At 41.9% G+C, this 288,358-nt stretch overlaps 3 protein-coding genes across 19 annotated transcripts in view; all 3 read left to right on the plus strand.

The window, feature by feature from the left end:
- Positions 1 to 442: 442 nt before the first annotated feature.
- On the plus strand, positions 443 to 184,162 carry tns1b (tensin 1b; the record flags this gene model as incomplete). 16 transcript variants are annotated; one of them, XM_080498037.1, is made up of 35 exons in its annotated part: positions 443 to 541; positions 54,415 to 54,529; positions 69,242 to 69,279; positions 102,708 to 102,746; positions 120,130 to 120,171; positions 128,389 to 128,438; positions 132,578 to 132,749; positions 134,045 to 134,095; positions 134,189 to 134,311; positions 135,859 to 135,923; positions 136,623 to 136,706; positions 138,344 to 138,456; positions 138,548 to 138,608; positions 140,279 to 140,354; positions 143,500 to 143,629; positions 144,053 to 144,118; positions 144,462 to 144,587; positions 161,098 to 162,567; positions 164,281 to 164,361; positions 168,754 to 168,947; positions 169,037 to 169,175; positions 172,038 to 172,088; positions 172,493 to 172,588; positions 174,190 to 174,364; positions 174,495 to 175,537; positions 176,033 to 176,119; positions 177,805 to 177,933; positions 178,145 to 178,237; positions 179,199 to 179,276; positions 179,821 to 179,889; positions 180,021 to 180,047; positions 180,363 to 180,531; positions 180,834 to 180,902; positions 181,384 to 181,413; positions 181,674 to 184,162. In XM_080498037.1, the coding sequence occupies 35 exons, from the start codon at positions 443 to 445 to the stop codon at positions 181,810 to 181,812; spliced, it is 5,589 nt and encodes a 1,862-aa protein (XP_080354163.1). In that variant the 3' UTR covers positions 181,813 to 184,162. The 16 variants fall into 16 exon arrangements, with proteins under 16 accessions (XP_080354163.1, XP_080354154.1, XP_080354162.1 ...); XM_080498028.1 differs by having other exon boundaries at positions 144,053 to 144,116; positions 144,454 to 144,587; XM_080498036.1 differs by having other exon boundaries at positions 144,053 to 144,116; positions 144,454 to 144,587; positions 161,101 to 162,567.
- A 20,661-nt stretch (positions 184,163 to 204,823) lies between these two features.
- On the plus strand, positions 204,824 to 245,431 carry LOC308131185 (uncharacterized protein). The gene is made up of 54 exons (XM_080497812.1): positions 204,824 to 205,104; positions 225,796 to 226,017; positions 226,354 to 226,373; positions 226,454 to 226,486; positions 226,583 to 226,615; positions 226,761 to 226,814; positions 228,213 to 228,305; positions 228,429 to 228,500; positions 231,200 to 231,244; positions 231,335 to 231,388; positions 231,479 to 231,532; positions 232,181 to 232,234; positions 232,330 to 232,383; positions 233,017 to 233,070; positions 233,166 to 233,210; positions 233,396 to 233,449; positions 233,535 to 233,579; positions 233,662 to 233,715; positions 233,911 to 234,009; positions 234,128 to 234,172; positions 234,258 to 234,356; positions 234,441 to 234,494; positions 234,577 to 234,684; positions 234,799 to 234,852; positions 234,932 to 235,030; positions 235,127 to 235,180; positions 235,268 to 235,366; positions 235,454 to 235,507; positions 235,676 to 235,729; positions 235,827 to 235,880; positions 236,008 to 236,061; positions 236,154 to 236,198; positions 236,285 to 236,383; positions 236,478 to 236,585; positions 236,728 to 236,781; positions 237,008 to 237,061; positions 237,179 to 237,232; positions 237,331 to 237,384; positions 237,471 to 237,578; positions 237,919 to 237,972; positions 238,050 to 238,103; positions 239,698 to 239,859; positions 239,987 to 240,094; positions 240,176 to 240,283; positions 240,480 to 240,533; positions 240,620 to 240,727; positions 240,889 to 240,942; positions 241,061 to 241,168; positions 241,636 to 241,689; positions 241,784 to 241,891; positions 242,071 to 242,380; positions 242,463 to 242,644; positions 242,769 to 243,011; positions 244,188 to 245,431. The coding sequence occupies exons 1-54, from the start codon at positions 205,014 to 205,016 to the stop codon at positions 244,332 to 244,334; spliced, it is 4,488 nt and encodes a 1,495-aa protein (XP_080353938.1). The 5' UTR covers positions 204,824 to 205,013; the 3' UTR covers positions 244,335 to 245,431.
- Positions 245,432 to 258,392: 12,961 nt separating this feature from the next.
- slc4a3 (solute carrier family 4 member 3) overlaps positions 258,393 to 288,358 on the plus strand; it is a 60,301-nt gene continuing 30,335 nt past the window's right edge. The window contains exons 1-6 of one of the 2 annotated variants that reach the window (XM_080498270.1): positions 258,393 to 258,426; positions 260,956 to 261,322; positions 276,947 to 277,124; positions 278,255 to 278,505; positions 279,186 to 279,370; positions 280,772 to 280,998. In XM_080498270.1, the coding sequence (XP_080354396.1) occupies positions 261,269 to 261,322; positions 276,947 to 277,124; positions 278,255 to 278,505; positions 279,186 to 279,370; positions 280,772 to 280,998 (895 nt within the window). In that variant the 5' untranslated portion in view covers positions 258,393 to 258,426; positions 260,956 to 261,268. Of the gene's footprint in view, positions 258,427 to 260,955; positions 261,323 to 276,946; positions 277,125 to 278,254; positions 278,506 to 279,185; positions 279,371 to 280,771; positions 280,999 to 288,358 lie in introns of those variants that run through there. The other variant, XM_080498271.1, reaches the window with a different exon arrangement.

Consider the following 288,358-nt stretch of genomic DNA (forward strand, 5'->3'; position numbering starts at 1 on the left):
AGAGAGAGAGAGAGAGAGAGAGAGAGAGAGAGAGAGAGAGAGAGAGAGAGAGAGAGAGAGAGAGAGAGAGAGAGAGAGAGAGAGAGAGAGAGAGAGAGAGAGAGAGAGAGAGAGAGAGAGAGAGAGAGAGAGAGAGAGAGAGAGAGAGAGAGAGAGCTCCACAGAGTCTGGGTTCAAGCTTGCAGACTACCTGTTTGCGCTCCACACTCCTCCTCGTGTTCGATCAAAACAATCCCAAGGAACTCCCCATTCATGTTTTGAAAAAAACAAAAACAACACGCACAAAAAAAACAAACTGTTTTGAGGTGATGCCAGACAGATCGAGTCCATCCCCGCTGAGTGGTGCCGGGATGGAGCCTCAGTGAGCAGCAGAAGTGACCGGGAGCTGGGGGTCGGTGAATGGGTCTGGACGCGCGCGCCGCCGCGCTCTGCCTCCGCTCGGATGGGATGCACGGTGAGCTTCATCTGCTGTGAAGAGGACTTTCTGCAAATGCCAGTATACCGACATGACGAGGAGAAGAAGAAAGGCAACTCGATTAAGGTAAAGGAAACAACGAGAAACAGTGGAGATGCGCTTAAATGATGTTTTACGCACAGATTGGACACGTGCGTTTGCGTATATAGACTGTGGATGATTTACCGCTCATCTGATCGTCCCTGTGCCAGGCAATAGATAACGATTTCCGACCTTTGACTTCAAGAGAATCTCCTCATATAGAGAGTACCACCAGCATGATTGGTTTGAGGTTGCCCCCCCCCAGCAGAATTAAGGAAGTTATTTGGGGGTGGAGGTGCAAACATCCTGGTCAGGACCATCATTCCATGCGCACAGGGTCGGGTTTGGTCATTCAAACTGTGCCTCTCTGTAAGGGAACGAGGTAAACCATTCACCCAAATGAAATGCCAGGGGCAACTCCAAAAAGTCCCAAGTTCAGTCATGCTTGCAGTCCACGACAAAAACATGCATCAAAAGATCCACCTGAGGTGATGTCATGGAAATAATCCACTGTTTCCTCCTCTTACCCCCTGCTGCTCTGTCAAAACACTAAACTGTGTCTCCTTTGTTGTTGTTTATACAAACTTGAAGCTCAAGTGAGTCTGGTCAAACTCATTTGACCTTGAATGTGCTGGAACAGTTCAAGGTCAGGGCATAATAGTATATATTTAATACAAATTCAATGTGTTTTCATTAGTTTTAGAGCACGGAGGTATGGATGTATTTATGAACAGGTTTGTGCTTAATGCAACATTGAAAAAAAAATGAAAACCTGCACAAGTTCAGTTTACAGGGAAATGTAATAAATTTACACATTTTACATAAACTTCTTGTGCAAAAATGGTCAAAATCCAAGCCGTGGTGGGCTGTTTTCATCTTTGTTTGACACAGATTTTTCATGTGGTTAAATTTCAGTTGTCGACTTCGCTGGTATCATCGTTCGACTTTTGCGTCTTTGTGGACAAATCTTTCAATCTATCAAATAATCAGCACTTTTACTTGGTGCTGACATTTTTCTGTTATGATCCTAAAGATCACTCAGGAATGGTTCCCCCCAAAAATCACATTTTTAAAAGTGTGTTAATTTCTGCCACAGAGTGATTTGCCTCTATTGGTGTAACTGGACCCGTCGTTTACAATGAAGATGTGCCTTCCTCACTTCAAAGATGAAGGACCTTTTTAAAAGCGGCTCACTCCGAACCGCAGCCCTGTGTCGTCCTATTTCTACATGCTTTTTATGTGCATTTCCAGGCCTCTTTGCTGTGGCCTGGGCTTCCCAACCTTTTGTGTTGCATACAAGTGCAGCCCACATCAACATCACCAGCCGGTTTCCCGTCTGCTGTCGACATTAGAGCAGAAGTTATCCAACAAGATGTAAACACTGGATTTGATGATGGTCAGGTTTGGGGGAAATTCTGTGCAATTAGCCTATTTTGCAGGTTTTATTTTATTTTGCTTGTTTTGGAATGATAAATGTAAATAGCATCACCTACATATCCAACCACCAGACTGTTTTTGGAATGAATGCCAGTCAACTGGATCTGGATTTCTAAAAGACGCTTAGTGAGCATTACGCCTCCAGGAACACCTCCACTTCGACTTGAGATGAGAGCAACATAGGACCATTCATTAGATCCTACACTGCAGTTCATTATAACAGACCACAGAGCTGAAAGCATCCAACATAAGGCAGAACTTCACCAACTCCAGAAAAAGGCTCGATTTCACACCAAACGCTCTTGATATTCTGACTTTTAAAGAAGTTGTAGCATATCTGAACAGTTAAGTCCTGCGAGACATGAATGAGTTTTTTTGGAAAAAGTTGTAAAGCCTTTTTCTGGAGTGCATGAAGATTTTTTTTTTTTTAATCTCCATAAAAAAAAAATCTCAACTTTGATTTTCTGAAGTTTGTTAAGTTTTTTTTTAGCCTCCGAATTCTTTTTTTCTTCAATGGCCCTAATACTCTTCTGTATGGTGCACTATCATCAAAGGTAAAAAAAACAACAACAATCTACCATATTGAATGAGCTCTTAAAACCATAAGAATCAAACCATTTTGTTTTGATTCATACTTAATTTTTCAAGTATTTAATAGCAACTGTGCACCTGATGCAAAGTTACCAAATGGCCTACTTTTACACGCAGACCTACTTTTAGATGGAAACTCGTTCTTACACAAACATCCTTGCCCACCACAGCTCAGACACCATAAATTAGCCGCTGTGGTTCCCGCACTGCCGGGAAGCACTTTAAGCGGATCTCGGGTGATTTTTTTCCTGCCCATGCTGAGTTGTCTGGTGGCACGGACAAGCAGCTGGCACTCAGGCGTGTAGGACTGTGGGCGCAGCGAGAGCTGTGGGAAATGAATGCCCCTACTCGGCCAGGAGAGCTGTGGTCGGAGTAATGAAGTGGTGCGAAAGTGTTGAAAATAGTCTCCCAAGTGAGGTTGCCAAGTGTCAGTCAAAGCCCGGGATGAACAGTCGGTATTCGCTTCGGGTTTAAATGGAACAGCGGAGAGGAAGAATGAATTAAAATAGGTCACGGAGGAGCGAGAAATTGATTATATTTCAGTGTTGGGGCTGCTCTGCCAGGGTTTTCTAAACCCTACCAAACAGTGTGTGTACCTTGATTTTTATGTGGTACTTGTTTTTGCTTCACGCCTGCGTTGTTGTCAGAAGCGTCCTCAGGTGTATGGGGATTGCTTTCGCGTGTGATGCTTTGTGGTTTGAGATCCCGAGCGATGCTCTGCCCCCATCAGCGGCGCTCAGGGAGGCCCGCTTTCGCAGAGCCTGGAAGGGCGATAATGATCGGACAGAAAGTAAAACCCTCATGTACCTGCACTTTTGAACTAGATGAAGGGGTCTCGACGAGGATTCGGGAAGAATGCGTGCTGGATTGTTGTTTCTCTCATCTCGGGCCGGTGGGACAGTAGGAAAACATGATGGCAGACAAGATGAAGCGATTGAAAGGATGTGACCTGGTGGGAGGAACAGTTTTGTAACAGTGGCATTAAATGACAAGATGCTTCTGAAACACAGGGGGCTGTTAGGCTTTACAAACCAAATGCATGAATCTCACAGTGGAATCGCACTGAGACTAAACCTTTAGTGGTGTTCTAAACAGACCAGACCGGGGTAGCATTATTGAGGTTGACGAAAAGTATCACAGGTATCAGTGAAAACAATCCAAAAAAAAGATACAAGAACTTGACCAATGCAGAGCAAATTGGTGTAGAACACCATTTAACATATTGCTTTTTAATAAGAATAAGAATTGAGTGAAACTTGGGTTCCTATATACTATAGGTGTAGCCTGTTGGGTCACTAGTTGACGCTGTTGGTTGTTTCTTTTTATTGAAGCCACACACACACACACACACACACACACACACACACACACACACACACACACACACACACACACACACACACACACACACACACACACACACACACACACACACACACACACACACACACACCGTTCCTCCGGTCTGTATCAGATACTATCTCACCAAGGCCTCGAGGAAATGTCTTGCAATTGGGCACAATTGTTCCATTTGACTGGAAAAGGAACCAAACACATCCTGAAGGCTGAAGGCCCAAAATCAAATGTTAATGTACAACCGACCTTACAAAATGTCATGTGACCTTCGATCACCTGTCTCAAAATACTCATCAATTCATTCATTAAGTAGTTTAATATGATCTATTACAACAGCTTAGTTTATAATTTAAAAGGAAAAAATGGTTGATTTAAGATTTAAGAGTTTGGTCAAAAAGCCTGTAGGAGGTTTGGTATGATTGGTTTATGTTGGCTTTTATAAAGCAGTGATGTTCTTTGGCTTGAGATCAAAAATGTTTTTGATATACCTATTTCTTAAGGATGTGGTTTTACCTCGACTGCGTCACATTGCAGGACTTTTACTGGGTAAAGTGTCAGATTGTTAAAAATCTCCCTCAATATAATGTGATTAAACCAATTGGTTTGGAGTTTTAATGGTGTTATTGTTATTGTTATTGTTCTGCTTCTTGGATCCCTGTTATTGGATTGACAAAATTAATTTAGAGACCTGTTTATGATGTTTAAAGAACACTACGGCGGAGTACTACCTCTGCTATCTGAAGAGAAAGCGACCTTTGTAAAGCACACTTTATGGCAGAGGTGTTGGCTTGGATTCCACTGCACCGTTCACGTGTACATAATAAAGCAATCTGTACGTATATAGCTTAATTGTGACCCAATTCCAGGAAAGGTTATGTGTTTTCAGTTAGTGGTGTTATCGAGCCATGTGGTGATAATTCCAGTCTGGTTTTTTTCGAAGCTTCACTCATTTGCGGGTCAGTCGTACCGTAAACAAGCCGGTCTAGTGTTAATCTGACCCGTGCCTTAAGAAACACGGGACTCGCCCTGCCCAGAATAACTGATCGAGCTCCTGGCGTCAAGTGATGAGCAGCTGATGAGTTTAAAACAGATTTTGAAATTATCACCTCGTTTCATTGATTTTTCTCAAATTTGAACATTGTTAGTAAAAATAAACAAAACATGTTTGCAAACCCAACAGGTGTTGGCCGGGAGTCCCTTTGGGTGAGGAACGAAGAGCAGTTGTGATGTGAACGTGAATTTAAAAGCAGCTAATGCAGTCAGAACACACCCTGAGGGTTATTTTACAGAGTGTATTAAAAGTATATTGGAACTTTAGTCATCATATGGAGGGAAATATGACTCCAATGTCTAGTCTATTGATATTTGTGCTGTGTGGGGAAATAGTCTGCTAGCATGCTTGCCCGCTCGTCGCTATCTTGAGTCTGTGCTGCAGTGACGATAACAAATAAGCGTTTTTAAGAACTTATTGCCACTGTGAAGGCCACATTGCTTTGAGTGAAAGTTTTGTGCATCGCCATGTGTGCGTGTTTGTACACGAAGCACGCTGTTGACCACCGCGGCACAAAGAGAGAGTAAATATCGGTTTGACATGACTCATGTAGCTAAAGGGGACATCTAAAGTTCACTTTATGATTATCTCTTCTCATTCAAATGGATTCTATTCACTCATGTGAAGCCTTTATTCAGGAGACCCAACATCCTGGAAAAAAATAAATGGCTATTTCCTGTGTTTGCTAATTGCTGACGAACTTCCTTTGTTGGTGCTTGTGTGTTTTGGATGCTTGCTGTGCTACACCGGGGCAGGTACTCAACCTTTGGCGTGTGCCGGCTACCGTGCTGGAAGCGAATCCTTTTTGACAGGTCTATACAAAGCGGCACCGGTTTAGTGGCTGGATATACACGTTCAATCTTCTGCCGTGTCCTACTGCTTTCAATTACTTAACCAGGAATGGTGTCCATAGTCAGACCATGCAACTGAGAGAATGAAATTCCTTCTACTACAATTATCAATTGTAACATTTAAGTTTCTATTTGATTGAGTTCAGCTTTCAGCTTGAAGATGCTCTGAGACACAGAAAGCACAACTTTTTGATAACGGCTCCCAAGGTGGAACTTTCTGAAGTATTCAGACTCTGTAGAAATGGAGGAACATGTAACTCGATGAACCGCTGTGCAGTAAATAGTTGCTACTGCTCATGCCCAAGTTAAGTAGATTAACAATAACAACGTTTGCCTCCAGAGTGTCATGACTCCCAGTCCATTTTCTCCTGGACTTGGTAGTTTTACAGTTGACAGTCACTGTAATAACAATCCAACTCATATACATGAATCATTTTCAGCATTTCTGCTGTTTCTGTGTAAAAGGACATCATTTTCAAAAAGTTGCTGTGTAAACGCAAAACCTTCCTTTTTCTTGTTTCAAGTGAGAACGCATCGTTTTTGCGTTCTCATTTGAAACGTCGTATAAATGGGACCTCAAGAGCTCTCGTCTCGCTAAACCAGCGACGTTTGAGTTCCCACCGGCAGCCTTTCAGAAGAACAAGAGTTACATGTTGGTTTTTTTGGTCAGTTTTCTTTGATTTTAGTGCTTCTGACTTCAGCGCTGTGGCCACTGGCTCTGGAACAAATAGGTCTCTTAAGCAATTCAAATTGAATCAGTGTAACAGTACAATATTTGTTCATCTAAAATTTGGATGGACTCTGCATGGAAATGTAATTTATCGTAATCCAATTTGTTTTGCTCTTACTTATGTTAAAATTGCTTTAGTGACAACTTTGCAGTATATTGTGCAACCCTGCTCCAGAGTACAGTGCACACTGCCTTGTTTTTCAGCTTCATTTTAAGCCTGATATAGTTGTAAAATATTTTGATTGAAGGCTTTAAATTGCCCTTAAAAGACACAATATATAGGACAATGCTCAACATATTTGACGATGAATTATTCTGAATTTCGACTGTTTTCTCATCATTTTCACTTTTTGTCTTCAGGCTTGTTTAGTAGTCTTTCTTTAAATACTCCCCAGCAACACCTGGAATAACAGTCTAAATGGGAAAAAAATAAAGGTTTTGTTTATGTAAAACACATAAAAGGAGGTAACTGTGTAATACCATGCATTGGAAACCAATATAAGCACTGATTTTGAGCAGGTGGGAGTTTATCATTCCTCAGTATATTTGATCTGATGCCTCTTAACATGGAGCTGATGAGTCTTCCCCACAAAATTAATCCTCATTTCACATTTCATTCTCATGCCTTGCCAAGCCCACCGCTCCATCCCTCCTCCCCGTCTCTGAATTCCCACCGAAGTGTCAGACGGCGGGCGGGGGCTTTCCTGCGGACTTGGAAGATTTTGGATAAAGGTATGCGGTGAACTGAGAGTTACCTGCCGCCCCATATTGCATTCCAGTGGATGCTTTAGAAACAGTGCGTTCTCTGTGCCGCGTCTCTGGGGAGGCCTATCATTTCACTCCTACCTGACCTGCGCATGGGCCGCAGAACAAGCCGCTCTCTGTGTGTTCCCGGGCGGAGGGCTGCCCGGTGTGTGCTTGACCCGGGAGGAGGGCCCTGATGGCTCAGCAAAGTTAACCCCGTCATTTTACCTCTTAATGCCCCCACACTCAGGAATTTAGCCTGTTGTGGATGTTTCTGCACCAAACAGCCTGGACAGAATCATTTATTGTGTTTGTGGCGGATTCGGGCTTTAAGACACACACACACACACAAACTAAAATTCAACTTTAATGTAGAATTAAAAGCATTGTTCCTTTATTTAGTGTTGTTCCATTAGACTCTGTGTTTTTTTTGTGTAGAAATCAGGAATTTGGGGAAAAGAATGGATGAACAGGATTGTTGTGACGGGACCTTTGTCATAACTCGAAGGATTTTCGTTATCGAGAGCTGGATTTATCGACAACATCGCATCTTAAAAAATGCTGATGTCAGTGTCTGGAGGCCGGCTGGCTTGATTCTCATTTACCCCACAGCGTTTCAAGTGAAAACGCAGTGTTTTTCTGTTTTCGTTTCAGATTTGTTAACACTATGAGAAAATGTCTGTTTACATGGAAACGGCACAACTGCTGAAGCGATCAAGTTGACATTCAGTCCAGGTCGGAAAACTGTATTCATCCCACAAGGAGCAATTCATTGTTTTGTAGCTTGTTTTTGTAGCTTCCCAGTGTACATTCATGCATACGGTCCGTCAACATAAATAATCCATCTGTCAAGGGAAATGTGACAGAAGGACATGTCACAACCTTGTCAGTAGCCTGCCGCCGTAAAGCAAAAGATAAAACAAGATAAGATCACAGATAAAAACAAATTAGGTAAAAACAAGACAATATAAACTCAGTAAAAACAGTAATAAAGAAATAAGACAAGAATAGATAATGTCTTCTGGATAAAATCATTGAGTTGGGAGTGTTTTCAAAAAGTTCTACCTTGGGAGCTGTTTTCAGAAAGTTGTGCCCAAAACTCAATGAAAGTTTCCATTTTCACTTAGAAATAGTTCAGCTATTTTGACTGTTCATTTCAGGCTTTAGAAAATACAAACATTGACCCTTTTTTTGCGTGCATCATCTCCACATGTACTTCACTGTTCATTTAATTGTCCAGCTGCACTCTGGCTTGACCTTCTTATTCCAAACTTAACTTTTTGTCTCTTTAGTCTTTGAGGTATTTAGGTGCAGTTGTTAAAACTGTAAATCTGTTTCTTATAAAAAACGAATTAAAATCTCCTCAGAGTGTACACAGAAATGCTGTAACCCAGGCTACTTACTAACCATTTTCAGACTAATTTGCCTCGGCACTGCTGTAAAAATTAAAACACCACAGAGCACATTAACGGACTTGTTTTCTGCATTGAGCCTGCATCCTTGAGATTCTAAAAGTATACTAAGCATACATGCTGTGAAAGATAATTACAGTTTGAAGTGGTAGCTCTCACTTTGAAAACGTTGCCCTGGGCCACCATTAGTGACTGTTCAGATCTGAGTGTTTGAGTGCAGACTAATCTCACTTAAATGAGTCTTTATTGATGTCTTAACCTTTTATTTGGAAAGTAATTCCAACACCAGCTGTTGCTCTTGAAAGCACAAAGTACCGAATATGCCTATAAATAGTTCTTTGAGATTTCTTAATGTAAAGTGTTTCCAATTTCAGATTGTTTTACTTACTTTTAATTTCACTTTACCTGCATGCGGATGATACGTTTCCCACAAATACATCAAGTTGACCTTGTTATTTTTTCCAAAACAAAGTTATTTTAAAAAGGATTTTTAACTCCTGGATAAAAAAAGGTGCGAAAAGTTCCATATTCATAATGATATCAGTGTACATGGGGTACATGGGGTTGTAATATATACAATATGTACATATTTTGATCACACCCCGATATGTGAAAAGTGTTTTTTTCTTTGTCGCCTGCCTCAATGTTCTGTTTTGTTTTACACAAAAAGTCATTTAAAAATTTTTTATTTAAATTGAAAAATGGCTAGAAAAAGGTAAAATTGCTCAAATCGAGTCTATGATTCCGTTTACACAACAATGCTTTCAAGTGAAAACGCAAAACCTTTGTGATGTTTTGGATGTCTGTTTACTCGACAATAGTGGTCGGAGCCACTGAAAAATAAACTTTTTGAAAACACTCCATCTCTGGCGAAAAGATGAAAATGCAAAAACGATGTGTTTTCACTTGTTACGTTGTGGTGTAAATGGGGCCTAAAACACCTGGAATTGCTCAGGCTACAAACATTTTTCAAACTGTGAAATTAATTGGCTGAAATATCTAAAACCACGAGAACAAATGACCTAAAAAAATAAAACTGCCGTAATTGGCTAAAGGGGAAAACATCAGCTAAAATGGCTAAAACAAATATAATGCTTAAAAAGGCTAGAATGACAACAGAGTGAGCTGAATACAATCTTAAAATGGCCCAAACAGCTTAAGGTGCTATAAAAGGTGAAGCAGAAAAATTTTTCCAAAATTTTCCAAAATGGCTAAACGAGCAAAAATGTCAAAAATAATATTAAAATGGCTAAAATGGGTTAATCTAAAGACAATAATGGTTAAAAAAAAAAGTGAAATTGTTAAAATGTGTGAAAATATTCTGGCTTATAAATCTCTTACATTTTGAGGTTTTGCTTGTTAACTTCTTTTTGAAAGTTTTCGAAAATGGCAAAAAACAAACCCTTGTGGTCCTAAAGGTAGAAGATCAGTCGTCTGAAATAACATCGATCCGATTTTATGGGTGTTCTATGTTTCAGATGCCCCCCCCCCCCCCCCCATCTTTTTTGAATGTGTCTCTGTCGGGGGGGGGATGCAAATCCGATGAGCGGATATTTCTTTTCCAAACTGCCTTTCAGAACGTTACGGATGCAGCGATGCGTAACGTCGCTCACAAAGCCTCTGGAACAAGAAGATAAACGGACACAAAAGGCGTCCGCTGAGCTTCTTAGCGTGTCTTTAATGCACTTGGCAATGCACAGTGGATAGAATGACAGTCGGCGATAGATTAACGCGCGGGGGGGCAACTGTATTTTCTCTCGGAGTCAAAGTGGCGGACTCGCCTTTCTTCCTTGGAGCTCGGGGGCGGCCGAGCGCTGCCGTCCACCTTGGACCTCGCGCTACACAACGCTCCGTTTAGTCCCGATACTCTCCAAACCTCTGTGGCTTTGTGCAGCTGTGAATGTGGCCTTTTGTGCCGGAGTCCTTGTTGATATTTCTGTACGTGTTGGGTGTGGGGGGGGCTCCTTGTCTTCTGCCCTAATACTTGGCAAGCCGAGGTGGCATTCGCTCTTGGCAACGTCCAAACCCCACAAAGTCTCACCCTGGGGGCTTTTGTCACCATTCAAACAAACTTCCGAGTGATGGACAGGGCCGCTCGGCTCTCCCAGGTCGCATCCAAAACTGCCTCTTTTGTTGACTTTTGCGGTTCCTCGCTTTTTCCCGGGGTCTTTCGCGGCGAGGTCGGAAGCCACGGGGCTCCGAGGGTAATTACTGTGACAGTAGGGCAGAAGTTAGGCCGGGCTACCCAGGTCGACCAATCATGTTTTCATCATCGGGGGAGTGTTTTTCTTTGGGGGATGTAATAAATCCCCCCCCCTTTGACATGCTGCATTTGCTCTGAATACACACAGGAAGAAAGACCCCAGATCCCCCCCCCCCCTCTCTATTTTGCACCAGTACTTGTAACAAGCTGAGGCAGATCATTGTTGCCGGTTCACCCTCACTGCTTTTTGAAAGGGTCGGTTTGCACATTGAGACATTCCTCTGTGGCGGAATTTCGGAGGTATTTTCACTGGAATGCGGTTTCTCTGTGGACAGTGAGGGAGACGTAACGAGCCGTGTGACATCTTGCCATTAAACCAACCTTTTGATGCACTAAATAATACTCCGCGCACCAGTTTGTACGCCCCACTTCTGGAGTTACCGATGCAATAAAACTGTCCTCCCAATCACGTGCGGATGACTTCTTTATCCATTTGTTCTCTATATATAGACCGACGGTGTCTGCAGGTCCCTGAACGCAACACGGGGGCACAACAGTTGATTGTCCTGCAGCCAAAGCGTGTCATGCCGTTATTATTAGCGGAGTAAGGGTAGAAACTCAATAGCCGGCACATGTTCGACGTTCCCGTCCTGATCCCTGTTAATGAGAGCGGGTGTGTCCTGCCCTGTCTACCGGGCAAAGGAATCTTTAATTAAATCACACTCTCCCATCCAGTGCTGCACATTTGTTGCGCTCCACCTGAAATCCTACACATTATATGTGCACAGGCCCGGGGGGCGGGTGGGTGGGGGGGGGGGGGGGGGGGGGGGTGTCCACAAATTTGAGATATTTCTCTGGAGGATTCCTGTCCTGTGCAAACATTGTAAACTTACAGGAAGTATGTCTGCTGCTGCTTTATTAATGTTCAATGAACCGATACCACTTTTTTTAAAGAATGAGTACAAGTATGAGTACTAACCTTTAGCCAGTGTGTTGGGGTGAGTGTTATTTGTATTGATTTATTCATCCATAAACATGTTTTTTTTTTTTTTGAATGAACAGGCCCTAAACTGGCTCCAGTCCATTTTTTTAAATTATTTATTTTTTTCAGATTTTTCAAAGTTAAAAGGAAATAAATTAAGGCTGCAAGTCTATATTTTATCAGGGAGGTGTTCCGGGTATGTCCCTCCGCCTTGGCGTCCCACCAGGCAATTTCATTATTTTTCAGTATTTCAGAAGTGGAACAATTGTTCTTTTTTGACTTCTCTTGATGTGAAACAATCGGACCTATTAATTGAAATGTCTTAATTAATCGATTGCTCAGTTTTTGCGAATGAATCACACTTTCTTTTGTAATTCAAAATCCTGTCATTTGGAATTTGCAGAGCATGAAAACACAGCACATGCACACATCATTCAGTTATTTGGGATGTGTGTATGTCGCCCATGTTCTTGCAATAATCTGAGTTTCTTTTTCCCCGAGCCATATCTGTGATGTGGAATAAAGACACGCGGGATTGCTCCCGCCAGGCAGGCTGAATATAATGTGCAGCTTCTGTAATCTCTGCAAGAAAACTGCTACATTTTCCTATAAGAGCTTTGCTGAAGCCCCTTTTCTGCACAGGATAAACTGTGGAATGCACTTTTAAACAGAAAGACGTCTGTAGATTTTATCCACTTCAGGCTGGGATCTCCTGTGAGCCTGGTAATGGGAGGAATCATCATAACTTCTCCCTGAAACAATGCGGACATTCCTTCCATAAATGCATGAGCATAGAAATTCGCTTCTTAAACATTTGATAAACATCTTTTTATATGCATCCATTTCAGTCCAATAGAAATAAACTGATATTGGCTGACTCATCCTGTCTTTGAAGTTGACCTTTTTTTTTTTATTATTTGTATGAGACAAAGACAAATATGTGTTTCATCCCTGTCAAAGGTAAGACGCAACCGAATACCGCACGGCCGCTATTCGGTGTAAAAGCCTGAAAGCATTCGGTGTTAATACAGACCCAGATTCTTTGGTTGTGCCTGGACTTTCCCAGACTGCAAGAATAACATATTGGATTACCTAAATTGAGGGGTTTTACCCTTTAATCCCACTTCATTTTACACGACGGGAGTCGGCGGAGTTGTGAGAACACAACGCATGCGGATTCTCTCTTTGCCTCCTGCATGCCGATCTGGACCCGGCAGCTCCGTGGCATGACTCTGGGAATAGCCTGAATACCTCCACATCATTGTCCCCGGGCTGCTACGCTTCCAACTGGAGGCTAGTGTTTCTCCGGGTATGCAAGTAATAGAGTCCTCGTTGACATGGGATAATTAGATTCACTGGTAGTTGTAGAACAAGGTACAATGAAAGTTTTTACAGAAACCAAACCAAAGAAAGCTGCAGGTGTGAAACCAGCTTCACTTGTAGTGCTGCGGGAGGAAGATCATCTCGCCACACATCCCAGCTGTTATTAAAAGTTCTTGTGCACATGCTCAGTAGATGGACAGTAACAACAATGTTTACTCCATTTATCCAATTATCATGACTGCCAGTCTATATTCTCCTGGGACTTAGTGGTTTTATAGTTGACAGTCACCGTAATAAGCGTCTTGTTCTCTGCATGCATGTGTTAGGTTTCATTACAAAAACAAACAAACAAACAAATATCAAACAGAAACTAGCAGAATTCAGAATTTGTTAGATCGCTCAGGACATTTGACCACAAGTCGGATACGGATTGGAGTGTTGAGATCCGATCAATGGATAAACAGTCAATAATACCGCTGGGCATGACGACTTCCTGTGTCACTGACTTCTTCTTGCCATGAAATGGCTTAAGACAGATTACAACACTGACGCCTAGTGGCCAAAGGAAACAATTCTTTGTCCTGTTCGTGTTGAGACGTGCAGCTGATTTCCTTTTTATATGTAAATTAACGGAAGTATTTGGCTGTTTCATTGTGGACATTTTCAACACTTGAAGCACAAGATGACTTTACGTCACTACTGTCTTTACATTTCAGTGCTCAGAAAGGATTCTTTACGCTTCACTAATTGTGGAAACAGTTGAACCAATAAATGTCTGACAATTGATCACAGCACTGCCACCTAGTGGTCAACGGGCACAGTTATTTTTGTTTGAATGAGGAAGCTGGTTGCGTTTGAGTTGAGCTAAACCTTACTGTTGGATGTCTGATGTTGGATGTAATGTTTCGTGTTAGTCTTGTTAAGGCACAGTTCTCTTTGTAAATGATATTTGATAGCGGAGGAAACATCACATCAGAGTTAATGGCTTCGAAGAACTTGCTCCAAAAAGTTTCACTGCCGCACTTTATCTGTGCTGAAAGCTCGGCCTCCCCCCTCTCCGAGATAACAATAATGGCTTTAACAGTCAATAGTGAGATAAAGAACCTTCAGACAGTATTAGATGGAGCTGAACATGTTGCTTTAATGGCTGTGTTATCAGCTCTTTCCACTGCAACACTGTTACAGGACAACGCTCTCTGCTCTGCTCTTTCACTTTTGTGGCACATTCCTGGGATCTCTGTCATTTCGAGCCATTGTCTTATATTACTGTTGAGCTCCGCCGTGGACAGGCCTTCAAACACATGTGCATTCTCACATGTGTAGGGAGATTAGAGGCTGGCATGTCCACGTCTTTCACGGGATTAGAAGGGTGAGAAGGCAAACGGAGGGGGAAAAAAATGCAGCAACATTTTTTTTCATTGTTACGTTGAAATGTTCTTGTGGCACAGTTTTCCTTTGGAACAATGATATATTTTCAATGACATTCTGTGCACAAGATGTTATAATGTATATTTTTTATGTCACAATGCAAGTTCTTTCAGGACAGATAGCCTCGTCTCTCCTACGAAGTGTATTGCTTCATTCGTTGCACGCCCAAACCTAAAAAAGCTGCCTTTCCGCTGAGAAAACTACATTATCTCAGAGGCCAAACATTTGAATTTTCACGACTCTTTTATGTGCTTGAGGAAGAAGCACGTGACTGTGTTTGCTCTGTGTCTGGGTGGGTCTCTGCAGTCAGAATGAAAGGGGGGGGGGGGGGAAGACGAGTGATAAACAGGGAAAAATAACATTCCCAGCGGGTCAAAACACCAACCACCACATTATCCAGAAAGTTTAAATCTCTTCAATGACTTTGTTATTGGTGGAGGGCTTGTTAGCCAGCAGATGGGGACATTGGCTCTGACTTTTCCATTGTAACATAAACTGTGATTTACTTGTTTATACAAGCTTACTTGTTTGTAATCTGCTTCTTGAGGGCTGTTGTGTTTTGTTTTAAATTGTGATGCTTTGCAGGAAAAACATGACATCAGTTTTGTTAAGATGAACCCCACCCTGCAAAATTATCTTTTTTTTTTTCTCACAGTATTCACCCAGCAACCCAACTGTCAGACCAAGTAGTAATCTGTCGTTCATTGCTGTTATATCACACTATTCAATTTCGTGTTTAGTGCTTCACAAGGAAATATAAGAAATACAAAGCCATTAGGATGTTAAATGATTACGAAAAACATTAAAGCGATTATGAAAGGCAGAAAAAGGAGGATTAAATAAAGAGCTTTATTAAGATAAAGATAACTCATCAGGTTTTCCTCTTAAAGGGCTGTACAATATTAGTTAAACATGTGATATGTGGCATTGGTGTCCAGTATTGTGATTGTGATTCGTCCTGCAATAAATAATCGCTGTTGCACACGTTGTCCTTAAGATGTGTACGGTTTCTCAAAAAGCTCACGTCAAGTGTGTGAGTGATGCTCTGAAACGTAAATGTGCTATTGTCTGACCCCAAAAAATAAGATTACAAACAAATGAACTTAAGATGTTTTTGTGCTAGTTTAGATGCTTTTAATGAGAATTATCTTGATGATTTTCATACACTCTTATGCGTTAAAGCGTGTTCTACAATGTCCGCCCCCTCTCCCCGAGTCCCGCCCTGCATGTTGCACACCACCGCATTAGACTAATCGACAATAGAAGCAGTGCAGGCAGCATTAAGATGTGAGTGAGCTGAGGTGAAAGGAAAAGGCCGTGCTCTTCTCCCTCGACATGCGCCCGTCCATTATTCCACAGTGAAATGTGTCGTGCACCTCCCATAAAGCAAGGAAATGCGACAAAGTTATAAAAAATCATCAAAAGAGGATCCCCCTGTCTGCTGAAGCGTCGAGTGATTCCAGTGTAAACACAGTAAAAAGCCTCCATGCCGAGGCGGCTCATCGCTCTGCCGCAACAAGGTCCGTTTCTGAGAAGTTAATTCAATTAAAGCGCACAAAGGGCCACTGGCACCAATAAAGTTTGGGTGAAATGTGAAGCTGTGCGATGGACACACACACACACACACACAGTCTTGTGGCCAATCGAGCGTGATTCCCATTTACATAATGCCCCGGCTGCGGGGCAGGATGGTCATCGCCCTGGGTTACAGTGGGTGCTTGGAAGAAATGCAGCTCTGTGTATTTTGTGTGAAGGCGACAGGAGGGGTGTCCTCACCAACCACCACACACAGATACTTTTCTGTATTGCTACACTTATTTACGAGCTTCCTAACCCCCTGTAACTTTTTTAGCTTCATGCAAACATTTTATTACCAAATGCATGAACTTTAAGGAAACTTTCTGTGGTGAACTACACTGAAAAAAACTGCGTGATCCTTAAGTATAAAGCAGCTTAACTTTGTATGTATGCACTATGAGTATTTTTCTAGTTTAAAGGGGTGGATTTTGAAGTAGCTTTCACAAAAAGTTGCACTGAGGATGTTTCAAAAAGTGTAATGCATCAACGATGGAAAAAATGGCATTGAATAAGACTAATCATGGATTCAATGAGGATCAGCCTATTACAGGGGTGTGAAACATTAAGGCCCGTAGGCCAAAACAACAGGAAAATTGTAAAAAAAAACAGATTTCTTCAGAATAGCATACACAACACAACACTGTGACCTGACCTAAGATATCGGTAATATTGACATGAAAGCTCTGGATGTTGTTGGTATCAAACTAGTTACAAAGCCAGGGGGAGTTGGTAAAAACATCCATAATGCAACAGCTACAGGAGAGGGTTTTTTTTGGTGACATTTCACTGTATTTTGAACGAATGTTCAGAATGAGAGAGAGCTCAATGGGGGGCGAAGGGGATGCCCTTTCCCTGCTTTAAATGAAGTAGGGTTGAACTATTAATTTGGATTTGTTGTGATTTCAGTGGCGCTAAAAGTCTTCCAGACCGGATTGAAACCTTTCCTGGGCCTTTTTTTTGTTGCAGGGCTCATGTTTGAACCCCACCTGGCTTAGATGAAGCTTCCTCTTGATTTATTGAATAGCCTTGGGTGATTTAGAAGCTGAAGTGGCTAATTGAGAGAGATGTTGAACTGAGGGTCCGCATTAAGGATTTAGCAACCTTTTCCAATCTCTGGATGATTTCAGCATCATCCCAAGATTAGATCCAACTAAGCTAATAATCTTTAGAAGAGACAGCAAAAATTGCAGGCACAGATTCACATCAATTTCATGTACTCCCAAAGAGCAGTCTGCCAAACCACAAGTGAAGCTTCTGTATATGTGAGCGCACTAGTTCCTCAGTCACTCGGGGCTCATTGGTGTGTTTACAAACTGCCTGGTGGCTTTAACCCCGAACCGATCGTCCCGCCAACGACACGCACGGCAACCAAAACGTTGGACGTCCGCCGCACTGTGGTGAAAGGAAGCCGGCATGTAGTGAAAAAAAAAATGACAAGTGTGAGGTCATGCAACATGCGCTTCCAATTCCAGCTCATGCCTCGGCCTTAACCCACATGGTGGGGAGGACCGCGCGCATTTCAGACACTCCTCTTGGCAGAGGCTTCGCTCAGAGCTTAGCACTTAGAGAGAGCGATAACAATCGACCAGAAAGTAAAGCTCCCGACCCCCCCACACACTCACACACCCTTCTCTTCATGTTAAAACCTAAGCATACAGCGCACGCTTTGATCTCGCGCTGGGTGGGGGTTAGAAACGACTTTGGGAAGAATGAGTACTATAAGGTTTTGGTGCAGAGCTTCGCCGTGTTTACAACACAGACACAGTTTGGATCTCTCCCTGCTTACACATGCACGGACAGAAACACATTCTTCTGTTGCTTTGAGTGGCAACAATGACTTTTTTTGTGTGTGTTTGTAGTGGTGTTTCATTGTTACACTACTACAGGCTGCAGCAGTTTTTCGGCAAGTGTGGAGAGGCAGCAGCTTAAAAAAAAACAAACAGTTAAGTTAAATTACAAACATTTAAAGGTGCCTGTTGTTAGGTTGAACACAATCACTTTATGGTATTAGATAAACGGACGATATGTTTATATTTTTGACGATTGTGATATTATGTGTGTATTTGTAACACTTTGGCTCCATTCACAAATAAAAAAATGTTGTTGTGTTTTGGCTGCAAAATATGTATTGAAAACACATCGGCCTCATTCTAAATTTCCCCATGTGGGATGAGTAAAGTATTATCTTATTGTCATTTTGAATTTGCAAAGCAATGAATGCACATTGCATGGAAGCCTAATATATTTCACTTCAGTCAGACTTTTTCCCATGTTGACATTACAATAAGCACACATTTGTGATATATTGTGTAGCCCTACTCAACACCAGTTTTTTGGAAGCTGGTTAACGTAACTTGTTTGAAACAGAGGGTAAAGTAATGGTCGGTTTAAAGGGCCGCCGTTGGCTAAAGGATTCTTTTGAACTGCGGTTAATGAAAAGCTAGTGGCTGTAGGTTCGGTGGCTTTGAGCAGGAAACGGTGGCCATTCGTGTCTCTGCTGTTATTAGACATTCCCACAATTCTAGGCTCGTGTGAAAAAAAACTGCAATGAATGTTTAGTTGTCTCAATGAACACACTGATTGTCATGAACTCATAGGTTGTCTAACATGATGCAATGTGGGTATTTTTAACATCGTACACTCTGAAATTGGCCTCATGCAGGCCGCCGCTGTGTTTCACTCTGAGCAAAGTGAGCACGCCGTCGATCTTCAGAACCTTGTAAAAGTCATGCCGAGCGGAGCAAAGCAAACCTGGGGGGGGACGTTAATGTTCCGAGCCCCCTCGCCGCCTGCACGCCCCGCTTCCTCAGAGCCTCTTCCTCGCTCACGGCCAAGTGGCAATGAATCCGTCAGGTCTGCGGTGGTCTCCATTAAGGGTCTGTTAAAAAAAAAAACAATGGGGCACCCGGTGTAGTCTGGAGTTACTTGGTTGAGAGAAGACTCGGGGTGACCTCTTCACCTCGGTTATCGGCACGTTAGAAGCTTGATTTATTCCAGTGGAGCATTTCTTTATCTTTTCCTTTTTATTGTGACGATAAATCGAAGCGAAGGTGATTCTTGATTTCTAAATATTTAAATAACTGAAAAATTGTCTGGTTTCACTTGAAAATGTTGACATAAACGGGGTCTCAGTCTTTTCAAGTTGTCTTTAGTTGAATTTATCCAGAGAGGAGTGACTGAAATCACAACATATATCGCCTGCAGTTGAAAGCAGCATGTAGGTGATGTATAATCTATTTTCAATTCCAATTCAATTTGTGTCACATTTGTCTTTTCATGAGGCGACACGGGACTCTCCAGTAAAGGTTGACTATCTCCCCCTGAAATTACACTTTTGTTTTTTACGAGCTGCAGTGAGCGCCCCCTCATGACCTCTGCTGTACACGACGCCCTTAAAACTCTGACCTTTGCCTAAAGTACAACAACCACGAAAAAGAGCTTTCTGAGAACAAACAGCAGCTTGTGGTTTTCTCACTTTCCATGGTATGATCTCCTGACACCGGCTTTCCACAGTGTGTGTGTTTCCTCTCCCGTCCCTACCAATGAATCTCAGGAAGTGTGTCAGGATGAGGGCCAGACTGCTGGGCTCTCTTTAGTGGGCGCATCCAACTCCGAGGGACGAAAAAACACAAGTCCCGCTGATCCCAGAGAAACCGACTCCATGTTTGAGAGAGCCGCGGATCTGTGAAAAGGGGAATTACTGCTGCAGGTGTCTTCAAACAAAACTCCTGCCATGTCTGCGTCCCTCTGGCTGGTGAGTGCTGCTCAGACTTGTCATGTTAATCTGTGGGTGGTCAGAGGTTCACTGCTGTGTGCAGGTCAGGTCCAGCTGCAACACGCACAGGAGGGGGGTGGGGGTGTTTCTTTAAACCGACTTTAACATAGATAAAGGACTGTTTCCCAGTGACTTCCAAACTTTTTCATCTCCCTCCCCGGCTTGTTTTCTGGAGATGTAAGGCAGCTATGAGCTAAATCTACGATCCACGTCGGTGTTTGTTGGTTGAGAAGACAGAATGAACAACGAGACGAGCCACCTAACGTGTACCGAGAAGCACCAGGAGATAAACATGACTATTAGCCGCAAATCTATGAGAGAGTGGATGAGTATAAATAAGATGAATACATGAATTTAGAACAGGATGGAAATCAGTACAAAGAACACATTAGTCGTGTTACTTCTGAAGTAAATGTTGTCATCGTCAGCTTGTAGTGATTTGTACACAGATGAGAGGAGGAGTGCAGATTCACTAATCTCGATTTTCCCTCTTTCAGAAGTTGTGGAATGTGTTAACACGGTCGATGCTTGTCAGGTTAGTCTTGGCAATGCATGCATTTACAAGAGTTATCAGCATGGAACGCGTTCATGAGCTTCCTTGGCCAAAACATTTTGCCGTGTCGGAAATCTGATTTCCCATAAGAGATGATTCCAGAAAAGTATATTTCCGCCGTCGTTAAAACTGCATGTATATACACCCAGACTCCGTTTAGACATTTTTTGCATTTTCCTTTCAGAAAGGTTTTGCGTAAACGTGGCAATATTTTGAAAATGTGAAACTTTTCTGAAAGGAAAATGCAGAGATGATGGGTCAGCAGGCTCTCTTTTGCTTTGACTCCTCAACGGAAATGAGTTTGACACCCCTGTTTCGGACACGCCCACATCTTCCTCGTACACAAGAAATAATAATCCTGTAAATAGTTAAACTGCAACACAGATTATGATCTTTTGACAAGCCAGTGGCTTCGTCCCATTTGTAGCTTTATGATCTCTGATTTGGTGAATGATTATTTCTGTGAAGCCAAACACGGGTGGACACGCCAACTCTTATAAAAAACATTGCCTATTCTAAAAAGTCCGTTATGTGTCAGTTTGGTGATCTTTGGAACCCGAAAAATGCACAATTTCTTAATATAAGACATGTAATCTGTTAACAATGTTTAATTGGCTTCACTTTTAAACAGAGATAATGATGTGATTCCAAAACAAGCATTCAGGTTTAACTTATTTTTAACTGTGTGGTGTGAAATTCAGATTTTTTTTTGTTTGTGTGTGTGTTTTTGTCCATCCTGATTTCACATTTCTTGAAGATCTTTTGTAAAAACCAACTTGCTGGTGATGGTTGAATCACCCTTAATGAAGTGCTAAGCAGCTTGATTCTACCTTTTTAAAAAAAAGAAAAAATGTGTTCTTTTACGATGAACACTCAGTTTGACCTCACTCAAAGATGCCTTTCTTTTGTCCTGCGCTCTCGTGGGGAAGTGACGCTCGTGGAGGTGACCGCTGATTAATTACTTTACGGCGGAGCGCTGTAACTTTCTCACTCAGGACTGGTTTACAATTGTCTTCGCTGGAGGGGGAACCACATCTGTCATCGGCTCTTCTACTCAGCTGGTTGTCGACGTGGCCAGAGAACAGCAGGCGTCTACAATTAACCTTCAGTTAACCTTTAGTTCGCCCACTATGACTTGGGGAAAGAAGACGGTTGCATCACGTTACATTATTGAGCATACAGTCTTTATACAGTATGTACTTCATTTGATCCCCCCCCCCCCGAGTGAAGAAAGATGGAATCTCTGGACTCTGAGCTTGTCATCACCTGGGCCGGCGTCTCGTCCAGTTTTGCCCCGTTGCAGCCTTTATGAGGCAGCTGGTGACGGCTCAGAGGCCGGAGTTGTTCCAGCCTGATTTATAAAGGTGAAGTGGTCACAGTGGATACTTCGTGTGTGGCGCAGAGGATAATTAAAGGTTAAATAGTTCACCCTTGCCCTTTGGAATTTTGCAATTTAGTCCTTAACAAAGAATGAAGCTGTCAGAGACTTTGTTTTTTTTCATTTTCCCACTTTTGCATCATCTCATTTCTTATATTTGTAGCTGGAATGTAGGACTTTAATACATTTTATGCAGCAACAAACTGCTGTTTGAATCGTTTCTGGTTCTCACACTGATAAACTTACAATCCAGAGTACTACTATAAGCAAACCAACTTTTTTTTTTTTAAAAGATACCAAATGTACTTGTATTTTTGTCATTAGCATCAAAGCAGCCATTTTACCTAAAACAGTGTGGCTCACACAAAAGAGACCAGCTGCTTTGCTTGGTAAAAAAAAAAAAGAAAAGAAAAATTAATACAAATTAATGCATTTTCTCAGCATTTATCATTCAGTTCTTGTAAAGTAAAAAAAAATGTATTTGAGTTCATGCTTATTTTAATAAAACACAATTTTTTAACAGTAAATGTAAAAGTAATAAAGTTCAATTTCTATTTAAATAGAGTGTGATGGAAACAAATAAGGTACAACATTTGCAGGCAATGATTCCTGAAAACTCCCGCCACATTGGAGATCTGGAAAAACTGTGTCTCTGTCTCTTGCATCTAATAGGTGGATATTTACGTCACAGTTAGTGACGTGGTGTTTTCTTTCAAGGATTCTGATTGGCTCTTATGGCTTCAAGCTTCTCGTTACACTGCCCCCTACAAACCTGGGTAGGTGTAAATGTGGCCAAAGCTTTTTCTATAATATCCAGAATAGCAAAGTCTTTCATTGTGAAATTCAACAGGAAATTACTCATTAACCCAATTCACTTCTTGTTTTGAGAAAGTTTTTATATTTAAACAGCAGACTTAACAGTTATTCTCCTTGTTTGGCGTAGTTGTTGCGGTATGATAAAACTGCCTCTTTGTTCTCAAGTCTGAGGCTTGAGAAGCGTGACAACTCTCTTATAATATTATCTCTACGTCAGATTTTCTCCATTGTTTTAATTTTTCAGAAAACATTTCAATGTATTTATAAGGTTGCAATATCATTTGCATAAATTGAAAGAAATCCAGTCCTGTGCCTGTGGGCTTTGTTCCTCATTTTGTCTCAAGAGGCTTTGGATGAACATACGGGATTTTAGCTTCCCCCCCCAAAAAAAAACATTATTGTGCTCTCCTTTTTGTCCTTAATTCTCATTTAAATATTTCATGATCACTAATTTGCCAAAGCTGCTTCCATCTGCTGATATAAGATAGACTGGTGTCTCTTTGCTTTGTGAAAAGATGAAATGAGCTTTCACTCAATTCACCGTGGCTTCCTGCCAACCTCTCAAAAAAAACAACAATCCAGCCTGGGATCAATAGAGGGAGGGCCGGGTTGTAATTGCTGCATTAATCACAGGCTCTTTGGTCGGGCAAAAAAAAAACAAACATGAAATGTCATATTTACCAAATAGCTTTTCACTGCGAAGTTAGTTAATAGTTGATATGTCAACTAATAAGTTGGACTTTGAAAATGCTCTCTGATATATGTGGCTTCATGTTGCGTGAATGATGGCCTGTCGTGTGCGTGGCGGGCGGCATGAAGCAGTCCAACGCCGCCTCTCAGCTGCTGACAGGCGCGTGTAAAATATGGAACGAGGTGAAAGCTCTGCGTGCATTTTCATCAGTGCGCAGTGATCTCAGCATCTGCAGCGACTGCTCACTCCGTGCTACATTTAAAATTTCTGCAACTGTTTCTTGCTTTGCGGACCCAATACCCCGATGGTCTAATTCAGGTGGGTCAAACATGAGGCCCGCAGGCTAAAACCGGCCCACAAGAGGCTCCAATCCGGCCCGTTAATCCAAGAAATCATCAAAATTTCAAATAAAACGTCCATTTAAAAAAAAACAACAAATTTCATAAGAGTAGCAACACAACACAACACTGAGACCTGAGCTGAGAAATCAGTGATGCTGCAATGAAGTATGGCTTCCTCGACACTGTCAAACTCGCCACAAGCATACTGTAAAGGTGAGTTTGGAAGAAAACATGCATAATGCATCAGCTATAAGAGAAGTTTGTTTTTGGACATTTCACTGTCTATTGCTCCTGAAAGTTTCATTAAAATAGGGTTCATGTTGAGATTGTTGTCATTTTCGGTAGTAATTGTTTTGTCTAGTAAAAATATTCCATGACGTGTACTCTGCGCTGCAACAAAGAAAAACGATCAAGTTTTTAATTTCAAGGTTTATTAGATTACCGGTCTGTTCCACTCTCGGTTAAAGTTTCTTTATGAGGTCCCTGAACTGAATTTGCGGTTTTACCTCTGATGTAAATCCGAGATGGAGATACAAGTATGTACTTATTTGCTGTTTTTGATTTTCTTGGAAAAAAAAAAAAAAAGAGGCAACATTTAACTAATAGAAAATATTAAATTACCCTGATGAGAAGAAAACCACCATCTGTGGCCTCCAACCCCCCCCCCCCCCCCCCCCGTTAAACACCATGACCGTTCACTTCCCCTCTTATTCTCCCAGGAACAATGACCCTTCACTCTCTAACCTCTTGTCAAGTTTCCTCGAGTGGACAACAGACCTGCCGCTGCCAGAACGAGACCTGAAACCGGCCCATTGTTTGGACTGCAGAGGGGACAGGAAGTGTGCATAATATTGTCCCCGCGCCTCTTCTGGGATCTCACTGTCCCTTTGTCCAGAGCCGTGTAATCTCCAGCGATACACAGAGCTTTTCGTCACAGTCGAACCAGACCTTCACCCGAAGAGCGGCGGCGCGAACTCACTTAGCGAGATAGCCTATAAATATTTCCTCTTCTATTATGTTATGCAGTGCGACTGATTATGTTTGTTTACGAACAACTCTGGTATCATTTGCACTCACATAATGTGTCAATTATTTATGTTTTAAGTTTATTTCTGTGAAAGTCATTAATTTGGCAGCACAGCTGCTGTTTGTCCTCCACTGCTGCTTTGTGCTGTGGGATAAAAACCAACAGGGTTTGATGTGTTGATGCAGATTTAGCTGGTAAAAATTCACTGAAGCGCAACCGGTCCAACACCTTGCTGGGACTTTTGTGGAAAAAGGCTGACCGCAACAAAACAGAGGAAGCGCCAAAAAAGAATCCACCCAAGCAGGGCAATGGGCCGCTCTTCCAGCGTTCACACACTTCCTTTTCTCATTTCTCTGATGGGAAACAAAGCGGCGAGTGGGAGCAAACTACTCTTTATTGTTCCCCGAATGTTTACAGCTGATGTGACATGAGAGCAAAGTGTTCTCCAGCAGCCCTCCGAATCAAAATCCCTCACGGCGACGGCACAATAAAATCACAGACGCCATTATCAGAATTCGCGTAACTCCACAAAGCCTCGTTTGCTTTTCCTTGGTTGTGACACCAAAGGAGCCATTTATTTCATCTGGCTTCCACTTTCGCTAATAAGCTAAGCTAAACACTCAGTTTAATTTGTGTCACCGACGCAACCCTCGGTGTCGGTGCTCACCAATTACTCCGAATGGGCTCAGGGGCTCCGTGGGCCATTTGTGATTGGTTTGAGACCGCCAATCTTTATTAGAAACCCCCTGACGGCTGCAAACGCACAACCTGAGTACATTTATCATGCATGAACATGTTAATTTACTTTTTTCTGCTTTATTCATGGCATTCATTCAACTCTATAATCTGTCTTTTGCACATTTTCATGCCAATCCTTTAACTAAAAATCTAAATAATCAGCTTTAAAGTCTCTATACTAGCATATCTACGTCCTTAAAATGCAAAAAAAATATACTATTAGCTTGCTATATTCGATATTATATTTCCTCTGTGACTTGTTTTAAAGCCATCCCCTATTTTTTACATTAAATTGCAGATATGTTCGCCCCCGCCTGCTACCGCCTGCTACCGCCTCCTCCTTTTCCCATCACTATAAGTGGCTTTCCTTACCAGACGGCTCTGCACGACCCATCCCGCCACCGCCCATTTCTGTCTCCCCCTCTCCTAATCTTTTTCCTCCTCAGGCTTTAACTGGAGGATGCTGCAGCATCCAGTTAGAGAGAGAGAGAGAGAGAGAGAGAGAGAGAGAGAGAGTGAGGGGGGTCCGTGTGGAGGACAGAGGGATGCTGGTGGGATGCTAGAAGAGACAGCGGAGGATGTCGTGACATCAGCTGCCCCCAGCCTCTGTAACCCCTGGAAAATGTACTTTTCCCCCCTAAATTGGATAAAAAGCAGTCACAGGGTGGGTTTGTGAAGGACAGAGGAGGAGACGCGGAGCAGACTCCGGCGATACCCGAGAGAACGTGAGCTGGTTTTCATGAGAGAATGGGCGGACTCGGCTGGTGTCTCGCCACCGTGTTCAGTTGGGCAAAATTTTTCTTCCACTGCATATTTCCTTTTTGGAAGCCGGGGAAAAGCAAAACCAAGGTACAGTTTGCATTTTGTAAAAATTAGATTTGATGGGAAATCGGCATTCGAGAAGTTTCTCTTTTGCCATTTTCACAGATTATGGTTTTGAAAATGTACTTGGAGAGCACAACTGTGCAAAACATGCAACAAATCCAAATATTATTTTAATCACCTCAATGCTGAACATGTAGTCGTGTGTATCGACGCTCCAGCTAACCTTTAGGTTATTCTTGCTGTATTTAAGAAATGCACAATTAGTGCACACATATTTAAGGCCCCGTTTACTCTACACATCAAAAACGCAGAATTTTTGTGTTTTTTTTTTTTGTTTGTTTCAGAAATTAAGTTTTCATGTAGAGCCACACTTCTGGTGTGCTGTTGGCTGTGTTTGTAATGTAATCACACGCACATGTGCACAGAGAGCAATGCACAATGTACAATAACGATGGGAGTACACAGACATTCGCAGCGTTTCAGAAAAGTTGCGTTTGCCCCTGTTTTCACAGAGATGGAGTTGGTGAATTTTCAGCAAGTTGCGTTTTTCCTCGTTTCCATGGCAACGCAGTCAGAACATTTTAAAAACTTTTGATCTCCTTTCTTTCCACAGGCAAAGTCAGTGTTTCCCAAAAGTTGCATTTGCTCCCGTTTCCACGGAGTCTTGAGTGTTTTCGAAAATTTCCACGTTGCAAGTTTTCACTTGAACCGGACCCAAGTCTGCTTATTGATTTACCAATTCTCGTGTCAATGAGATGCAATTAAAATGTGAATAATTGTGCTAAATTAATAACAAGTACCTAAAAAAATACTTTTCTTAGACATCGAATGGCCCCAGCAGTTAAATTACTTTCAACTTTAAAATATTGTTTTTCCATTCCACCTCGACTCGATACCTGAGAAGACCTCATGGCGCACGATTCAACATAATACTCAAACGAAAGCCTCTTGAAGTTGGCAGACACTTCAGTAAGCTCAGCGGCTTCTGTCCATCCTTTCTTGATGAGACTGATGAAAACCAAAAGCAGACATCTAATTTTCCTGACCACATCTTTAACATCTGGCTAATACATTTCTTCATTCTTTAGTTATTTCGCACTGTTACTAGAAGCATCTCAGCTCTGTTTAAGATAAATAGCAACTGACCTGCAACATGAGATATTGTGATTTTTGCACATCCCATCATTTCCTCCTGCAGCTTGTCATTGACAATAGAGATGTAATAATTTGTGTCACACTCAGACAGTGACCAGCCTGACATAAAGACTGCAGAGATAAGAAAACACAGACATCAGGATATTGCTATTTTGACTTTTCTTGGCACACTTCCTGATTGAGGCTTTGTCCTAATGACCAGAGCCATTAATCCTATGAATACGGCTTCTGCAGCATATTGGATGTACCCACTGCAGACGCATGTGGCGTGTACAGAGCAGTGCCACACAGCGATCCTGCCAGCGATTAAACCGGGACGTGTTCAAAGCTCGGCCACAAATTCAGGAGCTGTTCAGTGCCATCGGCATCACCTGTTTGCATGTTGTACTGCATTATTCTAGTTTTTCATCATCGTAAGGAAAGTCTCATGTTAATGCTGAAATGAAAGGTTGTGCCACATATCAGTGACTGTTTTGCCCAGTTAACATGAAAAAGAAAACGAGCTTGATGATAATTTGATACATATATTCCTTGTTTTTATGCAACTTGCACAATGTTCTTTGGGCCTGCAGGAAAATGACTAAACAGGTAAAGATTTCAGCTTATTTTACATGATGTCCTTCGGCTTTCTGTTGCATCCACATGGCAAGAGGTCAGTGACTGTGTTGGAACGAGTGTCCTAGTAAAGGTCACCTAACCTGATACCGAGTCATGACTAGGATTAGAGCATCCCATGACCAAGGCGAGACCATGACCAGAGCATCCCATGACTCAAGACTTTAAGGGGCCAAGACCAAGTAAAGACCAAGAGCAGAGCAGTGCAAGACTAAGACAAGACTAAGTCCTTAATGGGCTGACATGGTGCCAAGACCAAGATCTTGAAATTGTTGTAGTACTACACTAGTTGGATCAGTATGATTGGAAGTGAAGAAATACAGGAGTTCTCTCCTCGAAAGAGCACTAAGGTCTTCTGCATGCCATTGAAGCAAACACAAAAACCTGCTGGCATTATTCTCTGATATACAACTTAAGTAATGTACTGTTTTTATGTCCTTTCTTTCTCTGTGGGTCACAAACGGATGTGTACAGTCTTGAAATAGAGCACGTTGGGGGATGCTCGACAGCTAAAAACATCTGTATTTATAACTAACAGGCTGTGTACTAATTCAAACTGACTTTTCAACCATCAATTACACGAGCTCAGTTGGAGGGTCTAAATCCTGTGTTATATTCTTGACCCCAAAATAAGATGGTTTGACTGTGGAGATGGATCTTTCCTGTTGTTTCTCTGGGTAACTTGTCCATTTACACAAAAGCAGCAGAAACACTGAAAACAATGCAGTTTTCATGCAGTTTTCACACACACATGCGTGCAGAGAACAATACGCCATAAACATTAACAATGGGAGTACACGGACATTCATATGGACAGACGACCAAGTTGGGTTGTTATTATGGTGACTCTCAACTACAAAACTACCAAGTAGCAGTATTAGTTCTTCAGAAAGGTTTTGTTTCCCCCCTCTCCACAGAGATGGAGTCGAAGCATTTTCAAAAAAAATGTGTTTTCAGTGGTTCTGTGCACTGTTGCGTTGCTTTGGGGCTTGTGCACCACGAATGAAAGGCTGCTTTTTTATTTTTTGCTGCTCGATGTGACCATGATTCACCATGAAATCATAAAATAAATCCTGAAAAATTATCCAATCGTCCAAAACAAAGCTGTTTAAGTTACCTGGGGACAAGTCCTGCACTTTTTTTTATTGTGATTGCAAGTATATTTTTAGAATTGAAAAAAAAAAAAAAAAAATGCCAGTGACGCAGTTGAAAGAGCAGGCAGACTATAATGCTTCCCAGCATGTGTTATTGTTGCTTCCACGGGTCAGCTGGTGTTGGGCGGACGGCCCTTCCTCTCAGCGTTCGACGGCAGAGAGTACACAGGGAAAAACGTGTGCACACATGTGAGAGCCCTGTAAAAAGGGAGGGCGCCGGGTCTGCATTGTTTTCAACAGATGCGAGTCGCAGGGGTTGGAAAGGGTGTGTGTGCGTGCCTGTGTGTGTGTGTGTCTGTGCACTGGGGGGCTGCTGGAGTGTGTTGTTCCCCTGTCTGTCAACAAGTAAACTCCCCCTTCATCTAGCAGGTTCCAGGACGGGAGCCAAGAGGACGGGAGCACGCCCCTCTGCTGTTTCCACGCTCACTCTCTCCTTATCCGTCGTCTTATCTCCACGTCGCGATCGATCGTCTGACAAATTTATTTTGATCCGCTCCCTTTTTTTTTGCTTGTCACATGCAGCACAGCTGGGATCCCTCTCTGGCTTTGTACTCATCTTTACTTGGTTCAAGGATAGTGACCTGACACCAGTTAATCTTCCTAATTGTGTGAGTGTCTCGAGGTCCGCGCTCCGCTTGGGTTTACAAAAGAAGGCAAGAATGGTCAAGGTTAAAGAGGCACTAAAACAGACCCTTCCACTGATCTGATTAGCCTTGGAAATATGCCTGTGCATAGACACGCACACACACACACACACACACACACACACACACACACACACACACACACACACACACACACACACACACACACACACACACACACACACACACTCCAGTTCCCATCTATATTAAATGACAAGGCCATAAACAAGTGGTTCTGATTATGAACATGCAGTTCTGTGTGTGGCCATTAGCAGGTGCTGCAGTTACATTTGGTGACTTTCCAGTTGTTTGTACCTACTAAAAATGACTTTATCCTTTATTCATCATATTTGATTGCCACAAATCGACAAAATCTATCATGTTTTCTTACTTCTACCTGTTTTCAAGAGTGTATCTGCTATTAATATACCACATTTACAGGCGCTTTATTCTCTCTGTTAGCTAAAAGTTATTTATAGAAGATATTTTATCGAAAACATGTATCACATCATTCACAGTTACAGGAGCAGGGTGGTGACAGAGGATTGGAAGAACGAAGTGTCCACTACTGGCTATTCTTTCTGGTACATGTAAGCTCTGCTGGACAACACCTCCATGCACAGTCATGTAGTGACACAGTGTTTTCTTTTAGAAGTAGCCTCCAGATGCCATTTTCTTCTCCTTCATGCATGGAGTAAAATATAAATCAGACCTTCCAACATCTAGTAGCCTTTTACTGGGCATTTTAATAAAACAAGTACTATTTAAAGTAACTTTCTTATTCGCAGTGTTTTATTTTTATAAAAATTTTAGCTCAATAATGAAAGTTGCAGGTCTAGGGGAGATGGTATTTTAACTGAACAAAGTCATGCAGTCACTCACTTTGATAATTTGATATTTGTACAAAAACAACTTCTAATGTAAGGTTTTATTACATTTTTTTTAGTTTGGTTTAGTTTATATCACCTGAACACATGTTTTGAGTAGAAGACAATGTTTTTAAGTGAAAATGTAAAACTTTACAGGACAACGTTGCTCGGGCCTCTGAAAACTAGGGTTTGGATGACTAATGAAAATCATTAGTCGTCTCGTCGGGTACCATCAGTCTTGAGCTAATTCTGATAGTGAATGACAAAGTTCAAATCAAGCAGTGAAGCTCAAAAATTGACTTTATTTAAGGAACAAATCTGCAAACTTGCATAGGTAATAAGAGAACATGGTGTTAACACAGTGAAATACTGAATGTTAGTGACATTACTAAACTTCCTGCAAGATATTTATTCAAAGCCATTAAGTGAAGACGATGCTGTGGATAGTGTTCCTTCCTGCTTCATCGTTCTCTACCCCGGGTGCAACAATCTGTGTGGCGTCGACGCTGGTTCATGGCCTCACATAGCCTTTATGCATGGTTTGCGTAAGGAGTGCATATTAGGCTTTATGTCATTTAATATGTATTTGCAATGGTACTCAGTATCGGCACATGGCTAAAGGTTAGAATTCATACTTGTACTCGTCTATTAAAACAGTTGTATCGGTGCAATATAACATTAACAGTTTCTACATCCTTTTCTTCTGTATTTGTATGTTCTTTTTGTTTTTTTATATATGGACCTGTGTCTGCAATAATAAAGATCGAATATTGTATTGTGCATATTACTAATGCTAATCTAAATAAAATAAGATGTCGGGAGCCTCGATACGTGAAACGAAATTGAATACATGTGAGAATGCAGTAGCGCTGAAACATTGTGGTTCCTCCTGATGATGAAAAGATGAGAGCTGCTACTGTTGGCAGGTAAACTGATATGGCAGGATCAATGTTTCAGAGCATATAAACAACAATATTTTGACTGCTGGTTGAAATCTTACTTTTGCAATCTGATTTGATCTGAGTTTTTTTTGTTGTTATTTTAACAAGGAAAAGAAATGTTAACAATGGCCAGTTAAAGCTTTTAAAATGACATGGACATGCAGTAATACAGAAAAATATACAGTCAAATATCAGGCTGGATGTGAGTTTGTGTGTGTTTGTGTACAATGGTTGGAGAGGGATTAGGTTTAAATGTTGTCTTTCTAACATTGTCTTCTTTAGTGAAAATGTCAGTGTTAGGGGTGGCCTTCAGGAAATACCGGGGGATTAATCCTCTGTGCCACTGGGTGAGTGTGTTTGTGTGAGTCTGTGCCTGGGTGGGTTTGTGTATTTACACTAAGTGTGAGAATAGTGTGCGTGAGAGAGCGGTGAGAAAAAATAGGTGGTTGTCGGTGGATGTTTGTGTGTGTGTGCATGCTGTGAATTTGATAGTTTGAATTATGGGTGTTTATGTTTGCAGGAAGAAGTGGGTCTGGATTTTCGGAGGATTTTTCGGTGTAACTTTGAAAATTATGGGTCTGCGATCGTTTACGGGCGCATGCAGCCCACAGAGTGATAGGCTGAAGTGAAGAGGCTTGAAGTAAATGTGTGTGTTTGCTCTCGTTTTGCCATCCTTGTGGGGTCCATAAGCTGTGTGTGTGTGTGAGAGAGAAAACCTTCACATGGGGATAAAGAGTCACGCATGGGGCTAACATGCTCATTGATGAGCAGTGAGAACCTAATGAAGCAGCTTTTACTTCCTGCACGACCCCTCTCTGTTCTTTTACTCTTTGGTGAAGGAGGTCGGAGGGTCGGGGGGGGGGGGGGGGTTCATTTGAGGCCACTATTGATTTGAGAACTCCCGTATTGATTTAAATTGTTTTACTTGAGCAGACATGAAATACGTGTCTGTATTCAGTTCGAAAACAGTTAACTGCAGGGGTGTCAAACACATTTTAGTTCAGGAGCCGCGTTCATCCCAACTTCATCTTGAGTGAACCAGACCGGTAAAATAGCGACATAACGACCTTTAAATGGAAAAATGTAAACTTTTCTTTGTTGTGGTGCAGAGTATATGTGATGAAAATGTTGATATTTTCACAAACTCAAACAATTGATATTGAAAATCACTATAATCTCAACTTAAAGCCAATTTTTATGAAACCTTCTGGTGCAGAAAGCTTCTCCTTCTGCTGTTGCATTATGTATGTTTTTACAAACTCACCCTGACCACATGATTTTAAGCCACGAAATAGCAATCTTTTATGCCAGTATCTTAGCTGGGGTCTCAGTGTTGTGTTTTGTCGGTTAATCTCAAGAAATCCGTTTAAAAATAAATCAATGTTTTCTTTGAAATTTTTACCATTTTCTTGGTGGTTTATCAGCCAGATTGGAGCCTCCTGTAGTCTGGCTTTGTTCCACGGGCCTTATGTTTGACACCCCCTAGTTTACTGGCTGTTCTCATTGTGTATGGTCAGAATCAGCTTTTGCTTTCATAGTATAACAAAGAAAAAAAAATTGTGTTAAAAAAAATCTGTGCAGTGTTCACAGTTAAGTAATTTGTGGCTTTTTCAAAAGCAATCCAATCCAATGTCAAAGCTTGAGCCAGGCATGGTTTTTGGACATTTTATCTGGAATTTGCACCAAGAGGCATAATTAAAGTGGTACTTTGTTTCTTTTAATATGGCTATAAGTGCAAAGTTTTAGTAGAAATGCTCCGACATGTGCTCTTTGCACCCGACACAACGTGAAGCACTTGTTTTAAAGATTTTGATATGCTCTCATCAGATTGTGCTTCGGAACCATTGGTGGAGCCTTTTTGTGAGCTTGACACTACAATGGTAATGTTGCTTGTTCGCTGTATATGTATATATATATCTTTCATTGTTGGTCTTTGCATATTGGCTGAAATTTTTCCAACATCCCCAAATCCATTTGTGAACTCATTTAACAAGTTGCAGACCCAAGTAAGCAAAATTTCAAGGACAAAAAGGATTGAGAATATAAATAGGTCATTTTTTTTTTTTTTAACATCCGTAGTGATTGAGTATTGGATTTTCCAGAGTCAGGAGAATGCCAGTGGACGTCCATCTCAAGGGTAAGCACAGGGGGAGATTATGAAATATTAAAATGGGCTTGTGCGAAAGAGAGACAGAGATGGAGGCAGGGGTGGGGGTGGTGGTGGAGGGGGAGCCGTGAAGTGCCGTGGATGCTCAGGAGGTGGGGGTGAACAGGGAGCGAGGCGGGATCAAGGGATGAATGAAATTAAAAGTGGTGGGACTTAGAGGGCTAAAGAGGGGAGGGAGACACAGGATGAGAGGGAGGGAAGGAGGCGCAAAAGAGATGGATAATAAGTTCACCACCCCCTCCCCCTTTGCTCCCGTGGAGAGGTAGGGGCAGCCTGACCCCCCACCACCACCAGCAGCACCACCAGCACTACCCCTTCCCCCTTTGTGAAAGTTTCCCCCGGCAGAGGGAAAGCGAGGCAGAGTGAGCAGGCGGAGGAGAAGCAGTCAGGATCCAATTTAGAGCCGGAGACAGAAGGAGGAAAGAAGTGAGTTGCAGGGAAAGAGAGCGTATGTTCTGGGGACCGCCATGGCTTTTCAGCGGTGGGCAATGTTTCCCTTGGCTGGATTGGACTTAAGGAAACCCACCGGTGTGTAGCAGCAGCAGCAGCAGCAGCAGCAGCAGCAGCAGCAGCAGCATCACTCCTGTCCGTCACCATGCCGTCCGTCTCCCTCAGCCTGCCAACAGCTCTGGCTGGACCTGCACGCACCTGGGTCTGCCTGTCCTGCATGTTCTGGGTGAGAACACTTTCCAACTCAAGGTTTTTCCTCACTGTGTCAACTCCAGGGACCATGTTCCAAGTTTGTGCATGAGCTGAATTCTGCATATCTAACTTCTGAAGCTGTTTATCCTATTTATTGGATGTGCATTTAATAACATGGATAAAAACAGCACTGGTCGTGCAAGGGGAGACCGATTGCACCAGAAGGATCGCTGGCTGATTCAAGAGAGGATAGTTAAGATGATTTGAAAGCCGATCAAGTCAAGCTGGTCAGGCCGTCTTTTGGGTGGTCTGAATGTCGGGGGCTGGGTGGAGGGTTGGGACCCCGGCTGCGGGGGGCCTTGGCCCGGCCGCAGCATTTGAATGCGGGAGATGTTATGAGTGAGAATGGAAGGATGAGGCAAAGCTGCACGTTGTCTTTTCTCCTCGCAAATGTGTTTTCCATTTCCTTTCTGCGCACACTAAAAACTTCTGACTTGAGTTAAACGTGTCCCCCACTCTCTTCCCCTCAGCCTCCCCTTCCCTCACCCTTTCCCACACCCTCACTCCCTCCGTGCACCGCTCTGTTTCGCCCGAGGTGGTGGGGACACGCAGCTATTTTTTGCCTTCTCCTGTATAATTCAATCTGCTGCGCATTCCCGCTCGCAGTCAGGGGTTGTTTGTGCACTTGCGTGCCCTCCGCGCCGGGATGTGGTCACTGAAGGGTTGTTTGTACGTCCACGTTAAATGTGCTGTCACTACGGTCTCGACATTTGTCTTGAAACACCATGAGTGCTTTTCCTAAACTGTGCTGATATGAAAGGACATTCCTTCTCTGGAATATACAACATTGTACACAGCCTCTCCACTTTTCTTCAGCTGAATGGGGGATGAAAAAAGAGGGCTGCTGAATAGACCATTGAGATCCATCCTTCCTCATTCTGCACTGGTCCTTTGGGACATGACTGCACACCACTGGCAGGACTGTGGTTCTTGGCGAGGAGACTGGATAATCTTACAGAGCTCTTCATCAGTTAATTACCATTCTTTCTTTAGAGGAGCGGGAGGCGAGGTGAAAGGGGGTGGCGAGGGGGGTCGTAAAAGAAATCTCAAAGCCCCCCAGCTAAGCCCCGGGTCACTGATTGACTGCATCAGAGCACTGTATGACAAAGCGGGCTCACTTAAGGGGGCGTGGCTCAATCTGAGCCCTTGCAGTAATAGCCGAGCTTTGTTTGATGTTAAAGCAGCGTTAATTTGGGCACACCTTATTTCAGCGGGCTGAAGGGGACAGGAAAGCAGACTTTGTAGTCTGTTTCAGCTGTTGGAGGGTGGTCGTAGAGCTTCAGAAACCCCCTCCTCCTGCAGCTCTCCTTTCATATCGGCGGGTCCATGTGTAGATATTTCTTTACTTTCTTAGGCGCTGTTCAAACAACAATGTTGTCAAGTGAGAAATGCTAAACTATCATTGCATTTCTTTGGTTTACCTTGAAATGGCAATGGTGCAACTTTTTGACAACGGGTACTGAATCCTGGTACTCGTGGTTTTATAGTGAAGAGTCACCATAATAACGATCCAACTTCGTTTTCTGGCCGTACAAATGTTAATGTACTCCATTTTCAAAATGTTGCCATGTACATATGAAACCTTTCTGAATTGAAAACTAAAAAAATCGATGCATGTGAATGGGGCCCAAAACTGCCAACCCTATATGAACATTTCCTTGTTTTTGTATCACAAGTTAATCGGTATAAACATTTTTCTAGGACAGACTGAAAGTGTGTGTCTATTTCTGTCAAATACCATTGCATTTAACTTTCTAATTGATGATCTTGAAGTGAGCTGCAATTATCAGCATTTGTCATTTTCATGACTTTTCTCTTTTAGACTGCAGACGTAGGCCATTCGAGTTAGAGCGAACCCAAACAGTTATGAGTCATGAAGCAAACATTTGCCAGGAACAGAAAAAGTTCCTTCCAAAAAGCAAAAAAAAAAAAAAAAAAAAACCTCACAAAGACATTAAAAATGTTCAAAAGCTCAGATGGTACTCATCTGTTTGTTATTTTCCTGCTCAGGACGGCAGTATGGATATATCTCTATATATTGGACATACCCTGTAGGCAGCTGGGAAAGTGAATACAGCTGCAAAAGCTCTTATGGAGAGAGACCGGGCTGCAGAACGGGAATGTTAGAAATCGGTACAAAGAGCATGTGAGTGAATGAGTAAATACAGATTCAGGAAACGGGTCATCTTCATGAACGAGACAAGCTCTACTCCTCAATCTGGCCTCCAAAAATGAGGGGAGGGGAGTGGGGGGGGGGGCTTCCTCTTGTCAGATCAGAATGGATCGGGATGAAAAGGGAGATTTTCCAGCATAGGAAGCAGAAAGAAGGGAAAATATGGGAACCTGCAAAGGAAATGAACAGACGATGCTCAGGGCTGAAAGGGTGAGCAAAGTAAACGTTGGTGATGCAAGAGGCCTTGAAAGAAGACCTTCGAAAGAGTGCTGTCCCTCCAAAAACACTGAATAATTAATGAGTGCCGAAAAAGGTTTTTAGGGGTTTTTTTTGGTTGTTTTTTTTTATCAGGTTTCTCTGAGAGGACCAGAAAACCAACCAGGTGTCCTCTAAATGCCCACTGCTTGAAGAAATTTAAAAGGCCACGTGAATTGTGTTGACATTAAATAGGTGATTATCACGGCCATGCATTGTGGCTTCTGCACCGCAGAACCCGACGGGACGTGTGCCAGGCATTTGCCAAGGTGGTTCTCGAGCTCCTCAAGGAAAGACTTCCTCACTTCTTGGCCTCACAGTTGTGTCAGTGCAAATATTGACGCTTGGCTAAGCCTTCAGACTTGTCAGGGTTCAAAGAACTCGCCGGGATGATCGATATCCATTAACGTACACTTGCTCCGTCTGGGTGGAGTGTTTGGGCTCAGGGGGAGCCCGATGGGAAACAGTGTCACACACAGGAATGTTAGGTCAGGTCTTTAGTTGTCTCTACCTTTGTGTCTACCATTGAGGCTGTTTTCACCTGACTTGGATTGTTTACATCCACAGAAAGCAACTCGAAGATAACACTTAACAGTCTCAGCTTTATTCCTCAGGTTTTAATTTCACCACCATCTTTCTGTTTCCCAGCTCTTTTCTTTCACATCTTCTTTTGCATCTTCCTTTATTATCTTTTGTTTGTTTGGAGTTTGATTTTTCCCTATATTCCCTCGGATTTAAAGAAGGTGTTCCACATGTGGGGCATCTTTGAAAAATGGGCAATATTTTTTATAATTATAACATCTGGGTTTACATGGCCTCTGTGTTTTCTTTCTGTTGGAGTGGATTTGCCATGCAGTTGTCTCAGCCGGCACCACCTGGGGGTTAAGTTGCAACAAACTTAGTTTTTTTTTTGCATGTGGTCTTGATGATGACTCAGTTGAAAAATCACAGACAAAAAAAAGAAAGAAGGTTAACCCTTGCTCAGCTGAGTTATGGGAGTTGTTGAGCTTTGTGTAATACCCCCACCCACCCCTTTCCTTCATGAACGGACCCCCGGCTTTGTGCATGCTTCACTGGGCACATTGGCCTTAAACCTCTCATGGCCCTCTGGTTTTCCCTGAAGGGAATTTTGAGATTTGACTGGGATTCAGTTTCTCTATTCCCTCTTCCTGATCCCAGGGTATTGACTTTTTGACCACAGTAAAGACAGTTTATCCTCATTTTTATTGGTGATATAAGCTTCCCTTAACTCCCTCAAGGTGACCGGCATAATAAGAATTTTTGGTGTGCACATATCTGAAAATAAGAAATACCTGCCAAAGGTTAAACAAAATTGTACTCACAATTTTAATCTGCTGTAAAGTGATGATAAAACAAGTTAAATACCTCAGTTATAGTTGCTCCAGGATTTCTTTGATCTTTTGTTTTTATTTTTATCTTCTCCAGTTGGACAGTATTCCTGTGGTGCCTGTTAAAATCTCCATTTTTAATTTCAGGAAATACAGTTTTTCCTGCACTTTTTTTTTTTTTTTTACGTTCATACCAATCAGCCTTCCAACAAACTTTGTTTGTCCCTTTTAACCCAGAGGTGTCAAACACAGTTCTGAGTGTTCCAGATTGATAAAATGTTTTTTTTTTTTTTTTTTTTTACCATAATAACCTTTAACCTTGTGGAGCAGAATATACTTGATGAAAATGTCACAAAACCTTACAATTACTACTAAAAAATAACTACATTCTCAACATGAAGCCAATTTTAAGGAAACCTGTTGCAAAATGAGTGAAAGTGAAATGAAAAGAATGAAATGTGAAAACCTAATCTAATATCTAATCTAAAAAAATTCAGAGTTTTATCATGACAGCAGTAAAAGATAAATAAGTTCTTAAAATGTAAGACAACAGAGGATTTTTGTAATAAGTGATTAAAATATAAAAATAAGCTCGGCAGCACAAGTAGGTAAAAGCTGCTCACCGGTTGTTAAACTATCTGATGGGTCGAGGGACAAAGGATCTCCTGAACGTCTCCGTCCTACAGCGCATTGAGATGAGCCTCTCACTGCAGCTGCTTCTTTGTCCCTTCAGGACACTGTGCAGAGAGGATGGTGAGCATTGTCCATGATGGATTTTAATCCGACCCTTGTGCGAGCCTCTACCACAGTTGAGTCCAGACGCTTTCCCACCGCTGAGCCTGAGCTCCAGCCACCACAGTGGCGTAAAACATGCACAGGATCCCACTGCAGACATCGAAGGATCTGAACCTCCTGTGTTTGTGGACCAGTCCAGCTTGTTGTCCGGTGGTTTGGCCAGATTGGAGCCTCTTGCGGTTCAGCTTTTGCCCACGGGCCTTACGTTTGACAACCTTGGTCTACATAATGATATTCTCTAGTTGCTCGAATGAGAGCAGACACTTCGAATAATTGTCACATCCTGTGTTTGGTCAGTTTGAATGTATTTGATGTTGTGTTTGGACTTTAATCAGCGGAAACTGATGGATTCTTGTTCGCTCTTTTCTTCTTTTTTTTTTTTGCAATGGGTACACTTGTTTGATTGGCAAATACAGTGCAGATGGCTACGTTCCACACATGGGTTTGTTTGAATCACCGAAACCTGGCCGGTGTAAACACAGCCTTGATGTTTAAATATTCAGCACTTCGTATATGCAGAACGATGCTTTCACAACTACCACCCACGTTGACTCTCGCCACCAAATCCCTCCCGATAGTTTAGGTTTTCCCCATGTAGAAGTACTCCTCCACAAGGTCTAAATTACCTTTCGAAGAACCCTGGAAAGTTTGACTTGCTCTCTATATTCCATCTTTGGTCATGTGGATTGGATATGTCAACTTTTTCAGTGAGGTCATGCAAAATAAATCCGTCCAACAAACGTTATTCTTCAACAATTCAGGTTTTGGGAAGCCTTTCTTCGCTCATTGCTGGGATAAGATCTGCTCAGAAAGAACTGCAGAAAAACAAGGACTGGGCAATAGATTAATACAGGTGACCCTTCGTGAGGAAACGTGAAGGTTTAAAGGTTAACACTGAAGTAGTGGAACAACAGTTAGTACTGGCAGCAGAATGTGATGAGGCGCTTAAACCTGGTAACAATTAGGATTGAGCAGCCTAGAGGAAGCGCTTTGTGGAGCCTGATCCCCCCAGACACCAGCGCCTCAGTGTTACGTAATTCGTCATCTGAAATTTCACTAAAGGCTTTGATTGATCTTGTGAGAAAATTACTTGCTTCCTCCAGAAAGCCAATAGATGTGAGGCTTTTATCATATTTAGGACCTAAAGGTTGATGATCGTCAGTTGATCTGTCTTTTGGAGTGTTGACTGCTACATGCCAGATATCTTTGAACTAATTCTCTCTGAGCTTTATATATCATCAAGTCAATGATAGCCATACTCTGTTTATTAAATTGCTTTGACATTGACAGCTCCTCTGCTTGAAGACTTCTTATTGAGCCCATTTCCTTGTGCAGTTGAGTTGTGATCAGACCAATAGTCCATCACAAGACCTTTCTCATTATGTCCTTGAGCAAAGCACATTATCACACTGTCTTATCGTGCTGTTCAGGAGGATTGATGATACTTTGTCACTGGATCCACTCAGTTGTCCTTGAGGTTTATTGCCTATGGAAGCAAACTGCAAACAATAATTATTTATATGAATACACCTGCTTGGAAACCCAGTGAATTTATAAACAATTAAGCACTGTAGCATTTCCCTTCAGCCTTCTTTCTCTTTTAAGAAATTATTAGACTATTTTCAGAGGGGAACTGAAAAATGAGTGTATAACACACCAATTAGAACGTTTAATGCTTTAAAATGAGTCTCGTTTGCTAAGATTTTTGGAATTCCTCAGTTGCTTTTCGCAACTAAGGCCTTGCTGATCGATCATCTATTCCTTGTAATCGATATATCCATCATAGAAAAACCGCTCATCATGATGGCAGACGCCCTTTACAGGTCGAACATTTTGGTTGTCGTCTCCAAGTTTAGCCGCGAAAGTCACCTTATATGGACGTGCTTCACATCTCGTGTTTGCATCACTGAGCAAACATCCCCTACATGTACATGCAGACTTTACGGGTCGTCACTGCCAAACTCATCAGCCAAGTCAAACGTCTGCAAAATATATTTAACACGATGTTGTTTCTACTCGGCAACAAAGCCCTTGCATTGATAAACGCCAAGAATCATGTCACTTTATTAAAGCTGAGGCCAGAGCTTTAGCGTGAGAGAATATGAGCACTTGAGAATCGGGATCTGCAGAGATCATGACTGAAGGCCCTGAGCTTTTTCCCTTAACGTCGCTACTTGTTTTATTTTTCCCCTCTACCAGCTGCGGACCCGGGACGGTTTTGAGGAGCTCTCTCTTGGCACGGTTTCGTCCGAGCTCTCGGTCGAGCGCCCTCCACCGAAGAAAGGCGCTCAACTTTGCTTAATGCCACGATAACCTCTAACTCTGGATGTGATCTGAGACCTCCCGCGGTTCCTTATGCATTCAAGTGTGACGCCAAACAACGCTCATTGGAAGTGGCGCTGACAGCGCCACGCTGTGCCGCCTGTGCGTTTATCCAGAGGGGGAGGCCGGGAGGGGGATCCGCACTTTGCTAATTCTTTTAATTCCTGCCCGTAGCTCTCAGCGCCACATGTCATTTGTTACATTTGTTTGAATTATTAGTATTTCAGGCAAAGATTTTATCTGGTGGGAAGGAAGGAGGAGGCACTCTTCAGGAAATCATGAGATTGAATCACAAGAACTAAATCCCCCCCACAAAACAAGTCAACCCCATCCATCCGATGCTATATTTTGGGGGTAACGGTTTGGATTTCATCCATCTCGTCCAAGTTCCTGTGCGTCTGCCAAGTCAGCGCGATACAGAGCGCATGCTGTTTCAGCCCTTCATGATGAACCTTGGCTGTCTCCGATTAATCCGGTTTCATCCCTCCGAAACAAAACTCTCTGGCAGAGCTCGCCCTCCTTCCTCCCTCTCGGAGCTCGTCGCCGTCTCCGTTGCCATGCATCATTTATTTGCACAGGCTGCTATATCGCGATGCTGGTGAGAACGAGTTCGGAGCTTTGTTTTCCTCAAACAAAAAAGTATCTCTGGAGATTTCGGGATTTTTGTCCGAAAAACAAATTGGGCCGACGTTTTATGAGCTGCTTAATAAGGGTTTGTTGTAAGATTTCAAAACACATACCTGAGTTCAGGCCAGCAAATGATAATTTAATTGTGTTTTTCTTATGACGACACACGCCAGGAATTTATTTCACAGTTGCAGTCCAAACCACAATGACAGATCTTAAGAAAAGGTGTGCAACAGGGTAGTTCTCACGTTGGAATGAATCTATAGTTTTTAATGATCAGGTAATGAAAAGGGGACCCTGTCCTTATTGCACAAAATAAATGGCTGAGGAATTTTTACAGGGAGACTGCAGTTTGTTTTGGCAACACAACACTATCCAGGGAAAGAAGCCCGTCGGTGCTTCAGCTGATAAAATCACCTCGTGAACCCACACCAACATCCTTTGTTTTTTCCTCTTTTTTTTTAACCAAGAGGATACAACCCTTTTTCCTCCCCTGCTGACTTTGAGAATAACTACAAAAACACAACTTGTGTGGGGGATTTGTTTTTAAGGAGAAAATTGGAAAAGGTTAACCAACTGTGAATATTCTTGCCAAGTAAAATTTGAGGTATTGAAATCTACATTAAAACAACATTGTCATGACAAATTCTCCCGACTGGTCTTGTTCTACTAGATCTCAGTGCTGCATTTAATACTACTGGAACATTTCATCAGGATTAAAGAGACACAACTAAATTGGTTGTGATCATATTTATCAGACAGGTTACACTTTGTTCATGTTAACATGGAGTTCCACAGGGTTCTGTCTGAGGACCTCTACTCTTCACATTTGACATGCTTTCTACAGGCAATATTATTATGAAACACTGCATTAACTTCCATTGTCATGCAGATGACACACAAATCTATTTATCTACTGTATGAAGCCAGATGATGCTGATCAATTTGTCAAACTAAAAGTCCATCTTAAGGACATCGAAGCCTGGATGAGTTGTAATTTTCTGCTTCTGATCTCAGATAAAACAGAAGTTATTATATTATATTATATTGTATATTATATATTTGGCCCAAAACATCTGAGAGAGAAATTATCTAAATATCTAGTAACACTGGACGGTATTTGACCTACAGTAGCACTGTGAGGAACCTGGGAGTTATTTTTGACCAGGATTATCTTCCAACTCCCACATTAGTCTGCACAGGACTGCCTTTTTTTCCACCTGCATAATATTTCCAAAAATTAGCAATCTGTTTACTCACAGTGCCTTTGTTACTTCCAGAGTAGAGCAGATTGTTATCAGGATGTCTGAGTAACTGCTTAAAAAGGTCTTCAATTAATTAAAACTGCTGCAGCGAGAGTCCTGACAGGAAACAGCAGGAGAAATCTAATCACATATGACATAAAGCCCTCATTTCTCATTGGTTATATCGCTAAAAAGAAAAAGTCTGCAATTACCATCTGCATAAACCCTCCGAGTCATCCGGAGTAAAATGTGAAAGTGTTGACATGAAGCAGTTTCAGTCTGATCAGTTTTTACCCGTGTGAACACAGCTCCTGATTAGTCCGAGTAGTTTCTCACAGGTTGTGTGTTTCCTGTGTGTTGGTGGGAGAGCTGACCACCCCTGTCCACCCCCCCCCCCCCCCCCCCCAACACAAAAAATGTTTCTGTCCGTCACTTTGGTTCTCCTCACAAAGTTGAATGAGTACCAAATCCTGACAAGATGACCACTGTGTGTTACTTCAATGCTGACGTTCTGTGAAAAAAAGGGGGAATTTTTTTTTTCTCCTTCTTTCCCCTCCCTTCACTTCTGGATGACTGAGTAATTTCCTTCCTGGGATCCACCTCACTGAGATGAAATGCATGTAGAGAGTGGAGTCAGAGGAGGAGGAGAGAGGGGAGGAAGGAAAGACTGGAATGCCCGGGGTGCATTTTTTTTTTGTTGCTTTTTTTGCCCCTAAATGAAAAGCAGGTGACTGTTCATTGTAAGGCCGTTTAGTTAGTGGGAACCGGAGAGCGGAAGAAAAAGGAGGAAGGAAAGGTTAAAAAAGAAGAAAAAAAGTTCTCCTCTTTCTGGTATTTAGCTGTGAATTGTTGCTGCTTGCACTTGTTCTGTAGTGGGCTGCTTACAATGAGGGGATTCACAGACGTGTTCCTCTTCAGCTGGTGAATGTATTGTAACTCTGCATTCAGGAGAAGTCGACTAATTGGATCCTGGAGGATTCTTTGTGTGCACTTTCTCCTGAAGAGTCCCCGAAAAGCTGATTGAGAAATATTTTACTCTGAGAGCTGTCTTTGCAGGTTGATACAGGAAAGTCTAAACCAGGGGTCGGTGACCTTCATGACCAAAACAGTTGTTTTTGCCACTTTCCAAAAAGTAAAACACATTTTACCTTTTGAAGTTGGACTGGCACACGTTTCATGTATAGTCTTGATCTACGTTTGCATTCATGAAGGTTCAATTGCAATTTTGGATGGGAAACTTTTACATTTTTATTTTTTTAAGGTGCTTGTTAACCATTTTAACTCTATTTTAAGCAGTTGTGCATATTTTCCCCTCATTTTTAAAATTATATTTCCTTTAGGAATTCTCATCATTTTCATTCGTTTTAAGCTGCTTGAGCATTTCAGTTATCTTTCAAAGTAATTTTTTTTGTCAAGAGTTAGGAGTTCTTTTGAAAATGAGTGGTGTTTAAATAAGCTAATTTGTTTATTTATGTATAATTTCATGAAAGCTTCAGGGAGTCACTACACAAGTGCTAAAGAGCCACATGTGGAGACTGCTGGCCTAAAGTTTCTGATCAGTTCTGAAAGTTACAATTATCTCTGCTTATGTTACATGCTTGAATTTACTATACTATGATTTTGCTCATTAACATTTACAATATTTACAGTTTTTGAACTCCATAATTCAGCCTGATTTAGAGTGTAAAGTAAATCCTTTTATTAGCTTTATTTAATTCAATATATTCAATAATAGATGATTGAGTTCCCAGCTAATGTACTTGTGTGAGAAACAGGAAATTGGGTATCATTAGTGTGTTGTTGTCCAGCAAACACTTTGCTTTAATAAGATACTTATCTTCTTGAACAACTGTCAACAGGTTTTATCTCACTAATTTCCACAAAAATGCCTGTGCCTCCAACCAATAACAGCACTAAAGCATCAGGCAATGATAAAACCACAGTCCAAAATGATTTATTTCCCCATTTTCTATTAATAGCATGCTTTGGTTCATTAGCACCTGGTGAAATAACCTGAAGTGAGTCCTGGACGGTTAATCCACAGAATCAGCTGAAGATGGAATATTACATGAGGATTTACTCACTCCTCTCCTCTGATGTGAAGTGGCAGTTTATTGTGGCTCTGTCATGGTTGGTAGAGTGGGTTGATGGTTGCTGGCTCGATTCTACATTTCACCATGTACACTTGTCAAAGAGTTGCTGAGCAGGACATCGAACCCCAAAAGGCAACCTCTGTTCAACATGTGGGTTCGAGCTGTGACTTTTTCGTGGCAGCCGGGAAAAAAAAAAATCCACAAAAATGTTTTGTTGAGTTTAATGTAAGTCATGTTTAGACTTGCACACAGATTCATTCATCCTATTCAACAGCCTGGGCAGGAATGTGAGTCAAATTAAAATAACATTGCAGGAATTTGTGTTTGTGAATGAAAGAAAAGCCCATGATTTCCTCTTTAGTTGATAAATCTGTTTTAACTCTTTCAGACATGTACCTCTTATATAACTGATGACTCATTCAGTAAAAAGACTTGAAAGAAAATCTGAAAAAAATACTTCATTAAAAATGACTAAAATCTTTGTGATTCATTCAAATTGGTAAAAGTGAAACATCAGATAAATTTTTTTTTATCTTAAATTGAGAGTTTTTTTTGCAAAGCTTACTTTTTGCACACAGGCTGTGCAGTATTTCATCCTGGTGGGTTTTATAATGTATATTATCATTGCAGCCAGTCATTAATTCACTCTAGGAGGCTCTATGCTTTATTTCACCTGCCCTCAGGGACAGGAAGTCACTGCAGTCCCTGATGTAGAGTTTTGATGTGTTGACTGGAAGAGTGTGGAAGAGCACAGGTGGTCACGTCTACGAGGAGCTCCCGCTGAGTCAGCACAACTGAAGAGTGCGCAGAATCTTATGATAATCAGGCACGTCTCCTGTAACGCTTGTGTTTCGCTAAATCCAAACGGGCTTGAACGAACCCTGCCATGACCCCGCGGGACCTGGCCGCTACAGCTTGTGTCTCGTTGTGATTTGCTCCTACATCTTTAACACAACTTACACAGAAGTCAGACAGATTTACTGATGTGACATTTTCCACACGCTGTGTGGCACGGTGAAAATCTCGGTGAAATTTATGGGGAATATAAAATTCCTCGCGCACCTGGGTGAGGCCAGTTTTATGAATAATGGATTTAGATGTTCATAAAAGTAGTGATGCCATCCGTGAATGTTAACTTTGAGTGCGGTAATAAATATGTCATCTGAGTTTGTTGGGGAGGTAATAACCTGGCCTTCTATCTGCATAATGCATATCAAACCAAGCCAGGAAGACCCGTAGCTTTGAGCTCAATGCAGCAGCTTTCTTGACTAAAATCCTGATATTTGCGTGACAGGAGGTGAAGGAGCAGTAAGGAGGTACTCCTGTGGCGGTGAATGTCCAGGACAGGTGGGACTCTACGATGATGTCCAGAATATGAAGACAGGAAGCGGAGGATATCTTGACTAGTTGATGGCGGGGAGTGGAGTGAAAAGATCCTGACTAGACGATTGCAGTGAGCCGGGGAAAGGGGGTCAGACAGTGTGGAAGAGGAGGCGGGTCAGAGGTCAGTCTTTGCTGGCTTCTGTTTGGCTGAGGAGGGTGAAGAATAGCGGGCTTGTTTATAGGGGACATGGCCTGTGGGAAGGGGGGGGGGGGGTGGTTGTGTGACATCAAACAAGCAAAGACGGCGTTCAGAAATGTTCAACGTAAACTAATCTGAAATTTGAAGTTGTGCTTGCCCTCATTGAGTCAGTGACCAGCACATAGGCGTATACAAACAGTCCCAGATGGACACATGCAGTGATTGTCCCACTGCCCTGTTTAAATAGCCGCCCACGCACATGGCGTCCCATATGAGAGACGGCGGCGCGCTAACTGGCTGATTAACCCAGTTGACTGGAGGGGTCTCGTTCAGTCTTCTGGCTCCAGCAGGAAGAACAATAGCGTCTGATTGGTGAAGGGGTGGGGGGTTGTGATGATGAAGTGCCGCTCTGTGTCGACGTACAACTTAGTGACTTCATCCAGACGGGAGGAAATCGCCGTTACTCCCGGGGGAGACTTGTCTTAATGTGTTGGCAGTGTCGTTCTGACTTTCTCTGCAGCTTGATCGTGTTGAAAAGGACAAGTCGTTTTCCTCCGTTTCGTATTCGACCACTAGCGGGTGATGTTGATACGCATGCGTGCAAACAACAATAGGCATTTGATCCATTTTTTTTTCTCAATATTCTATGCTTTACTGTTAGTTGTGAAAAAGTTTCTTCTTTTGACACACAACCATCTGAACTAAACAAAATTAAAATGTGTTCATTTGGGAAAATGCGTCACGTACTTTCATTCCCTCTCTGTGTGCGTCAGCTCCTCGTTTCTTAGTAATCAAATCAAGTGTCAACCGTCTAGCAGTAAATTTAGATAAACAAAGTTCCACGTGTAGATGAGATCACGGCTGTCGTCGTGAAAGCGAATGCTAGCGTAATCAGAGGAGACATCGCCGTGTCTCCGTATGAAAACCTACGTCTCTGCATGACTCACAGGGCCGAAGTACTCCAGAGAAAAGTCCTGAGTTCTGCACTTCAGGACCAAAACAGCCTCATGGTGACCTTTCAAACCTGGAATGGGTTTATCTATGTGCTAAAACATTACCTAACACGTGTTTTAACTGAGCAGAGTGACTGCTTGGAAAACATTGTGTCCGTTACAAGATAAACACTGCTATCCGAAAACACACGCTTGACGTAGTGTGACTCTAAAACTTAATTACTTGAATAATGCAAACGATTACCTGAATTATCAGTTCAGGTTCTTTGAGTGTCTTTTATTTCGGAGCATTTTCTAGAAGCGTCGGGCTTTTAATCTCATCATTGAGCTGTTTAAACATGAAAATCTACATGTTCTATGTGGCTGATAATAAAATATGGTTACATGACAGTGGCAAACATGCAAGTCAACTAGCTCCATGTTGTCCAACCTTGTATATTCTAAAACAATCTGATGTCGTGAGTCACCTTAGGATATAGTCCGGGGGTGTCTAACTTATGGCCCGCGGCCCACCAGGCGGTCGATTGCTGGCTCTGTGATGACATTACAAAGTGTGAAAATTACAAATAAAAGCAGAGCATCCATAAACTGAAAGGTAATAACATACATTCGAGCAAAATGGGAAAAACTTAACTTAACTGAACATAGAAATAACACAGGAGGAATGACGTTCAATGTGGAAAAAGTAAGTAGAGAGTGTTTGACTGGAAGAATGTGATCCGCTTCTCACCTCTTCATTACTCCTCCAACACAAAAGCCATGCTGGAGACGTTGTGGACAGTTGAAAGCCAATCTTTCCGATATTTGTGGGACGTGTCCTAAAATTCAGTTATTTTGGTGAAAAATGTGTGTCACGTTGAAACAGATTTTAGGTTGTGATATCTCCGCTGACGTTCGACTCCAGTGGAATAACAGACAATGTGGTCACTGAGAGGGATTGGTACTGATGCAAAAACTTTGTTATTCAATGTAAAAAATAGATTTTTGTCAATATTATATTTTCAATTTGTTTTGCAAGTCTTGAAAATGCTCACCACAAAATCTTGATGATGTGTTCAGTGTGAGTTCAGAGCTGAAAGCCCTCGATCTGTTCCCTCAACCTGAAACCAAGAATTAGTTCGTTGCTTAAAACGAGTTCAGAATAGTTTCACAGACTACGAATTCTTTAGTAAATGCTTCAGCTGTTTCTGTAAGTGCTCTTTACATTTTATTGGCTCTTGGGGAGTGCGTGGGCTTTTGGAGACGTTACATCATCATCATGTCTTTACTGCATCATCGATTTTGTTCTCCCACTATGGTGAAGTCACCAATTATTATTATTTAAAATGACAACAATCTATTAAAAGTGACCAAATTAAAGAGTGGAGAGAGTTAACAAGAGTTTAAAATCCACCGCATGTGGAGGGTTAGACGGTGTATATTTCCTTTAGTCGTGGAGGAAATACATGGAGGAGAAAGTAAGCTGGGATGTAGGAGTGTTGTTGCCGCTGGTGTGTGTGTGTGTGTGTGTGTGTGTGTGTGTGTGTGTGTGTGTGTGTGTGTGTGTGTGCGCCCACCGATGTGCATTGGTCCACAGGGGTGTGTGTGCGGGTTTGCACATTTCCACGCACGCGAGCGCCTGTTATGGCCCCGTGTGTGCTAATGAGAGCCGGGCAGGAGATTATGCGTGCGTCTCTAAGGGAACGGCGGTCCGTTCCCAGGAGGTGGGGGGGAGGAGGAGCGGGGAGTGTGTGTACACCCTGACCCCAGCTTTCGGGGGTCCCGGTTGCCTGTCTGAAACCATTTCCTTCCTTTGTGGCCCATTTGAGATGGAGAAAGTGTGACGCGAATGTGAAGGACGGAGGCCATTTGCATGAGCGCAACACGTTGAAACAGAAAATAATCAGGCTGTGAATGCACTGGCAGAGCTTCCCTGCCCCCATCGTCGCCCCCCCCACCCCATCACCTCTGTCTCCCCAATCGACTCCCCATATACTCCACCCACCCACCCATCCACCCATCCACCCAAACAATAAACAAACTCTGAGAGCTGCGCTCCTAATGATCGGAAACAATTAAAGGCTCACAAAGGGGAGCGTCCGGCTATATTGCTCTGCCGTGTATTTACGTAGTATTTTGAGGTCAAATGACAGACACATCTCCGGAGGGCAAGAGGACTGAAACAGACAGGGGTCGTTGAGGAGATCCTGCTTTTGTTTCGGCCTGTGAAGAAGTTTGAAGTGATGCTGGGAATTAAATCCTCAACATATTTCAGATGAAGGGCACTTAACCACTCCACATCACAGGTCCTCATTTATTATCATTTACTATACAGACTGAGAAATGTGTCGTCAACATAAGTAGATAATGACACCCACCACCCACTCCCCGCCCCCCGAACAGCCTCCTTCAATGCACCTCTGTCCAGTGTGACTGGTTAAGCCCCGAGGTGTGTTGTGTGTGTGTGTGTGTGTGTGTTGGGCAGGGTGCTGAATGGACCCCCAGATTGAGACATTGAGACATTCTGTCTGCTTAACACAGAAGTAGTGAGGATGTGTGTGTGTGTGTGGTTGCGTATACTGCTGCATGCCAAATTACCAAAAGGGTAGTTTTCCTAATTTCTATTGATAATCTATATTCCTCAGTACAATAAGGAACATTTTTGGCGGCCAGAGAGGTTGAGGTTTTCTCTGCAACTGAGAATCGTGTACACCGGAGGCACGTTGAGCTTTCTGCTCTAACCTGAGCTGATTAAATGTTACATCCCATGTTGCAGAAGTAATTTAATTTGGAATCTGGAAAATGTGTTCCTTGCATAAATCATCGTGCAGACAGACGAGCACAGAGAGGAATGTGTGTTGTTACGCGTTGTTGTGCACACTTGCTGCAATACGCATTTTCGCAGTTTAGTGTCTGTATATATCAAAAAAGTTAGCTTGTTTTGTGTTTACTTGAAACTGATTGCACTATTTCTCAAAGGGCTGAAGGATCCTTCAAAAGCGCGACCACTGACTCACTCCTTTGTTCCAATATTTGTGTGGTAATCTGAGTCCAAAACAGATGACTTCATTTAGGCCCAAAGCTCCTTCTCTTGTAGATTTAATGACTGTTTTCAATTATGTGGTCTGTGGGCTGATTTTAAGAAAGGGTGTCCCTCTGACACCTGTGTGTGAGTGTGAGTGTGGCTTCTGTTCAATCTGGGCTCATGTTGTGTAAACCTGTGGTTTTCTAAGTGTGTGACTTGATAGTTTTATAGTTGACAGTCACCATAATAACAATCCAACTTGGTCGTCTGTCCACACGAATATACTTCCATGGTTTCATTACAAAAACAAACAAACAACAGCCCCCCCACCACTGGCCCAACGTGAAAACAACGCTGTTTCCAGCGTTTCTGTCGTTTACATGTAAACGGATGTCGTTTTCAAAATATTGCCATGTAAACAAAAATGAAAAAAATGAGGTGTTTTCACTTGAAACATGAAAAAAAGATGCATTATTTGTATTTGTTTTACATATGATCACTGTTTACACGTTTTCATCTTCGTGACATTGTAAGATCATCCGATCGTCCAACACAGAGATAGAAAGAGTGAAATACTCATATATTGTGATGAGGATAATTGAGCACTATAATATGCAGCTCTGATTGGAATTGTTTCACTATTCAGTTTCATCCACTTGCAGTTTGAAAATAAATGTTTTATGCCTTCACTAGCCTTACTTTCACAACTTTTAATTAACATATTTGTTTTTCTTTGTTGTGATGTCAAATATAACATTTGAAAATGTCTATTTTTGTTCCACGTGTAGATGAGATCTATATTTTCTAATGTTTCACAATTTGTACCAAAAATTTATACAATTTCAACATAAAGTCAATTTTAATAAAAAAAACAAAAAACCTTTTGGTGTAAAATGCAGTGAAATGTCCAGAAAACACCTCTAGCTATTGCATTATGCATGTTTCTACAAACTCACCCGGCCGTAGTGGAACAGTTTTTCATCCACAGGCCTTATGTGTGACACCCCCGCGCGAGAAAATGTGTGGTATTTCTTTGACATGTATACTTATGATTTTGGAAACCTCAAAGGAGGCACAACCTATGACTCCTCCCCCAAAAGAGCCATGGACCTAAAGTTAGAGATCACCAGTGGAGACAGTCGGTAGACAGAAAATCTAATTATTAGCTTTTGATGATGAGAGATTGTAGAAATATTTAAAGTCCACAGAGTTCTTTTAAACCCACTTAACACCTCTTTCCACTCCCTAAAATCCACCATCAGTTTCCCGCCCCAGCAGGTGCCAGCCGGGGTCCGTGGCATGACGGCGCCTTGGATGACACCATGTATGGGTGCCAGGTTGGGACCTCCACCCCCTCCACAGAAAAATCCCCTCACCCGGTTTGCCAACACGGCGCGTCCTGCACAGTCACGGTCGTTATTTCAGTTTAAGTGGATTAGGCTAATCACGTTATATCGTGGCGAGGCGTAGCCTGGAGATGGAATGAAGGGTCGGCTGTCCCGCTGTTGCCATGCGGTTTTGAAAAACAAACAGGGGACTGTCACCTCAAGTCGAGTAAACACCAGGCGGGAAAATCGACTGGATTGACATTGGGTTGACAACGCCTTGCATGGCAGCAACCTCCATTGGCGTGTGAATGTGTGAATGTGATAAGCCATGTCGGGAATGCTCACACAGTGTACAATTACGATTAAATATTTAACATTTAGTAAGTAACGGTGTTGGTAGTCGGTATCGGCAAGTAGCTCAAGGTTAGTATTCGTTCTTGTACACGTCCTTTAAATCGGTATCGGTGCAGCTTTAGTATGGAAAATATCCACCTTTAACTTGATGCAGATTTTAATTCACATTTTAAATGGTACCCTTTTACAAGTCTTGTAACCGGTTGCGTTAAAAGTTTTCACTTTTCAAAGTATTAGTAAATAGCGCCTATTGATTGACAGTTTGATGGGTGTGAATCACACTGTGCTCGAGTTATTCGCGTGAGCTTTCACTCTTGACATCTCTTAGTCAATCAAACCCTGCTTCTAAATCTGAAGCTCCATACATAATGCAGATACCTCAGTCCAGCTATCATCACTCTGTTCCTACACTGATAAAAACTTTTGTTTACAACTGTCTTTGAGGGCCGGATTATCACTTATTTTTAGTTTTTCAGTAACATGTGCTTTGGCGGAGGATTAAGACATCATGGCAGACAGAGTAGGGGCTTTCCCTCTGCTCGCTCAGTTCCTTCTGATAATAACAGGAGAATGGGCAGTTCAGATGGCACCGAATGAGCAGAGTCCAACAGATTCTCCTCCTGGTTTATAATTAAAGTGTTGCTTGTGCGCTGAGATTGCACAGCCTCTGCCGCTTTTCCAACACGTTGCCTCTCAGGATTGATGAGAAGGGGAAAACGGGTGTAGCCATTAGTGGTTTTAACGTCGCTGTGGTTGGCACAATGGGAATTCTGTCAGACTGGGGAACTTTTGAAATTTTCCTCAAGTGTACGATGAACATTTCTGGGCCCCCAATGTGCCAACCACATGGCCACTCTCAGCCCCTGGTCCGGCACGCACGCTCACCTAATTGAAGCCTGATGGCTGATTGCCACACTAATGGGCACTTCCTGCTTTGAAAATACATGCAGTTTTCTCTCTTTAATCTCCAAACGGAGCATGTGTACATGTAGCACAGGGAGGTATGTTTGATTACATCAAAGGCTCACGGACATGTGCACGTAGGGGGAAACATGTGCATGCAGACGTACAGACAACACATGGAAATGAAAACTTCATTCTGTTTCTGCTTGTATGCATTTTTGTTTTTTTCCCCCCTCTATATTTATACATATTTTCTCTTTAAATATGATGAAAACACACGTGCATGCTGCTCAGTATTTAATTAGCTGCTTTCTATCTCACCAGTTATCAATCTAATTCTGTCATATGGTTAATGACAGGTTCTGTTGATTGTCATCAACTCTCCCAATGCAACGTGAGACTGCTACGGTTTAGTATTTTTACGAGATAATCACTATAATCTAACGTTTAGTGAGGTTTTCCTGAACTGGGGGATCCATTAGACTATTATTATTACCGGGGAGCTCAACCTCAAAGCAAATATTAAAAAAAAAAAAAAAAAGATAGGACCAGCTGAGTAAATACACCATAAGCATGATGTCACATTCCTACATGGTGGGACGATGGAGGGAGGAACGGAAACAGAATGAAGGTGCTGCAGGAAACACTCTTCCACAACACTGACTGCTGCATGCTCTCCACTCTTGTTAAAGTTGATTAAAAAAAGGTTTATCTGGTGAGGTGGTAGTCAACAATAAGTGTCGAATGCATGTTTTAGGACTGGGTACTCTGCAGAAGGGAATATGAGTCGAGACTGTGAATGACCAAAACATTGTGCGATCGCCTTTAATAAAAAAAAAAACCAAATGACTGGCGCTCTCTGAAGACTTTAATGCTAACATTGTACGTTTGTGTGCCTCTGGTTGTTTTGTACCTGCAGCCGGAGGAGTTGGAGGCTCTTCATTCCCACACGTTCCGGGTGAAGACGTTCAAGAAAGCCAAGCACTGCAGCGTGTGCAAACAGGCCATCGTCGAGGACGGACTCGTCTGCAGAGGTCAGTCGCTAGTCCTCAAACGTCTATAGCTGCTGTTGTGGTGGTTTTCCCACACTGACTGCTTCTCTCTGGGAGAGATTTATTTGTGGCCCCTTTTTCCCGCGCTTCCTGTTTTACCAGATGACCCGAGTCCAAGAAAGACACATAAATGTGCACACTTCTCTCAAACCATGTGAATCAGATCAGCTGGACTTGTCTCGGAAGACGTACTGCAACACATATAACCAATTCCCATCGATCTGACTCGGTTGGTTTAAAATGCCTCTTACCTGGAGAAATCTGAATGCGTTTAGTTTGCCTGATTTTGTTATTCTAACCTTTTATGATCATATTTCCTGAATGTGTTTAGAATAGTTGGACAGGGAAAAGTGTGACATCTGTTTTCCATCTTTATTTCAATTTCTGATTCTGAAATTTGTTTGTACTCCATTGGATAAATGCTGAAAGCCCAGAAAGCACAGACTATGTTGTTACATCTGGCATGATGATCAAAAAAAATCTCAGCAACCTCATAAAGTGTTGGCTGTTCGCTATTTGAATACAGAAATCTCTGCTTAGTTGTCATGACAGACTCCCATGATTCATTTACTCCACAGTGTTATTTTCTGGTTGCCTTTGTGAGTTAGTCATTGTTTTATAGTTGAAAGCTTGTTGGATTTCAGATCTTATCGCATCCTGTCTTTTTTCACTATTTTAAGGCCCTGGCGATGAAGCCTACCCTGAGAAAGCTGGCTCTCAAAGTCTAGTCTGGTACGCGTCATTATTTTAAAACGGAGAATTCTTTATCCTTTTTGTCTCAAATTTTCTATATCCTGTAATTAAAAGACACAGAAGTTCTGCAGTATCTGCTGGAGAGGCAGTTTCCTTTACAACACCCATCAATGGTCTAAATGGGAGGTCAACTAAGGTCACGAGGGGTGGTCCGTGTGTCGGGGTTAAGTCAGCTAAGTGACAGTGAAAAGCAAAAGAAGCATCAGGAAGGCTGAAGGTCAACAGCTTCTCAATTTCCTAAATGGTGTTCACTGAAGGAACTCTGTGGTTGACTGACTGCGGAGTGATTAGGCGCCGTTGGATCAATAACTCCAACAGAAAATGCTTCTGGGTGTCTCACCATGTTTTTTTTTTGAGATTCCCTCACAATGGGAAACTGACGTTGTAGTATACTGTGATACATTCAAACCAATTGACCGTCATGAATCAGGCACGTTTCTTGACTAAAGCCAGGATTTAATCAGATTCTTGGATTTAAGAGATTGGTTTAGTTCAATAAATGTGACAAACATGTGATCCTTAGGGGGTTTCGCCTTTTTTTGTTTGGATGGATTCATTTTACATTTGAATCGTCAGGAGGTTGTCATTTAATCATGTTGAACTGGAACTACTGGAGCTGATACCACTTTGTTGAACCAATACAGGTCAGAGAAGCAGGAATTAGCATCGACCTAAAGAACCACACTTTCCCTGGTCTTACATTTCAACATATACCTACATTTGTGTTTCAGGATTAACATTTTAACATCTTGGACACAGGATGCCCTGATTTTTGGAAAACTTTCATAGCAGATCGATTATAAAAGAACATGGTTGTTTTTAATTCTCTACCACCATCAACAGCCCAACGATATGTCAGCTAATGATACTGCTATGGAAATTTAGCATACCAGTGTGCATATACCTTTAATTTCCGCCAAATTCTGTTGAGTCCTTTGGTGTTGATCTGCTGAAATGTAGGCTGTTCTGTCAGCTTTACTTGAGCAACAACCTGCAGCAGAAATTCTTAAAAAAAAAGTTGAGCGAATCCAAAACGCACGATCTATAAAAAAACTGTACTGAAAACGACAATGTATCAAGTGAAAGTGCATCGATTTTGTGTTTTGAGTTCACATGGCAACGTTTTGAAAACATAAATGGCAGAAACAAGGATGTAGTTTTCATATTGGGTCAGGAGTGGGTGATGTTAGTGTTTGTAATAAAACCAGACACACATGCGTGCAAACAACAATACGCCTAAAACATTAAATATGGTGAGTATACAGCCGTTCATATAGACATGTGCAGGAGAACTATTCACTCCAGCTGTGGGTCGGCCAAAACCAACCCCCTGAAAGTGAACCGTAGAAACCTTTTTTTTTTTTCTCATGGGTTTTGAGTCGAAGAAGTTTACTGTGACGCATCACACACTCGCTGCAACTTCGATTGAGATATTGGTTCGAACGTGGGCTGTTTCTGGCAGAAGTTCTCGTGTCGTAAACGTTTTCCATCTGGTGCTTTAAATCAAAGCTGAGAGCTCCAAGTAGATGACTTCACTGCGCTGGGCATATCATGTTGTGGTGGAAATGTCTGCTTTCAGATAGATAACGTCCAGTGATACCAAGTGGAAATGGCTGGATGTGTGGTTTGGCACACGACGGGGGAATATTTAGCTCGCGGCTTCCCAAAACTTTTACACAGGACGGGTTGATGTAGCTATGAAAAAACAAGAGCGCTCTCTGTTCGCTGGTTTCCTTTAAAGGCCATTTGACAGGCTCCTTTGGATCAGGTTCACGCTGCAGGAGCAACAAAAAATCCCAACTATTGGTTCCATCTGCTCTTGAATAGCAGGTACTGTGTGAACCCTGGATGAACAACAGGCCAAACACCTTTAGCTGCTGGGGTGAAGCTGGGCTACGAGGTGTCCAATTGTCTTTTCTTGGGCATGTTGCATGAAAGGACTTTGCTGCTTCACAGCATTGTGTGCCTTTCTTGCATAAAGAGTGGCTTTTAAAACCAGCACCTGCATTTACTGTGCTTTAGCTTTGTGATCTCGCCGGAGAGTCCAGATGTTTCTGCCGTTGTGCTCTGGGATAAGCATGTCATTAAGTCTCCACATTTTGCTTTTACAGTCTGTGCATGAGGCAATGTTTTGGAAGAGCACGTCTCCACGTGGTGCGTTTTGTTCAGTCGGGAAGCCAAAAGAACTGAGAATGATCTAAGCTGTGGTTTGTGACTAGCCAGTCACTAACCTTTAGCTACTTGCTTGTCCAAGCCGAGTACAGAGACAAGCACTTATTAAATGCCACAAAGCCTGATTTGCTGTGAACTCTTTAGAAGAGGTATATTGGAGTTGGACCTCAGTTGAACCTTGAGTTTGAAAGAGTTCTTTCAGCACCCCAAAAGGGAAGGTTTTGATTGTGCTCCTGCGTTGTTGTTGCCACAGGAGGCTAATATGATAAACCCACCTCTGTTAAATTTAGCCGCTAACCACTAATGGGAGCAGTATAAACTTAGAACCCCAAGTGATTTACAAATGACCCTGTATTTCATTTTACATCTACGGGGTGCGTTGCGCTGAGGCGTGGATGTTTGTAGATCACTTCACGATCGTTTTTTGCTTTAAATTTTTCATGCAAGCAAAGGACTGCCTTGCTATCGCTATGATTGACAGTTCCTGCAGCCAATCAACATGCGCTTAACATCCGTACCAGTCAAAATCTTGAATGTACTCTTTTTTTCCAAACCAAAATTTTAAGAATCGATTTAAAGACTAAGTGAGACTGGATACGTGAGAATACTCGTTGATGACTCCTTTAAACTCCATATTGATGCATCCCAAGTCAGAGACATTGCTGGTGTGAGGTTATGGAGCGATGTGCATCAACAAGAGTAATGTTTATACTACAATTTGCGTTTTCAACATATTCTGTGTGTTGACTGTACGTTTGTTAGGTGGAAAAGAAAAGAAGAAAAAGTTGAAAAACTTACGATGTTTCTCATATCTTCAATTGACATTTATTTCAATGAAAGGTGTTCTTTGCAGTTTGATAAACTACTCTTGATTTATGGTTTTCAATAATCTCAGTGCTTTTCTAATGTCGGTGTCAGTGACTGTTTAGTCCCTCATTTGTTAAATTAGACATGAATACAGTTAGGAAGTAGCGCAATTTACATAATTGTTATTTGTAAATTGTGTAAAAAAAACCATGTTTTGCACTGAAATAAACAAAAAATGTTAAAATTCACTGCTTTTAGAGAGGTACAATATATATTGGGTTTCGGTATCGCTTGTAAATGATTTCACATGACTGATGCACTGAAGCCTTATTTGGGAGAAGTCTTCTCAGAAGTCCTCTGATAAAAAGTCGTACTGTATGGCACTCACAATCTGAAGCTTTACCTTTTGATCAGAAGTCCACGGATTGCAGAAGCTGCTGCTGTCTCTTAGTTTTAGCTGGACATTGCTGGGATGTGTATGTGGAAAGTCACTTAAGTGTCTTCATAAACGGAGCGAGGACGGCACCTGGGACCATCATCTCCAGAAGTGATTTATAGAACAAATAAAGCAAAGTGACACGACTGCGCCGAGCTGGAGTTTGATCTAATTTATCTCTGTGTAATTCTGCTCGACTGCGTGCATCTGGGCTTGAGGGCGTGCACGTGTTTGTGTGCGTGCACGTGTGTGTGTGTGTGTGTGTGTGTCTGTGTCACAGAGACAGATTTATGAGGACAACACAGGAGTCTCCTGTTCAGGCTGCAGACGACAGCGGATCTGTTTTTCTCCTTTGTCGTGAGAATCATTCAACTTCAATTTCGTTCAAACCAGAAGCGACTGGAAAGACAGAGCCTCGGATCAGAGTGTCAAGTGATGGAGAAGTGGAAAGAAGGGAGGTTTGGAGTATCATAAATACAGTGAAGTATTTTAGAGAGGAAAAAAAAACTTGCAGGGCTTTGAAATATATTCCTTTTTTTTTTTTTTTACTTTATTGCAATTCCACTGCAATTTTTCAATTCCACATACTGCATTGAAAACGTATCCAAAGCACATGTGTACCAACCAATTTTGGCCATTTTGAATGTGCCCCGGATACGAGAGGTGAAATAAAACTTTAAACTGTGGCCATAAGTTAGTATTTTTTTGGCCACGGGGTAATAATTGGAGACCACAAGGTGGTAATCTCTGGCCACAGAATATTAACTGGTGGCCATTAAATAGTAACTTCACAAAATAGTAACTAGTAGCCATGCATTATTAATTTGTGACCAAAATAATAATTTGTTGTCACGACATAGTAGCTTTAGTCAGAAAATAAAAACTTGATGCCACAAAATAACAATTTGAGGCCACGAAATTCTAATTTATGACCACAAAAAACAGGTTTTGACCACAAAATACAAGTTTTTGGCCACAAAATATTAATTTGAGGCCACGAAATAGCAATTTGTGACCACCAAATAGTAATTTGACACCGGAAATAAAACAATTTCATAGCCATGAAACTTTGGCATTATACAGTAATTTATTGCTATAATGGGAAATTTATAAAACAAGGTGCCACTAACTGATTATTGTTAAAATATTAGCAGAGATAGAATTACTGCAGTATCTTTCTGTTGTACATCACATCGTTTGCAGAGCTGTTGTTCCCTCCTGAGCCAAATGAGTTCACTTTACTGGAAAAGGATCTGCTGGTGCTGGGGTGCAGACTTTGTTGTTTCCATTTCATCTACTTCCTGCTGTTTCTTAGTAAAACTAATGCAGCTGATATTAAAAACTGTTTTGTTTTTTTTGTCCTCTGTTGCAGAGTAATCAGATTACCCACAGTGTGTAATAGTGTTGGGATCTCCTCACTCAGACATGCACTCCGTCCTTCCCGCTGCGCTTGTTTACCAACAGTCTGCAGTCACATGTTCCCGTAATGACAGGAGGACTCGGACTTCCTCTCTCGCTCAGCAGTTGCCAGGATACAAGGTGTTAGTTACTTTGACAATAGCATGTTGACGCAGGTCAGGACTGCAGTTTTTCCATGAAGAAAAAAGAGGGGGGAGGGGGGGGGGGGGGGGGGGGGGCTGCTTTCTGTGTGGTGGGGTATTTTTGGGAGAATCTGCCCTGAGGACAGGAACTGGCTTTCAAATTCTCTGACTGTAGTTGAGTGTGCAGACAATAGAGCGCTGTTGTAACCTTTAAAGGTAACGTGAAAAGACACTTAAAAACATCCCGAGTTTTGCTGCGATCACCGAAAATAAGTGCCACCCACTACGATTTCTTTTGTTGTCATTTTAAAGCAAATTTATATACTGCTTAAGAAAAAAAAAAAAGACTTTTAAACCCACAATTGTTTGAAGGATCTTTTCAGATCTTTTTTTTATTTATCCTGAATCATCACATCTGTGTTTTGTAGAGCAGTGTTTCCCAACCAGCGGTCCGGGTCCCTGCTGAGCTCGCACCACACATTGTTGAGACACTTTATACATTTTCATTGTCTGGAGGAGACGTGCATGTTGCTTTTAGGCTCGTGTTTGTTTGTATGTTGGTAAGAGTCAGCGTGCATGCGAGTGACTGACTTCACTGCAACCGGAGAAGTAAACTCGTTTCATCCAAGCTGGTTTAATGTGGGGTATGTCCAGACGACCACAGGACAAACATAGAGCGAAACAGAGACGGTGACACTTCAAATGCGCAGTGCTTTGGACCTCCAGAACTCCATACGGAGGCCTGCAGCACTTCACCACTGTACAGCCGGCTTCATGGATCCACAGGTCTTCAAACGCTGTGTCCAGTCCCGCTACAATAAGCAGGTGTCGTTCACCACCAGAGGAGAGAGAAGGTTATCACAGCTCTGTTCTTGACCGCTTCGCTCATGCAGCTGGAATGCAGCTAATCTCATGCACCACACGCACGCGCACACGCAAGTACTTCGTCACGCTCATGTTGTGAAAACGAATTATACCAGCGTGTAAAGATAGTTTAATGGCTCATCGAGCTCTGCAGTGAATCTTTGATTGCATCAGACCAGAAGCCAAGTTCAAATCACACGTGCACACGGGGAGACCGCACACACTTCCATTACTCAAGCAGATGTAGGATGACCAGTGGTTTTGTTCTCTCAGTCCAGCGTCATTACTCGGATCAGACTCATGTTGGAATGTTGTCACATGCAGGGAAGGTAAAACTTCTGAACTTTTCGTTTGACTGGTGCGCCCTCTGCCGGTCAGACTGAAGCTATGCACACTGCAGCAGACGCACTTTGATAAACTCAACGTGTTGGTCCAAGGCAGGTTAAATTAAAGCAACATGAATGCACTAATATCTTGATGGAATATTTCCAAAGATGAATTCAAATTGAGGAATCTGATATTTGATGCTGAACCGAAGAAGAAATGTTTCTTAATATGGTGTTCTTGCTTCTCTATGAATTATTCGTATGGCCTACTGATAATTTGGTTAGAAAAAAAACCCATCTAGCTTGTTATGTATTACTTCTTTTGTTATGCATGTAGAAAAAACAGGCAAACTAATAAAATATTTAAAGGGTTTTCTTTTTTCAAGATTTCAATACTTTGTTTCCTGCAAAATCAATAATTTTAACAATGTAAGGTAAACGCAATCATTTAGAAATAATGAAAACTCTTCTAAGCTGGTAAGATTGTGCAAATCATGATGAAAAGGTAAATGAAAAACTTAAATTAATAAAAAAAAATTGAAATACGAAAATACATTAATACATCTGGAGTGTATGATTGACTGAAATAAAGACGAACTGTCCAGAGATATGTGAATATGTGACAGGCCACGAGGTGGCAGCAGAGCTTCTTAGTTGCGATGGAGGACTTCCAAACAACTGCTGCTGTCTCTAGTTTCCAGAACTTTCTGTTTTAAAGTCAGTGCTGAATCCAAACACACACATACATAAAGAAGTTGTGTTTCGTCAGGATGAAGCAGACAGATGACACATAAAAAAAACATCTATGGGAACTCTCCTCCTCCTCATCCTCCTCCTCCTCCTCTGGGCTGAATGAAAACAACCTGGTGGGAGTCAAGTGATGAACAGCGATGACTTAGTGTCCAATTTTAATATTGTGGAATCAAAATGGAGTTCCCCAGGAGTCAACAGCTGCATTTGTTTCTAGGACATTGTTGTCGCTCAAGGTTTTGCATTGTTGTGGTCTTAATAGGAATTTCCTTATCTCTGACCTGTTTGAGCAGAAGAGCCGTTTTCAGAATTTTCTGCTCAATAAAAATTCATCTTGAGCAGAAACCATGACAATTATATGAAATTAAGGGGAAAAAACATGTTAATAAAATAATAATAATAATAATAATAATAATAATAATAATAATAATAATAATAATAATAATAATAATAATAATAATACATACAAACATTGGTTTCAATCATGAAGTGTCATTGGTACAATTTAGGTAAAATGTATTGCTGCTGTGTGCTTCCAATATTTGAGCAGTTTGACTTTAACTAGCATTTTTTTAATTTTTCCTCTTTTTTCTTCATTTTTACCTAAAACATTTTTACGAAACATTTTTTCCCTTATTTTCTCATGTTTTTTCAATTGCTTTTCATTTTTTCTTTGTTTATGTCATTTTACCTTTTAATTTTTTTTTGTTTTCTTTTGTCTTATTTTTACGCTTGAATTTTTTTCTTTAATTAGTTTCCCTGTTTTCTCGTTTCTTTCTTTCTCTGTCTGAATAAAAAGCTTTACTAAGCAAATCTATTTTATTGACTGTTTTTACTATTTTAACTTATTTAGTCGCTTTTACCCTGCAGATTAGACCAGCTGTGAAACTCAGTGAGGAATGCTAATAAAACAAACATGAAAACAAAAAGTTTATTCACAAATAATATTGTGAAAGCCTCACGGAGCGGCTGAAGAGCCGCGGGTTGCGGACCTCTGGATCAGACGTGTGTGTTGATCAGCTGGTTCGTGTCGGCACGCCGGAGTGACAGTATTCGTTACACGTGCCGGAGCTCACGTGTTGGTCATCGTGCGTTTGTGGGAATAAAATGGAAGAGAGAGTGAGAGTGAGGGTGAAGAGGAGGAGGAGGAGAGGAAGAGGAAATTGTCCGGCCCTTGCCGCCGCCCTGCGATTGTGTTGGTGGTGTTCGGGGGCCCAGCCCAGCCCTGTGGGAGTATACTGTACGCTCATACCGACGGTCCGAGGGGAAGGAAATGTCCCGGCCCTGGCCAGACCCCCCCCCCCCCCCCCCCCTCCGTCTTTCTTTACCACGGCCCCGGAGTCAGATAGCAAGATGTTCTCCTTGTTCTGACCAGCTCCCGTCCCGCCCCATGACTTTTTTTTTTTTTTTTTAAATGACTGATGTCAGCAGTCGCTCCCCTTCCTTCTCCTCTCCTTTTCCAATTGCCTTTCCTTTTCTCACTCCATCGTCCATCGCCCTTCATCCCTCTCCCCTCCCCTCCTCCCCTCCTCCCTCCTCCAGGCACATGTCTGTTCTGTTTATCCTCCACAGCTCCCTCTTCCTAACAAGGTAAAGCCAAACCCGGGCTCTCCGTGCTCCGTGCTTTCACACCCAATATGGAAGTCCCTGCCTCTTCCCACGTGGCCCCGGGAGCGTCTTGTTTTCAGCGCCGGACGTCGTCCTGATGGACGGGCGCGTGGCGTTTGTGCTTATCTAGCAGAAGTATGTTTGAATTTGATACAAGAGCGTTCCACGTGACTTGTGTCCTGGCCAGAGGTGCATTATAGTGGATTTTTAACAACTCAGCTCTGTGGATTTGTGAATTTTCTATACTGCCATCGACGGTCAAGAAACTGTTTTAACCCAAATAGTTTCTTTTAAATAGAAGAAAGGCATGAAAGCTGAATTCATCGCAGTTCAGTCAGAGTTTTGGGAGGATATTCATTGTGCAGCCCTGACGTCTATTCCAAACTCCCTTCAGCTTCTGTCTTCAGCACTTCTGTGTCTTAGCGTCTCCTGGTTGGTGTTGTTGTTGTTGTAACCTTCATTTATCACAGTTTGGCTGATTATTTATTGATTGCAAGAACGGATTTGGGATCGGAAGTTTGCAGGTTCGATCTCCACTGTGGGTCCCTGAGCATGACCCTTGACCCCAGTCAGCTCCCTGAAGCACCGTGATAGGTGGGTCAATGTGGAAAAGGAGTTTTCCCAAGGGGATTAATAAATTGTGACAAGAGAAGTTAGAAATTGGAGAAGTTTCCCATTTTGCAAAAAAAGTTTTTTGCATTTTTTTTCCAAAACTCAAAATAATACTACCCCAGACACCTGTTTACTTTTCTTCATCATCGTAGAGCCGTAAGTGTGAATTCATTTTTACTTCTCTATACTTCTTTTTGTCATAGAAATGTAGCTTAAGCATATCGTGCTGTTTCTATTGTATTTTATTCACCTAAATGTTTATTTTTTTCTTTCTTTCTTTTTATGTTTGCATGTTCGAAATAAAGATTCATTCATTCATTCATTCATCTTTTTATTTTTCTGGATGCACACAAAAAGCATAAAAACAGGAGTATTCGAAAAGTTGTCCAATCATAGCGGATGGGATTTCGGTTAAAGTGGGAGCACGTACACAAAAAAGCACATCAAAACATGCAGAAAATTCTGGAATAGTGCCGCGTGAGTTTTGTTAACGATTCAGGAAACTTGTTTCTGCAAAAATCACAAAAAAGTGGGATGGGATCTTGGTGAAAAACACTCATTTGAGGAGATACTAGTCAGCTGCAGGCACACACAAAATTTCAACTGAAAATTCATATTTATTAACGCAAACTAGTGAAATACTACTATTTTGAAGAAGTAATTGCAATTAATATTAATTTCAGTTGCTGAGATTGACAGTGTTGCGCCACCTTCAGATAAGACTGATTCTAAATCGTGTTTCTCTCAATACAGCGGGAGAAACTTGAGTTCGGTAGTACATCTTTATGTCCGATCCAAGGCTGCAGTCCTAGTTTAGAGTTTACAATCTCCTCTGTGGCTTGAAATAATAGTCCTTGTGCGAATAAAACAGTATAATGTAATGTGTTTCATTATTTTGGTCCACTCTTGGAGTGGCCCGCTGATCCCTGACCGACGATGTGGAGAAAAAGCTCCGTTCAGTATGATCCTGGGAACCGACTGTGTGTATATCCCAGTACGATTTCATGCTGCCACCCACATTCAAAGGCCTCTAATTAAGAATTCAGAGAGATTTTCATATGTCACCCCACCGGGAGCAAGTATAGTCCTGTGGGTGCTGAAATAGAAACTGGATGCAGCATGATGTAATTACACCATGGAGCTCCTCACTTTCTCTGTCCACCACTGAAACACTGTACATGTGGGGCCGCCGTCTTTCTCTGACTCTCTAACTGTATGCATGGACTTATTCCACAGTTGTTGTAAGTCAATATATCTTATCTTCTATAAGAACTGCTGGCCGTACAAAGGACAGATGATGTTAAATGGTGCTCATGTCTCTGTGCTAACCACTACTGCCCTCATTATTATTCTTATTCTTGCGTTTGTATTTTTGGTGGGGTTTTTTTACAATATTTTTTATATGTTTCTAGGGACTCGACGGTCTAGATCAGGGGTGTTAAACATAATGCAAGAGGCTCCAATCCAGCCCACCAAACCACCAAGAAAATTGTAAAAATTTTCTTGGAAAACATGTATTTTAAAAAAGAAAAAGAAAAAAACCTGAGCTGAAATGTTGTGACGTTGCTATAAAAGCTAGCAAACTAGCATTATCCTCAAAGCCAGTTTGTAAAAGCATGCATTAAGTCTTTTGGACGTTTCACTGTATTTTGCACCCGAATGTTTAATTAAAATTGGCTTTATGTTGAGATTGTAGTAATTTTCACTAGGAATTACTTGGTTTTGCGAAGATATAGACATTTTCATTACATATACTCGGTGCCATGACAAAGAAAAACTTGAAAGTTTTGATTTAAAAGTTATTATGCCACTATTTTACTGTTCCCGTCCACTCAAGATATAATTGCTCGCTGATCTGAAATGTGTTTCTCCATCCATCCTTCATTCATTTATCCAGCCTCGAGTCGACTGGTACTGGAGAAAATCCCAACTAAACTATTTAAACAACTAAATCCTCTGACACACTATTTTCTATATTTCTGTATAAGCATTCGTTAGCCTGTGTGAAGTAGTACTTAAACATCCCTCTAATAGCTTTTATGTATTTTAATTTCCTTAAAGATGAGTTTTTGTTTTTTTGTTTTTGCAGTACCTTTCCTATTTCTTATTCACTCAATATTTTTTATTATTTTTTTTTAAGTCACACAGGAGAACCTGTCTCTTTAACAAGCGAATGTTTCGGGATTATACTACGTGATTAATTTGCACCCCCCCGAGAGTGTTAAAGTAGCACGGTGCACATGTGAAGTCAGACTGGGAGGAAGTGCAGGATTCATGGAGTGCCACGCCCACAATGTCCGGACTGGCCCCCATATCAAAGACAACTAATCACAATAGATATTACAACTGCGTTGAAAAATGTGGTAGGAGACAGGAGGAATAACTCATTACATAAGGTGCAGAGAGCGTTCCAGTAAAAGCATGCAGCTCTCTCCTTTATTTGGAAAGCCTTGGGCTCAGCGGGCCGGCTTGAGTTCTGCTTCTCCGTCCCTTTGAGGCTGACTGTCAGTTTATGAGCCCCCGGTCCAGGTGCGCTCTCCTCTTGACCCTCATTTGTAGACCCTGTGGGGGTCCGCAGGGGGGCTCCAGGACAGGAGGGGAGCAGCGAGGAAACTCTATATTTAAATAACTTCAATAAACTGGGTTTATTCGATTTTCTCAAAGCTCCCTTTAAGAGTCCTTTGTTTAAATAAAGTGTAACTTTAACTCCTTTAGTAGCGTCTTAATGAATACGGAGTGGAAACTTCAACAATGAATACAGATCCTGAACATCATGAACATGATGGATATTCTCTGACTTCGTTTTTAGTTTAGGAGACATGGTGTCTTTTCTTATTAACTATATGATGGATTTGCATGTCAAAATATAAGGTGCTGTTTTATGGATCTCTGCTATTAGAACTCTGTGAAAACAGAGCAAACCTTCTAAAACTAAAGCTACGAAAACTACTAATTTAAGATAAACTTTTTTGAAAAAAACATCTGTTGCGGGTTTAATTTCTTTTCAGCTGAGTGTGTGTGTCTCATCGGCATGAACAGGGAAGTGATTTTGAAACATAGGGTGTCAGTACAAATGTTTTATTGTTACTTTTAACAAGGAGTGTGTGTGGTTTCATTAAAAAAACAAAACAAAAACAACAACAAAAACAGCATTTATTAGTGGCCCAACATGAAAACTGTATCATTTTCAGCATTTCTACCATTGCAAAACTTTTCTGAAATGAAAACACCAAAACAATACGTTTTCACATGAGGGAACATTAGCATCCCTGCTAATGTATGTTTCACCCAAATCCTAACTGATCACAATCATTTCCGACAACATGGGGCCTTTGTTAGATGCAGGTAAAATGGCAGCCACTTGTAGTTAAGTTTACATTCAAAGTCATAATGTAAACATGCAACTTACCTCGGAGAGAAAGCAACTTTCATGTACACAACCTGCTAAAACTGCAGACTTCCGTAACACTCTTAGTGAAACTTTGGCGCCAAGGTCGCAACTTTATGTGGTGTTTTAGATACTCAGACACCCGAACTTGTATTTCTCTGCTGTTTTAGTCTTAAACAAGGTTCAGGTGATGTGTTGAGTTTCCATGACGATGTGCACTATTCCATGTTCACTGCTCATGGACTGCACACGTGCAAAGGTGCCATTGAGCCTGGCTTCCAGAGTAAATAGAGTTGTTTCTTGACTTTTACAAATAAATCACTGAGAAGCATGTTTATGTTTTCCTCTCACTTTTTGGTCTTTGTTACAGTGTTATTTCTCTCTTTCAGTAGCCATTACAACTAAATTTAATATGGCAGTTCGGCATCATTTAGAGGTTTCTAGTTTCTTATTCACTGAAAAAAGAAAATAGTGGGAAAATGTTAGACCAACTCAATTGAATTGCTTCAACTGGTAACATCTAAATGAATCAAGTTCTTTGAACATAATCTAATTAATTAACAATCCAGTTAAATTAGATTGACGTGTAGCAGTGCCTTGACTGAGCATTGTAGCTATTACTGTATCAACTTGGATAAATTTGCTTTATTCTTAGTTTTTGTCGTTGTTTAGCCCCCGATAAATCTGTGTGGAGTCTTAACCTCCTATCCTGTAAGTTTTATTCACGATAAAAAATAAAAATCAGGTTAAAGGAAACAGTTTGAAAACTGCCACATTTGTCTACATGTGCGATCGACACCACAATGACACCAAGAGTTCATACAACCTTGTTTCTTGGGAGAAATTGGAATTATTAATTGCTTTAAACGATGCAAAGGAGAGAGTTTCCACCTGCAGACCAAAAAAAAATTATACGTTGGATAGTTTGGTCAAAGCAGTTGTGTTGTTGTATCTTGAGAGAGGTCTTATAGTCTTGAGAGCACACTTTCCAGGTCTTGGTCTTGACAGGAAACAATTTTCTGGAATTTGTCACATTAATGACGTTTTTTCTTCTCTTTTTTTGCTCTGGTCAACTCGACAGTGGTACAATTGTATCTGTGTTACATGCACTTGTGTTCTCTGTAACATTGTACAACTCTAAAAGCTGGAAACAAATCAATGATTGTCATTCATTGCATAAACAGCCGTGAACTTATCCAGTGGAGCCTCTGCTGGGAAGCTGCTGTGGCGATGTGGACGCCATTAGCCTGCTAACAGCAGATGATTTTTGACTTCAACCACAGAACAAACACTGGGGAATTTGTACAAACCTCTCGCTCCTTAATGCCTTCATGACAACTACTCTACATCATGATTCATTCTCCACAACAGCCCCAGTGAAGGAGGTTTTAATGAACCGTGAATTTAATTTTCTCTCTTCTTTTCTGTTTTTCTCAGTGTGCCGAATCGCCTGCCACAAGAAATGTGAAGTCAAGGTAAGATCCATGACAAATTAAAAAGCTACTTGGTCTACTTGGAGTGTCAGCATTTTAAAAAAAAGCTCTAAAGATGTTTTTTTTTTGTTTAAATTGAATTTTCCCTCTAAGATCCACGTGAAGCATATCAGAGTAAATATTGTGCTTTTGCTTGGTTCCACTACTCTCTTGGTCGTCTATTCGTAACTTCTGTCTATACATGCAGGAATTGGAGTGGGTGGAGTTTAGGGAGTTTACATTCTGCAAAAAAAAAAGAAATCTTAAGAATGTCCAAACAAGTGCTCCTTGTATCAGAAGATGTTTACGTTGGATGAACTCATGCGTCTTGGAGATCGCCCCGTGTCTAAAAATAAAGCACCTAAGATGGAGCCGTGGCGTGATTCATTTCTGCTGAAGAAAAGCAGAGAGCGCGCACAAGGAACAAGGAGGGTGAAGCGAACGTTCCTGCACGGTTGTTAGAAAGTGGTATTTTCCTGTGTGCGTGTGCACGTTGAATAGCCTGAGTCCCACACCCCTTCATCTGGTATCCATTACTGAAGTGGGTGCTGGTTGCCAGGTTTGCCCAGTCGGAGGTTTTACTCGCAGGAAATGCCAGGGGCGCAGGGCAGACGAGCCACGCCAAAGGCGGGGTGGGGGGGGAGCGTTGGGCCGCCGGGTCAATCCGGCCTGAAACGTTATCACGTCGGCTTCAGCTCAAACACTCCCGAGTCAGTGTGTCTCAACGAGCTCATCTTCAGGACACCCCCGGAGAATAATCTTATTCAACTTTTAAACCTAATTCATTCGAAACAAGTTGAAGAGTTGAAAAGATTTTTCCAGCTAACTTTGACAGATTTTTACAGCCAATTTAAAAAAGAAAAACAAAAGAACATTAATGATAATTAAGAAAAATTACCAATAAATGGGGATGTAGAGTGGAAACTATTTCTTTTTGTGTTCAATAAACTGTATTTTATCACTTTAACTTCAACTTTTACTCAATCGGTAAAATGTTTGTTTTGTTTTGTGTCTTTTTGCGTCGGCACAACCTGCGTTTGGGTTTTGTTCAACTAGTTGAGATGTATTGCTTCAAGTGGCCAGGAACGACTGAACTTAGATTGGCTTTAATGTTTGGGCTTTTTCAAGAGTATTTTAATGGCTGAAAACCTTCAACTTAGCAGTGTGTGTTTAATTTTAAGTCTGGGAGCAGCCATGTGAAGATCCACTGATCTCTTGTATGTCGCCTTTTGACATGTTCAAATGTCAATATTTGCATTGTCGTGACTTTTTTTTAGATAGACATTTTTTTTCTTTCTTTTTTTTTTAATCCCAGTTTGTTACTTGTTTTCTTGACAGTTATTTTTTACCTGTCATTGTTTACGTTATTGCACCTGTATAAATGCCTACAAACAGTCATCTTTGTTTCTGAGGTGAAAAATCCTAATGAAACTTTGTGCCCTTTTAATAGCTGTGATTTCAGAGGAAATAACTTTAACCTTTTGTGTTCAGTTTCCACCAAACCTCATGGCATTTCAGTCCCATTGTGATTTAGAAGACGTAATACGAACCATTCATCTGTAGTGTTGTACTAAATATATCCCGTCTAATCTCTACCGGCCACTTTTATTGTGACTTTCCATTAGAACAGTCTTATAAGCCAGTCAAACGTACCAATGACACATAGTTTCAGAGCTGCGGTTTCACATGTGGAAGAAACGCAACACTTCAATTATTTCCAGTTCATTTTGATTATCTGTGTGGGAAACGATCAAAGGACAGATCTTGTCAATCAAACTGACATCACACAAAAACAACATTTATTCTATTGAAATAATTTACTGTCTTGACAAAAAAGTTGGAAAAAATAAACACATCAAACCTTTAATCAGTGATGGCAGCTATAGTTTTATGTTATGTAATCATTAACATAATGCTTCCGCGATATCTGCCCCAAGATGTTTTAATGTAACTACAACTAACTAACTACCCGTCAGTCTGCATCCAATCAAATCTTCTTGTCGACCACCAGTTTGAACTTCCATCTTCTAATCTCAATCAGACTTGTCAACTCAGGTTCTTTCTCAACTATAATGCTGAAAACATCAGCGTGTCTCCGACTGTTGCCGACTTTCAAGCACTCTAACTCTTTTAGTGAGATTATTATTTTTTTTGCTTGTGCGATGTGGATGTTCAATATATCCTCAATTGTTAATTGTTGATCTACTCACATGTGCAGAACATTTTAAAAGTTCTGTTTTCAATGACTCCTAGTACCATTGATGAGGTTTACCATCTTCTCTTGCCTTGTAAATAACACCTCATTCTCATGTACCAGTGCCTACAGCACAAAGCACAATCACTTTTAAACAGAGAAAAACAAGCTTGATGGGATATCTGTGCCAGCAAAAGAGACCAGAACGCAAAAGGCCCATCATTATGAATTTGAAAAGTTTGACCGGAACATCTTGACAAAGACGCCACAGGATAAACTGGATCCAGTCAGTTTCCATGAACACCAACCAAGAAGCACTCGACCTGTCCAGGATGGGCACATAAAAGCTTCCAGACCTTTTCCAAAACCCTGAAGGAATAAAAAGCCTCTCACAAGAGGTAATCAACTCCTGGAACAACGCGTACACAGTTTCTGGACAAGCTTCGGGGTGTTTTCACTGAGTGGGCAGGAATCCACCTCAACTGTACACTAAACTGCATTGTCAGAAAAGTGGTCTGAATATCTTCCCTCAAGGATTCGGAATAACAAAATGCCACATCTTTGATTTATTTCTTCTGTTTTTGCTTTCCACTCGCTGAGATTTCCATGCCGTAGTTTCGCAGAGCAACATGTAAATAATTAAAGTACAGTACATATTTGTTGATAACGTTTGAATCACACCAAGCCAGGGGTCAAACTTGTGGGAGGAGCTGCAACAGAAGCCCAAAGCAAACTGCCAGGGCCTATATATACAAATGTGCAATTTTCCATCTCCAAAAATCACAGCAGCATTTCCTTTTCTAAACATATCAGCTAAAAATGTCATAGCTTTGGCAGGAAGCAATTTGCTAACAATCCCGAGATGAAAAACAAGGGAGTGACCACGACGGGGTCAAGAATGATCGCTATCGCCTCTGAGTCAGGCCTGCCAGACCACGGCGTTACACGTCAGGATTTATTTATTGTTACAAACCTGCTAAAGTTCCCCCCTCTGTGCACTGTCACTCATTTATGATCCGAGAATTCATAGTCCAAGCAGAGGCAGCTCTCCCAAGTACACACAACAGTTATAAATCTGTTTCTGGTGAAGAAGCTGATATGTGGCCCCTCTTTAACCTGGCAACCGCAAACAAATGGTCCCAAAATGTGTCTCCCACACTCATCCATGTTTACTCACTGCTGGATGTGAGAAATGCTCTCAATCTTGTCGGGAAGGTTTCACTACTGGTTGATGACAGGACGGAGGCAGAGACATGGAAGCACACCGTTCTCAGCCTGTCGCTGTTATGCACGTTACAGGAGATGTGTTACCTCTTTAACCCCTACCCCAACTTTCAACCCCTACCCAAAACCATAATCCTCACCCCAACCCATACCCTAAGATTTAACCTCAACCCTAAGTTCAACCCCAACCCTACCCTATAAAACTCACCCCGAATGTTTGAACATAACCCAAACCCTGACTCCTCACCCAAAGCCTAACATTTAACCCTAACCCGACCACAACCTGAGCCTCCAACCCGAACCCTAACTCTCATCCCATCATCATCCCCTAAGCTTTACTAAACATGTGCAGGAGAACTATTTACTACAGCCAAGGTTCCAGGACACCAAATCGTAGCAATACTCCTCCAAACCGGTTTTCTATCACCATCTATTGCCATTCTAATGGATAATAAAATGTACTTGACTGCAGCATGCCACATTAGTCAAGATTGTGATTTCATCAGTGTACAGCCCAAGATCAAGAATGACTACACAGTAGTTTTTTTTTTTTTTGTCTGTTTGTTTTTCTTTCTGTGAAAATTCCTCTGAGAGGTTTTGAGCACTTTATTTAGCAGCAGTGAGTGCAACACTTGTGAGGCATTCAGGGACAGTGCAAACCCTTGGTCATCTGGGACTTGGGAGGATTTATGTGAAAACTGTTCATGGACCGTTTAAAGTATTTGAATTCCAAAAAAAAAAAAGTCACTTCCTTTAAAGATGTACATGTATAACTGAGAACATAGCCTCACTACCAGTATTTTAAGTTATAAAGTATTTGACAATATCTGAAAAAAATGAATAAGAAAAAAAACCTAAAATACAAATTGCTGTTATGCACAGGTTTCCTGATACAGTCATCTATTATTGTATTATGAATAGTTTTATTTTTATTTCTTTAATATTATTTGCTCTACATTTTGAACAGTTGAAAATGGTATTCGTGCAACACAAAGTTGGAGACTATATATGCTTCAGTATTGAAACGTGTGCATTTTGTGATGATCTGGGGGCCATATTGTTCGCTCTTGCAGCTCTAAGGTGGGTAACACTTGAAATGACGACTAAGCTGAGGTGCAGGAGTGAAAGCTCTCTGGTTTCACGGATCCTTCGCTGCTTGTCAAGTGTGTTTTGAGAAGGAAACCGCCGCGCTCCGCCGTTAACGAGGAACGAGGTCTGAGAAAGCAAAAGGGAACGAACATGCACCCTCTCGTTTTCTTCTTTTCTTTTTTTTCTTCTTGTTCCTGAGATGACGAAGAACTTGTTTTGGTTTTCCACTCCTCCTGAAGTTCTCAGAACATGGAGTTGTGTTGTGTTTCTTTGTTCTGGCGCGCTTCCACTGTGTGCTCCTGTTATTTCAGATTTGTTGTTTGTGACCCTTTTAGTTCCTTCCACTGAGCACACCATGTTTCAGTCAGAGCTGCTGATGGATATGTCCTCATTTGGCTCCAGTGAAAACGGCTCCTTTTGTCTCGCTCGACGTGGTGACTCCTCCACCCGCCCCTTCTTCTCCATGCTTATCGAGCATGAAGCACGCTCCTCCGACATCTTGGAAAACCGATCGATTCAAATAAGGGCCGAAAATCAAAGTAATTGGTCGAAATGCAGCGTTGGATCTCTTATGTAAATGTGCCCTCTTCCAGGAAGTTTCTGGGTGAAGCTGCATACTTCTGAATTTAATCGACATTCTGGCACCGCGTGCTATCGTCCGCCGACATTTTTAGCATTTTTACCTTTAGATATAAAAGTACTTGGTGCGTCTTAGAATCACACACCATATCTATCGTCTGTTATTTATGGCCTCTTTGTCTCCACCACATCCAAACACCTGTCTCCACACATGTGCGTTGCATTTTATAACAGACATCTTCAGATATGAATCCAACCTTCTCCTCACCTGGAGTCAAATCTTTGGATCTGTGACTGTGGAGACTTGGAGGAGCCGCCTGGTTTCACAGAGCAAATGGTAAAAAGCAAGTTTTGATTAAGAGCAGCCTTCGAATGCAAACTCCAGATCTATTTCGCTTTCATGTTCAACTCTTCTCAAATATCATCTCCACCTTGCTGGGAGCAGGTTGGAAGGTCTTTAGCCTTCAGAACTGCATTGACTGTTGGTGTCACAGAACCAAAAACTGATCGAAAGAAGAGAGTCCAGAGAGTTTTATATTGACACAGACACCATATGATGTAAATTCAACCATCCCAAAGGTTTTTGACTGAGAACTTCTGACTGAGACCTTGTTTACACAATGTTTTCAACCTAAAATGGAAAATGTTTGCTGACATCGTGTCATCGTTGCTCTGAGAAAACACGACTTTTTGAATATGCTTCGACTCTCAGTGGAAACGAAGAAAATAACTTTTCTGAAACAGTGCTACAGTGCGTTGTAAATACTTTTTCTGCACGTGCTCAGTAGATGGACAATAACAACAATGGCGGCATTCAGAGTGTCATGACTCCCAGTCCATATTCTCCTGGGACGTGGTAGTTTCATAGATGAGAGTCTTCCGTAATAACAATCCAACTTGGTTGTCTTTCCATACGAGTGTATGTTGTTTTCTAAAACTTTTCTGAAACAAAAATGGCAAAACGGTCGGTTTTGACTTGAGTCTAATCAACTCACTGTCATGTTCAAGTCCGAGATGGCTGTAGCTTTATGAGCTAGTGTGTTATCTGGAAGTATCCATCAGAAGATGGTACACTGTGGTCGGCAATAATGCGCATGTGACAAGAAAACATTCAGATGTTTGCGGCAGACTCCCCCAACCCTCTGTACACCAGTATTGGTGAGTCTATGAGAATCTGAGCCTCAGTTTCCTGTTCTTTGCTGAGATTTCCCACAGAGATATCTTGCACGTGCTCATTGTATTTGAACAGCTGTCAAACAAATTAAAATGTTGAATTTACAGCCAACCAACTCAGGCCAAAACACCATCAGCATCTTCTCATGTGATAGATATGTTCAAACACAATCACAGCCCGAGGTCATCTCAAGATGGCCGCATCTATCTCAGAATTTTATCATTTGATGTAATTTTTGAATATATTTTATTCTATGATTCTCTCTATGATTTTGCTCGACAATTAAGTTTGTTCTTAAAATGTGCAGACCTTCATCAGGATTAATTTCAGCTTAACTGATTGGTACCATTTCCTGTATCTGTATCAAATGAAAAGTTATTGGTTCAATCTTGAAGTCAATAAACATAGAAACATTCTCTGACAGAACTTTGTTTGATTTGGATATCAATTAATTATACCACCGGTCAACTTTTACGACTTGAATATGGAACTGATATAATATACAATATTATATGAATGGCTGTTTAGAAAAAGAGAGGTTTAGAATGGATGAAGTACTTTAGAGTATTATATTACATTGTATTTATTTGAGTGTCATTTTCTTATAAATGGCTGTAAACTTTATTAGGAAGTTCACATTACAGGTGAAGCTGTCTTTGACCTCCTTAGCACCTGATCTGCAAAAATATCCAATATGAAGCAAGTTTAAAGCTTTCCCTGTGTGTGTTGGGATGAGTACGTATCAATATAGTTTAAAGATTAAAGCGTGATTTGCTTTGTAGAAATGGACAGAAGCGACTCTGTTGGATCTCTCAGCAGCAGCTGTCAGGATCACTTGGCTTGATTAACCTTGACTTGTGTTCCAGTGGCTTCCTGCAGACCTCCACACTTTGCTACGGGGCGTCTTTATCACGTACAGATTAATCAGGATCTGAGTCGCAGCAGCTGAACGAAGCTGCTTCACAGTCACACATTTGTAAGTCAAACTGTTTATTCCTTAAACTTCTAAAAGTTCCCTGTTGGAGTCCTTGGGAAGCAGCTGTTGTGCATCAACAGAGTTGTTTTAGTGCTTGAGCCTCTTTGTAGTTACTGTACCTGTAATGTTATATGCGTTCAGAGGAGCATTGTTGTTCTCCTGGTGGAGAGGAATTTCACTGCCCCAGGTGTAATGAGGTTTTCTAAATCCCAGTGACAACATTGACAACTTCCTTCCCTTTCCATGCGGTGGCGGTCCTGCAGATAGCGAGGGGTGGGAGTTGCAGAGGAAGCAGTAGAAGAGCGGTGGCGGGGCGGAACTTCTCAAGCTGTGTCAAAGGTGGGGTGATAATCAAAATATCCCCCGGGCTCCGCAGCATGGTATCCACATGTGCAGTGTTTGAATGTCAGCAGCTCCTGGTCGGATCAGATGCAGAAGCAGCAAGCAGCTCTGGGGCTAATTGAATTATCAGTCACAGGACAGAGCACATGCTCCGTCTCTTCTGCCCTTCTCCTTCGGACAGCAAATGTGAGCCGGAGCCCAACAACAATGCAAACATCTTGTTAAATGTTGTGGGTTAGAATTGTAGGGCTCCTTCAGGATGAAGGGGAATCACACAGTTTTGCGTCACACAATTACAATGCAATCATGAGTGTAAGGCCCCTTTGGTACGTTTTTAAGTGAAAATTCTAAACTTTCAATGTGTTTTGGGTGTTGGCCTACACGACAACGACAGCTTTTTCAACTTTATGTAAACAATTTGTGTCTGTGTAAAGGGGAAAATGCAGTTATTCAGAGACACTACTACTACGAACCCCAACCACGGCTTTAGTAACTAGCTCTTCTGCACATGCTCAGTAGGTAGATAATAACAACAATGGCTGCCGCCAGACTGGCATGACTTCCAGTCTATGTTATACTGGGACAGTCACCGTAACAGCAACACAACTAAACTCAACTTTATTTATAAAGCAGTTTAGTGTTGTACTTAAATATACATAAAAACTCAAAAACATCAAGTGTGAAACAATAAAACGGTCAATCTAAAATTTGCTGTCTGTCTATATGAATGTCCGTGTACTCACATTGTTTATGCTTATAGTTTATTATTCTCTGCGCACGTATGTGTCTGGTTTCATTACGAAAACAACCAACAGCACCCACTAGTGACCCAACATGAAAACTACATTGGTTTCAAAACGTTGCTGCGTAAACATGAAAAGTTTCTTAAACCTTCGCTTGAAACGCTTGTCGTGATAAATAGTGGTCTAAATATTACAATGCATTTGCCAAGACACATTGAACAGTTGGACGTAACGCAGTCCTGGGAAATCACATTAGAAATAAAGTGCATCAAATTTGAATCTACTTGAGTCTCTTCACTGTTACAGATGCTAAATCAGTTTAACTAGCTGAGTCATCAGGGGAAAATGTCGGCATTGTGCATAACCACTGTTCATTTGGCATCGCTGAAGGTCGCGTAATATAAAGCGTGACGGAGTCCGAACCGAACTTTATTCAAAGGCTTTTTAGGTGCGGTCAGTTGGATGAAATCACTGATGTTCTATCAAGAGACCAAGTCAAGCAAGGTCATGTAATGATTTAAGGTTGAGTATTTTATTGATTTCCTTTAACACAAACCAGTTTTATTAGTTTTAATACCAAACTGAAATAAACTGCATAAAAAGTTCCAGTCAAACATATTTCTACAGAATTAATGCATCCCGTTTCCCACCAAAATACCCGTGTTCATATTTTTCAGGACAAAATTCATTTTTCTGTCCCATGAGCTCAAAGTAATCATCTCTGCATGAGCAAACGAAGAGTCAGATCAACATTTTAATGTAATGAAACTAATAACTTGCGGATAGTATGCAGACTTAGTTGGTCCAATAATGTAGTAATATTTCATAAAAAATCTAATAAATTATTAAATGATGGAAATATTTTGGACTTTGTGCTTTAATATTTTGTATTTCTTATTTAATACATGATGGGAAAGGGTTGTGTCATTGGCTTAAATATTTGATTACGGCTTTACTTCATTTAAAGTGACCAAGACTCTTACATTATTAGAATTATCAGTTGCAATGGCACTGAAAAAGAGAGGGTCACTATGTTAAAGGGCTATAATTGAATTGAATATTATACACAATCATGTGCCCATCTCTCTTTTACATTTAATCTACACACCAAGTGATTCCCAGAAATATGGATTGAACTGATGTGATACAGTGGATATCCCTGAAAATGTGACGAACATGACACATTCCAACAATATACCCTTTAAAGAGAAGCTTAGGTCCCATTTAAACAACAGTATTTCAAGTGAAAACGCAGCGTTCTTGCCCAAACCATTTCAGCAAAGTCTTTCGTTTACTCTGCAATATTTTGAAAACAATGTCCTTTGACACAGAAATGGCAGAAACACTAGAGACAATGCAGTTGGCACACCAGGCCACTAGTAGGTGCTGTTGTTTGTTTTTGCAGTGAAGCCACACTCACAAGTGGGCAGAGAACAATATGCAATAAATGTTAACAATAGTGAGTACACAGTACAAGACATTGTGTTTTTTCCACATTGACACAGTCGAAGCATTTTACAAAAATGTGGGTTTTCAGGCGATGAACACTGTTGGTCTGTGAACCGACTCCCAAAATGCCACGAAAGTTTTTTTTTTTTTTTATATGTCTAAACGGGGCCTAATTCTTCTCATCTTGAGAAAACCAAAGGGTGAAATTTTGTGAAAAATGGAAATTGTTCTCCCCTGACACACACTCTTTGTCCTACAATCCATCCTTCACACTGAAAAGTTCACAGCTTTACCTTTTAACTCTGAACACACACACACAATAAAAGCCTTGTTTCCTCAAGCTCATGATAATAACTGGGCAGGACAAATGAAAACATATTTTCACTGACCTGTGAGCTTCACAGAGACAAAAAAAAAACAATAAAAAAAACAACCATCTGTGCGTGAACAAACGGCTTGCACAACAAGCAGTGGCTTATGGCCATGTGTTCAGTTACTGCATGGTAGCGACATGTGCATGGATACAGTCGAGAAAACAAACAGGAACGCCCAGCGTTTAACATGATGGAGTAATCAGGAGCTGCTGGAAAGAATGTCAACAGTTGGCCAAGAGCTTGTAGGAGACAGTGATGGAGGGGCCAAGTGAGGCCAATGGCTTTGTTGAGCTCGCCTATAGGTTTAATGTCACAGACTCGGTCCGTCTCACTTGTCATGGAATACACACTGAAGGAGTTCTCTCCCTCTGGACCTCTGTCCAAACCTCTCTCGACTTCAACTCTTCCTTCTCGTGTCTGCTTCCACTGTGTCTCTGCTCCTGCTGCCTAATCATGACCATCCAGGAGAAAAATCCATGTAAAATGAGGTCTGAAAAGGCGTTGGTGAAATGTTCCAGCGGGTGCAGGGGGACGGGGATTTGCTTGGGAAAGCCTGAGTCAGAGTCTCGAGACTGGACCTCACCCAGTCTCTCTCTCTCTCCCCCTCCATCGTCCTCCCCATCCTTACTCACTGCTCATCATTCTTTTCTTCCTGTTGAGCCTGTATGTCGCTTTTTCCCAGCTGTCTGTTTTCTTCCCACTGATCCCTCCAATCCTTTTCTCAGCTCTCATTCTTTGTGGGGATGCCTCTTTTTCTTTTCTCCCCTCCATTTCAAGTAATTGACTTGAATAGCAGATGCAAGCCAGAGAAAAAGCTGCACCGGTTCACAAACTAAGGCCCGGTTTACACGACAGCATTTTCAGATACAAATGGAAAACCTCAGTTTCGGGTGTCCTGTTTGCAACGGAAACGCAAAACTTTTCTGAAACAAAAACACAACAGAAACTGTGCATTTTCATTTGAATTGTCGTAGAAATGGGGCCAAAGCTTCTATAAGGAGGGTGAGGGTTGTTGCACGCGTTACGCTCTGTTCACACGTGAACAATCTGTATGAAGTAGTATCATTTCTGCGTTTGCTTGCTTGAGTTCCAGCAAATGAGTCTGACACAAAGCCAAAGCACAGTGGAGGAAGAAAAGAGCAACCCAAAAACATTTTAGGAATTAAAACATCATTTAATAAAGTTTGTGTATAAAAGTCATGGTGGGCCAGTGGAAGAAATGACTCACCACAATGACAGAAGCATCTTCTGCTAATAGCAAAGCTCACTTGCACTTCCTTTGTAAACCTATTTTAAATCACATTTCATGTTAAATCTATTAAGTTAAACTCCTGGTACAAAAAAGTTAAATACTTTTTGAAGAAATACTCCTCACACTAGTAGATCAGCACACGCAATATCAAGTTTGCAGACATTTTTACACACACTAACCTTTAGCAGGTTTTCGTTCCTGCAAGACAGTACTTGCAAAAACACAAGCCCCAAAGGTGGCCATAATAAAACCAAAAAAAAAAAAAAAATTGCATCATGTCTCTTTAGTAGCTGTCTCTGGCAGTGCTGGTGTGATTACAGACGGCAGTCAGGGGATGATGTCGGTAATAAAAGCTAGGACACGGGAAATAGACCAGACGAAGACAAACATATTCCCCTCAAACGCAGACAGATACCGTAACTTTCCCACGGCTTACGGATCCACACATACAGGGATTTAAAGCTGTTGGTGTTGAGTGTTGAAACACCTCCGCTGTAAGTAGAGTAACAAACAAACACAGACTATAAAAAGCAGGGATTTCCCGCTTCCCACAGTTGAGCCTGGTCCCAGCATTAAAGCTATCTATCTCTAAACAAGTGTGTTGTTTTTGCTACCGTAAACCACATGTCGCCTCTCCACCCGCCCTCCCTTCCTTCCTGGCCCTTGTCATTAATAGAGAATTAAATAATGCTTACTGAGCCAACATCTGGCGAACACGACTCCAGGTTAAGGTGTTGCGTTTGGAGGTACCTTCCGTGTAATTACTTTTTGTGCAACATCAAAGACGCTGGCCATTCTTTCCATGTTCAGGCATAATCCTTAATGTGCTCCAAATTTGTAGCGAACATTCTTCAGTAATGTCCCTTTGTCTGCTAGCGGGTAATAGCCGGTGAGGCTGCAGCGTGCCACTGCTACTCTGAGTCTGTGGGATCTACTGTAACGTAGACGGGCGGAGGCGGTGGATGAGGTCAAGTTGTAGTGCAGACTTTAGACCTTTTACATGCAACTCTTCTTCGGGGAAACCGAATGACTCAATGGAAATCCTTTTTTCTCATAGTATGAAGAGACTGAGCAACTATCTTAAAAGTTCAAAGGTTAGCAGATTCACTGGTCTGTCGAAAAGGCGAATAATCTTTCAATTTTAAGGTTGGCAGTTTCATCCCATCTCCATCTCTCTGTGTGTAAACTTTCATGAGGAAAGACACTTAGAGTTGCTTACCGTGTTTTGCAATTCAATTCGAGTTTAGTTTATTTCTGACGCCAAGTTTTTATACAGCTTGCACCCTCTGTCCTAAATTTTGTATTTTGTTAAGCTCAAACTATATAACTAAGTGGAATTAGCAATATTCTTTGGTTTTCTCCAGCGCTGGTGCTGATTCTAGCTCACTATAGACAAAGACAAGGTACAACCGGGACAGGTCACCAGGTCAAACACAGTTCTACACTCTCACACCTGCGATTAGCCTCAAATTCACATTTAGTAATTGTGGGAACAGACTACCTATAGAAAACATTCACATAAAAGCTCTGCCGGGATTCAAACCCACAACATTCCCTGTATGAGGTCAAAGTGATGTTAAAGCTGTATTCTTTCTGTCAATTACCTATTGAATCGGATCAGCAGTGTCAACAGAAGGTACTGTTTTCCAGTTCTCATTACCATACATGTGATGTCAAGATCTCATGACTTCTGGTGTCCTGCTGGCAAAGACAAATGGGACTTCCACTGGCCCCTGTGTCCAGATACAGCACAGTATACATGGTTGTCTTGTAGAAAAGCACTGCCAAACCGCTTCAGACTGGTGGTTTTTCACCCCAGACTACGAGTCACGTTGACGCGTATCTATAATAGCAAAACTCTCAGCAGCATCAACATCCACTGTCTGGCTGACACAAACCCACAAGTTGGTTTTTCTTATGTCTCTGCTGTGACCGTTTCAGTCAGATGTTCAGGATGACAGCATAAGAAGCATCCTCTCTGTTGTTGTGAAGACGTTAAAAAGCTTCAGGATTTCAGAGCGAGATGCTGGATCCACAGTATTCGATATTCTAAAGTCTTGATATGACCCTCAAGGCAAAGTTTTGACAATAGAAATGGACACAAGGGACATAACAACATGCAGTCTGTGTATTATCACTGCATCTCATTGTTCAGATTAAGTGGTTTTAAAATGTCAGTCGTCCCCGCTGACTTATTAGTTTCTGTTAACTCAGGTATTGACTGGAATAACGGAGAAAAACAAAAGGTCAGGAGGTCAGGGGTGGACTGAACTGTCTTCTGCTGTGTTGTAAACAGTTTCATATCTCTTTATTGCAACACATCTTGAGAGAATTTACCAGAACTGCATGACTGAGTGGCATCTTGGGCTGAGAGGCTCACTGAGCCGGCGAGTGATGAGTACATAGTTTCTTGATGATTCTGTTGATACTGTTTGACTTTGGAATTGGACCCAAGTGAATGGACTCATTCATGGCGCTCTCTCTCTCTCTCTCTCTCTCTCTCTCTCTCTCTCTCTCTCTCTCTCTCTCTCTCTGGCAGCAGCTGTAAAGTCAATGTGTGTGTATATCAGTGTGTGTCAGAGAGGGAAAGGCGGGGTGTAGCGGTGGTGGGACTCATATTTAACCTGTAACTGGAGAAGCTGATAACAAGGAGAGAATGAGTGGAAGGAGTGTGTGAACGAGGGAGGAGGCGGTGAAAGAAAAGAGCTGCGCTTTGGGTTTTTTTTTCTATTTTTTTTTCCCTGGGAAATTCACTGCAATATTTCTTCCCCTCTTCTTGTGTGTCTTCTCTCAGTTCTGGGAGGAGGGTGAAAATGCTCTGAACGAGAGGGGAGGGGGAAAAGCCAGGCAGACCCTCCAAAAAAAGAAAGAGGGGGGGGGAGGTTCGCCAGACTTTGCCTGCTTATTCGATGGCGAAGTGCTGCACTGCACCGTCTCCAGTTTTGGGGATGTTAAGACTTTTTGCCTCTGGCTGCTCTCGCATTTGGTCTCTTTAGACATCTTTATGCTCATTTTGAAGGAGGCGGGGGAGAAGAATAAGGAGGAGGAGGAGAAGGAGGAGGAGTAAGAGAGGGAGAGACTCGCCAGACCTATTAGCCCGAAGCCTGAAACACACACACCAACTCTCTCCCTTACTCTCTCTCTCTCTTTCTCTCTCTCTCTCGCTTGCTCTCTCTCTCTCTCTCTCTCTCTCTGTGACACACACACACACACACTTATGCACTCCTCCGGCTCTGTGCTGCACCAAGGTAACAGAGAGTGGATTTAGCTTCAGCCATCTGGTCAGAGCACCGGAGGGAAAAAGCCTCACTGCTGCGCAGGCGGTGGTGGTGGGAGAAAAGAAAAGGACGATGCAGCACTGAAAGAAAAAAAAGAAAAAGCGGAAACCAAAGCTTAAAAGAGAGTGACACAGACCCAGAGAAAGGATGGCCACCGCAGTGTTCCAGGTAAGAGAGAGTGTCAGTCCCCGGCGGGCTCTCCGCGTTATGGATCTGCTTGATTGGTACAGATGAAGAGAGGCTTAAGTTCTCAGAGCGGGTTTCACCTATTGTGAACATCTCTGGTGTGTGTGTGTGTGTGTAATCAATGTGAAAGAATGAGTCCAGACGTGAAATAGCATTGCACAGCAGTCCGCAGCCTCCACTGTGTGCTCATGTGATTGTGATGAGTTTGTTGTGTCAGCGGAGTGTGTTTACGTTGTGCAATGTAAAGCGCCGTTTGTTTCCGTAATGCTCTTGTACGTGTGTGGTCTTCTCGGCTTGCCATGTCCTGTGGTTGGCGGTTCTCGATCGGAGCTGGAACGACAGTGGCAGTTTCCTCATTCGGTCTTCTTCTTGACCCAGAGGTTGAAGCACGCTGAAGGAAGCTGCCACCAAGCATCTGTTGTAGAAAGTGATATGTCATCTATCAACAGTAGATGATCTTTCATGTGTTTGTGTGTGTGTGTGCGTCCGTCCACCGGCTTCCAGTGTCAGTCCGTCTTGCAGACATGAACTTGGCTCCAATCAAACTTTGCAAAAGTTACCCCCCCAGGCGTGAGAAAACCAGACAGCACATCAGGAAATGTTGGCTCTTTGAACGAGTTGCCTCTTCAAATTTGATGGAAAAAAGACTAAAAGCAGAGTGTGTAGGTCTGCAAGGTCACACTGTACGCTGACAGCTGTGATTTTCCCCTGACAAACCGTGTCCGTGTGTGTGTGTGTTTTTCACTGCACTCTATATCACAACTTTATCACAACATGATACCGACATGTGCAATGTGTTACGCAAGCATGCTCAAGATTTCAAAATGACCATTAAAAAAAAAAAAATAATCAACATTAATTAGTAACTCTGAAGCATAAAAAAAAAATCTAAGGAAAATGACCAAAACAAATTAATTTACATCAGTTCAAAATGAAAAAAACATAAACATCATACACTTCACTGTTGCATGTTTTCCTTGTGTCTGGGTGTTTCATGGCCTGAATGGATCACGCTACTAGAACCGTATCATTTGTACTTCTTCAGTCTCAAAGTTCATTGAGGCTGTTACGAACTGGTAGCAGTCTGGAGGAAGTATTACCAGTTTCTGCTGCTGCTGTTGCTGACTTACCGCCGATGTTCTCATCCGAGAGCTCTTTTGGACGCCGCTCCTGAGCTAAATGGCTTACATTTCCCCTGTTACCCCCCCCCCCCCCAGCCTTTACATCTGCAGCTCTCTGTGCATCGTGTGTGTGCCTCCACGCTGCCAAGTTTGCATCAGGTAAAGTGTTCTTGTACATGGCAGCTTCTTTACGTCCCCAGAGACCCAGAAGCCCAGCAGTGCTTCCCCCTATACACTGCTTCGTAGTAACTGGATTACATTTACAAACATGTACCATATGCGCAGTGTGCACATTTAAAAGTAAAACAGTGACGTTGATGGCAGATTGTTTTTGGACTTTTATGTAAACGATCACTATTAGGGGGCAGTACAAGAAGCTGCAGTCTTCACACTGGTGCAAATTTACCGACCAGTCTAATATGAACCAAAACAACATCTCTGCAATAGATCCTGCTTTTACAAACATCATAGGGTTCATGTTTTTGTAGGTTGCATTGTTGCCTAATAGGGCTGTACATTAACTCAATAATTTATCGTTATGGCAATATAATACATGAAATATAGATATCACAAAAGATTGACTGAACCATGAGCAATCGTGTTTTAAAGGACTGTGCGTTCATGCCTATTAAGTCACAATATTAGTCTTTATTGGTTAGAATTAAAAAAGAACCCACAAAACAGTGTTAAAACCAAAGCTAGCAAACTAAGGCGCCGTTTATACGTCAACGTTTTCGAGTCAAAAAACTAAATGGAAGCATTTTCAATGCAATTTTTCAGTAATGGAGCGACTGTGTATGCGCACCACGGTCATAATAAATAGTTCTTGTGGACATGTGGGAGCAGACGGACTGGAGCAACAACGCTCAGCTCTCTCCGTCGTGTCATGACTCCCAGTTCATTTTCTTCTGCGACTCTGTAGTTTTATAATTGTGAATCTCTGTAATAGCAATGCAACTTGGTCATCTCTCCGTTCGAATGTCTTTGTACTCCAATTTTTAAGGGTATAGTGTATTATTCTCTGCACGCATGTGTGTGGATTGAGTGCAAAAACAAACAACAGCCCCCACTCATGGCCAAACATAAGAACCACATAGTTTTCCTTGCAAACACTTTTAAAACATTGCTGTCTAAAAGCAAAACTTTTTTTGCCAGGAAAATGCAAAAACGATGTTGTCATGTAAACGGGGCCTAAAATGTCCAATTTAAATATTGTGTTCAAGTATTAGTACCCATTAGATACCTCCACTGTGCAAAAAAAAAAAAACAACTTCAAAATGTTGAGCAGATCTTGAAAATAACTATGTATGTTAATCTATAAAAATATAAAATGAGTTCAGCCACAAACACCTCCTGAAATGCTGAGCAGCCCTCCACAGCTCTTAATGTCACAGAGACTTCATTAACTGCTTCAGTACTGTGAGTCTTGTGATTCACCTATTTCATCCACTGGGAGCATCTCAGGGCTCAATGTGTTGCCAAAAGATACTTGGACTTGCTGAAAGGGAATTGGACGCCCGACTTCAGATTTGAAAGCTGAATAATTTCACCACCTGAAGCTTCAGCTGTCTATTTTGTTGAGAACGGGAGGAATGGATGGAAACTTTTCACCGAGTTTGCTCGTGGTGGCCACAAGCCAAACTCTGGCATGCTTGTTTGTTTTACTTGTTGCTCATTTAACAAACCCAAATTGACATGTACAGCGGCGTTTCTTCTCCCTCACTGAGGGAAAGCAGTTGTGTGGGACTGGTAATCCAAAACAGAGAGGCTCGACTGCTCAGTGGAACCCAGCGTGATCGGCCCGTTCGGATTGGTAGTATTAAAGTCGATTAGACCCTCCCGATTCTGCACTGCTGTTGGTGACACAGGATGTGCTGTTACTTGTAAGCTGCGTGATCCACACATTCCTCGGAAGCATTCCTTGGCCCGTGGAAGTGTAAGACGGCGCTGTCCTCCCAGAAACGCGGCATTACCCATGACTCCCGGTTGTGTGGGAATGGCGCACATGTGCTGGCAGGGAGCCGGTTGCTGGACTGGATTTCACAGGAGACATTTTTCATCATTACTGTCTGCCCCCGAAAGGCAACGCTCCCTCTAGTCGTCCTCCCCACCCCTCTTTTTCCGCCGCTCCTCTTCTTTCAGGCAACTCATGATAGATCCCTTACCGCAGCCACACACACACACACACACACACACACACACACACACACACACACACACACACACACACACACACACACACACACACACACACACACACACACACACACGCACATACACACACAACACAACCAGGGATAGGGAAATGGGAAGGGGCAGGCGATTCGGGGAGGTGTGTTGAGTGACTGTGTGTGTGTGTGTGTGTGTGTGTGTGTGTGTGTGTGTGTGTGTGTGTGTGTGTGTGTGTGTGTGTGTGTGTGTGTGTGTGTGTGTGTGTGTGTGTGTGTGTGTGTGTGTGTGTGTGTGTGTTTGAGATTTTGGATAAGGCAGTGATCCACACACCATAAAAACCCACCATGCTCCTCTGCTGATGTAACCCTTTCAGTCTCCGTGTGTGTGTGTGTGTGTGTGTGTGTGTGTGTGTGTGTGTGTGTGTGTGTGTGTGTGTGTGTGTGTGTGTGTGTGTGTGTGTGTGTGTGTGTGTGTGTGTGTGTGTGTGTGTGTGTGTGTGTGTGTGTGTGTGTGTGTGTATTCCAGTCCTGGCTCTTTCTATTCACTCTTATTAAAAAGAGATCATCCTGGTGGTTTTTCGCTTGAGATTTTCTTGCAGTGACGGTGCAAAAGGACATTTATTGGCTAGATAGAGAAGGGAGAGTGCTTGGCAGTGGTCCTTTACTCAAGGGCATCAAAGTACAGCGTGATAGAAACTGGGAGTCACTACTAAATTTGCTGAATGTTATACTCAAGTACAGTGCAAAGTTTACGTAACCAGCCTAAGCTAAATCAATACGTAATTCGTATGATAAAACTGATGCCGTCTTTCTTATCCGCTCCCAAACTGCTCTGCAGACCTTTAATGTGTGCGCAGCAATTTTTATGATCCCCTTTGTCCTCGGGGCTCAATGTTGGCACATGCATCAAACCTGCAATACATTAGCAGTATAAATAATCTATAAGCCCAGGCCAAAGCATGATGCCTTTACAGTTGGGCTTTTAGCGTAATTAATAGCGTCCAGCGAGAACGGACATAAAAAACGCTTTGCATTTATCAAGGGCGTCGTATAATGTTTCTCTTATGGTAGTTACTTCGCAGGTTGTCTGGCAGCTTGCGAGAGAGTGCCGTCACAGGCCCAGGGGAAGGTGTTTAAAGATTGTACGAAGGAACATATCCGGAGACGAATGTTGTGGTTAAAACGAACAGTGGACCCCTTCAGGATTTGCTACCCGGAGGCTCCCGCACAGCCCCGGACACAAGAATGCCCACCAACCCTCAGCGATTTTGGACAAATTACACCTCTTTTCAAACTCAACGCGATTTTGTACCTCAGCCCGACGAACCAAAATTAGGCATATATAGTTGATTTTCAACGGCTTTCGAGATGATTTTCTTGAGCAATTGAAGTGAAATGGTTTGAATTGTTTGTCTTTCTCTCCAGATCGTGCCCACAATCTCCCTTCCTCCAAATGGGTTTTTCGGTACTAACTCAACCGGCGCTCCAACTTTCCGCAGACCCTCACAGTCTAATGCGCTTCAACTAGAGGAGCTCCTTAAATTGCCGTAAAAAAAAGAAGGGAACATTATAGTAAAACATTTAATGATGCCTAATCTTTTAAATGACTCTGCGCAATCAAGCTCCAGGGCTGGTATGACGGCTCTTTCTTGTTGCCTACTCAACGAATGTATTGGAGGGAAAAAAAAGGCTGTTCTTCCAGTGTTCACTTCTCTCTCCGAATCTTTGATTTGGAGTTTTACCTCGACAGGCCAATACAGGTTTTTATCTTGGTCAGCTAAAGACAGAGCCGGTCCTCATTTACCCTTTGAGCTGGAAAAGTGCTTACCTTTCAGTCCCGTGTGTTTCGGAGCTGCAGCAGGAGCGTCCAGTCGGAGGCCTCATCTGACCCGCCGCCTGGCTCCAACTCGCAAACACAGACCTGCTTTGACTTCCAGGCTTATTGATTGTTGCTCTTTTAATGAAACTCAGCTGAGAGTTTATTATCCATTGGTCATGTGGGGGGGAGGGCTTTTGGAAAATGTTTTTTTTTCATGTTTTGATACACATTTGCGTGGTGAGACAGCTCTTGGATGGACTCTTGTCCAAAACCAGCCTCTCGATCACCCGCATTGAAAGTTCCCACCAAACTAAACAGCAAGTGAAGTATTGCATCTGGAAGAATTGGAAGCGTGCATGTGAAAGTTAAATCGCATATGCAAGAGGGAGAAATCATTTGTGAGTCATTTATGTGGACCAAAGTTAAAATAGAACTTCTGATTTAGGCCACACTGAATCTTAAACCCAGTAAATTACAAGGGAATGCTAAAAAAAAATCAGTTGTAGAAGCCAATTAAAACTCAGTATATTCTGTGGCATGTCCATTGTTTTGGTGTTGGTTATTGTTACCACATGCAGGTTAAGCGAGATCACTGAGCGAGTGTTTTCAGATCTATTCACTCTAAGGCTCATTTGCATAATAGTTTTAAGTAAAAATGATAAACTTTCATAGCATTTTGGATTACACAACATCGGTTCTCTGAGCCACTGAAAACGAAACTTTTTGTAAACGGCTCCCAAGGTGGACACTTTCGAAAACGTTCTTTGAACATTTCTGCCGTTTTCATGCGATCAGACATTGTTGACGTGTAAATTCAAAACTTGGCTTAACAATGAAACTGCTGGCGTTTTCTGATTAAAAATCTAATGGCATACACGAAAAGCCATCTCCACCTGCACTGGGCAAACATCAGTACCTTTGAAAGCAGTGAATCTCAAAGTCAGTTGATATTCAGTTTATTTTAACTTGCCATCAGGAGCTCAGGCAGATTTGCGTGTTGCCTGGTTTTCAAATGAACTCCACACGCTGATCTTCAATAATGTTCTACACCGTAACAGAAAATGTCTCGATGGCCGTATTCACCATGAAGAGCCTGAACCCTTTGAGGTTAACATTGGCTTGTCGAGACTGGCTCATCAAGATGTTTTGAATGGACTGAAAAACTTCTGCATCTCCTTCGAGCAATTTAAGTACATCATAACATGCTAGTTGTTCCTCCCAATAAACCACAACGACAAGCAGGACTCAAATTAAAACCAGCGCTTTTCACTGGTGCTTTTTTCTTTTGGCTACATTAAGCAGGAAAACACATAATTTTCATCCACATTGAACATGATTTTTAACCACAAATGAACCTCTATGTCTTTCACTGAGATGATTCATGAAGTTAGATTTAGTTAAATGATGCTTTCAGCTATTTTCTGTCTTACTATAAAATCTTTTTTTTGGGATTCAGATATGTTGAGACCAGCCTTTTTGCCATCACTTTGCATCATTTCATATAAACTCTTCGCGGACAGTTTTCTGATTCCTGGATTAGGCTGTCCTGCTTGGTCGGCGTGCGATTTAATTGGATCATATTTGACTTTTACAGAACTAAATAACTTTGAGACATATTTATTCTCCACTGTGCTTTAAACACAGCTGAAAAACACTGTCGGAGTTTTGCGTTTACATGGAGATGGCAGATGCAATAGGCCATGAGAGGGCGCTGTTAGTTGCTTTTGCAATTGAACCACACACACATGCGTGCAGTTAACAATGCTCTATAAACATCTACTCACGCATCTGCAGAAGAACTATTTTACCACGGCTGAGGTGCGCCTGTACGGCACCAGTGCTTCTATACGAGACGGAGACCGATCGTTTTCCTAAAAGTTGCGTTTTCTGTGGCTGCGAGCACCGTTGTCATGGTAATGGACACGATGCTTTGTGAGCAGGCCCTATTTTATAAGCATTTCAATCCATAATGTCGAGCATAACATAGAGAGAAAAAATTACATTGATGAAGCAGCACATTTCATTTTGTGTGTGTGTGTGTGTGTGTGTGTGTGTGTGTGTGTGTGTGTGTGTGTGTGTGTGTGTGTGTGTGTGTGTGTGTGTGTGTGTGTGTGTGTGTGCGTGTGCGTGTGTGCGTGTGCGTGTGTCGGCAGGGTGGAGAGGTAGAGTTCTTTTTCATTTCTTATCAAGTCTTCACGTCTCAGTGAGGAATGTTTATAAAAAGCAGAGCTGCTTCCTTGCTTCTGGAAGCCCTGGTATTGTTGTTTGTGTACACGGCTGATGGATGGGGAAGCAGGCTCGGTCTTGAACAGAAAGGCAGGAAAACGTTGGTGCCAGGGTCCTGAATTTCACTAAAGCGCCACTGAGCATGAGCAGTTGAGAACAGTGGCACGATATTTGGGTTTTTGACACTTTTGTGTATCTTTATACAAAAATGACAATTTAAAGGTTGTGTTTGCAGAGCCTTTTCAAAATGTTTGTGATTTTAATATTCCAGATGTAGTCATAGCTGCCAGAAGTGGCCTCTTCAAGTTTGGTTGTTGGAGAGACGTCCACTAAAAGGACATGAAATTTGGTGTAAAACATCGTTCAAATTCATCCATTTTCTGTTTTCTCATTACAGAAGTAAGTGTTGAGTGAAGTCAGCACTTTCTGACAGGACTGAGACAGAAACTTAATCACTCATGTACTGTCATTCTACTTACTGACTATGTACGTCTGCCAAAGCCAGCTCGATAGATGGTCCAATCTTACGTTTAGTCTTTCAATGGAAATTACTCTGGTTTCTGATTGACTCACTGGGGCTCAAGAAATTTCAGTGAGAGGAACCGGCGTAACAAAACACAGAGATCCAAGCTGAGATATCTGTGATGCTGCAGTGACACCAACGCAGCATTAGCAAAAGAGCCTATTTTGGGTTAATTGCACTGTAATTTTCATCAATATCCTTTAAGGATCCATCGATACCACTTCTTTTAAAGGATGAGTACTAGTATGAGTACTAATCTTTAGCATTGATACGAGTTCTTATTAAATGCCGTATGGCCTATTTTGTACTCTATATCCAAGGAGTACACAAAGGCAAATGTGGACATCGCTCGTGCTCTCTTGTTGACCTGCTGCTGATGTCGCTGATGGATGATGTCATGTAATACTCACCGGGTTGCATCAGGGACGAGTACGAGCAGTGTTGGATCCGTTATGACAGTAAGAGCCTTTATTTTCCAAAAGATATTCAAATAAATGTAGACACTTTCATGATATACTTGGACTTATTTGCACTGAAACAAAGTCAACATGGTATAATTTTTCTGCATTTGGCCACTGAATTAAGTTGACTTTGACGTCTCAGATTTAGAGCTACCAGTGGAGAAAAACTACGCATGTGCAGGGGGAACATGCAAACAGTTTTAGTAACTCTTCCCTCTGCTAGAAACTTGTGAGGTCGAACACTTTTGTCCAAGAAACACTGTTGCATAGGTCGCAAGAAAGATGACTTTGAGCATAAAACACAAACCCGCCCATCCATCACCAGAGGCAGCAAAACGTGGAGGCGTGCAGGTGAGTTAGTGTGGCGGCAGGATGAATGGAAGTCAGGAAACTCCTTAGCTCCGTGGGGCTTTTCTTGCAGGGGTTAGAAGTTAACGGCTCTGCTTGCTGCGCCGTGCTAAATGCCAGCACGATTGACTCCGAGCGCAGGCTCGCCTCAGCATGTCCAATTTTCCTCCCTGACAACAACCTTCCGCCTTCCAAGATTTAAACGCCTCTCCCCTAAAGCCTTGCAGCTCCCCTGCGAAAAGCATTGGGGTAACCGTGCAGTGGGCGTTGTGTGGATTTAGCGCATATCATGTTCATATCGCAGAAGTGGGAATCTTTAACAGCTGCAGAGCAGCTAATGAAACCAGGACTGTTTCTTCGGTTATTTGCCATTTCCTTTATACACTCTCAAGAGCACAGTGCGCTTCAGAATAACAGTGATATAAGATTATGGTCAAGGCTGTGGCAAGTCTTTCACTATACTATGGCAAATATTAGTGTGCACAGCTGCCTCAGTAATGGTAATAACAGCAATCTTATACTGTGTGGTTATTTTTCTGTTTATTTAGGGGTACACGTGAAGTTTTTCAATCATTTTGGGGACTATATTTTAACCTGGCTGTCAGTCCTGTGGTTTATGGGCAGAAATATGATGAAAATTCCACTTCACCTCCAAACTTTGTTGTACATAGACGCCTAGTTGAATGACAGGTTAAAAGGAAAATTCGATCGAAATGCTTTAATAGAGCTTCGTCTAAAGTGGGATCTTTTTCTCCAAGTCTTTTCAACTCCACTGAAAAGACGAATACCCTTTCCTGTCAGTCATATTCTTTTATTTGGTGTGTGGTGGTGGTTGTTAAGACAGTGTGTCGATACATAGACGGATATTTGACAGCCCCCATTGGAAAGGTTGATTATAGTCATTTGGCAATTTTCATTGAATGCATTTTCTGAGTTTATAGAAAGAAAAGATTGAGTGTTCTCTGTGTGAATGACACAACTAGAGTTAACTATTCTGCACCAGGGTGTAGTGAAGGAGTCTGCGACCTGCCGCTCTGGAACCACTTGTGGTTCTTTGGCTCCTCTGTAGTGACTCCATAAAGCTTTCAGAATATGTTATGTAAATAACTATTTTGTTGTCCTTTTTGTTTTATTTACAAGCAACACTGATTTTCAAATAAGGTCTATTCTCCAGGCTAAACACAGAAACTAAAGCTAAAGGTAAAATGGCCAGATGAGTGTCACAATTTTATCTTTCAATTTACCTTGTTGATAATTAAAAACACTGTATAGGTTTTGAAAAAATTATTGGATTTTATATCCATTTTTCAATATTTCCCGATTTGTAGCCCGTTAACAAGGTGTGTAAATAAAACTTGGCCTAACTTTGTGTTTCACTTCTTCTCTGTAAGAAATGACTGAAGATAGACTACAACACTACCACCTAATGGTCAAACATCACATCACATCATTTTCTGGTTGCTTTTGTTTACAGTTGCGCAAATGCTGTGTGTTAAATGTTGTTGATGGATGTTTGAGGAAACAAAAAGACAGATTTTACCGATTTTCTTTGCATGACGAACCTCAAGCTAGCATTTAGGACCTTGTTCGCATTTTTTCAAATCACCAATTGTAAATAATCGGCTGCTGCGACCCACTTATGCAGTTACCCCAAACTGGATAAGTGTTAGAAGATGGATGTGTGGATCCTGTAATTTGGTATTTCCTATAACATCAGATTATTGCACTCCTACCATTACCATTTCATCTATTTGTGTGTACGTGATAGTTCATGTATCATTCCTGCACTCCTTCATGGTGGTTGCCTGGTTGTTCCTGCTTTGGGTCTCTGGCTGTCCTTAAGCTGGTCTTGTCTGACTTGTTTAGTCTCTGTGTGCATGTTTTAAACGTTGGTTCCTACAGTAACTTCTCCTGCAAGTGAGCAGATGTGCAATGACATCATGTGGAAAAATGTTTTCATGTGAGCGGTGTCCCCATTTGGATATACAAAATGTGGACATGCTGAAAGAATGGGGTTCTTTTCTTTCTTTTTTTTTTCCACTTATGCCTGAGTCTTGACTTTTTCTCTGCTTGTTCTCGTTCAGCTAAACTCGGCAAAACATACCTGACAGCCGTTTTTGTGCACTGTAAGCAAAGCGCGGGGATGAAATTTGTATTGACGTTCTCATCTGAGATGGCAAATAAGCACTTTTCCCAAAATGTCAGGGGTTTTTTCAAGCGTCAACCGCTTTTCAAAACAGAAACAAAACAGCGTAAACTTGCTGCTCTGCCAAAGGGCAGCACTTCTGACTGCTCACGGTCGCCTTCTCTCCTCCGACTCGCCCTCAGCCACTTGGCTCGCTGCCAGACATTGAGAGCCATGCTAAATGTGTAAATCGGCGTGCTGGTAAATACCGGCTCTTAGCTGAAAGAGCCTGGGAAGGGAACGTGACCCCCGCTGTAACTCGGGAACAAAAGGGGCGAGCCGCCGCTTCCTCGCCACGCCGTTGGCCTCATCCAACAAAGACGGCGGTGAGAATGAATGGGCGCTCCAAGTCGGCTTTGAGTCCCTGCCGTGGAGAAGAAACATGGCAGATACATGGAGGGGTCGCCTGGTCCCTCTGGGAGTCAGTTTGATCGCGAACACACCCAACCTCATGTAAACTGTGTTATCCTCAGGTAGCTGTCAGCGACCGTTATCTGTACAGTACAGTACAGTACAGTACAGAAGAACACACACTCATAGCTGAAAAACTACGCTCCCACTCAGACAGTTAACTACGCCATCACAGAGTTTGTTCCAAAAACCCCACACAGTCAGTCACACTTCAGATATTTACCCTCACAAACATGTTTGGATTGTAAATTTACCGGGAAATAATTTATTCACACACGGGAAGAACATGCTGAACTTCACTGTATACAACATAGTAAAACAATAGGTGCACTTGTACATGCGAAGTAAAAAAAAAAAAAAAAGGAGTAACATCGTCAAATGTACGTACATGCTATTCCATTCCTGAAGTGCCTCTTTTGCTTCGAAATATAAATCAACGGAGCAGAGACGGGGGAGCAGCGTTTGGAGACTGCCGCTCCGTCGTGCTCGTGTCCTGCTGTCCAATCCGCTCAATAAATCTGGAGAGTTTCCACAACTTTCCCAGGAGGGAAACGAAGAGGCCATAATTTACTCTGACACTCAGGCGGACAGAGGAGAGATGTAGTTCATGTTAAGAAGAAAGCCCGAAAGGCTAGCGCGGGATAGATGCACCCTGACAGCAGATAAACGTTGATTGTAGGTGGAGTGGCAGATATATTGACGCTCTTCTGTCGTTCCTATGTGCTTTGATGATCCTCCAATAGGAGCCACACTCTGGCACACTCCTCCGCCGCCGCCACGGACGCAGAGGAGCCTTCTGTTGCTTGTTACGCCTCACAAATTGAATTTGCACACTGAATAGTTCTGCTGGGATGCGCCAGATGCAAAGATCTGGACAAACATAAAAGCAACCGAGGGCAGCCGTGTGTTTACGTGCCAGTGCGGCGAGCTGGGCGAAGTCTCTCCGACAGTGTTCGCAGCCCGGCCCGCCTGCTCTTGTCCTACGTGGAGGCGAGACGACTTAAAGCTGGAATGTGAACTTTAAAGGCTTGTGATTTATAGGCATGAGCACTGCAAAGTTTGTTTACCTAAATAATGAGTCAATACATCATTTATTGACGGCGCTTGGACCGAGGCTCATTGGCGTATTGGGTCCCGGGAGACTGACGCAGGTTGCATAACGTGGCCGGGTCTGGAGTGTGTCGTTAGCATGTGAACGCTGTCCCACGCAGCCACAGATGTCTGACGTGCACTTTTGTCTGCAGGAAATGGGCCCTTGTTTAATGCTGTTAGCTGAAGCATGTGAGGAATGCAACAACACAATTATCCTTTATTATATTACACTCATTTGAATACTCCCGATAGCATCAACACACACTCTCAGCAGGCCTCCTCCCCACGCACGGCGGGGCTCAAACAAAGGCTTTGTGTAGGTTTTTATCTCGACTCAAACGGGGTTCAGAAACCACCTCATTATATTTAACTTTATAGATTGTTTCCAGACTTGCTTATACATCTACAGTATGTATGTGTGTGTGCTACTCAGGTCAGTATGCTATTCCAGTCCCATCAGAATCACAATCATTTCCCATTTAAAAAAAACAAAAACAAAAACATTTTTCTTTATTTGACCAGCATGTTCATTTAAAGTGATGCTCTCAGGTAGATTGCAAATGCTCCTTCCATCATACAGAATTATTAAGGCAGTGATGTTTGCATTCTTTGGAGCAAACTTATCCTTTCTGAAGTTTGGCTGAAAACAGATGAGAAAGTAAAGAATCGACAAAGCTGTTCCATCTCACCTTTTACATGCTTGTCTAAAATGTCGTGACTATGCATGTAGCAGCTGCTGAAATATCTCCAGAAATCACACTCGCGTGTTTCTGCTCTCGCCAGAGTGTAGAGGATATCGATGTTAACACGATTCCGCGCTCCAAATTTCATGGCAATATATCAAATAGTGGCTTGAATATTTAGATTGTCATCAGACGTGAGGACCGGTGGCCACCCTGAGAGGTATGCAGTTTCTAAGCCCTCCTTCCTTGTGGACTTTTCACTTTGTTCTGCTCTGAAGCATTTTTCACACAGCGGTTTCCTGCTGCTTGACCTGCGGCTAACCCGCTGTTAAGTGCTCACCTGCACGCTGCCTCTAGATAAATATCCTCTGTGGTTTCTGGGACATCCAGGCCCTGACTGCTTTTCCAGACTACAATAGTGCAAAGATCCCGTCCAGCATCAACAAGCAAGGAAGCAGCTACTTTGCATGGAGAATGTGAGCTATTCTGATGTGGGCAGGCCAGCTCTCCTCTTCATCTGACCTTTTGGATCGGAGCTTTCATTACAGTGGCGGCAGCGGCTAACTCGCCAGCGATGTTGTCTCAAACATAATTAACTGGTTAATAACGAAAAGGATGAATGTCATTGGACATGGCATTCAGATAAATGTCAGTTGCCTTTGTTTTTTTGTGGTTTGGGGTTGTATTCATGAAGTGGCTCTTTGTATTGTGTATTGCTGGTTTGTCTGCGGGCACAAGGTCATCAAAATGACGCAATATGTGATTGGATTCCCATTCATTTTGCACAGTGAATGAGATTTAATGCCAGTCCGTCTGGGGCCTGAATGAAAGGTGGCCCTGTCGAAGTGGTGTTCATTGTACGGTATTTAAATGTTTATGGCGAGATATTAGAACAACTTGAGTCATAACAATGAACTCAGGCTGATAGTTAGTTGCGTTACACATGGGCCAACCTCAGGCCCCATTAAAACGTTTTCAAGTGAAAACCAAAACTTTTATAGTGTTTTAGGTGCCCGTTTAAATGACAATGGGGCTTGGAGTCACTGATAACACAACTTTTTGACTCCGTGGAAACAGTTGAAATCGTTTATGAAACTCTGCTGCTCAGCATGTGCACAACAGCTGTAGTAAATAATTCTTCTGCACATGCTCAGCAGATGGACAATAACAACAATGGAAGCCTGCAGAGTGTTATGACTCTCAGTCCATCTTCTCCTTGGACTCAGTAGTTTTGTAGTTGGCGGTCACCATAATAACAATCTAACTTGGTCGTCTGTATACTCATTCAATGACGGTCTAGTACTTATTGTTTGTTTCACTTGCAGTTCAAGCCAAGGCCCGAAGTCATTTTTAGGAGCAACTTTGCCGGCCACAATGCTCAGTCAGCCAAGTCAGTTGAGTCTGACATCACATTTTTTTTTCCTTTGGTGATAAAGCATTGATTCCTAAACAATTGATTGTTGCATTGACCTCTAAAGTTAATTATTTTTTTGTTCGGTTTTCTTGTTAGCCTAGTGTGCAAATACAGGAAGCATGGTTGTGGTGAACTTCCGGTCTCACTCGTTTTCTATATGGAGAAATAGATTTCAAGACTGCCACCTATTGGCTGAAAGTGGAGAAACGGCTTTTCATTATCCTCCATTTCGGCATCTGGTTTTCATCATTTGAGTTGCACAAAACTTAGGACTGTTATATGTTAGGTGTTTGATGAAATAGAAAGACACCACACTGCATAGTTTTCTATGATTTTCCTAAACGTAGTTATGAAAATGGTCTTGCTATAAATGATTGTGTATAACTAGATTTTTGCCAATATACTGTTGGCTTTTCATTAATATTTCTATCTTTTCTCGTATTTATCACTGTAGGATTGCTGAGAGGACACATCCATCTTGCTCATATTCATTGTTTAAGGATTTGTGCAGCTGCCAGTTTGTAGAACGATGTTCAGCCTTGTGTGTACGATGCTGCGTATTATTGCCTTTGTATTCAAGAGTGCTACAAGATTGAGGCCAAGCCAATCTCTGGTGAGAATGACATGAGGTCACTGAAATCGAACCTTTAATAGGAAAGTTTGAGTTGAGCGGCCCCTCAGGCACACTGCAGTTAACAACAGAGTGAGCGGGATGCCCATCAGTCACTGTCTGCTTGGACACGCCCACACAGTGCGGAGAGTAAGTGAAAACATTTGTGTGGGCAGATCAGGAGTGTGTACAGTTAGCTGTAGATGTAAAACAGTGAAGTTTATACATGCACAGACAAGATGTAAAAACAAGTTAGTCTTTATCGTACTTGCATTTAGCAGATAGAGTCATGAAATACTTGTTTTGTTGTCATGGTGGAGTGTTTTCAACATGGTCTCTTGTTTGAACTTTAGCATTCATGTAGACATATTTGGCTAAGAGCAGGTGGATGAGCTGTCAACAACACGTGGTACCGAGAGAAAAACACTTCCCAGGCCTGAGGAGTCAGGGCACCCGAAGGAGCAGAGCCCCCGGGAGCAGAACGGCATGTCGTTGTGCGGGAGTGATAAGGATGGCGGCTTAAGGAGGGAGGGTGGGGGTCGGTGCTGGTGCTGGACGGCCTCTTGGGAGGGTTAGAATAACTCGGAATGAAGGCTGAGTTAATGCAGATACTGTACCCCTCAAAGTCCAGACACTCTTCACCGTGCCAGACGGAATTCCCAAAAGACAGAGACGCATTCCATGGCGATGGCATCATTGACGCCGGACGGCGAGCTCGGAGCACAACATTCAACAAAGCTACGTGTAAAACTTCAAACAGCCGCTGGTTTAAATTTGGCGGCCGTCTCCGCTCATATCACCATATCAGCTGCTTCCAGTGGCTAAAACATGTAATCTGATGAAGGTCATTTCCTGTTTAGAGTGAACATTCCTGTATTCCAGATGGAAAGAAAATGCCATAAAGAGACATTAATGACCCGCGGTGACTCCAGCATCTTCAGCTCGGAGAATCTAATCAGGCATACTATATAATACAGCCCAGCAGCCGCTGGTGCTACTTACAGTATACGTCTGGTTTAGAAGCATCTGTTGCTGGTAGTTAGTCAAACCCAGCCCATGGTAAATCAGATTAACAGTTGGCCTGACCGGCTGCCTGGAGGCTGGGCTGCGAATTGGTGAATCAATCAACTGAACGATTGTGTAAAATGGTATTTAAATACAGGTTACAACAAATGATTGAAGCCATATCAGATGTTGAAATGGACATGTTTAGCTGTACTTGAAAAAAGATACGAGCACTTAAGTGACGTTAAACTGGCCTGAGTGCGGTTTGAGTACTAACGCCGCTGCTATTGTTTGGGTCAGGTTCATTTACAAATGTTTGGGTTGATGTGGTCATATGTTCCTCTTGTGGAATAATATTCCAGCCCATATGTTACCTTGTTTTGAATTTCAACATGACAATTCTGATAAACCACTCTGGTTAAGCAAGAAAACACCTTCTAATTTCTCTGCTGTGCTGTTTTAATACTGCCATTAACTCACAACTGCCAAAGCAGTTGCTCTGATTCGTAGCAGTCAGGTGCAAGACACCGAAGCAGCAATTAACTTACAAAAACGTATTATCTTCAGACAGCAGTGAATTAAAAGCGCACAACAGTTCATTCACAAATGCTAGATAAATGACACAATTTGTCGAGTGAAATTTCAGAAATCCAACATGGGATTCTTGGTACGACTCCGGTTTTATTTAAATACTACACGTTGCCACCGGCTATACCAGGTTTACCGAACCTGGGTCGTATAAGGAAACTGAGCTTTTGCGGAATAATAATTATGTAAATATTTGTAAAAGTCTGAAGCTGACATGTGCTAAAGACTATGTGATGTTTTAGGGGGGGTTTATTGTAAACATGTGATGGATGTGTCATTGTAACACAAAGCAGACCCAGACAGAACAGGAGTCTCGCGTTCCTGCAATGACACAATTAGTGCGAGATAAGGAGAGTTGTAGATCAGTCGCGAACATGGAAGGTGCTTTTAGAGGTCAACATTCGTGATAATGTGGAGGACTAACCTTTCAAAGCTAAAACAGACACAGTGGACTAATCAGAGAGGGATAAGGGAAACGGGCAGCACAAAAGCCTGCTGGAATCGTAAAACTGACAAGGCTGCTAACAAGAGAATTAAGTTTGTAGGGTTTTACTTCTTCTATCATGAGCACCGACCAATGAACGATTACGAAACACCGAGAAAGGGACAGAATACAGACAAGCACAGGAAGCAAACATCCTGTTTGCCTTCATCATCGTTGAGAAGCCATCTTTTTCCCGAGAAGCACTTCATTTGAATCTCCTGTTGGAGGCTATTATCATTATACCCTTCCTGTTTATCGGACCCAGTCCTCATGCTCTCGCTCCGGGCTCGCACAATGATTATGAAAACTGTCGAGAGGTAATCGGATTACGTCGGCCACTTGACAGATCATGAGGTCTGTTGGAGGGATCCCACCGTCGGCTCAACAGTGTCAACACCATCTCACAGAGCGAAGAGTTACATTTTTTTTCTTTTTTTGTTAAGCTTCTCACTATGGTAGCATATTAATCCTGTCGATAACAGTACTGCAAAGTGACAAAAGTGCCAATGATGATGCCGTTTCAAAGGCTATCAATCTAATTTATTCGTTTTTGGATTGCTGCAAAAATGTATTTATTTATTCTTTCACTCATTTCAGACATGTGACACCTTCAACGTGTACAATCCCATGTACTACATCTACCCACACACATCTAATCTTATCCCTTTTCCAATATTCAAGTCTTTATACTTACCTATGTAGTGTATATATATATATATATATATATATATATATCTGTGTAACATACCAGCTAATCTCTGTGATATCTTTGTAAGCTACCTGTTGCCTTTGTTAGTATATTTCCAAGCTTCAAAATTTAAATTTCTTTCATAGAAAATCATATTTGAGAAGGGAACCACACATAAAAAAATATTAACAGATTAAGTTCATTTCAAAGTTTCTTTTATTTTTTGTCAACTTGAGAACAGTGAAAAAACTGCTGTAAATTCAATACTGTTGTTTAATTGTACGCGCTTTAACATTCAGGTGATTTAGGCCAATTATGCAATTAGAGCTGCGACAATCCCTCCAATTAGCCTTCGCTGCTAATCAGTCTTATATTAGGTTTTAGTGGCTAATTGCACTTTTAATAGCTTCAGACTGTGAGGCGCTGGTTCAATAGCTCTCAAATCGATTTATTTCAAGCTTCGATTTTATGAATTACTGCCTGCTACAACAAGCTTTTTGTGCACTGAAAAAGAAAACTTTAGATTTTACTTCCTGGGTTTGTCTCCATAATATTGAAAAAAAAAATCAGCTTGTTCTTCGGGTCCATTGAAGTCTTTTGTGGGTGGAAATCTGTACAATACAACTGTGATTAATACGCTATTCTTCTGCACTGATAAGACACTTTCCGTGGTGTAAATGAGACAAGGAAGAGGTTACAGTGTTTCTTACATAATTGTAAATGACTTTCTCTCTGTTTTCAGGTGTCTTCATCTTGTGTTCCGGCGACAAACTACGAGCTGGTAAGAGGCAGATATTTCCTGATTTATTTGGTCTCAGTAATTACTTCCATGCTTTACGTGCTCAGTAGGTATTATCAGTTGTTTCCTGATGCACACACGGTGAAAAGGGGGTCCAGATAATAACCTATTACCTGGCACAAGCTTATCTAAATAAACCTGAATTAAGCAGGTTTAGCACACGTTTACTATATTCTAATAAAAGTTTAGGAGGATTTTCCAGGTATTTGTCTTGCGTCCTTTTCTTTCTTCTTTGGTCAACGAAACCCCGAGCAGAGAAGGACACGGTCTGAGCGCTTGGAGAGTTTTCAGCGGCAATGAAAAAGACGCTTGCTCCGTTGCCTTTTTTGGTATTGGCATAAGGAGCTGCTGTGTTAGACTTGGATGTGATTACCTCGCTGCCTTTCTCACAAGTCGTGTGTTTAAATGGTTTTGGGTGCTTGACAAACCAAAGCAAATATCCCCCGGACTTTTTTTCTCCCCTCGCAGAGCAAATGGCTCACCAGAAATCTTGTTATTCTTTCACGAGAGCTGCAATAATTAAACAAGAACATGTAATTATCTTTGCAGATGCTTTTTTTTTTTTTGTCTTGCTGGAGATGTTTTATGTGTGAGGACATCTGGTTTAAGATGTGCAGAGGACCGGGCCTCGCTCTCTGTGGTCAAGATTTTGAACATGGACTGCAGGAATGTACCACATTATCCCCTTCCTTGGTACCTGCTGGCTTCTTTTGTGGCAATATCACTTACCTGCTGAGGGCTCTGACTATTGGCTCTTGCTGTCAATCATCATATTTAGACCACAACCACCCGAGATTTAGCTTATCGAATTCAAGGATCAGACTAATAAAGTCTTTGATTTCTGCTTTTGATTGACTCGAGACGACTGCAGGAAGTAGAGAGGAAATGGCACCAGCAGGGAAACTCTCACAGTCGGCTCTCCTTTACTAGCCTGCCTGCCAGAACAAGTCTCCCCAGAGGCTTTTATGCTGGCATTAACAGTGCTGATAGCCCTCGTAAACACTGATGAGCTGAGGTGCGAAGCTTTCACTGACGTAGTCCGAGGAGAAAGGAAGACAAACACAGCACATTTAAAGCTTTCAGTACCAACGATTGCCCTGCTTTTTAGCGGTACGGACATAAATATTGTCATTACTGAAGGAAGATACTCAGTTTGATGAGTTTTATTGCAGAGCACGCCTAGTTTGTGGAGTAGTTTTTTGTGTGTGTGTTTTTTTTTTTTTTTTCCATTGAGCACGTTGTTTCTTTGTTGTATGGCAGAAATGTGATGACGCACAGCCTGCTCAGACCCTTGTTTGGTGAATTCCTCCGCTCACAGCCAGAGAGTGTCGTGATTTATTGGCTCACTCAGGTACAGGAAGCTTACGACACTGACCATATCTTAAACTTAAATAAAAATGCTGAAAGAAAATGTTTTTTATTTCCAGTGAGATGGACGAGCTACATTCCATACAGCTTTATTAGCAGATGATGATGCTTGCATGTATAGAATAGTTTTCCATGCAACTGCCTCCCAGTCAAGGAACATCCATAATGCTGCTGCTGACACTCCTGATCCTGGATTTCCACAGACCTTCAAGGTCTTGAGGTGTCCCACTCAGTGTCTCAATATTGTGCTTTCTTCAAAAGTTATTGATGACAAATGTATTAGTTTCAGGCTTGTTGGTGCAGATAAAGTCAACCCTTCTGGTCCAAATGTCACCGGTGATTAAGTTTCTAATGTATGAACTATCTTTCACCTTCTCTTGACATTTTGGCAGAACATAATTTACAGCTTGTCTTACATTTGCCATTATCATTAATATTAAATCTCCAAACCACTGGCATCGACCGTCTTCTCTTGTCTCCCTGCTGCCGATGTTGATGATGTATGACGTCGCGTAATACTCGCTGGGTCGTATCGGGCATATTTACTTGGTCATATTGTGAGATCTGCGCCGTTTTAAACCTTTGTTTGGACCAAATTGTTTTGGGTGAAAAGTCTGTGTTTGTGGAGAAAATTGGACAGTTGCTGCACCGACTCATGTCTGTTGATGGTCCACAGTGATGCTAACAGACAGAAATAATATGGTAGCGTTACATCAAGCTCGGCATGTGGAAACCAGTGTAATTGGGAAATTGGTGGCTTCCTGGTTAGGATTTAAGTACAGTCATCCACTAGTTAGTGATTGTGGAGTGTGTGGACTACAATTGGAGTGTGTGTGCCTGTTGTTTCGAGATGACGGCAGCTGGCGGGAACTGGTGACGCATGCCAAGAAGACCCCGTCCGACAGTGAAGATCACCCCACTCGGTAGGGGGTGCATGCCGTGCTGTAAAGCGTGCATTCCTCAGATGTGCCCTCATGTCGACAACGAATGCTGGCAAGAAGACCTCTATGTGGGTACATCGGAGATATGTCATAGGGAGGGGAGGGGGTGAGGATTCTCACCTGTGAATGCAGACAGTGGATCTGATCCAGAAACACACATCAAGAATGCATGCTCTCACAAGCCAAAATATGCACACGCTCTGAAAATGAAAAACCGCCAACACCTACGTCATCCGCCTTCTTCTTCTTCTTCTTCTATATTTTAAAAGGTCTTGTGCAGCGAGGGAACGGGGCCAGGACATTGCTGAGTAATGAGCAACTGCGGGGCAAAGACGGCGTGGATGTGGTCCAATTAGCGCCGTGTTTAGAACCGCACATTTTTCCCCGATGTGCCCTGTGTTACACTTTGTACACAAAAGCCGACCAACCGGGGCTCCTGCTACCAATTACAGCATGATCCCACTTCTCCGGGAACGCAGGAACAGAAAATAGACATCTTTCATTTTCACTTGAGTGCCAGGCTTGGAACGTTAGCGCTTCTTGCGTGTGCTACGTGATAATCTAGATGTATTAAGTTTATGCTGGATGTCACATAAAGACGCTGTGCGGAGCTTTTTCTCTGCAGGCATTCCGTTTGGATTGAGGCAAAAGAGCTGGTTAGGCACCAGAACTGAAGAATTTTTCCTGAAACGGCTGAAATACAATTCAACGTTACTTTGATGACTGTTCATCCGTTTTCTATACCACTTCATCAAATTCAGAGTTGCAGCGGCTGGAGCTGATCCCAGATGGCTTCTAGCACACGCTCACATTCACTCGTATGGGAAATTTAGAGCCACTAGTTCACTTTACATCTGGACGAGATTTTCGTGTTTCTGAAGTTTCCTTGTTCTTCCTGTGCACTGGTTTTCTCCAGATTATCAGCTAATTTGGCTAAAATCTGAATGTAATAGTGGATTGGCGCTGCATGATAAACACACTATTTAAGCGGATTATTTTAATGTTCTTGTGAGTTGTTCTTCCAATAACAGTGCTCTTTTTCTTGTCCCCTAAATTGCATCAGTTGTCAGTAAGCCTTTTTTTCCCTTCAGTTTTTTTTTTTATTATTTACATAATTTTTGGGAATTAATTGCAATTAATCTGGCTTTTCTTTCACAATTGGCCGAAAGATAATTCATGTCAGTTCAGTCAGTCCTCTGCAGTTTGCATATGGCGGGTGTGGATAGAGAAGATGGATGAATGGTTTATTTTTATTTAATCCATCTTTTGTTTAAAAAAAAAAAAAGGTGCCATTTAAACCAAGATTTTGCACTAAAATCAAAGTAATACACTCATGAAAACTAATTTTCCTTCCGAATACGACACTTTGTGCATATGCTTGTAATTTATGTGGTTAAAAATAACCGAGTTTTTCGGTTTGCAGTGCAGAATTACAAGTAAATGGTGGCTTGTAAACTCCAGTTTTATGAAGTCATCCCACTAAGTCGGGGAGGCGATACAATTCCCGTCCCGTTTGCTCAGACTCATTACCATAATGGACTCGTCTGCACGCTAAGCAGTAATTTTCTCTCCCCGCCGTTCGTACCAGTGTCACCAAATACCGTCAGAAGACGTGTCGGTTCAGACTGCGGTCACCCCCCGGATCGTTTGGCCTGGTCTGGCCTTCCAAACTCGTCCTCCTCCTCGTTGCAGCCATCGACCCGAGCTTTGTGCTTGTGGTTTCCTCCACTCGGATCGGATGTTTCCAGCTTCGAGCCCGGCCCGAGGCTTTCACACATTCGATGAGACGTGGCAATCCTGTGGCTGCAGATTATGAGCGTTGTCCTGCAGTAGTTGTGGCATAGCCGTAATATAGTGTTACACAAACAATGCCACACTTGGGCGTCTGGCCGGGTGGGTTTTTTTTTTTGCCGGACAAAGCGTGAGAGTTTTACACAGCAACCACTGTTAGTATCTTGTTACCTACAAACATGCTGTGCTGGTTTCTTTCAACCTCGGCCACAGTTTGTCCCGGAGTTGTGGCTACGCTATCGTTGAGGTGGTGCGGAGCATGTCACATAGTTCAGAGATTCTTCTATCCACAAAGTGAAGCTATGGAGTTAATGTAGGAATATATAAAATTGGATTGTTGCAACACATTCATGTATTTTAACTGACTCGACAGGTTCGATTCTGCTTGCAGGGCCTTTGTGAGTAGAGTTTGCATGTTCCCCTTGTGCATGAACACGTTTCTAATCTGAGTTCAAAAAGATGGATCGACAGATTGGAAAAATCTGTGGCGAACTGACTAGGTACCCGTCAAAAAAGGTTAAAGTATGTGTAACAATACTAAAACTGTGTTATTGTTTGCCACAGACGATTTGAAATTATGGATTTTAAACCTCAGATCAATTTTACACGTTTCCACTCATTTTGAACTAAAACCTAAAGCAAAAATCTCAACAACTAATCCCCATCCCCACTCCAAGAAGACTAATGGGGTTTGAATCATGCACTCATCCACACAGTGACTTGCTGTATTTGGTGGGGATGTGTCGGACAGTTTTGTGTCTTGGGCGGAAGTGACAGGTCACTGCAGCTTTGGCAGCTCTCGGTGACTCACAGTGTTTATCAGTTGCTTTTTTTTAACCTGCTGACATTTAATTTCCTCTACCAGTCAATGTATTTAAGGACGTGTGAGAGCTGGAATAAGTAACTTGTAATGACGAGCTATAAATGCATGTTAATGAAATCAATTCAATTTAATTCAACTTTATTAATGTAGCATCGACTACAACACAGTCATTTTCCAAAAGTTCCACTTTGAAAACTGTTTTTGAAAAGTTGCGTTCTCCTCGTTTCCATGGAGATGGAGTGTTTTCAAAAAGTTTCACCATCGTTGCTGTTTTCAGGGGCTCCGAGCACCGAAAATCAAAACACAATGTTTTCTGTTTTCACATGAAAACGCTGTCGGGTAAACTTGTCCCAACACTACATCATCCAACTTTTCTTCACACTACTGGTGTGTTTGTGTGAGTGAATGGTGAATATTCATTCTATTCATCACAAAACCCATTCACTTTTGGAATCTGACATGCTCCATACTGTTTCTGTTTAATATTTTAGCGGTGTGCCGAGCATAATATTATTTTCCAAAGTATATTGTTGCTGGGAATAAACTAAAAGTACCGTACGTTAGCCGAGGCTTTGCGTGTTTATTTGGACCTGGTATTTTTCTTCTTAAGACGGCAGCCACAATGTTTATGAGCTGTTTAATTTAGTTGAGCATTGAGCATTTAATCAAAACACGCTGTGTTGTTTATTTAATTTTTAAAGCAGGAATAAAAAGCAGCAGACTCACATCCATTTACAGATCACTAAAAAAAAAAGTTATGGTTTAAATCACCTGAAACTGAAAAATTATTTACACTAACATGTGTTAATCCCAACCAGGTAAATATCCCGGATATAATTAATTGATTTTCTCACAAATCTAAAAATAATTTTAAACTCTTTATATGAAAATGAGTCATAACCACTTGTGATATCAAACTTTTTCCTTACAACAGAAATATCTCATGTTTCTTTTTTACTCTTTAGATTGATTCAAATAGCTTAAAAACGAGAAGCAAGTGAAAAAAACAAAATAAAAAAACTATCCTGTGGAAACTTAACACAACACAGCTTCAGGGCTGATTATTTATGGCGGCCCGGAACAATGAGAGTCTTTTCTGGTGCTTCGCAGAGAAGACTTCTGCTTGTGTTGCACCAAAACGTTTCACCAGGAGCAAAATAGCTTCTCCACACATGAAAAACAACAGGATGTTCGGTGAAGCAGTGTATCGGCTTCAGATGACATGATAGCTGATTTTTTTTTCACCTCTAGTTTTTAAAAGATTGTAGTGGTGACCGTACTACTAAAGTTTAAATACACTCGTCTTCTATTATCCACCATATTCTTTGTTCTGTTTGTTTTCACCGCCTCGTGAGGGTGAAATGGGTTTTTCAGCTTCACGTTTGTCTGCCTCTGAGTACAGTGGGTTCATCGGGACTTTTCTCTGCTGGAAACAGCTGCTTCTTGTATCCAGCGGTGACGTCATGAGAGCGAACAGAAATAGTCCGTTTACAGAGCCGAGAGCCAAACGTGCTGAGAGAGGCTGCAGGCTTCAGCCGATGGCTCGCTGTGAGGTCGCAACGTGACGCTCCCTTCACATTTGTCCGCACATTTTCATCGTCACATGAGACATTTCAATTGTAATCATTCATAGATGGCAACTGCAGCTGGGGAAAAAGTCCCGTGAGTCATTTACGTAACTGTATAACTGCTTTTAACATTATGGAAATTAAGATTTTCACATATTGTTCAAAAAAAGTTACGTTTTTGGAGGTCAGGGGTTAAAAAAGAAAAGCTGTATTGTAGATCAATGGTTTCCAACATGAAGTTTTTGACTCTGAAGGGGTACCAGAGATTACAGTGGGGTCCGACGATTATTTTCATAGTCTGTGAAAGTGGGTGTGTCCCCTAGTGTTTGTTTTTACTATAATGTTGTGGCAAATCACAGATTTGAGGCGATCCAAGTAAAAAAAAAAGAAAGAAAAAAAAAGAAATCCTGTGTTTTGACAGAAATACAACTTTGTCAGAGCTTTTTGTGACATTTCTATGTTGATGTCGACTGTGGACAGAAGCCCACTCATCTCTATACTGTATCTCATGTTCACCTGGATGTGACTGATTAGCCGCTGTCATTGCTGAGTTACGTTGAAGGAGTGAGAAATAGCTGGCAGATTCCTTGCGGGACACCGTCCTTCTCTCACATGTTGGGAAAACAGTTCTCGGTTACATAACAGAGCGAGCAGCCGGCTCCGTATCAGTCAGGCGGGGCGAGGAACATGGAGATGTCAGAGGTGCTTTACGGTCACAGCCTGCTCCAGAGTTTTTCCCACAGTGAGGGAGTGGACACTTTTAACCCCCCCCTCTTCACCTTTTCTATGGTCCGGGGGGGATCTGTGGCATGTCAGGAGCCCCTTGGAGTTATGCTGGTGCTACGGGAGAATGACCATACGCACTTCAAACACACACACACACACACACACACACACACACACACACACACACACACACACACACACACACACACACACACACACACACACACACACACACACACACACACACACACACCCTTCCTCAGAGCTGTGTTTACATTTTAGGGACATGGCTGTGTGAACGCAGCAGATGAAGGAGCTCGGGGCATGAGAGAGGAACTGTGTGTGTGTGTGTGTGTGTGTGTGCGTGTGTGTGTGAGTGTGTGGGGGGGGGGGGGTCACTTGTTGCAGACTTCTGGGGACAGAAATTGAAATCCCCATAATGAAAACAACTACATTTTTTGTTAAATGAGGCGTTTTAATGTAAAGCTTAAGGTAAGAGTTTGAGTTAACCAAGTAGTAGTTATGTCTTCAGATAATGGACATGAGTCATCGTGATTTTCCTTAAAGCATCGGTGTCAAACACATTTTAGTTCAGGGGTCATATTCAGCCCAATTTCATCTTGAGTGGGACCGACCGATATCATTTTTCTTTGTTGCACAGAGGATAGATACATAATGAAATGTCTATATAGTTTCTACAGAAGATCAATACAATCTTAACATAAAGCCAATTTTTATTAAACCTTCTGATGCAAATTATGGTCAGATGTCCAAAAAAAGATGTCTTCTATAGACATTGCATTATGGGTGTTTTAATAAATTCCCCCCGACAGCATGACATTGAGGCTAGTTTAAGTAGCAGGGTGGTAGCTCCCCTTTATGGCAGCAGCACTGATGTCCCAACTCTGGTCTCAGTATCGCAGTATAGATTTGGATCTCTTGTCGGCGGGTTTTGACCCACGGGCCTCATGTTTGATCCACCTTCCTGAAAGGCTTAGAATCAGAGATGATGTGTGCTCTGTGTTGATTGTTGTCCCTCTGATGTGTTGCCACAGTGTGGTTCTTGTTTCACACAGTTTAATCCCAGATAACAGCGGGACAGGGCAAGTTATACTCTGGATAGGTCAGACGGCAACACATACTTGTATTTCAAACTTGGAGATCATTCGGAGACAGCTTGTATATTGAAATTCATGTTTTTTTTAATTTTTTTTATGTAGGCACAGGGAGAACATGCAAACAACCTCACAGAAGAGCCAAGCTTGGACTCAAACCTGGGGCCTTCTCATTGTTAAAATCAAAAAGTTAAATTGAAACATGAGAAAAGATCAACACTACATCAACACAAGTATCATCATTTTCAATGTGCTGACAAGAGATGCGATGCAGATCAAAGCCATTTCTCTGGCGTGTTCCACTGCGTGTGAATGTGTGTGTACATTCCCTCTGTATACATGCAGAATTTACGGAGAAAACTCAGCAATGGCTCATACTTCAGACAAAGTGCCTCTGAGGATGCTCGCACCCGTGAAGCAGGATTGCCTTTTAAGGCGGCCGGTTCGAGTGGGAAGAAAAACCTCTGCCAAACAGCTGTGCTTTCACTTTGAAGGCAAACAAACATGCTCGCAGTGTGCACCTGCTTTGAAAAGGACGGCTATGAAACCCGTCCGTGACGGCAAAAGCTGCAACGACTTGTGGAGCGGGACACAAAGAGTCGACGCTGCATTTTGTGTCACGTTGTGTTCAGGTGAGGCGTCGCTGGTGTCAGCCGCTGTCTCTGGTCCTGCTGTTTGTGCTTCTTCCCACTAGAAGGCACCATTGTTTATAAGAGCCCGGAGCTCTCAGAGGTGTCCTGTGATCTGCCTGTCAACTTGTGTCTCACACGGAGAGGAGTAACTGCACCTTACTTCTCCTCTGTAATCCATTACCATTACCCATGGTGGCTTCATGACTGCTTTAGTTTAAAACATGTGTTGGCTTGCTAAGTGTTACGTGAAAGCCTGCGAAAATACACAATCTATTCCAAAAAATCTAAACATCTTTTGTTGCTATTTTGTGGGGGGGGATAATGCTTTCTTGGGAGTCTCTGTCTTATTGGAAGAAAACCATACTAAGACACTTGAGTCCTTGCTGTGAATGATCTATATCATGGCTGGTTTTGCCCAAAGAAAGCAATAAAAACACCGGACTGATGACGGCCCTCAGTCTGAATCCCGACCGCATACATAGAGCCAGGGAACAACTCCAAAAACTGACACTTTTCATTCATCAAGCACCTGAAATGAGTGTACACACATCCCACACACACAGAGAATCATGAACACATGCCTTACAATTATGGTTCATGCTGTCAATGTTTCGTGGCCACAAAAGTTTTTTCTTTTTGTTTTTCTTCATTCCGGGTTTGTCAGTGTATTGCGTACAGCCGGCTCACTAAACACTGAATCCATCCACCCACCCACATCCACACACCCAAGGCGGTGACATAAACCGCTCCTCTGTCCACACTGAGCTCCCCGGGCCGAGCGAAATGGGCTGTGTCTCAAGCTCTGAAGACGCACCACTGTATATTTAGCCCTGTGCCATTTCCCCATGAGGCGCTCTCTCTCTCTCTCTCTCTCTCTCTCTCTCTCTCTCTCTCTCTCTCTCTGTCTCTCTCTCTCTCTCTCTCTCTCTCTCTCTCTCTCTCTGGAGGAAACTCCCAGCTTGCTCGACTACCTCTGCCTTCCCTTAAAGAAGCGAGGCTATAATTACCTATAATTGCTCAGAGGAGCTGCTGTGCTCACGTGAAGGAAAGCGCATGGCACAGTGGCAGCGGAGATGAGGTGCCGTGCTCCAGCTCACCGCGCTCGGACCAGCCGGACACGTGGCTGCATCCACGGCAATCTCATCATCATCTGTGTGACACTCTGTCCCTGGACAGACGCAGACCTGTTGTGGCACATTAATGCTAATCTATTGTAGCGTCGCCTGCAGGCCAGGACTTTGTGTTCACACGACCGGAACCAGCATATTTAATTTGCCACAAGTTGGTGCTGTGGTTTTGTTATGCAGGCAAGCAATCCAGTATGCAGAGGACTGTATAATGTAAACATACAAGCTCTTTCTTAGCAGTATATCATCTTTGTATAAGTATACCAAGCATCGGATATATCTTAGAAATATGTCACCACTTATGCAGATGATGGTGCAGTAAATGTTAGCAAATGTAGACTTTATTGGGGAAGCTGTTAGTTTCAGAAGAGTGAGCGGAACCAGCACTCTCAATCCTCCATTGTTGTTGTTATGGATCCACTCAACCATGAGCAGAACAATTGTTCGCCATGTTCAAAGTGTGCTTGTGCACCACTCATAAAGTGCTGTTTCAATTTTTGTGTAAGCAGCGACCCAAAGGTAGGTACTTAATTTTAACAAGAAGCCTTAGGGGTTAACTAGTGGCTCTAGATATCCGGTCTTTGCCTTGCGATGGACTGATGAGCTCTCCAGGGTGTACACTGCCTTCACACAGTCACCTGGGATTTGCTGCAACCTACAAAACCCTAAGCTGGGAAAAGTATTGATGACCGGGATCGTCAGTGTCCATGGAAGGAAATATTGTTCTTATATTAGTTTATTTAAGGTTATATTAAGGAAAAATCATCAAATGACACGAAAGAAAACTTGACAACATGCAACAATTTGCAAAAAAGAACAAAACACCAAATATACTAGCCTCCAGTCGAATACTGTATTGCTTTCTGTTAGTCTCCATTATGCTTGAATTCTTGAAGTTAAGTCAGATTTCAATCAAATGTCATGAAGCCAGTCGTCCAGCCTTGTATACCAACTTAGTTCAGACAAAGATCATGAGTGCGATGGACCCAATTCTTGCTTGTGGTATGAAGTAGCGCACATCCCGGGAAGTTCAACAGTCCATCACAGCGGTAATGTATGCAAACAACAATCAGGCACGCACAAAGAGAATCATCAATAAACCTTAACATGCATGGTTTTGAATTGCTAGAGGAAACCTGAGTATGCAGAGAAAACCAACACAACCGCTTCTCATTAGTGTGAAACAAACCAAACATACATTAGCAAAGAAGATGATTGTTATGACAAACCTGTGGGAGCTTTTAGCTTTCAGCTTGTCGCCACTGCAGCAATGCTTCCTGACACCAACTGTGGATGGAGGCCCGTGAGACTGCAGTTAGGTCACTAGCTGGTCTGGGTTTTTTTTTGTCAATCTGCTGGAATTCTTTCTTTCTGGATGCCAACTCAGAATGTCTTGTTTTCAGGAGCAATACATATAGTGGTCACATCAATGTTTGGGTGTATATGCATGAACAATAGCATCATAACAGTGAATACATCTAATAATATTTTTCAAACAATGAGTCAACATTGTCTTCCGGATTGCCTCATTGTGCTTCTTTGCAAACACTTGTTGAAGCATCACGTGGTGATTTACATGACAAAAGATATCAAATTTATCCGGCATAAATTTTACAAGGCCTTGTACGATCTGAATTTCACTGTTTACATCAGGCTATTTTAATCAGATCGGTGTTTAATCTGATTACTTACGGTTCATATAGCCACAGCTATTGCAAGGTTTAAAAACCCAAATCACCAAAAGATGAACCAAATGCATCTCTGTCTGCATGTGTCATAATTTCTCTCTCTACTGTAATAAGACACTAATGAGCATTTAAATCAGAGTATCAGGTCATATCTAGTTCGCGCTTGTAGGCGGAACAGCAATGTTTCTATTTCCGCCAGTAGCTAATGTTAGTTTGAATAAAGTCCACATTTTAAAGCTAACAACAACAAAAAAACAGTGTCTTTGTGTTGGTTTCTTCCTTAGCGGATGTACGTAATACACGCTCATCACAACGGGTATAAGATGTTCCTTGTCATTGTAGTCAGTAAAGTCTGACAGAATTCAGCCGCTGGCATGTGTTGAACTTATCCCTCCCACCACTGAATCACAGAACTTATTCTATTTTAAGGCAAAAGGTCAGGCTTCACAGTTTTCTCATTATTTTCTGTTACTATTTTGCCACAACAACCTGCATTTAGCCTCCATCATGAGAGCAAATCCAACATGATGCTCAGCTGACTTGGCTCAGGATGACGGTGTGGCTCTGAGCGAGGGGATGTGCCAAAGAGTTAGAAAATCAGAACCTTCATATTTTTTTAACTTAATGGAATTACTGTCAGACCGATAACTACGGGGAATCAGAAGATATTTAACCACTGACCAGAATAGCACAGAGTTTTCTACTTTCACTGATTTTGCAGGTGGCCACAGATCAATGTTCCTTTTTTCCCCTTTTATTCTGTTGTAATTAGGTTTAAGTATGATTGTGTTTGAAGAGTCTGTTACTGCCTGCTTTGTTGCTGACATTTTTATGTTTGGTTGAAGTGGTTGCAGTGTGCAAAAAGAATGATACTAAATCCTTTAGTTGCTGAGAAGTATTAGTTTCGCAAGGGAACACATGACAGTAGACATAAATAAAACAGTGTTTCTCTTGAAGAATACAGATCCGGGATATTATGAGATAATAATCTGTTCCGTCAAAGTGAAAGAATTCAGACTGACTGAAAGAAAAGTGTGGATGTAAAAGCAGGTCTATGACTCTAGCTTATAAGACGCTAATAAGATGGAGATGGAAACATGTAAAAAACGTGTTTTAAAAACCTACATGTCTGAAAAGGCGAAAGTAAAATTATTTTTGAACAAAGTAGAGGTATAAGGAACTTAATTAAAACACTCCCCTCAGTTTACTCTTTGTATTTGCTGCATTAATTCAAAACAGGTAAGATAATAATAGTTTGATTTTAACTTTGACTTTATGTCTTCTCCGTGCTCTTCATGACTTGACGATGACATTTCACTGTATATCTCACATGAAGTTTGGTTTATAGTGGCAGAAGGTTGTGATGGTGAACATTTGTGTTAATTGTGTTGGATTAGTTTATAATGTCTTCAGCCAAACATAACGCAACAACACCCTACAAACAAACATCCTGTCCTCTCGACGCGGAATCTGAATGTTATTGTGAGTCCAAATTCAAAGCTGAATGTTTTTATCACTTAAACCAGAGGTCTGCAACGATCTTCACCTCCTCTGTAGCGGCTCCCTGAAGCTTTCTGGATATTATTTATAAATAAACATTTTGTATTCAGCTGTGTTTTATTTACAGTCCACACTAATTTTCAAAACTGGCCTCATCTCCAGACGAAAACCGGATAAATAAGGAAAACAACGGCAACAGCCAAAATCAATGGATTTGCTAAAAATGTTTAAAATCTGTGAAAAAAAAAATAAACAGGAAGAATGGTCAAGCTGAAATGATTAAATTTGATTGTACCACTTTTTTTCCGGAAAAGAAAGAAAAAGGAAATGGATATACATAGAAAAAAAATTAAGAAAAAAATAGAAAAATGTCAAACAGAAAAAAATATATAAAAAGAAATGAAGAAAAAAGGGGAAATGCTGGTATAGCTCAAACTACTCTGGCAATTGGAAGCACACAGTGACTGTAAACAGCTAAATGGCCTAAGAAGGAAAATCTATGGAAAGAGAGGGAAAATCTGGAAAAAAACATGGTAAAAGCAAAAATTGTTATGAAATATATGTCAATTCTAGCTGTGACATTTCATGAATGCAACTGCCCTATTTGAATATATATGTTTGTTGTTTTTCTTAATTTCATATAATTAGCATGTTTTCTGGCTCCAGACAAACTTAATTTGGTGTAAAATTGTGAAAATCCTCTCTTGGTCATAAAGGTTTCAGACCTCTCAATTAAAAATTTAGCTTTAGTGAAGTTAACATCTGTAAACAAGGCCCGTTTCTGTCCTTGAATTGGTGAGATGAGGAATTGTCTTCATTTAATGAACAATATTAATGCTGGTACTGATGTAAAAAAAATCCCCCTCAGATGTTTCCTTTGAAGCTGGTGGAGAGGAGCTGCACAGGGTCATTTTGCTGATCCACAACTTCCCAGGCTTTGGCGCGCTGGCGGAGCCCTCACGACAACACACACTTACACACATGGACACACACACACACGCATAGCCATCTGGCTGCAATTGCAGGAATCGGAAACGCACATGTTAGAGTATATCATCGGGTGGAGCTGTTTGGTCTCGGTGAGTGTTTTTCTGGGGATTGGTACAATAGGCCCTATTTGTGTGAAAATGCCTGCGGCAGCAAGATGTGGCCTCGCAGCGAATCCACAGTCTGCATTCAACTCCGAGGTCCGTGTGTTGTGTTCTTCGTTCCTTGAAGCAACTCCGCCCAGCACGGGTCTTGTGTATAACACCCAGCTGAACCAGGAAGACCCGTGTGACCGACACAGAGGCTGGGATCGGTAACTTCAACGTGTTTTCTTGGGCTGTTCTTAAAAAGGTGGAGGTCAGTGGGTGAACGTGAAGCTTCAGCCAGCCTGGGGTGGCTCTCCCTAGTCTGGTGGTTTAGTCTGGGTGTGTGGAGTCTGTATTCTGGGGCCTTCACTGTCAGACTATAATTTACTGTTTTGCGTTTTTTTTTTTTTCTTTCTGTTTATATTCCTCTCCAGAAGCAGAGCATCTTCAGTGTCACAGCCCGGCTCTCTGTGTGAGGCTCTGCACTGGTCACCACCTAAACCAGCGCTGCTTTCTCAGCCATGAGTTTACCAATGCTGCACTTCACTTGTTCATCCACATTCTTTTTCACATCCGAATTGTGAAACAATGAGCTATTCTACTAAAAAATGTATGTGTGAAACCACAGCTGGATATATCTGAACCCTCTGTGCCACAAGAGCTCCATTGTTGTTGGGAAAGTTTAAAAAAAAAAACACCTCAGTGAGAAACTGAATCACACGGAAGGTGATGAAAGAAAGTTTCACAACGGTACTGCGATACACAAAATGCTCAAAATTAGCAAAACTTTTAAGTTATTTGTGCCTGGAGGGTGTAAATAATCCTCAGACTGGATATAATTTATGAATTAGCTTCAAAACAGATGCTTTTGTGTATAATAAATGAACAAAGGTTCTGGCAGGGTGAAGAAAACAACGTGTGCATATTGCTTGCGCATTGTTTTGGAGAACAATGATTGCACGAGCGAGGCCGTTCTCAGCAGGACACATAATGTTAACATCAACTCAGCGCAGCACATCCAGAAGGCAAGAAAACTGTCGGACTGTTTAATCTTTCATCAGTCCCATGATTGCCCTCCTGCTGCTTGAAATTGTCACTGGTCTACCAGATGGATGTGATTCCTCAGTTGAAAATATTCAACTTCTGTTGGATTTGCTGCAAACTGCCGTGTCCATTGTAATCCACACTGGTCCCGACATATTTGCTAAGATTTTCTGTAAGAACTCATACGATTGAGACACTGTGTGTGTGAAGGAAGTAACTCAACCTTTACAAAAACTTTAAATCCGTCATACATGGCTTGTGTTTAGGGGAATTCCATCCTCAGCCCAAAGAAATATCTGAGCGTCGGTTCTACAGCTGGAACTCTGGATGTTCCCAACGCCTGATTTCCCTTGTATAAACAAAACTTCATTTACTTCAAATGAGATGAGGTCTTTTTGAGTAGTTTGCATGTTCTCCCTGTTCTGTAGAACTGAATGTCAGGTTCATAAGTGACCCTAAATTGGGCGTCTGTGCACATTCCCATCAGTCCAGGTAGAAGGCACCTCGGACTATTTGAAACAAGCTGAAGATGTTGTGCTTTTTACCCAAATGGCTTCATCAGTTCATGCTGTTCCCTTGACTGGCCTGGCTCGTTTCAATGAGTTTTGTGTACAGTGTGCGTTTGTCAGTCGTTATGCATGATCAGTGTAAATTGCCTTCTCTCAATGTCAGTTGGGAAAGGCTCCAGCTGCCAATAACGTGAGCCTGCATAGAGCACTTACATAGGTTGGGTGGATGTATTGATGGGAGATTGGAAATTGACATGCAAGGCACTTTACATCCGTTAGGAGCAATTTATGGTTTAATTTCTTGCTCAGGGAACTCTTGAAATATGACCAAGGCTGGAAGGGGAAGTAAAGTCGCCACCTTGCATTTGAAGACGACCCACTCTACCAGCGAAGCCACAGTCGATTGATGGATCGCGGAAAACTGCTTGATGTTTCTTGAAAGACTGTTGTGTGCTCAAGGCTCTTTTACACAGTGTTACAATAAACTCCCCTTATCTCAAGATGGACCACCCGTGTGATTAAGATTAATAGAGAAGTGCTTGACCCAAAGGGATCAATATAATATACTTTCTTCCTCTTTCTCTTCAAGCTTTCTAAATGGTCATTTTTGACATTTGTCCCGTCGTGGTTCTTTTTTAAAACATGTTTTAGTAGGAATTTACAATATTTCCGAAGCTTGGGTCAGTAGAAAATGTCCTTCTTCGATCAATAGAATAGGAACTATAATGATAACCACTTCACATAGTTCCATGTTTCTGACTTTGGATTGAAGTTTTGCATTGTTTCAGTCATACTACTACTTTCTGGTTGCAATATGTTTCACCTTATATTCCTCACCAGTCCTTGGCCTTGAAATGACAGAACCAATACTTCATTGAGTGAGTAACATCTGCGTGTGTGTTATTCTGGAGTTGGTCCACGTAGGCTTATGACATCACTTACAACTTTGATGATTTCCTTTCGGCTGTCATAAAACTAAGCTTTTACCTTCATCCCCTCCCTCTGGACACCCCTTTCCCACCCAGAGTTTAATCTGATTCTTTCTCTCATCCTCTTCTGAAACTCTGTGTTCACTTTTCTCTCCTTCTCCCTCCTTCGCTGAATCCATGCCTCCTCTTTTCTCTCTCAACGATCGAGTCCTTTCCCACTCTCTCCTCCTTTCTCTCTCCGTCTCTGTACATAGCTGTATATGGCATTGAAAAAGAGCTACACTCCCCGGTCTTGGCTAATGGAAGCAGACTTGTCTCTTTGTGTAAATATTTGCACAGAGGGATTATAGATGGTCCCACGCATTCAAGGTGGAGTCCCACTCTGCTCCAGGCCACATTAGGGCAAAGAATGGTGCATAGTGTGACTTCAACAGGAGATGACACGACGTGACACTACCCAATGACCCAACGCACCGACGTGAAGTGTAATGCCAAGTGTTGATCTGTGTTTTCTTTGTCGTTTCTGCACAGGCGCCGAGCAGCGACCTCCCGCTCAAACATGTAGACACCATGGTGAGTTTCAGCAGAGCCTTCTCTCTACATGCTGTGTTCCTTTAAGTCCTGCTGTTGGCTTTCACTACATTTCATTATAGAGAATAAATCTTCCACTGCGACATTGATAAACTGCTTTGTGTATGGAATCTATTATTCAGGAGAAAATTGTGCCACCTTTTAAAAAATACATCTTCTTAGACATAGTAAGCCATCATTGGTCAAAAAAATTTAATAAATCTTAGCGATTAAAAACAGGCATCTGAGCTTTTCTCACACTTATTAGCAAAGTTCATGATATTTGCAGAATTATGACACCTCACATCAGTCGTTTTTTATATTCATCAATACATGTCAGACATACCTCAACTGTCTCAAACTGTTCGACACTTTTATCTTAACTATTGACTCTTTCAGTAGAGCTTCATCCACATTGTGCAGTGTGAGATTAAGTCCTCATGCTTTCACAATAAAAACAATGTTTTCTCATGAAATTACAAACCAGTCACCAGATAAGAATGCCCATAATGAATCAGTACTGCTTGATATTCTGCAAAACTCCAGGCAGTGAAAATAACTTGAAAAAAATTTTCAACACCAACATAAGAAAAGACACATTTCTGTGGTGGCAGAGCAGGTCCTCCAGTTCCAGTGTTGGTGGTTCTATCCTTGGTCCTTGGACCGGACACTGAATTGTAGGAAGATTGAGCATCTTGCTTGGTAGTTGTGTGTGTGCGTGTGTGTATGAATGCATTATAGTACTTTGAGACAGCTAAAGGTATACTAGTCAAGTCCATTTGCAGTTAATCCATTGCCAATAGCTGCTGTAATTCACACTGGAGTTATAGGGTCAACACTGATCAAGTGGATATTCACAAAATGGACAAGTCGGCCTTCTCATCACAAGGTTAACACACAATCTCACACACATTAACAACTGTAAGTAATTCAAAACTGCCATTCAATCCAAGATTCCTGCCTATGGCCTCTCCAAGCCACTGCACAAAGAATATCAGACTTGACTAAGGTTGAGAAAGACGATGGACTTTGATGTCCTTCACAACCAGATTAAACTCTGTTCTCCTTGGGTATTGAATGTTGGCTTTGGTTCCAAGTTTAAAGAAAAATGTCATAAAAAAATCCTTACATTATTCATAAAGTATCAAGCAGAGTGATGCAGATCTGGAATCATTCATGTATTAAGAGTTATGGAGTCTCTGTATGCCTCTTTTACTGTGTTAAAGGATCAGTCATACCTGTACCAATGCATGCACTCTAGGTGCATTTTGACAACCTATACAATCCAACCAGCTTCAGAGAGAAGTGACATTTTTTTTTTTGAACATGTCAGCAAAAAGCTGATGTTCATTGTTGGAAAACGATACAGAAACATTTCAAAACAGAAAATTCCAAGATGTTGCCACAAAGATGGAGGCATGGAGAATGTGCACATGTTTGCATCCACATATTTGCTTTGGACTCACTGGGCACTGTTTGTCTGCGACATGATTTCCTGCCAGTTGTGTTTTGTCCAAGAAAGGAAGGATCGAGTTACCAATTTAGAGTTACCACCCATAGCCAAGTGCCCACTTTCCCCACAGGCAACCAAAATAAACACAACTACCCCGATGTTGCCATTTAGTATATGTCCATGTGCCTGTTTTTATTGGCTTTCCCTCAGCTTTTCTTCCACAATACAGTCGTAGTACATGTTGGAGAAAAAGAGTTTTGTGCTTCCATCATAGTTTTGGCATGCACCTTGAAGTAAAAAAGCCTGATTAAAACAGCTTGTTGCTCCGCTGTGCTGTATGATCATGTGCAGTTTGAGTATTTGAGTTCTGTTGCAGCCTGGTGGTCATGAGCATTCACTGTGTGGTTACATTGGGATGTCGGCAGATGTTTTGCCGCACCTCATTGCCTCGGAGCATCCAACAGACTCATCTTATGACTACAAGTTCTCCCAATTCCCTGTATCAGTCTGTATTTTAGGGTTGTTTTCAGTTGCTTCAGTCAAGAATTTTCCTGTAATCAGAAGTTTACTAAAATGGATCTTTAAATCTAATTGGCGGTTAATGTAGGTCTGTGTTGGTGCATTGGACGGGACTGTAGACATAGCGGTGGGATGCGCCGGTCAGCTGATCCAGTTGTGTTTATGTGCAGAAAACCTTCCCACATGTTTGCCCAAAGAGGCGGAAAAGGTTGGCAGTAGCAATTTAGATCCGTACACAGATGAGAAAGAAACATGGGAGGGAGGGAAAAGTTGAATATGAGGGGGAGAGATAACGTGATGGGAGGCAGCGGGAGAGGGGGGAGGGTGGCCAGACGGAGTGAGAGAGGGAAGGACGAGGGAACAACGGGCGGACAGAAGGACGAGCCAAGGAGTGGAGGAGTTTTGGTCTGAGCTGGGAGCATGCAGTGGCCCGCTGGAGGCAACTTCCCAAAATAGAGCCCTTGGGGTTGTTTTTTTTTTTTTTTCTTCTTCTTCTTTTGCTTCTGCTGTGAGAGGAAAGAGATTTTTCAAAGAGGAACCTTCACTGCCGGACACAAAGCAGTGTGAGACGTAGGAAGGGAGTTCTCTGGAGATGAACCGAGGAGGGTCTTTTAGAAGGCGGCTATCCTCACTGAGGGGGGCATGGAGATGGAGTACGGGCTACCTTTTCCGGAAGGTAGGACATGGATGCAGTGGTTTAATGGCTATGTATATTTCACACTTGCTGCCTCTCTCTCTGTCTCCAGCTTAACCATGCTTGTGGCACTCATTTCTTTGACTTTTTTTGTACTTTTTCCCTCTCAGACTCCTACCAGCCCCCAACGCTCCCTTCTCCGCTCCTTCACTCTTTCTCAGATGGTTAATTTGTATGGCCTGCTTGTAAAGTCAAACTCCCCAGATGGTTTTCATCTGGAAACAGGGCCTGCAGGACCCCCCACTTTAGTTCCCTCCTCCTCCTCCTCAACCACTACCTTGCCCCCCCCACTTATCCACCCTCCCCCTTCCCAGTGCAAGCTCACAATGGAGGGAAACACATCTGAGGATGCTGATTGTGTGATGTTCGGGAGCTTATGTCTCTCATTTGACTCCAACTGTCAAATGTTTGACCTTTATCAATTTGGTTTGGCTTTCGTTGCGTCAATGCATGCTGCTGCAGGTTTCACACTGTTAATGGAATCCCTCTCGTTGAGTTCCCCTCCGACAGAAACATCAAAGTGACCACAATGGAAGTCCTTTTACTGACCGGGGCTTCATTGCACTGCATTTATTTACCCATATGTTTGCACTTTCACTTGCATCTCGGGGCTCATGAAAGCCAGAGAAAAGCTTGAAATGAAGGCTTGGCCTTAACTCCCATGTTCACAGTACAAGACATGGGACATCATCAGAACTCTTTCTTACTCTCTAATTAGAACTTCTTTGTTCGCATACTGGAAGCACCATGCCGCACGCCCGTTTTTTTCGGGAATGCCCTGGTAACTCAAAACTCTCAGGGCTGTTTTGATCACCTCACTGCAGTCCTTCTGAGTTGACTTGGGGCTTTTCCTGACTCTGGTCCCGCGGCGCCGCTCAAAGCAAGCACTCTTAACTCTCTGCATGCTCTGTGCATCTGAACCCTCTCTCAAGGGCCGTTTGTCGGCTCGTTCATCTCTGTCGTCCTCTGGCGACGCGCTGCACTTTACAGCCCCGGTGCAACATGCTGAAATGATTAGGGCAAAGTGCGGACGGAGAAATGGTGGGGGGGGGGGGGGGGGGGGGGGGGGGGGGTTGCTTTGTGTCACCTCAGTCAGGGAACCGAGCCATGTGAACACAGGGGATGGAGGATGGAGCCAAAAAAACGGAACCTAGGAGCTGTCCAAATAAACTGGCAGTTCTGGGAAGATACTCCATCATCTGGTTTGTTTGTGCATGTGCTTGGGTATGTGCATGCACTGCAGTCCTTAGAGGAATTTGCAGGGTGATACAGATATCTTTGTGTTTGTGAATAAACGTTGAAGATTTCTCAGTCTTATTTCAAAGCAGGTGAGAACCATCAATCTCAGCAAACGCATCAACACCAGTTGTGTGTGTCTAAAATATGAAGCCAGATTGTTGCTTGCTTTAATACCGACCTTTGATTATGGTGGTTGAACTTGCAAACTTTATAGAAACCATTTTGCTTTTCCATGGCCGAGACAGCCACATCATTGAATAGCTGTTTACTATGTATGTCTGTGCTTTTTCAGCAACACTCAGTGAAAGTACCACAGTGCAATGAGGTTTTCCTCCTCCTTACTAGATTTCCACTGGTTAACTACTGCAAGCTTTCATAGTGAAGCAGCTTAAGGAAATGCTTTCTTGCGTCGCACAACAACGGATACCTACAGAGTATGGGTAGTGGCCAGTTCAAACAATATGGCTTGAAATTAGCTGTATTTCAAGTAGCTGCTCTTCACTTACTTGATATTTACAATCAGTGGTGTATTGGTCCTTGGAGAATAAATTATCCGCTTGATTTTTACCTTATTTTAAAGCAGCCCAGTGGCATGCATTGTAAGACGACTTAAATGAGTGAAAATCCATCCATAGTACTTGCTCATTGTTCAGGGCACTGAGTTGGCCTACTTACCAACTCATCTCATCATCAAAAGCGTCTCCAGTGATTCAATACAGTTGTGTTCATTGCAAGCCTTAATTGCAAGCCTTTAAGACCAGACTGAGCCTGTATTGATCTATTTCCTTTGTATTTTTTCCATTTTAGATGTTCGTTTTCGCCCTGTTAGGGTTGTACAGAGTATGTGTACTTGGACTATGAGTACTGTGATGATACAATTATGCATATTGCAAAAATATCAATAAATTTGCTTCTTACAGTGACTTTAAATATAAATAGGCTACAGACTGACCCGCCATTCTGACTCAATGCCTCTGACCGAACAGCAAGGCAGAATAAACACTCTCTCAATAAACTCTCATTGTAAAAGTCGCTCATCTGTTTCCATTTATACAAGTAGTGTGTGGTGAGGATCTTACTTTACTGGCGTGTTAATTTTCTCACATCATGTGAGCTCTATTTACTTGAGTAAACAGTTGTTTACATCGCCTTGGTAGCCGGGCGGTAAAAATGCCTCACGGGTGACCTCGCTGTGAGGAAGTCGAGCCCAAAGCTGCTTTTTAAAACTCATTTTGATGTGGCAGATCTTGTGATGAATTATATCGATGTGTGTTGGTGGCTTATGTCGAAGGCTGACCTTGTACATTTGATTTAGTTAGCACAGGTTCAGCAGCCATAATAATGCAGAATTATAGACTGCGTTGAAAGAAAAAAAAACATGTATCTAATATTGTATTTTTCTCATCAAATTCCTTCCTTTTGTCTTAAAGTATCAAATGTCTGATCCTGCAAACCGGAGCTTTCATTAATAAACTGTAAGAATTCTAAAGCTGTCTTTGGTTTAATGCAGCAAAATTATTCATATATCATTAAATTCACATTTAATTTCATTATTAAGGTATAAAACATTGGCATCATGTAGCTGGAACTAAGAAAATATATTTATATTATGATCAGAATATCTTCAAATTCCTGAAGTGATCTTTCCTGTAAAACATTTCTACATCTGTGCAGTAATTCACCTGATTTGCCTCATAACATGTAATAAAGTTTTCCCCTGGTGGTAAAACTTTCTATTGTAGTTAATGTCATAATTTCTCACAGCTGGCAGGTTTCATCTCGGTCTGGCCCGCGGGACGTTTGACATCACTGATGTAAAAAAAACAAAAAACCTTTCAAAGTCTTTTTATAGCCCTAAATCAGTACATTTTTTTATATTGTAAAGTTCTTTCAACTCGTGTTCATTTGTGCCGAAAACACTAGAGTATAAGGACTCTACCCACACAGCAGGTCAGCTGTAGGGAGAGCGGAGCTGGATGATGCGAGTCCAAGCGGGTCAGCCTGTGCGCTTGACACCGGCGGTTAGCTGGCCAATCTGATCTAATGGCTGATGATGGATAACAGCCCCCTCCTGTGTTCATGTGACCCAAACACCACAGGGGAGTGAACGAGTCCACATGGCCTGTGACCCCCACCGCCTCTCTTCTCCTCGGGCCGGTCTGAAGGGGAGGTGAGGCGGGCCGGGCACTGCGGAGCCAAACACACTCAATCATCCTCAGCCACGCTTCCTCTGCGAGGGCCCCTCTATGAGGGCCCCTCTACGCTCTTGCTCCGGGAGGGCGGAATGTGAAGCCTCACATGGTTATTGATCCACGTTGTATGATAAACATCCTGGCACATGATGAAAACATAACATGTGAAGTGGAGTTCATACTTTTAATTTTGAAAACTACCACAATGTACGGTGTTCATCCCCATTCACACAACATTTCAAGTGAAGAGGCATTGTTTATTCATGTTGGTTTCAGTAAAGTTTTGCATTTACACAGAACATATAGTGAGCTGTTGTTTGTTTTTGTAATGAAACCACACATGTGCAGAGAACAATACACTATAAACATTAACAATGGGAGTACATGGACAATCGTATGGACAGACGACCAAGTTGGATTGTTATTCTGAGTGACTCAACTATTATATTTCCCTGTAGCCTGGGCATGCATGCGTCGCATTTCCTAAAAGTTGTCTTTTCTCCCATTTCCGTGGAGACAGAGTGGGAGGGTTTAAAAAAAGTTCCCCTTTGAGTGGCGCCGTGCACCATCGCCAAGTGAACGGAGCCCCAAAACACAACAACATTTTGGCGTTTTCACTTGAATCTGTAGTGTAAACAGAGCTTGGGTGCTTCACCACTACTGAAATGCATTTTTAATACACACAACAACAACATGAGGTTGCAAACGGCTGTTGCTTGGTCAGATCACGAGTTGTTCACTTTCATTCAACAGGCAAACATTTTAACATCTATTTACTGCTTACAAGCTCAATAAGCCAATGACACACAAAATGGGGACTCACAATACTGTATAGTTCAAATATTGCTGACCTTTCTTTGCATATAGCTATGTTTGGTTTGGTTTTGTTGACATGCACAACTAATTAAACAGTGTTTAGAGTGATTTCCTATAATTGTCAAATGTTGATAGATTATTTCCATTTCTAAGTGGTTTCAGCTCATAGGGACAGCACAATGCTACTTTATCAATATTGTGAGTAAACAAACTGCTCCTCCTGGTTTGGTAAACAAAAGTCTTATTCTTTCCCTATTTTTAATCCTTCAGGCGCTCTGCCACCACCCACTGATCTACTGCTCGATAATGAGAAAAACGTTCCTCAGAAAAGGTCATTTTACATGCAGATTGTGACGGGTCAGGTCATCGCTGATGGAATTACACAGTGTGACATAGTGGCTGCGCTCTGAAAGCTCCCAGCTCTGCTCCTCTAAGACGTTACACGGTAAAGTAGGTTTGGGCAGATCTTGGGAAAACACTACCTTGTAATACTCTGGACCTTGATCATGGACGCAGGATCGTGCTTTGGCAGGAATGTTGATGACATGTGATCATCGGTCACAGTGTATTTTGTGGCGATTATATTTTGTAGGCTTCACTTTATCATTGGAGGGTGGTTCGGTCGCTGCCTTGACCAGGCCTCAGTTTTAGAAGACATCTCGTTCAAAGAGACTTAAAATTCACCAACTTTTCAGATATTTTGTGCTCGACAAAGAGCGCTGACACTGTTGAGGAAACCACAGCGCACCTTCAGAGGTCTCAGGGATTCATTGCCATCACTGATCAGGACTGTTGAACGTAATCATATTTGGCAGGTGGTAATAAATGTTATGGCTCAGTTTAGACAAGAACAATCAACTGGAAACTGTATTGTTTTGTGTTTTTGTCTCTGACAGGTTTCATGTTTGACTCTGAAAATGACTGTACACATGGAAACAATGAAAGCACTTTGGTTTGCATACAAGGCCACTAGTTGGTGCTGTCTGTAACATGCATATATAGGACATTTAAACTTTTAGCTGTTTTTCTTAGTTGTGTAGGCCATTTCTGCTCTCTGCTGAGTCAGATCTAAAACTTTCTGTCGGGCATGTCTACCAGACTGTTCTTTTCAGAAAAATCGTGACGTCCTGTTTCCACGGAAATGGAGACCAGTGGTTGCACTTTTCAAGAAGTACCATTAACATACCGATGAAATAAAAGTTCATTGTCAAGTAAACAGACCTACCAGATGCAGAATCTCAATAAAAATCTGTGACAGTATTTTTCAAAATTGATCATTAAGAACCATTCGTGTCTTTTGTTTGCAGGGTTCAACCAAATCCTCCAAGAGCATGGAGTCACGACGCAGACCATCAAGGTACATCTTCGTTTTATACTTTCCTCTCCTGCTTCCAGTCCTTTGACTTTACATTGTCTCTTTATTTTTAATGAGATTTTTTTTTTTCCCCATTATTTGTCAGTGGTTTCCTCTTCTGGTTTTTCATAAAAGGCTTCAATCAGCCAACCGGACGGTTCTTATTAAATAGTTTGTTTTCCCCCCCAGAAGTTCAAATGGATGATGAAGAAGGCGTAATCTTGCTGAAGCGTCTTTGACATGTTGTTGGAGATGTGGCAAATTAGAAAGTGAGAAGTTGATATGTAACCTGACACCGAATGATTTTTACCAGGGGACAGAGTGAAATAACATGGCCTGCTATTGAACCGGACCTCTCACTGCTTTGTTGGACAAAAAGATATTCAGTGTCAGACCCCCCCGCTCGGCCCGCCTCGGTCCTCAGAGAGTCACAGATGTCGACGGTTGTGTAATAAATGTGTAAAACCTGACACCACAACAGCTCATGCTTGATGTGAGTTTGAGTGACAGTTTGGGATTCCGCACAGCCAATCAAAGACGTGATTTCATACAATAAAAACAGTTCAACATCTGGCACTTTGTCGCCTTTGAAAACACACGCAAAGTATGTGCGAGCGGATTTACTGCCGGGCTTCTGCTCGATTCCAATCCATAGAAATGAATGATCTCTTTATTTTGCGCCTGAGAGAATAGTCGTATGCCAATTTACGGTGATGTAATACTCCGGCTAATTGGGTGAATTAAATCTGAGTGGAGCATTTAGAAAGGCTTCTTTACATTCCTACAAAGACAGAAAAGCTTTTATCGATATTGAGGCTTTTCACCTCAAGTCATCCCTCAAAAAAAAAAAAAAAAAAATTAAATTGAAGTTTTATGTCTTTTTTTAATGCCTGGTTATACATAAATGCACTACAGAAGGTGATTTAACAGCAGCAAATATTACTTCATGCTCTTCACTTTTAGTGGAGTGCAGTTGAACAGCTAATCCGAGGTGCTGTGAGCTCTATTAGAGTGGTTGTCTCACAATTGAAAGGTTAGGTTCAATCACCCAAGTGTCCTTGAGCAAAGCACTGAACCCCAATCTGCTCCCATTAGATGAACTGAGCACCCCGAGCAGCGCTTCTATTGGCGGTGTGAATGGGTGAATGTGACTGACATTAAAACATGCTTCGGGTGCTGTTAAGTCAGTGGAAAATGTGTGTCTGTTAACCAAACTATAACTTAAGATGAGATCCACACAAGTAAATATGTTAAATGAATCCAAACTGCAGAGCTTTTTTTTACATTTCCACTGCAGTGGTTCGCGCCATCGCCTCACAGCAGGAAGTTCATCAGAAAAGAAAAAGGATGGATGGATGGATCATTGCCAGTACTATGCAGTATCCAATAGAAACCATTTATCTTCCTGGACACCAGTCGCAGTGCTGTTTTCGGACATGGCCATTCTTCCTAACAACAGTCTCTTCATGGTCACATCATCATGCGTTTGTTGATTTTTGCATCGATTGCTCCGCATCAAGAGTTAAACAAGCATTTTGCTGAAGTCATACCCCTGCCCGATTTAATCTGGACTCTTCAGTCAGCGCTTCAGAGCGAACATGTATTTACCAATCGGAGTGACAGGTCTGATAATAATCCGGGGTCAAGCGGTGCATTCCGTATTTTAAATGGAAGGAATCCAAGAAACGGTTGTTGACTTTTATTACAGATTCATATATAGCAGGATTTTTTTGTAAAAAATGTTTTATGGCCCAATGTCTCAGGTTTCCTGATAAAACATTCCCAACTTCTTCGCTGCCGCTTGTCGAAAAAAAATGAGATCACCGCAGCGCTGAAATTGAGCGTGTAGAGATAATGCGTCATTCGTCACATGCGAAGTGCAGAAAAGGAGCAATCGCTTCATCTTCACAGCCGATGCGATGCAGGTTGGCAGTCGGCCGGCCGGCTCATGCTGGCAGAGCTGGAGGAGAACCAAACCACAGCTCTTATGTTGGCCGAGGCTTCCCCGACAGGCATGTATACGAGATGGAGAGGGAGGCGGGGAGCGAAAAGAAACACCAGGAAAAGCCGAACGCTGTAAAAGTATGAGAGGAGAAGCCTAAACTACAAAAGTTTTTTTGTAAGGTCCGAACATAAAAAGATATAATCTTATGAAAACGTCTAAGATAACACATCTGTCACAGCACAGTAGAGTCATGTGTGACATATCAATTTCTCCTGTATCTCGGGTGATGAATAATTTCCAGTAAGCGATGTTCTAAGTGGGTCCAGATGTTCTTCTCGGAGCAGGTTGCAGTTTGTGTAAGTAAAGCCGGGGCCGTCCTCTCTCCCAGACATATGAGCAATTTCCTCAGAGGCCACTTTCAGCTGACAAATGTGGGAAATATGCGGCAGTCTGCAACTCCAGACACCTCGCACTTCACCTCTTCATCGGACTTGTCCACCTGAAATGAGCCGCTCTTGTCGAGGCGAAGGAGTTATCGTTGCCCCTTGACAGTTGGAGAAAGAACATGAAAGACAAAAGCTAACAAAAACCAGCTCTCTTCATTGTAATCAAAACATAGACTTTGGCCTTGTTTACACAATGTCTTCAAGTGAAAATGGAAAACTTTTGGGTCCGTTGACATGACAATGGTGCTCGGAGCCACTGAAAATGCCACTTTTCCAAAACTGCTTCCTCGGTAGAGCTTTCTGAAAACTCTTCGACTCTTCGAATGCAACTTTTCTGAAATTGCTACCATTGCCACAGCGCACCACGACCGAGGTAAATTGTTCTTTTGCACATGCTCAGTAGAACAATGGCCATGTTCAAGTTCTCCTAGGACTTCGTAGTTTTATTGTTGACAGTCACCTGGAATATAAATCCAACTTGGACACATGTCTGTGTACTCCCCTGTTGTTAACATTTATAGTGTATTATTCTTGTATTGTTGTGCACATGTGGTTTCATTACAAAAACGAACTACAGCACCCACTAGTGACCCAACATGCTAACAACAGGATTTTTAGCATTTATGACATATTCCTAGGTAAACAGACATTGCTTGGAAAACGCTGCAGTAATGTATAAACTTGAAATGTATAAACTGGATCTTCATGCGTTATCGCCACTAGATGGTAGTGCTGATATCTGTTCTCGCCATTACTTCCAGTGAAGACGTCCAACAGGAAGTCAAGCTAACCTAGAGAAAGATATATTGCAATTACAAAAACAAACCTCATTTAAAATGCTCATAAAAGAATAACACTGCATCCACATTTTCATTTCCATGATGAACATAATAGTTTGTTTTTGTTCGCTATCGCAGAATATTTGCATGTTTACATCCTGTCGTGTATCCAGACAGTACTTTTAAGGATCAATGCACAATGACCAAACATAACGATAGAACTTTTTGCTACACTGCCAATACAAATCTGTAGCTCTTATCCTTCTGTAGATTGATTATCTGTCCCAGCTGCAGCTCGGTACAGTGCAGAGAGCAAACACTTGGAGGCCCGCCGGCTTTCAGTGATGTAAGAGCAGATCTGGTATTTCTGTGGTGTGTTGGATTCTCCATATTAGGATATTCGTTCCCTTTCGGATCGCAGAAAGAGTTCTGCTTCCAGATGAATCTGTATTACAGTTTTGCAGGGTCGTGGACATACAGAAAAAACAAAAAGAAAGAAAAATTGGCCAACGAAACAGGCGGCCACATATTTTCAAGCTTTTGCCTTTTATATGTGTTCCTTGCTGGATGTTCAACTACTCTCTGTAAGAAAATGACCGTTTCCATGTTGGATCAGTGGACCGTGTTGTGTTGAAAAGACGTCATCCGACTGATTACATTTTATTCACCAGTGATACATTTTGTACAAAACACAATCTGACAAGCTCAAGTTACATATTGCAACTGTGCTAACAAACAATTTTCAATCCTTTGTGCAGCTTTGTTAATAACAGTTAATTTCACCCATCCTGTTAAACAGAAGCACATGTGTAGAAACCACATGCTGCTTTACTTCTGGGTATTAAACCCCTTCAAACGTCTATATCTCATGCTCCACATGTCTTGTGGAAGAGCTGATATTTAAAAGGGTACGCAGTGGTTTGGATGTGGGATTCACCTGCATGTTCTCTCTCTCTCTCTCTCTCTCTGTAGGAGTGCGAGTCTGCTGCAGGCGCTGGAGGAGAGCTACGAGCTGGACCTGATCTACATCACCGAGCGGATCATCTCCGTCTCCTTCCCCAGCAGCGTGGAGGAGCAGAGCTACGCAGCCAACCTGAGGGAGGTGGCCTCCATGCTGCGCTCCAAACATGGACACAACTACCTGGTAACCACCTCAGATCACACACACCACATCTCACTGGAAACATGTTCGATTGCATAATGCTATCCCTACAGTTATTCTTAACTGCTTGGTTGCAACTAAGTTTTCTCCCCCAAGGGACAGAAAGGAAAAAGACAAACATTAATTCTCTGAACATGTCTTACTTGTTTTGTGGGCCAGGCTTGGTTGTTTTGGAGTTTTCGTTTACCTTTCTATGTATTTAGTGTCCATTTGTGGTAGTTTTTTTTTTTAATTCAAGTACATTGTCTTGCTGTGATCAGCCTGTGTGGTTTTGTCTTTATTGTCTTTTTCATTTCCTTTTATTTTATGACAAGTCTATGACAAAAGGTTGTTTTTTGGTCATAGATCTATGCATTACCTCACTCTGTTACCGCACAAGCCCACTTGCAGGCCTCCCAAGAGTTAAATCTTTTTTAATACACTGAGTCATAACAGTTCACTAATGACTGCTGTGTGGTTATTGTGACACTAGAGTCAGAAGCTAATAATCTATATGAATTAAAAGCTTCATGTAGTTGAACACATGAACCAACATGTATTTTCTGACACTACTTGGATATTTAATGCAATAATGGAGTGAGGCTTTTATTGGAGAATCTACTGAGCTAATACGATGTAGGTGGAGAGCTTCAGGTCCCATTTACAACATTCTCAAGTGAAAACCGGAAATTTTCTGTGTCCATTTAAGTGACTGACAACGGTACGAGGAGTCACTGAAAATGCATCCCAGAGTGGAACTTTTCTGTCATGTTGCTCCTGTGTATTTACTATAGTACATCGTCCTTCTGCACATGCTCAGTAGATAGATGGACAATTAGAATGTTTGCCTTCAGAGTGTCATGACTTCCAGTCCATGGTCTCCTCAGACTTTTTTAATTGAGAGTCACCGTAATATCCAGTTTAGTCTTCTGTCCATACGAATATCCATAAACTCTCCACTGTTATTTTTGTTAACTTTCTGCTCACGCGTGTGATTTCACTACAAAACAAACAACAGCACCCACTAGTGGCCCTACATAAAAAAGACATAATTGTTAATGTTCCTGCCATTTGTTTCCAAAAGGTTGCCATGTCAATGCAAACTTTTTCTGAAAAGAACATTTTCACTTGAAATGTTGTGTAAATGGGGTCTTAATATATTTGTTCTTGATGTTAGAAAGTACCAGAGTAATTATATTACTACTACTGCAGTGGTTTCCAACTGGTTTCCACAAGTAGAGGGACAAAGTTTGAAATTAAACCAAGATGAATTACTTATAAACGTTTGTCTTCTTCAGCTCTTCAACCTGAGTGAGAAGCGTTACGACATCGGCCAGCTGAATCCAAAGGTAAGGCCCTCTGTTTGATTCCTCTCCTCCGCCTCGTGTTGAAACTCCACCGATCTGAACCGCAGCCTCTCCCCTTCTCCGTCTCTGTCTCAGGTGTTGGACTTCGGCTGGCCCGACCACCACGCTCCGGCTCTGGACAAAATCTGCAGCATCTGCAAGGCTATGGACACGTGGCTGAGCGCCGACAGTCACAACGTGGTGGTCATACATAACAAGGTCTGTGGGCAGTAGGGGGCGCTCTAAGATCCTGCTGTCATGACTTCTTTTGGTTCAGTCACATCTTTTCCCTGGATTGAGCAACACTTTACCACGTCAGCTCCTTTGTGGCCGAGCATCTGGCCTCTCAACACGCCGACACACACCATAAAGAGGAGATCTAAATACAACTATAAGAGCCTGAATCCTGAATGTAATACCTAATCATTTTCACGTTAACCCCGCCGTCTTCCTACTCGTGTTTTGCAACACGGGAATTAACTGTGAGATCTCCAAAAGCCCTGCGCCTCTCACGCAGATGTTCCCACAGTGAAGTTACAAACAAGCCGGCTGCTATAACAACGGCTGCTTTTTCCTCTCTTCTCTTTTTTTGGTTTTTTTTACACTGCGAGTTGAGTAACACAGCTCGATGAGTGAGTGCTTAGTAGTTTGTGGTGGTCACTAAGGAAGCGAGGCCGTGTTGGGTTTCCACGCAGCTCATCGCTGCACAAACACCGGCGTGTTTTTAATGCTGAGCACATCGACTGACCTGTTTGTTTTTTTTCATTTTCAGGCGAAACTTTTAAAGGACGAGTTATCGGACACCAGTTATTCTTGTTTTTTTAAATTGTTATGAGTCACAAGAAGGATAAAATGCATCACTTTTTGAATATGTTAGTTTTGCAGGACACCGTCACCATGTGGGACTCGGATGATAAAAACAACAATAATATATTTCTCCTGAAAGACATCTAAAGTGAATTTTTGCCTATTTATACACTTTTTTTTGAGAAAGATTTTTAAGTATATTGTCATTTTGCTCGGTTGTACACTACAACAGTTTTTTTTTTAATCAAGTTTCATGTTTATTGTCACTTGTACATCAGAAACACGGTTTTGGCAGTGGGTTTTTTATATCTTACTTGTAGCTGTGAACCCCCCCGTGGTGGTGGTGGGGAGCTCTCTTGTGTCATATTGCATGTCAATAACATTAGATTAGATAAGATAAAACTTTATTCATCCCACATGTGGAAATTCAGTTACCACAGCAGCTCCACACTGCACAAACAAAGAGAATTAAAGACAGCTGGCACTTTGGTATTTACAGCATTTCGTTGTGACTTTTCAGAGCCTAAAAAGTCACAACATGTATTTTTTCTTGCAATTCTCTATTTGTAAATACTTCATAAGCATACCATATACATCCGAAATAGGATTAACAATAATACCCCATATATAATCACTTTGCTTTGGAACTTGAGGATGTTGACATTTTCGTCAAATGTTTATTATTACTACTGAAGCCGCAGTTTTTTGTGCAAAGAGACGGTTGAGATTTATTTTACATGTAGATCCAGTAATATGCATCAAATCAAGAAATTGAGAGGGAGACTCTAACAATATTTTGTGTTAAAAATTGTGTTAAAGTGGAATAATAGATATTTTCCTGCAGAAATCTAAAATCTATAAAAACACAGTCTCTGAATCCAGATCGAATGAAATATTAATAAAACTCATCCTCTGCTTGTTTTTCTATGGTGTTTGTGACTCTTCTTGGATCTCCGCAGGGCAACAGGGGCAGAACGGGAGTGGTGGTGGCGGCCTACATGCACTACAGCAACATATCTGCCAGGTGAGTGAAATCACATGATTCAGTCTACACAGTGGTAAAGGAGGATAATACACCATGAGGAAAGGAGGATTTCAGAGGGAAAACAAGTTAATCCAGGAGGAGGAGGAGGAGGAGGAGGAAGGTGGACCATGAGACTGACTCTTCAACAACATGTTTATCTGAAGAAATTCTTCATATTGTAATTTTGAGTAACGATGAGTTAATTATCTCGGCGTCATAAGACTCAGATTAGAAATAACCTGCTTTCTTCTGCTTTTTATTGGATTGGTTTCCACATGAGATGAAACAGAGGAACACATGACTCCCTGTTGTTTTTAAAAACGGCAAAGACACTCCTGTCCGCGTTAAATAGAAAAGTGGGCTTTCTTTTCTGTTTCTTTGGACTTGTGTTGGCATGGTGACGTGTTGGACGTGTGAGGATGCAGGCGTGTTTTTATACAGACGTAATGTTATTCATAATTCACGGCGAACACTGCACAGAGCAGGGTTACTTCATTTTTAGCTTTTGGCTCAGTATCTCATCCCGCAAATGTTCACTCTAACTTCACACCCGTTTCCTCCTCTTGTTCAGCCACGTAACGACAGAAATATTGGAATTACTTTGAAAACATGCACAGTGAAGATATCCCATTTAAGAATAAATGTTTGAAGAATAATATTTGCCTTCCTTCTGACTAACCACCGTTGTTTGTCGTGCAGTGCTGACCAGGCTCTGGACCGTTTCGCCATGAAGCGATTCTATGAAGACAAAGTGCTTCCTGTGGGCCAGCCGTCCCAGAAAAGGCAAGTCGTCTTCATATTCTTTGGGGTTAATGGGGAAAAGGTCAGATCGCCCTCGCGTCGTGTTTACTGTCTTTCAAAGACAAAATCTGCTATTTAACCCCAAACTGAAACATCCGAGTGCTGCTGGAGTTGATTTTATGGCCACCAGGAGGCAGTAAATAAAACCGGAAACACATTTTAACATGTTATCACCTTACACAGTCAGAATTTGTTCATAAAATACCTGCCGAGACACTCATGCACTGACCAAGAATAACTTTAATGTGGAGTCATGTTTCAGGCCACATGGGGAATTAAAGTCGATTTCTCTTTGTTATTTTAGAAGTTTTAATATCCGTAAATTCCAGAATATGAGTCGAGAGCTAATAAATACTCAACATGTATTAAATTTATTCTGACCCTCAGCAGGTAGCATCACACAGGAAAAAGTAGACTTGACTGAAAATAGGCAGTGAGTTTGCATATTTTTAGCTTTTAAAGTGTGAACTTTCTTTTGTCCACATAGGGACTTTATGCCATTTTTTCATTGTTATTTTTTAGCTCTTTCAATATCCGGAAACTCCAACATATGAGTCCAAAGCTCATAAATATTCTAATATTCTAATCTGAACTACAGCACAGAGCCACTCCTCAGTCAAACAGTAATTTAATCCACTGAAAGGGACATTTATACCAATGCTGCATTAAATCATTTAAAGGCGCACTATGTCAAATATAGGTTACACTACTTTCGTGCAGTAGGTGGCAGAAGTGAGTCCGTTTATTTTCACTGCAGCTCTTTTGAGTTTCTCTGAGTTTTGGAAGTGTGATTTTTTAATCAGTAATCAAAAGCAGCTCAGTTTTTGGTTATTGAACAGAGTGCAGATGTTTTTAGGGGGTGATGCTAAGTGCTTAGCATGCTAATTTCATCAGAAAAAGCTGACTGTTGTTTTGTTATATCAATGCAAAATATATTTTTTTCAGTGGTTTTAAAAGTATTCTTGTGCAATGCTCAGTATTATTAAAAATAAATGCTTTAATATATTCGTTTAAATCTGAAGGATGTGTTCATTCTCTTTTGTGAGGACATTGAACCTCATATTTCTTTCACACCATTGATCAAATTAAGCAGATTTATTGTAAAACAATGAATTATTATGGTACAACATGGATTTTTAATAGCTAATGGATGTGTTGTAAGTGCAATTAACCAATTAGAATCAAAAAGTTATGGCTTTTGCAGATTATGACTCAGTTTACACAACATTATTTCAAGTGAAAACGCATCAAATACACATTCGAATTCTGCTCCAGAAAAATTTTGCGTTGCCACAGAGACGTTTAGAGAAAAAAAAACCACACACACATGCGCCCATTGAATAATACACTATAAACATTAACAACAGAAGTACACAGACATTGTTGTTATTGTCTATTTTCTAAAGACGTCAAAGGTGCGTCAGTGACTCTGCGCACCCTTGTCATGTACATGAAAGTTTTGCATTTTCACTTGAAAGTGTTGTTGCATAAATAGGGCCTATATATAAAGACCCATTCTAGTAACGGTTCCCAGCTACATCTTGAAATGTAAAATAAAGTTGAAGAAATCAGGGATTTCAACCTTCAATTCTTCCACACTTTGTGAATTCCGCCATCAGGTATGTGGAATACTTCAGTGGCCTGCTCTCTGGACACATCAAGATCAACAACAAGCCCCTGTTCCTCCACCATGTCATCATGCACGGCATCCCCAACTTCGAGTCCAAGGGAGGTGAGTGTCGCACACATCCCCTCAGTGCACAGCATGCATTCATACAGAGTATCTTTAGCTTTGAACGACTCTTTTCAAAACCGTTTTCCAGGTTGTCGCCCCTTTCTCAAGATCTACCAGGCCATGCAGCCCGTCTACACATCTGGGATCTAGTAAGTCTTAAAGCACGCTCGAATGCTTTTACAAGATACCTGGGATAGCGAGCTCATAATGGCTCAATAATAAAAAACCCTGATTTTCATTTATAGCCTCTCCCTGAACCCCTTTCTCCTTCAGAAAATATACATACGCATCACCCAGCCCGTGAGTTTGGCTCCCGTTCTTGTATTTAGCTTGCCTCCACAGACTCTCGTTTCCGTCCTCACGATCCCGTAATCACATCTCGTGTTATTTGCGACAGGAGAGCCAATGAAAAATCTAGTGTGGATGCCTGCAGGGGTTTCCTGCCAGAGGACAGGACCCCGCTGGCTCCCAGAGCCAGACAGGAAACAATGCATTCTCCGGCTTTATGTTGTTTCGGAAGAAGAGGGGCACTTACAGAGGAGGGCAGGAGTGAGGTCCTTACTGCCCCCACATGGCTGACCCGGGCATACACGTTAGACTGAAGCTCTGTAATGAACAATGATCATCAGTGTTTCGTACAGAAAGTAATTTTTGTTGTTTTTCTGTGATATATCCGGCTTTTTTCCAGCCACAACGCTAAAACTCAAATCGTTATCTTTCTACCTCTTTAGATGGAGTTTCAAAGTAAAAGTCAAGATCTCATCATGACAAAAAAACTGAAAATGTATTGCCACTGTATTTACATATTTTCCTTCACCTTTTCTTTGAAATAACATTCTACTACAAGAGCAGGGAAAAACCTCTATTCTTACAAAATGTATCTGAATATTAATAAAATGGCCTCTCAATGTATGGGAATCGTCATGTAAAAATGTATTTAAAAAAAAAAAAAAATCTAAATTCATTTATATCCCCAAATGAGTATGTCATAAGAAAATACTCACAAGCATCTTTGTGGAAATATCATTGTTTTTTCCCTCACATATTCATGTAGTATGAGCTTTATATTTGCTTTTATTTTTCGTTTTGGTCTTGACCAAATGCGAAAGTTCACTCACTAACCGCTAAAGCTAGATATCTTACTGCTGTGTTCATTTGTTATCTTCATGTCAGGCACAAAGGATTAGGAGTTTTTTCATGAAAGAAAAAGCTGTCATACAAAATTATTCAAAATATCACAATGACGTGTTTTGAAATGCTACATCATGCTATACAATCGCTAACATGGTACATCAGTTAGCGTCTTACTCCAGACTGTGTTAAAGTGTTGATTCCCATAAAAGTGAACATGCTAAAAACACACACACACACACACACACACACACACACACACACACACACACACACACACACACACACACACACACACACACACACACACACACACACACACACACACACACACAGTAACCGAGTGTGTGCACAACAATTTCCAGACTGTCAACCCCCTTTAAAAGCTTCAAATCACCTTCTCCCCCACTTTCCCTCACATGCTCCCCATTAGCGCTCCGCTCGCTTTGATCCCGCTCCTCCAGTCAGACAATCATGTCGACACTAATACCCGAAATTAGCCCAACGGTGCAGCGCGGTTCTGCTCTTCAGCGGCCACTGTGAGAGCTAATAAGGGGTGGTTTAGCAGATCATATGTGCACAGACATAGAAGAGAAGCACTGATGCATTGGAGCCATGCTGGATTTACCGTGTGATTACGGAGACGCGTCTGAGATCTCACACATCGTTGTTTTTGAACTCTTTGCAGCAACGTTCAGGGCGACAGCCAGACCAGCATCTGTATCACCATTGAGCCTGGACTTCTTCTGAAAGGAGACATACTGGTAAGAAACACACAGGTTGCACTACATCATATCAATAAATAAAAAAAATGCAGAATACTGCTAAAAAATATATAGGTTTCAAAGTCATGAAAGTTTGGTAGAAATGCTTCTTACTACTCTGCTGAAAGGTTAAACGTATAACACAGCAATATTCAGAGATAAAAACATTATTCCATTTGTGTTTCATGTACAAAATGTGACTGTCAGAAGCCAACCCTCCAGTAGTGGGAGCAAGAGAGCCATCGGACAGCAGTCCTCCTCCTCCTCGAAGCAGTATCTGACTAAACAACGATTTTAAAACTTGAAGAATGAATAAATATCCAACATAACAGGATTTTTCACAATGTTCTGTGTAAATGAAATAAGCTTGCACACTAGAAGCACATTAAACCAAATAATTAGCCTCCATCAAATGTTTGCTGCTAGCTGTGTTCAGTGTAACATTGTTTTAACATCTCCACTTAAACACGATGTTTCCGCACACTTTATTAAACTATAATCACACTGTCCAAACACATTTTTGAGTTTTGGACTTTTTTTGTGAATACGATCCGGCGATTTAGCCGCTGCTGGAAACACGAATATCAAGTCGAATCGCTGCCCATCAAGTGCATCAGGCAGTAAATTGGGGCTTAATTGTGCATTTGCAAGAACTTTTTATTGCAGGATTAGTAACACTCAGCATCCATTTGGCAAATCTAAGGTAGAACTGGCTGCAGGTTATACTACTATTTTTAAAAAGTCTCTACAGGGATGGCATTACTTTCCTGAGGAATACCGTGACCCCCACCGTGGGGTCTTATTTGTGTCACAGGGAAAAACTTTATTCGCAAAAAGATCGGCATTCTTTATGCAATTGAATTCTGCAGCATTTTACTAATATACGATTTTTTTTCGGCGGTTGTTCACATTAGCATTAGCGTCCCGAAGTGATCCTTGTGCAAAGAAGAAATATGACACGATTGTTCCAACTGCGTAACGTAGAAACAATATTGGACACGTATCCGATTTAGAACCACATTTTAACCAAGCATTTAGTTTGTGGGCGTACAATTTGAATTTTGCCCCAACAGCTGTTTAGGCTCGGCCCAGAAATCCTGATCAGAACCAGAAGTAGTTTAGTCTTTTTCGGATGGTTTCGGGAATACAACAGGAGTGCCAGGAAGAAGTCTCTGTTTTAATGTTACTCAGGCTTGGTAAAACAAGAAACCGCCCTCTCTGCATTTTACTACTGGGTTGAGTACGTGTGAGGCTCCATAACAGGGAATGTTTATCATCCAGAAAGAAGGAATACATGTCACATCCTGATTAGCGTGCCAGCGATAGCAGCTGCAGAAACACACAGGGGGTCCACACATTAGTTTTTTTTATTGCTTCATCATAATGAGGGGTAATCCTGTTGACTTTTACAGTCTGATATGAGCTTTATACTCCAGGCATGTGCATGTTTATAGTAAAGAACGAGAGGGAAGACAGTTGGACTGGTTCCTATTCCTCAGTTTATAGACCCTCATTAGCACACAATACGTTGCTGGAAACTATGACGTTGAAACGTCTGTGGATTTCCTTTCCAACAGCGTTTGAGGATACACAAGGTTCCACTTTAACATGACATAGTTCTTTATTGCTGCGCTGCGTAACAATTATTGAGTTTAATTGATAAGCGAGAGGTATTTTTAAATGTTCCATACCAGCATTTTAAACTGAGAGGAATGATCTTGTATTAAATAGCACCTGTGAGCTCCACATGTGAAAGAAGTGCAAACATCAGCTGCAGGATCTTCTCATCTCATCCTTTATTTAAGACAGACTAATGGATTGTGCAAGATGCATTACTATGGATGCATTTCAAAGTGTGGCTAATTGGTTGATGGCGAGGCGAAAAAAATATAAAATTGGAAAGGAAAATATTTATATGAGGGTTTTTTTTTTCTCAGTCGTTTTAAGTCTAATTTTGGTTCATGTTGGTTTATTGGAAAACTTAATATGGTGTCATTTCAAACTCAGCAGACCATAAAGCAAGCTAGGAACTTAAAAGAATTGTTTCAGTTACATTTTTATGGCATTTTATTGGGGTGGGAGGATTGCTAATGTGTATGGCAGCAAAGTGAAGCTTAGCTTTGTTTGGAGCAGGGTGTTAAGATATATGGCTGGTGGGCCAAAACCAGAAAAGGTTAAAAACTACAAAGACATTAACTTTTTCAATACGAATCTCCGAGCATCAATGTTTCGCACTGTGTCAATAATAGTCGAGGTCATAACACAAAGCTTTGTTCCAAAACTGCAGATTGAAGCCCCAGTGATCAATAAAAACTAGTTAACTCATTCTTAGCAAAATAGTATTAGCTTCAATATATGAAAGCGAAAAACTGGAAAAAATCTTTCATCAACATCCGTCTAAAAAGATTATGCAGCGTACAAAATTCCTTGTTTCCAAATGTTTTTTTGTTTTTTTTGTTGAATTCGTTAAACTTACTGAATTATTATGATTTTCTTCTACCATTTTTACTTGGTTAAGATCAAATTGTCTTGTCTAATGCCCCCTGGAACCTGACCCCCACTTTCTCGACGTGTCCTTATAAACTATAGAAATCAACAGTTTGTACCTCAACATTTTCTTTTTTTCCTTGGACCCTGGGTTCTCAAATATAAACTTGTGAAAGAAACCATAAAAACCTTGAAAATGCCCAATTTTCTTTAAACAGTTGTTGTTGGTTTTTTTTTAAATACAGTAGAGTTTTTTTCTCCAGCCTTTATAGTCAGTTTGTGAGCTGTAAGTTGTTTAGGTTTAGGTAAATGTTCCTCTTGGGACAGTAAATATGAGGTTCTTCTCATAAAAACAAAATGAAACAGGTCCAAACTGCCCATCAGGCATTTTTAGTTCTTCTCTTAAAGCTGTTGTGTTGGGACAACCAGTTTATAGGGAGGCCTTACATTACAGTGGGTATGCTGTATGAAATCTGTCTGTTTGTATCATAGTTTGATGACTTCTCCAGGTGAAAACGACTCAACCGACACAGGGTTTCCACAGTATTGTCCAGTATCTGGAGCTTCTCCAGGCCTCTTCTGTGACAGTCCTCCTCTCGTTAAGTTCTATGGACGCCTCGATGATTCTCATGTGTTGGTATTTTCCCCACCCTTCCAGCTGAAGTGCTACCACAAGCGTTACCGCAGCCCGTGCCGAGATGTGATTTTCCGGGTGCAGTTTCACACCTGCGCTGTTCACGACCTGGGAATCGTCTTCGTGAAAGATGAGCTGGATGAGACATTCAAAGGTGACGGTGGTGGGATGGAAGCAATTCCTCTGGACCTCAAATATCTGCTCTGTCTATCACATTTGTATCCATTTGTTACACACTATCATACAGCCTTTTTTTTTCTCCTGCTCAGTCCAAGGTGGAGTTGTGAAAGGTCTACGACAAGGTTTAATAAATATGATCACTTGTTTTATTTTTAGTTTAGATGTTTTAATTAACCTAAAATCTGTCGAGTCAATGAGGGAATGGGAATACTTCAAGAAAACCGATCAGACACATGGAATCTGCCAATTCTACATGGACAAAACACTAACCGCTACGTCACAGTGCTGCTCAGGGTTATTGAACCAACCAGGACATTATTAAAAGTTCAAAAAGACTGATCACTGACTTACCATTGAATATAGAGCAAACACTCTTTGTTTCTTTTCTTTTTTGCAGATGACCGGTTTCCAGAATATGGAAAAGTTGAGTTTATTTTCTCCTTTGGACCAGAGAAAATACATGGTAAGGATCAATGGGCTGGGATTTTGGCTATGTTACATTGTTTTCTAGACCAGTGTTGCAGTTGGGACTCCCTAACTCGAGACCAAGAAAAGAACAATACCTTGACAATGCGGTCCCGACTCTACAACATTTAGACAAAAAATGACAAATGATTTGTAGGCATATTCACAGTTTGTGTTGAGACCAAACAGTCTCACTATGGTTAAACTCATTGAAACTAGGGGTTTGTTTTGTTTTATTTTGGAGAAATTAAAGGATTCTTACAGTAGGAATAGCGTGTTTCATTTCAGCGACGTAAAGAAATTCACGTTTTCTGCTCTGCCTCTTTGTACTTCTGGTCAAGGTATGGATCAGCTGGAGAACGGCCCGAGCGTCTCGGTGGACTACAACACGCAAGACCCCCTAATCCGCTGGGACTCATATGAAAACTTCAATCAAGGCTGCGAGGACGCCACAGATGGAGAAAATGGTAGGATTTACGGGGTGCAGCTGTGTGAAACACACACACTTGCAGAGCTGCTGTAACTTAGCTGCAGGGGTGTGTCTTCTAAAGTTGGCAAGCAGTTAATATCATTGTTGGTTCCATCTTATCAAGAGTCACATAAAAATTTTTTTTTTTTTTTTAGTTCCCAGTTTGTTCCGAATTACTGGTACCACTAGTAGTTTTTGTACAAAATACAGTATATGCCTTCTTTTTTTTTCTTGTGATAAAATGCAAAATATCAAACAAATCATATCCGATCAGAATATTTGTTAAAGTGCCCAGAGGTTTTGGAACATTGTGTCACAGACTGTGACACTTAATAAAAAGCCTCAATAGAAACATCCAGCCTACTTGTTGTATAGCACGGTGGAAGTATCATCATGCAGGAGGCTGCTTTGCTGAAGTTAAAGGTTTTGAGCTTTAGGAGTTGTACCTCAAAATATCTGTGTTCTTTCTGTTTTTGGACCAAATTTTAATGAGATTATATTGTGTCATGTCTGTTATTTCTTCCCATTTCCTTTCACCATATTCCCAGCTGCAGTTTGTTCACTTTGTTGTTTTTAGTAATTGTTCCTTCATTGTTGCATTTCTGACTTTTGGCCTGTTGCCTCCAGGTCCGTCATGTTGAAACAATGAAGTATTCATGGTTTGCTTTTCATACAGTCTCATGCTGTCGGGCTCCATCTGTTGGATCAAACATGTTGACATTGAAACAGAATTAATGGCAGTTCAGTGATTTATTGCAGCATGTATTGATGGAATGTCGCTGCGTCGATCCAACAACATTCTGGTCAATTTTTGAGGATTTCTCAAACTATTACAGGTACTGGACTTCCTTTAAAAAAAAAAAAAAAAATCAGGTGGGCCAGTAATTTCGACCAGCGCTGTACACGTCTGATAAAGCTCAAGTGAAAGCCCCACTGTAGAAAAACGTTACATAAACTCTACATGTGACTGTGGACATGCATTTTAACGTGGTTGAGGCGAAGTTTGAGCACTATTTTAGTCTGTTCTTTCCTTTTTCACACCCTCTCTCGTTCTCTCTCCCTCACACACACGCGCACCCATCATGTCGCTACCCTGACCTCCACTACAAGGCTGCCATTGTCTGTCTGCGTGACACACAGCGCACATTCAGATCCTCCCTTAATGGAGTTTAAAGACTCGTTTCACACTTTTATCTCTTTAAAAATCCCACATGACGGGATCAGATTGAGGTCAGCTTCAAGTTCAAACTGATGTCTGTTTGCTCTCACAGCCAACACACAGAATCACTACATGTGTATATATATATATATATATATACATGCATTCTTATTTTGTTACCTAAGACACCTAAAAAAGAAAAACACAATGTTGCATGGATTTCAAAATGTAGCTTGTTTTCAATGTTTGTACCTTTGGGTTAAAGCACCATGAGCATGAGCAGCAGGACCTGGGATTGCACTTGGTTTAAGGCCTGCATAGTGTTTTGCAGACGGATGATTCCTTGCTATTACTAACGTTTTAGTTTACACTGGAAACGACTGCTTTAAGAGTTCTTGTTGAAGTCATTCCGTTTCTACCAGTGCATTTCCAGTATGTAGGCTTTCGCTACGTGGAGGATCCGCAGGATTTTACTCTCGGCCATGCCACATGCTAAAGATTTACCTGTAATCTAACACTTATTCAGGACTTTGTGCATCAGTCCTTTCTGAACAGACACAATCGTTAAAGTGCCACAAATCACCAGCACAAGCTCAGCTGTTAAGTTCCTGTTAAATTGAGTTTACATTTGCTTTAGAAGTCACACTATCTGCTTTAAAACGCCAATAATCACCCAGGTTTTTAACGGCATCATGATTGGAGTTCATGTTTCGAAGTTAAAATCACAGAACAGAAATATAAATGCAACACTTTTGTTTTTGCTCCCATTTTTTTATGAGCTGCACTCATAAGATCTCTATTTACACAAATGGCCTATTTCTCTGATACAGTGTCACACATTTGTCTAAATGTGTTAGTGAGCCCTTCTCAGAGCAGAATTTGGGCACAGGTGAGTCATAATAAAAGGCCAGGGAGTACACTTAAATTGATTTTGTCCTTGCACTTTATGTTTGAGGAGCCGAATCCTTTCAAGTTCATAATGCTTGCTAACGGCTAAAGTAGCATTACAGAGTGAGTGATGCGTGCAGACGTCTAGACGACGTGTGATTTAAAAGGAGGGTTTCCCAAAATAATGCACACACCTTCTTGAGGAGCGCTGCATGCCGGGTGTTTGATGTCCTCGATTGCCCCCTGTGTGTTTTTTATTGGGCTCCCAAATAGCCAAAGGTCAGAGGTTACTTGGCTTCCTTCTATCGGTGCCCATAAAGCGTCCCCGGCAGCATGCAGCGGCGGCGGCGGCTTGAAATAGGCCCCGCTGAAATAGAACAGGTGTAAGTCTCCTCTCAGTGTGTCACTGAAGGTGAGCTTGTGTGTGTGTGTGTGTGTGTGTGTGTGTGTGTGTGTGTGTGTGTGTGTGTGTGTGTGTGTGTGTGTGTGTGTGTGTGTGTGCGTGTGCGTGGCCTTCTGACCTGATGATGATGGTTTCTCCACATCTGAGTTAATAATCTCTCTGGAGCACTCACATGATAAGAGCAATCAGATGCCTTCATGCCAAATAAAAAAGAAATGCAGCTCCGATCTGGAGCTCTTTTGGAGCCACTGGAGACTCCGGGTGGTCGATGAAATGTCTCTTTATCGGTGCCCCGGCTTACTGAGGGTGTGCAGTCAGAGACTGTGCATTTTAAATAGCCTCTGCATGGAAAGGACGTACGGCATTTCCAGTAAACTGGAGTCTTTCCACTGTTGTTTGGCTTCACACTTGTTGGCAGTGAAAAGGCAGTTAGTTCCTCTGACAGGCTGGACAGGATGTAGATCTTTCCAAGTGTTAGCCAGAAACAAAAGGCGTTGTTGTTGTTGCAGTTTGCAGGGACTCGCCTCTTATCAAGGCATTACACAACCCGATAAATTACAGGATCGACGCCGGGCACAGTGGCATCCGTGTGGTCGTTACTTTACAAAGACCAATGTTGAATTTTATTGTGTTTATCCATCAGAACCGGCTGCTACTGTGGATTAGTTTTAATGTGGGGGATTTAGTCATGACTGCACCTTGCTGAAGCTTAAATATACCAAACAAGAACTATTCAATGCTTCCACGACTCAAATAAACACTTCACACACATTTAGCCCTTTTAGTACATATCTGTACATTTTCTTTTTTTAATGTAAATGTTCTTTTTTTTGGGGTGGGGGGGGGGTAGATTTTGCTGTGCACTTCCAAAATGTACTAATATTTTGTAATACGAACTTAAATTGCAACTTTACCAAGAATAATAGCCGTTTTGCAAGGTCTCATACTGTATTGTTTCATAAATTTTAATGCGAAATGACCCCCCTTTAAAAGAATAATACATATATATATATATATATATATATATCCCCTCATCCTAAATGTATTGTCATAAACACATGGAAAGGCTTATTTAGTTGTCTTTGCCGCAGCTGCTGCCACTCACCAGCTGAATCTGTGGTTTCAGTTTTTACAATTTTGCTTCACGGTAAATATTGACAATGTTGCACTGAGCTGATATTTGCAGTCATTTTTAGTATGAATGCAGAAATTCACAGCTATTTGAACGATATCAGGAGCAGAAGGAGGTGTGATACAAGAGTAAGTCTCGCTTCAACGTAATATTGCAGCCTTTTGATTCGAATGGAATTTTTACGTGATTTATCATCTCATGTCAACAAAAGAGGACAATTACATCACTTTAAAGCCCGCAGATAATTAGGACCAGGATTCTTTTGATGGAAAATCCCCCCCCCCACCCCCCCACCCCCCAATATCTCTGAGTCTAAAGCCACGTTTACCATACGTGACAAGCATTTTGAGTGGATATTTACATGACAACAATGTGCAGTCATAAAAAAGGCATGTTTTGCTACAACTCCGTCTCCATGGAAATAGACCATGAAATGGACTTTTCTGAAACTGTGCATACACCACGGTCCTAGTAAATAGCTCTTCTACATAGGCGCGCGTAGATGGACGATAACAATGATGTTTTTCTCCAGAGTGTCATGACTCCCAGTCCATATTCTCCTGGGGCTTGGTAATTTTAGAGTTGACAGTCACTGCAATAACAATCCAACATGGTTGTTATTCTATTGTTAATGTTTATAGTGTGTCCCTCTCTGTTTGCACGTGTCTGTGGTTTGTTGCGTTTGAGACTTTGATTTGTAACCAGTCAGGTCATGCTCAGTGTGTGAAGTTCTATTACCGTTGCCTCGTTCCTTTGGGCTTCGTGGTTCCCTCATTAGCTCATTCATTAGGAGTCTGGCTGCTGCTGACCGCTGACGTCTGAACCGCTGTAAGGTAACACTGCAGCTCATACATTTATGGAAGCACTGCTACATTTCCCTCCGATTTCTTACTGTTAACAAGGATCTAATGAGGAGTTTTTAGCCTCGCTGAACACACCACTACCACTCAGGGAGAGGAGGTGGATGCTAAATCTGACCGCTTGTATTGATAGCGGCTTGTGGTGTGACGAACCCTCGTGTTTTTTTGTTTACGACACAAGTGATTTACTCAGCCGGCCGACCCCACTCCATAACTGGAATAACTGGAAGGAGGAGAGGGGAGACGAAACAAATCATGAAGAGAAAAACCGAGTGTGAAGAAACTAATTTCGTAAATATAACAATGAGATGCTGAGATGTTGATGTCATCACACACAACACTGCTGTTTGCAGTTCCTTAGTTTTGTCTTGAATGACTGCGCTTGTGTTTTGAGCAGAGTGCATCAGAAATGGCAACGTTTATATAATCTGGAATCAGTTGCTGGAGGAAAAATTGTGACTTTTCTCGATGATTTCAGTGAGTTTTGGCACCTCTCCCTTCCTTTCTCTCTCTCTCTCTGTCGGTTGTTTGAGGAGTTAAAGACAGACTCCTCGGCTCGCGGAGCCCTTTTTGTGCACGCTCGTTCACAGCAAGAAGGAGGAGGAGGAGGAGTGACAGAGAGTGTCAGAGTGGCTTCGGGCATGCTGCTGCTGCCCTGTGAAGACAGTTCAGCCTCTGAGCGTTGAGCGTGTTCCTCCGGTCTAACTTTGGCATGATGCGGCCGTCGGCCATCCATTCGGGACTTTGGCTGTAGTTTTTGTGAAGAAAATTGCTGGAGAGAAAAAGTCATATTGGTCCTGCTGATGTCGTTTCGCATGTGAGTAGAGGGATCGGCTCCGCGAATGTTGATGCAGCACTCAATTACTTATTTACATCAAGTTGTGTATTATGCAAACACTTGGCCACATTGTGTATTATTGGTTAATTTGTCTCTAGTGCCTCTGGGAAAAGTATTTAATATTCTCCAAAAACTTGTCTCGGCTTTATAGATCTCTTAGATTTCTCCCACTTTGTCTCCATTGATGTAATTTGATTGTTAAACCCATGGGGGGAAAACATCATTATGCTTAACAAGCTAATTGCCGTGGTCTCGGAATGTGGTGAGATTGTTCCGGTGAGACAGAGACACGTAACGAGAAGACAAGACTGGTGTTTGGGGTTGAAAGACGGTAGAAAACTGAAATGCATTGCGTTCAATATCAACAAAAATCGTCATATTCCGTGTCCGCGACCTGGTTCAGCTGAGGTCACTCCCTTTGCGGCAGCCTTCTCAGATCCAAGCAATTACTTAATAACGGGGAGAATGTCCAATGCTCCAACTTTACATGTGAGCCCGAGGTCTTCACGCACTGAAGCCAACCGGAGGAACAGAATGAGCCCAGTGTCCTTGATTTCTCTGTGGAAGCTTGTTTTCTGTTGCTCAGTGTCCAATAAGTGTTTCCCTGTGTTGTTCTGCACTTTCTCCGGGGAGCCTCAACGCCTTCCTTTTTGTTCTCATGCTCATATGTCACAGTGAGGGATGTCTGTGTTCCAGCCAGGGCTGTTTCCCAACCTTTTATACCAACAGACCCCATGAGCCGACCGTTGCTTCTTCCCCTGCAGGGCCAGACAATCTGCAGATGAATACTTGCAGCAAGACACGGAGGGAGAGGTTTTATTCAGTCCCGTGAAATTTTTATTTTTGAGCTGCAAACAGACAAAGGGAGGTCTGCGATTACATAATCCTGGTGGAGCTGGTTGATGCAACAGTGGTAAATGGATTTCACTGCTGAGCCCATGTTTGGGATCACACGGCTGACTGAGGTTTGAATGGTGCGTTTGTCCAGGTGAGCTGTGAACTATAGTCATTTAAATGATTTGAAGATTAATGAAAGTTCTCTACTTTTTTGCAATCCTTACTTGAACGTTTCCCATCATGCCTTTTCTTTAGATTTAATTTATTGTCTATTAACGGCATGTTAAAATGTTTATGCTAGTTTATCACCTTTATGGGTAAAAGGGTCCATTGCAGAGGGATCATAGTCACGGTGTGAGCCGTTTCAAGTCCGCTGTACTGGATATACATTTTGAACAAATGAAGAGGTGGATTTTTAGAGTTGCATTGGTGGACATCTGAGGATTAACAGCTTGATCAGTTGAAACACCAGATTTTACCAGCTTTGATCAAAAAGAGGACAAGCAGACATCAATTACCCGCATTTACTGCTGAATGAACCAATTATTTATGATTGCAACCACTTATTCCAGGTCATTACTCACCAATTGATTTATGTAAGTTGTTGTGTGTGGGTATGTCAGATTTATAATGGTTAACTTAGTTTGACCGTCTATTTTCAGGCAACAGTTGTTGGCATTGAGACATTGGGGAAAAACTACATTTTTACTTTAACTGAGTTGAATGGAATCCAATTGAATTTGATCAATTTGTTTTGAATCCCTTCATTGTTGTGGATTGTGCTCATTTATCATGAACCACTAATGAAATAGCCAAACCATCAAGGTACATCGTAGACAACCTTAAGCATTCGAATTCAAATTGTGTCTAATTTCAGAGTTCTTAATAATTTAGAATATGATAATACCATACCTTTCTATGGTATAATAAACTTTCAGACTTGTTAAGATCAAATGTTATCAAGCTCAGTATTAATTTAATACTATCAAGAGGAATTGGAAAATCTCATTTCAGCTTTGGTTTCAAGTGAAAACGGAAAACTTTTCTTGCGTTTCAGGTGTGTTTACATAGCAACGGTGCTTGAAGTCACTGAAAATGCAACTTTTTGAAAACAGCTCCCGGGGTGGAACAAGAGAGATCTGCGGTCGTAGCAAATAGTTCTTCTCTACATGTACGAGTAGATGGACAATAACAACAATGTTTGTTTTTGAGTGTCATGACTCCCAGACCATATTCTCCTGGCACTTGGTGGTTTTATAGTTGAGTCACCCGTAATAGTAATGCAACTTTATCAGCTGTCCATAAAAATGACCATGTTGTCCCATTGTTAATGTGTAAAGTCTAGTTTTTCTGGAATGAAAAGGCAAAAATGATGCGTTTTTATGTGAAGCTATGTTGTGAAAATGGGGTATTGATAACTCCCCCAAACAGAAAGACCCTCAAAGTTGAGGCGGCATTTAACATTGCAATTGGTGACAATAGGGTGGGGGAAGCTTTACCTGATTTGACATTGTTATAATTAGATTTGCAGATGTCAGTAAGACCCATAACAATAGCTCCTACTTCTCTCTTGGTATGAGTGCACATATCAGCCAATGTCTGGCTTGACTGCAATGTTTCAGCAAAACCACAGTCGTTCTTAGAGGCAGTCTGGGAGACTCCAAGAGAAAAAACAACAAAAAAAATTCTACTAAGTTGAGTCTGACAGGCACTTGAATATAAATCTTGTATATTTTACAAATATGTGGTTCAAGCCAGTGCACTGGAATGATTACTGTAAGAGATACTTAGAGACGTAACTGCTTTCACGAAATGTGTGCAGATACTTAAGGTTCACTCTGTTTGTCCGCTGCCACTGTTTTGCTAATACACTGGACGCTGGACTCTCGATTGATCCTGTCTGCAGATGTAGACATAGCAGACAGATTAGTCCAGATGAGCTGTATTAAGATTAAATGAAAATAAGATAGATGTGTACGTGTCAGATTTCTTTTTGATATAGGAGCTCTGGACAGCAGCTGACTTTAACATTCTTGTAGCCGGCAGAGCTCAGCGACTCAGACAACTCTCCCCTTGATCCAGTAACAGACATCCTTCAGAAGAATGTGATTATTATTAAAATCCTGGCGTTGTCAGACTGTGGCGTCTCTCCAGGAAGATGCAGAGGTGAAATGTCTGGCCCTTTGTGTTGGCAACAGGCTTCCACGCCATCAATTCCTCGGTCTGGTCGGAGGCTTTTGGCGGATTAGGCTGCTTTGACTCCAAACTTTGTACGGCTCTGATTGTGTCACTGGCAAGGCAGAAAAATACAGGCCTTCTAGTTAAGAATGCAACAGATACAAATAGAGAACAAGTGCCTTGTGTTGTTGAATGTCGCCGCTTGGACTCTGGTTGCGGGGGCACAGGGACAGGGGTTTCTGCCAAAGCAGATATAGAGGACATTAAAACTACTGTAGCACATTAGCATATCAATGTGACTCCTTCTACAATGTATGGTTTGCAAACACAAGCTGAGTTCTATACTGCTAAAACTGATGGTGCACTTGAGATTTTGTACTGCGTCATGAGTGCTATAAAGACCTTTGCAGTTCAGATAGAGAAGGAGTCCTGGTTATCTGCCATCCACGATGCGTGGGAATGAATGAGCAGCCTGTTACCTCTCAATGGAGACAGCTTTACTCCAGCTGTTGGACAGATACTCCCTTTCTTGTTCCTCTTCAGCCATCTTTATACAGCTGATCTGGCTAAAAGTGCCCAAGAAGAGCCAGGAGATAATTAATCATGATCAATCTTCACAGGCTCTTATCTCTCCAGGCTCTTCGTCAGTCTTTAATTCAGTATTAGGCCCAGTTTACGGTTTGTTTTCAAGTGCAAATGCAAAACTTTGATTGTGTTTTTGGTGTCCAGTTTAAAAGACAATGGTGATCGGAGCCACTGAAAACGCAATTTTTGGAAAATGGCTCCCAAGGTTGTCATCTGTCCATACGAGTGTCCATATATTCGCCTTGTTAATGTTTATAGTGTATTGTTCTCTGTTATTGTGGTTAGTTTAATTAGGAAAGCAAGCAACAGCACCCACTTATGGCCCAATATAAAAACATTATTTTCATATAAACGGACATTGCTTTCAAAATGTTGCTTGTGTAAACGCAAAACCTTTCTGCAAGGAAAACCCAGATAAGATGTGTTTTCACTTGAAATGTGTGAACAGTGTCTTTGTGTGGAGATGGAAAAAAGTAAAAGTCAAATGTAATATTTCTCTCAGTGGCTGGAATGTTTGAAGAAGAAAATTTGTCAACCAAGAGTTGTCTTTACTAGGTGCTTCTGATTTCTTTGTTATGCTACAGGCCCACAGAGACCTTCTACATGGGTCACTTGACCCACTGAATAGATCCCAGTGGGGAGATGCAGGAGATGAACTTTTCAAAGAGAAAGGAACTGAAACAGTTTTACTTTGGTCCCAGTGAGAATACTAATCACTCCCCCCGTCCTACTAGTTGACTTCTGAGGAGAATTCTATCCCTGCTCCCACGTCACCTGCTCTTTGTCACAACACTGTATTCTTTCCCCTCACAAAAACAACTCGCTGAAAAAAAAGCTGTCTTCTTGCCAATACCCTGCCAGTAATCAAGGGGACTTTCTTTTTTCTCTGTTGAGTACCATCCTTGGTTCAGGGATCATCTTGAATCTGTGTCCGCACAGTCACTGCTAAGATTTAGCACCTCATATTCTGACTAATAAAAAGACTTAAAGTTAGAGGTAGATTTTTTTATCTATTATTTTTCTTGTTTATGCTGCGCACTAAAGATTTCTTCTGCCTGCCTCGGTTGGAATTGGATCCGGTCATCTTTCATTCCTTCCTGGCAGGTGTGCCATGCGTTTGGCACAGATCAAAGACTCAGGCCCTGTTTGCACGACAACATTTTTGTACTTTTCGATCCCAATATATGCCCTCTGGCCAGCTTATATTACTAAAACGCTTCACAAAACAGTTTAAATAGCGAGAAAGCTCTGTTAGCTTGCCATCTATCTTGTTGCTGAACTAAGATGGTTTATTTGTTATTGATATTTAGAGTATAAGGCTTAATTTACATGAAATTCCAGGTGAAAACACATAATTTCTGCATTTTTATTTCATAAAAGTTTTGCAAGGTTTTCAAAACGACGTCCCTATGCACAAACATGGCAGAAATGCTGAAAACAATGGAGTTAACATACCAGGCCACTAGTGTGAGCGGTTGTTTGCTTTTGTAATAAAACCAGACACACATGCACACAGAGAACAACTCACAAGTTGGATTGTCATTATGGTGACTGTCAACTCTAAAACTACCAAATCCTGGGAGAATGTGGACTGGAAGTCATGACACACTGGAGGCAAACATTATTATTGTCCATCTGTTTGTGCATGTACAGAAAAAGTATTTACTACGGATGTGATGAGCATGCACAGTAGCAGCATGTTCACCCTCTGCATGGAGACGAAGTTGAAGGGTTTTCGAAAAGTTCCACCTTTGGAGCCATTTTCAATAAGTTGAGTTTTCAGTGGTTCTGAGCCCTGTTGTTGTTTAAACAGATAACCAACACACAACAAAGTTTTGCCACTTCACTTAACAATGTTGTTGGGTCAACGGGGCTTTAGAATTGAGCAAAAAGTGGTTAAAAAAAGATTTAGAATTTTTTTTTACGACACATTGATCTGGAGTACTCTTCCTTTTCTCTACATCACATCCTTAAAAGGTAAAGAGCAAAAGCGTTCCTTCAGAACGCTGCGTAATTATACACCTCCATTCGTCTTTTACGTAGCATGACAACTTTGTTTCTCAAGTATTCACCAGGATGTTGCCTGGAACAAGTGCTGACGACAGTTTCTTATGAAGAGGATCTGCGCAAGCTATCAAGACCATGTGGTTCTGCCTCTGAAGTCACTCCAGAACGTAGCAAGCAAAGTTTCTCCTCACCTCGAGAATGAGTTTGGTGCAGCCAGCTCATCGGACGCTCTCCTCATTTAGCCCTCAGGATTTTCCCTTCGCAACCCTGCTGCTAACGACCGTTGATGACTTTTCCTGAGATACAGCCTCATCCAGAGTGAAACATGATGCGTTGCATGGATGAGCCGTCTGGGTGATTTATATCATATGGCGTGTGTGTGTGTGTGTGTGTGTGTGTGTGTGTGTGTGTGTGTGTGTGTGTGTGTGTGTGCGTGTGCGTGTGCGTGTGCGCGTGCGTGTGCGTGTGCGTGCGCGTGCGTGTGTGTGTGTGTGCGTGCATGTAAAACAATGATTTCTGTATTGGTTTTTACTCTTTCTATTGTATAGCCATACATTTGAATATGTATGATTTTATTCTAGTGTTACTTTGTGTTTGTAGAGCCTATTTCTGCTGCATTACCTGCAGACTATTCCAGGCTAAAGTGATTAACAGTGATCAATACCTTTGTCCTGCATGTCCCCAACCACCTTCCATTACCTTGTTCTTTGCCTCCCCGATCTTAAAGAGTCTGCACTCACACCCATCGATCGGCAGTAAACTTTCATGTATATTTAATGAGTCTCAGAGTGAGTGTTCATTAAGCAACAACAAGTTCCTGTACTTACATTTGAAGTGTTTTGAGGTTGTTGGCATTTGCAAAATTGTGCTGAAAACTGCACTGCTGTGCAGTCGTGTCCCAAGTCGGCTCACAGTGAGAAATATGCTGGCGTGACAAGTGGTTCCTGTATCAGGCTGCCCTCATCGACTTTATTAAGTCAGTCTTTACAAAGATAATTAATCCAACTCAGGGGTTGTGTAGATCATTTACGAGACCGTCGCATTACTTTAATGAGTGTCCCTGAGCACCGACATAAAGCAAATACATGCTTTGCGGCCAAATCAATAGTTCAGTCATTAACTGTAACCAAATATGGCACCAGGCTATACTTATATACTGCTACGCCATTGAGTTCGGCTTCTTAAATCTGAATGTGCTTAGAAAGTTATTTTCGTCTCGCTGTCGGTGTTTGTACTGTTGAGATTTTTCCCAGAAGTGTTTTCACCATTGCTTTATTGTAAAGCCCCCTCTCGTGCCTAAAAACCCCCCAAAAAAACATGAAAAAAACTGTGTGTTAGTACATGGGGAAACATGCCATTTCCGCTGTGAATGGGGGATCTATTGCCACCGCGGGGTCAGAGCTCAAAGTTCGGAGATGAAAAGGTCACACAGTTGCACCATCTGGAGCGCAGGGCCTCAAAATATCCAGCAGCACCTTCCATCGACAAGACCTTGGTATTCCATAGAGCACATATCTAACAAACCTATTTTTATATTGTCTTATCACAGTGATGTCAGAGTAACGCTTGTATTTTGTGGACCTCATTTATTCATCTGCCAGTCAGTCCAGACTCGCCTGACATGGTTCACTCTCTCCTCCTGTTGTATAATTAGTCGGGCCTATGAGGTCGGCCGTGGCAGACATTCTCCTCTGAGTAATGCGCCTGGAATCGCACAGCAAGTATTTACCTCCCGTGGAGTGTGTAAAAACACACCGACAGAGGCACTCACCGTGTAGAATATCACGAATACACATGCCCTTTCTTATCAAACGAAGGGACGCTGTCAAAGGTTATTTGTGGGGGATTATGCGAGCTCGTTTTAGACGAATGAAAACGGCAGCACACACAGAAGCAGCCACAACATAAATAGTTGGCCTTTGCTAAAAACAACACCCTGCAAGTGTAAAGTGACAGATTAGATATCCTATAGTACTAATGGGTTGAGGGGGGTCTGCTAATAAGTCACGTTATGTCGAAAGTGAGGACATGGCCGAGTTAAAGAAAGCTGACGAATAAGGGTTTTCTATAGCACAGCTGGAATATCTGCTGTCATTACTGTCATTACTGTCATTAGCTGACAGACATTATGGGGCTGGAACGAATAAAGCAGTGGTGTCGAACTCATTTCAGTTCAGGGGTCACATCCAGCACAATTTCATCTTGAATGGGCCGGACAAGTATAATAGTGCCATAATTATCTTTAAATTCAAACTTTAAAGTTTTTTCTTTGTTGTGGCGCAGGGTATATGTGATAAAAATGTTGATATTTTCACAAAACTAAACCAGAGAGAATTACTATAGTTTCAACAATAATCCAATTTCAATTAAACCTTCTGGTGCAAAATACAGTGAAATGTCTTAAAGACTTCACCTGTAGCTGTTGCATCATGGGTGTTTTTACAAACGCACCCCAACAGCATGGCTTTCCACTAATCCTAAGTTTAAAAATCTGTTTTCTTTGAAAATTTTACAATTTGCTTGATGGTTTAACAAACCAGACTGGAGCCTCTTGTGGTCCAGTTTTGGCCCACGGGCTTTATGTTTGACACTCCTGGAATAAAATGAGTGTATCAAAACAAACAAGGGACTCGATGTGTGAGAGATACAGTAACTGCATCGGTTGGAATTCTTTACCATACATGTTTTTTTTTTTGTTTTGTTCTTTCTTAAAATGAATATAACTCAATTCTGATGCAAAAGTTGCATGTTTAACAGACACAACCACAATTGTGGATGGTGTAATCATAATTAAGTCAACATTTCTACTGATTGTTGTTTGATAAGAGGATTGAAGAACATTTGCTTTACTGCTGTGAACACTCCTGCCATTTGGAACCTTTACCATTTTACTTCACATACTCTACACAACACAGACCTGGGGTATTTTTCAGTCACTCAAAATGTTCTGTTTTCGCCATCTGTCTGCAGCAGGGTGGAGTTTTCTCCCGCGTGCTCGCTTTGAGAGAGCTTGTTAAATGAGTGTTGCTGGACCGAGTAGCTCTTTCCATTACACTAGTGTTTTTGACTGTGTACTCATGTCACTTAAAATTGATTTTTCTTTTCTTATGGATTTTAGGGGATGCTTCAAATTTTTGTGAGCGGTGATCAAATTTTACTGTGAAAGGGCCTTCTTAAGGCTATTGGACACATGCCTCATAACAAGCTGTGCATCAAGGAAGTCGGTGATGTGTCCTTCCATCAAACTTCACACTCTGTGGAATTTAGTGGCTCATTACGCCCCCACCCACCCATCTCTCCCATGCGCCATCAGACAGGCTGTTGTGATAGACCTCCCACATATCCACACACAGTGGGGGCAGCTTTTAGACCAGTGTGAGCCACGGCAGCAACAGAAGCAGCTCTCCGGCTAGACAGAAAACTATTCAGGAGAAGGGAGGAGGAGGAGGAGGAGGAGGAGAAGGGACTCGAGCCAAAACCAACTCCTAACTGCAGTTGTAATCCTTTACGTCCCACCCCCGGGGCTCCTCTGCCGGGCTTTTCCCCCCCACGCTCATCTTCGGACAGCGCAGTCGTCCGCTGCGCACACAGGTAGGGAAACATCCTACAGGAAGTGCTTTGAGGTGTTGTCGCTGAGGATGTGACAGATCAGGTGAACGTGAAGTTAGTGAAATGGAGAAAGTGAGCAGGGCTCTTCTTTCATGACTTATGTCTATGTTTGTCGACATGACTAGTGCACTAAGGCTGTGTCTACATGTTGATACTCACTTGGTACTTGAGCTGTTTGATGAGTGATGTTACTCGATTTGGAGGCTTGTCTGTCACCAGCTAACTTTTTATAAGAGAAAACATTGGGGATTTTCATACTGGGGTGTTGAGACTCCGACCCCCGAACCCCAAGTCCTAGGAGAATATGGACTGGGAGTCATGACTCTCTGGAGGCCGCCATTGTTGTTATTGTCCATCTGTATGTGCAGAAGAAATACTTACCATGGCTGTTGTGTGCATGTGCAGCATTTCCGTCTTGGTCGAGACGGGAGCGATTCATTTTCGAAAAGTTCCACATTCTGACTTGTTTCCAAACAGTTGTTGTGTAAACGGATACCAAAATTCAACAAAAGTTTCCAATTTTCACATGAAAAATTGGTTGTGTTTGTCCTGTCCACCAGCAAAACAAAGTAAACCGTAAACAGATTAGTCGCAGAAAACATTGGGCGTTTAATTTTTTTTTTCTTGGAACTGTCAGCCGCTGGATTTGTTTCCACCAGTCTGAAAGGCACAGCCACGACAGCGCGCCGTTCCATTGGCAAGTTGCCTCGGGCGAGTCGAGGAGACCTTGCAGTGCCCAACCTCGTGTACGCCCACTGAGATCCATTACAGAGCCCTGTATTCACTAAAGCAGAGATGGAGATATCCATAAGTTACAGAGACACAGACCACTTCTTTGTGCAGCTTCTTTCATTGACTTGTTCCTCAGGACATGCCTCATTAGGGGTTATGATGTATTTAATACGTGAAGAGAACTTGTCAATGTTGTAACTAAATTGTGTTTTTTTCACATTACGTCATCCAAAACTTTAGATTTGATGATATAAAAACACTGATAAATCAGTGTGAAGTAGAGCACTGGTTTGGCTCAATGAGAGAGGAAAAACTTGTTTGTAAGCTTGCGTTATAGATGACATACTGCATGTGTGTGTTTCAACCTTCTCAGTGGGAATCATGGTATGTTTTGTTTTGCTTTGGGTTTCATGGGCCAGGAAAAGCCTCCAGGCCTTCCTCATTCAGTGAGGTGGATTTTCCAGTGATGACTAAATTCTCCTGATTGGGGCAACCCGCTTCCTCTTTATGGGACTCAGTTGTGACTGTGCCTGAATCCACCATGTGTTCATGTTTTGTTCAGCAATGCATCTTGATGTTACAAACAAATTAATATTAATTCAATGATTTAATTTATTTTTAATTTAAAAGAAGACTCTGTTCAAAAAAATGTTTTGTTTTCACCTTTTTTTTTTATTTCCATGACCCATTTCTCTCAGATGGCATGCATTAAATGCTGCTGGCATGAGAAAATACATCGCAGGTTGCTGTGATTTCATAGTTTATTCCACTTAGTGTGCCGCACAGACCCTGCTCATTTCCTGAAGCTGGTAGAATAGGTGGATCTGAGCCAGTGTTTAATTTCAGTGCAGCTGCTTGGGTCGTGCCCACAACTTCTCCTGATAGCCACATTTCTCTTCAATGGTTCACTGCACTTTTAAATGTTTTAATGAATCCCAAAGAGGTCAATGACAGAATAATTTGTGTCTTGTTTGTGATAAAAAGCAACATATTTAATCAGTTTTCTACGCTGATTACTCTACACTAATATACTGTATCAGTTACTGTAATGTATACTGATACGTATGAGTTTATTACCAGAACTATAATGTCTTATGTTCAGTCTGTTAAACACTGAATATTTTCAATTCATCCAAACTTTATCTTCAGATATTACAGGTATCCAAGCCACACTGTGGTTCTAACGAAACTTGGACTTAAAGTGATGTTGACAAGCAAAGCTTTGGTGGTTAACATGTTATCCATTTCTAACAAGACTTTGTCATCCCTCTTTCTTCCAGAAGTTATCCATACCGAAGGACCTCTGGACGGCAGCCTCTACGCCAAAGTTCGCAAAAAGGAATCCGTTGAGGGAACAGTCACATCGAATGGCCTCCCGCCCACTGCTGTGGAACATGCCCTGCCAGCAGTTGACCACGCATTGTCAGTGAGCAGCGACTCGGGAAACTCCACCGCCTCCATTAAAACCGACCGCACCGATGAAGTGGCAGCAGCTCCTCAGGCTTCCACGGTGAGCCAGGCACACATTCCTGGAGGCGAGGAGTTACCTGCAGTCCCTCACCAAACCGTCCAACAGCCCATCAGTCTCCAGGAGAAGAAGGAGCTCGAGCAGCTGCTGAGTGGGTTGGAGGGGCCCATGCACCGACAGGACTACCTGTCCACCCCAACGTCTGCTGTTGGGGGGATGCTTCACTTGGTGCCTGCTCAGGTCCATGTTAATGGACACACCAGCGCTGACCGCGAAACCGATATTTTAGATGATGAGCTGCCTAACAGTCAAGAGGGCAACAGCGTGGACAGTCTCGGGACGTTCTCCTCCACGGATGGTCGGGCTACCCCGGCTGACCTCTACTATCAGTCTGGGTCACTCATCAATGGCCAAGACCACGTGCCATATCTAGAGCACAGCATCCCAGAAAAGCCTCTGGATACCACCCAATCACGTTTTGGTATGTCGGAAAAACCTGTCACCGCGAACCAAAGTGATCTCACGAGTAACTACATGACGACGCAGAACGGCAGCATGTACCGCTCTCATTCGTTTGGGGCGGAGCCAAAGTCCATGCCACCAGCTCCCGCCCGCACCACGAGTAGCAGGGAAGCCGTCCAGCGTGGTCTCAATGTTTGGCAGCGGTTTGGTGTACCCGAGGAGCCCGTAACTGAAGGCCTGACCTTCAGTCCACCTCCGTCTGTCGCTGCACTGCCTAGCCACCACAGCCTGCCACAGTTCCCGCAACGCACCAGCGCCTCCCAGCAGGAGATCGAGCAATCCATTGAGACCCTTAATCTTCTCATGTTGGACCTGGAACCAAGTCACACACTGGTGACAAAATCCCAAAGTGCGCCATTGCGGGAAAACAATGTTGTGACCACACAGCCGTCCTTCTCCCAGACACAAACCAGGCCCTCCTACCAGGCCGACGATGCCATCCACACCCACTTCTCTGGCCCAGCGTCCGGCCACGTCAGCCATTCTTTACCATCCCAGATGTCACCCGGAATGCCGGGCACGCCAGAACCTGCACCTGTTCAGGTTCCCTACATGTCTGACACAAGTGCAACTAGTATCTCTTCACAAATCCCACTTGCTGTCGGTGGTCATCTTCAGCTGACGTCCAACTACCCATCGTCCACGCTGCAGCAGTCTGTGTCCGAGTTCCAGAGTGGTCCGAGTGGTGCATCCCAGGCGAGAGACAGCGAGCCCGATGAAGCCTTCAATGTAGAAGGTCTGGTGGCTCAAAGAGTGGCTGGTAAGATCAAATTAAGATAAATTCCATCATCTCCATTTTCGAACTGTGGTAGTTGGTTGTGTCTTCCAAGGCAGCTGTGTGATCTCACAGCTTTCTGTATAAGTTCATTGCAACATTTATATCCAAAAGCAATGAATCCGACATGCATTCAAAGACGGATCGATATTGGTTCCAAATGTCTCACTGAATTTATGGATCAAACTACCCTAACTATTAATATGTAGGGATGCATTTAACAGTAAAACCTGACCGATCTGTTGAACAGGAAACTATAACTTTCAATTGTGCCATGAATACCTACCTAACATAGTCACAAAGTCAAAGAAATCAAACAAAAAGGAACACTAAATGTATTAATTCTGTGTCATAATTACATCTGTAGTTTCAAATCACATCAAGTATGCAGGCCTACAAGAAGACAACACTTTATATACAGTTATTGTGTATTTCTAAAAGAAGGTAATGGTTCAATAAAGGGTAATCCTATTGTATTTGCTCTATTGGTGCACATTTTGGAGAAAAATACCATCCATACCATGATGTTTTCATCAACAAGCAGACTGACACCAGCATCTCTGAAGTCTCTTGACCTTTAAACAAACTGTTCAGTTAAAGTGTGATTGAAGCACAGACCAAAGATATCGTAAACTCATAACATGTGCTGAGGCTGTCTTCTTCATGCATGTGTTTACATTTCATAGCCAGCTGATAGCTCTTAGTTATCAATAATCCCCATTGTGTTTCTCAGAGTGCTGTTAGCGCAGCCCACTTTAGAATTGAGGGAATTATCTGCTTTGTATTACACAGAAAAGCCTCCAATTGGTTGTGCGCTGATATCGTACGTGTTTCTTAAGTAATAATGCTTTCTTACTGAAGAAAAGCTGTATCAGACTGAGCACGAAGTAACCCAGACCGTAGTGCAATCACTTCTGTTTTCCCGTGATAGTCCAGAACAAGGAACAACACTATCAGTGTGAACACAGACTAAGATTAGTCTCTAATCTTGGGTTGGACTCATCAATTCACATTCCACCCTTTTTCTGTTGACCACTCCAGATTTCTGTCATGAGTAATGACTTTTGGGATGTTTGTGTCGCTTTCCTTAAAAAAAAGAAAACACTTTCCCTAATATTACCTTTGGTACTTACTTTTCACATTGTTGTGGTATTGAATACAGGCCAGGTTGTTGCGTGGGGAGTACACGTTGAGCCGCGCACTGTATGCACATCTCTGTTGGAAAAGCACCGCTCTCCCTTTATCTCATTTCCTGAATGTCACCTCATCAGTCCCCATCACTCGGGCTCCAGCAGGAAACGTCCTCTCCAGTCCGACAGGTCGACTGTCCCGAGATAAGGCCGTCAGACATCCTCCAGAGCAGCAAGAAATGGAACAAAGTCAACATGAGATAACAGACAGCAGAATGAGCTTTTCCAGAATCAACAATAGTGTATTCGCTTCCTTTTACTGCCCTCTCAATGTAAAGCAACTGTTGTTTATAGTTTTTCTGAGGTAAAATGTCCACACGAGACCTTCCATTGAGACTTATTTAGTGACAGAAATAGTCCGATGCTGATTCCAGCCTTTGGAACGAGGAATAAGCATCAGTTTCCTTCCTGTTCTTCTCTCCTTGTTCGAAGTGATACCTCATCTTCTGTCTGTTTCAGTTTTATCCTCATCGTTCTCCTTCCTTTCACCGCTCATCTCTTTACCCAGAGTACTCGGCTCGGGTCCAACGTGTCATCCCCAGCATGACCTCTTCTCAGTCTGAGCATCGTCGTTCTCACTCCGTCTTGGGTTGGTTCTCCCATCCTGTGTGAAGAGACACTCCAGATTAAAAGGACAGCCTTTTTTTGAGTGTTTCTCCACCCGTGTATGTGTGTGTGTGTGTTTCTGCTTTGCTTTGTAGTGCAGTGAACCTTTGCTTTATGGCTTCTTGTTTGTTGTGTCACTTCCTCCCTTTTGCCCTTGGATTTCTCTCCGTCGTCATCGAGCAGCATCATCATCGAACTAACCACTATTACGTCCCTTCACATACAATCACCCGTCTTTCCTGTTTGGTCTGAGTTGCAGTTTTCTTCTTCAAGGTTGTCGAATTACCCCAGCTGCGGCGTAGAGGGTACAGAAAAGAAAGAATTTTTTTTTTTAAATTGGTTAATGTTAAAGTTTCACAAGAAATGAGACAGGAGAAGCAACAAAGGAGGCTCTGTCCCTTGCCAGGAGAGTGCATGTCACAAGATCCGCTTTGCCAAACTCCGCGAACAATACCAAGGCCAGGATACACTGGCTTCATTCAAGCCAGCTTTTTTTTTTCACTCACACTATTTTCAAGATTTACAAAGCCAGACAAAAGCCACCAAATGTAAGAGAGAGACCACAGTCCTAGTTGGAAACATCACTAAAGCCTGATGTGTCCGCTGAGAGTCGCTGACCGCAATGTAGACGGGACTATTGTGGGGAAGGGGGCCAGTCTGGCCTCTTCGCCACAGATGGCAGTGAACTTTTGCAGTGATGCAACACTACGTCAAATTTAAACATCGGTGTTGTAAAGCCACAGTAAAGCTCTAATGAGATTATATCTGCAGTCATACAGACATTTATATACTGCCTGACCTTCAGAGAAAAGTCGCTGCACAGCTTTTTTTTTCCCCCCTAAGCGGATCATAAAGAATTTGAAACCACCTACGACATGAAAAAGAGGGGAACAGAAAGTTTCCAGACTCCTTTGGTCTTTTGCACTATGAGAGTGTGGAAAGTGTTTGTGGAAGGAATTATGATCCTATTTGTGCAGGTAGGAGGAATCTTAGAGTAAGTGAATTGAATCGAGGTCATGATCAATCACAGTTAACCTCTTTGACTCAACTAGGGATGCACCGATTCCACTATTTTAAAGGAAGACTTCACGTATGAGTGGTAACTTTTAGTAAAGACCTAGTACCGATACAAATATTTCTGAAATGCCATTAAGTCTAATTCATACTCCACATGGAAAAAATATGCGAAGGCTATAAAGGTTTTCTGTTTTCACTGGGAAATGTTGTGTATGTTGTGTTGAAGTGGCACTCTGAGCCGGCTAACAATCAGTTTATTGTATATTTAGATCCGTTAATACATCCCAGCTGCCGTAGAAAGATGTTGCTTACAGACATTTTTCATGTTGCTTTCAGTAAAACTGAGCTAGGTCAAGGTAGATAAGGATCTTCTCCTCCGTTTAACAGTAGTTTAATGTGATTGTTACTGCTAAAGCACTAATTGGTGAATAGGGTGAACATTTCGATTGGTTTCAATAGAGTTTTTCAGGAATGCACTCTGCTTGGTTATACCTTAAATGACCTCTCGCTTGCAGGTGGGTACATTTGGAAAGTATGACTTTATTTCCTGGAAGAAAATAAAAACCCACGGGATCACCTATCGGATTTATGTTTTTAGACTCTTCGCCACGATAACTAGCTTTTAAATAGTTGAGAAATAGGAGATTGAGAGAGCAAAAAAAAAAAAGTCACCACAAGGGATTACCAGGCTTACCAGCTGTGAGCCATTAGCCGTCACCAGGACAACAGCATAGTGTTTGACGGCGCTGCAGAGCATTGCATCCTGGGTACATCTGGTTTGGAGTTTCTGGGCTGGTGTGATGGTCGGTGTGTTTTCTGTTTTTCTGGGGTGTGGACTGCATTCACTTCAAGGTGTTGTTGAAAAGTTTTGAAGTTTTGCATCAGACAAGCATCCTGACAGGTGCCATAATTGGCTTTCTTTGACTACTTTCTGTTCATATAATGCGTGTAATAACAGCGATGATGAAAAAACGACACTTGGAAGGCTGTGTCGACATCTGGAGCAATTGTTCTTAAAACCCATTTAACACCTCTGATTTTTTTTATGTCAAGCGTGGCGATGGAAGCTTAACTGCATTCCTGACTGTTAAACTGTCAGATTACTACAGCTGCTATAATTCATTTTGTTTTCTCCCTGACTTTAGAGGGAAACAGAAGTGAATTGATGTCAATATTGTTACTGTTTCCACAACAGTCAGGATCACAGGGTGTGTCCGCATGTGCTGGTATACTTACAGAGGAATTTGCCAGCAATTAAAACAACAACAACAGAGCTTTATTACATTTAGAAGGTCACTATTATCTACTGTTTACAGTGTGTTGAAACGCAGATTAAAGGTACATTGTGCAGGACTTAGGTTTGGTCTTGTAATGCCACTTTGAGCTCAATTGACTGACTGTAAAAACGGGCACAAACATGAAATTGTTTGCACACAAATTTGGTAACATTCACTATTGTGTTCAACAGATGTGCAAAAATAATATAAGCTATTGATTTAGCATGTTAACAAGTGTATGCTAATAGATTAATGGACAATGTGATTTACTACAATCTGTTGTGTTGTTCATTAAACATTGAATCTGTCCATTTGGGCCCTGTTTACGTGACAACGATTTCATATGAAAACAAAATACTTTCATTGCGTTTTGTGTGTCCGTTTACATGACAATGGTGTTTGGAGTCACTTAAAACACAACATATTGAAAACGGCAACCAAGATGGAAGGTTTCAAAAACACCCCAAATCTGTTTACGTGGAAAATGGAGGAAATGCACCTTTTTGTAAAACGCTCCCTCATGGTGGAGACGGGTTGCTACTACACACAATGGCCATAGTAAATAGTTCTTCTGCACATGCTCAGTAGAACAATAAGAACAATGTTTGCTTCCGGAGTGTCATGACTCCCAGTCCATATTATCCCGGGGCTTGATAGTTTTATTTTGACAGTCACCATAATAACTATCCAACTTCCTCGTCTGTCCATAGGAATGCCCGTCTTCTTGTTATTGTTAATGTTTATAGTGTATTGTTCTCTGCATGTCTGATTTCCTTACAAACATTATCAATAGCGGAGACTCGTGGCCTGACTCCATCGCTTTTCCACCATTTCCTTGAGAACTGACATCGTTTTCAAAGTAAACACTAAACGTTTCTGCTACGAAAACTCAAATATTATGTGTTTTCACTTGAAACATTGTCCTGTAATCAGGGCCTTTTCACTCCAAGTAAATGAGACACAAATCAGTGAGATCACTTCTACAAAAAGATCGATGACAAACTTGCTCTCTATTTTAACTGGCTCATGAAGCGTTCGTAGCTAGCGAGCTGAGGTGACATATTGAGTTCAAGAAGTGTAAGCGGCAAGTAAGGACTGGGTAGCTAAACAATCGTATTGCACAAAGTGGTTTTTACAACTTAGCTTGCCTGCTTACCACATTGATCTCAACAGGTTTTTCTGCGTGTAGCTTATGGTCGTCGTGGATATTGTACTCTAAACATATAAGCATTTCACCTTTAAACAGTTACAGGCCACGGAAATGTGTAAATTCAACTCAAGACGCCGCCACATCTGGTTTGAACAAAAGTAATAAAAAAAAAAGATCTATAAGCTAGCATCAGGTCCCTCAAACATAATATGCATCCCGCTGTGTCAGAGGAAGAACTGGAAACATCAAGAAAGTTTTCAGAGAAGCCAGAGGGGGAACCGCCTGAGCACAAACACCCTCCCGTTTCCTAAACCCATTGTATTTTCCTTCTGTCTCTCAGTCACCTTCATCTCGTTCCAAAGTGCCTCTGGTAAATTTTTACACGGGCTTTGCAGCTTTGGCCAGCATTTCATGCTTTGCTTCTTCAAGTCTCCCATCAATAGTATCACATATGAGCTTTAAACAAAAAAAACCCTCTTAAATCAAATCCTGTTTGTTTTATGCTGCTCGATCTCTCAGCTCAAACCAGATTTACCAAAATCAGCTTACTGATCGCTTTGAGGTGCAGCCAGGACTGGCCACTTATGTGAGATAAGTAACATTTTAGAACGTATTGATGAAATAACACAGATCATTACTTTGCGTTGCACATCGCCAAGACTTCAACTCATGTTTCTCTGTTGAGAAAATCAATCTAAGAGATATCTTTTTGTAATGAATTGAAAGGTTTTCAACAATTCTTGTAACTTAAGGGCTTGAGTTTGATCTTGTTATTAACCTGCATGTTCGGTTTGAAATTCTGAAAGGCCTGCAGCCTTCTGCCAACGCGTGGCGATGTTGTATTTTTGCAGAGTGGACCCAGTGGCCTGTGCAGTATTAGCATCCAGTTACCATACAGCCGAATTGGTAACACTGTTCCACGTCATGCTAGGTGTCCAGGCCCGGGTCGTGTCCCTGGATGAGCCTTCGACCCTTCCCCGCCACCGCCTCACCAGTGACGGCCAGCAGCCGAACGGCCCCGATGACGGTCTGTCCCCAGAGGGTCCGCTTCGCTCCCCTGTTCGCTGCGTTTCTCCAGAGTTCGTCAACGCCATCGCTATGAACCCCGGAGGACGACCCAAAGAGGTAGAAAAACAGACATGTCAGCAGAAGGTTCTGCACCTTTTCTCCATCTTCAATGACACGAATTTGTCCAATCTTCTCCCCCACTTCAGAGAAATATGCACAGCTACCGAGAAGCCTTCGAAGAAATGGAAGGAGGTCCCATCAGTCCTACACCCACAGTTGGTGGTGAGGTGTTTCCCCAAACCCCTGCATTCCCCATCTCGCCGCAAACCCCTTACTTCAACCTGTGTAAGTCCCCCCTCCGGCTGACAGAGGGAACTGTGGAGCTCGGGCCTGAATAGATAATCAGAAATGTAGCTAATTTATATCATGACTGAAGAGATTAAGGGCTTGTTTATGTGACTTTTTCAAGTGAAAACGCAAAACTTTTTTGTGTTTTCTCAGTCCATTAACACAACTGTGCTCGAAAATGCAATTTTTTTTAAAACAACCACAACAATGTTTTCCTCCAGAGTGTCACAACTACCTGTCCATATTCTCCTGGGACTTGGTAGTTTTATAGTTGACAGTCACCATAAGAGCAATGCAACTTCATTGTCTGTCTCTACAAAATATCCATGTACTTGCCATTGAAAATGTTTATGGCGTGTTGTTCTTTGCGTGCTTGGTTTAGTGTGTGTAGCTTTGCTACGAAAACAAACAGCAACAATGACGCGTAGCTCCAACATGAAAACAAACATTGCTTTCAGCATTTTTGTAAACAGCCAAAAACGAGGGCTTTCTGGAATTTCTGCCCAACATTTGCAACCTCAAGCAAAAGAAATGCTCAGTTTTTCAAGGTTACCTGATAAAAGGAACCTGTTGAGAGAGCAATCAACTAATATATGACCCATTCACCAGAATGAAACATCAGCTTGGTAGAATAAATGTCTAGAAAGATTGTGCAATCCTCTTTTGTACCTTAGACAAACAAGGTTTTTTTTGCGGTTTTCTGGAGCCATCAGTGAGTAAAGTCAGTTATGAATAGAATTTTTAATAATGTAGTTTTATCACCCCTAAACTTTGTATTTTCCTTCACCTTCCTCAGACACATGTAGCTCCTTCCCCAACTGCAGTTGATGTTAAGTTTGTGCACGTGTTGCGCAGATTCATAAAACAGAACCTGGTTCACATGCAGCCTTATAAATCTGAGAAAAATAATGTCATTGCATTTTTGGGCACAGTTTTCAGCGATAAATCTGCACATCAATAATTGTTTTATACATCTGGCCTCAGGTGTTCGAGGGCAATTTTTTAGAAAAGTGACGTTCATGATATAAACTGCATGTTCAAACAGCCAAACCAATAGGAAGCACTTGAGAAGAGGTCAGAGAATGTAAACCTGTTATCAGACAATGTCATTATAGATAACTTTTTGACAATAGACATGAACGACCCCGTTTTCAGTCAAGTATTTAAAGTGAGGATACTTGGTGATTTTAATTATGTTCTTTCTTTTGTGAGAATTTGGTTGCAATAGTGAAGTTACTCAGCATTTGTCCACCTGGACACATGAGTTTTTTAAAGTTATATTGGAGAGTTGTGATTTAGAGTCACTCCCATGTCCACAGATTGAGTTTCAACACTTTATTATTTGGTTGTTGTATTTTTTTTTTTAATATAACTGATATTTTCAAAGTTAAACTTTGTGGAACCAAGCAGAGAATTGTGCACGAGTAGAAGTAATTTATTTATTCATTAACTTCGGGGTTAATAGAGAAAAACGGGGTTTTCTTGTTATATCAAAAGATGATTCATGCGAATGATTCAACACCCATTGAACACAGTTAGGGACAAATATCTGCACACTTGACAACCCCCTCCCTCCTCCTCTGTGTCTCTCATGAACTCTTTGTGAAAACAAGAGTGGAGGATTAGGTAACGTCTTTTTTTTGCCAGCTCTACCAGTGACCTCATCCAGTCCTCGTGCCTATCTCCCCCAGGGTACGGCCATAAAAGTTAGTCATAAAGAGGCAAGCTGTATTTTTAACACCCATCTTGTGTCGTAACATCGTCCCTTCCTCTTAAAGTAGGAACACTGAGTGTCCAGTCAGAAGCGGACCAGATTCTCCTACAAGTTATTGTTTGTCACAGAATGTTCTTTAACGACAAAACTATTGCTTTAAGTGGGAATTTTGATTCTCTAACAACAGTTTTGCAGTTATTGACAAAACTGGACAAAAGGTGCCGGTTTGCTATGGGATCAGTTTATGTGACACCAAATTACTTTCCCACGATACTGTCTTCTGACATACCACACACAAACAGCCGAGGGTAAAGGTGGGGCATCAAGCTTTCAAGCACAAAAGAATTGGTTGGGATTCTTTGGTAAGTGGACGATGCACCGTTCTCCACCGGAGTTCCACTGTCCCGCGACGTCAGCCATCCCGCCCCGCCCCCTTTCCCCCTGTCGCCCGAGTGAACCCCCCCTCACCTATCACTTATCACAGTCTTGCACCGCTTTAGCATGAGATCCACACGAGAGCAGCACGTTCACCTCAAAGTGGCGAACCCATCGCAGCCTGCCTGCTGATTAAAGCAGACACGATGAGCGGGTGAAACCCGGGCTCTTTGAAGCGCCCTCGCCACTATCTCCAAACTTCTGCTCTGTCAGCAGCTGCTGCTCTCTGTGGAGCTGCTGTTATCCATGTTTGGGTTCCTGTTTGCTGCCTTTTTTCACTGCAACCAGCACCCTGGCTCCTTCCCCTCACCACTCAGCCATTCGTGTCTTGTTCTTTGACACTTAATGTTGAGGTGTGTCTTTGTTGCCTTGAGTTTTTACCTCACAAGGGTATATGTCAGGAGTGTCAAACACGTCTTAGTTGAGGGGCTGCATGCAGCCCTGTTTCATCTCCAGTGGGCTGGACCAGTAAAATAGTGCCATAATAACCTTCAAAATTTAATTTGAGAATTTTTCTTTGATGTGGCGCCTTATGTTTGACACCCCTGGTATATGTGTTCAAGCTGGATGGGAAAAAGCAGAATTTGTGTTTTGAGGAAGAAGATCGATTCATATAATGGAAAGTCACTACAGATACAAACAGTTGGAGTGTTTATACTAATGATGGATTCGTGCTTTGTGGCAATTCCCTCCATCATCTTCCCCTCCAGTCCTAATAAAGCAGAGATGGAGTCATGGCAATGACATTATGACAAAATACAGTAAGGAATTCAAAGGTAAAGCATCTAGAGATGTGTTTGGAAGTGTAACATTAGTCCAGTTTGACCCAGCTCTGCTTTGATGAAATGCACCACCGGAGGTCTGCTTCATTGTGATTGGTCACGTGCATGTTTTGCCCATCCCATGAGAGCATGAGGCATGCACACACCCTGTTTGTTGTGTTTTGTGTAATCTTGTGATGATATATCTTGACAGCTCTTTACCTGTTTGTACTTGTATAGCATAAAGGATAGCATACAAAAATCAGGATAAAATATATATATTTGCATGTTACATGTAAGTTGCCTTACCATTTCATTTTCCCAGTGCATCTGCAGGTAGCAGCTGTCAGGATATCTTTGATTATATGATGGTTCATGGTGATGATGGTCTGTTTTCTCTTCAGGTCGGTCCCCTCCTGGTCTCGCTAAGACTCCGCTGTCAGCTCTGGGTTTGAAGCCCCACAACCCCGCAGAAATCCACCTCAATCAAACTGGCTCAGGTTGGTTGTGCCACTCTTATTTGGTTAAAAAAAATATCTGCATTGGTTCTCTGACCTTTCGCGTCTCTAAAACTTCAATGGAAAGTATAACTGTTCCTGCAAAGACACCCCCCCCTCAACACCAAGCTGAGTAAATACAGCGCTGTGTATAGATTTTATGTCCAAGCTCCCTTGTTGTACCTTTGTTCGTTCACAATACTTTGCCTCTCTGGATTATCTCCAATGATGCTCTACAGATGATGAGAGCAGTGAGGGTGAGGAAGGTAAGACTATTGTTGTGAAACGTCTTAGATCTTCACTGAGTGTGTTTACATGGACTTGAGTGTCTCAGCAATCATCAAGGTTTCTGAAGTAGAGTAGTTGTATTCATGCACAGAAAAAACAAGGTATCTTGACCTTAAGAACCTTGTACCTTTGTACCTTTACTACGAATCATTTAAAGTAGGTCACTGTTGCATGTATACACCTTACTCTGTACTATCTGGACGCTGTTGGCTACCTGCACAGGTTGTACCATTGCATGCTCTTGTCTTGTGACCAATTAAACATTCAGATGAACCAGTCTTAGTTGTATATCTGTATTCATATAAGTCACTTAGACCATAGAACTACAAGAGGCCTGTGTTGTAATTTGAACTTTATAAATAGATCATGTCCGATCAAGGGCAAATCTCTCGACATGGTGAATGTTCACAATTTGTTAATGGTCTTCTGATCATGAGACACACAAAACCTTCTCAGTTTGAAACACAAAAGATAGCTTTCTTATCCTCCTATATCATGGTTGGAAATTTGACACACACCCAAACACGTCGGTGTCCATGGATAAAAAAGTGATTTCAGCACACTGTCCATTTTACCTTCTTGGGAATCAGCTCTTGTTGTTGTGTTTATAGCTGGAGCAGACGCCATATGATGATGTGCAGCGATATGTCTGAACAAGATTACCTCAGGCAGTCTCTGGCCACACAAGCCTGACTATAGCCATCCACAAACCTGGTCCACTGTGTGAGGGAAGACTGCAGATTGAAAGCCAACATCAAAGACATCGCCACTATCTTGTTTCTGGGATGGCTAAAATCACACTTTGTATATGTACCCAATTGAACGGGACCACTTTTTGGTGTATGTGCCTGACTAATGAATGTGCTGCAATTGCTTTAACTGTTAAAAAAAGTCCCACATTTACAACCAGTAATTAAGATAATAGAACTAGTTGGTTTTGTAAGCATCTCAAACAACTGTGCAAATAGATGGCAGCAATCAGCTCCCAGCCACCTGCATGAGAATGATCAAAACTGGGATGATCCTGCTCAGTGGAAAACTCGAGTCCATATAAACACCCTGAATCACTCATAAGTTTTTAATTTTCTCCACCCCATATTTCCAGACTTTCAGTTGCACTCCACCTACACATCACGTGTGGAGAAACCATTCTCATTTAGTGTTATTTGTTTGGAAAATTCACAACCGCTTTCATGTAACAATCCAGTTATGTCCACTCAACAATTGCTTACAATGAGGTACCAAAAGTGATGAATCATCACAAACAGTAAGGCTGTTGTAAATGTATGGTGATATGGCTTTTGTTTTATTTCCAGCACCGAGGAGTTACGTAGAGTCGGTGGCGAGAGCGGCAGGTGCGGAGCCTCCTTCATCGCCTCGGAGCGTTAGTCCTCCAGGAGATTCTGCAAGGCAGCAACGGAGTCCAAGTTCCACCACCCACACATTGAACCCACCTCTGTCCAGCAGCAGTCCCATCCAGAGCTCACAGAGGTCAGTAAAATACATGGTGCTCTATCATTTTTTCATTTCAGAGCTGCAAAAACTTACTTAGTACTTAGATGAAAGCTTTACGGACCTCTGAACAACTTTGTCTAAAGAGTTACTCTTTTTTTTTTTCCAGTGAGCACCCATTAGTGGAGAGCAGCGTTAGCACTCCTTCCCAACCCACTACTGATTCTGGGTTCCGCTCCCAGGCTACAGAGAGTGCCTACCCCACACCCACCCCATCATATCAAGCCATGATCACCCCCACTTCTTCCTACCTGGATTCTAGCTCCCCAACCTCTTCCTATCTTGGAACTGCGACACCCACAATGTCCTACCTTGGTCCCAGCACTCTCCTGAGTAACTACGTGGTCTCGGATCCAAGCCCACCAAATTCAGAGCGTACTCAGATCACACTTGGCCAAGCAAAACCCCACCCACAGTACCAGACAAACATTTTGGGCTCTACCCATGATCCTGTCTTCCAGCAGCGTCCGAGTGCTGGTCACGGTGTCTCCATAATGAGCCAGCAAACAGTCCCAGCTAATGGCTTTGACATGGTCATGTCAGCTCATGCTGGAAGTCCCATCCTCAGTCGTCGTCCGTCTCAGGGAGCTCAAGGCAGCCCAGTCCTTAGCAAACAGGCCTCATTTGGACAGGGGCTCCAGCAGAGTCCGGTCCTCAGCAGACACCCATCTCTGGGTCAGGCTATTCACAGCAGCCCTGTGCTCAGCCGACAGCCATCCATTACACATGCTCAAGGAAGTCCGGTGCTGGGCCGGCATCCATCTGTTTCACAGATGTCTCAGAGAAGCCCCAGTTTAGATCGTCACCCCATGCACAGTGGTTACACCACACCGGATGAAAGACACGGGAACCTCTCTCGACAGAGCAGCTCTTCGGGCTATCAAGGACCACCCACCCCCTCCTTCCCCATCTCCCCTGCAAGCTACCCTGATGGGGGAATGATGGGAACGGGTGTAGGGTTCAGGCAGGGCAGCCCAGCCCCTGGTTTCCAACCCCAGCTGCCGGAAAAGAGGCGGATGTCGAGTGGCGATCGACCAAACGGCGCCCTGTCCTACGGCACGCTGAATGGGAAGGTGTTGTCCCCGATGAGCGGAGGAAGTACTCCGAGCTACTTCCACACCCTGTCTGACTTCTCGAGGTTCACTATACCCGGTAAGGACATGTTATCAAAAATATGGAAGAAGTTTTGAAAGCACTGCTGGTTTTTTTTTTCTGGAAGAAGCTAATCCAGATGGTCAAGCTGGTCCTTCAAAGTCAATATGCTGCTTCTTGTTGAGATTGTATCTTCCGATGTAAGAACTTAATTTTGCTGAGGCATCCTTATTGCTGCAATTCCATGCTCCGACACACAGTTTTTACATGTTTTCTTTCTTTTGCCATTCAATATACAAATTCAGCAAGAGATTTCTAAAAGTTTTGACCAACATCTAAATGCTTTTCTAAGCAGGTCCAGGTAACATTGATATCATACAATATTGGCAAGAAATAGGAGCTTTCTCGCTTCTTGTAATTTAGGAGGTTAAATTCATCTACATAGCTTTTCACTAATACATGCTTTTACATATCTCTTAGTTACCTTTTGTTTCACAATCACATCAAGGTCTAGTTCAGTTAACAATTGGTGACATTGCTGTGTTGTTGTCACAGACGGAGGCCCTGACAGCAGGCTCAACGTGAAGTTTGTTCAAGATACGTCCAAGTTCTGGTACAAGCCAGACATTTCAAGAGAACAAGGTAAGCTACTCAAATGAGGTTTTTTCCTATATGGCCATTTGGCCAAAAACATGTTTTAAACCGTGTTGATTAAGTCTATCGGTCGACTGTTGTCGAGATGTAAGATGTTTGAGTTTGTCCAAGTGGACACAGTTGTTTCTCACAAACATCCATCTGTCAGTGCTTCTGTATGTTTGGGAATCTTTATCTCGTTAAATTTATATCCTCTGAATTAATAGTGAATTTATTCCAAAGTTTGTCTTTGATAGTTAGTGCTCTCAGTGGCACCGTTTATCCAGCTGTATGTCCATACATTCATCTTCAATCCAAGCTTTATCCAAATTGTGATTGCAATGGATGGAATTAACATTGTAAAAGTTGATTTAGTTAATAGCTAACTTTGAACTCTTGACTTTGAACTCTTGATAGCTTCTTCATTTTGTTTCAACTAAATCTGTTTCTACTGGGATCTTTCAAAGCACATCAATAGTAAAGGTGTTTTAAGCTAAGTAGAAGAGTTGTTGAAGGTTTTCTAAGGAACCTTTGAAGTTGTAGGACTACCAGTGGAAGTGAAGTCATGGTGTTGGATTTCCTCTTTGTAAGCTGTGGGACCCTCCAACATCATCACAGTCAATAAATGGACGAACACATATGCACAATACTGGATATGCATGTAAGCCTCAATACAAAACACTCCTGTTCTTGTGTGTTTTTGTTGTGAGGTCAGCAGCTATTGGCCGCCCCCATGTTCATGCGCTCACAGCCGGCGCTGGATTATATCACGTTAAATACAAGCACATGCTCAACGGCAATGACATCAGACACCCAGGGAGTTTATGCTTAGTGCGATGCACTCTCAGAACCAAAGCCGCACCAGATGTGTAGAATTAGGCTACATCTGCATGTGTTGTTCATCTCATCCATTTTCCTGCCTTATAGTGTCACATGTGGACAGGAGGCGACATTAAACTAAATGGTGCTCCAAAGCTCGTCTCCATGAACAATGGAGTGTCTGAAGCAAAGTGTCGTGTTCGAAGTTGGAGTTCCAGAGGAATTCGAACTGACGGCAGCTTTTTCAACAGAATCACAACACATTTCATCGTACTTTAGATCCTTCTCTACTCTTGACTGCTTTCTGCATAATATTTTGGCTTCGCTTCATTCTTTGATCGAGTTTTATATCTCACCTCCGAGGTCCATTACTCAACTGTAGCTAATGCGGCATATACATTTGCATTGCATCCATTGATTTTAAGGAGTATTTAAATCACAATTTCACAAATTATGTACATTAGGAGTTGTGTTTGTTTAGAGTAGTGTGACAAATGTGAGGCAATCAAGCAAAAATAGCACATCAAATGTACGATTTTGTAATTATCAGTAAATTGGAAGATGCATTACATGTGCACATTAAAATATTTCTGTCTGAACAAACTGATCAATTTGTGAAATTAACAAACGATTGACAGATTCATGCCTTATCCAAATACACCAGGTCGAGAGCTTGTTGAGAAGAGTAAAATGTGCGAGAGATAAATAACTTTTTTTACAAGCTTGATGACATCAACATCAGATTGAGGTGTGCTGAAGCTGGGAGAGAGCTAAAACGTACAGGACGCCGGCCCTTGAGGCCCGGAATGGAGGACCCCTGATCTATAACCATGTTTTTTAATAAGTCTAATAATCAAATGTTCTTTGTTTTCCAGCAATCGGCCTGCTGAGAGAGCGGGAGCCTGGAGCCTTTGTCATCCGGGACAGCCACTCGTTCAGGGGGGCTTACGGTTTGGCCATGAAAGTGGCGTCTCCTCCCCCCACTGTGCATCAAAACAAGAAAGGTAGGGGCACAATGGTGCTTCTACATTAAAAAAAAATACTTCAAAGAAGCTTCAAGTAGTTAGTCTGACCATGGCTCTCCATTCTCCTTCTTTGGTCCGGATGGAGCCAGAATGAAATCACTATCTTGATACCAAACATATGAGGTGATGTCTCTGTGTTGGTCTGCTGTGTATCACTGAAACGCCCCCCCCCCCCCCCCCCACCTCTCAGGTGACATCACCAACGAGCTGGTGAGGCACTTCCTGATTGAGAGCAGCCCCAAAGGAGTGAAGCTGAAAGGTTGCCCCAACGAGCCGTACTTCGGTGAGTGCTCCCCCCTCCCAAGTCCTCAAATATTTATAATTATAGCTTTGACTAAAGCGATCCCACTCATGTTCTGTCTACTAGTTACACCGTGGGGCTACATGACCTCCGGGTTTGCGTTCATCTACCTTTTATATCTGTCCTGACAGATCCCACGACGTGGCAAAACAACTTCAAAACACTTTCATTCACCGTTCTCTACACTCCCTACTCATTTCATCATGGTTTATTGTTTGTCCTTTTCTGTAGTTATTTGTATTCAGGTAACTACTAGTGATTGCAGGTAAATCCCTTGTAACCAATGAAAACATTACTATGTCTAAAGTGTATTGGTACTTTTTTTTGTCATGATATGATGTTTTATTTAAGGTTGTGTAATTAGTTAGCACTTCTGGATAGCAAGAGTGTCAGAATTTTGTCACATTTTTGCAGAACTGAATGGCTAAAAGACAAACTTGACTCACAGATAAATATATAATATTTATCAGATACATAAACTGAAATTGAATTCTGAATTATTTTATATTTAGCCACACTTTAAAACCAATGGTTTGAATGTCATTTAACTAGAGAATATGTGTAGTAATGTACTAAAATCAGAATAATAAGTCACCTTTCAAGGAATAATTTTATTTTGTGAAGTTAACTTCATATATTTCACTCAAGGCCCGAGAATGGACGTACTTTGGTTTTTTATTTTTACAAAATTAGATCGAAATACAAAGAAAAGACATATATTTCCACTGCATATAAGTCAGATCTCTATGCAGTCTGGATGTTAGATTGAAGCACGTTTTTCAATTTAAACTTTGGAAAAGCAGATTTTCCGAAATTGGAAAGACTCGCCACTCCAACCGTTTTCGTCACATGAACTTCGAAGCTCGAATTCTAAAACGAGAACGAAATTCCGGGAGATAGAAATGCTTGTTTCTCACAGTGTGTTTTTGTGTCTCTTTGGCAGGTTGTCTGTCCGCGTTGGTCTACCAACACGCTATCACACCGCTGGCCCTGCCCTGCAAACTCCTCATCCCTACCACAGGTGCGTGTCCAGATTCTGTCAGCAATTTCACATTTCCGTCAGAACGTTCGGTCTCAAAACATTTCTTTATAAACCCATGTCCTTTAATTTTGGGATTGTTCAAGAATACAATATAATAGACACACGGTCTAAATGTTACTTTGCTACTTAGCTGGCTAGGTAATGATGGAGAAAATTTAAAAAGGCTTCAATATTAAATTAACCTGTTTTTAGTTTTGCTTGAGAAAAGTGACTGATTAAGGATCTCATAGATGTTATCAAGTTCAGAAAAGAGTGTTTTACAATGGTAGAGTGTACATATCTATTGTGGCAGCAAATTCACAGGTTAACCTGGAGCTAATTGAAAGAAAAAAAAGTCTTTTCAAGTCAGAAAACTAATGTTAGGTTGAACTCTGGAAGCCTTTTTCAAAAATTGCTTGTTAAAATCTATATGTGGTGTATCTAGATAAATCTTGTACACATTTTTTTTTTTTTTAAAGTAATTGTACTATTCCAAAATGAACTCTATGCAGCCCACTAATCTTGTGAACACAACTCTCTTTAGATCTGATCGAGGAAGCTCCAGAAGTGTCCACGGCAAACCCGCTGGCCGACCGGCTGAAACAAGGAGCAGGTAAGACCTGGAGCCGCTCGTTCACAACGTCTCGGTCCTGATCTCGCACCAGACTATCGAGATTTGATAGTCATACACTTTATTATTGTGTCCTGATGACATCTGACGACATGACGTCCTTGTTATCGCAGTGCAGAGCGCCCCTGCTGATTCTCATGGTAAACCCACTGCACTTTTCTCTGGAAGCACCTGGAATGTGCATCATATATGTCTGTTGTCCGTCTATGTATGTTGTTATCTGCACAAATGAAAACCAAAAAAAAAAACCTTTTATAAATGTCTCCTAAACTCAGTGTCCAGCTTGTTAACAGGCAGAATGCTTCATGTGGAATGATTTGGATGGAGGATTCAACCCTTAAAATCCTTGTTCCAGAAAAGCATGACCGCTAACGAGACCAAGGCAGTGCATGAGCCTGATCGGTTTTCGCTTCCGTCTCGCCTGGTCCCAATAAAACATGTGCTCTTCCTCCCAGCGTGCAACGTTCTCTACATCAACTCGGTGGAGATGGAGTCCCTGACGGGCCCTCAGGCGGTCGCCAAGGCCATATCGGAGACGCTGGCCGCTGCTTCGCCGCCCACGGCCACCGTCGTGCACTTCAAGGTGTCGTCACAAGGCATCACGCTCACCGACAACCAGAGGAAGTAAGTCCAAACCATCGGATTGAGATCAATCAGTGTCTCCGCACATCGTAAAACTTAAACATGAGGGGCGAGTGTCAACAGGAGCTCACCATCAAAACAGAAAATTAAAAGATTAAGACCTTTTTGGATTGTTTACCGCAGTGTCAGAAATTCGGGGACTAGTTTTTGTAAACACAAGTTAATAATACACGCATGTTTTATTGAGGTCGGAAATCTTCACAATTAATGTTATGCAAATTTTTTCTTTGCTTTTATATATATTTTTTTTTATGTCATTTCGTATTTTTCTATTTCCTCTTCAGGCTTTTCTTCCGGCGCCACTATCCAACCAACTCGGTCACGTTCTGCGACACCGACCCTCAGGACAGAAAGTGAGTAAAGACAACACACGTGACCCTTCTTGATGACGTAATGACATAAAAACACTTACAGCTACCACACTGATCCAAACGCAACTTTTTGAAAACGGCTCCCAAGGTGGAAAGTTTAGAAACTGCCTCATCTCCATGGAAACGAAGCAACACGCTAGCTACACGGCTTTCAGTGTTTCTTTCCATATAAAGGGACATTGTTTTCAGGCCTTTTCAAACATTTGTGTGTGATCGGCAGAACCCGTTTCAAAACCTTGTTCTTTAACTCGTTTGCTCTTGTTTTATCTTCAACGTGTTTTGTTTCCTCTCCCTGAGATTCCCGAAGGTGTTTTCGGAATCATGAACACACTTCTGTCTCAGCTGTGTATGAGGCAGTCTGGGGTTTCTTTTTTTTTACACAATGTTGAGCTCACCAGTGTCTCGTCCATTAATGGATTCTTTAAAATCTAAAGCCTAATTTTTTTATTTCAACCTTTTTCAGATGGAACAAGCCTGAGGGAGGCGCAGTCAAGTAAGTAAACTTTAATTTATGGGCGTTATTCAAAAAAAGGAGGTCTTCTTTGTTCAAAACTAGTTTTCACCTCAGATCTGTGAAGCTTCTCAAAGCTTTTTGATGATTTCACTCATCTCGCTGATAGAATGACCTCCGGGTCCACAATTTACAGTTTCCCAGATAAACTATTATAATCACCACCTTCTTTATCGAAGTCCGAACTGTTTACGAACCGAATGCTTTAATTCCACTAACTCTCCACCGCTGACGTCCCGCAGGCTGTTTGGGTTCGTGGCTCGTAAGCAGGGAAGCACGACGGACAACGTGAGTCACCTCTTCGCCGAGCTGGACCCGGACCAGCCCGCCAGCGCCATCGTCAACTTCGTGTCCAAGATGATCGCCTCGCAGAAACGATGAGCGAGGAACAGAAAACAAAGCCTGGCGCTTTTTTTTTTTTTTTTTTTTTTTTAAACACCTTTGGTTTATCGTCTTTCCTTTTAAGCCGAGAGAATCACTTTTGCTTTGTATTGATATGTCACCTTGGTTTTTTTTCCTCCTGCTCTTTTTACTCTTTGACATTTTTTTCTGTGTGTGTTTCGGATGCCAGGAACGAGTGCTCGGTGTGTGTGTGTGTGTGTATGTGTGTGTATGTGCGGCTTGCCTTGCCTGCGTGTTGCTTTTACTCTCGAATGGACTCCAGAACGGACCAGAGGAAGTGCAGGATGGGGCGTGGCTGTGTGTGGCGGCGGGATTGGGGAGGCGGTGGGGCGACGGTGGTTGTTTAACCTCCCCGGGCGAGGAAACTCGTGAAGAGGGAATGACATTGTGCGTACAAATGTTATTTTTTTTTAAAAAGTGTCGTTTTCATGTTTTTGTCGAGATAAAGTCAAGTAGTGTGGACGTTTGAGGTGGATTGTAAATCTTATCAGGCTTTTTTTTTTTTTTCCGACCGGTCAACCAAAGATTTAAAAAAAAAAAAGAAAAAAAAAACGTTAGTCAGGGCGTGTATAGTGTGCCACTGTCGGAGGGTCGAAAGTATTCTTTTGTACAACAAATATGGCTGCTTAATCAAAAATACTGTTTCCTTCTGTATGTACTGATACTGTAGGTCAATCGTGCACCGTCGTCTTGGCGTTTTTTCCCTGCAGGTGGCGAAGGTCTGTGTAAATATTTCCGATAGCTTTTTTTGAGTAGGACTTGTTCTAGATGACTGTTGGTGCCTGACTTTCTGTCCTAAATGCAGAGCTTTTTATTTTTTATCCACGCCGTCTTAAATATGCAAAAAAAAAAAAAAAAAAAACCTTAACAAAAAAATAAGATAAAACAAGAATCCTAGACAGGAGGTTGCGTTAGAGATCGCCACAGGTCCTTCACTTTACTGCGGCCGAAGGTTTCAATGATCTGAACCTGCCGGAGGATTGAAGGACGGTTTCTCATCCACTCCTGTGTTTAACCCGTCTAAAGCTCTCCGTCAGCCAAAACCGTTCACACTCATCCTACCCAAAAGGAAGCTATACATATAAATATACATATATAGATTAAAAAAAATAAATATATATATATATAAACTTCCAAACAGTGACTTAAGATATTTATTTTTTTGCTTTGTTGCTCTATGTTACCTTGTATACATGTATTATAAAGTATACAGCCAGATTACTGAAAGAGAAACGAGTGCGTTGGCATAAACAAGGTGTAAAAGTGTGTGCATTTCAAAGTGTATCACTGTTGATTCTGAATGTTTCTTTTTCCACAGCATTATTATTATTTTTTTTCTTCTTTTTGTTAACTTTGGGGAACATTCTCTGGGGGAGTATTTTGTATGACCGATTGTTTTTAACTCAAAAAGAAAAGAAAGAGAAAAATTGGAGTCGCCCTAAAGTTAAAAGCCGACACGATTGTTTTTATTAACTTAAACCTGCCTAGAAACGATGTTGTCTAAGTTTTAGCACTTAATTGTTGAAGTATTATCGGTGGATTCATTTTTTTTTTTTTTTTTTTTTTTTTGGGCTGCATAAAAGTTGCATCTTCACACCTCCTCATGTCAAGAGAGAGAAAAGCCTCTGGGTTGGATGAGCGGCTGCTGCCCTCCGGTGGCGGGGCCTGATCACTCGCACAGGAACCGCCTCTATTGCAATACAGTGTTTTAGCTGTGTTTATGCCACGTTCGGTGAGACGAAACCATTCAAATCCTGAGAGAAGCAACTGAATATTACCTTTTGCTTTTAAAAAAAAAATCCAACCTCCACCCACCCCTTTAAACCCCCCCCCCCCCCCCCCCCCCCGAAGAGGCAAACAGAGGGGGTCACCTTGACTACAGCACTTACAGGGCTTTTATATCAGACTAGAATGTTCCGTTATTTATTAGCGTTAGCAGGAGCTTGCATGCTCGAGTGGAACTGTAACCGCAACGCTGCTGACTGATCCGTACCCAGCATCCTCCGGTCGCAGTCAGCCCAGCCTTTTCAGGTTCTCACTTTAACGTGTCTTGACTCAGCTTATAAGACAAAAAACAAACAAACTATATACAATTTTTTTTTTTTTTTTGCCAATGAGTGCTTGTTGAGGTTAATAAAATAAATGAGAAAAACATGAAACTGAATGTTAACCATTTGTCGGTGGAGATCCGGGTGCTGTGACGGGTCGTCCGGACTGTAGGAGCTACTATGCCTGTATAGAGCTTTGTCATTGTTTGGTTTGCTATATTGTATGGCTTTTACTATTTGTGATGGAAAAAAAACACATTAAAAAGCAGTACAAATCAGAATTTGTCGTATTTTCTTTTTTCTTGGTGGGGGGGGGGGGGGCTCATTGTTTGGAGTTGATTCTGAAAACTTTGATTAATATGTCCATTCATCCATCCTCAACACCGTTGGGGAAAAAAAAGTGAATCTGTCTGCTGAATTGAATGGAGATCACGTGCCATTACGACACCCTTTAACTTTTGCTAAAGAGTTTTGATATATTCATCGGGAAGGACTGTTGTATATACAGGCCACATTTTTTGTCTTGGATTTACCCTGTATGAGGAGAAACACCAAATGGCAGACTTCCTGTTGAGTTTAGAGTATGGCTGTCACGACATTTCTGTGAGTCCAGATGTGCTTCATGTCCCGATGACTCTCAAGGATGATGTCAGAAAGTTTGGGGCCATGGTATGTGAAAATATAATTCCTTTAACTTCATCTTGCCAATAGGTGGCGCTGTGACTATCGATAGGTTTTTTGATAGGTTTTCATCAGGAAGGGCCTTTTGGACACATTTCAGGCCTCTCGGATATACTCTCACTGTCTAAAACTATATATGAACCAATCAACAGCACTTCTCTATTGCACTTAATTTGATCGGCCACCAGATGTCCTCCTCGAGCAATGTGTGTCATTGAAACCTCGAAGTTCAAAATGAACTATTAAAGCTCCAATGAAACCAGCCATCAGTACCTGCAGGCCACAATGAGGACAAAATATCGTGTCTCTTATCAATTGAAGACAGTCTCTTGTCTACGGATTGGGCAGGATTGACTTCCGGACTGTGCTTCTGTCCAATCAGCAGTGAGTGTGTGATTAATAGCACGTCCAATCAGTGACGACCCTGCCAGCACAGCAGGTACCTGACGTTTCTGTTCTGTATTCTGAATGTGGTAGTTGTGCTCAATTTTATAGTGTTTGTATAATAATAATAATGATAATAATAATCCATGTCGACGTTTAATCCATTTACATTTAATAGAGTGCCTGTATATTGTTGCAGTATATACTTTCTCCAGTAGAGGGGGTTGTACATTCACTTATTAAAAGGAGGGATGAAAGTTGATGGGAGTTTCTTGTACATAAAGTGAAGAGCTTAAGAGCAATAAAAAAAGAGGAGTAATATAATCAGTAAACTGAGCCTTTGTTGTGTTTTCTTCAAGTGAGTTTAAGTCTGTCACACAAGTCTGTGAAGGATCAACGGACCGACTTTTTAGTGGTGCCAGGACAGCCGGGTGATATTTGAGGTTTAATTATGTTGAAGTCTGTCAGACAGACGGTTCACAGCTGGAGGAGGTTTCACTTTATCAGTCGTTAAAGGGATATGCATGTCATTTAAGGCTTTCAGATGTCTTTTCACTGTGAGGATGGCGAGAATTTCTGACACAATGAGACAAACACACACAGATATTTCACATTGTTAACATGTCAGTCATGAAAGGCCAAAGGTTTGCTACCTAAATGTACAGATTATTGTTATTACTCATTAAGCTATTGATTTTGTACTCTCCTGATGTGACCCCGGAAAGATTCCCTCTGGTGCTCCTTCTCATTTTATCCAATGGTGACTGAAATCTTGATGGAAATCTTCCCATTTTAATGGACTCTTCACCTGAACGTGTCCTCTTCAGAATAAAACTAAATTCTCGAAAAAAACACCATTCAAACAAGTGAATATCTCCAAATTTTTGGTGACAAATCACAATATCTGGAGCATGTTAAAGAAACAATACTTCACTGCGAGCCAGAACCTCACGGGCATGTTTGTTTTCAATAGGACCCGATTACATGACAATGATTTCCGGTTGCCTGTTACCCTGACAATGAAGCCACTTTTCGAAAACTTTCCGACTCTGAGTAAACAGGTAAAATGCAAGGTTTTGCAGGGTAAATCTGGAGCATTTGCAGCAGGGGTCGAAACAGAAGGACAAAAAATATTGCAGAAAGACACTGGAATCTAGAGAGAAGAACATCTGCACGCAACCAGAACCGACCAGCGCTGGACTCAAACAAGGGGTTTCTGACTGTGAGGTGACAGGGCAAACCACTACCCCACCATGCCGCCCTTAAATGTTAATTACATAGATTATTTTAAGACTATACATCCCACTGTACAATCTGTTCCTCATTTCAACGCTTCTCTGCTTCCTGTGGAATTTATTGGGAGGGATTAATTAGATTTGTGCCTGATGAGCAAGTCACGGCTCGCTTCGCCACTTCTCTGAGAGCAGATCCACAGCAAGCTGCAGTGTTGTTCACATAACCATCATCTCTGATCCAGGGGAGAACACGCAGGGAACAGAGAACAGAGAACCACCCTTTCCTGTAAGAGAGTTACAAAAAAGAAAACCTGTCCCAAGGTATTTATATTTTTTTCCATTTTTATTTGGCCTTTTTTTTATTTAACTCAGGGAGTACCGTCATCATCTTGTTGTATTGTTGTCAACAGCTATAAAATGTCAATAAAGATCTTGAACCTTGATTTAACAAAATAAGGGTTTCCCATCACCGACTCTGATTTGGTTAAAATAAAGTAAACTTCTTGGTTGAAATGAAGGCAATGAGCAGCAAATACACCAAAATTAAAGAAATATGACACGTTGATAAATACTGTTTCAGTTTAGCTTAAATGTTCAAGTCATTTTTTATTACGTAAACTAAATATCACTTATCAACTAATAATGATTAAACATTACTGAAGTCATCCTGATAACATGAAATTATGAGTTAAGCAATGTCTCAACTATTAACTAAATAATTCCACCAAACAACACACAACGGTTAACAAGCCTAACCAAAACATATGAGGCAACCCTGTGATACAAAAGTTTAATTTTGAACAATAAGTTGGAATTGATACTTGAGACCTTTTTGACACAAAATCATCTGTTATCATCACAAACAACCAATTTACAATGTCCAAGAAAAGCTAGATTTAGCCAAAGCATTAACTTTTCTGTGAATATTTGTCAATAATTGTGTTTAATTGTGTATAACTAAATGTCAGCTGGAGTACATGAACTAACAGAAGCTACAAAAACTAAACTGATTTTTATTTCATTTCAAGCTGTATATCTCTTGACTTCAATTTCACTTTTAAATCCACACCAAATTGTGAAATACACCCAGAATCTGCTTAGGTCAACACGGGCTTCACAAGAAACCTCTGCTGACCTCAGTGTATTTTATGAGCGAGGCCGAAATTATAGGGAGGACGCTGGCGACAAACACCCAACGCCGCTTCTTTCCCCACATGTGAGCTTCACATCAAAGCTGCATTCTGACAGCTTTTATAGGGACGGCGGGCCGAAGGCTCCTGCTTATAAACGCAAAGCCAGAGGAAAACATGGCGCGCTGCCTGAGAGGAGCCGCGTAAACACCGTCACCCCCGTCAGACGACGACGCGCACGGCGGGCATCGGCCTCGTATCCGCTGAATGAAGGCATAAACAAGGTGTTGGGTTAAAAATGTGGCGCCTGAAAGGACTTCAAGTCCTGGATGTAACGAGGAAACCAACAAAGCGAGAGTGAGAGCAGAAAGTGGCGAAACTGAAGGAAAACAAGCCATCCTGAGTCCGATGCAATGAGTTAGCATTCGTGGGTTCACGCCACCACCGCAGGGGAGGAGGCGGATGGTTCGCCCTTCATCAGCCACTGCAGGATGTGACTCAGCAGAATGATTCAGGACTCAGCAGACGACCACAATTTGTCCACCAAGCCACAAGATTCAGCTCCAACTTCAAACACAGTCTGAACCCTAATGTCAGAGTTGAGGATTGTTCCTGGTTACTACTCGAATACACAAAACTTTCGTCGTGTTTGGTGTCCGTTTACACAGCAAAGGAGCCTCTGAAAATGCAACTTTTTGAATACCTAAGGTGGAACTTTTCAACGGTGCTTTTACTCCCATCTTCTAAACGCGCAACTTTTTGAAAAGGGCTCCCAAGGTGGAACTTTTTGAAAATGCACCGACTCCGTGTAAACGGAGGAAAATGTCACTTTTTGAAAACACTCCGACACGCTGTCGTCTTTTCAACAACTTTACGGGCACTCTTCATTTTTAACGTTGCGATTTCATCACAAAAACAAACAACAGAGCCAACCCGTGGCCCAGCATGCTGACGACATTGTTTTCAGACATTCTGTCATTTCCACGTGAACAGATATCATTTTCAAAATGTGGCCATGTAAATGTGAAACTTTTCTGAAAAAAAAAAAAAAAAAAAAAAGCAAGTTGATGGGTTTTCAATTGAAATATCATTGTAAACAGGACCTTTCTTTTGACTTCTTCCCTCATCTCCTTGTCCACATAGCTCCTGTCATAATTAACAGAGCCACTAGGGGTCACCATCAACATGACATCAATTAGTTTTCCCTCTTGTAAAAAAAAATAAAAAATCCTATCACAGTAACATTCAATCTTCTTGATGCTGACTCATTCAGTTTTGGTGGTATGGAAACTTTGCCTTTAATAGTCACGCAGATTTTCCCAGAACCCATCCTGACACACTCTGTGTCTTTGGAAACTTTGGGAAAAATTAAAGTTCAGTGGGTTTGAACAATTGTTGGCTGCGCATGACTGTGGCGCTGGCAGCACAGTGACGTTGAACAGGACAAGGCAAGCTTCTATTTGCACAGGGATTTCACTGGTGCAGGCGCACATTAATAATATGTGGGTGTGTATGCATGGGCGGCTTCCAAAGGAGCCGACAGACACAGAGAGAAGCATGTTACATCCATGAATAGACAGCAGGTCGCTTTCAATGGTCTTAAGAAAAGTCTTTATGATGCAACTGCTAATTATAAAAGGGCTGAATGATCACACAGTCACTCCTTGGCCTCATACCAACACATTGTAGTAGAACTGAAATCACATTCCTTTGCAGGAGATTTTGAAAATGATTTGTAATGTCATCGACAAAGTTTGTTTACATACCGAGTGTGGCGAATCATAGCTTATGAGGCTCTGTTATTGATATTGAGCATGATGGATGACAATACATTCAGTTTTTTTTTAAAGTGACTTGAAAAGCGAATTGATATTAATAGATATAATATTTAATATATTTTTAATATTATATCTAATTATGAATATTAATATAAGAAATTATATTTTCTGTTTCTACATCCTTAATTGCTGGTCATTTCGTTCATTTCATTTATCTTAAAGCGTTTTTTTGGAGTTGGCACACGCTCTGTGGAAATGTTGCATTTTTTCCCCCTATTTGTCATCGAGAGTTGACGATGGATCCTGAAACTGATCAGCTGAAAGGCAGTGAACCGGCTAAATGGCCAAAACAAATGGACCCATTGTGCAAGTTTACTTAACCAGAATTTTAGAAGTTTGCCTGAAAACATAGTTCACCTCTAAAAGATGCCCACGGCGACTGTATCGTCTCAGGAAACTGTGGCCTCGGTATCAGTCGGCAGATCTTGACGTTTGTTTAGAAAAGTACGGTTGAGAGTATTTCAACCTTTCATTTATTCTTCTGCATGGCTCTGCCGCCTGAAATTACAGACTCGAGAATAAACTTTTTGGGAAAGTCACAACTGGAAGTAAGATAAGAAGCCTTTCATCCAAGTTTTCTCATTGGAGCGAGGAGCGCCCTGTTGGAATGCTCGCCTCCTCTTTCAAGCCACTTTGAGCCTTTAAGATGCTACAGTCTCTTAACTAAAAAAGTATTGAGGAAATCTTTCGTCTCCCATGTTATTACGAGGTCTGCACCACAGCCGAGATATGAGCTTTTTGTCAGTAATTCAAATTGTATCTGAGCACATGATTTTAATTGTCACTGGTTTTACTCACTGATGAGTCCTGTATTTGGTGAGCAGGAGACATATATCCCGTCTGGCGGACAATCAAGATGTATTCCATCCTATCTTAAACATTAAAGACACAAATAGTATGATACAATCCATGTAACGCATGATTTCTTTTTTTTTTTTAAGTGAGCATCATGCTTTAGCTTCGCATAATGACCTAAAGTCCAAAGAAAACAGTAGGTAACTATACTGAAGCCATGTTTTAATTAAATATCTGCTATATGAAGTTGAAGAGGAGTGCATGCTGGTGCATGAGAGCACATGCGAAGCCCTCGTCTCTACAAGTCCCGGGCCTCTCCACATGTGTAAAACACAAGCGCGAGGCTGACCGTGAAGTATGAGCCCTGAACAAACAAAGATAGAAGGGAGCGGAGTACAGAGTTTGGCTGCGGAAGTTTTTTTCCAACCAAGAAAACTCGTTTCTGCTCTGATAAAGAGAGATAAACAACGGTCTGACATTTCCTACATGTACACTCACAAGCTGCTGAAGAGCTGAAGCTTGAACTGGAGCTGGCTGCTCTCGATGATTTGTCAGTAATAACTTGTGTTTTCATCTTTCTAAAGCAGGAGGCACTAAGACACTGCTCATGAGCCCGCAGAAGGAGGAGCACATAGCGTTGTGCATCATCATCATCGTCATCATCATCAATGGTTCTGGCTGATGGACCAACACACCCCTCCCAAGCTCCCTCTGATTTGTTCTACGTTTAAGTGGTGTTTTGCCAGTTTTTTCCAGTGTTGGTGGTTCAGCGACATTAGTGTAACTGTGGGGAGCTTTCACCGTGTGAGTGGACAACATTTTGTTCCTAATGACACACGCCAACAGGCTTCATCCTTCACTTCTCTCCCCCTGCCGTCCTCGTCTCCGCCCCCTGAGACTCTGCCTCGAAGTGTCCGGCCGCCACGTCCTCTCCTCCTGGAGATAACCCGAGGTCAGCAACGACCTCCTACAAGCCTCTGAGACCCAATCCGAATCACACTGCAGTCAACTACAGTAATTATACGATGAAAAAGAAAGGATTCACAACAGCCTCCAAAACAAATGGGCATTAAAAACACACGTATGCTCATATCACTCAAAATGGCACTTAATGGGACTTTTATAGTTGACTATCACGGTAATAACAATACAACTTGGTCGTCCGTCCATACGAACAGCTGTGTCATTCCACTGTTAATGTTTATAGCGTATAGTTCTCTGCAAACATCCATGCGTTTTCATTCTAAAAACAAAAACCAGCAGCAACCTTGTGGTTTGACATATTAACTACATGGATGTCTTTCTGACGTTTCCATGTAAACGTACATCATTTTCAAAACGCTGCCGTGTAAACATACAACATTCCTGAAATGAAAGTGTAAAAACTAGTGTTTTTTTGTTTTCAATGCTCAGAGAGCAGGACGGCGCGAGACAGCAGCTCTGCAGCTCCAACTCACGTCTTGGACAGCAAAAGTAAAAAGTAACACTTGAGTACTTGTTATTGGAATCAGCAACTGATGCATCCCGAAGTAGCAGCGTGTTGCAATGTTGAAAATGTTTGTCTGCACACAAGAAAAAGAATGCTGAGCCTATCTATCTATCTATCTATCTATCTATCTATCTATCTATCTATCTATCTATCTATCTATCTATCTATCTATCTATCTATCTATCTATCTATATCTGTATCTATATCTCTATCATATATAGATATATAGTGTATCACTATATATATATATATATATATATATATATATATATATAGAGAGAGAGAGAGATAGATATATATATAGATATAGATATAGATATAGATATAGATATAGATATAGATGCATTACATCTTGACAAGCTAGTACAAGAAGAAGAAAGTAACGCATCATCAAAGACATGTAGAAATCAAATGTCAAAGCCGCACAGAACGATGACTGCAGGCATGGCTGAAGCGGCTCCGACCTGAGATGGCTGGATAAATAACTTTGTGAGGAGCTGTCATTACTCACCTATCAGCTATTTGTAATGTTACCTGCCCGAGGTGAGCTTCTCCCCCTCCATCACTCAGCTCCCTGGAGGAGGCAGGTCACTGCACTCTGAGGCTGCTGTGTACATTAAAGGATGGTGTCTGCACAGGCATGCAGCGGGCATGTTGTAAAAGAATATGTCGAGGCGAACAGACACAGTTGTCGGAGGAGTCAAGGGAAGCTGAGGTGAGAACTTTTGTCCGCCATGTTTTTGTGTGATTCCCCTTTCACTCTTTTCTCTAACTTTCTGTTAGATTGCAACGGCTTCGAGGCCTTTCACACAGACCTCCTAATGTACGGTTTTTTTTGTTTAGTTTTTTTTTTCCCACAAAGGAAACTGAACAACCCCCCCCCCCCCCCCCTTTGACTCACAAGCACGGAGTAATAAATTACTCTGGTACATTCCACTTGGGCCTTGAGGAGACCCCCACTCTGCAGACACGCAGGGTTGGTTGACGCATCTGCAGAAGCAACTGGAATATGAGGGCCATCACCCCCCCCCCCCCCCCCCCCCCCCCCCACACACACACACACACACCCCACTGCCCTGCAGTGGAAAGAAAAGCTCACATCCTAATAAAAGTGTGACATCACCACAATGCATGCATTCTGCTTTTCTACTACCAACTGTTTGTGGATTGCAGCACTCTCATTGGAAAATAAACTTCAGCTTCTTTCCTTTGAGTTTTAATTGTTAGATTGTAAAAAAAAAAAAAAAAAGTCATAAGAGAAAAGATTTTAAGTCCTATTCCAGCTGTAATTAGTCTTCCAATGGATTTAGCATAGTCATTTTCTCAGAAAAGATGGAGTTCATTGGAGCTCCTCCTCGGTGCATTGTAAGGGGAGATGGCTTTATTATCCGAGCTCGGGAAGACTTGGACGTTTTCTGCCTCAGTATGCAGAATTTTCTCACCAGTTTGCGGTCACATGGGTTTGGAAGGAGACTTGCCGTTTTACTAAAGCCCCTTTGATTGGAGCGCTGCTCTGTGTGTAGGACTGAATAAAGATGGAAGGGAGAGGTTCATATCAAGATGGAAATAAATCTTTGATCAGGTTCTGGCAGTTTGGAAGGGTAGAACTCACCATCCAATGCTAAGTATCTGATCTGTGAAGCTTAAGGTCCCATTTAAACAACTTGAACAAGTTAGGGTCAAGAAGGCTGGAGTCTTTCCAAGTTAACACAGGGAGGTGAACTTCACCTATATGCCCCTTCAACAGTCTCAACAAGTCATATCTACATAATCATGCTCACACTAATAGCCACAGCTGGCGGCCACCATTGGGATTAACTCGGGGTGCAATGTTGCCTTGAAACCTCTGACTCATACGTGGGTGAGATGGGGAATTGAACCACCAGCAATGAGATTGGCACGGTTCCAAATGAGTCACAACCACCCTTTCTAAAATCATTCTACTGCAGGTCCACCCAAAAACAATCAACTGCGAGAGACAAGCTTCACTAACAATAATGTGTTTCTATTATGTAAACATGCAAACTTCTCACAGAAGGACCGTGAACCAGGAGTAACTTTGGTAACCACTGTTTTCAACACTAATAAAATTAATAAAAACATACCTTTCATTTACAAGCATCTGTCAAGAAACTCAAAACCAGGTGAAAACACAGCGGCAACATTAAAAAATATTCAAATGTTTGCAGTAGACTAACAGAACTAACAGTTTGGTGCACCACATCCATGGACAAGACATAAAAGAATGGGTGGTTTGTAGCAACAGACACAGTGATTTCAAGGGGGATACAAAGTCGTGACCAAGAATGTAACAAAACATTCCCAATAATTATAGATTCAACACAAATCTCTGTTGATTTATATACTCTGTAAATAGTTAAACTCAAGCAAATAAATCATCAGACATGGAAGGAACTATAAACTGTGATTCACTGGTGTGCTCTGAGTAGGTATTCAGGACTTTTGAAGCACCTTTACGATTGGTTCTCCTTGAAATCAAATCCCAAATGCAGTTAAAATGTGTTTTTAGGATGTTTTTGGGATACATTAGTGACCAAAATATATTTTTTTGGAATGGTGGGAAACAGGATGAGAACTCTGACGTCTAAAAAAAAAAGGCCACTATTGTTTCTTTGTGGTCAAATGTGGTTTGGGAGACAAGCTCAAGACAGGCTGAGAGTACAGAGGAGAAATGCTACAGATATAATACATCTATCATGAGAAATCCCTGCGTCTCTCCAGGAGGAGCTGAAGGAGCGGCTGGGAAGAGTGAGCATTTGTTGAGCTTGCAGAAATCGCGGCTTGGACTGGAGTGCATGAATAAATCTGTAGGAATGCTCGCATTGACCCAACTGCGCGGTTCAAGCGCCAAGTAAAAATAATGGGATTGGTTAAGTCACAGATGTGGGCAAGGAATCCATGAAAGACAGTGGGTTATTCACTGCAACTCTCCTTTAATCTCTACCTAACCTGAAGATCAGTGTCAACTCTTATCCGCTTTCATCTCCAACACAATGAGCCTTCAAGTGGATAAAGAGAACATACAGAACTTTCTATAGCAGCTGCTCGAGAAACATATTAAAAAGCCTAATGAGCTCTGCTGAGAAGACTGGGATCTGGCTTGTCTGATCATCCGAGTGCCTCTTCAAGAAGAAGTGCTTTGTTGCAGGTCGACGATGTGAGCGCTGCCTGATCTGCTGGTGCTTTCACATTCATCATTGTTCAAGCTCTCCCCGCACAGCTGAAGGCCCCCTGGAACACCGCGAGTCAAGATTAAGGTGAAAAGTATGAAGTCAAGTATTTCTTCATTTCTCCAAGCTGAGGATACAGCAAACAGCCCGCCAGCTCTCAAACTGTTTGACAGCCATGCGAGCCTCCGGGCCCTGCAAAGTGCTATAAGCCTGTATGAAGCCTTCGCTTCTCGTACAAACACACAAGTTCAGTCATGTTCCAACAGAAAGGAGGGATGTATAGAAAAAGTTAGGGTTTTTGTCATTTTCTTCCAATCTTTCTATAGTTTACCCTCAAAGAGAATAAAGAAAAAAGGATGTTTCTCATGTTTTTCAAACGTAAATAACATCTTATATTGTAGGTATGCATATTTATATAATTGCCATAGCCTACATTATGACAGTTAATGCTGAGAGCTGATAAAATGTATTATCTGTGGCTGCTAACAAGTACAACTGAGAAATATTTACATCTTTAACATGTTTTACAGCTTGTTTAAGACGCATCATTTATACATTTTCATTTCACAAATGTTTTACGTTTACACCGCAATGTTTTGAAAATGATGTCTGTTTACACAGAAATGGCAGAAATGCTGAAAACTATGTCGTTTTCATGTGGGACCACTAGTGGGTCCTGTTGATGGTTTTTGTAATGAAACCACAAGCACCAGAGAATAATTCACTATAAATATCAACAATGGCGAGTACACCAACATTGGAGACAGAGTTGGAGTGTTTTCAAAAAGTTCCACGTTGGAGCTGTTTTAAGACACAAATTTCTATTTCTCAGTCTCTATGGAAATGGGGCGGTGCAACTTTTCTTTTTTTTTCAACGCCGCTACTGTGCATGCACAGCGTGTCCTATATTGTTCTCTGCTTTGCGTTCGATGTGTGGTTACATTTCAAAAACCACTAACAGCACCCACTATTGACCTGGAAAGCAAACTACATCGTTTTCAGATTTTGTGCCATTACCGTGTAAAAGGACAGAATTTTCAAAATGTTACTTTTCTGAAACGTGTTCTGTTTTGTATTAGTTTGTTGAGTTGTTTAAAAAAAACTTTTGGGAGGTGACCATAGATAATTTGAAAGGGTCCTACAAATAATATTAACAATAATAATAATAATAATAATAATAATAATAATAATAATAATAATAATAACAATAATGATAATAATAATAATAGTAAAATATGATGCGTTTTCTCCTGAAATGCTGTTGTGTAAATGGGGCCTGAAGGTTTTATCTTGGTATTACCACTCAGTCCTCACATCTCTCTGGAGAGTCTGGCGAGCTTCTCTGAGGAAAGTCACAATTTCTGAAGTCTCGTGCATATCGTCTCTCTTTCAGACAGAAAGATCATCTGTCTAGTCATGATCTCATTAGAACTTTGTGCACATGGTCAAACCACACTGAGGAAAAAGTCTGCCTCTTTCAGTCCTCGGAGATGTAGGAAAAGAAGTGTATGAAGAGAAAATCATCAGTTAATAAACATCTGCAACTCAAGCTGCAAAGTGATCCCCATGATGATGAACAGCCCGCGACAGTTAACATCTTTTAGCTGTTTTAAGAAAACTCTGTGCGAGTTCTACATTTCTGCCCACCAGTTCCCCCTTCTCGAGCCTCTCCACTCCTCTGTCTGGAAAGTAAACAAACGTCTGAGTCCGGCACTCAAAAGGCAGGACTTCCATCCCCCCTCGGAGATAGCTGGCCAATGACTCATGCGCCGCGGCCTCCGTCCTCCTCACATTTTCCACAAGGTGCAAATCATTTCCCCACAACCATGTAAAACCAAATCTACATGTGGTCAGACATTAGGCCGCACTGGAAACCTCTCCGCCGCTCCGTTTGCTCTGAGCGTTCCAGGAAGAAGACAGCGAGGAAGGTTTCTTCTACATTTCTCAATGCAACATCATGGATGCATTGCAACAGTCGCACAGAATAATGGATCATTTTCAATATGAGTTTTTACACTGAAGTGTCTCCCCCATAAATAAAAATCCTCCTTGTTTTGGGCTCCTCCCACGCAGTGAAGGAAATCCCTTCCCCAGATTTCTCGCTGTCTGCCCAGAGGAACTTTCCAGTGACGGATGACTGTTGTGTTTCAGCTTTGTTTCATCATTTGTCACCTGGCATTCCTGCGCCGTTGTGTCGAAGGCTTCGTGTGTTGCGGCTTGTCCGGAAAGCGCCTATTTAAGATCATTCATCACCACTACAAAAGTCAGCACCTCTGTGTTTCTGAGGAAACAAATTGGTCAACAAAAGTCAATATTAGTCAGTATTTGGGTTATTCATCCAGTAAAGAAGCAGTTCCTGAATTTACAACCAGCCGATGCTCCAAGCGGGGGACGCCGCCACAAACTTTAATCAACTTTTTATATTAACGACAGATCAAAGGTCTGTGCTTAACAAGAGTGTCGCTGGAGTTTGTAAAACCGCAAAACTGCTGTCACTCCCAGGACTGTTACTGGCCTTTTTGTCACTCTTATTTCCCCAAACTTTCATCAACCTTGTATCCAGGTTCAGTAGTCAGCAGGAAAAGGTCCAGATAAATGACTTGTTCACTCGCTGCCCAACACTGCAGGTCAGTCAAACTCCAATAGTACAGTCCGGCCAAAGAGCTTGTCAGAAGGCTGGGAAACTCTGTTGCTGTTTGTTGGTTTACTATAGTGGGGAGGTGTAAAGATGTCGGCACAGCATCAGTATCTGCACATAAACACTAAAAAAATAAGCATTGGCATGAAATGCTGATGGTCGTGCGCTGACTTTCTTTTTTTGGGCGCAACCAACAGGAGCACATGAAACTAAAATAACATCTTGGAAGATGGAAAAGACCAAAACAGAGCTGAAAGAAGAGTTTATAACAAGTTTAAGGTGACCTCGCCGACAACATAGACAACCTGTTTTAAAAGTCTAAATATTAGAACAATATAATTTAAAGCACTTATGAGCCTGAGACATAAGAACACATATGCAGATTTCAACAAAATGCTAAATTCACTTAGAGCAACATGAAACGTTTAGACTCCATAAAGTGTCATTTCTGCAGTTATTATCAGAAGACAACACAGTAAGAAAATTGTACAAGACCATTTTTTTAGTCTTTGAAAAAAACACGTCACGCTTGTATTTAAATATTGTTGGTAAATGGATTTCACTTAAAGTGCTTTTCTACTGCTTGAGCGGTGCCAAAAGCACTTATGCTAACAATATACTATAAACATGAACAATGTTGAGTATATGGATATTTGTATGGAAAGATGATGAAGTTGGATTGTTACTCCAGGTGATTGTCTACTACCAAGTCAAGAACTAGGAGTCAAATCCGGATTGTTGAGAAGAAAACAAAACAACAAGAAATTTGTCAGAAACTATCGTGCTAAGTGATGTTTCTTTCAAGTCAGAGCTCAAATAATCACTATCCAGTGTGTCGAGCTAGATAAAATTAAAAAAATCTTATTCATCTCTTTCAAGAAGTTAAAATCAGATTAGTTGGGAAAAAAAAAAAATTCTCATCAAATTATTCCCAGATCTGTATATTTACCCGACACATTAAAGTTTAGATCTAGCACTAGTACTTCTTTAATTAAGCTTAATCTGTCCTTGTTTTCTAGATGAATTTTATACATCTGCATCAGAAGAGGAGCAGGAAATCCAGGGAAGCGTTTTACTTCTGTTTTCTGCAGAAGCAAGCGACCCCGGGCTCACTGCACCATGCGGCTCTCACATGTGGGCACTGAGGAGGGGCTCCGGGGCCCCCGGTGTAGGTTACAAGGTTTCCTGAGCTCAGCCTTCACGGAAACGCAGCCGGTGCTTAAAACAACACACCGCCGATGTGTGGACGAGTGCCGGATTACACGTTCAAAGAGGCAGATTAGGTGCGAACATGAATTAATCATCAGCGAACAAATACAATCACAAATACAACGTCTGACTAGTGAGAGACATTGAGGCATGACTGGATTGACCAGTTCTTGTGGCTGAGAACGTTTTTGTACCTGAGGCGCTTACTTTCTCCTGTTTGGGAAATCAGATTCTCTCGTTGCGAGTCGTCTGATGTTATTGTCTCTACTTTGCCGGCCTCTTGTGTGTTGTGGGTTTTCGGGGGGGGGGGGGGGGGGGGGGGGGGGGGGGGGGCGGGGAGTCAGGGTTAGATGACTTTAGCAGATGAGCCAGGACCGTGAAAGTGCATGTTAGGAAAGCGGGGAAAGTCATCACATCCCTGGCAGCCAGAGTGTGTAGGGAGGATTGTAGAGTGGGAGATTGATTGGGGGGGTGGGGGGAGGGATTTTTCCGTTGTAGGAAGTTTGCTCCCAGCTTACAACTTTGAGATCTTCCATTTCACTCGTTTTTTTTTTTGTTTTTTTTTAACGATTCTGTGTTAAACAGCCGTCGTTTGGATCAAATTTAACAGAACAAACCCAAAGGTGAAAACACAAACACAAGTCCACATGTAACATGCAGCCACACCTTTAAATCTTTCACATCTTCTACACAGTTTAAAAAGATCGTCCACGCGTTTACGTTATCTTGCCCAAACTGCTCCGGCTCTGTTTACTCTGGCAATAGCTGGAAAAACTGTTGTTTACATCTGGCTCACAACGCGGCTGTGAACGTCTTATCAAGCGTACGAGACGGACTTTAAGATTCCAGCTCAGCTCAGGACTGAATTTTGTAAGACATTGCTAATGGTGTACATATTAATGGCTCGACTCCAGCCCCACATTTCAAACGTCTTAATTCCTTCCTCTCAGGAATTTGAGGTCAGGTCTGCCTCCCCTTAAAAGTTTTTTGTCAAACTCTCCAAATATTTTACAATTGTCTGGTCTGAGCAATCAAACTTTGGTACAGTTTGTATGAATATGCAATTCAGCAGGGAGCGATGTGGAACATTCCCCAACCGGATGTGGACCTCAGACCTCAGGGCTTGAATTAAATTCAGATATAATCTTGGCCGAACCAGAAATCCAAAGTGTTTGTTCTTTGTCTGACTAGATGCCAGATGAAGGTGGGTGGAAAAGACAAATATTCAATTCAAAAGATGCTGAAATGTATAAAGAATAGAATTGTTATGTTTATAGAGTCGTACTATAAATGTGGAAAGTTAAGTCATCTCTGTATAGTGCAGGGAGCAAACCAAAACTAAACTTTGAAACTCTATTCATCGATTTGCACCCACTGTGTGCTGACGTGCACAAAAAAAAATAAAAATAAAATAGATCGCTTGTTGTTTGCATTAGTTTTACAGGTGATTTACTGAGAATAAGACCATGGCAAGGCAAGTATATTTATATATACCATACAGACACATTTAATAGTTCTTTACAAAGAAATAAAACACATATATTAAAAGAAAGCGGTTAAGAAAGGCATAAAAATGTAAATGTCATAAATAAAGTTAAAGCTATTTAAATATTAGGGTGAAAAAAATAATAAAACCCATCATTTATTGGAAAGCCGCAGCAAATAATAGTGTTTTAAGTGCACTCATCAATTTAATTTTTACGCTTACTCAGCAGGTATACCTATCCATGAATGACCACAAGGCCAGGCCTCCAGTGGGCGCTCTTGGTTGTTTTTGTAATGAAATCACACACATCCAGCCTAAAGGGTTGACATTAGGATTTAAAGCACAAGTTCTATTGACTCTGCAACAATGGAGGAGTTTTTAAAGGATGCCCACGAATGAATTTTCTTTTTCACTGATGCTCTTTCAGTCTGTGGCAAATTTATGAAGGAGTCTGCACAAGACACTATAAAAAAGGCAAGAACAAGAGTACAGCTGTGGCAAATATTCAGAGAAAATGTGTGCCATGTCCAGGTCTCTTTAATCTCAGTGTGATTGTTGGACAGAGTCGACTCTCCTGTGATGTAAATATATCATGGAGGTTTGCATCTTACAATAGGCGCCATGTGCTCTCCATCTGCTCCCACATTCTTCCCGTCCGGTCCCGCGGTGCACTTTGCAAGTAACAGCAGTTTAAGGAATTCTGTCTCTGGGATTAAAGTGTGATCTCTGAAAATCCCCAATAGACACAGTGTTAGTTTGGCTCGAAAGGGGACAGCGGACACGCCGGTGCTGCACTCGCTCTGGCTCGCACTATCTTGTTTATTACAAGATTTTGGCAATCGTAGTCTTGGCGACTTTGACACTGCTAATTATTTCCATTCTGTAGTTTAGTGCAAAAATAAACTACCTCCCCTCCCCACTTGCCTCTGTCAATACCATTTGAGCTCTGAAAAAGGAGCACAGAATGCCACAGAAATGAGTTTGAATTTCACCAAAAACAGTCCAAACACACCTTTCAGACCTGCAAAACATGCTGTTTTACAGTCTGGTCTGGTTCTGTGTTCAGATAACTCAAATGTTGAGTGTTAAATCGCTGCACCAGACACTTTCTGCTGCAGTCATCAGTGTCACTCAGAACTATTTACCTGACAAAAAGGAAAACGTGGATAATATGCAGTGATGCCATTTTGGCTTTGTTATAGAAAGAAGAATTTGGTTTGGAAGTAATTTGATGCTGTTTAACTCTACACACTCTTTTCCTCCTTACAATAGGAAGGAGCTTGATGATGGATAATGTCAGATGTACACAGGGTAAAGGTGGTTACATCCCTTTTTTTTACTCCCAAAGTGATTCTGCTCTCGATTGTCCCTGATTCCCGAAATTCTTACACCAATGTTCTGAACCAGCCAACAATGAAATCGTCAAACCAGAATAAAACACAGTGACTGTATACATTTTTTCCAGGATTCTGGCTTTATGCTTCTCGTTCCCAAAAAATGTTGTCAAAATGTTTGTCTTAAACAATCTGATGGGAAAAATTGAATTTTTGAAAAAGTAGACGGGGAAAAAACTATTTTTGTAAATATCAGCAATGTGTAAACATGACCTACGAATAATCAACAATTCACATTCTGGCCAATGTGGTTCTCCCAACTAACATTGTGCAAAAAGTAAAAGTGTATAACTTTTCCAACCTGTAGCAAAAGACAGGAGAGTTCTATTACAAAGGTCACAAGTTTGATTTAAGTTGACTTATAACGACAGGAAGTGGACGTGTATAATCACCCCCCAAATCCCTGAAATATGAATCAAAACAGCTCTCGCCATCTCTTTTTTCATGTATTACTGTTGGTGGTGACAGGATAATGTTGGAGGCTGAGTCTGTGCCTCTTTTGAAAGAAGAAACCAGGAGCTGTAGATTGATTGGCTTCCTGTTAGAAACATTAAGAAATCACCCAAAACTTAGAGCTCCACTGTTCATGTACAACAGAAAAAACCCTCCATCTCCAGTTTTCCAGATTGTTTTAAAACTCTAAATCTAAATGCGTCATTTCCTGATCATTGGTAAAACAGTAATATGTGGATGAGCCGAGCCGAATTTGAATATAGTGTGTAATAATAGTGACAATAGAGTGACTGAGTGATCACAGTTTACAAAATGAACGTCAGAGTTCAATGTCAAGCCACGCTGCTTCAAGGTCGGTGTTTTGATTCCTGGCTTCACACAGTTTTTGGACACTTAGCATAATGCTAGCACTTAAAACTGAGACACCAGAGCCCAGCTGTTGAAGGAAATGACTCAGTGTCTCTCTCTTTCGTCTTTTCCCAGACTGATGGACTCAGAGCCTCAGTTTTTTATTACTTTTTAATTAGAAACAAATGGGAGGTATGAATATGACAGAATTTCATGTGATTTATTCGCAGAAACAATAATATCCAATGCTACCGAACTGAAAGTAATGCTGCAGTAATGCAGCTTTAAACTTGTTGGGAAGGTGGACAGCATTTAAACGAGAGAAACAAACAAAGAAAATGTCGGTCTTTAGCGGTGCAGCTTTATTACTGATATCAGAGGCCACGTAAACCAAGTGGAGGACATAAAGAGCACAAGGTATATTTATTTCTCTCATTACACTAATAAATATTTTAACATTTATAACATATGGACATATGAGTTTGAACAGAAATAGAATCAAGATGTTTTATTTTTGTATGGATTTCTTAACTTTTGAAATAACTGCCTTGTAGAGTGACATCAGATGGAGATTTTTTCCCCACTTCCATGATACTTACGAGCACACAATTAAAGTAACAATACAGTCGGGGCATCAATGGTGTTTTATTTTCAACTAATAATGAGTTTCCCAGCGAGACGTTACACAAACCTTGATTTCCACTAATAGATTCCCAGATCACGTTTGACAGCGTTCTTTGCACCGAGTACATCTGTGGCAGCAACAGGCAGCGACTCGCTGTGTTTGCTGATGCTTCCTTTATTCCTGCATTCAGAGGACGAGGGAGGAAGTCGTTCTGGTGCACACTTTCTGTGCTCTGAGGGATGGGGGGGGGGGGGGGGGGGGGGGGGTTTGGCAGACATGTTTAGGAGGGCAGGACAGAAAACAGCTGTCATTCTCATTAGCTCTGCTCTGGCGTCTTGACCTCCCCCTTTTCCTTTCTCTCTGTGCCGCCACAATCACACCCTGTCTGATGGAGAGCCGATCACCTGACGCTGTCAGCGCCTCGTGGACACGCCACACAGCTGCTTCCTGTCGGACACGACAGGTTTACGTGCAATAAAGGTCGACTCAGAAACGTCGTGTCAAGCGTCACATGAAAATTCATTTTAATTGAAATGCTGGATGGATGGATGTCCATCCTTCGAATGTAGTATTTTAAAATGTATGACATAACATGTTTACTCTAAACTTTAATGCATTAATGCACGTAAGCTGCATGAGGCCCATCCTGATTCTTGTCGTTCCCCGTTTTTATCGTTGTAGTTCGCTCGCTTGGCGTCTCTGTAAGTTCTGTGTCCGTTTTCATTCGTGCTGTGTCGTACTTGTGTTGCATTCATGAAGTGTCACAAACACAATTTAGCTATATTTTATAAAAAATTTACCTGTTGTGGCCATTTTTGAAGGTTTTTTTTCCATGGATTTTCCTGCTCTAGCTACTTTAGACATCTGGACTATTTTATAATAATAATAATAATAATAATACATTTTATTTGTATAGAGCTTTTTAAAACACTCAAAGACACTTTACATCATCATAAGACGTCAGAGGAGAGAAGATGTGCAATTTACTATGGAAACAAGAACTGGAGACATTTTACCAGAAGAACTTTCTGCTGCAAGTTTCCTGACGTCAAACAGTTAAAGTACACCGACATGGGTTGACATCCAGAACTTCTTGTTCAAATGAATTGCTAAAATCCTGCTCAGTAGAGAATCCCTCTGCAGTTCATTTCTCTCTCCTACATCTGTAATTTCACAGCAAAGATGAGTTATTGACTTCCCCCCCAGGCCAACTCAGAGACTTTCCACGTTCCCCATTTCTACAAAAACATTGTAAAATATGTCCTTGCTTTGATTTTTGGACCATGTGGGATGTCTGCTTAGTTTGTCTCGAACAAACGTTAAATCGTTTTGAAAGAACTTTTAACGCTCGTATTCATTGATAAGACATACTGCAGAAGTACAGTGGGCAGATTCCATGTTACCACCATAAGTCAAGAGGTCTTGACCTCAGATTTCTCTCTAAATTTACACCCCGGATTCCTTAAAGATGACCACCTACGTTCATGACCACCCACAGTGACCGTCACGCGCAGCCTCACATTTGGTCTTTATCACTATTATTCTGCACTTTTGGTTTGAAATGATTCAAAGGAACACACAGCGGATCAAACGTGATCTTCCTGTGCAGCTTCTCCTTACCAAACAATAGTTATAAACTCTATTCTTGCTTTTAATTGGCCTGTAAAAAAAAAAAAAAAAAGGGATCCTCGGCTCATTGCAGGTCTCATTTGGTGCTCCGAAAAAGGCAATAAAATGTCACTTTTATGATCTTGCTTAGCAACCACTTCTGAAGACATAGCAAGTAAAAAAAAAAAAACCCCAACAACAACAACAACCTCCAAGCAAGCAAAAGTCATTTAAGCCCATCTGCCCCGGTAAGACGAGACAATTATCTCTTGAGATAGTCAGCCGGAGAGAATCACTGGAAAGTATGAAGGCTTGTGAACATGGGTGTAGTTCTCCCACAGCCAGCGAGAGGATGGTTATGGGAGAGGGCTGACAAAAGGGGGAGGAAAATTAGGCTGGCCAGCATTCTTCTCATTTAAAGCAGTATCTACACGGGAGGGGAAAAAACGCCGCTCTCGCAGTCTGGGCTGGGTCTGCGTGCTGCTTACAAGGAGAGGCACTCTTGTATTCATGGTGGTGTAGTGATAACCTGAGCATTTTTTTTTCTTCCCCTCCTCTCTTTTTTTTAAATCCCTTTTTCCCCCCATCGCTTTGCACACGGGAAAGCTCATGTCTGTCTTATGAAGACATGATGAGCTCTGTGCATTTAAGGACTTTCTTTTTTCTGGTGGTCTCCGTGTCTCAGGTTCTGATTGTGACATGTCAAGACGTGAACAGCGGTAAGTGAAGTCCTTGCTTGTTTTAACTCCTAATTGCTGGCGGTTGGCGACGTGTGAAGGTGGCCGACCTTCAGCCATTTGCTTTGGGACTGTTTTGGTTGTTTGGTTGAACAGAGTTGAATGGCATCCGATTTGAAGGACAGCGATTTGCCAAAAAGTCTTGAGAGGGTTTCTCCTTGATTCTGGGGCACTTTTGTCAGATATTATTTTTAGTCTTTTAGAGGGAAATTTAAACTTCAGTTGTTCTGCTGCTCGGTTGCAACGCCACTTTTGAGACAAACCTTACATGGAAATTGAAGACTTATGTGGGACTTACAAAACCAAGGTGCGGATTATGCGCATTTGACCAACGAGCTCTGCATGTCAGGAAACGGTCCCACGGAACATCTGTCAGCGATTGCGAGTGATGTCACCCCGAGGCGCTGTAAATGTACTGGAGAGGTGGGGGCGAGCACCTTTGCGGTTTTTACATTAAACCCCGAGGCACTCCGCCGCCACTCTTGGACCGTTCATCTGGCGTCACCGCAGCGCCCCCCCCCCCCCCCACCGTTGGACGGCGCTGTACATCTGCAAAAAGAATTTCAGCACCACAGCTCTAGAAGTTGGGGGGGGGGGGGGGGGGGGGTTTGTGTGTTAACTCAGGACAGATGTGAGGCGACACGAGAAGCAGAGATGCTGTTGGACTCTGAGTCACTGATGTCTCCAGCTGGAACACCTGAGCTACTCTTGTTTTAGTTTGACCTGTGGTTCCACCTTCCTCTCTTTTTCTCTCCGTCTCTCTTTCTTCTTCCCCCCCCTGCTCTCCTTTCTCTCCTTTCCAGTGGGAGTGTTCGAAGCCTCCGCGTCGTCAGCCAGACCGTATTGTTTCTACGTATGATGTCATAGGCCACAGCGAGCATCGGAAAGTTCACATGATGGACTCCCGGTGGCGCGCGGCACAGATAGACGGTGTTTATTGCTTTTAAAACGCTGCTTCACCCTCTGGAAAGTCCAAGTTTTTTTTCTTCAGCTTGGCATTATCAAGAATATGTTTCTGCTCAGGCTCATTTTCACATAAAGCAGAGACCACTGCGAGATACCGTGGCGCTGGTTAAAGCTGCACCTGGCAGATACGTTAAACCACTGAAGAAATTGTGACGGTGGAGGGGTTTTTTTTGGGGGGGGAGGGCTCATCCATACTGATTTCACTTGGTTTGAAATTCGGAAAAAAAAAAAAAAAAGAGCTCAGTGTGTAGAAGTGTGTCTTTGTTGGCTTTTGCGCGTCATGTTTTGACTCATTCGATCTCGCAGGCCTTCTTTTCCATGGAGTCGTGGTGGGTGAGGCGGTTGTAGTTCGACCAAATGAAAACAGTGGAAAGTTCATGGTTTTTGTAGACTCAGGGAAAATGTGGCTCACCAGCACTTTGACACAATGTACTCATGTGGCTGTGAGGGGAGCGGAGGGGGGTTTACAGAGGGATTCACCGCTTACATGTGCACTCGGTGGTTCTTTTTCGACGAGCTCCAAGCCTTAACACTGTCTTCCTCAAGCCTTTCAGCGAGCCTGGGCTCAGTGTGGGGCGTTGCATGTGCCGTGGCAAAATCATTAGCATTTAATTGGAATCTTTATAAGGGAAACTGCAGCTTTGAATTAAGTGCAGCTGATGAAATTCTGTAATTAAAAGCAGAACTTTTCTCGACAGTTTTAGATTTGATCTGAAAAAAAGTAAATTAAATCCAGGTCGCTGTCCTAACCTAATTTAATCAGTTTAATTAAGAACCTGGGTTGACTTGAAGGTAAAAACTAGCTTGGTATTAGTAGTTTAATCCTCATCAATGCAAGACAATTTGTTCAATTCAAAAAACAGAAAAACTGGAAGACTTGTTTATCACACAGCTTTTTAAGGATGCAAAATTCTTAACTTGCTCAGACCGAAACATTTTATAGCTTCCAAATTGGTCATACTGCTTCGGTGTGCTCATTTTTCCACTGTGAATTTGTGTCTAGAAAGAAAAAAATCTTCTAGATATGTGATATTGGCTGAATCAAATCAAACAGAGCTGTGCCTCATATGACTTGTGCATGTGTGGAGTGTTTGCTCACAAAGAAAATGAGAGGTTCAAGAAGATGAGTGTGATGATGAGGGTTGGAAATAAGGAAAGGAGTATAAATATGCAAAACCCGATATTTGGAGTAAAGGAGAACATGGAAAAAAGTAGCTGGAAAGTACTGACTCCAATAACAGAAACTGATGTCAAAAGTTTTAGCCAGGGAGAGAAATCATGCTGCGTGTGCATGCTTGTGTGTGTGAGCTTGTGTGTGTGAGAACGCTCCTCCCAGATGAAGACTTAGCTGTAAAACATCTTCAAAGATGCCACTTTGTGCCTCACTTCAAAGGCCCGTAACAACCCGAGATGGTAAAACCAGTGGTTTACTTGAGTCTGTTAGCAGAGTCTCGTTTATCTCCCTATCAACCAGTTTAGTTTTTGGTTTTTTTTTAATATTCCACACAGCCAAAGTCCCTTCAAGAGCAGATATCCGTTAGTCCAAAAACCCCTGTATGAGGTCACCCCGTCTCCCAAATTGGTTCCAGTTGTTGTTGCCACATCACTGACAAAGCAACAAATGGGCTGTTTTCTACCAAAGCTGAAACGTCCAAACATGTGAATCCAAGCAGTTCCACAGACGGCTCTGATTAGAAACACATGCTGCATTTTTAAGCTATGACTTGATTACACGCCTCTTTTCTTCCACAGTCGAGGGGGTCAGGCTCACCACAAAGCACTCGAGTCTCCAGGTTCCATCCATTGTCTGACGTGAGGTGTGCGGGGAGGTGAGCCCCCCCCCCCCCGCTGGCACTGGCCGTGTGTCTGATCACGTTTCAACACATCTCGTTCAGCGAGGACGGCTCCATGGGAACTACTTATAAAGCAGAGTTTTGCAGTCAGCAAATGGAGGATTAGAGTGGAAGGATGATTTCCAGATGTTCTGGAGAAGAAAAAAAAAAACTCTTTGGCAGTATTTGGAAAATATAGGGGGTGGGGGGATGGGGGGATGGTATCTTGGAAATGATTGAGCAGGAGGAAGTTAGCAAACTCTGAAAATGTGCCAGTTTTACTTTAAGGCCACTTGAGTGTGTGAACGCACAAGAAACTGACTGGCTCGTTGGTTGCATGTGGAGGCGTCTTATCTCCTGTATCTTTACAAGTCGGAGTTAAAGTAACTGTTTGTTCAAACACCGTACAATTACGGCTCTCCTAACGAGTTTCCTGCTGCTTGATTGGCACCTACCCAGCCGTCTGTCCTGTGATCCTCGGCAGCCTGACCGCGTGGGAGGATGACAGGACGCAGCGTAAACACACAACAGCATGGGTTTCCCAAGCACTGCAGTACTCTTCATTTCGTTGGAATTAACAAAATGACAACATCGCTACTCAGACAAGTACTTTTTACCCAATCTCAAAAAGACATTGTGGCCTCAACTATTTCATGTTGGTCAAGTTGATTCAAACTTGCAATTATACCAGCAATTGTGATATTAAATGGAAAATATTGATGAAAATCAGTTAGAATAGGACACCATATCTAACTTGTTGGTGTTGAGCCACAACATGCAAGATCAATGATATCAATAGGCATCTTCTTTAGGCGTAAGAAAGAAAATGTGTTTGGTTGGATTTTAGAAAAGGCCAGTAGACCTCGAAGTTCAAGTTCTTTACTACTTGCTATTTTTTGACACCAGAGCGAATACTATTTATTTAGGTATTGCTACTAAAAGTGTTTGGTTTGGTTTACTCCTCCCCTGTGCAATATGTTACAGTTACAATGATCATGATATGACGCACACTATCATTAGGATCAATTTAAAGCTTTCAAATGTTAATTTGAAACATCCAGCAAATTAATTATGTGAAGAGATGTGCGATGCAAAATCTCTTCTGAATTCTCCAGCTGTGTGACACTATCCCTTTAAAAGTCCACAGAACTAATGGCTGTTAGCTTTTAGGCTAACATTATCTTTCTCAACAATTAAAAACTAATACAGTCCATCCTGAAACGACCAGGAAAACAAACACAGCGTCCATGGTAATGCTTTTGAGCAGTGGGCCTGAGCCTGAGCCTGAGCGCTGGGCTCTGCTCGCCTCCTCGTTGTTGATATAGCTGGTTGTAGTTTCTCAAGGAGATCAGCACGACATTTGCCCTCTCGAGTGTATCCGCCGCAGGTTTGCAGGTCTGAGCGCAATGCAGCGCTCCCTGTTGCATGTTCTCTCTCTTCCACCCGGTGACCATTTCAAAGGCTGCTGTAATCGCTGTAAGTTGCACAATTTTAAAGAGATCTCATGGCCCTTTTGGGCGCTTCTGTTCCTCATTGGGGCGAAGCGACTTAGTCAGATGAGTCAGCAAAATTTGACTTTGGTTTGACTGTGGACTCAGTCTGCATTTATAAACAATAAATGTCACATAAGGGAATACATATTGGAATAAAAGGCTTTCTTGAACCAATTGTCAAAGTGTAATATGATGACACCCTCCATGATGCTTGGATAAACACCAAGCCCCTCCAACCACTGAAAGCCCTACTCACAGTCTTTGTCTCACACAAAGTGCAAATTTTGAGTTGAATGCCAGACTTCCTCATGCTTTTCCCATTAAAATATCTTATAGTTGACAGCTGTTGTCATCCAAAGGCAATAAAAAGCTTAATTATTCTCATGCAAGTTACATGGTTTTCATTTAACTATGAGACCATGTGTGTGCTTATACACGTCTACAACTCGCGCTACTGCTGTAGCTATGAGTTTGCACAAATGTTTCAAGTACTGTCGTGATTTCTTCTTAAAAGTGAAAAAAGAAAAGAAAAATCATGCTCAGGAAAAACGATTTTTCTCCTAACAGCGATGGACAAGGGAGATTTTAATTTATATAAAATGAGATGATTTGCAAAGCTATCATCTAAAAGTCTGAAGTTGTTCCATTATAATATTGTAGGAAAATAGGATCTAGAATATGATGGTGTATTTGCAACATGTGAAATCCCGTCCATCGTGCTCCCCGGCGCTACGCCTACTTGCTCCAATGCCACAGAATGGTGACAGCAGGCCATAATTGCAGGTTGTGGCCCGGCCTAAATTCTAAGTTGTAGCTGCGATTGTGTACATTACAACTGTTGAGGGTTCAGACAGTCTCAGCTACGAGGGTGTCGGTGGCTGACAAGGGTTAGCAATGTGGCTTGGGACACGGCGAGGCTCTTAACGACTTGTCGGACAGCTGATTGACTTTAGGGTTGAATGCCTCACGTATGAGCCCGGAGGTGCTCTGCAATCCAGGTGGTCCTCCTGGAGAGAGTGTAGCAGACATTCTGGTAGTGTTCACCATCCAAGGCTTGTGACTTTAGCGAGAGCACAGTCTGAACTCGCAGCACGGTGGATCTTTTATAGTTCCGACGTGGATTTTCTCCATGAAGCACATGTTCTGAAAGCAAAAAAAAAATACGAGGTTTCGTCGAGTTCCAGCACACATGCTGGAGTGCTCAAGCTGCAGTCTTTCGATACTCATCGATGCCAGAACTCGGTAGAGGGTATGAAGTTTCTTGAAACGTCTTCTCCGATTAAAATTGCAGTGTGCAAAGCAGATGTGCGCGTTAGCAGGGAGCACGAGATTCTAGAAGCTCAAACCTCTATTCTGTCCTATTGGCTCAGTCTGTCGCCTCACACTTTCCATGTAAAGGACTGAAAACACGCCCGATGGGGACACGACTTGTTCAGTGGCATGAAGGGGACATTCTTTTTAACACAATGTGACTCTGTGCTGCCCCGTCAGCCACTGGCCACAATGTCCAGTCAACCTTTTTTTCCAAACAGACGTGTCTCACATTGAATTCGACTGATGAGATGTGGAAATGTCTGCTTTCAAGCTGGTGACTAATGCCTGCCATCTGACATGCAGGATGCAGCCAATTGGTAAAAGGGGATTTTAAAAAAAAAGGATAAAAGCAAACATTAAGAAAAGGAAAATAAAGTAGACATTCACACATTCGGTTTCTTTGACTTTCGGCTGTTTGCAGGACTGTGGAATGTTCATCTACCTCACATCTAATAACAAATGCTCTGCAGCATGCTAAGTTTAAGAGTTTTCAAGTGAAAATAAACTTTGACACTGCCACCAAGACAAATAGTTTCGACTAAAGAAGGATAATTTAAATGTCCATAATGTGTATTTTTTCCCCCCACCATCCAGTGAGGTTTTGCATCAACACGTACCACAGGTTTACACAGCTTGAGGACTTTTCTCTGCATCACGCCACTCTTTATTTACCGGGACTAAATTACAGGCTTGGGTTTAATCTCCCTCTGCTCTCTCTTTTGTTTGGAAGTCTTTCACTGATGTGGCCGGGTGTTTGGAAGGGATGAGGGAGGTGCAGGCTTTAAACACAGGATCATTTCATCACCAATTTTTAACTACAGTATTAGGGCAGAGGGAAGGGGAAAGAAAAGTACTGACACGGATGCATGTGAGAGTGAAAAGAAGGGAGGCGGAAGAAGAAGAGGCGGGGACATAAGATAAGAGTCTGAATGTGAAGTGGTGACGAGGGCAGCCCAGAGGATTGTTTGGGATGAATCAGTGAAGGAAAGATGAATCCCTGTGCACTTAAATAGTCTCACTCCAGCTGGGGAAGCTGTGTGATGCTGGAATTTCCTCTGGAATAGTGCTGCTTGTTTGCAGCGGTGACTCCAGGAAACAACAAAATAATCCTATGAATAACTGATCCCTACACCTGAGTTCAACTCTTTTAAACAGACATGGACTGTAAACTAGACCAAGACTCCAAACCACACTTGGACTCTTTAAAATTGACTCTAATGTTGATTTGGAGTCTTTAAATTCTGGCTGGATTTTTAAAAAGAGACACTTTTCTATTGAACTCACACCTTAAACTCTTCAAACCTTTTAAAACATGTCGTCTGATAAAACCACATCTGGGTTTTTAAAAAAAGATCCAATCTCTATTTCCTCAACCTGACCTCTTAAATGTACATCGGGGTTCTTTAATTCAGGATCTTGGCTCTTTTGTGGAGACCGAGATTATCTGAGGTTCACATGGACTCTTGAAATCAAATGTGAATCTTTTACATTAAGCTCGCTGAACTACATCTAGATCTGTATTTCACAATAGGAAACTTAAAATTAAAAAAATGTAAAGCAAGTAATAAGTCAATACTAAACAGGATAAGCCTCCAATGGTGGGACTCCACATTTTCCCAGGTGGTACACACTGTGGACTCCTGAAACTGAACCCAGAGTATTCTAGATAATTTAATTGAATTAAAAAAACATATTGTAGTTTCATATATGTAAAAACACAACAGTGTTAATGTCGTAATAAGGCAGTGTGAAACACAAATTTTATCAATTTGCATGAAATCTTGCACAAACTATATTTGTCTCAAGATGGAGCAGCTGTACATTTAACATTTTAAGGTAACGGGAAATTGATGAGTTTATTTACTTTATTGCTGCCCTTGATGAGATTATTCCCCCCTGCAGTGGTGAACTTAATCTATTCCATTTCTCATCCTGCTCTTTTATTAAACATTCATATGCACCTTATTTTAGATGTTTATCTGTTTGCACTACTTTTTAAAATATATTTAAATAAGTTTTTTATTAATGCCTTTTTTACCGGTTGCTAAGCAACGACATCTCGTTGCCAGTTTCCTCACCGTGTGATGTACTGTGCAATGACAATAAAGAAAGTCTAAGTCTAAGTCTGAGTCTGAAGTCCCCACTGACAAGCTGGCTTTCACTTTCCCATCAGTCCAGGTCTTAGATGCCTCTCCACCCTCATAACATAAGTCCACCAACACTAGATACGAGTTGGTACAATTAACTCAAACCTCATAATTAGGTCAGTTGGTTCATGAGTTGAGGACAGTCGGGGTCTGTTTTTCTCCAGTGAGATTTCTGCGTCCTGCACAGCTGTTGATGACACACTGAATCAAGTATGCCGATGTTGCCGAGGGAGAGGAGGAGTTAAAGTGGAGGAACTGCAGCGGATCGGCCAAGAAAACAATCCGGCGCTCTCAGTGCCGAGCGCCACACTCGAGATTCCCAATGAGAAAGTTTTGCACTCGGTGATGGAGCTCTTGGGTTTTTTTTTTTTGCCATCATGTCACAAGGATGTGGGTGAGAATGCTAGGAGTGCAGGAAAAGGGGTCGATGTGTATGAGTGTGTGTGGATGATGGACAGAAAGAAGACTTACCTAAAAGCAGATTAAAATATCTGATGAAAACAGTGGCTTTGTGGGTATGTGTGTGTGTGTGTGTGTGTGTGTGTGTGTGTGTGTGTGTGTGTGTGTGTGTGTGTGTGTGTGTGTGTGTGTGTGTGTGTGTGTGTGTGTGTGTGTGTGTGTGTGTGTGTGTGTGTGTGTGTGTGTGTGTGTGTGTGTGTGTGTGTCCACAGGCATGTGGCTTCGCTGCAAAATCCCAGTTTGTAGAGAAGGTCAACAGTCTTTCTCAGACACAATCCAAAGAATAAAGATGTAATACATTAAGATTAAATCTGGTTTACGGGATTAGATTATTTACCCTCAGATTAAGTATTAAATTTATTCTCAAATCAATCTTGGGTTTTAACCAAATTAATCATACCTTATAAATTAATTCCTCTACATTTACTAGTCCTATTAATGGAGCTGATGGGGGTCCGGGGTCTTGCTCAGGGACCCACGCTAGTGACCTGTCCACTGGGAATTTTTTCATGAATCATGGAAACTACAGTTATCTGTGCAATCCTGCTCGGATATGATCTTTGTTAAAACTTCACTAATGTGTAAATCAACACGTTTGAGTGAGAATCCATATCTCATCGTGCTGAAACAGGCCGCCTGAAGCTGAAACTTGACTCAAACCCTGAAATGTGGCGCTCCGACTGGGGGGGGGGGGGGGGGGGGGTGACGATCTCTGCTGTACTGACAGGTTTAATAAAGGTGAGGAGCTGAACAAGGCATCTGTGTGTCAGTAAGACAGTATCCGCTGAATCTTCTCCTGGCTGCATCATAAAACTCCTGGCCGAACCTCGCGGAGGCTTTCTGTTTTGCTGGAGGTTTCCTAGCGACGTTTAGGTCAACAATTGAAACTCCATGTTTGATTGTTGGCGGCATCTTCCCTCGAAGAAGGTTTGTTTCGCACAGGAACAGATTGTTCCAGCTCTGGTTCTTCCATCAACTCTTCAGTTTTTACTGCTAATGTTAGTACTCTGTGTTCCCCTGCACAGGAACATCTACAGTCGAGGCGTTCAAACTTTTGCCAGCGACCGAGAAACCTGCTCAGGACGCCGCCCTGACCCCGTCACCTCTCGTTGTCTCCGTCTGTCTCTACCATTCACAGAAAAAAAATGTAGCCTGCAGTAAACTTCAAGGGTTTCATTTAGCAATAAAGAGAAAGTGATAAATTCTGTGCGCCCAACCCCCCCCCCGGGGGGGGCTGGAGGGGCTTCAGTACAAGTGATGTTCCTGCAGGGAAAGGGGCCTCGGTGTTGACCCTCACTGATCTCACAGCCACGAGAGGCGGAGCCAAACTTCTTCTGTAATCAGTGAGAGCGCCTTTCGGTTAAATAGTGGAAACTCGCCAGGCTGCAATCCCTCTGTGTGTTTACATGTGCATCCGGATTCAGGTCACAGTTTACAGTATAAAGGAGAATATCTCTGAAGAATGGGCTTTTTTAGTTTCGGGGTTTAATCCTCAAGAATTTTTTTTGGGTGTAACTTCTTTTCGTACGATTGTGTCGATCGTCCTTGCAGCACTGTTTCGGATGAATGCGCTTATTTGCTGAGCATCGTGGTCGAGAGCCCAACATCTACTCTTCTTCTTCTTCTTCTATTCATTCCCTAAATTCTCCCCAACTTCAGGGTTTTTCTGGTTCTCAGATTACCGATAATGCCTCTAAAGCTCAGGCGGAACTGGACAGAGTTGATTGAAGAGGCATGTGGTTTATATTTATGAGCTAGAAAGTGGATGAGGACGATTTCTCCTTTGGTTGTTAAACAAAGTTGGCATGGGAATCCAGCATTATCTACCGTCAGCTCGAGGCTGATGCAAACATAAATGGACTCACCCGGTCTTCCAGGGAAAGATGTAAATATTTGCGCTGTTGGCAAAGTGTGTTTGAGTGCTGCGAGCTAGCAGCTGTAATGTCTTGAAGCTCACCAGAACAACAAAATGGAGATTTCTGTAAAGGGGAGGAAAGAGGGGAGGAGCACAGCACTTAAAATGATTCTGAAAAGAAAAAGAAGAGAAAAAAAAAAATCACAGAACGTGGAAGGAAAGTCCATATTGTTACAGTGTGTTTGGATTGGGATAAGGGTAAGGAAAAGGGGGGATTGGAGCGCTTTGACTAGGATATGAGAAAACACAGAGAAAAAGTGTGGATTTACAAAAAAAAAAAAAAAAAAAAAGAGAGCCTGAGGCAGCCATTTGGTTTGAGAGGATGCAGCGTCCTTAAACCGCTGTAGCAACGAGGTCAGACAAAATGTGGAGGCAATAAATCTACCTCTGCCTTCAGGCCGGCTCTTCAACCACGAATAAAGGACGCCTCATAAAACAACTCGCAGCTCTTCTCAACCCAAAGAACCATAATGGAGGAGCGCGTGTCCTCCATCGTTTTAGCGCATACAAGTTTTCTTGGAAACATTTATCTCTCCCTGTTAATTTTCACACTTTTAAACCAACGCACCTGCGAGGTGGACGCTTTATTCTGAGGAAGGAGAATGATGTGAGTGTGTCATAAACTGCACACTCAGGACGGCAAGGATTTTAAGATACTTCCATCATCTCAATAAAACGGTAGTTATTACTTGGAAGCGCCAATGTAAAGCTGGGTGTCAAACATAAGGCCGGTGGGCCAAAACTGGTCCGCATGAGGCTCCAATGTAGACCGTCAAAGCAAAGTGTAAAAAATTTTACATTTTTAACACAGCTTTCTTTGGACACAAAGCAACACTGAGAGTCGAGCGTTGCGAGCAAACTTGCATTAGCCTCAAAGCCATGCCATCAGGGTGAGTTTGTAAAGAAGGACTGCAGAATATAACAGTTATTGTTTTGTTTTTTTGGCATTTCAGTGAAATTTACATTGTCAAAATTGGATTGCAGTAATTTTGGTACTAATTGTTCATATTTGTAAAAATATACACATTTTCATTACGTATCCACTGCGCCACAACAAAGAAAAACTTTAAAGTTTAACATGGCATAACTTTATCAGTATTTAATCAACATTTGGGCTGTTTGTGACGCCTGATGTGAAGGAATACAAAACATCTTTGTGGAAATCTTGCTACTCTCGTAATCTACTTTCCATGGAGGATAATTAATCAGAAAAAGTAGTTTGGTGAAGAGTTAAGCACTTTAACTGATCGGAGAGAAGGTCATGGGTTTGGGTTGGACCTTTCTGTGTGGCGTTTGCATGTTCTTCCTGTGCGTCCATAGTTTTCTCACACAGTTCAAGAACATGCATATGAGGTTAAACTGTGATGTTAATTAGGTGTGCATGTCAGAGATGGTCGTCCTGAACTGCATAAAGCCGTAATTTTATACGAGATTGTTATGTTGTTATTTAAAAGCAGTAACTGACAATGTAACTTCCTATGTTTTGAAGAAAATTAAGTTAAACCTGTTAAACCCACTTTGCTTTAAGAAATCATCCAACAGTCAATATACTCTAACGTTTATTTTTTGCCTTTTTCAGGATGTAATTTTTTAATTTCCACAAGAAGACAATATAATCTTCTAAAAACTGGTTCAGTATGTTTGTCTTTTTCTTTACTGTTTGTTTCAAGAAAAGAAAAGGCTATTTTCGTGCATCTAAGTGAAGTAATTCAGTGATCCTTTCTTCTCACTGGCTTAATATTTTCTCCTCAGCATATGTTTAGACCAGACAGATGAATTTTGTTGTAATATCTTGTGAGTCTGCCACAGAAATATTATCCACATGGAAGTCTGGGCAGACTTCCTTATGTAGAAGGTGTCTTGGTAAGAGCACAGATTTGACAAGATTGGAAAAAACTCATTGAAACACAGTTGCTTATTAAGGTGATTATTAAGATGATTTTAACACTATAAGATCATTTATAATTTAGTATTCATAAAAACCTGCACTTTGTCTGTAAGAACCTCCAGCTCCGCTGCATTTTGGTGGTAGTATTAGGGGGGGGGGGGGGAAGTATATAAGAAACTTTGGAATGTTCACTTTGTAAAAATTTGACAAACTCATGATCAAAAACAGCTTCTTTTCTAAAGCTCAAAATGAAAAACCAGGATGCCAGAAATCTTTTGTTATTCCAGTAAATCCAGTGTCCAAACACTGGCTGGATTACAATTCATAATATAATCCAGATTGAAATAGAGCTGAGATACAGTATGCATCTCAGTTTATCAGTAGTAGAACAGCTTGCTTACAACCTCTTCATTAGAAAATACGATTATTACAACTTGAAGGAACGATTTTTTTTTAAAGAGATCTCTGCTAAACTCCCCTTTGTTGTCTATATGTTCCATGTCAATTCACAATACATACATTTTTATAAATTTGTGAAACATTGGTCCTGCTCGTAGTTCTTTGTATTGGGATCAGACGGCCTCAGTTAAGAGCTGTGACGGTTTTCTTCTCTGTATAGATCCACAGTTTACGCTCTCACATCTGGCGGTGAACTGATGTCAAACACTGACGCGTAAAAGTTCACGGTCTGCTCTGGCAAACTCATACATTCGATGTGAGAAGTTTTCGGCAACACAATGTTGTTTATCCATATTTATGCATTTCCAATGTCGTGATGAACTGTTTATGCTTTCCGAAGCATATTGAAGCAGGGACCAACAGGAAGTGGAAAGCGTGGTCAAACCTGCTAGCCACACAGGCCATCAATAATGATTGTTTGCGCGTGCACACCACACTCGGTTTACTTTCCTTGTCGGTTACAGTTTCCATGAAACAGAGTTGTTATAATTGCAACTTGATTGTTTTAAACAATAGTCTACTTAACTCAAAAACTCAAGATGCGTCTTTTTTCTGCGTGGACACCAACTTATATACAAAAACCTAAATCAATCATTTTAAAACCTTATGAAACCCTCTCAGCTGCTAAGGTTTGCAATAGATAACCCAGTTTTGTGTTTTTGTCAGTGGTCATATTTACCCTAAAAATACATTATTTGAACCAAAATTGCCTGACAGGAGAAGGAATAAAGGAAAAAGCACAAGCAGTATAGAAGATGGATAGATGGATGAACGGATGGATTTATGTATAATCAAGATACATATTTGCAATGCTTTGACATGTAAACTTAGTAAACTTCTCATATAAGTGAAAATACCGGTATACAACCAGACCATGAAACTACGAATGGTACCATGGTTGTGGAGCTCAACAAACCATGCAGCTCCCGTTGACCTCCAGAGGGCAGAGTGATGAAACAGGAAGCAAAGCTAGTGATAGCACAGCGACGGGCGAACATGAAACATGTGGCTAAAATGGATGGAAAATTACATTTTTGATAAAAAAAAAAAAAATTCAACACTCAATTGAACAGCTATACATTATCGACACAGTAACTGATGAATTATTAACGTGAATGCAATTTTCTTCTGGCCATATGGGTAACGTCTAAACTTTTGGTGATTTTTGATTTGTAAACATTTGTTAAGATCAAGATCTGTGGTCTCGGCCCCTTAAATTCTTGGTCTTGGGATGCTCTGTTCTTGGTCTTGGACACAAACTGAAATGGCATCATCAGTACCTTTGCTGTCAACGTGTGTCACCGCATGTGTCCTCACTGGTGTTGGTCTGTGGGTAGATGTCCTCCGGCGAGGCGAAGGTTGGCCAGGTGGTGCGGCTCATGTTTGTACCGGCACAGCGTGTTTCATCCAGCTCCATCAATGTGCGGCTGGAATCGTCCCGAGCGGATATGGGAACCACATGTTGGACAGCGTGACAGAACTCTGGTGTGCGATTCAGTTTCACATGATTCTGCAGCACTACTTTGTCAAGAGGTCTGAACATTCACGCAGAAAGGACAGCCCGTGGAGTTCGACAATACCGATCTGATCTAATTATTGTTTGCTTGAATTTTAAACTGTACTCGTGTGTGTTTCAGCGGACCGGCTGAAACTTGCAAAAGCATGAAGTTCACGTTTACTGAGGCTGCTCCTGAGTCGAGCACAGGAAAAGACTGGATTGTGATGTGGGATGGGTTAAACATCGGTGGGCGTATTCCAAGCACACAATTATAAATGCCTGTAAATGAAACGTTAGACCTCTAAACAATACTGCCATGTGCAATCAGACATCTGTATCGTGTTTCTTACAGGACGTTCTTGCAAACAGCAGAATACCGAATCTGTGTGGCGACACGATGCGCTGAGAATAATTGAAATTAAAGCCGCAGCTTCAAAACAAAGACAGATCCTCTGAAGAACAAACGTGTCTTAAGTTGGTACGTTGTTGGCAGCACTTTCTCAAGGAGCTGGGAATGCGAGTGACTAAAGGGACTGCCCTCCTTTTGACATTTGACCCTTGTCCTCGGCGGGAGCCTCGGGCTACGCCGCAGTCTGTCCTGGCCTCTGAAGACACAAACAACTCTGATTTCACTTTCAACAGCTTTTCATGGACTAATTAAGCCAAATGGTTACGGTTTAAGGATATCACTTTTCCAGCAACAAGTTTACCCCTGATTGAATGCATGTATTTGAAGCAAACCCCCATTGAAGTAAAAGCTGCTTCACTGGAGCTGCGAGGACTAATGCATGCTCTTTTAGCCAATGATGGCAATGGAAATACGATAGTCCATCTGTTTTTTTGCATTATTGCAGATGATTAAACTGAACCTGAAAGTAATTAACAAATTGAGCACGTACTGCTAAACACATGTTAAAATGTAGACAAGCTGAGAAAGCCAAGTCAGACGACACTGGAGATAAAGAGGAGGAAGAGGAGGGGTTGAAAAGGAGGGAGGCAATTCTGCGGGACCGCAGTCGTTCCAGTGCCGAACAAGGGAGGAGAACAACTCATAGCTTGCGGTTGAATCTTTGAAAGGAAGACAACACTGGAGACAAGGGGGGCTTGTTGATGGAAAAGCTTCAACGTGTAATCAGTGAGCTGCTTATTCATTTCAACTTTCCTGGCCCGGGCGTCCCTCACCCCTCCCCTTTGGATAGAGAGCTTTGTTTGTGGAAGCCAAGGTGAAGAGCGTGTTCGAACTGGAGTGTTCCTTCAGGTTTTCAAGTCTCATCAACATAACACAGACAATAGTATTCAGACAGGATACTTCTCTCTGACAGGGGAATTAAAAAAAACAAAAAAAACCCAAAGAAGCTAGATAAGATGAAGCAGAAGTAAAAAAAAAAAAAAAAAAAAAGACCTGAGCTAAAAACCTAAACACTAAAAAAGTACAAACTGAGTTCTCGTTGAGATTTATGTTTGGCTGCAGGAAGGTACAGCTGCTGCTGCTGCTGCAGTCCAGCCGAAGCTCAGCGGCTGTAACTCATCTGCGTCTCTACCAAGAATCGGGCTCCTCGCAGTTCTAACAAAGTCAGCTGCTTTCGCGTTAGCTCGTCTGGACAAACGGTACAATTTGTCTTCAACAACGAGGTGACAGTGAGGATATGGGTTTCTAGGCCTGCGCTCAACTTTGTTTTCCCAAAGGAAGTGAAAGGTGGTGCTTAAAGATGACTCAAAGTTTCCATTGGGTCATTTTCTAAACCCCTCGACTTCTGGCTAGCTTCTCTCCCCAAGAGGTTTTCCATATTAGCTGAGGAAAATCCATAAACTATCCACTCGTCATTTCTTTTTCCCACATCTGACAGCGATATCCTACCAGGAGATTCTCCTGGTTTTGGATCCTGGACGTCAGCCGCTTTGTTATCCAGCGATGCAATACAAAGGATACCTTGCGGAGGTAGACATGTGAGTCATGTAGACGAGATTCCAGACTCCATGCTTGAAACCAACAGGGGGGGGGGGGGGTCGTCTGCCCTCGTCGCTGAGTGGTGGAAACCACGTCAAGAGGTGGGACTTCCCAGTCGTCACAATTAAACTTCTTTTTTTTCACGGTGTCTGTGGAAAAGTGTGCGACCTGCATCGAATTAGCTGAGAGGAGGGGAAAAAGTGAAATCCCCCCCCCCCCCCACCCGCTCCTCTGGCTCCAACTCCCCCTCCTCCCCCTGCAGGCTTGCGGTGGGGTTTTAAAGACGACTCAAAAAAAAAAAATTGCACTTCTCTTCCAGTAAATTTCAAACTCTCCAAACACGCAGCATTTAAAAATCCAACCAAAACCTCAACAGGAAAAATGTGTCTGCAGCCAGACGTCCATGGCGTGATCTCATATCTGATCTCTGAAAGGAGCTGAAGTTACACACAGTAGGTAACTTGTACCTCATCAACAACTTTCCAAAAACTTTCTCCGTTTTCATTCCACATAATAAGATTGCTTGCTCGACTGGTTCCAGATAAAAGAAAAGACACACAGTAATGTCTTTTTTTTGGGGGGGGGGGGGGGGGGGGGAGCTTTTCTTTTGACGGGCCATAACTTAAACAGAGAGGTTACTGACCGTTAAAAGGCAGGAAATTTCCTCGCCGAAGGTACGGTGTGTTTTAAGTGCCGTCAAATACTTTTCGGTCGACAGAACGAGGGCAACCGAGAAAAACATACCTTGGGGATGTGTCCCACAGCTGGATGGTTAGAAATGCGGAGAGAAGCGGCGATGGCGGCGTTACAGTTGTGGCCTTCGGTGTCTGCGAAGTAGATCATTCTGGTCCTGTAATGGGTCTCGTTCTGTAAGTGTAATTTACAACAGATGAGGTTAAGTGATCGAAACGGAACGATCTTTGAGAGGTACACAGCGGTACCTCCGCCTGCCCCCGAGCCTTTATCGGAATCACTGCCACCCATACTTGTGAGATTGGAGGTAATGAGCTTAAGTGTCTGATTACACAGTTTTCAAACCTCACATTTCTTTTAATTGGAGGAGTTTTCGGAACTCCCGGGGCTCTCATGTGAAGGCATGTACTGCTGCATCACTGTCTTTATGTCTCACTTTGAATGACAAATACTGAGACTCTCAACTTATTTTAAGTTTCTCACATAGTTCTGCTAGACTATTGGAAAGCAGTGGTATGACCTCCCGGGCTTGGCTAATGTGCTTTTGAAGGAATGCTCAGCAGATGTTCCTTGAACATCGGGTTTATTTAGCGCTTTGGCGTGGGGCTTGTGGGTGTGTGACACAAGACTAGTAACCAACAATGGTTTCCATTCTTGTCTTTTTCTGTTCCTCAAGTACCCCTATCCCTGCTGCTTAATGTAAATAGAGTTAAATAGATGGTGTCATGAAAACCTTGGGGTGGCGGAATTGAGAGGCAGCCATCACAACCGAAGAAAACGTCGGTTGTGTTTTGGGTGTCTGGTTACACAACAATGGTGCTCAGAGCCAATGAAAAGGCAAATTTGCGGAATTTTTGAAAATGCTCCAACTCTGTCTTTGCGGAAATGAGGGGAAATGTAACTTTTTGAAAATGCTGCGAATCTGTGTAGACAGTGGGACTGATCAAAAACACTGCTAGTACACATACACACACACACACCACAATCATAGTAAATAGTTTTTCTCCACATAGAGTAGATTTAAATGAACAACAAAGTTTTCCTCCAGAGTGTCTGCATTCTGATTTCATGTTCTCCTGAGACTTGGCAGTTTTATAGTCAAGTCGCTATAATACAATAACAATCCAACTTGTCTGTCCATATGATTATATGTGTACTCCAATTGTTAATGTTTATAGTGTACTTTTCTTTAGATGCATGTGTGTGGTTTCATTACAAAAATAGCATAAATGGACATGACTTTGCCATGTAAATGCAAAAGTTTTCAGAATCACCCATTCAAAATCAATGTGTTTTAACTTGAAATATTGTGTAATCGAGGCGTCATTGTATTACTTTGGAGATGTTCTTGGACGTCAGCAGCAGGATTCCCCTTCCTCTGGTTGACCAAACCAACAGGTAACCTATCCTGTAAGGTTCAGATAAATAGTATTTCAACAATCTCCACAAAACTTTGCACCAATCACACTTTAAAGTAAATTATGCGAGATAATATTACGATTTAAAGTCTGTCAGGACTTTACTGTGAGTGATAGTTCTGACACATCGACCTGCCAAAGTCTTCTCTTCTCTCCAAAAAGCAATACAGACATGATTGATCCTCCTACGTCAAACTTCAGAAGGCTTCTTATCTTTTGTTTCTTCTGCTGCCATCCAGGACTGGCCCTGAAAGACTCTGAATAACACATAACTTACCAATATGTCAGTTTGGGTTTTTTTTTCTTTCCTGCAGCTGTTTCCTGAAGCAACATGAACTCACCTGCAAGTGTGAAGCTCAGAGCTGCCCCCTGCTGTTTACAAGCAGGTAGAGGTGAAGGTTTCAGAGCAGGTGTGGCCCTCCTCACTCCTCCTCAGACCAAATATCAGTCGGCTGTTAATGAGCAGGTTATTGGGATGTTTACTCAGTTGGCACGTCGTTGAATGATTGAAGCCACAGAGCTTTCAAAGTGTTTAATGGGACCTCTGGGAGACAGAGCAGCTTCAGTGGCGACTGCAGGTTGGGTTTTTTTTTTTTTTTTTTTATCGTGAGACGTTGCCTGTGGAGGAAATGAGCTCATGTCTAAATGCTCCTCTGAACCAGTGCCTCACGTTTTCCAGACCACCCCCCACCTCCCCTCCTCCTCCTCCTCCCCTTCACATTATCTTCGTCTCCATGTTGCATGTGTGGCAGCTCGCAATCATATTTTATATTTCTGGAGTCCTTTTCTGTGAAGTTAAGGCTTTCATTTACATTGTAAACATTCCACAAGGTGACATCACATCCCCAGTCTTTTACAGCCAGATGCATCATTTTCAATTTTCCCTCATGTAAAAAAGTTTGTGGCTCTCCCAAAAAGACTGCGGATCAGTGTGGCGGCTCTTCTTAAGCCAATTCAGACACAAAAATGTATATGCTTAAAATAATACGATTTACAGTACTCTTGCAAGCAAATGAGTGATTCTTACTTTAAAAGGAAATTCCATTATTTATTTTATATATGAAGGGTTCACAGAAAAATCATAATTTCTCATCTTAAAGGTCTTTAAAATTTGATTTTTTTTTCTGGATATATAACTGTAAAAAATTGGCTTACACACTCTGAATGACCTCCATCCTGCAGTCTTGTATTTTTTCTTTTTTGCATGTAAAGTATAAGTAAAAGGATTGTTAGATAATGTTCATACTGTCACTTGCACCACTTTAATGTGCAGTGTTTATTTTAATATTCATGTATTATCTTTGTATTTCAGAGATGGGTTGATTAGTGTGGTAAATGACTATAGTATTGAGAGATATTTTGATAACAAATCACACATTGGACCTTTTGAACTCTGAATTTGAATTTTTTGGGAGTAAATTGCTGTATAATATTTGCTAAACACTTTGGATTCCATCCAACCTAACATTTATTGGGTTACTTATATAAAAGTGCCCTAAATATAAGTCAATAGCAGCATTGTTTGACAACTATCATTATTTTGTTGTTGCATGTATACTTTTCTCATACTTGTAAGATGAATACATGAAAAAAAAGTGTTCCGATTGGAAGTAAGAGAGATTTTGCTTGAAGGAAAGATTGAAAAATATAACATTGTTTAGCACGGTGGTTTAATGATGTATTCTGTGACCGTCTTTGATTTCAAAGAAACAGGAATTAAACTGGTAGAAGTGTGGACGCTTTCATAAATAGTCACTTGATCTATAAAGGTTTCGGAAGCTAAACTGGATTACTGATGACACTTTTGTACACGCTGAGATACCGGAGCAAAGTTGCCTGGATTCCATTCAATTGGTGTACAGTTGTTGCGCAATGGGATGTGCAGGGGTGGCCTTGAGGTTAGCGAAGCAGTCCTTCAACCTGAAATCTGCCGGTTTGAATCCGCCGCCGATCTGAATTGTGTAACTATTGCATAACTTACCAAAATTGGAGTTGGTAGAATTGTAAGGCAAATCACTGGTTTGGTTTGAAGTTGCTGGAATGCTTTTTTTGTGTGTGTTTTTGTTTCAGGAGAGCAGGGGTGTCAAACACATTTTAGTTCAGGGTCCACATGCAGACCAGTTTCATCTGAAGTGGGTGAAATACTGCAATGATTACCTTTAAGTTTAAACTTTAACGTTGTTTGTTATGGCAACAGAGTGTACATGATGGAAATCTAAGTTCACAAAACCAAATAATTACTACGCAAATGACTGCAATCTCAACATGAATCCTATTTTATTGATACTTTCTGGTGCAAAATACAATGAAACGTCCACAAAGCTTCTCCTATATCTATTGCATTAGCCACGTTTTTGCAAACTCCCCATTTTAATTACCTCAAATAAATGTGCAAACTACTTTACAAGATGAATCATCGAACATTTTAAGACACATTGGTGAAATAAAAAAGCCCACTTTCCTGCTTTTCCTACACATAATTTGACTTCATATGTGTTCAGGTTTTAATACCTCTGAAAAACTGGTGTTGCAGAGTATGGATATGATTTTGAATCTTTATCTCACATTTGGAATGAAGATAATGCTCAAAACAGGTCTCGGTCATACCCAACACGTTGATTTCTTTTTTCTTTTTTTTCCCAGGAGATGACACGAGCTGCAAGGCCGACGGCCAGATCTACACCAACCGGGACATCTGGAAGCCGGAGCCATGTCGGATCTGCGTCTGCGACAACGGTCAGGTCCTCTGCGACGAGATCCAGTGCGACGAGCTGACCAACTGTGAGAAGATGGTGGTCCCGGACGGAGAGTGCTGCCCCGTGTGTCAGGGCGACTCACCCAGCACCGGCGGGACGGACAACTTCGGTGAGCCCCTCCGGTTTATCGCATCCCCGTGGGGATTAATCGCTCGGACGTCTTCACGCGGGGAATTCTTCCAACGGGGAAACCTTTTCACGATGGGAACAGACTGCAATAATAATGCTAATCATCATTAGCACATCGGTGGCCTCATTCGAGGAGTGAGTGGGATCAGATTAATTGAGTTAGTAGACCCGGAGAGCCTTTGTTTACCCCGACGCGTCCGGATGACCAACGGGTCTTTTAGGAGCTCATACAGCGTGACCTCGGCTCTCAACTCTGCTCGTGTACAAAACCTGTTCTTCCTCTCGTTGCTCACAAACTGATGTTTTTCTTTGACAGGTGGCGGCAGAATTTCAAAGGTAGGCCACAGTTTAGTGAACACACACGTCTGGAGTGGAGCGTTACAGAGTCTGAGTGTTGTCTGTGTCGCTTGCTGCAGGGTCAGAAGGGAGAACCCGGCGAAGTTCCTCTGGTGAGTGTTTGAAACCTTTCCAGCCGAGACACATTGGTCAATTCAGACGAGACGGCGGTGACTCTTGACTGGTGCGTTTTGACGATTTCCCCGCAGGTGACCGGCATCCGAGGACGTCCTGGACCATCGGTGAGCGACCTTTGACATCTAACGCGGCACAGGAGGGCAGTTAACGCCTGCAATGTGTCGCCGTAAAGGATCTCAGCCCAGCAGGACGGCGCCGACGTGACGCATTACGACACTCTGACGTTGTTTTTTTGTCTGTCTCCAACAGGGACCTCCCGGCTCGTCAGGAGACCGAGGATCCCGTGGACACAAAGGACGGCCCGTACGTCACACTCACACGCCTCTGCAAGCGTGAAAAACGAATCCTTCAATCGCAATTGGGAGACTTTAACAACAAATTGACAGTACAAGTAATAAACAATACAACTTAAACAGACCTGCTCCCGAAACTCTACCTATATATATTATATATTAACGCTTTGGTGTATTACCAGTCAATTGCAGAAATAAGAATTATTAATAATATTGTCTGTACAAACTAATGCTCACTTTTAAATATTCCAAGATTAATCAATTTACGTTCTTCACGTGGGGATATTCAATCTGATTAGGTGGGATTAGGGAATATTTCATCTTCAGGTGAGTTGCAAATGATTAAAAATCAATATAGAAGTTAGTTGTTCCAGAATTCAACTTTAGATTTTACTACATATATAAATATTAAACATAAATTCTATATAAACTGAGATGATTTTTCAGGCTTTCTATGTTACATTTTTGCTAATTATAGAATAAAAGTCAGGAAAATCAAATATGTCTTTCAATATCAGAATATTTTGATATTTCTTTAAAATTAAGGCCAAAATTATCCTAAAGGGAAATTGTAAAATGCTTGAATTTCTTTTTTTTTTACTTATTAATGTGGAAACTGAAAAAAACAGCAGACTTTCAATGAATTACTTAATTTTTAAGATGTTAAGGTGTTTTTTGTTGTTGTTGATGAGTAAATGAGCTTCATTTTTTTGATGTCATCTATAGAACACATTAGAAGCTTTTTGTTTTTGTTCTTTTAAAACTAAGAAAAAACAAAAAAATTTGCCACAAAAATCCCCAAAAACCTTTGCATCCTAATATCATACATTATGTATGAATGTAGAGTTGATGTCAGATAAATAATTCTGTCACAGCTCATTAAGCAAGTACTTAAACTCGCTGAAACACTCACAAGTCTTTGTTCTTTAACCATCTAACATTTGATGGAACAGATTCAATAAACTGTGAAAGTCTGGTTTCTTATCAAAATATTCGTACCTCAAATATTCTGAATCTAATTCAAAGAGTCCAGGTCTAATGTAAATAATTCAACTTCATTTAAAGAGTCCTTGTGGAGTTTAAAGAATCCAAATGTTTTTTTTAAAGAACGAAACATCTCGTTTTCAAGAGAAATAAAAATCCCAGTACACTATAAAGTACTCCGAATAATTACTTTTGTTAGAGGTGCGTTTTAAAGGAGTCCAGGCGTAGTTTAAAGTGTTCATGTCAAGTACAAAGAATTAGGTCCGTTTGTAAAAAGTCCAGGTGTTTTAAACTGTCCAAGTCGAGTTTTAAGTGTCTGAATATTCTTGGAAGTAGCCAAGCTCCACTTTGTAAACAACACGGCTCCGTTTCAAAGAGTCTTGTCCAGGCATGATAACACCTTTTTTTTTTTTTGTCTTCCCAGGGACTCCGAGGCCCTCCAGGTTACGACGGAGAGCCTGGTGTGCCAGGTCAGCCCGGTGAACCAGGACCTCCGGGGCACCCGACACACCCGGGGGTGAGTTGTGAGCCAAACACACACACACACACACGTGGAACGTGTGGAAGGAGGCACGGGAAGCGTAAACCTCTCCGGTTGTTTGTGATGGAAGACGGCTAACGTGAAGCGTCTCGTCCACAGGGCCTGGGAGCGCATATGGCTCAAGGGTCTGATGGAAAGACGGGACCCCAAGCCATGTTAAACACCGCCAGGGTAAGAGGAGAACATGACGTAACCCCAACAAGAGAGCGATTGCTTGTAGAGTGAGCTTCAGCACAAGACCTGAAAACTATCTGGGAAAGTAAAAATTAGACCCACTGGCAGGAGTTTATTTAAATCGACATGTGACGAGTGTTTTGTGATCCTTAGTTATACAAACGGGAACAAAAAGGGCTGACCTGATTTTTTTTTCATGGATGATTTACAAACTTCCTTCTACATCAGTGGTGGCTTTTTCCCAAAGATCCAAAGAGCCATTAGTGGAAACACCTCCATTCAATTGTCCCACAGGTTTGACAGGCTGACGACGTTTGACGTCAACATCTGGATGCATTGATTTTTGTTTTTTTTTAATTGACCGACACCAAGATCCTGATGCTTCTGATACAAAACGTGTCTGTTATAGGATCGATTCTCATGTTAAACTGTAGTTGTTACAGTGCGGTTACCTATTTTTTTTCAACTAAGAAATATGTTTGCAGTATAGGTTTGTGTAATAGTTTGAAACTAAGCAGGTTGAAACTTAAAAGAAAAATTGATAGAGAAAGCCATTTCGTAAAATATGAAATAGCTAAAGCAAACAAATATATAAACAAACACAAAGAATAAATAGGGTAACTAATAATTATTGTTATAATAAACCAATTTACTTATGAGTTTTAACACTTGTTCTGGATTTTTCATTACAGACCTACAATTGAATTGACAGTTTTAACACAGGCTGAGCTCAAACACAAACTCCATTTCTTATGACTTTTAAAACTTTTTAATAGAGGTAAAAGCAATCAATGCAGGAAAATGAACCCCTACATTGCAGTTTGCATTATCATATATATATATATATATATATATATATATATATTAAAAAAAAGTTTAATAACCAAGCAAAGATTCAAAACACAAACAAGCTCATCAGCAAGACCCTTAAATATGTCCTCCCATCGACTGTTGACATTATTGTTCTCCAGAATTTTTGACATACATCGAGAGGAATGTTCATGAGCCTTTGTAAAAACGGCCATGCAAAGTCCCTCAAAGACAATCTTAGGATTTGTTGGTATTTACGCCCGTCTCTGTAACAAAACATCTGATACATTGGAATATTATTTATTGCAGAAATGTTGGATATTGTGAAACAAACCAACAAAAACTAAACTCCCAACATAAAAATGGGACTTGAAGGGTCCGTTTTGTAATCGTTTGTCAAACTGTGGAGGATACGTTTGAATCATCAGAATCTTTACTTTACAACTGACAAACACACACAGATCTCGGTCTGCAATTAAACCACTTGGAGGTTCTCAACGTCCACTGCAGACTTTCTTGGTCCATTGTCTTCCGATGACGACGGATTTGACTCATTGAATAAGTTGAGTGCAGATCGAGTCTTCCCAGACTCGCACATCACTGCAGAGTGGAGACGTGGACACATTGAGTCAGTTTTGAAGCGGTCGTTCATGATTTATACTGAGTCAGTTGAGTTTAGACCAAGTTTCTACTGACTCGCAGCCAGACGAGTTTAGACCAAGTCGTTCCTGACTCGCACATCACTGCACAGTGTTCATTTTATTCATTTGACTCACCGAGTCAGTTGTTTAGACCGAGTCGTTCCTGACTCCCACATCACTCCATCATCCTTCAGCCGGGCATTGAGCTCCTCCGCCGGCTTGACGTTTTCGTCCATAGTGCTTCCGTCTTCAGTCCTCGCCCTCTTCCCCGCTCTTCTTCCGCTCCTCCTTCTCTTCCTCCTCCGCGGCTTCTTCCTCGGAGGATAACTCCTTCTCCCCGGACCGTCCCTCTCCGCGCCACTGCCGGAGCGTGCTCACCACCGCGGCCGGGGAGCAACCCACCATCCGGGCCGTCTCGGAGACGCTCATACCCAGCCGGTGGGCCACCACCACCTGGCCCTTGTCGAAGTCGCTGAGCTCGGCACATTCCTCCTTTTCCGCCGCCACTGCAGCGGTGTTTTCCTGCATGGACATGAGTGTTAATTAAAAGGAGGCTGTGCAGCTGTTTCAGCGGCAGGAGGAAGACTTCCGGTCCGGTTCGGAGTGTCCATACGAACCTTATTTGCAGACTGCTCCCAACAGGAGAGGAGGGAATACTGCACCCTACTCCTCAGATGTTTCTAAATAAAAGAAGAAGAAAAAAAAGTCAAATGTATTAACAATAAACGTTTAGAAATCCATTCCACCTGACCTGTGTCTCCTGTTGGTTTTGAAAGAATTTGTGATGAATCAAAAATTGCATATAATGAAACCTGAAATAATATCGTACCGCACGAAGAGAGAAGGACATATTTTGCAACTAAACCGTATATTTATTCTGTAAAAATGATTAAAATAAAAGAGAAGAGGTTTTCTTTTTTTTTCTTTTTCTTTCAAGTGTCAGAGGATGAACCAGACATCGTCGTATAGACGTAATAGACGGGAACTGCAATAATAAGTGCAGCAGAGACATTCTTAAGCATGGTACTCAAATAATAATGCAAGTCTCCATCATAAGGATCCTCAGCTCTGAGATGCTGTCCACCCCAGCCTCCTCCTGTAGAATCATTTAGTGCTTATAAAAGAATCTGATCATCAGGGATGACATGGACCATTGAGTCTGATTGGTTGAGTTTAGTTTCTCAGGGTTCTCTGTTTTACTGAAGTTGAATTGTGTTCATCTGACTCAGTGTGTTGTTGTTCCAGGGGGAGGCGGGAGCTCGGGGACCTCCTGGACCCAGTGGCGCACCTGTAAGTCTCCACATCACATTTTTTCACGAGAGTCTGATCATTTCCTGGAGTTCAATATTCATGGTGCCCCCCCCCCCCTCTCTTTCAAAGGGTCAAGCCGGACCACAAGGGCCACATGGAGATGTTGGAGACCCAGGACACATGGTTGGACATTAAGTGGTTACCACATCATGCTGGTGTTGATGAGGATTGGTGGAAGTTGTTGGATGTTTATTGTCTGACTGTGTTTGTTAGGGAACATCAGGACAGAGAGGACCAGAGGGACCTTCGGGAAAACCAGGCGAAGATGTGAGTGAACCCCCGGCTGTTTGTCTGTTTTAATATTTGATTTTGACACCTCGCTAATGTTAATGCATCATAAACAGATAACTTGTTTGTTTGTGATAATTTTATGAAATTCACAATTAAAACTTAACATATAATATTTATTGCTATGAAATGTTAGTATATACCCACATATTACCATGAAACTGTTATATTATAACAGAGTTATCATGTTATGACATAACACTTTAGTCCAGGGGTGTCAAATGCATTTTAGTTCAAGGGCCACATGCAGTATGACTTCATCTTGAGTGGGCTGGTGCAGTAAAATAATACCAAAATAACATCTTAAATTTAAATTTCAAGGTTTTCGTTGTGTTAACATGATTATATGTTGCTATATTTTAAGTTATATAACATTATCATTTGTTATCAGATGATTTCACTCCTGAACAAGATACAATGTGTCTTAGACTTGATGATTTTGATGTGGTACTTTCTGAACATATATAAAACATATAATATAAAACATATATAAAATATATCAGTTTCATATTGTCATTTCATTGTGAAATATTGAAAACAGGAATCTGGGGAATTCAAAAACTGTTGTTTCACTCCCAAATGTCAAACATTTGGTAATAAAATAAATGTTGTCATGTCTTCACACAGGGAGACCCTGGCACATCAGGAAACGCTGGAGAATTTGGATTTCCAGGATCATCGGTAAGATTTTCACGGTCTAAACTTCATACAGTTGGATTTTGCATGATTTTTCAGTACATGTAACTAATGACACTCTTCTCTGTCTCACGTTTAAGGGCCCAAGAGGATTTCCTGGCACACCTGGGCCTCCTGGCCTCAAGGGTCACAGAGTGAGTAGAGGTGGTAAAATATTAATGCACGTGTTAAAATATTGTCATGAGAATCAATGACGCCAACCTTGACCCCACCACCATGGATAATGAAGCCCTTGAAGATGTGCCTTCCTGGCAAAACTCGAATTGGCAAAGCTTTTGCTTTGCTAAGACCAAAATGAAAATCTAATAACTTAAGACCAAGCTGAAGGTCTTCAATAGTATCAACAAAGCTGTCTTAGTCAGAGACGGTCCAGGTGCTTGTTAATCGGTGACGGCCTTTGGTAATCCGTAATGAAAATCTACGTGAGATAACGGACCAGGAAACAATGACACACCGAAAACACAGTCAGAAGTAGAGGTCAAATGGGTCCACACTGAGGAAACCCCAGGACCGTGTGACAACGCCATCTTGGGGAAGAAAACAATAGGACCGCCCCAAAGTGAGCAGGAAACGATCAGCAGAACAGAAAAATCGGCGTCAAACTGGGTCAGACTGAAAAAAGACCGCCAGATTATCTCAAGATTATATCAGTAGTATATTTTTATGGCTGTACTATGGGGTTAACTAAGTATAAAATGTCCATATTCGGGTCTGTTACAACACAGTAGAAGCTACATGTCATAGATTTTGTCTTCTGTTGCTCTCAGGGCCACAATGGACCACTAGGACAAAAGGGTGAAACTGGAGCTGTTGGATCCAAAGTACGTCTACACAAGTTCTTATTTAGTATCCAATTTTTTTCAACATGATTCCCTCTTTTAAATGAAACACACATCTCTTTTTCTTTATTTTTTAGGGTGCTACTGGACCCCGTGGTCAGATGGGAGGCCCTGGACCTATGGTGAGTCAACACGTGCAGTCTCCACAGAGTCATTGAATTTATAATTAGATTATTCAGTTTGAAATACTAACAAGAAGGCTTGGAGTTTGTGACTTGTAGCATTATCCGCCTCTACAGTGTAAATAAACCTCTGATCCTCCTACCATGTGCATTCAATGTGATTTATCACTGTCTGTGGATCTCAGGGTCCTGCTGGCATGGTTGGGGAGCGAGGGCGTCCCGGACCCGGTGGGACAGCGGTAAGGATGTTACATTCACTGTAAGGTTTGGAACTATCCTCACTGTAGTTCTTCAGTCAGCGTGATCAGTTCTTGTGTCCCACAGGGAAAGCGTGGTCAGCCTGGTAACATCGGAAAACACGGTCCAATGGTGAGTTAGCTTTCACAGCTGACAACGCAGCCTTCCGAGACTTGATGGTAAAACCTCACTATGACTTGTTGTTGGTCACCAGGGTCCCTTGGGTCTCAGCGGACCTCCTGGATACCCAGGAACTCCAGGAATGAAGGCAAGTGCAGTAAAACACCTAACCCAGTTATGACTTTGTCAATACAGTGAAATTTTGTGTTGGGTGTGGGATATTGGGGAGTTATAGCCATGTTGGCCATGGGATCTGTCTATGGGTCTTTTAATCCTGCAGATATTGATTGTATCAGACGTCTTCATGATAATAATAGCAATACTTCATAATTGTCTTCCACAGGGACAACCAGGCCCCACTGGTGTCCGGGGTCCTGAGGGACCACAGGGACAGAGAGGAGAGACCGGTCACCAGGGTAGAGCTGGACCAGTTGGCCTCAGCGTTAGTGTCCTTCTTACATTCACATTCTAAGGACGTTGATGATATTTGGCATAGGCTGATGCTATATTTAATGACACTTTGACGTGATGTTCTAAATGAGGAACTTTTGCCTTTGAAGGGACCCACGGGTACAGATGGAGGCCCAGGTACCAAAGGGCCACTGGTATGTAAAAATTTACTCAGTCTAAATTCTCAAGTAACTCATTGATGACATGGAGGTCAAACAAATATGGTCTACTCTTCTACAGGGTAATATTGGTCCACAAGGTGCAGGTGGACATGCAGGACCATCTGGCCCACCAGGACCTCAGGGAAGCACTGGACAGCCTGGTATCAAAGGACAACTGGTAAAGTGGAACTGGCACAAAAACCGTTTTAACTCGTTATAAAAGGGTTCTTTTGCAGTGACTGTTGATTTTTCTGTATCAAAGGGAGATGTTGGTGTTCCAGGATTTAAAGGAGAATCTGGACCCAAAGGAGAGCCTGTAAGATTTAAACTACTCAAAATCTCAAATCAGTGTTGTGTTTCTCGAACGTGACCAATCAAGATTCATGTTCATTCTGCAGGGTCCGCCAGGGTCACAGGGAGTGATCGGACCTCAGGGTGAGGAAGGAAAGCGAGGACAGCGTGGAGACTCCGGCTCTGTTGGGCCTCACGGTCCCGTGGGTGAGAGAGTGAGTCAGCATTTTTTTTCTCCTATTTTAAACATTCATTTACAACAAGGTCAGACAATTCAGGAAGGGGTTTAGCAATGGATGCCCAGAACCAAAGTCTTGTCTGTTTTTCAGGGATCTCCTGGAAATAGAGGATTCCCCGGCGCTGATGGACTGCCAGGACCAAAGGTAGACTCATGTCTATGTTCACTGTTTGTGGAAGTCAGTCTGCTGGCTCTAACATTGATCTGTCCAATTGTACTTCAAGGGTGCTCAAGGAGATCGTGGCATTTCTGGTCCACCAGGACCCAAAGCTTCTGTAGGAGATCCTGGTCGCACAGGAGAGCCTGGTCTGCCAGGTGCAAGGGTAACACCAGAGTTACATTTTACTTTTGACCATTCAAGACCTATAATCTCAACATCTGATTTGTAAAAACGTGACTTTTGAACACTTCCTGTTCAGGGTCTGACTGGTACACCAGGAGTCCAAGGGGCAGAAGGCAAGCCAGGACCACTGGTAGGTTACAGTTTTCAACAACAAGCTCGACAGTGTTAAAATACACTCACTCCTCATCCGCGGTGATTTAATTTCCTTTCTATGAAGGGTGCACCAGGTGAGGACGGTCGTCCAGGCCCCGCAGGATCCATTGGAAACAGAGGGCCTGCAGGAACAATGGGAGTACCAGGCCCCAAAGGCTTCAATGTAAGATGACAGAGTGTGTGTTAGTAACCAGATGTTAAGTTGTATAGTTCTTGTCCTGCTTCTAATTCAAATATTAAAATCTCAAAGGGTGATCCAGGTAAAACAGGGGAGCAGGGATCTTCCGGAGTGCCAGGTCAAAGGGTAAGCGATGTTTTATGAAGGTAGAATTTTTCATCGCATGTTGTTTTATCCTTCATTGAGCAGCAGTTCATTTCTGCATTTGTTTACCACATCAACCCATTTGACCTCAGATGACCTATACACTATACTGATATGTGACTAGTTTGTTTACCATCACTATGTCTTCAGGGTCCTCCAGGCAAAGATGGAGAAGTTGGTCCCGCAGGACCTCCAGGTCCAGCTGTACGTGTCAGATTTCCCTTTCATTCCATCTTGCCAAGTTCATTTAATTTTTTATTGCAACCACAAATGACTCTCAAATGTTTGTCCCATCTCACAGGGTGTTGCAGGAGACAGAGGAGAACAGGGACCTCCAGGTGTAAATGGATTCCAGGTGTGTAAATGGTCTTGCCAGACATTAACATGGAATAAAGTTGAATAAATGTTCGAGCACATTCTGAATTTTCATTGATTGACTTTGTCCTGAAAATGGATTCTGATCATGACGTTTGTATTTGTAGGGTTTGCCCGGAAATCAAGGCCCCCCTGGAGAGTCTGGAAAACCAGGTGACGTGGTGAGTCCAACTCTCATGAATGCAGCTTCCGTCTATCTCAGACTGAGTTTGGTGTCGTTTCTGTTGCAACACATTGTGTATCTTTTTTTCAGGGTATTCCTGGAGAGCTTGGTGCCGTGGGTCAGACAGGACCACGGGTAGGTGAACGGGATACTCTTTAGTTTGTCTGAGATCTTTTCAGTGTCAATTGCCTGAGACTCATCAAACTGTTTATATTTTATAGGGAGAACGTGGAATTCCAGGGGAAAGAGGAGAACTGGGCCCAAATGGTCTGCAGGGACCTAAAGGAATTCCTGGAGCTCCTGGTCCAGATGGGCCAAAGGTACCATTACTGTGACCTGATCAATGACAAATTAACAAAAAAAACAAAAAAATCATGATCAACCCCAGGTAACATTTGGTGTTTGTCCATGAAGGGTAGCCCGGGTCCTTCTGGAGCTCTTGGTGATGTTGGCCCTCCAGGTCTTCAAGGAATGCCTGGAGAGAGGGGTATCTCTGGACCTCCTGGGCCAAAAGGTGACAGGGTATGTTTGTCATCAGCTTTATATATATACACTCACCTAAAAATGCATTATACTTGTCTCAGTGAGTCCCTCCATTCATTAACCTTCTAGAAATGTATCGAGTAATTAAAAAGGGCTCACTGAAACGTCTGTGTTTCTTCAGGGAGCGATCGGTGAGAAAGGATCAGAAGGAACAGCTGGAAATGATGGCGCAAGAGTAAGTGAAACATTTGTAACACGCTGCAAAAAATAAAGAAGCAAAATTTGTCCACGCGAGACTAAAATAAACTGTACCTCATGGATGTATTCATGTGAGCCCAAGACGTGTCACAGCTTGTTCCAGGAAATTAGTTCCTCGACTTGACTATACAAGTTCAACATTGACAACATTGAGCGATTTCCAGAGCGGAGATCCCAAACCTCATTTTCTGTTCTGTCAACAGGGAGCCCCGGGGCCCGTCGGCCCACTTGGACCTGCAGGACCCAGTGGTGAGAAGGTATAGTATTTTCTTTCTCACACAGAATGACGCAATCGAAGGTTGTGATTGTAGGAGTTGAACTTTTACCTGCTGCCGCTTTGACAAAGAATCTTGGACTCTGTCACTTGTTTACAGGGAGAACCTGGACCCAAAGGACCCCATGGACCACCAGGATCCAGAGGCGTGCCCGTACGTGACACATAGCAGCTGCACATTAAGAATCAATTTCACTTCAAATGGAGGTTTTAAGATGGGCTTTTGTTAAAAATGCTTGTGTTGTTTTGCAGGGAGCGAGAGGAGACCCCGGCCCCATCGGTGCTGTCGGCTTCGCTGGACCGCCTGTATGTACAGTGACGCTGTCCTCTTCTCAAAATATTTCATTTGTCGTTCCTAAATATTCTTCCTGATGTTACCCAATACCACATAGGGTCCTGATGGTCAACCTGGAGTCAAGGGAGAGCCTGGAGAGCAAGGCCAGAAAGGAGACGCTGGGTCTCCTGGACCTCAGGGTTTGGCTGGTGCCCACGGACCCCATGTGAGTTTGTAGGAAGTGTCAATAAAAGTACAAGGAGTTGTTGTTTAGGCGCATTTTATTCTACAATTTATCAAACATATCTTTACATTGAGCAACAAAATCCTGCAAAATAGGCAAGCACCTGTGTTTGTCTCCATTGATCTTAGATTATTTATCACCAAAATGATATTGACCTTATTAATGCCCACGGACACTGAAATGACTGTAAATAGGGTAAACTTGGTTCATTTTGAAGCCCACCATCGGAATTTCAATAGTCATATGCTACTTTTCACTGTTTACATATATTAATTCACAATTGAGAAAAGATCCTGCTGAAGAAGTTGTGGTTATTTTTCAGGGACCGATTGGTGTTGCCGGACTGAAAGGAGGAAGAGGAACACAGGGTGCCCCTGTAAGCTGATTATCTGTTTATTTCATACATCTTCTTATGAGTTTCATACTGGCATCTAAACAGTCTTCTCCTCACAGGGACCGACCGGTTTCCCCGGATCTGCAGGAAGAGTTGGACCACCAGGCCCAACTGTAAGTCGAGCCATGGATGTGTAAGAAAATGTGTCTCTCCATAAAGAAACTTGTCAACCTGTTGACAAGTAGTGTTTTTCACATTTCTTGAAGAGGGTTACCTCAAACAATGAACAATGGTCATTTTACTGGACTCTACATTTCTCCATTCCTTCACTAATATAATAATAATAATAATAATAATAATAATAATAATAATAATAATAATAATAATAATAATAATAATAATTATTATTATTATTATTATTATTATTATTATTATTGTTATTATTATTATTATTATGATGATGATGATGATGATGATGATGATGATAACAACAACAATAATAATAATAATGCATTTTATTTATAATCTCAAAGTGCTACAAGTAAAAAAAATAAAAGTTAAAATCTGATAAAATCACAAAAAGATGCATAGGGCTTTCTGGAATAAAAAAATGTAATCCTTTTTTGAAGGTCTTCAGGGTTCAAGGCGCTCTCATAACATTAAACCAGCTTGAAATTAATATGTGGTGCTTTAGAAAGCTTGATGTGTGGGAAAAGAAACTGTAAAGCCCAAGCTACCACAGACCCATTGGTAGGGATGCACCAACACCAATACCAGGATCGGATCCGATAGTGGACAGAGTCCTAGTACATGTAAAAGATCCCTGATTCAACTCAGTGACTGTTACGTGACATCATCTGTCAGCAACGGTGCAAGAGAGGACGAGCAATGCCAATGGTTTGGAGATTCTTTATAATCAATGAGAATGACAAAATTAAGACAGACTGTAAATTATGTTGTGTCATCAAGAAGATTTGAAAAAGGGTTCATACAATGCCAGCGACTGAATCACCAGAAACATTTGAACCAGCACAGGCTGTCTGAAGTCACTCATTAGTTACTGCTCAATAGATCAGGAGGTTTTTACTCCAAGCCGTGCTACATACTGAAGAGTTTTGGGGCTCACGTACCAGCAATGCTACATGCTAAACATGATTAAAGTATGACTGACACTCATTAACAGGAGCTCCGCCCCATGCCTCCAGTAGTAAATTGGAGCCTTCAAAACTGTTAGAGATTTGCATATCATTGATACAAAGGCTGTGTGGAGGTGGTTTGCAGCAACATGTATTCTTCACATATTGTTTGCCTATGGAGAGTAATTCAGGCATAATGGTAGTTACTAAGTCGAGGAGCTGAGGGTTAGTACTCGTACTTGTACTCAACCTTTAAAGAAGTGGTATTGGTACGTTCCGTCTGCTAAAGCTTCAGCATTATCACATACATGTTAAAGGATCAGAGCCTCGACAGAAAACTCTTATTCCAACACCGTGCCCTTGGATATGAGCTGGAACCTCCTCAAATCTACTACTGACTCCTCGCTCTCCCCAACGTAGATCTACAGCTGCTTCAGTTCACGACAAGCTATGAAGTTACTGCCTGGTATTCAGCCCCATTTCCAATGCTGATTCAGCCAACTATATTACAATTGTGACCAAAACTTCTGTAGAAGCTGAGAGTATCTGATAGCTGAAGTGCTTTGTCTAAAGAGTACTGATTAAGAGTGACATTTCTAACTTCTGTTACTGTTTGAACCATTCTTGCCAGGGTCCACTGGGAGAGGCTGGACCACTGGGACCTCCAGGAAAAGAAGGACCACGTGGAATCCGTGGAGACCACGGACCCCCTGGAAGACAAGGAGAGCGGGGACCTCCAGGACCAGCTGGCAGCCTGGGAGACAAAGGGGACTCTGGAGAAGACGGCCCAACGGTAATCAATGGTTGTTCTTGGATTAAAATGAACAGGGAAAAAAACAAAGCTCATAAGCATGAGGTGTATTTGGAATCTGTAAGATGGCTCTTTTCCTTACATTCTATGTGGTCTTGTTTGGTATCAGGGTCCTGATGGTCCTCCAGGTCCAGCTGGAACTACAGGAATGAGAGGAATTGTTGGTCTTCCTGGTCAGAGAGGAGAGCGCGGCATGCCAGGTCTTCCAGGACCAGGGGTGAGTTTTCCTTTAGCTTCAAGTTTGCTTCTCGCACTGCCTCAGTAGTAAAGATTGTAGTTGCTTGTTTGTTTTCTGTAGGGTCCACCAGGAAAGCAGGGATCCACAGGAGCAGCTGGAGATAAAGGTCCCCCTGGTCCAGTCGGTGTTCCTGGTGCTAATGGACCTCGTGGCGATCCTGGTCCTGATGTGAGCACAGCATCTTAATGGGTTATCGTCAGAAAATCTCCATTATTCTTATTCTTATTCTTATTCTTATTCTTATTCTTATTCTTATTCTTATTCTTATTCTTATTCTTATTCTTATTCTTATTCTTATTCTTATTCTTATTCTTATTCTTATTCTTAATACAGTCGTGTTCATTTTGTCCAATCCTGTCCTCAGGGTCCTGCAGGATCTGACGGCCCACCAGGCAGAGATGGAGTTCTTGGACAAAGAGTAAGCTGCAGGAGCAGAATCCCATTGACAAAAGTCAAGTCCTTTTACACGTTTTTTACGTCACTGACGGACGGTGATCTTTCCAGGGTTCTCGGGGAGACGCCGGTCCAGAGGGTCTGATCGGTCCTCAGGGACTTCCTGGAACTCCTGGTCCTGTTGGAGCTTCAGGTGATGCTGGAAGGCGAGGAGAGCCTGTAAGTTAAAGCGTGTTCTCTGTGCACCTGTTGGATCTATTTGCAGATTCGGGATTAGATTCAGAGCCGAACCAGACGGTCATGTTTGGGTGCTAGAAGAGTTTGTTTTGATTTCCAAAGAGTTGTGAAAATCTTTCTAATTACTCAGCTTTTTTTTATAGGGTTCAAGAGGGCCTCAGGGCCCACCTGGCTCAGCTGGAAAGAGAGGTTTAGTGGTGAGTGTCCGTCAACAGGCCACTTCTTGGTTTGATTAAATCAATGTCCTCATAGGCTGGTGTCTGTGAAGAACTGGAGACAAAATCAGGACATTAATCTTATTGGTTTTCTTTAAAGGGACCCCAAGGACCAAGAGGAGATAAGGGTGATCTTGGTGATCATGGAGAAAGAGGACAGAAGGGACACAGAGGGTTCACTGGCTTGCAGGGTCTTCCTGGACCTCCAGTAAGTTACAGACGAATCACATTATGCAGATGGTCTTATGCATATTGCAGATGGAGCCAGCCTCCATGATTGTTATCCACTTTGCTCAAAAAGTCACATCTTGGCAATGTACACACAAAAAATAGCTTAAAATCCTTTTATTTTTTATGTTCCAGATGTATTGTGTTAACCAAGTACACCCCAATTGAAAAACCCAATACACAAGTGAATGAGTTTGAAGGCTCTCAAGGTTCTCAGTTGGATCAGTAATACAAAGTGACATATGACAGGTTTTCAGGGCTGTATGTTGATTGTTGATTTTCTACACCAAGGTCCAGAAACTTGACCTTTTTGCTTCAAAACGTGTCTAGCAACAATTAAATAAGATAAATCTTGTTGAGATCCTGCTTGATTATTAACCAACAGGTTATAGTAATCAAGTTCAATTCCATCTGAAAGACTAACGATTGTTTCTTTGCTATTTTTAGGGTACCACTGGTGAGCAGGGAGCTACAGGAATCGTTGGACCAAGTGGTCCGAGGGTAAATGTTCCACTTCCATTTGTTTCTGAAGAATTTTCTTCAGAGATCATTTCATAGCTTTATCTGACAGCTCTTTACATTTTAAACAACTTAGGGACCCCCAGGACCTATTGGGCCCTCTGGAAAGGAAGGCTACATGGGACAGTCGGGACCAATGGGACCTCCAGGAACCCGTGGACTCAGTGGAGAGATCGGACCAGAGGTATTGTCTTATTGCAGTGACGCCCAACTGGGGGTGGCAAAGATTCATGGGGGGGGCAGAAAGCCCTCTCGAATTTAAGTGCTCACAATTCTATCTATGTCTTTTGTCATTTACGTCACAAAACTCAAAACTGTGGGAGAAGACCACAAAGAATAAACATTTTATACTTTACACGACAGGGCCCTCCAGGAGAAACTGGACCTCCAGGCCTTCCTGGTCCTCCAGGACCGCCCATGGCAGCCATGGATGACCTCTTTGGAGGCCCTCACGACTACGACTCTGGGCCTCCTCCTCCTCCCGAGTTCAGTGAGGACGAAGCAATGCCCAACAGCAACTCCTCCACCATAGTGCCTATTGACCCTGGCGTGCAGGCCACTCTGAAGGCCCTCAGCAGCCAGATCGACAGCATGAAGAGCCCAGACGGCAGCAGGAAGCACCCTGCCAGGACCTGTGATGACCTGAAGAGGTGCTACCCAATGAAGAAGAGCGGTGAGTTTTATTGGTCGGTTCACAATGCCACTTAGCTTTTCCCACTAAAAGCTTCAGTCACACGTCTCCTGTCATTCTACAGGCGAGTACTGGGTGGATCCAAACCAAGGCAGTGCAGAGGATGCCATCAAAGTGCACTGCAACATGGACACCGGAGAGACCTGCATCTCCGCCAACCCATCCAGCATTCCTCGTAAAGGCTGGTGGAGCTCCTCCAGGAACAAGCCAGTGTGGTTTGGGGCCGACATGAACAGAGGAACACATGTGAGCAGTTACAGTTTAATGAGGGAGAAAGAGGCGCATGAAGAATAACAACAACAAAAAAGTGTTACAAGCCAGTGCTTTGGGAGTAAATGCTTGTTTTTGTTTTGTTTTTTTGTATTTCTAGTTTACGTATGGCAACAAAGATCAGCCTGCCAACTCCATCACGGTGCAGATGACCTTCATCCGCCTGCTCTCCAAGGAGGCGTCCCAGTCCATCACCTACCACTGCAAGAACTCGGTTGGCTACAAGGACACCAGGGCGGGCAACTTGAAGAAAGCCGTCATCCTCAAAGGCTCCAATGACCTGGAGCTGAAAGCAGAGGGAAACAACCGCTTCAGATACACTGTGGTGGAAGATTCCTGCTCGGTGAGTTCTTATCTTCAGACCGAGAGTCTGCTGTCCGAACTGTTACACACTTTTTTTTTTTATTAATGGCTGAGATAGGAAATACATTTCGAATCACAAATAGCCTTGTTTCTTACCTGCAGTAAGACACTATTGAACACTGGTTTGCAGCAAATAGAGATAATCACATGTCGAGATAAAGTATTTTATCTATTCTGGTTCTATACTGGATCTCAAGAGGTTTACAAACTGTGGCTCTTCAGCCCCCCCTATAGTGGCTCTCTGGAACCTTTATTCATTGATATGTAAAGAAATTAATTTCTATTGTTTTAACGTTTTTTTGCTAAGTTAAATATTACTTAAGAGTAGTGAACACAACACAACACAACACAACACAACACAACACAACACAACACGTGAAAGCTGTCATTAGCCTCAAAGCCATGCTGTCAGGGTGACTTTGTAAAAAACACCCAAAATGCAACAACTATAGGAGAAGACACCTTTTCCAAGACATTTCACTGTATTTTGCACCAGAAAATTTCATTAAAGGGGTCATATTATATCGTTTTTCAACCCTTCCAAATGAGCCTCATTGGTCCAAAAAAATTTGTATTCAAAGTTTATTGCTTCTCCTTGATAGTCATCCATTTAGATACTGGATCATATAAGCGACATTCAGAATCTGCTGTGTCTGTATGAGCTGGACTGGCTCCGCCCACACATCTTGAGAGGAGGAGGAAGTACTTCCTCTTGTGGTGCCATGTTCCAGAGCAGAGCTGCCTAATTGTGGGAGGAGTCAAAGAGAGGGCCTACCTTGATTGGGATTGGCTAAACCCCCATTGACAGTATATTGGGTTTGATTTCTGATTGGCTGGTTGGAGCAACACACTTTTTAAAAGTTGAAACAAGCCAGAGAGTGAGAAGACACACTTTCTTCACTTCTGGGGCGTCGCTTATGCGGACGATCATTACTGTTGTAAAACTATTACAAAGTGAATTTTACACAATATGACCCCTTGGCTTCACATCGAAATTGTAGTTATTTTCCATACTAATTATTTGGTTTCGTGAAAATATTGTCATTGTCACCATGTATTCCCTGTGCCACAATGAAGACCAACTGCAAAGTAAAAATTTAAACATTGGTATTAAAAAATAAACTTGTGACTGACTCTGGTTGTTTCTTTTTCACAGCAAGCAAATGGCCAGTGGGGGAAGACAGTGTTTGAGTACAGGACACAGAAAACTGCCAGACTTCCCATTGTGGATTTGGCCCCTGTGGACATTGGTGGCCCGGATCAGGAGTTCGGCATTGACATCGGACCCGTGTGCTTCTTGTAGAGTCGACATCGGGATGGGGGAGGGGGGAGGGGGGGGCACCGAGGAGACTATTGAACTGCCAGCTGACCCACTCAGCCACACTGTACATACGAGTACTGAGGACTATTGTGGCCCTGTGGCAAGATATTTATTGTGCCTTTCAACCCAGTTCAAAGATTTGTAAGTTAGTATGAATGTTTGGAATTTACATAAAGAGGTTAAAAAAAACAACACCATTTGGTTAAAATCTGAATCATTCCTTTGTCTTATTGTGTATGTTTGACTTTAAGATCCCACACTTACTCAGCGAAACATTGCCAAATGATATTAAAGAAGCTTTAAAATGTTGCGTAGAACTGCTGTTAATACGCTCAGAATAATTCCGTGAAGTCAAATGTCCCATTGCAACTCATTCTTACAGATTTGTCTATTCTTTTTTTGATTATTATTATGTACTTTAATTCATAATGGTGGTGCTATTGAGGCAAACAGCCGCTGATACGTCAGCTGGTACGAGCTTTTTTTTTTTTTCTTCTTCTTCTTCTTCTTCTTCTTCTTCCTCCAGACAAGTTTGTGATGACCCGATGACCCAGCGGCTCTGTACCGACCTCGAACCCTCGCCACGCGTCAGAGACTGTCGGTCACTCAGTGTTAGCTACCTCGTCACCGAAACCGAGACACAAGCCATGACACTACATGTAAATCTTCTCTTTTCTGTTAGCAGGTGCTGTTTTTGTAAAGTAGTGTGATCCTTGTGCACTTCTCCCGGGCTGCGGTACGGGTTGCGGGTTTTTTTATTTGTTTGAGGGGGGGGGGGGTTACAATAAAGATCTTTCTGTCCACGATGGAGAGGCGAATGAGGCGTCATGTGCGTGCTGTGTGGTGATTTGTAATAAGTCTTCGATTTCAGTATGGTACAGTAAAAAAAAAAAAAAAAAAAGCGAAGATTATTCTCATTTTTTATGCATGTCAGTTCCCCCCATTTTTGCAGTATCCTGGACTTATATGCTCTTGAATTTTCTTTTTCTTTTTCAATAGAATAAGACGGCTGTGAGTCCCTGTTTTTGCTTTGTATTTCTTGCTATGCAACAAATTAAACAAAATGCTTGTTAATCCCCCCCAAGTTCTTGTCACATTAATTCAGGTACAGCCAGGTCCTTTTAGGGGTTTGCATTAATTGACTTGTATTTCTCCATCGTTCAGTTCAAAGCATATTTATTACAAACATTTCGCAAGGCTTCACTATCTGCAAACATCCCGAAGAGGAAGAGGAGACGAAGAGGAGCTGACTTTCTGCAGTGAAAATTGTTTTTTTTTTTGTCATGGAAAATAAATCTTGAAAAGATTTTCATCTGTTCTTGTTTGAGAGATGCTTGTAAAGTGTTTTATAAAAACCTCACAAGGATGTAATTTGAGCTACACTCTCAGGGAATTGTAACTGTTTTTGACTGTAATTAAGTGGAAAAAAAACCCCATAAAAGTTACATCATCCGAGTAGAAGTCAATTAATGAAACGTCAAGTCATATTAGGTAGTAGTTTTCTCATTAATTCAATTAAACTTTCTTTCCATAGCTCCAAAGAAAAGAGTAATTTCAAGTCACTTTTACAGAGAAAAACCAACAATTCCACATGAACAAAAAATAAAAAAAAAACTGAAAATGGGAAGGAGAAAGAGTTGAAATCACCATAAATGAGGGAAAATGCTAAAACAGTCTCAAAACAAACAAACCCCCAAAATGACGAGAACTGCTAAAAGATTTAAAAAAAAAAAAAGAAGCTTGAAATGAGGACAGAACATGCACACCTGCTCAAAAGAGATCCAGAATTATTAAAAAAGTGCAAATGTCAAAATATTCCCCCAGAAATGCTAAAAACAAAGAGCGTATCTGCTAAACTCAGGTCCAAAAACAGCTGAAAATGAAATGAAACGCTCCCAATCCTAAATTAGAATTCAAGATTCATACGTTTTGCGCATTTATCAAAACTACGAATGAAACCTTTTAAGTTATGTGAAACATGTTTTGTGGCTCTAAGTTAATTTTATTTGGTGGAAATTAACAGAAATGTCTCTTTTGCTCATGAAGGTTGCAGAACCTATGGTTTAGAGAAGAGAAAGAGAGAAAAGGACAGGACCGACAGATTGTGGGCAGGGATTCAAACCATCGGTCCGGTAGGGGCAGACATTAAAAAAAAAAAAAAAAAACCAACCCAGCAACAATTAAAAGCTGTGAGATTCACAACAAAAAGGACTTTTATCCTCCAGATACCATAGATACAGAAACAAAGAAAAACCATGACCGCTCTTTTAATCTTTCACCATATTTAAATAATTTTGCGGCGTCATCAAGTTGTAGCCCCATTACATAAAGGTTAGGGATTACCATATATTGCAGTTATTTTAACACACATGCAGATGGGTAAAATAATCCAAAACACTACATCTGGAGTACTGCTTCTTCCCGGGGTTTGATAGATAAAACACATGAAGTGAAGGGTTTTTCTTTCAACGCAAGTCAGAGATGTGTTTTAACTCTGGCGCTCATGTGACTTCATGCTGATCCAACTTCCGCTGTCTTGCATCCATGAACATTATTACAATATCACCAAAACATCATCACTTGTAATGAAAAAGTATAATGGTTCATGTTGCACATGCCAACGTATCCCTTTTTTTTTTTTTTAATCAATCAAAATTATGAGTTTTCCTGAAAACCCAGGAGAAAACACTGCATTAGACTGAAATGGGACTTTCCTGAGGATAAAGTAAAGCTGTTGATTGTTGTTTTGATGGTGAGTGACACTGGAAAAGAATCTATATACCTGAGACTTGGCTTGTTTTTAAGGTTGGATTACACTTTTCAGATTCAAGGATGCAAAGTAAGAGTATCTTCATCCCTCCTGTGACTCACACGGTGGATTTAAATTGAAAATATAAAAGATTGTTGTCCCTTCAAACCAAAACTATGTGAATGCAAAGAATTCCACTAAAACTGGTTCAAAAATGATGCTCTCTCTCACACACACACACACTTGGTAACTATCGTGCAGTGGGACAAAATAAGTTTAAAAGGAAGATAGCGCCTTCTGCAGGTCGCACCCGGCTACAGCTCAAACAGGACCCTGAATAACAGCACTGGGTGTGTGCGTGTGTGTGTTTACTGAGTGCAAAGCGCTGATTCGTAGAGTTCTCAGTTTCCAATTTCTTAATTTTACTTTCAAGTTCCATCTGCTTCATAATACTTTTTTTTTTTCTTATATGAAGCATTTTGTATGACGAACCCTCTTACTCTTAGCCTCCCAAGCTGCTCCTGCAGATGGCGCAGTAGTAACATTTACGACACTATAAAAGTTGATGAGACTCTTCAGTGTTTCCCTGAATTCACTTTCTTGCAGTGAAGAAGAATTGAACCTTCGTTTTTGCATTCAAATCCTCTCAATAACAGGAAGCAAATCCAGCACTACTGGGCATGGTCTAATATTACAATACTTCCAACTGAGCATGTAATAACTGACTTCCAAAGGGGTTTGGAAATCAGAAAGAAATCTATACTAGAGAAGGTTTTACTGGAAAAGAGTGTGCAATCTCTGTTGGTTGGATTTAGGCTTATCCACATGTCAATTTACCTCAAACTCTCAAACATAATCTTGACTGTCTGTCTAAGTTACTTCGGTCCAGAATTCAATCCACCACCAAGTTAAAATCCCCTCCAATTACAATTTGATACAAAGAAATCTGGCTTATCCCCAGTTGGAGCATAAATATTAACTAATGTAACCAGCTGAGACTGTGTTTCTGCCAAAATTATAATTACCCTGCCTTCTGTATCCTTTGATACCTTAACGCATTTAAACTGCATTTTTCTATTAAATAGGATTATAACTCCCCCACTTTGACCCTGGCTTGACCCAATCACTGCATAATTTCTCTGACACTAACCCAGATACATGTGTTTCCTGCTTAAATACTATATCATACTGTTTCGACTTCAGCACTGACATAATTTTCGTCTGCTTCAACTTCCAGAAGGTGAAATACAAGTTATTTATTCTAGATGACGAGACGGCGAGGAGTCTTTCAGAGCCTCCTGGGGATTTTTTTTTTTTCCAGACTCTTCTTGGAGCGTGCAACAGAACGACTCGACTTTTCTGAAAGAAAGCAAAGAATCCCGATTCTCAGATCAAAACTTTAGGAAGAACTCAAAACTCTAATTTAACTCTGGGGGAGTTTTGCCTCTGAGCTCTTTCCAGATTTTGATCTTGGTACCCAGGAGCTTCCTCAGCTCGTTCTGGTCCTTTTAGGCCCTTTTAGGTAATACAATGAATCCTTGATGGAAAACAACTGTAATCACGTGGTCAAATTTCAGCTATGAGATAAACATCCATTCTCCTTGATTTGACCTCAGTGAAACAAACAGTATGGCCACATTTATTTATTTTTTTCTTTGTAAATGCTGGGTCGATTAACTAAAGATCATAGAACATTATTGACAAGGAAAAAACATATTTTTTCCCCCTTTAATCTAGCAATAACATTATAATTTTTTTTCTTTTTAAAATATATAACGAGTCAGTTTTGAATCAAGTTTACATTAGATTGAGACCCGTGCTGTAGAAATAGGATTTCTCCGCGTGTGTTGGCCACGAGAGGGCAACATATGCTCTTCAAAATGTTGAGTCGACACAGGCCTGCATCCCTGTTTTTGACCTCCACAACCAGGATCCAACACATCGAGGTGACTTCAAGCAGTTTTACCTGAAATTCTCAAACATCCCACAAAGAAACAATTTACTTTACTCTGTTATTGCTGAGATTTCTTCACAGAAGCTCTTCTGAGGGCAAATCTGAAAAAGTCAAGAGTCTCCTCCAGCGAGCTGAGCTCACACTCTGCGGACGTTGGCAGGGTGTCCTGTCAGAACTGGCACCAGCCATGTGCTGCAGTTTGCAGAGAAGTGAAATTGTGAATAAGTGGATGAAGCAGCGGGAGAGGCGAGTGTCTTGGATCTCCTCTCGGCTTCAGAGGAAGAGGTCGTTTTCTTTTTTTTTAAGGAAACTGCCGGCTTTAGAAGTATTTAAATCTGAGGAATAATCTATTTTTGTCTCCTGATTAACTTCAGCGGGAGCCTCGTCAATTAATAGGCCTGTTGTTGGAGATGGTTACACCCTTTAGATATATGAAAACACTCTGCATCCTCCCTAATTGGCATTGACCCGCAGCTCATTAGCAAGTCTGAAAAATAAAGTGCCTGTCCCAACATGAACCTGAGGCAGGACTTCACTGCTCAGAGTCCACATCAAGGAGTCAATGAATCTGAACAGCTACGTATGAAAACACATTACACATACTCAATTCTGCTGCTCATCCCACAAACGTTTGTCTCATTGAAATTCATGGAGGGTGAAAAAGTATTTAATGCCGAGGAGCAACAGAGAAATTACTTCGTATGATTCAAGCTTTATGAAACAATGAATTTTATGTATGTGAATATATTCATGACTGATGAGCAAATTAGCATCCATCCATCTACAATATGTGATGGTTCAGCTTTAAGCCATATGCAGTTAATATCCACATAACTCATGGAAGTTATAGTTGCCCTGAGGTAACACATCACATGCACCGAACATGAATTTTTTAAATTATTATTATTATTATTATTACTTCAAATAATTTCAACCTCAAATGACTTGCAAGGGGATTTTATAGAGTGTGGATGCCAGTGAATCAGTTAAAGGAACTCAAGGCACTGGGCCATGGAGCCAAGCTGGAAAATGCAACCTGTGTGGAGCTAAATATACAACATAAAGACACATTCAGGTCGAATCAGTTTGTTAGAAGTGAATGAAGAGAACATCTCCTGCGTGCACGATGACTCTTGGAGTGCAGCGTCAATATCAATTCTGCCGAGCTTCATCAATGTAGTGAACCTGCAAATGAGGGAGGGACTAAACATGCTTGATTATTCATCTCCTTGCTTTCACACATGTTTACTTGAACACACACACTTCTAAATTTACACTGGATTTGTGTATGTGTGTGTGTGTTTGAAGCAATGGTCGCGAGTCAGTGGGATCAAACATGCTGCAGATTCTAACGCCAAAAACAATGACATGCTGATGTCTAGGATTGCCTCACAGCCTAGTGACGTCAACGTGGATTTGTCCATGATTGAATCTGGAGCGTCAGTTATCACTTGATAGTAATCATGATTTTTTTTTGTTTTCCCCCCCCAAATGGGGACCGTAAGTAAAGTACAAGTGCATTTAACCCAGTTAATGACTAACAGGACAATATATATTTCCAATACTAAATGCTGACGCTCATTTTTAAGACATGTCTGGACACTACCGATTTGGACTATATATACTATATGTCTCACTCTCCCACAGCAGAGACATTTTTCACTGTGCATTCCATGGACGTGTCGATTTTGTTTGCCTCTTGTATGTGATTGTATTTGACCTATTTGTATTTCTTCTGTATTGTTCCTGTTTTGATATTTATTGCCTAATTTGACGTTTTGTTTGTATGTTTGTATCACCTAGTGGACAGTCGCTGCATTTCACTGCCATGCGATGAATCAAAATATAATCTAATGCCATGTCAAGTAATCTAATCTGTAAATATGGCATTTTTTTCCCCATGCGTTTTTGCGAAACGCGGGTGCGTGCTGAGGTCAGATCTCTTAACAGAAACACACGCGCGCGCACACACACACACACACACACACACACACACACACACACACACACACACACACACACACACACACACACACACACACACACACATCCATCGGCAGTGACTTGAGACAGGCAGGTTTGTCCTCCACGCGGTCACGTGGTCGCGCCGAGCATCCTTGGCAGATCCAGCAGGCTGCGTGGCGCGTTGTCTTCCAGAATAATGGACCAGCTCTCCTCCACCTCCTCCTCCTCTTCCTCTTCCTAGCTTCTCTCACCCCATTTCCCCTTCCAGCTGTTTTTTTTTCTTCCTTCTCTTCCTTTCCTCCCCCCGTTTCATCTCCCAAGGCTTGGATCGCTCTCAGAAATCTCAGGTAAGCAGAGATGCGGACGCGCGCTGCGCTTCCACTTCTGAGTGGGCAGTTTACGCACGAACCGACGCCTGCCCGCCTGGGTTTTTTTTTTTTTTTTTTTTTTAAACTCCGCTATGCAACAAAGAGGTTGTGTAATGCTGCAGATTCTCACCCCTGACCATGTGCAACGTTGTAAAACGCAGGCTGCAGAGGGCTGCGTTTTGATACACAGAAGAAGAAGAGACGCCTTCTTCTTCCTCATCGCGTGTGCAGGTGGAGCGGATCATCGGAGGTTTGCGGCTCGCGCTCCGGTCCTAACCACCTAACGATGTCTTTTTTTTCCTTTTTTTTCTCCCGTGCAGCAAACAAAAACAAAGTCGTCTGCAAATTTGGCATTAGTGTGGAAACTTAGAAGTGCAAGCAGGAGCTGGATGGAGGCTGCTGAGGTCTTGTGTAGTAACAATGACTCAGCACGCGCCTCCTTCTCCCGAAATTATGATTTAAGGTGGATTTTTTTTCTTTCTTTTTCTTATTTATCCTCTCCGGGAGCTTTCTGCTCGCTACAAGGAGCAGAGGAAACACGACACCATTCAGCCTGCGTGTTTTATAAATAAAGATGGTCAGAATTGAGTGCAGGTATCGATTGTTGTGAGGAAAAGGAGCAGGAGGAGGAGAGGAGTGGACGTTCATACCCAATAAAAACTACCCTGCTTCATTTCTACTTATCACAAGTGAAGTAGTGTTTGCATAAAGCCCCAAAGAATCCTTTTGAAACTGTCAAAACTATTAATTTGCTTTGTATTCTGTGCTTTAAACCATCGTCTGTGAACATTGCTCAAAATAGCTTTACAGATTGTCAAAGTCTGCCTTGCGTATTTTTTCTTAGAAAATTGGAAATTATGCTTTTGGAAGCAAACATAAACTATTAGTTTATTTTATATGTGCTCTGAAATGCTTGTGTAAAACATTGTCTATGAACACAAGCTGAACAGAATATTTTCTCTGCTCTGTAAAAAGTAAACAAATAAATCTCAAAATCTTCTACATCTATTTATTAGTAACCGTGAACCCATTGTCACTGAGCATAGTTTGATCCAAACAGTTTTATGGTTTATGAAACCTGTGCTGCTTTTCCAAAAGTCTCTTTCCAAAGATGATGTAAACTTCAGTGTTTGCAGAAGAGCCATATAATCCGTCGCCATCAGAATCACAGCATAAGACGTTTACAAAACTATTGCGTGTGAACAGTTCGAGAGTGACATATTTACAGTTTATGAAACATATAATGTAGAAAATGGCTCAAACAACAACAAAAAAAGAACAGTTTGTACACAAATATATATTCTTAAAGACAATAAGGCCAAAAACTGATGATACTGTCCTTCAAAACTTGACAAAACCATTGTCTGTGAACACAGTCCAATTAAAAAGGCTGTACTTTTACTTGTTACTGTTTAGTAAAGTGATTAATTGTAATTTAAAACTTCCACGACTGAGTTTATTCCATCTGTAAACCACATCACGCCATGTAAACTCGTCCATTGCGAGACAAATGATACATCAAGGCTGTGGTGTCGAACGCAGTTTTCTTTCATGTGCCACATTCCGCCCAGTTTCATCTCGGAATGGATTGGACCGTTGAAAAAGCATCATAATAACCTTTAAATTTAAATATTAAAGTTTATATTTGTTGTGGCGCTGAATATACATGATCAAAATGTCTATACGTTCACAAAACCTAAGCCAATTACGACGGAAAATGCAATCTCAACATAAAGTCAAATTTAATGGCACATTTTGGTGCCGAATACAGTGAAAATGTTCAAAAGACGCCTCCTGTTGCATTATGGGGGGTTTTTACAATATTTTTCAATGATAGTTTGCTGAATGTGATAAAAGAAAACAAAACAATGTTTTCTTTGAAGTTATTACAATTTGCCTGGTGGGTCGGTGTGGCCGGGTTAGAGCCCCTTGTGGGCCAGTTTTGGCCCCCGGGCCTTATGTTTGACACCCCGGTGTTCTGGACTCAGAACTTACATGAACATAATTGGCCTTTTTGCTCCATAAGTGGAGCCATTTCAGCAATTTCTTCCCACGCAGGCACAGTTAAATAGATTGACCTTTTAGCGATGTTCGACACCACTGGATTCGTCTTGTAGTTTGTCGCGTCCGAAGTCTCGTGTTCTCCTGTCGGCAGATTTGGACTCTTTAAAGGTTTGTGGGTGAACTTCATCGTTATCGTAATAATCTTTACCGTGACTGCAGCGTCAGTAAATGTAGAATGCTCTACTTTCCCTTGAGAACGTTTACTTCTAATTGAGGACAATTTAAGGATGATCACAGTAGCTGTACTTGAATACTAACATTCAGTTACTTCAACAAGGTTGAGTTAGATTTTTTTTATTAGATTTTTTTTTTTTTAACCAGATTTGCTGGCGTTTCACTTTGTTTTGGATGATTTATGGACAGTGTTCACAGGCAATGGTTTTCACAAATGTTCCTCAGCCGGTGATTTACACAGCACACTATTGTGCATATTCATACTGATGATTGTTTCACATTTCTCTCTGGGATGATAAATATTGTTCAGATATTGTTCTGATGGGAGGGGCGCCACATGGAAAATTCAAAGCACATTTCGCGACAAAAACCTTTCCCTCAGCTTGGATTCACTCGTTATTTTAGACGGCACTTTTACAGTGAGAGGCTTTAATAAAATCCGAATATCTTGCGGCACACTACCTATCAAAAAAGTTACAAAATTACATATTGTAACTTCATACAGCATGTTAGATCATATTTTGCAGATTTAGTTATAAAGAAAATTGTTCAATAAAGAGAAAAAACAATGGAGGAATGCTATTTTACTGATAGCAACAATCTGAAAAATATAGTCTGAATTTTCTCTTACGAAACATTTATCCATTGATTTCTCCTCACTGCATTCTTGGCAGCTGGCATGCCTGCTCCTGCACTTTTTTATTGTCTTAAATTAACAGGGTGAGTGCTCATGCGCTACCTACTGCCACCTGCTGGCAGGGAATAGTGTGTCAATTTCTTGATCATTTCAGGCGCAGATACTCAACAATGTTACAAAATGCAACAATGTTACACTTATATATATATATTAGTCGAAACAAGTCTATATATTTCTAGTATTTTAATCTTCCGCTGATATTTTTTGAAGTGAATGTTTTCTTTTTAAAGGCTAACTGACAAACGTCTCAGTGAAAAAAAACATGCTTGTGAATTTGTACAACAGTGAAGAGACGATAAAGAATCAAACGAGCGATATGTGCGAACAAGATTTTGTCGTGTTAAGTTGTATTCTGTTGGATGACACAAAGACTAGCTGATTGCTCTTTGCTCTTTAAATAATTTCCACTGTTGGCGCTTTTCACGTATAGCATCCAAACGATGAAATTAAAAGTCTTTGTTGAACTGAGAGGCATCACTGGTCTCTAAATATAGATCTTTATCCCAAGAAATGGCCGACTGTTGTGTCTGGAGTGGCTTGATCTGGTCTGACGTGGGGAGAAAAAGGATGCATGTTCATGTTCTGTGCAGATTTTTGTCACAGGTGTCGTCAAGTCCAGCCCGGCAAGAAGGTTGACGTCTTCAGGTCAAACCTGGTGCTGCATTGTGTTGATGATTCATGTCACGCAGTGTTGCATGTGTGCAGGTCTATTTAAAACTCAGTCTAACAATAACAAAGCATGTAGGAGGTTTACTGGAGAGTTGTACATGAATCAAATAAAGAATAACCATCTGGCTATAGTGTTTGACCAGGGGTCTGCAGCCTGTGGCTCTTGAGCCCTTTTGTAGTGGCTCCATGAAGCTTTCAGAAAATGATCAATTTTATCTTATCTATCATTTTCAAAATGAGTGTTATCTCTTGTGTAGAAAAGGATTTTAAAAAGGCACAATAACTAAAATCATTTTTATTCTGACTGTATTAGGCCTTGTACATATTAATATTTAAAGTACATTTTTATCCTGTTTCATTCGATATGTTATTATTCTGTGTGGAGCAATGATTAAATGGGATTAATAAAATATTCCTATTCTATTCTTTTAGTAGCATTCTAAAATGTCAAAATTGTCTTTAAAATGCTGGAAAAGAAGGATGAAACAACAAAAATCAGGTACAAAAATAGCTGAAAATGTATTTAAATGTTCACCAACCTGAAATAAGACCTGATCAATGCAACACAAAATGCAGTTTATGTACATGTTTCAAAACTACTGTGCATATGAAACTTTAGAAGCTGTGTTTGCCCCATTTTAATGATTTTTTTTGCTGGTCCATGTAAATTTGATCTGGTGGAAATTCACAAAAACGACTTTTTGAGTCATAAAGATTGGCTACCCCTGGGTTAAGAATTCAGCAAGTGGTCATGCACCAAACGTCATTGTATTATCATGCAATTTGTTGTTTTTTTTAGTGTGAAGAAATCTGCTGACAAAAATGCATGAAAAGTCCAAAACAGTTTTCTGTCATTTTGCACGTAATGGAGAGGAACAGTTCTTGGAAACAGCGCAACATTTTAGTGGAACACAGCGTCCTTCCTGAGATGATGCATCGCCACAAAACTCTCCTCTTGGCTCAGGATGGGTGGGAAAAAAAGCAGTACCAAAGGGACGTCATCAAAAAGTGACATGCATCGAAAGAATCAGGTCATCGTTAATGTCAAAGAATTTGTTTCTAGTTGAGTTTGATCAAAAACAGCACTTAAAAAAACTTCAGAGAATCTGATGCTGCAATCTTTAAGCTAATTGCAGAGATATGAAGTACAAAACTGGGCTGTTTTTGTATTCTCTTGTGTGCTTATTATTAACTCAAAGTCGTTTTATATTTATACATCACATTTATAAAGTACATATAGTTCATGTGGAAAAAAACTAAATGCCAACAAAATCAAATTTGCTGACCACATCAAAAACCAAAGAGCATTTTCAGATCCTGGAGGGATTGAGGAATCGCTTTTCAAACAGCAGATATATATCAGTACTGGCTCGCCAGTAAAGCTGAAAAATCAATAGCTACACTTCTAAATATCATACAGATTATGATTCACTGCTTTCAGATTCCGTTTATTGAATCTCTTGCAGCCTTGGGAAGGCCACACGGCACGAATCGGAGTTTGGCATCTGTTGCCTAATTTGTAAAAGTGCTGCACCAAAGCATGAGACGGGATGACCCACTGCTGTTACCTTTATTAAACGCTGTGCAACAAACACCGGGCTGCTGAGAAAGAACAACACCGACGTGCTCGTGTCTCTTCTGTGACACGCCGGGCATTGAGCTGTTGCTTTAAGTGCTTCGGGTTTATGCGTCGCGCCCGGAGACTCATCAGACAGTCAGAAACCCAGAAGCTATTAAAAAGTGCAACGCTCTCAAAACATTACTGTCGGAGTCGACGTTTAGATTCGCGTTCGTTTTCTTTCCGAGTTGGGCTGTAAAGATCACATTTTATCTTGAACACATGTATACATGTACAGTAGTTTTGCCATAAAGCGATATTGGGGAACAAGTTTTTAAAGCTTTATGCAATGGGTATTGTGATACGATTGTTGACTTCAATCATTTATTTATTTTTGGTTATTATTCTGCGATTTTTGTGCGTCTGACTTCTTCAGGCCCGCCTCCACCAGGTATGAAGCAATGGTGACATACGATTTGTTGTCGGCACACTTTATGGCCACGCTCCATCGTGACTTGCTGGGCAGGACTGCATAGTGCATGGAAGCATGATTTATTGCAGTTCAGTTTTGAAATAATTTGCGATATATATCGTGCAGCCTAATTGGCTATGATATAATTTTATTGTTTAATTGAAATTTATTAAATTTTTTGGTTTTTAAACTGCATTTACAGCAGTTTTGAGCATATTAGCCCATTTCTATACACACTCACTGATGACGGGCTCCCATGCAGGGTGCTTGAAGGTCCCACTTAAAGAGCATTTGATACAGAGAGATTGTGATCACAACCTGCTTTACCACCTGAAATGATAAAAAAAAAATACCTGTTTTTAACTCATTACTAACTTAGAAAGTTTTAAACCTTGTGTTCACCTTAAGGTTTAAATAAACAAACTAAGTGGTGCCTCACACTACAGGACACCTCAAGAGGTTGTGTGGCTCAATAGCTCAAAGCTGTTTTGGAGAAGAATGCACAACATTAAACCTCTGGATGTAGTAGAGTTCACCGATTAATCCTTAAAGCAACTGTTCTGGTGAATCATCCTGCTGCGTTGAGAACTCCACCTTGGAACGGATCTATATTTGACATATTGAATGCAAAGCTCTTGAAATTTATGTGTTTTTTTTTATATATACTACTACTGTTGACATGTTCAAAGCAGAAAATAATTTAATCGTCCGTCATGCATAAGGCACCATGAATGACGGTATTTAAGAAGTCACGTGCCAAGGTTAAGTGTTATACTTCTCAGAATAATTTGTGCAAATGAAACGCTCATCCGTAAACAGAATATCAACCCTGAATGAGGTCACAGTTACAAATTTTGATTCGTCAACGTTGGGGTACTATTTCTGTCTATTATTTAATACTCGGCCATCGTCACTTTAATGTCTCCTGGTACTTGATATTTAAGGTTGAATGGTTTGTCTCGTAGCGGAAAACACTCAGGGCAGTATCTTGTTTCTGTCGTGCAGCACGCGGTTGATTATTGTAAAGTGTAGAGGGCACTGTCCGAGGTCGCCCTCATCCTTTGTATTGTCCACCCTCCAGTCATCAGAGGTTTTGTTTACCTGTTTTCGTGGCCGTTGGCATTCCTTCACGGTATTTGCGGCCCCTCCTCCAGGTCACCACCGTTAACATCTTGTCACATGAGCGTGTCAGCGTCCCCTTCACACATTCAAAAGGGCGAGCCACTCGGAGCTCTCTGATTACACAGCCGCTGTTAAAGGGGGTCGGACACTTGATATTAGTGGAGCGATGGACTGTGGGGCCGGTGGGCTGGCCAGGATCTGGGTCAGCTTTGGCCAAGGTGACTGTACACTCCACTGGGGGCTTATAAAGGCAACACTCCGGTGGTTTAGACGCAGTGGAAGGTAAGAGTGTGCATTTTTGAGGGGCCTGCAGCAAGTTTACTACTAATGGAGGTGGCGGCATGCATTGGAAATACAGTTCTTTGTTCCAAAAACGCCTTTGGTTTGACTTAAATATTATCATATGTTCCACATAGTGAAAACAATATGATTTGCATTAAATACAAATTATTTTACGTATATGGCCCATGTTTATATCGCGATCACACTGAATTTGTGATATATATTGCAGCCCTACTTATATTGTCCTGTTGTTTTGTTTGCGTGCCTGAGGCAAATGTGGCAGAGCAGAAAGTTGGATGATGAAATGAGCCTGTGTTGATTTTAGTATTTGTTAATTTGCTTATTTGGAGTTGGAATATGTAAAAATGACATGTTTTTACAGGTTCTGCTGTTTAATTTGCTTAAAAAATTTTTTTTTTTATCACAATTTGTTCACATGATTGGTGCATTGCTTTTGGCTGTTTTTTGGCAGTGCCTTGTCTTTAAAGGGTTAATCAATACACCAAGGCACATGTACTTTCACAGGCTATTGCAGCAAAGTGAGCCATCATGCTCCTCAGCCAGTTGACGTGAGATAAAACGGAACAAAAATGGCCTGAAATGGCTCCATTGTTAAAACAAAACAAAAAAAAATCCTCCTGACAGCGTTGACTGTGAATGCCAGACTGCCGCTCGTCCCTGGAGACTCCGCACGGCGCTCTAAAGCCACATTGTGCACGATAATTGGTTAAGTGTCCAAGTGACAACCTCACCAAACCGCGGTGCTTCTCAACGGCATCCTCTTGCGCGCAGCCTTGTGCATAATGGGAGCCATGAGCCAGATGTAAATGTCTCACGGGGAGCGAATGAGTCAGCTGAATCCAGCCGGGGCAGATGTACAATCTATTATTGTTGGGGGGGGGGGGGGGGGGTAAACAGCAGTGCCAGACTGGGGAGGTCACCCGGGATTTGCTCTGCTCCATCGTTTCCCAGGAATACTTCAACTGCTATTATTCCCTTAATATTAACTCAACTCAATTGGATACTTTCCGTTTAGCCGCCTGTATGCTCTGCTCTGATGGGTTTCTTCTAACCACAAGTCATTTAATCACCTGAATTACTGAAATGTCTGTTTTGTACAAACGCATTCTGTGTGCACACCAGCGCAGGATGACCGTCATGACACATTCTGGTATTTCCTCTTCTATTTCTCTTGAGAGCTGCAGTGTTTGGGACACACTCGTAATAGGAGGGATCTGCTTCACTCATTACTTTTGGTGAATATGGAAACGGATGGTTCGCTCTCTATTGCCGTCTCTCGGCTCTCTGAGCCTTGCTGCTATGGACCATCAGCTTCGAGGTACAACATGATGTGCAATCAGAGATTTGAATTACTTTCCTATCCTCTTGAACTGCCGGACCGCATTTCGTCCCCAGAGAACTGCTCCTCACTGGATACTTTCTCTGTTTCTCACCATTTTCTGTAAACCCTGGAGATTGGTTGAGTTGTGGATCAGCTGTTTGTCAAATACTCAACCCGTCATCAACAACCAGCTCAGTTTGAACTTCAGCGGCTTATGTGGCTCACGTCTGTGATGGATTGAACTGGTGCATTTAAAGTGGCTGGAGGGTGTACTTTTTAGTTAAATCTGGGACTCTAAATTGCCTGCGGGGGTAAACGTTTGTGGATGAGGTTGTGATCTTATGTTTTGCTGATCAACGTCATCGTTGGAAACCTGCCCTATGGGTTTCTGGGATATGAAAGATGCGTTTGTGGCAGCTCCAGTGGAAAATATGAACAACATTTGACTGATTCAGCCCCAATAAAAAGACAGACTTTGTCAAAGAAAGAGTATTGCGGGGGATGTTCAGTGAAATTTAAATGACAATATATCAGAGTACATCAACAACTAAAACTGACTCCGGCTGAATTCTGGTAGAGGAACTGTCAGCACGAATAGTGTAGTATCCCTCGGGCACTGCTCAGCGATTACACACCGGCACTCCTCGACATGCTCACATGGACGAGAGGCACCTGTTCTCCTTCTCGTTAAAACCAGTATAATCGGCGAGATCTATTTTGGCGTTGTCGGGGTAATTAAGAGGCCCCAAGGTGCCTTCTGCTGTTTGTTTACCTGCATGGACACCACAGTCATCTTATTAGCCTTATAAAAGACCCAACAGCTGCACTAGCATTTGTTGCCACAAACATTACATATGTTACATATTACAAGACTCTGCTACCTGGGACGAAGTGTTAGCATGATAATGCTGAAAAATATTTCCATGACCAAATTCACAAATATTAATAATAGTCACTGACGTGGTTTAATTGACCTCAAACTAAATTTTATTGTTCCAGGCGCTTCATCACGCACATAAACAAATGCTTTGGAATTTATTTGCTTCGTATTTACATCCTCTTTTCTAATTTCAGCACTTCGATGTGAGTTTCAGTCTTTGTGTGTAGATGGCCATGTATCAGACGTGATGATGAGCGGCGCTAGCTCTATATGACCCATGTGACCACAACCTTTGTGTCTCGTGCAGGTTATGCCACCCCGAAGGCTTCCTGGATCCCCGGCCGTGAAAGAGAAGGGCTGATCCCCGTCCTCCTCCTCCAGGTTCCTGCTGCTTTGCCCTCCTTCCCTCTTCTGCTCCCCGTCACCCAACCCCACCCCTCTCCCATCAGCACCGACCTCACAGCCACAACTGACCTCCTGCTTGAAACACCACTTGGAAGGGCTTGTCTGGACATATCACCCCCCCTCCTCCTCACAGCAGCTCCATTCTTTCATTGCATTCTCGCTGCGTCCCTCCTCAAAGATCCACCAGTTAACCCAGTGGCTGCTCGCCGGGCCTCATGGCTACAGGAGGTCATGTCCCTGACATAGATGTGTTGATCAATCTACAACAGGTAGGAACTCCTCACTTTCGTCAGCGTGACCCTTTCAACCGTCACGAATCCGCCTATGTTCCTCCGACACGTGGAACGACGCTGCTTCAGTGTAAACGTCTCTCAAACTTTTTGTTTCATCCAGTGTTTTCTATTCAATGAGGAATGGCTTTGCCTTTGAGGGTGAAGTGACTCGGATGCTGATAGCCAAAACGACAAAGATAGACAGTTTAAAGGAGCTTTGATGTTTAGAGTGCACTGTTATCTGCATGCATACCAAGTTGGCTGTATGACACAAAACAGCACCCCCTAGTGGCCTCGACAGGAAAGCCGCGTAGAGTCTGTTGTTTCTGTGTAAACAGACATCGTTTTCAAAATGATGTTATCGTAACGTAAAACTTTTTCTGAAACGAAAACAGAAAAACATTTCACTTTCAATGTTTTTGATTAAATATATACATATATCTTGTTTAATCGTAAACTCCTACTTGATCTATAAAAAGAACGGTTGCAGTTGGATATTTCTATTATAGAAAGACAAGAAACAGCTCGCCAAGCCTCTCTCTGTCTCAAAAAGTGTGATTATAACTTGCCAAAGTTACTTCCAAATCGACTTGAAACTTTCGTAGCGGTTTCAACTCATATTGCTTGTCTGAAGCAATATGTCTGAAAACATTTTCAAATAAATAAATGTACAGCAGAAAAACACTCCAATGAAAACAAGGAGTATCAGGTTCTCAACCAATGTTCAATGCATTTTGCCAAATAAATTGTTGAAATGTACACACATGACTAGATAATTCCTGAGGGGCAATTTTACCTTAGATCATAAAGGTAATTCAGAAAATGTAAAAAAAAAAAAAAAAAAATCTGAAATTTACTGACTTATTTTGGTCCTAAAAAGCAATTTCTTCTAGTTTGCTGACAAATTGATGATGTAAGCAAATGGTCATCAGCTCTGTAGAAACCAGTCCGAAGTAGAATGTGACTTAAAAGCAGCAAAAGCAAGCTGAGTGTGTTACGATTAATCAGCTTGTATAAATGTACCGTAAAAAAAAAAAAAAAAAGATGCCTTTAGCCCTCTTTACCTCCTTGGGATTGCATGAGTAAAACCAGCCAAAGATGGTCAAGTTATATTTTGTGAGGAACTTTGAATGTTGTCTCGATGCAAATGTGGACGACCTGGAAGCGAAGCGGCGTTTGACTTGCAAAACCAGAAAACCCTCCGGTTGGAGAAGGAAATGTGGAGCCCGACGCAGCTATGTCAGCTCGTTGCTTCTGTCCACAAGGTTGTTTGCGGTTACGGCTCGTCTCATCCTCAGTAAACACCGTGGGGATGGAGCGGCAGTTTGACAAAACAATGCATTTGAATCCCCTTTTCAACAATTCGATTCTAAATCGGTTCTTTTCGCACCATGCAGCCGGGCCTGTCAATAGGTGGAATTTCGCTTTATGCTTGCGGGCTGGGAAATATTAGTTGCCGCTTCCTGTTTCTCCAGCCGTGTGTTTTTCCAGCTGGGTCTGGTATCTGAAAGGAAGCAGCCGGCTGTAGATGCTCTGTGGCCCCGGGCAGAGGCTGCTCTTTGAAACGCTATGTGTATCATGAACGTCGAGAAACAAAGCGCTGTGTTCGCTCCCGTCTGAAGGTGGTTTGGATTTTTTGTGTTCTGATAGAGTCAAAGTTCAGTCCACTCAGACTTGGGGTGGCACTGAATCTCACGCCACATCACAACCATGCAGATAGACTTAATTATGATCCCACATCTCTCCTTAGTTCAGAATAATGAGCACTGCTTGGAAAGCAGAAAGTTTAGAAAATGGATTGTTTTAGATCGGTTCATTCATCCTATCCGCTCCAAGTCCCATGAAATCTACTGTCATTAAACTCTCATTTTCATATTGAATCTTTCTATACTTCTATTACGGCCTCACAAAATTAAACAAATGACATGTCTTGGGGTACTTTTTATTTCAGCACGTTGGTTTTCCCACCTTTAGGAGGAAAAGTAACAAAGAAAAGCTAATCCCTAAAAAGTATCAAGCAAAAAGAGGTAAGCGCAGGGCTAACCACGGTGTGGCCGTCGCATCCTGCACTTCCCTCAAACTAACCAAAGAAGAAAAGCTTTATTCTCATGACGACAGAATCAGGATTTGCCGGTGACTTCCAACTGAAATTAAAATAACAAACTAAAACAAAAGAATTCATCTATTTGGGCCAGAGAAAAACGAGGGATCGTTCCTTCAAAGTTAAAAGAAAAAGATGGACAAATCAAGCGCAAGCAATTACCTGTCCTTGTCCTAGCGTTTCCCCCTCTCCGCTGCCTTCCCTTATATCCCCCCTGATTGCAAATTGCCAGGCTGCGAAGGAGGAAACAAAGGTTGTGGAGGAGGAGCCGGGAGGAAGAAAACCCTCCCCTCTTCAGAACTTCAGAACAAAAACATCCAATAAACTCACAAATAGTGATTGAAGGTTTAACGTGTTGCTCACATCCAAGTCCTTCACTTGAGTTAATGTCGACTTCCACATTTTTTCCACTGCAAAGTATATCATGGGGAGCAATTCTTAGGCAAAATCGACTTAAAACTTAAAAATAGTTATACAGTTGAATAGTTATAAAATATTTATTTAAAATTGTATTTAATTTTCTTTTATTTACTTCATAAAATGTCAAAGCTCTTTTCTTTCTTTCTTTCTTTCTTTCAAATTACAGTCTGGTGCTGCTGACGCTGCATTTTTGGCTTTTCTTTGAACGTCATACAAGGATAAGTGAAGTATAAAATAACATTTCAGCTATATTTAATTTTTTTTTGGAAAACTTTATTTTACTGTCGAAAACTTCAGGGAACTATTTATTTGTTTAAGTTTTCATTCAACTTTATAAGATATACTGCTGAGCCTGGGAGCTCCCTGCACTCTGTTAGAATTTTAAAAGACAGATGTCTATTGTCTAAGATTAAAAATATAACAAAAACAGCTTAACATGTTTTTCCAAATCTGACAAGCTGTTTAAATGCTTAAAGGCATTTAAAGAAAGTTACTCATTGGATTTTGTATCATTCATAATTCTAATTAAATTGTAGAAAGAAGTGCATGTGGGTTGCATTAGATTGACTATGTGGAGAAAATTATATATTTGGAATCACAGGGTTAAAAATGAGTTTGTAGCATCCTAACAAAATGCAAAATACTGCCTAATACGCAAACTCTCCATGAGTCAGTGACTCATCTGAAAGCACTGGGCTGTAAGGCAGCCGGGATAACTAGCCTGACCCAGTTCCTCAGCTTCACAACAATCATGAAGTCGAGTTGTTAAAAGAGACTAATTGGCCAGTTTGAATCGATCGAGTTCTTATTTTACAATTTTGCAAGAATTATGATTTTAATGAAGCAAAGAATTTTACGTGGATTCTGCAAACATCCCTTCAAGGTCAATACTAAATGATAAATTCACCAAGACTCGACGAACAGCAGATCACATATGGATTTAATCACTAATATATTGCGATTTCAAATATTTATTGGATTTTTTTTTTTTGAGTATCATCCAAATGTGGGCTGAGATGAGTCACACCCGGGTCTGTCCCACCTATCAGGACGCTCTCCAGATCTTCTTCCAACTGATACAGATCAGCCGGTGTTGTCAGGCAGAAACGGCTCTGCCGGCTAAGTGGATGATGTGTCATCGTGCACAGTGGGAACTGTGTCATCCATGCGCCGTGCGGCCGGCATATTGTGAGTCTCGTTCGATTCAAAAATAACAAGCTTAATCTTTGCCTGCACAGGCGGACCTTTCCGTCGTCCACTCCTAAATCATTACTTCCTTTAGCTGATTCATAAGTCCGGGTGAGCACATTGAGAGTAGCGAGATGTGGCGTCATGGTGAGTCCGAGAGCGAAAAGCAGGGGGGTCATCGCTGCAAAGGCTCACTGATGCATGTGGAGGGATCCTCTCCAAACATCTTGGTACCGGGAACCAATTTACACCTTTGGAGATCTAGAGGATTCTATGTGTTGATGAGATACTTCTGTTTTGGCACAAAAAGACGACTTCGCCCTCGAGGACGAGATGTCCACATATGTGGACATTTTTTTTTGGTTTCCTAAGACCACAATACTACATTAGTTCAAGAGGTTAAACATTTGACAGGTGATCATACACTAGATGATCAGTCAATGCTTTCTTTTTGCTTTCTTTCTTAATTTTTTTTTTTGCTTTCTCGTTTAATCATTGCTTTCCTCAAAAGCATTTATCTTGTAGCTTTTTTAGCCATAAACTCAGAATGCAGAACTGTTTGTCATCAATTTCAATCTGTTAGCCGTGCCTGAAAAGGACAATGTTCACATTACATTTTTTTTTTTTTAAACTGCACATTAACATTTTAAAGTGATTCCTTGTAAACATCAACTGACAAGAGAAACAGAACACAGAAGCCGATATTCATGTCGGCTGACATTTGCCTGGGAAGGCTGCCAGCCGGCCGCATCAATCAGAGAATCAGGCGCCGCATGAAGGGAGTGGGAAGCAGTTTGAAACATCACAGGAGGAAACAAAAGACCAGGAAGTGACATGGAAGCTGAGCGATCTGCTGAGGGAAGCATAATTCCGATTTAGGTCAGCTCCACCGTTTTCCAAAAATTGTGATTCCAGTGGCTCTGTGTGCCATTGTAAATGTTGTTGTGTGAGCAAGGCCAAAATCTTGACCTGAAATGATCTTACGGTGGTTGGTTACTCACACGTGAACTTAATCCTAATCTAAAGAGCAGACGCGGCTGTAATCCAAACCTGAAGTGAAGGTATGCAAGCCGAATGACCTTCACTTCGGACGACGTCACTAATGTGAGAACACTTGACAAAAGAGACAAACCCTCCTGAATCCTCGTCAAGCACTTCATGCATAATTGATCGCCTCTCCGCTCTGCGCGCCATTCCCACACGTGTGAAACATTAAAATGACTTTTCACGTCCAGCCCGACAGACGGTGCGTCACTACACGGCGCTTTGCTACACGACGCGTTGCTACACGGCGCGTTGCTACACGACGCATCTCCACAATGCGATTTGGTGCGATACGGTACAATTCAACATGATGCAAAGAAATTACACCAAAAATTTAATTTGAAAATAAGAAGCTTCAATTCCATAATGGTACTGGAGGTGGTGGATCTAGTCTTAGGATTTTATTATTAGAATTTATTCTTTATTCCAATCCTCTTATGTGTATGATACGGGCAGTATTCTTATACTATACATACATTTTCAATACCCGTTTAGAAGGACTTATACACAAAAATCCACCAAAAACTAACAAATGCATGTTTTCATGACAGGTGTTTCTTTTATGCTCACCTTTAGAAGGATTTACTCTCCAGTCTCCATTTTTTTTAAGTTTCATCTTACAGTCGTCTGCATTAACATTTTAGACGTGAGACATTTAGTGTCATTCTGTACGTTTTGCTAGTTTTGGAGGCCTTACAGCAGGGGTGTCCAACATGCGGCCCGGGGGCCAGAACCGGCCCGCCAGAGGATCTAATCCGGCCGCCATGTGATTTATTTTAAAGTATAAATATGAAAACTGACAGAGGCTGATCTCAAAACACTAGATTGTCAAAAATGACATTCAAAACCGCCCTTGATCAGAATTAATTAATGCGTCTGTGGAGGTCACATAACGCAACGCCTTTCACAATAAAACGAGTCCAACTTGTGTGAAATGATACTTTAGACACGTAAACCCCCCAAAAATTCCAGATGATGACAAATTGTTTTAATCCTGAATACAAATATGATATCCAGATACAGGTGACTGGGGTTTTTCTGTGTGTGTTTTTTTTTTGCAAATATAATAATATCTGATTTCCTTTAATATGTAAATTTCAGAATAGACTGGCAAATTCTTGCAGTTACAAAAGGATCAAAAGAAGGAAAGACTTTGCATTTGTCCAGATCTGCAGTTTAACATTTGATGTTTGACTTGTTGGGCCTCCAGAGGTCAGATCAGTTTGAAATCAGTTTGACGCCCCTGCCTTACAGGCACATTTTGAATCTCTGTGAGGAAATAGTAGAATAATTTGTGCCTCATGAGAAATACGCACCTCATGATTATCCTGTTGAAGTTGATCAACTGAATCACAAGCAAAGGAACGACATGCATTGTCACGGTTTGTGTTCCACCTCCCCTTGTGTGTGTGTGCGTGTGTGTGTGTGTGTGTGTGTGTGTGTGTGTGTGTGTGTGTGTGTGTGTGTGTGTGTGTGTGTGTGTGTGTGTGTGTGTGTGTGTGTGTGTGGTGGGCGGGGCCAACATGCCTCGCACTGCAGCTGAGCTGCACCCCTGAGAGCTTCATCATCATCATCATCATCACCTCCTCCATAAAGCCCCTGGATCGTTCTTCGCTCGTCGCCAGATCGTCTTTTTATCAAAGTGGTGCTTTGCTTGGCCAGCGCAGCTTTTTGGAAAGGAAAGGAAACCTTTGTGGTTCTTTTGGACCTCATGGTGCCGAGTCTTGTTTTGTTCCTTCCTTGTGCTGCTCCAGTGTTGGACGTCTGCTGCATGACCCCCGTTTGGACTAAAACCACTGCTGTGACCCACGAATTACTATAAATCCTGTTCTCCTCACTGCAGCCGGTCTCCTGGCAGCTTTCAGGCCCAACGTGCACCTCAAGCCATAACGTGCATACAAACTCCTGCAGTCATTTCACACGAAATATTGTTTTTTGGGATCGTCGGTTCTTCAGAGGATTTTCGTGACTTCGTGTTCAAACCATAAATACCCTCTTACATATTCAGGCACTGATGTCGCACGTTAAAACCAGAGAGAAGAAGAAAGTCCCCTTCAACCCACATCTCCACTCATCAAAATAAGAAATCACGATAATAAGTTTAGAGCTTTTATTGACAAGCTTTTTTCTTCGGTTGATTTCTGGCTTCCGGCATCCATTCAGTCACATTCGCCGATTGGGGAAGAGGAAGCTCTAAGAGGGAACCTGGAACGAACCACCACACAGTGAGAAATTGACTTTTTAAAGCTCAAGTATTTTACAGTTCTTCAACCAAAGGTTGGGCGGGTTTCTGCCCTGTTGGAATTCCCATGTATTGAAGCTGAGGAGATGGTCTTACCGAGGTCGCTGGTCCTGGCCCATCCACTGCAGCCTTGCTCCCATGGGATGTCAGCCAGCGGGCGCAGCTGGAGCTCCACGTCACCCACAACATCCAGCCTGCAGGTCTTTAGCATCTTGCTGATGTTGAAGGCTCTGTGTGTCACAGTGTTGGAGACCTCTTCCGTCTGGTTGTCCTGCTCTTTCTGGCAGCGAGGGTCTATGAGGGAACCCAGGGACACTTTTTAAAGGTCAAACTTGATACGGTTTTTCATCAGTTTCACTCAGGCATCAGAGGTCCAACCACATTGCATGTATTCAGTGTCTTTCCCCCAAATCCAGCCTGAAAGAGGATTTTGTCCGCACCTGTCTGTCTCCTGGTTTCTTTGGACAAGAGCTGAAGCACTTTCCTCTGCTCCTCAATATGTTCCTGCTCAACCTCCATGTGGACCTGCTGGATGGTTTTGGGGCCCTGGGCGGCTCTCCGGGGGACCCAGTTATTCTGAGGAAACACAAATGGGTCTTTGTGAATGTGAATCGGTGAGATGGAAGTTGTGCGAGATTCTGCAGTTTCAGTTCAAATAACCAAAGCGTATTCTGAAATATCTTCAGAATTTTTTTTTCTGAATTTGACCAATTCACAAACAGCTTGAAGATTAAAAAGAAAAAAAAGCTTTGACAAGCCTCTGAACCAAACACTCACCAGTCTCAACTCGAGGACGTCCTGCAGCATGAACCTGATCCGAGAGCATGTCTTGCGCTCTTTGACGATTCCTTCAATCTGCTTGAAATGTCGATCCATTTTAGCCTGATTAAAAAAAAAAACATAGAGAAAGTTAGACAGAGTTTTATTTCTGTTTCTGTTTAACAGCAACAAACAGCAGTTTTTAAGGACTTCTAACTCATTTCCCTCTACTTAGAGTGAGAGCTGCCCTGACCACTAAACAACTGCAGACAATTTATTTTAGATCTGAAATAAAAACTGTCTGAAAATGCTGTCCGATATAAATAACAGCCTCGGCACCGCAATGTGATTTGACATGTGAATTTACGTGAAACTCTCCCTCTTCATGCTGTGCCTTCATTCACTACATGCAAGTTTGAACCTGACATAAATATTATCTTGTCGTTTTCAGTAAGAGAGCAAAGAAGTGTATTTTTCTTGAAGATCAAACTGGTGCTTTCTCCACAAATGCTGATGCAGAGTCGGCAAATCGATTGAGCCGGTCTCACCTTGAACTTCTCGGCGTCGAGGTCTCTGCCGACGGTGGTCAGCAGCTTGGCCAAACACTCCAGCGACTCATCGTGGTTGTTCCTCAGCAGCTCCACCAAACATTGGTCCATGATGGGCTCGGTCAGCATCTTCAGTTTGAAGAGCTCGCCGATGAATTTCACGTTGCCAATGGTTCGCCTTCTGGCCTTGAGCTTGGCTTCGTCAAGCTCCTCCCGAAGCCGCTGGCGCTCCGTTGGCTAAAGGAAAACCCAAATGAGCAAATATTATTCTCAGACTTGGTGAGCTGTTCAGACGTAGTGTTGCAGGAATTGTAATCGACGCATACCGACGCAGCAGAGTTCAGCTCCTGCTGCTTCCTCTCGAACGCCTCATCGTTAACGCTCTCCTTCTCGAAGCCCTCCTGGCAGCGGTTCAACAGCACCTTGTGAAACCTCACGGTGCGGCCGGGTTCCTCCGTCATCTGCACCTTCAGCTGTGAACCACAGGCAGAGGTGGAGTTCAGGAGGAGAAATGAAACGGGTAACAAATGTTGACCACAATGGAGGAAAACTGCTCAAGCACTTCTCCCATCAAGATCTTCCAAGCAACTTGAGATTCAATAAAACAAATGTACAACAATAAACCAATGTCCTTTGTGTTAAAACGTCCACATTGGTCCTTATCTACACCCCAATGAATAAACGTGTCCTTACTGTGGCAAGGCCGCAGCACATCTTGGCATAGATGACTGAGAAGTTGGGCTCGTCGATGGCCTTCTGGAAGATCAGGTCCACGACCCTTCTCAGCCTCTCCTCGCTGTCGATGGGCAGGTCAGTGATCTGCTTCATCAGACTGTCAAACTTCTCGGGTGTCAGCTTGTTGAGGATGCTCTTCACTTTCCTCAAGAGCTCCTGGGGGAAGACCAGTTAGAACATGTGGTTAATCACTGGGATCATCAGTCAATTAGCGTGTGTACATGCACCCTGAAATCCACTCATTCAATTAGCTGAACTGAACTCGGGACGTTTCTGAAGTGCTTTGAAGCTTGTCGGAACCGATTCAATTGCCTGGTTCCTCTTGGTTGTCTGGTTTTTAAGGTCAGGTAAACATGACCAGTCACTGTTATTGAGTTATTGTGAATCTACAGCTCAAAGCTATCTTGATCCACGATTTCATTCAGATCGACTAGTTTTGCTTCTCTAATCTCGTCAGTCTAGTTCTGACTGATTTTGTTTGAGATTCTGAAAGCTTGAAGCTCCTTAACTAAGCACATTTCCTTCAGGAATATTAGTGTAATGTAGGGAGAGTGTTTGCTGATACCTGTGTTTCCTGCACTGGAGAATCCTTCGCAGCGTTCGCCCTCTTCAAGCCCGGCCTCCAAGGATTCGCTGACTGGTTGAGCTGAACATCGTCGTTCATTTTCATGGTGACGTTCCTGCAGCGAGGCCGCCGTGGCTGCTGCTGTTGGTGAGGCTCCTCATTCTTCTGGGCCTCCTCATGCCTCTGAGGCTCCTCATGCCTCTGAGGCTCCTCATGCACCTGAGGTTTCTCCTGCTCCGGAGAAGCATGTTTCTGATCCTCCTCACATTGAAGCTGCTCTGTAGGGAGCTGAGCCTCCTCACATTGAAGCAGCTCCGTAGGGAGCTGAGCCTCCTCACATTGAAGCTGCTCTGTAGGGAGCTGAGCCTCCTGATGTTGAAGCTGCTCCGTAGGGAGCTGCGCCTCCTCATGTTGAAGCTGCTCCGTAGGGAGCTGAGCCTCCTCATGTTGAAGCTGCTCCGTAGGGAGCTGAGCCTCCTGGAACTGAGCCTGGAACTGCTGCTCTTCAGTGTGGCTGCTGCTCATCTGCTCCTGCAATTTGAGGTAGATAATGTGAGGTTAATGAGGGTGCGGCCATTCAAAATAGCAACACAGAAAACCAGACAATGAGTCACAGAAAGTGGAGGCAAGCAAGCACGCAAACAAACAAATAAACAAGCCTAAAATGCAGGATTCAGCAGAAACAAGGACCTTGAAGTATCAGACCATTCATAATACTGGTCTAGGTTCTGCCTAGACCTAATATTGCAGTTTTAAAGTGTTATTTCCAGATAATTAATAAAATCTAATAATTCAAATTCTAAGACTTGAAGGCGCTTACCTGTGGATTGTAGTACTGGGGAGCAGGGGGTGGGTAGTAGTACTGGGGAGCAGGGGGTGGGTAGTAGTACTGGGGAGCAGGCGGTGGGCAGTAGTACTGAGGAGCAGGGGGTGGGTAGTAGTACTGGGGAGCAGGAGGTGGGCAGTAATACTGGGGAACAGGGGGTGGGTAGTAGTACTGGGAAGCAGGGGGTGAGTAGTAGTACTGGGGAGCAGGGGGTGGGCAGTTGTACTCAGGAGCAGGGGGTGGGCAGTCATTCTGAGGAGCAGGGGGTGGGCAGTTGTACTCAGGAGCAGGGGGTGGGGAGTAGTACTGAGGAGCAGGGGGTGGAGGCATCGGCATAGCCAGACCCATAACCAGAGCCATAGCTGGAGCCGGATCCATAGCCTGAACCGGAGCTGAAGCTGGATCCATAGCCGGGGCCATAGCTGGCACTGGAGGCATAGCCGGAGCCATAACCAGAGCCATAGCTGGAGCCATAGCTGGAGCCGGAAATGGGCAGTAGTAGGGAGCGGTGGGGAGTGGGTAGGCAAAAGCCATGGGTGTCATCATGGTTGATTTGGGTAGAAAGCCGCAGTGGAAGTATGACACAGGTCGGAAGTTGTGCGTCCGTGGGATTCGCAGGCCTTGCAGTCTTTCTCTGAGTTCTTGGGAATAACTGAAAGTAAACAAATAGAAATTACAAACCACACATGAAAAATGTAGTATTTCCTGAAGAAAGTGCAACGCTGGAGCAGGAAAAACTAAACTGTAATGCTGAAGAAGTTGAGGTAGTTAAAGGACCCCCCCTTGGGGAACAAATATACTGTTGATATGTTCCCAAAATCTTGCGACATGTCAGCAAGAAAACCAAACTTGTTAAACTGGATTTGACAGTAACGACACAAACAGTAAACAGGATTATGTTTTTGTCAGTTTGGGTCCAGATGACTTCAGATTACAAACCAAGAGCTTATTAATCTGTTTTCTTGATCATACAAGGTAAAATTAAGCTTATTTTTCTGACATAAACTCTAGAATTCATATTATAAATGACAGTTCCATAAAAAAATTTTCATATGAAACGATAAATGTGTCTCAATACAAAACATATTTAAGGTGTTGAATATGACAATGTTTTCTCCATCTGTAAATTAGTTTTGGTTCTTGACTTCATCTTTACTTCTATTAGCAAACAAGAAAACAATCAGCATACTCACTTCTCCAGTTAGAAGACTTGTAGAAAAAGTTCAGGGACTCGCAGTTCAGTAATGGTGGAAGACTCGTGAAGAAACCGGACCAGATGCTCGAGAGAGTGACCGTCAAGTGAAAAGCCACCCAGTGGACCAAACTCTGGTGTATATGTGCCTTTGATCATCAAAGGACAGTCTAAGCCTAACATCTCAAAGGGATCAAAGGAGTTAAGCTCCGCCCATATGTCAGACTGCACATTTGACCTTCAAGGTGCAGTGGGACATCAAAGGAATCAAAGGAGTTAAGCTCCACCCCAATGTTTACCCCAATGGGCGATATGGCCTCAAATCAATATCATGGTATATTGAGCACTTCACCTCGATCACGACTCCACTGCACTAAAAAAAATGTTTGTCCACTAGATGTAGCAGTTCTACTGATAGTAAGACTCCCCTGGACCTATTTATTGCCACTTTAAAGGACTGTTAAACTCCATTGTGTGAAAATAAATGAAGTAAATACCAATTAAATACTTTGAGTTGAGATTTATTGAAGAGCCGATGAGCTCAGATGACCTGAAATGAGGACAGAGGATGAGACTTCATCTGTACTGCAGCGGGATTTCTCCAGTCGTATGAAAAAAGACCTTCTAACCTGGTTCTTCTGAAAGAACTGACATATTCTGTGTTTAATGGACAGAGCATTAAGAGACAATTCATTACAGCTGATTCAGTTTTTCACATATGTTTATTGCACATTTTGACATCATGATAATAATAAATACATGTGCTATAAATTGTGCTATTCTATAGCCATTTCGGAGTAGCCGCATAAACCACCACAAAATGTTTCAAGATGGTTATAAAATGCATTGCGCATTGATAAAGTTGATCTTTACCTTTTATTATTGTAATTGGGGATTTCTATTTAAGAGAAGAATATCAATACAACTTCACAGAAAACAACTTAATGTTGTATTAGGAGCGGGGCAGGTGATCAGAAAAGGTTGAACTGCACATTTTGAGTCAAAGGCGTGTCTCGGCTCAGTTGATCAGGCTGATCAGGCAACCACGAGTTGATCAGTTGATCAGGAAACCACGAGAGCACCTTAAAGCTCAGACGAAACTGACAATCTTTTGTTTTTTACTCACATTGAAAACATAAAGTGCATCATTCAACGATGTGGACACACAAACCCCACCACTGTTTTGATATACTGGTGATGTAGTGATATATTAAGTCATACAATATTGAAAACATTTCTCACTTTATATTCTTATTTATGAACTCTGAAGAGTACTGGCAAGACTACAAGAGCCATTAATTTATAAAAAAAATGTCAATATCAACTGAATTAGTAATGGTTTCGTTGGATGTCAGTACTGTCTTTTATTACTCTCATGGTTCTCTTTCTGCAGGATGAAGGTTTAATTAACTCAATTTATGTCAACTGTATTTATATAGCAACAAATACTACACATTCATTTCTGGGTACTTTTTATAGAGAGAGGGAAGGACACACACACACACACACACACACACACACACACACACACACACACACACACACACACACACACACACACACACACACACACACACACACACAGAGAGAGCGAGCGAGCGAGCACAGAATGCAGGAAAGGGACACTTTATTTCACAAGTAATACACAGACGTTCTGTCCCACCCTATACTCACTGTCACACATCGGTCTGCAGACGGTTTACCCTGGTTGTGCGTGAAACGCCACATCTGCACAGCCTGAGGTCAAAACCCCCTGGAGGGCGTTCAAGTCTTTCCTGCTCTGAGGTTAGCAAAATGAAAAATGTACCCTGGAGACCATCATCTGACACTTTCTACAATATGGAGCGGACCTGCAAGATGCAGTAATGCTTTTCTGTTTGTGCCAGTGTTTGTCTTCATTGAAATGTTTTGACAGATCTGGTGTGGCAGAGAAGCTTCAGCGCTGTAAAATAAGCAGAGTTACATTTCCTGTCTGGACTCTGGTTAAGTTCGCTGTTGAGTTATGAGAGGAAATATGGTCAATGGATTTTACTTTTCCACTGATTCAGCAAAGTGCCTCACAAAGTTAGTGACACACACACACACACACACACACACACACACACACACACACACACACACACACACACACACACACACACACACACACACACACACACGCACGCATGTACACACACAGAAGATGCTCAATCAGTTCATTGGGAGCCTCAGAGCACTTGAGCCACAACCACCAAACCAGTAGCACTACTAGTGCAACTAGTTGTAGGAGGTAGTAGTAGTAATAGTAGTAGCAGCAATAGCAGTTGCAGTTGCAATACTGGTACCAATAGTAGTAATAGTAATAATCACAGCAGTAGTAATAGTAGTAGTAGTAGTAGTAGTATTTATAGTAGTAATAGTAGTAATAGTTGCAGTTGTAGTAATAGTAGTAGTAGTAGTAATAGTAGCATCAATGGTAGTAGTAGTAGTAGTGCTAATAATAGCAGCAGTAGTAGTAGTAATATTAGTACCAGTAGTAGTATTCGCAGTAATGCTCGTAGTAGCAGAAGTAGTAGTCGTCGTGGTTAATTGTATTCAGTTTTTATATTCTGTTGTATTCTCCACTCCACCATTTCAGCAGGTCAATCAAATCACTATAAGATCTAATTTAACTCCCGTCTTGTAGCTCAGCCCGGTTCTCCTCCTCCTCCTCCTCCTCCTCTTCCTCTTCTTCTCTCTGAGTGGCAGTCGACTCCAGCAGGTCACCGTCATTCTAAGCTGCTTTTGTCACCGTTGTACCTGTAATATCAGGAGTCTGTTCCTGACATATCCAGACTTGAAAAACATCCTTTTAAGGTGATTCCTCTCATGCTCAGCTGACGTGCACCGTCTCAGATTTCCAGCAGTGCCCGGATGGGTTTGTGTCACTGTACGCCATTGTCTGCCACCCCGCTCCCTATTCAGAGAGTGCCTCCACCACCTGGGCCGGGGTGGCCCACCTCCCGTGTCCTCCCACCCTGACTGGCTTCAAAGCCCACATAAAAGAGTCATTTGTAGCAGGAGAGCTCCAGCAAAACCCAACCAGCTCTGGAAGGGAGTCCCTTTAGCACGATAAACGAAGTATTGCTCCCCGTCGCATTACATCAGGTCCATAAAATCCCGATGATCTGAATAATACGTTTTGGGGGGGGGGAATTGTTTTTTTTTGTTTTCAGAGTGCTTTAGCAGGTGAAACATTATTATTATTTTTTTTTCCACCTCCAGTTTGCTTTTAAAATTCACCGTCCACCTCGGAGTGGAGTAGATAGGTAGCTCTGACCATTAAAAGCATCCTGTCCCTTCGTCCCACTGGTAATTAGGGAGTAATGGAGCCCTGGCACAAGGAAATCCGAGACCCACTGAGCAGCAGCCAGAGCCCTCGCCGTGCCAGCGCCAATCTGAGGCGGCTCGTCCCGGCGGTTCGACCAATCAGAAGCGGCCGGCGGCCGAGGCAGGGCACTCCCATCGGGGCCGGCTGTCTCCAGGGAATGTCTGGTGCATTCGTTCTTGGCTGCTTAGCACTTTGTTGTATTGATTCCATGTCCACACTACATGCAACGGCGGTTGTACCGACACCCTGCAGGTACTCTAATCATACACAACCATTTAAAAACTCTCAGCAATGTGTGTGGGGCAACACAGGGAGTAAATTAAAAAAAACTCTCGTTCATTCTACATTCTTACAATTTATACGCCATTCACAGTGAATATGCTGCATTGAGGATGTCATCTCTGCTCTCCGAGTCACGCTGTGCCATCTTAAAGGAAGGCCTGATTGCACAATCAGGGAAGCCCGATGTATATAATCACTGAGTTGCAAATTCATAGCTGTTTCTTTTGAGTGTTGTAATCGGGACCAAACCTGAAATTGCATCTGGACTCTATAATGCCTCTCACAGTTCTCTCCGAGCGTTGCCTTCGGCTTTTTGACGCCCTTTCTCTCGTCTTTGGCAATAACGAAAAGCGATCGACTTTTTCTCCAGGTGAAGGTGGAGGAGGAAGATGAGGAGGGATCAGCGGAGGAGCAGGAGGAAGACGAGGAGGAGGCGAAGTGGGAGAAAGCCCTGTCTGTGGAGCGCTTCGGAGACATCATCAGCGAATCTGCCTCGAGCGGGAATGGAGAGCGGATGGGCCGGCACTACACCGAGAGGGACTTTGAGTGTAAGCGGATGGAGAAGCAAGTCGGCTGCGAATGCCGTTGTCATAATTTAACGCTGCCACGTTAAAGTTGTTATATTTCGTGATTGCAATAATACAGTATCTTTCACCAGAAGCCATTCTCAAACTGCAGAAGACCACAGCACATCTGAAATGCATTGCTCCAGCCAACTACAACATCTACAAACTAACCAAAATATGAAGATTTGTTCCATAAATAGAATAAGTCATTATATAAACTGAAGCACAAATAACTTGCATGTCTTTCAATAAAATCTTTATATTGTAATTATCATTCAACACAGCATGTCAGCATTCTCGAGGCTAAAGTTTCCCACACGGGGGCAACTTGTAGTTTAAAATCACCTTGAGCACCTTGAGTGTACTTAAGGGGGAAACACTATTTGAAAAGTAAAAGTACCTTTTTCCTGACAGGATTATTGTCACAATATTGTTTTATTTATGTAATTTGGTCCAGCATTCCGAAGTGAGCCAATAGGTAAATGTTGACATGCCAGCATTAGCATTTAGCTCTGTGAGGTGCTTAAAATGTGTTTGCATCTGGATAATTTTTCCTATTGACACTGTAATGAACAAGTAATCCAAGAATGCGTTCAAGATCCCGAACCTTGTTGATTGTGTTTCCATTAAGAGATCAGATTTCCAGTAGACCGCCATATTCCACGGGTGCATTTGGACGGATTAGTGTTGCAGAGATTAGCACACGGATGCTCCTGCAGGAGATAATGGAGTACTGAGATTAGATTGAGCCGCTTTCTTTTGATGTTTATTAAGCAGAGTGTTTCTCCATTATTGCTGGCTAATTAGACTCTAAACCTTTGTTTCGCTCGTGTCTTTCAAACGTTTAAAAGGGGAAGAGACGGCATGTCACATGCACTATGTACGGCTATTTCTACAATATAGTTGTGCACCGGTTCAATCCCACTTTGTCTTGTGCAAGAAATCAATAATTCCAATAGTCATCCTGACAGGCTCAAGTGGATGAAGTGTCTCAAAATGATAAGCTGCGCCGACGCCGCTGTCATCCTGAAGAAAAGCCAGGACGGTATATTACAAAGTGTTGGCACGTGCTCAGAGTGTTTTTTTTTTTTTAAACACTTTTAAACTCACAGATCACCGGCACACGTTCCACCACACGCACCACCCTCTGTCCACCCACCTGCCCGTGCCACAGCGCCTGCGCAAGAGGGTGCACAGCGCCGACCGGCGGCGCAAGAAGAAGCGGAAGAAAAAAAAGACCTCGCTGCCCCCTTCCGACGTCACGCCCACCATCCACGAGGTAGACGAGGAGGAGGCAGAGTCGGAGACGGAGGCGCAGGGGGCTGCCGCCACACCCACCGAGCCCCCCAATGTCCAACCACAGGTAATATAAGGCTGAAGAGCTTTTAGAGCCAACGTAAGAGCTCGCTCACAAGACTATTCAAATAAAAATGCATCGTTGGCACGTTTTTTTTTTTCTTTTTCAGAAAAGCTTTGCGTTTACATAGCGATGTTTTGGAAATGATGTGTGTTTACATGGAAATGCAAACTGCTGGATCACTGCTCTGGTTTGGTAGCACTTAGAAGTGTTTTTGACCTTTGCAATGAATAATAATAACACTTGTATTGTACTCAGAAACAGCTAGCTTGAACTGCTTTATCAATATTGTTTTGTTTTTTTTCTAAGAAAATCATACCATTGAATTGAACCATGGAACTGTTGACTTCCACGAGTTCAAACACGAAACCTAAAAAACTACAAAAAAGTTTGGGGGGAAAATACAACTTAAGCCACTGTGGCATCTTAAACTGACAGCATGATCACATAAAAATAGTTTGTATGGTTCTCATTGGTGGATTTTGCACAATTGAAATGTCACTTTACCAAACAGCCTGTTGTTCAGCGTGATTGCTGCTCGTTCAGTGAGACTCTTGACGACACAGTGAGCGACTGCAACTCTCGAAGCTGGTTTATTCCACATGAAAACAATCATTGCTGAGGATGAGTGAGTCCAACACGTGGGCGTCTTCCTCCCTTCTCATTGATCTTCCTCTTCCTCTCAGTTTAGTTTGGGGAGCCAAGAGGACTTGGAGGACCCCCGTCCGATCGCCACCGTCCACCTGGAAGACGAAGCGCGCCCGCAGTCCAAGAATGTGGCGCCCTCGCCGACGAAAGGAGCTCATAATGGAGAAATCACTGTCATTGGACACAGCGAGGAGGCGGGGGGAGAAGAAGCAGCATGCAACAGGTGAGCCAATCCAAAGCCAGTTACATGATAATATTTCTATAAACCTGGCATTTGCCTTGTATAAAGTCTCTTTAATGGCTTTACGGATGACACATTGATATAGTTTAACTGAAAAGATTATCGATGCTTGATGAAATATATCTGATTTCAGTGTGTTTTACATAACTGTTTTTATAATTACAAATAAATGCCATACAATTATTACTGTTATGTTTTCCTTTTTTTGCATACATATATTGGCTTATTTTAAGATGACAAGTCTACTAAGCAACACACTTATTCCCCCAAAGTTCACGACAGTCTTTCCTGTGGGCATCATAATAACTCCTCTTTGTAAATGATGTTATATTTTTCTATTGAGCCCTTCTCTGTGTATAAATGTATTCACTGTTAAGCCCTGTACATATTAATATTCAACTATTTAACATACTTTTCTTTCTTATTTGATGTTTTAATTCTCTATTCCATCAAGTATTTCTATTGTTTTCTTTGAGTTCTTTGAGCATTGAGTTTCCTTTAAGGCCGGCTACACACTGTGCCATTTTAATAATCTTATAAGTACACAGCTATTTACACTGTACGACATGAATCTAATAACAAGTTAAACTCAGGACAAATGTTAGTGAGTTTACATGAATGGGCAAGAATATAATGTCATAAGCGTGCGCCATTCATTCACGGAAAAGAGACTAGTCAAAAACATAAACAGAGACCTCGCTCTTGTAGCATTTGTCTGATTAATTGTCCATAAACCTGAATACTGAGGCAACACCAAAGTGATATTTTCATATTTAAGTGTATCCTCATTCTGAAGTGTTTTGGGAGGAATTTAAATGTCACATCACCTGAGACCTGCTTTCTTCAAGTTTAATATCTTGTAGCCAAATTTGGTATATATTCAGACCCATCAGGCCTGCTGACACGTAGAACCATCAGAATATGAATAATTTGGTGCCGCTTTGAATTATATATGGAGTGAGACAGTGGGAAGCCGGCGGTTCCATGGTGATCCAGGTATTTGTTCAAACCATAGTAACAGCCATCATGCCTGTGCCATGTAATGATGTGCTGCTGTTAAGAGTGAACACATGAGGATGAGTCAGAGGCCCGCTGGTGGGCTCTGAAGACCCCTGCTGGCTACCTCATGACACTGCAGCCACGATGGGGAAATAACCCTCTCCTGCAGTGCTGTTTGTCTTAACATAAGGCCCGTGGGCCAAATCGGCCCGCAAGAGGCTCCAATCCGGTCGGCTAAATCACCAAGCACATGATAAAGATTTCAAAGAACACATTGATTCTTTTGACTTTGAGTTTTTCGTTGTATTTTTGCACCAGAAGGTTACATTAAAATTGTCTTTATTGTGAGATTGTAATCATTTTGAGAAGTAATTGTTTTTTTAGTGCTCCTCCAGGATCAGAAGCTTCGGGCTCGGCCTCGGCCCGGGGCTGGTTCCGCAGGAAACCCGTCCACCACCGCCTGCAGGGTGCCCAGCGGAGCAACTACGACTTGCGGGAGCGCATCTGCATCGGCAGCATGACGGCGCTGGAGACCGCTGTGTATCAGCAGGTGCCCACCGACGAGGCCGAGGCCCAGATGTTGGCCAGCGCTGACCTGGACGACATGAAAAGTGAGAATGGAGGTTTCTTTTTTTCTTACAGTAAATAGATTGCCAAAGCAAACCAGCAGGAATGATGGGAAAGCCCACACCATTAGTCTGTGTGTGGGTGTGTGTGTGTGTGTGTGTGCGTGTGAGTGTGTGTTTGTGTGTGTGTGTTTGTGTTTTTGTACCAGATCTCCATCAGACCTCCACCACAGCACCAGACAATGTGGTTGCCAGGATATTAACAATGCAGCTGCCAAGTCGTTGAAGCCGTCATTGTATTTGCATCAGCGCTGTAATCTGGACACACAAGTGAATATGAGCTCAGACTTCTGGCTCTGTGTGTGTGTGTGTGTGTGTGTGTGTGTGTGTGTGTGTGTGTGTGTGTGTGTGTGTGTGTGTGTGTGTGTGTGTGTGTGTGTGTGTGTGTGTGTGTGTGTGTGTGTGTGTGTGTGTGTGTGTGTGTGTGTGCGTGTTTGTGCGTGCATCCACTAAAGGAAAACCTACTAATCATTACTGGACACACTTCACTTGATGTCATCATTTATGATATATGTACATACTTAAAACCTGGTTTGCTTTCATGATCTTAACATGCATCTTCTATTTGAAATTTCCAGTGGCTGTACACCCTGAAATAACTTGTTTTGATCAGTTTCCATATGCACTTCTCATGTCTAGACTCCCTCTACTGGGCACTTAAAGGACAACTGCTTGGATGTGTATCTTTTATCCTTTATTATGGCTTTTTAAATACTTTATCCAACCAGTTCATTCCCATTTAGACCAAGGAAAAGCTTGGACACAACAGCAGACAGTGATTATATCAAATATATGTATATATATATACGTAAATAAAAAAACTAATCAAAACATTTAAAGAACGCATAAAACACCTTTACAAAAAAAAGTGCTTGGTCTACCAGAGGTCGACATAATCTTATTGTTCACTTTTTGAGAGGAAATCCTGATAACAAAAGGTACGACTGCATGATGAAACATCACAAAAACTGGATGTAATGCAATGAATTTAAAATAATAATTTCTTTTTTCATTATTAATGTGTTCAACACATGTGAACGCGTACACAAAATGTATGCGCAGCACAAAAATAATTATTTTTAACTATATGTATATATATATACATACATATACATATACATATACATATACATATACATATACATATATAGCACATATCAGTTTAACATGTCTCAAAAACATAACATAAGCCATAGTACAAAATAAAAAGTGTGTAAATAGTTCAACTTGTCCATGGATCTAAAAAAATAAATAAATCCATGAATAATATATTAGATTCATATCATAAAGCACTTTTATGTCACACAATCTACTTTTTCCACTGCTTGTCATCCGGTGACTGATTTTGACACTTTTAAATGAGCTAAGATCTTAGCACAAGACATTATGTTTTTGCAGCAACTATCACGGCATATCATCTTCATTAGTTAGCTTCATTAAAAAAAAAAAAAAAAAAAACCAACTTTCCACCATTATTTCAGGACAAAGCTTAACTAAAAGCCAAAGTTGTTGATCTGCCAGAGGTGATATCTAAACGTTTTCGAATGTTCAGAAAGTGATAAAAACAACCGAATGAGAGGCGAAAGAAAAGTTGTGAGGCTACCCTCCTGTGTGTCCAGAGAAAAACAGCGTCAAGGGGGCATTAATTAACAGAGAGCGGATTCGATTCCTGTTCAAGAGCGACCCTGCCCCCGGGGTTTCCTGCTTTACCAGAGCAGAGTCCTCATTGACTGTTTCGAACCCAAGTGCAAACAGAAAGCAGGACATCCAGAGTCGCTCGCAATGAGCTATCGGATTTGTTGCATCTAATGCTTCACATCGACAAGCGTCACATATATCACCGGCATATGCTTCTGCGTTTCCCCCCCCCCACAGGAGATGTGTACGTTTGGCTTCACTCATGGTTGATGGTGATAATGGAGAAGAGGCTTGTTCATATTTCTATAACAGCTCATGAAAGAGCCACTGTCTGTTAATTTTGTGGAATTATCAGATAATAGGTTAAAGTTTTCATAGTACGGATGAACACATTGGTTTTTCTGTTGTTAGGGAACGAGCAGTGAAAACTTTGAAGCGTTTGTGAGTTGATCATTTGGGGATGATATCACAAAAAAAACAAGTTGGCTCTGTGGTTTGTTTTTGTAATGAAACCACACACACATGCACATAGAGAGCAAGACGGTATAAACATGAACCATGGCCAGTACATGTACCACAGCCATTTTCAAAAAGTTGATTTCAGTACATAAAACTCAATAAATCTTTTCCACTTTCACTTGGACATATTGTGTAAATGGGGCCTTATGGTCTTGATGAACAGATGAACATATTCCCACCTTATCAGTGGGGTCACAATTTTATGAAGCAGTGAAAGTAATTTCAGTTTTGGACAAATGCAACCAGATTTTAGATCATTTGGTTGACTGGGGTGTTTTAAGACTGTAAAGTACATGCATGTGTCTCACAATTCATAAAAAAAAATACTTGCTCGTTAAACACTAAGAATTCGTCATCGGGGGAACTAACCATAGGGTTTTTTTTTGTATTTTTAAAAGTTTTTCAAACATGCTTTTGGCAAGTTTTGACGGCGTGTTTCCATCTTCGTCAGAAACATCTTGATGGTGATTGCAGTATTCTAATTCATCAAGTACCCTTAAACCCTATAGCCAGAATTGTGACTAGTAAGTTAGCAGGTGCTCTTTCCTTGTCTCTTGGTGTGAGACAAGAGGTATTGCCAGTACCCAAAGGAGATGTCGACTCGACGTAGTCTCAAAACCTTCTTGGCGTCATGTTAACCCATCAGCCAAGTTCTATTCCCCACAAGACTAAAGAAGAACTGGACCAACAAGTAGAAAACACAAGCTGTGTTCCTTCTACATCTTGCTTATTGTGCTTTGCAATGTAATTCAGGGTAAATCATTGGATGGTCCCAAAAAAAAAAAAGTGTGTAGCAGTATTGATATCAAAAGGACATTTTGGAAGCAGTCTGGAAATAGGAAAAGAGGTCGTGAGCTGACGTTTACTCACTCGGCTCCACATTGTATGCAAACGAAGACGGTGAGTCACAGACACAATGCTCCTGCATGTCGAGCACGTTTCACGGAGGGTCTCGTTTGACTCACACCGTTGTTGTACCTGTTGCATCGCGAGTCATGCCACAACTCCTCGGGGAACGCGTGGTTTCCATGGAAACGCAGGGACAAGAGCCACACTGCTCCCTCCAAGAATTATTGCCACAATATCTCCACTAAGCGCCGCGGCCGGAGCTGATGGGCGCTCCTCCGTTCTTATCGTCAGTTTAATCTGGTCGCAGCGTTTATAGATCTCTGGACTTCTTTTTCACTTCAGTCTGCTCGGGATTGAAGACGACACCCTTTGCAGCGTCAACCGTCACCTTCCCACGCGTCACATGGTTGGAAAGTTATGATGGCACTATGGAAACTGAAGCCATCAACTCTTCTGATCCGATCTACTCTTTCTTGCTTTTCCGGCAGCTCCGAAAATCAATAGGCTTCGGACATCATTAAAAATAAAAGGGTGGTGCCAACAGTCAGCTGCTCACATAGTGGACCATGCTTTATTGATGAATTCCTGTTGGAGTTGCAGCTCCAGCAAGTGTTGTTATCACTACTGTGTTGCTGGATCCATCAACAATACCTTTGCATTTTGTTTGGAATTAAGCTCTAGAAAACAGGTTTTTGCTCTTCAGAGGATGGTCTGTGATTTACTTTTGTTTGGTACCGGAAAGATTTTTATGATTGCAGACCTTCATTTTTGTTGCTCAAGTGCCACCTAGTTTTTCTACTTGGACTTGGGTATTACACAAAAAAGAAAAAGAAAAAATTTAAGCTGGTCGACGTACACTCTCCACGTCGGTGACCCGGGTAAAGCAACGGCGTTCAAGAGTTGGATGAGCAGTGTGATCACTTGGAGAGTGGTGGATCGGAGGAGGTACCGACCGTGGAGATGACAGACGTTGAGGGACAGGACACCAATGGACATGGGATCTCTGACGGGATGGCGTCCACTGACCACCATGGACCAGAACGCCGCTGCAGCGTCCAAAAGGGCCTCGGCACGCCGCAGCGGCACCAACAGCAGCACCAGCACCACGGTTCACTGTCAAACGCGGAAGGCGGCGAGGACTTTGAAGAGTTTGTTTTGGATTTTGACGATTATGACTTGCTTGAGTCGATCCACACCCAGCTGGGGTCACCAGAGGAGCCCAGTCGTAAGTCGTGTATTTAAATCACCGTCTGCTCAGTTACCTTTTCATGCGCATTCGACATGTATATCTGTTACATCACATTTCCGTGGCTCTGATGCAATCACAACACATTGGGAGATTCACATGACGAGCACTTTTATTCTATTTTTTAACACGAATAATCAATGCAAGGGAGCTGCGCTTTTCCATTGATCAGCTGGCCGCTTGCTGGTTTAATTAATGGCAGTATCATTCTCATTCATGGCCACACACAGAGCAAAGTTGTTCACGCTATTGAGCGAATTGACACAGTGCTCGACTACTGCTGTTTCCTACTGGTCTATCGATCCACTTTCACCCATTTGGCTCTGAGCTAACCAGCAGCCAGAGCGGAAAGATATTTCATTGACAAACCGTGTGTGGCTCTGTTTTCTCTTCCTACGCTTCTGTTTGGGCTCAAAAGCATGACGCTTGTGCAAAAGTTCCAGTTCTTAGAAATGAAACTAAGCTGGTCAGCTGGAAGCGCGGCAGCATCGCATTGCTTTTGGTAAACCACTGCATGGAATTTAAATTAGATGGTGATAATTATGGTTCCAAGAGGATGACGTTTAACGATAAACAGATACTTTTGTTCCCACCTTACAGTGTACCGGTATATGTTTTGTGCATATCACCAACATGGTGCCTGTCAACTTTCAAATATCTCCAAAATTACTTGACAAATTCATAATCCTGGGGACAATCCTTTAAGTTTAAGTTTCTGAAAGTTATCCACGTCAGAATAAATCACATTGCACAATCTCGTATTAACTTCATATGTAAATCTTGGTTTCTGTTTGTTTGCTGCTTGATCCAAAGGGGACCGTTCCCTTCACACAATTTAGAAGCTGGGATAGGCTTCAGCATCCATCCATCCATCCTGTATCAACATATGTTCAAGAAATTAAAAGTAATCAACCAGCATTGGTGTCATTGGCACCAAAGATTTTTCACATGTGGTCTCACCCAACAGACGAACTTATGTCGATCAAAAACCTGCAGAAATTGCTGCCGATTCTGATAGAAAGGTGTCACAATAAACAGTAAATCAGTTCTTTGCATATGGGACTGAGAAGCCAGAGTCCAGTCAGTGTTCCCATTTTGACCCATGCCCATGGTCTAAAATGTGAACAAATGACACATGAATATCAGAATAAGATCATAAAGCAATAAAAGAAGGTGGGCTGGTGTGAAGAATCAAATTTTCTTTTATATTATAGTACCTGAGAATATATGGCATCTTGATGCATTATGGGGAGAGAGCGAACCGGTAAAGGCAGTGTGAAGCTTTTGGAAAGCTGCTTTCCATGGTAATGTAGCTTTGAAACACACCACCTATCTAAGCACAGTTGAAAGATCTGATATTAATGTAAATAGTATTCACATGGTGGTTCAAAAGTGGCTTTTAGGACAAAAAAGATAGTTTCAGTGAATAACTGGGTCTCTAAATTCCATTGATATCAACCTGCCAAGCCATCAAGCCATCAAGCCAATGGCAAAAATTAAAAAGAGCGATTCCTTGATTTTTTTTAAACAAATCTTTTAAAATAACAGACACAACAGAACATGGAGGCCCGAGCTGAGATATCGTTGATGCTGCCATGAAAGCTAGCAAATTAGCCTCTAATCTATGCTGTCGGTTGTAACTGTTTGTTTTTTGTGAAAATATAAACATTTTCATTCTGTAAACTGTGTGCCATAACAAAGAAAAACCTCAAAATTTCAATTTAAAGATTTTTATAGCAATGCTTAACTAGTCCGGCCCATTCAAGGAGAAATTGCGCCGTATGTGGCCTCTGGACTAAGAAGTGTTTCATATCCATGACCTACACAATGCTAGGCAGGTTCTAATAACTGATGGGTGCAAACTATATATGTTTACATCTCCAAATGACTGTCTTCCTCTAGAATATATAATAGCCTAATTAGTCACCATCCATATCAAATTACATGTTTAGACCTAAAGAGAGTCCCAGGATTATCAATTCCAAAGCATATTGAAATTAATCTATTGGTCCAATACCTTATTATGAGTTTCTTTTTCTTACAAAATGTTTCATTGGGAGATTCGATTAATTAGTTTAGCTGCTGTCCTCACAAGAAATGCAATCCAGATTGTGTTGGCCTTACCCGCACAGTGAAAAACAGTTTTAATTCCAAATGGTCCCAAAGGAAACTACAAGACACGTTCATTTTGCAACTGCGCAGCCCAAAGTGTCACAATTTAGATAGGAAAGTTTGTGGACACTCCCAAATTCAAGCATTGAATTAACAGATGTAAATAGTGAAAAAACAATGATTGCTTTTAAAATAAAACTTAACACTAAAAAATGATTATGTTTTGCCATGCCTTCTCTGCGAGGCTCACGGTCTTTAACAAAGTCTAAAGGCTAAGCCGGGGAACAACATGAGCTCCTCTTCACCTTGACACACTTGCCCCGCGTTTGCCCCGGCCGGCGGTGAGAACGATCAGCTCATCCACAGCAGCCAGGGCAGTTTGGGTGAGGCCAAACCTTCAACACAATTCCCTCGGGAGACTGTACAAAATGAAAGCCTATAACTTCATTTTGATTTCCATTCCTCGCTGTTTCCTACAGGAAGGCACGACATAGCAGACCGGAACGCTTGCGGCGCTTTAAGCACATTTAGTCATAAACATACAGCCGGCAGCTGTTCATGTAAAAAATTGAAAATGACAAGTGTTTATTTTGTGAGAAATTATATTCAGCCATTGGCCTGTTTGGCTGCTCTGCTGCATTGCCACAACCGATCCAAACTGCCCCTTCAGACCTTTACCACGACCTCCACCAACCCCTGTCTATAATCTAATCATGTGTACCCTTGGCTTTGCTCGTAATAGCGTGTTAATTTAAAATCATGCTCTGCTGAAACAAACATAAATAAACATAAAATGTTTGAAAAGGGAAAAGAAAAAAGCATTTTAACCCTTTGAAGAAGACCTGGTCTGATTTGCATTGAACTCTTATTGTTGACAACCACAATTTTCCCAATCGTTGGCCATACAAACACTCGCAGGATATTCGGTTTCCATTGAACACGCGATCACACATTCGGTGTGCTGCAGGACCGAAGCAACAG

The sequence above is a fragment of the Blennius ocellaris genome (assembly GCF_963422515.1).
Source record: "Blennius ocellaris genome assembly, chromosome: 6".
Classification (NCBI taxonomy): Eukaryota; Metazoa; Chordata; class Actinopteri; order Blenniiformes; family Blenniidae; genus Blennius; species Blennius ocellaris.

What these genes read in the sequence shown, in the direction of transcription:
- LOC308131185 (XM_080497812.1), top strand. Translation starts at nt 205,014, where the DNA reads ATGATGAGCTCTGTGCATTTAAGGACTTTCTTTTTTCTGGTGGTCTCC. An exon ending in AACCCGGCGAAGTTCCTCTG is followed by an intron (nt 226,487 to 226,582) that starts GTGAGTGTTTGA and finishes ATTTCCCCGCAG; the next exon opens with GTGACCGGCATCCGAGGACG. An exon ending in CTGGAGAAGACGGCCCAACG is followed by an intron (nt 239,860 to 239,986) that starts GTAATCAATGGT and finishes GTTTGGTATCAG; the next exon opens with GGTCCTGATGGTCCTCCAGG.